Source organism: Pinus tabuliformis, chromosome 2_1 (genome assembly GCF_031772625.1).
Source record: "Pinus tabuliformis cultivar Carrire ecotype Pingquan chromosome 2_1, CPIR1, whole genome shotgun sequence".
Classification (NCBI taxonomy): domain Eukaryota; kingdom Viridiplantae; phylum Streptophyta; class Pinopsida; order Pinales; family Pinaceae; genus Pinus; species Pinus tabuliformis.
Window position 1 is genome coordinate 734,863,226 of NC_142299.1, and position 288,358 is coordinate 735,151,583.

General features: G+C 36.9%; 1 protein-coding gene across 1 annotated transcript; it reads right to left on the reverse strand.

Moving 5' to 3' along the window:
* Positions 1-84,205: 84,205 nt before the first annotated feature.
* Positions 84,206-212,641, reverse strand: LOC149202687 (potassium transporter 5-like). The gene is made up of 9 exons (XM_089401670.1): positions 212,540-212,641; positions 211,181-211,406; positions 205,394-205,642; positions 205,144-205,197; positions 204,717-204,977; positions 204,561-204,613; positions 150,090-150,204; positions 149,715-149,969; positions 84,206-85,047 (listed from the first exon to the last, which is right to left on the reverse strand). The coding sequence occupies exons 1-9, from the start codon at positions 212,639-212,641 to the stop codon at positions 84,206-84,208; spliced, it is 2,157 nt and encodes a 718-aa protein (XP_089257796.1).
* Positions 212,642-288,358: the final 75,717 nt, after the last annotated feature.

Genomic DNA, 288,358 nt, shown 5'->3' on the forward strand with positions numbered 1-288,358 from the left:
ATATCGCAAGTAATTTAATTATTCGCAAATCAAGATGTGGAATATGCGATATTGGAGTGTCAGGACTTGACAAACCATGATATCGGCTATCAACATTTGCTAATGGTACTTACCATGAAATCGTCGATGTTGATAAGCTGATTAGCGCTTCATGGGTGGTTTTAGTGGGACCAAATTTTTATAATATTTTCGTTTATTTGCTTGAAAACCCTTTAGGAACTTTTGCAATGCTATTCAAAGGTTTTATAATGGAAATAGAGTTATCGGGGTTTTATAATTTTCATATTATTTCCTAAGAAACTATGGAAATGCTTTTAAGCCTAAAGAAAAGACTATGCTTCGCTATATATGCTTTTGAAAGTTTTTTTGTTTTATTTATTAAAATTTAAAGGTAAAAATATGAAACTTGCCCTATTTTATTAAAAAAAAAGGATTCTTTCCTAAAAATTTAAAGGGTCCCCATTATTTATTATTTTAAGTCTAATGATAATGGAGGGTTGTTGAGTACTACAACACGGTCCTCACTTGGTGGATAAGTGTTGCTTGAATAAATAAGTGCATGTAGAATATTGGTTGGTGCAGTTGGCTATAGGGACCATGAGAAGAGTTCATCATTGGTGAGAGCTTGTGCATTTGAGCTTAATGGTATTCTTACATAAAGACATATAAATTTACTTCCATTTGGTTCATACAATATACTTTTGGGCATGGATTGGTTGTTCACTCACATGACTAAGGTAGATTTCTATGACAAATCTATTGAATGCTTAGATGATGATGGGGAAAGAAGAATTTTGTATGGAAAGAAGAAAACTATATTAGTGATAACGGTTATAACTATGCAGGAAAAGCTCAGTTATAGAAAGATATGTGTATTGTTTGCAATCCATATTTCTAATGACAAAGGGAAGGATGTTGAAGATGATGAAGTCTTGAGGAAGTATCTAGTTTTGCAGTATTTTTAAGATGTGTTTCCTATAGACATTCAGAGTTACCTCCACATAGGGTAGTGGACTATTCTATTGAGTTGATGCTAGGAGTAGCACCATCATCTAAGGCACTGTGCAATATGGGCACTCCAAAGTTGGTGGAATTTAAGTTGTAACTGATGGAAATGATTGATAAGGGATACATAAGGCCATGTTTGTTGCCTTGGGCTGCACCAGTATTGTTTGTAAAGAATAAAAATGGTACTCGCTGATTGTAAATTGATTACAGGAAGTTGAAGAAGGTGACTATCAATAATATCTATCAGTATTGCATATTGATGACATTTCTTATTAGTTAAAGGGAGAAGTAGCGTTTTCAAAGATGTATTTGAGATTAGGATATCATTGGGTGCTCATCAAAGAAGAAGATATTTATAAGACCGCATTATGTACTAGGTATGGGAATTATGAATTTTTGGTGGTTCATTTTCTTCTTACTAATTCTCTAGCCACTTTCATGTGTTTGATCAAATTTTTTGTGTACTTATTAGGACAAGTTTGTGATAGTGTTTATTGATGATATATTGATATATTCTAAGAATAAGGAAGAGCATGCAAAGTACCTAGCAGTAGTGTTTAGATTATTGAGAGAGAATTAGTTGTATTCCAAGCTTAGAAATTGTAGTTTCTTTTAGTGTCAGATTCACTACTTGGGACATGTTGTTTCCATGGAAGAAATATTAGTGGAACTAGAAAATATTAGGGCTATCATGGAGTAGTCATCTCCTATGAATGTGGATGAGGCCAAATCATTCATGGGAGTAGCAAGTTATTACAGATGGTTCATCGAGAATTTATCACAAAGTGGTTATCCTAATGCATATTTGCAGAGAAAAGGAAAGAAGTTTGAATGGACTGAGGAATGTCCAGCTAGCTTTGAGCAGTTGAAACACTTGCTTACAAATGATCCAGTCTTAAAGATTGTAGATCTTTATAAGGAGTTTTTGGTATATACATATGCGCGCAATGAGACTTGGTGGATTCCTTATGTAGGAAGGGAAGTTGGTATGCTATGAGTCAAGAAATTGAATGAGCATGAGAGGAACTATGTGACTCATGATATTGAGTTGGAAGTTTTCATTCATGAATTGAAGATGTGGAGACATTATCTTCATGGTAGGAGGTTCGTCTTGAGAAGTGATCATCATTGGCTGAAGTACTTGTTTGACCAACCCAATCTAAATGCTAGACAAGCTAAATAGTTGGGTACCCTCATTGAGTTTGACTTTGAGATTAGATATATCAAGGGTAGGGAGAATTAGATTGTAGATGCTCTTAGTAGGAGAGTACAGATAAATCACATTTCAACTGCGAGCTCTAATGGGAAATATTTGTAGGAGTGGACCTTGCAGGTAGGGAAACATGATGACAGGTACCAACAAATCAAGTAGAGATTGCAACAACATGGTGGAGGTGATAAGGTTGAAAAGCATCACCTCACGAAAGATGTGTTGGTCGAATTTAGGAAAATGATTTATGCATTGGATATAAGTAAACTCAAGTAGCTCATCTTGAGGGAATTTCATGGCAAGCCATATTTGAGGCATTTTAGATATCGAAAGTCTTTAACAATAGTTAATAAGTGTTATCATTGGTCGAATTTGAAGAAATAGGCAGTTAAGTTTGTTGTTAGATGCTAGTATTTTCAATAGGTAAAAGAAGAGTGTAAGCATCCACTTAGTCTATTGCATCCTATTCTGATTCTATAGTGGAAATGGGAGGTCATTTCCATGGACTTCGTTACAATATTTCCAAGGACATCCAGACAACTGATTCCAACATGGTTGTAGTTGACAGGTTGGGCAAGGTAGCTTACTTCATTATAGTCAAGTCTACTAATTCATCTAGTGAGGTAGCTCAGATATTTATTAGAGTGATAGTAAGGTTGTATTGTGTTCCCAAGAATATCATATCAGACAAAGATTCCTAGTTCACTTCAAAGTTTTGGAAGGAGTTGTTTCCAAGCTTGGGGATAGAATTGGATTTTAGTACATATTATCATCCATAGGTAGATGGAAAAACAAAGATGGTTAACAATATTCTTGAGGGCATGTTGAGGATGTATGTAATGCATCAGCAAAGGAGGTGGTAGGAGTATCTTCCACTCATAGAGTTTGCATATAATAATGGGTATAAGAAATCCTTGAAGATGAGTCCATTTGAGGCTCTTTATGGGTGGATTTCCAACACTCCTATCAACTTGAGTGATCAAGTGAATGGCGTGCTGATTGGACCAGATATGTTGGCAGAGATGGAACAAGAAATGAAAAGTTATTAAAAGGAGCTAGAAGGTAGCACAAGACATGTAGAAGAGTTATGAAAATCAACATAGAGCATTCATGGAGTTTCAGGTTGGGAAGCATGTGTACCTACACATCAAGCCCAAGAGGATCTCCTTGAAGATTGGATCATGTGCCAAGTTAGAACCTTGGTCACTTGTGGGAATTTTTAGATCCTTGAAAGGATTGGACTAGTGGTCAACCGACTTGCACTACTGTCAATAGTGAAAGTCTATGATTTTTCCCATGTTTCATTGCTTAAGAGATATGTCCATGATGTTGATCATGTGATTGATTACCCTGTATTAGAAATGGAACTAGAAGTAGAATTATAGCCAAAACCTGATTTCAATTTGCATCTTAAACAACTAATGCTCTAGAACTGATAAATAGAGCAAGTTAAAGTGTAGTGGAATAACTTTGTGCCTAATGAAGCTACATAAGAGATTGCTGATGAGATGCATGCCCTGAATCATTCTTTATTTGTTGGTTCAATAAATTTGTTTGATTTATTTGTTTTGGTTTATGTTTTTCCATACACGTATATTGTAAATACTGCAATGAGCTATGTTATAAGGTTGTAATAAGTAGCATGATCTAAATACTACATCGAGTTGTGTTATAAAGCTCCAGTAAGTATTATAGTGGTCATTTTTCCAGAAATTGGTATGTTGTAAATGTTCCATTGATGTAGGTTATAAAGCTCCATGGAAACATGTGTTTGTTGGTTATAATCATCTTTATACACTAAGGATGATGTTCTTGCAAGAGGGGGGGATTTGTAACAGCCCCTGGTTGATTTTCCATGTAAATAAAGTAAGACCAGGGTCATGGGACACATATTCCAAGTTGAATGTTGGGAAAAACATTTTATATTGCATCACATGTGGATTAAATGATGAGTATCGAAATTGGAAAAGTAATTTTCAAAGGAAAAGAGGCAATAATTGGCATTTAGTTATCAAAATAAAGGAAAATAAGAAAAAGCAAGTTGAAGAGAAAAAAATTGCATGCAAGGGAAATTAGAGGTAAAATGAAGGAAAATAAAGAAAAATGAGACATCAATTATAAAAAGGCATCAGAGAATCAATTCAAAACTTTTATCAGTTTAGTTTTGGCCCTCTTCTTTCATTCTCTCTCTCATGCAATCTTGCACACTAAGAGCATTCTTGGAGTACTCTAGCATTCACATGGATTGGATCAACAACTACAACATGGATACTTTGCAGGTAATAGGTTGTGTGTGTGATTTCCTTGATGATTTTTGGATGCATGTGATTCCTTCGTTATGTATTATCATTGGCATGGATATTTCTATGGATTGAAAGTGGTTTTAGCCTTTCGTTGCCATTTCTTGGACATCCATGGTGTTGTGGGTTTCCAACTTGTTTTTCTTATTGGTGATTAGGTGCCCTAAGGTTGTGGGTTGGAAAAAATTCTCTAGAAGCCTTGGAAAAACTTGGGTTGAGTTACTAGTTCATGCAGCTTGTAGGTTGGGACAAACATTATGGAGCCTTGTGGGTTGAGTTACTAGTCCTTGGTGTCGTGGGTTGGAACAAACAATCTAGAGCCTTGGAAGGGTTTACGTTGAGTTACTAGTTCCTGGAGCCCTGGATAGCTTGGGTAGAGACAGAGCTGGTTGATGTTAGTGATTTCTAGACCGTATAAGTGAGATCGCTACGGTTGAGGGTTGAGGTTGTTTAGCCTCTAGAATTCCTAGTTTGGTTTGGTTTTGGTTTAACCCATGAGATTGCACATTCATGCTTGAAATATGGCACGAGAGAGATTAGTTGAAAGAAAATTTTGGTTCAGCCCAATCTACTATTGGGTGGTACATGGAAGTCCCTGACACAATTGGCATTTTTAAATGTTAATATGAGATACTTTCCTATTGTGACCTATGAGAATTTGTAGTGATTATGCCTATGAATTTATGGTTTATTTTCCATGGTTTTAATTTTATTTATATGTTTCTTATATTCTAGGTATATGATGTATTCTACTTATGGATCTTGACATGTTTTCATAATTTATTGAATGGTAGATGAATGCATGGGCTAACAATTGTTATTTTAACTAGCTAGAGAGGGCATGGAGCGTTCTTTGTGATTCTCAGATAAATTTCAAAAGTTTATGATCAAATATGCATTCATGACCTATAACCGTATGTTTACCATATGTTTTTCGAAATGTCTATCATGGATTAGGCATGTCTAGGACAAGTTCTTGCTTGAGTTTTTAATGGTTACTGTTGTTCGCATCTTCTTTATGTTTATGGAATGTTACAGGAAGTTTTGGGTAGTGATATGGAGGCTACGGTAGAAAAGTGGCTTGGACCTCAGAACCATTAGCACAAAACTAGGGTTTTTTGGGTCATAACCGCATGGAAGTAGTCTTATGCGAGTGATTGGGACCTCATAACCACAATGATGTTGGTGTGTGGATGTGGTTGGGGAGTTTTCCTTTTGAAAAGAACTCTATATTAGGGTTTGATCACCTAGGGTGGTTTGGCTGCTCTTGAGTGGTCTGTAGTCCCTAAGGGATGTCTGTAAGTTGTCAGCATCTTGTCCCGACTTCCATAACTAGAACAAAGAAGTTATATCATGTCATAGTGAAACTCGTCTCATGTTTACCCTCGCGAGCTTGTAAATTTGGGTAAATGTGGGGTGAAGAGTTACACTCAAGTTCGCATTCGAACTTTTCATTTATTGGTGGGCCCACATTTGATTAAATTTTGTTTTAATTTGTAAAAAAAGGAGAGATGGTCAAAAACTATTTCTGCATAGCGAAGTGGGAGGCAAAAACACTTAGAGGTATTTTATAGTGGGTTTTTCCCAAGGAAATGAGTGACCATGCTTCCACTGCATCATAGTAGTATCAAATCTTCTAAGCTCTCCAAAGCATGTAACTAGTAAAAGAATTTTAGAAGTTGTTAAGAATTTTGCTGTTAGTATGCTACCCAGAAGAGGAAATTGAGAAGTCCATGGAATGGAAAAATACCTAATATTGGATTTCAAGCATATTTGGGAAAGAATGGAGGCGTTGGATACATCCCATAGACGAGAACCTGATGTGGGAGACATTAGTGAGAGTGAAGACATGAGTATCGATGAAGAGTTGGTGATAACTCCACGAAGAGAGAAACCACATTAACAACTAATTAATTTGGTTACCAAGGTCGAGTCCAGACCAAAGATGGAAGTGCCATTGTATTATGGAAACATGAATGTGGAGGAGCTACTAGATTGTCTCAATACTATAAAAAGGTATTTTAATTATGAGGATGTTGAGGAGGACTAGAAGATCAAGTACAGTGTGACCAAATTAAGGGGACATGCAACACTATGGCTAGATGAGTTGCAGGAAGGCTAGAGAAAGGAATGGAAAGACAAGATTAAAAGTTGGGATAAGATGTTGGCTAAATTCAAAAGTATGTTTATGCCCAAGGATTACCAGCTGCATTTATTGATGGAGCTACAAAATTTGAGGTAGAAGTCCATAGTGTGAAAGAATACACAAGCTAATTCTATATGTTGAATAAAATAGTATGTCACATTGAAGAAGATATGGAAAATATCACCAAATATATAAAAGGCCTCAGGTATGATGTTATGAAACCAGCTCAAGAAAAGATAGAAAAGATAGATCAATGCCTTAGAATTCAGCCTCTTCGAGGGGGCAACCTCCTTTACATTACATAAATGAACAATTGTTGGATGATACAAATGACAAAACCTCCTTTCTATATATAGGAGTCTAAGGAGTCACAATATAACACAGTCGACCTAACAATAATAATATAAAGCCACAAAAATAAAAATAGAGGGATTCTATGGGGCATAGTAATAACAATATGGGGGCAATAGGGGCACAACAATATTAATAAGGGGTATAACTACAATAGTAATGGGGTAATCACTAGTATTATAGGGACCCAACATGCCCCTCTCCTTCAGAAAAGTGTTGTCCTCAACGCTTGAGTAGTTCTAGATACTTCTGTATAAAATTCTCATCCTCCCATGTGGAATCTTCAGTAGATAAGTTCTTCCACTTGATAAGATACTCCAAAATTGATCGATTTTGTAGCTGTCGAGTTCTTGTTTCTGTGACTGCTTCCAATATAATTTTTCCTTCCTCATCAAGTTCTGGAAATATTGTTTGAACTGGGAGCTTGTCGCCTATAACCTTCTTTAAACATGAAACATGGAAAACTGGGTGCAATCGAGAAGCTGTAGGAAGCTCGAATTTGTATGCCATAGTACCAATCTTTTGCAACACCTTGTACAGACCATAATACTTTGGTGATAATTTATTATCCTTCTTAGCTTGCTTGAGGGACATTTGCTTATATGGTTGTAGCCATAGGAATACCCAATCACCTACATCAAAACTTCTTTCACTGCGATGTTGATCTGCCTGTTGTTTCATTCTATTCTGTGCCAACACAAGGTTATCCTTTAAGAGTTGGAGGGCTTGTTGTTGATGTTTGATGTGATGTTCCACTGCCTGAACCTTAGAATTTTCTCTTAAATATGATGTGATTGATGGTGGTTGATACCCATAAAGTGCCATAAATGGGGTCATTTTTGTTGCTGTATGGAAGGAAGTGTTATACCACCATTCAGCCAGGGGCAACCATTTGACCCATTGTGTCTGTTTATCAGATACAAAGCAATGAAGATATCCTTCAAAACATTTGTTTACTATCTTAGTTTGCCCATCAGATTGAGGATGATAAGATGAGCTGTGAGCTAATTGAGTAACAAGACAAGAAAATAATTCTGTCCAAAAATTTCCAGTGAAAATGGGATCTCTGTCACTTACAATAATCTTTGGGTTTCCATGTAGCTTTTGAATTGTTTCCATAAATGAAGTAGAAACTGTACTGGCCTTAAATGGATGTGATAATGCACAAAAGTGTGCATACTTGGTAAGTCTGTCAACTACCACCATGATGACACTCTTTCCCTCAGACTTGGGTAAACCTGTGATAAAATTCATTGAAACCTCGTCCCAACGTTGGATTGGAATGGATAAAGTTTGTAATAGACCCGCTGTCTTAATTGTTTCAACTTTATTTTGTTGGCAAACCAAACATTTCGCCACAAAATTTTGAATATCTCATTTAAGGCCATCCCAAAAAAATTTCTTCTTAACCCTGTGGTAAGTTTTTAAAAATCCTGAGTGCCCTCCTAAGGGAGAAGTGTGCAATTCCATAAGAATCTTTTGTTTTAGCTGGGAATTCTTACAGAGGTGTAAGAAATCTTTGTACCATAACGAATCATTTTGCCAACTAAATGTATCAGACGTACTGGAATCTTGTTGTAACTTTCGAATAAGTGCCCACACTTCTTCGTCATTCTTCCATTCCTCCCTTGCTTCGTTTATCCAATCTGGTTGGATAATAGAAATGGCGCACAACAATGCTTCCACATCCTCATCCTTTCTTGAGAGTGCATCTGCCACCACATTTTGCTTCCCTTTTTTATAGATGATTTCAAAGTCATAACCCAACATCTTTGTGACCCACTTTTGTTGCTATTCAGAGGATAATCTTTGTTCTAAAAAGTATTTAAGGCTATCATGATCTGTTTTTACCTTGAAGTGTCTTCCCATTAGGTAGGGTCACCATTTCTTAAGTGCATGGAGTATTTCCAACATTTCCTTCTCATAAATAGCTTTGCTTAAAAACTTTCCCTTGATTGGAAGACTTTCAAAAGCAATGAGTCTTTCATCTTGCATTAGAACAACACCAATTCCATTTCCTGAAGCATCACATTCCACAATAAAGGTTTTTGTGAAGTCTAGTGTAACTAAGACCGGTGCTTCGCACATTGCCTCTTTAAGATGTTCAAAGGCCTTTGTTGCTTTCGGAGTCCATGAAAATGCATCTTTCTTCAATAATGTTGTTAAAGGTGCTGCTATTCTCCCATAATTCTTAACAAACTTGCGATAATACCCTATCAACCCTAGAAATCCTCGCAAATGCTTTATGGATGTGGGGATTTTCCATTCCTTAATGGCTTCAATTTTGCTACGGTCTACCTTAACTCCTTCATGAGATACAATATGACCCAAATATTCCACCTCCTGGACTCCAAAGAAACATTTGGATCTTTTTGCATATAATTGTTTCTCCTCCAATAGTTGTAGCACCCTGTCAACATGTTCAACATGATCCTTCAAAGACCTGCTGTAGATTAGTATATCATCAAAAAATACTAGCACAAATTTTCTAAGGAATGGTTTGAAAATTGAATTCATCAAACCCTGAAATGTTGAAGGTGCATTGGTAAGGCCAAAAGGCATGACCAAAAATTCATAATGACCCTCATGAGTTCTAAATGTTGTTTTCGAAATGTCTTCAGTCTTCATTCTAATTTGATGATATCCTGAACGAAGATCCAACTTGGTGAAGTAAATTGATCCATGCAATTCATCCAGTACTTCATCAATGACAGGAATGGGAAACTTATCTTTAATAGTGAGCTTTTTGAGCTCCCTATAATTCTGACACATGCGCCATGATCCATCCTCTTGTGCACTAATACTACTGGAGCAGAGAAATAACTTTGAGTCGGTTTAATTATACCAGCCTCTAGCATTTCTGCAACCATACGTTCAATTTCACTCTTTTGGGCATAGGGATATCTGTAATCAAATGAATAGCATGATCATGATCACGAATAGGTGGGAGACCTTTGGGAGTCTCAAATACCTTGGAATGATTGTCCAAGACTTTTTGGAGATTTGGAGAAATAGATGATTGCAATGTGGAAACATCTAGCGAACATAATTGTGTAATTACACCCCTTTTTGCTTTTTTAGAAGCTTTGTCATACCATTAGAGCTAATTATCTTTCCCGGTTTCCCTGCAATACCCCTTAATTCAACTTCCTTTCCTTCCATGGAAAATTTCATGAAAAGTTCTTGAAAATTGAAAGCTATTGTACCCAAGAATTGTAGCCATTGTACTCCTAGTACAACATCAGCACCTCCCATTGGAATGGAAAGCATTGGGCTAGTCAATACATATTCTCCCATCGATAGCTTGATAATATGGCACTTTCCAGAGCAATTTATTGTTCCTCCATTTGCAACCATCACTTGACACTCTGGTGCTGGGTATAAGAAGCAATTCAATTCTTTTGCTACCTTACAATGAATAAAATTGTGGGTACTTCTTGAATCAATCAACACTAGTACCTCTTTCTTCTTGATTTGTCCTTCTATCTTGATGGTTTGAGGAGTGGTAATTCCCGCCAATGCATTAAAGGATATGGTCGAATTCATTTCTTCTTTATCTAGGCTTTGTTCCTGGAGTATATCCTCTTCTTTTGACCTTTCTTGCTCCTTTTCTTCTTCCTCTTCACAATCTATGTAGAATAATTTTTTCTCAGCACACTTATGACCTTTAGTGTATTTGCTATCACAACTATAACAAAGACATTTTGCTCTTTTTTATTCCAATTGTTGAGGTGTCAACCTTACAGGTTGTGGAATACTAGGGGCAACAACACTTCCGTCTTTATAGTTGTGAGTGGTATGCTTCCTGGTTGCCATAATTTTGCTTTCCATTTTTCTTGCTAACCTGAATGCCTTCTCTAATGAATCAGGTTCCCAAAGGCGAACATCATGTTGGATATTATCCTTTAAAGACCCTATGAACACATCAATCCTATGCTCCTCTAGAATATCTTTTACCCTTATGTTCAATTTTTGGAACTCATCAATGTGCTCCATTATTGAACCCTTTTGTTTGAGACTTATCAATTGGCTAAAAAACGTGTTGCTTTTTGTATCCTCATAATGTGCTATCAATTCTTCCGTAAAAATTGCCCAAGTGATAAATTGTTTACGAGAGCAAAGCCATTGATACCATACAAACTGATTTGGTTCCAAATATAAAGTTGCCATACGTACCTTTTGTGTGTTTTGCACATTATTGAGATCGAAGAATTGCTCCGTCTGTAATATCCATGTGGCGGGATCCTTGCCATCAAACTTCCTCATATCAATTTTTGGAATATGGTGAGTCTTCGATCCAACATTAGAGTCTATGGAATCATGATTAACATTTCTTTTGTTCTCATCATGAGTTTCCTTTAGTACCCTTTCACCATTAGTGACCATTTCTTGTAGCAACTTATTCATATTTATCTTCAATTCTTCCATCTTATCATCCATGCCATCAATTTTAGCGTCCATGCCATTCACCTTAGCTTCCATGCCATCCATCTTAGATTCTATGCCTTTCTTTAAACAATCCATCTTAGCTTCTACACCTTTCTTTAAACCATCTATCTTAGCTTCTACATCTTTCCTTAAACCATCCATCTTAGATTGTATTGCTTTTTGTGCAAGTGACACTTGTTGCACTTGTTCTTGTAATTTTGATATATCATATAGAATTTCTTCTTCTTCTTCATGAGTCATGCTAGAGCTTTCAGGTTCCTTACTAGGTGTTTGCATTTTCTTTCCTTGGGGCATTAGTTACCGATAATAATGCTCTACTAGCCCTTTGAATTCCTTCAAAATAAATTTTCAAACCACTCTTAAGCAAAAATTTAAAAGGATCTACACACCTTTTTTTTTTCTTTGTAGGAGCTCGATATTTCCTCTGATGTATCTCAGTACTTTCAGATCATCCAGTTCTGAAATTGCAACCTGTGGTAGCCCTCTGTGTCCTCTTTCCAATGCCACCAGTCTGATCCAATTTGGATTCTCCAAGGAAGAGTTATGCGAAATCTCCCACAGTGACCTGATTATAGACTAGTTCAGTAGAGCGAACTTGTACGATGTGCCATGAGTCACTGTTTCGTCCTTTGGCTCTGAAAAATATATAAAAGAAAATACACTCCGTCCTCTTTTCGAACCTTCTTATGAAATTTCAATCCAACGCTCAGGGAAAAAGTTATGATGATTTTCCCCAGGTCACCTGTTTGGAATGTAATTCAGGAGTCTGCAAGAAGACCAACTTCCATAGATCATATCTCCACAAATATAGTGCAAAAAGCTCTAAAATTCGGACCCGAGATTCAGCACGATGTCTTATCAAAAGGGTTTTTTTTTAGCTTCTGAAACGTCGCAGAAAAAAAGTTATAGCGAAAATTCCACGATGACTTGTTTGGAGCAGCAAAACCCTAGAATCCAAAGCTCTGATACCAAATGTTATGAAACCAGCTCAAGAAAAGATAGAAAAGTTAGATCAACGCCTTAGAATTCAGCCTCTTTGAGGGGGTAACCTCCTTTACATTACATAAATGAATAATTCTTGGATGATACAAATGACAAAACCTCCTTTCTATATATAGGAGTCTAAGGAGTCACAATATAACCCAGCCGACCTAACAATAATAATATAAAGCCACAGAAATAAAAATAGAGGGATTCTATGGGGCACAGTAATAACAATATGGGGGCATTAGGGGCACAACAATATTAATAAGGGGTATAACTACAATAGTAATGGGGTAATCACTAGTATTATAGGGACCCAACATATGAAGTTGAGGACGGAATTGGCCTCTTTCCCTTGAGGACCGTGGAAGATTACTATCAGGCATCACTAAGGGAAAAAGAAAGATTAGATAGGTAAAAGAGAAAGTAGAGAAGATGAAGGATTCCAGTTAAAGGAAAAGGATCTCCCAACAGGGGAAGCATTCAAACCCCAAGAGAGGGAGTGAGTTCAAGGAGTTAGTATGAAAGAGAAGGAGATTCAAGAGGTAGAATATTTTTCCAAAGAGGAAGAGGCAAAGAGAGACAAGTTAGATGCTACATATGTGGAAAGATAGGCCATATGTCTTGGAATTGTCGCGAAAATAAATCAACAAGTCAAACATGAGTGAATTTTTCTGAATACAAGGATGAGGCAGCCAAACTAGATGTCAAAGGGAGACTCCTGAGCTGGGTAAATCCCTAATGTTGAACTAGATTTTAATTAAAGGATAAAATTAAATGGAAGATCTACCAGAATGAAGGAACTTGTTCATAACAATCCAAAAATATAAGGGCAAATTTGCAAAGTGATCATCAATAGTGGAAACATAGATAATTTGGTCTTTGTGAAAATGTTGGAGAAATTAGGGCCACATGGGATGACACACACTAACCCTTATCAAGTGACATGGTCGCAAAAGGGACATTAGATCCTGGTAAATGAATAAGGTAAGGTAATTTCAAGATCAACAACTATAAGGATGATTTTTCATGTGAAATCATGCTTATGTATCTTTTCAATGTCTTATTAGGAAGGTATTGGTAGTATGACAAAGGATATATTCATGATAGGAGGAAGAAAAACTACTCTTTTGACAAAGACAATTGGAGGCACATGTTATTTTCCTTGGAGAACAAAGGAGTCAAAGAGAAACTATACCCAAGTGTATTAATGATGACCAGGAAGGATCTATTATAGGAAGTAAAGCGATAAGAAGAGGTACAACTCACTTTAATCAGTAAGCTTAAGAATTTCCTGATGCATACAAATTTGAATGAGTTTCCTATTGAAATTTGATCAGTACTATTTGAATTTGTTGATGTTATCATTGATGAGTTTCCAAATGCCTTACCACCTATGGGGAGCATCAGTTATCATATAGATTCAATTCCATGAGCTAGTTTACCCAATAAGGAAGCGAATGAGATGATACCTAAATAGAATGAAGAAATCAAGAAACAAGTCCAGTAATTGTTGGACAAAGGATTTGTTAGAGAATGTTTGAGACCTTTTTTCTTGAGAATATCCTTAAGCATGAAGAAGGATGGAGGTTGGAGAATATACACCAACACAATATCTATCAACAAAATAACCATCGGGTATAGATTTCCTTTACCCCACATGAAAGATATTATGGATTTCCTTAGTGGTGTGAGATATTTTTCCAAAATAGATTTGACGAGTGGATATCATCATATCATAATGGGATAAGGAAAATAGTGGCATATTTCATTCAAAACCATTTACGGTTTGTATGAATGTCTGTTTATGCCCTTTGGGTCAACCAGTGCACCGAGTGATTTTATGAGGCTCATGAATGAAGTCCTCAAGGAATTAATTGTAAAGTCCATGATTGTTTATTTCGATGATATCCTTGTGTACAATAGAACTATGGAAGAACACCTTAGATTTTTTAAACTAATGTTAAGAAGATTGTAGCAAGAAAAACTTTTGATAAATCTAAAAAGGTGATTCTCTTAAAAAGGAATTGGTCTATTTTGGATTCGTAATTTCTTCTGAATGGCTAAAAATGGACCCTAGGAAGGTGAAACCCAATAAATATTGGCCTTGTCCAACAAGTATCCATGAAGTGAGGAGCTTCCATGGGTTGGCTATATTTTACTGAAAGTTCATTCAAAATTTTAGTCACATTTGTGCACCAAGAGTGTGAACTATTAAGGAGAAAAAACCATTTAAACAAAACAAACAACGTAATAAGCATTCGAATTACTAAATAAGAAAATAATAAAGAAACCAATTTTGTTTTTTCCTAATTTCCAAAATCATTTTCAGGTGAAATGTGATCAAAGTAACCCACTATTAAAGTTGTTATTCACTAAGATGATAAACTAGTTGCATATTTCAATGAAATATTAAGTGAAAAAAAGAAGAAGTATTCAAATTATGACATGGAATTGTATGTAGTAATTTAGTTCCTCAAGAAGTGGAGGCATTACCTTATCCCCTATGAGTTCATCATGTACGTAGATAATCATGCATTGCAATTTATAACCAATCAAGATAAGTTGAACCAAAGACATGCCAAATGGGTTGAATACATGCACAATTTTTCTTTTGTTCTGAAACATATTAATGGAAGTGCTAACAAATTTGTTGATGGTTTGAGTAGGAGATGTACAGTTTTGTAAGAGCTACAAGTCAACAATTTGGTGTATGAAGATGTCCAAGAATTGTACAGGAAGATTGAGATTTAAAAGAAATTTGTGAAGTTTGTGAAAATTATGTGGCTAGAGATAAAAGTTTGTGGGTTGAGTACATGAGTTAGGAAGGAATGTTGTTTATAGGAAGCATGGTACGCAATCTAAGAGGGTCAATCAGAGACATATTAATGGAAGTTCTAACAAATTTGTTGATGGTTTGAGTAGGAGATGTATGGTTTTGTAGGAGCTACAAGTCAACAATTTGGTGTATGAACATGTCCAAGAATTGTACAAGGAAGATTCAAATTTAAAAGAAATTTGTGAAGTTTGTGAAAATCATGTGGCCAGAGATAAAAGTTTGTGGGTTGAATACATGATTTAGGAAGGAATGTTGTTTACAGGAAGCATGTTACATAATCTAAGAGGGTCAATCAGTGATAATGTGTTTAAGGATAAGCACAGTAGAGGACTTGCTCGTCATTTTGGCCATAACAAGACATACACACAATCAAATTCATTTTATTTTTGGTTAGGTAGAAGGATTGATGTCAAAACGTTTGTGGATAGATATAGGATTTGTCAGTATTTTGAAGGAACATGGTAGAATGTTGGGCTATATCAGCCACTTCCCATACCCAATAGGTCTTGGGAATCCATTAGTATGGAGTTTGTTTTCCATTTGTCGAAGACTCATAGGAAAAATGACTCAGTTTTTGTAGTAGTGGATATATTTTCTAAGATGGTGCACTTTATACCTTGTTCAAAAGGAAATTATGCTTCCCACATTGCTAATTTTCTTTTCAGGGAAGTAGTGAGACTGTGTGGACTTCCTATAAGTATAATCTCAGATTGAAACATGAAATTTGTTGGAGATTTATATAGCACTTTGTTGAGGAAATTGGGAACAAACTTATCCTAAACTTACCTTACCATCCCCAAACAAATGGGAAAACTAAGGTTGTGAATGGAACTTAAAGAAATTTGCTAAGATGTTTGATCCATGAACATAATAAATAATGGGATGAAGTACTCCCACGACTTGAATTTACATATAATGATTCTCCTAATAGGAGTACAGGAAAAATGTATTTTCGGATTTTAGAGTTATTTCTAAGCTTAGAAATTTGGGGAAGGAAGAAGTTCGAAGTGTTGATGCAAAAGACTTCGTTGCACCTATGCAAATGATGCATGAGCAACTCAAAGAATAGTTACAAGAAAGTATCTTTAGATACAAATAAAGAGATGATCTCACGTGAATGAAAGTAAATTTTGAAATTGGAGATATAGTTTTGTCACATCTTTAGAAGGAAAGGTTCCAAGAGTAAGAATATAATAAGTTGATGTCAAAGAAAATTGGTCCTTGCAATGTCTTGAGGAAGTTCTCACAATGCTTATGAGATTGAGTTACGCCCTCATATAGTAATTTCCCCTTTATTTAATGTTGCAGAATTATATCCTTGGAGTTTAGAGAATAAGAAAGAGATGGAGAAGAGAAGGTACATTCGGAAGCTTAGCTAGCTACAACCTAGAAGCAAATGGAGATTATCTTTAACTAAAAGCTCATGAAAAGGACTAAGAACAAAGATTATTACAAGTATTTGGTCAAATGGAAAGATATTCCTGCTAAAGAAGTAGTTTGGATGACGGAAAAGGAGATTCAGAAACATGGCAACACTGTTGCAAACCTCGCTGGCAAGAAACCATGAAATCTTATGTTCCAAGCGAATTTGATGCTTGAGCATTGCTCTAATTTTGTTTTTAAAAAGAATTTGCAGACCTCGCTGGCAAGAAACCATGAAATCTTATGTTCCAAGCGAATTTGATGCTTGAGCATTGCTCTAATTTTGTTTTTAAAAAGAATTTCCCCTTGTAAATATTCATTTCTGTTGAAATTTATTTGTCTATGTCTACCTTGACGGACAACTACACGTACATGTTTATTTTTATTTGTTTGCGTGTCTCTTTGTTTCGATAGTTGGTTAGGTTATTAGTAGAAAGGTTATAGGAATGCCCAACTGTTGATTTTAGTGAGGCTACTCTTAGTCATCGCCTCGTTATTATGTTTTAAATATATTACGTTATCTTATGTATATATATGTATGCCCGAAGACCCCGCGGACACGAAGGCTCGAGAAAGAAAGCATCAAATTTTGTTTTATGTCATCGATGGTTCACCACATGATATATTGTCATTCAAATCCCTAGTTTAGAGTAGCGTGTGGGTTTTGCTTCTTAAGTTACGAAACTCTGCGTCCAAAGTAAATACGGGCTTTGTAAAGCGAATCCAGGGTTGAAGACCAACTCTTAAACTAATCGTCCAATCGTGGTAAGCCTATGCCGACAATGAATTTAATCGTGTGAGAAATGTTGAGCAACGATATTTATGCTAAAATTCCTTATTGAAAATTTCCCATATAACTTTTAAATTTCTAGTTGAATAAGGGGAACGCTCTGCGGCGAAAATGAGTTGGATTAACGCACAATTCCCAACCTATAGGTGGGAATTTGAAGAGGTGGGCCATCTGAGCCCTTTTTATTCCACAACTTCTCAATATAACTTAATTTCTGACCTAGTTGAGAGTTTGACCGTTGGATTGAGCCGCGTCAGTGTAGTCAAGCATGACGTCGCGCTTGGTAAACGATAAAAAGCTTAGACCCCACCACCAACAAAAATCCTGTGTGCCCGATAGCTTTAGTTGGGCCTCCACTCAAGTTGGCAATTGGCCTTTTCCTTAATCGGCGGATCTACATTTGATTAAATTTCGTTTTAATTTATGAAAAAGGAAAGTTCAAAAATGGATTTTGTGCAGAGAAATCGGAGGCTAAAACACTTAGAATAACACGGGTGGGACCGTTCGCAAATGTATTCCAAACACCAAAACTCCAGTATTTTATAGTTGGGTTGTCGAAGAGCCTCACCTGAACTGTGTCAAAATACTACGTGAAGCAGCAGTGAACGCCATAAAAAAAATTTGAAGTCGAGCGTTAATGGAATAGTCAGCAACGTAGGTCAGCGGAATAGTATGATTCATACGTGAATCAAAGAGATCTACGTGTTGATGGAGAATATCCCTTGGAATGGGCAACTTGAAGTGACGAAAACAGAAAGAAACAATCAATTGGCTATAAGAGAATACATCAACAAGAAATGTGAAGCACTACATAACAAGTTAAGAAAACGTGGACGATCGAAGACAACATCCACAAATTAGCAGCAAGTGGAAAGACCAAGTTGAGGAGAAAGTTTAGCCTTGTAATAAAGCTAGCTAAAGATGTTCACACAAAGGAAACTGGACAAAAGCAAACCAAAGTGTGGAGTCTTGGAAGGTGTCAAGAAACAATACCAAGAAGAGTATACAGCGGCCAAGTAAGTGCACAACGAGAAAACCATGTTTCGGATCCTGGATGATTCTGGACTCAAAAGGCACATGACCTCCTCATGGAATTTTCAAATTTTGGGAGTTTGATCAAAGAACATCAATCCCGAATTCCATCATTATTTCAGATACTGGTGTAGTGGAAACCCCTCCTAAAGAGCTAAGCAATCGTGGAGATTGTTCCTATAGAGAAAGGTTGGGCGAAGGAGACCAGTCCAAGAGTTGGGGCTGACTAGGAGTTCCAAGGCATTTCATGTAGCTGTGACGTAGAGGACTTTCCTCCTTAGTGCAATATTCATTGCCAGTACAAATATTTGTACCAAAGCGAATTTCTACCCTACGCAAAGTTTCTCACCTCATCTCATAAGCGGAAACCATGATTGATGTCGCCGAAGGGTACCAAAAGTGTAAGCGTTAACAAGAGCGAGGGCCCCATGATAAATAGGAGCCATCAATATATACATAGCCATCCCCGTGTTATTCATCAACGATGTAGAACTCCCCACGAACAGTCGACAAAGTCAGGGAAGGAATAGCATCGTCCAAGGCGGAGATAACGACGGGTGAGTCGTTAATTGATGGGTGTTACAATGAAGAAATCCCAATCATTGGTCATGTCTATTGGGCATCCTCCAATTGGGGATATAATCAAGTACTAAAAATCGCTAGCATTGGCGAGAGTTGGGAAGTCGAGGGGCTCCCATGAGGTTTATGCGTGGTCGTGGTTGTAACTCTTGTAAGGAGTTAACGAAACCTCATTGGCGTTGCATGTACCGACTCATACTCGTGATTTAAACAAAATAATTTTGGGCCATGGTTGAATATGGGTATAGTTGTGAGACCAGCGGAGAGAGAGTAAGGGTAAGGGGGTCAGTCAACCCATCATATTGTAATATGTAGGAAATGTCTTGGGATTTGAATTCATCATCATGGTTTCCTAGCCTACATCCATGTAATATAAATTATACATGACAACAACAATAATCAAATTCAATAGCAAACCCTTTTCGGTTTGATCCAACTCCATAAAATCAATACTGTCTTCCATGCAATTAGACTGTTTCACATTCATCATTGTAGGACGAGTATACACAAGGTTTATTAGCCTCGAACTCAATTGTGGATTGTGTGTACTCTTTCGTACATTAGATTTACACGAACAGTTGGCTGGCGGCTATGGACGTCATTTTCAGGAGATTTAGCTGCAAATATTATTTGTTTGTTAGCAAGTACCCTCTGCTTCATAAAAATCGTATTTGCTGAGTTTTGAAAGCTTCGTAATAGATGGGAACCCTTCAACGAGCTTCCACAGCTTTCAAAGGAACTATCTACGAATTTAGCATAGCTTGTGAATCTCTTCCATACTCGTATTTCTCAACACAAAAAAATTGCAAGCATTAAAATATCGGAAATTGTATATGGGCTATTAGACAGTAGGAAAGCAAACAAATCAATACCAGTTCAAGGAGGGGACGTCATTCGCTAGTTGTTTTCCTTCCTCACATCTTGATGTAGGTAGTAGGGAGACTCGTTTGAACAAGATCATGAAAGGAGGAAAGGAAAGGAAAGTCTATAACGGTTCTATTTCTATTAGATAATAAAGAATTGAGTTGGATTTTAAGAGATTTATTTTAAATATTGATTTAACATTAGTTTAGAAGAATCTAATTAAAAAAAATAAAAATTATGAGTTAATATTATTTTAATGTTTTGTATAATTATTTAAATTTTTAATTTTCAGATTTTTTATAATTTTTATTTTGATAAACATGAATAAAATTTAATTTCAATTCAATTTTGATAAATAATCGACAAAGTAACCTTCGTCACACGTCGTAAGCCTCTAGGCTCAATGACTTTCTTGATCAAGAGACTACAGAAAAAAAACATCACATTATAGATTAATGGTTCGGAGAGGGAGTTGCTCGACGGATGTGTGTAGCCTCAATATTCTCCTTCCAAAACAGGTTGTTGAGGTATGGCCGAAAACATAACATAAATATTATCATGGGGGATCCCCTAGGTCCTTCCATGTATGAGTTTGTATACGGCCAAGATCATAGGAGGAAAGTGTTATCCATATGCTGCTTCAGATTTGGATAGAGTCATAATCAAGACATTTATTCAGAACCACTGATAAAAGTTTACACGTGTCTTAATTAACTCGTAATCTTTTCTAATAATTTGATTATTATTTTCTCAAAGAATAAATTGTGAAACAAATGGTATAATATGGACCTGTTTAACATGACACGGACCGCAATGCAAAATAAATAATAACTGGCTGTCCCATTTCCTCCCACGGCCTGCTGGATCAAGATTTGGTGAGTTCCATTCTGAAACCCTTGTCAGAATCATCTTCATCCTCTTGGCTCACCGAATATCGTTGCATGCTCATCTAACCTTATGGCTGTAAGCAATCATATATTTTTAATGGTAGTGCTCTTACAACTAGGGCATCTTCCTATCATCAGGTTCACGTAGAAAAACAGAAAACATCCATCAGAGAATAAGAAATATTCAAAAACATTACACACAACAAAATAATGAAAACAACCAATAAGTAGAAACACTACAGCGAGAGAGATATACAACAAACTAGTCATTTAATAGTTCTACTAGTACAAGCGTTATTCATTGATTTCCTTTCACACTGATTCTTATTGCAAGAGGATTTTTCTTTGCCCTATTTTGGTCAATTCATAGGTGTATAGAACTTGGATACTAGTGTTCCATAGATATAGGACATTAGAATCAAACTCTAAGTCGTGCGTGATCTATTAATATTCTTTGTGAACACATTTATCATGCAATCAGATTAAGGATAATAAATTAGAATTTTATTATTATTATTATTATTATAATATTATGCGGCGAGATTGTTTTGGTAAAGTTATATATAAAAATAATAAAATGATATCTTTATTAAAAAAATATGCAATAAGAAGAAAATCTTTCAATGTCTTTCACAAATGACATAATTCAATTTTTTTCTTTAAATTTATATCAACACCATATAAAACATAAAACGATCCAAAGGAAACCAAAAAATATATATATATATATATATATTAGTTAAGAATTTCTTTCTATTCTTTTAACATAAAGGAAATATGTAATCACTTTACTAGAGGGAAATATGTAACCCCTTTACTAAAAAAAATAAGAGTGTCGGAACTACCGATCACTTCGCATGCTCATGGAGGTCTTCTGTACTAGTTTAATGTGGTATAATAAAAGTGTTTTTTCTGCTAATTCAAGGATGTAGAATAAAAGTACTACATACACTACAACACAAAGCAGGGTTTTAAGACAATTTTTGGGAAAATTGTCTTAACTTGAGACAAAAGAAAACATGTGTATTATCTTAAATATTGTCTTTAAGCTAGTGTCTCAAATTAAATTGTCTTAAAATATTGTGTTTATAAAGACAATATATAACACAAGCAGTTTTGTCTCTCCGGAGACAATTTCATTTTTGTCTCTCTAGAGACAATAAAAAAATTATATTAAAAGATAATACAACATCATTTTTGTCTCTTTAGAGACAATATAAAATAATGATTCTAGAAAAATATCTCACCATTGAAATAAATCAATATTAAAAGTATTTAATCAAAAATAAATTGTAATATCATTGATTAATTCATATTAGGGCATAGTGGAATTGAACCACTGACCTCCTTCTTATAATGCATGCACTCTTCCATTGAGCTAGCACCCTTTAAAGAAGTATGTGAGAGTTATGGTAGTCCTTGAAATTGCATATATAGGCATTGATTTAAAAAAAAATGCTCGACACATAATCGCATAATCTTTGTAAAATCTAAAATCATGCAGCCCCTATTTTTAACTTGATAAAAATAACTCAATGGAGTTAGCTCAATGTCACACCCATGTAGCATGAATCACACAACAAGCTACTATTATAAATAATTTACAAACTATTTAATCTAGTCATACAGAAAAAGGTAACTAGAATTATCACAAGCCTTCAATATCTTGCCACAACTATTGAATGGTTTATGTTTAGCATGTTTCCACTCTTCATATATTCCAGCAATATGAATTTTTTCAAGGAATTTTTCACATCAACTAAAGATAAGGTATAGAGAAATTGGCATAGCCATCCTCCTATCTATCCCTAAACTTTTTGCAGCAAATTAGATAATCCAACACAATTATCATTACCTATTAGTAACGATAAAAAATGAGAGTCAACCATGTCCTCATATTTAACTTGCACCCTCGAAGAGAAGGTTAGTGCACAACGAGCATCTCACACAACAAGCTACTATTATAAATAATTTACAAATTATTTAATCTAGTCATATAGAAAAAAGTAACTAGAATTATCACAAGCCTTCAATATCTTGCCAGAACCATTGAATGGTTTATGTTTAGCATGTTTCCACTCTTCATATATTCCAGAAATATGAATTTTTTCAAGAATTTTTTCACATCAACTAAAGATAAGGTACAAAGAAATTGGCATAACCATCCTCCTATCTATCCCTAAACATTTTGCAACAAATTAGATAATCTAGCACATTTATTATTTCGTGTTAGCAATGATAAAAAAGAGAGTCAACCATGTCATCATATTTAACTTGCACCTTCGAAGAGGAGGTTAGTGCACAACCAGCATCTTCTTGGTCATTCAATGTAACCAAAGCTAACAGCCTACTCTGCAATTACACTTCCAAAGAAGTCATGCGTAGCTTTGAAAGCTTGATTTAATCCTACTGCATGGTAGTCAAAAGAGTATGATATATTTTGTTTTACCACATATCCAAATTACACCCTGAAACCACAAAAGTTGAAGTCCTAATTAAAAATCAATGTGATCAAGTTGCCTTGAATTCATCTTCAGGAGTTGCAGCAAGGTCGAGCTCACAACAATTTTGTGGTAGATTTGGGGATTCTTTGCCCAACAGTCTCTTTGTTAGAAATTGATGAGAAAATGTAAGAATCTCCCTCGTGGGAGCCAAGTTAACCACCTACTTCCTCTGATACATAGACTTGAAACCATCAATCCTGATAAGAGGAACCACACTCACTCCAACCTCTTCCATAAGTCATTTGAAATTTCTACCATTTCATACTTACATTTAACTTTTGGAGTGTCTTTGTTCCAAGCATAATTCCACTCTCTGTACAGGGCCCAAACATCACCCTTTTGGGGAAATATCCTAATAGTTCCTTTAGGACTTTTCTCCCATGCAACAATATGAGAAATAATATTTAACACGTTGTTGTTGGCAGATTTTCCATGCTTAAAATGCCCACAACCCTGGTAAAATCCATCATCCATCCAATTAGGATAGTCGTACCTTTAATGAAATTAAGATCCATTTTACAAGAATGACAATCTATGAAGACTAGCTGAAAATTACAAAGTTTTAACCAAAATTATAAGCACAAATAGAACAGTAGTTGGATTAGCAAGAACATATACAGAAAAAGAAATCCTAAATAATACATACAAAAATTTTGTTGAACAACCAAAGAAATAAATAATAACAGAAATACTCTTCCAAATCAGAAGGCATTGCAAACATATCAGAGAATCAACAAGGTGCACATGGAAGCAATTTATCAAGAGGTTCCTTACAGAGAACTTCAATGGAAACACACTCACCTGAAATCTTCCCTACATTAATCTCAATGGTTGGAGCATCATTGCTGGAATTTCCAAAAGCATCCTCTCATCTGCCCCAATCACTGTAGATTTAGATAGTATGATGGCATTGTTGGAAATCTCCTTAATATTACTAGATTTAACACATTATTGGCTTAGTGGGTCCTGACCCAGGTTTAGATTTAATTTGCGCCAAACAAAACCCTACACTACTAGCCCTTTCAACATCAACCTACGTAGGGCAGGCTGAAGTCTCACCCAAAGAAGTATGGGGGGATGCTAGAACCAAGTTTCTGCATCGAGAGATCAGTCTGATGTCTCTTATCATCCTAGATTTGCCTTTGCGCAAATCTATAAGCCCCTCAGGCTCGGTACTGCAACTTTACTTAAGCGGTCATTAAACCTTCATGAAGGTCTATGATAGGGTTTTGTAGACCCTTAACATATGAATCACCCACTTACGTGCACCATAAGGAAACTATAGATCTGAGGTCACATAGATCTACTTACCTATTCAATAAATGTAACAGAATGTATTATGATCTTTGTTGGACACCTAATCCTCAATGGGTTAGTGTGGAAGCCGAATGGACAAAAGGAGTCCAAGAGACCTTGGGATGTGGAACCCAACGGTCACATATTGTATTATAAATGTAAATCATTTGTTCATAAAAATTGTACTCTCATGATTTATCCTTTAGATTACTCTTGCTGCCCATGTGTGTTTAACATGGTATCAGAGCGGGCGTACTCCTACCCTGCATAATTTCTTTGAACCATTTGTTTTATGGTCTTTATGAGCAGGTCCTATTTTAGTATTCCTGCCCTTGCAACTCCCTTCTGCTATCTTCTCTGCAGTCTGTCTTTTGACAGGAATCTGTCCTGACATGCATAATCTCTTGCAATTTGAAAATTTATTGTTGGATTTTTTTCTGGGGTCGTCTTCACTGTTTTAGTGGAAAACTGCATTTTATTAGCTGCGTTGTACTGAGTGGTGATTTAATATATGACTTGTGTGTCAGACTGTGTAGACAGTGTGACTGAACCACCGTTGGCATTGTATAGTATAACAACGTTGCCATCCTCTCACTCGGATTCATCAACGGGAAGCTGGAGAGCCACCTTGCTGTTCCTGGTTATTTTTAAACTGAAATCATAACACCTTCTTGTCCATATCTGCTCCTATTTCATTGATGCACAGAGAAACGCTCCTTCACTCAGCGCTATTTGTGCCATTCTTTACTTGTGCCCTCTGTCTTTTACAGTCCTAACCCTTGAAATTAGACCTGCACTCTCTAGCTATCGTGACTATTTATAAACGTTTCGTAAAATAAGTGTTGTCCATAAACGTTTGCTGTTGCGACATCTCTCCTATCAAGAACCGAAATCCAAAATGATGGCATGTCTTTCGCCCTCACCGTCTTTCCGCAGACCTCAATTTTCAAGAATTTTTTTTCAAATCATCCACAGCCAAAGCAACCGCACTCTTGTATCCCCTTCCTCGGTCGAGAACTTCTATTTTTCGTGTTGATACGATGAGATGCGAAGCGAGTTGAACTTTAGACACGGTGGTGCTGCTTCTAATCAGATCTTTCATTGGATTGAATCGGAGAACGTGGAGGCGAGTTGAACTTTAGACGCGGTGGTGCTGCTTCTAATCTTTCATTGGATTGAATCGGAGAATATCCACATTCCAAACCCTTTTTCATGTCTTTAATCATTTTATGAAAATTTGCAGATAATTTATGCCTGGAGCTAGCTGTTAGTGGTTCTAATACACATCGACTTGTAGGACATTCTGTATCAATCCTTTGATATTGTATGCCATCGTTATCATCATAACTGTTATGTTTTTTCTGAAAGTGGCAATGGCATGGATGGCCTCACTGATACCTGCATTGATGATTTCTCTTGGACAGCAAGATCACATTGGATCTGATATTGTTTTATACCCAGTTCATCAGAGATAGCAACAGAAAGCTCCACGTCTTTTCCAATCGGTTTAGTTTGTAAGGAAAATGTTCTGGCGTCGACAGCAGGGTCCGAACCGGTGAGGGCGAAGCCTGAATTATCATTTCTAGACTATGTAATTTGCATTGTCTTGACATTGCATACGTTGTATATGGAGACCTAGATGTGGTTTTAGGTATGTTGACTTTTCTTGAAGGCCTAAATACATTGGAACAAGTTCTTATCGGGGACTGAAAACAATGAATTGTGTATGCATTGAATGCCTTGGTGCGGTGCGAATCCTGCATTCATTAATATATTCGTTAATCCTAATGCAGTCATATAAAAACCTATGTATCTGTTCTTTCTTGCCTTGTGTTCATGGTTGTGTTGAATTTTCTGCCGCTCTTGCGTGTTGAGACTTTGACTGGCCCTGGTATACATCGAACAAATTTTCAAGGACTGTGTTGAATGGTATGGTTGTGTACAACTCTTATGTGCATTGAACCGTCGTTTACATGTTGTTAGCTTTTCGTCGCTGAGCCATTGGAATGGTCAAATATTGCTACCTTAATTAACATACTGATTTTCTTCAAAAGCGAAAGTGTTGGGGTTGAAAGAAATTTAGTTATGCACGTTTAATCATCAAAACAACAAAGCCAATGTTGATCATGAAAATGTTGAAAAAAGTCCATGCATTCATCCCAAGAAGCACTGAATGATAGATCTCAGAAAATCACTTAAATTTTGGTAAAGGAAATTACACAGGGCAGAGACACGAGCTATCACTATAACTATAGTTGCTCCAAGTTTCTAGTCCTTCATAGGCTTGGAATCGCTGGTAATTTTGGGCAAATTTATCAAGATCTCAAGTTGAGGAAAAGAAGACATTGTCTGTCCGTAGTTCATTTGGAGTCAAAGGGATTATTGATAAAGGTACGTGGACTTGTCCTATAGCGAATCATGAACTAGTTGCAGAGTGGCACCTCTGGTAGTAGCGTACATCACTACAAATATCTTCATGCAATTATTACATAAAGTTGAAGTGGACTATTGTTTTGTTTGAATAAAGTGGCAAGATCAAAGAATTGTGTTATAATTGTGAAGTTTTGATAGTCATCATTTAGTGAAGGAGTATTTGAAGGATCCAGGAAAGTTTGCAGTTACTGCTACCCCAGTTGTGGAACTGTATGTAAACTCATTATAGTTTTTGTCTACATATATATGCATTGATTCCTTGATTCATTTGCTACACATTTACAAAGGATTTTTCTGTGTCTTTGTACTGTGAGTGGGTGTTACTTTTACTCATTGGGTCATAGTTGTAATCAGTTCTTTAAAGGGGTGTAATTTTGACAATGGAGAATATGCCTCGAATTACTAAAATATTAGAGTTCTTAAAAACTCTGATACATTCCTCTGATCATGGTACAGTAAGAATAAGCAAAGCTTCTTTGGTTGACATTAGAACCTGTTTGTATAATGTACAAGAGAATATTGAGTTTTTGCAGCTTGAGACAAAGCTACAGCAGGAAGAATTACAACAGTGGAGTCATCATTCTGAACCTGTTTCTGTTCAGAGGATTGAAACAGACTCTCATAAACAGCAAGACAATAATATTACAGTTCATTCAGATTTAGTACCCCATAAAGCAGCAGTTGTACATGCAGATGCAGAAACTCAATCTGCGATTCCCAAGCCCATTATCAGACCTTGGGAACAACTTGTCCACAACAAGCACAAAACTGGTCTTGTATATGACAAGGACTTGTCCTTTCATATTCCAGACTACTCAAAGCCCATTCAATTTCAGAGTGCTGGATTCATTCATGACAGTTCACCTGCTCCTCACGATAGTTCACCTCAAGCTGTTCCAGACTCTGCCTCTCTTCCACAACAACAACAACAACAACAACAACAGATTATGAAATGCCAACACTGTGACCGAGTTGGCCATTTGAAAGATCACTGTTTTGATCTTCATCCATGTAAGCATTATCATAAAACCAGTCATTCTTCAAACAGATGCTTGAAAAACAAACGTCCTGCAAGAACAAAGATTCATCTTGGATGGATCGCTTCTTGGAAATGGGCATCAACAGCCAAGAAGATATTCAAATCACATGTCAAAACTTGTTCCAGAATATTGAACAGTCTTGCAGTTGAGTTTTCTCTATCATCTCACCTTGTATCTGACAGGGGGAATGATGGTCATCTACAAGCTTCAAAGTCACATCAAGCGAGCCTGAGCCACAACCTGCTATACCAGATTCAGAGTTGTAACCAAAAGCAAAGATGCCCCTGAACATGCCTTCAGTTGGCAATCTGGGACACTTCCTCTAGCAGAAGACTTCAGCTTCTTGCCAGTGTCGGAAGAATTCCAGGAACAAAATTGAGAACACTTCCTCTAGCAGAAGACTCCAGCTTCTTGCTAGTTTTGGAAGAGTTCCAGGAATTGCATTAAGCATTCCAGAGTTGTTGGTCATCCTTAAACCATCATAGGTTGAGACTTCCCTTTTGAGGTTGAAGTTCTCCTTTTATTCGGGGTGAGACCACCCTTTCATGGTTGAAGGTTTCCCTCTTCAAAACAATAGGAGCACTTCCTCTAGCAGAAGACTTCAACTTCTTGCCAGTTTTGGAAGAGTTCTGGGAACTACACTAAGTGTTCCAGTGTTGGTGGTCATCCTTAAACCACCACCCTTTATACCAACATTTCAGAGAGCACATTCAGCCTAGTGCTGCCATGCATTTTTGCACATTTTGTATTATTAGCTCTCTTCTTGGACTCATACATAACCCTTCGGATTAAGGGGGGGAATGTTGGAAACCTAATCCTCAATGGGTTAGTGTGGAAGCTGAATGGACAAAAGGAGTCCAAGAGACCTTGGGATGTGGAACCCAACGGTCACATATTGTACTATAAATGTAAATCATTTGTTAATAAAAATTGTACTCTCATGATTTATCCTTTAGATTACTCTTGCTGCCCATGTGTGTTTAACAATCTTTACGTAAGTACTTAAACATGCATTGCGTATAGTTCACAAAACTTATCCAATAGAGTCGTGCATTAATACATAATTATTTTATAAAGACAATATTCCATTACAGCATATATCGAAAACATAGATAACAGAAGTAAACAGATAAACATATGAAATTATCTAACAGTCTTCTTTATCGATCTTCAATATGAAGTTACAGACTCAAAACTACCCTATGCACTCAGCTACAGGGGTCTGTGCACTCAGCTGTGGACTCTCCTCTAGGCCTCTGCGCACTCAGTTGCGAAGCCTTTCTTCTTCTCTAAGACTTATTCCTCTGCGTTATCTTCTATCAACCCATTACATTCATCATTCGTTACTATGCCTTAGACACTCTAAGACACCTCTATTTATACAATCCCATGGTTCGTGGACCATGGGTGGATCTCAAAACTTAATAAACTTTACATAAACAAGGGTTAAAACCCTTTTTGATTCCTAACCACCTATGCACTTCGCATCCACAATGCGCGCAGACTTTACATCTTTTTACCAAATTTTACATCAAAACTTGGGATTTTACCCATAAAACTGACCCAGGGGACCCCATCCCAATAGGTCCCCAACACAAAGGTCATGACTCTCCCTTGACTAGCATGGTGATCTTGCTGTGAAGTTTTCCTAGCTCCACTTGTACTACGACAACCTCAGCAGTTCTCTGCGTAGCTGCCTCCTTAACTTCTTCCACTAGCTTCTCTGTCGCGGGTCCTTCCGTGACCCGTCTGATCATCTGCTACATCTGCTGCAAGCCAGTGAGTCTTTCCTGAATGTTGTTCATGTCCTAGTAGGCTTCGTCTAACCAAGGCCCCAATATTGCCTTAACCAATACCTCCTTCTTCTAGGCTGCCTCAACCTGCACAAGGAGTTTCTTCCCTTTTGGAAACTTGGCTAGGCACTACGTTGGAGCAATAGAGCATGCCATTACGCTAACTTCCTCGTACTACCTCTGCAAATCCCTGGCTTCTGTATTCATTTTATGCGGGCTTGGGTCTTCCTGCAGAGTAGTTACCAGTTCCATCACCTGCTCAAATAATGTTGTTGACTCTGCAACCATGTCATCTAGAGTGGCTAGCCCTTCCTTAATCACGGCTTTACACTACTCTCGGACCTCCGGCATAGTCGATGGCTACACCTTCAATTACAATTATGTTATCCTAATGTTGAGGTCAAATTGAACTCAAGTAAGCTTGGATTTTGTCTAGCACACCCCAGCAACCAATTTTCGAACCTTTGCTTCTGGCTACGCAACTCCTAAAATATGGAGCTCAGGTATCATTTTGTAGGCCTTGGCGAGAACTGACTCCAATCATGAGATGGGCACCTCGAGCGCCTCCTTCTCTTCCAACATCTGTGTCTTCTCGGCAAACATTTGTCGATTATTCACCTTGATCTCGCTAACAACACTAAGTGCTCGTTGTTCTCGAAGGCAAAACTCTCCTGAAATTTCATGTAGTAACTCATGCAATGTCTCCAATGGCATCGCGACAGGGTTCAGGCCCATCTTTGGTATGCGATCAAGTTGGGCACAATGTTTCACATTCTCGGTGTGTACTGAACCTATAGGCAAGGGGAAGACTCACACCTTTGTTGTTGGCCACAGAACTAGCTCTGCACCTGTAGTTTGTGAGGGCGTCGAATTGATCGTTGTTCCACTTACTTTGCTAACATTTGCATGGAGATTGGTTTCTTGGAGCTGCAACTCTCGAAGATCCATCTGCACTCCCCCCAAGGTCTGAAGGTATTGTTGTTCCAATTGTTGCATTATTCAATGGAAACGTATCGTACTTTATCACCAAGCACATACAAATTGGTCTCTATGAGCAGCAAGGGTTCATCCTATGTTTTGTGTGCCTTCTTCTTCTTCCTCGATCCCACTTGTTGTCCTGAATCTAATCTTTTCACCACGAAGGGGTTGCGCTGCCCTTCCTAGCTTCCCCCATCTTGCCCTATTTCAGTCTTTGTTGTTGTCAAAGGTGACTTGTCACATGTAGGGGTCTCACTTTTTTCTTACTCTGCCTTCTCCTTGGCAACGTGTTCTTCCTCCACCCGTGCTTTTTCTGCAATGACTTTATCCTTTTGTGTAGCCAAGTTCTACGTGACATTCTTGGTTGCCTGCATTCTTCTCCTTGCGACTGCACTTTATGCACCTGTGCTTGGCCCAACAGCCAAATCAGAAGGGGCGTGCCACTCAGCTGATCAACAAGACATTACTTCTTCCACATTAGAATTTGATTCCAAATAGGGTAGGTCATATCATTTCTATGCGGGATCCTTCCGGGCCTAGATTTAAACTATATGAAAGTCAGATTTAAATGAGGCATAGTCAGACATCTGCATGTACAAGGTTGCGAGAAACCTTAGGTGCTGGTTGATGGCGATGCGAAGACTTTCTCCCATCAAGACCAAGAAAATATTCATCTCCATGCCACGTGTGGGGTTCTCCGTAGCCCATAGGGAGGCGAACTGTGCTGCCTCTGGAAACCCTTTTTCCAATGGATGAAAATGGCTATCCTTTGGTAGCTCCCACACAACCAAAACAATAGATTGCAGCAACCAAGTGTAATGGAATGTCTTGGTCTCATCTTGCACTTCACGGCAGTTCGTGAGGAACTGTTAGAAGAGGTATCTAGACCAGTTGAATAGGAAACCTTCCGCTCACTTGGCTGCTAGAGAAATGATAAGCGTTAGAACATGGTCCATGCGACACTTCATCATTACCTTGCCCACCAATATCTGCATAGAAAACCGAACTACAGGGTCAGTTATGGACAAGATGGAGTATCCTTGCACCTTCTTCACCAGTTTATAAGTGTTTTTCATGCGCTTAGCCAGGTCCCTTTCTCCTGTTTTTCTACCAAACGCCGTGGCTGGGTTCAACCCATCATGTAGCAAGTGCGTAAGCCTGTGAATAAACAATCAGTGATGGGGATAGGCCCTCCTAGCCATAAACACCCATCATGTACCGGTGTGATCAGCTGGTGTTTGCACATTGTGTTAGTTGGGGTGCGGTGGTAGTGTGGAACCCAAAGCAAGTTGAGAAGCCCAAATTGCTCAACACCTCAGGCCAATTCCTCTGTTTCCAGTGCTATCACACCTGTGTCTTCATAGACTATGCACTTCATGAAGTTATCCGTTCATAAGTGTGGGAACTTAGTGAGATCCGCTAAATCCCAATCCTCCATCCTCCATCCTTAGTAGTGGGATGAGGGCGAGTCACGAACATTCCAACGGCACTTGCTCGGGTAGCAGGGATGTGGAAATGATGAATTTGTGGAAGTCTTTTGGGATCTTTTCCTTACCCCTCCTTGGAGGGAAATACTGAGGGATGTTTGTGATGGGTTCTCTCCTTTAACATCTACATCTTCGGTTCCCTCGTTATATTCTTCTTCCAGGTCAACAACCTTTTCTTTCCTTTTGTTGGTTGCTTGTCCTTTTTCTGGGTTGGGGTTGATGTATGCCCCCTTGGGGAAGCGCGTGTCCGTACCAACTTCTTCATCTTTTCTTCAGCCATGGATTGTGTCATCCTTAGCGACCTCAACACCATGGGCATTGGAGACCTAGCTTCAGCACTGGATATTTCATGGTTTTGAGCGTCAAGTATTGTTGCGTCTCTACTCCTTTCTCAATAAACATTTCACGTGCCTCAATAGATACATCTGTGTGGATAAAGAACTCATCCCAAAAGGCTCAGCTCATCAACAGACAGTGAATTTCAGACAAAGCTCCAAGTGCCCAAAGTTTTCTTGTTTGGGTCAACACGCGTAATTTATAGGGGTTTTTAGATTTGAACCCGACCATTCCCTACAAAATTCGACAATCAATGTTGTATTGGTGGTAGATCTTCAAATATTTTCGCCTTAAATGCCACCAACCCGCTCTTTGTACCCATCCTTTGGCTATTAAATCATGACCAATGACTTCAATGGTCACTTTCCTAATGTGTTGCATGACACCTCCCCCCATATCGCAGTTACTTTCGCGCAACATCTTATACTACAACGTCACCAGTTTCCATGCAGCCAATCTGCCACATAGTCCTCCAACCCTGGAAGTGTAGTTTATAGTCCCATGCTCCCTTACAACTGCATGGAGAATTAAGACTATCCTGCCATCATATATTCATTGAGTCGGATCCCTTGCATATGGCTTCAATCGACTGCCATTCACCCTTCTCGAAAAAGGTTAGCCATTCAGCTTCGTGAGCTACACTACACCTCCATCTATAATCTCTTTGATAACATATTTCCCAAGTCAGTGCATCTGAAACTCCCCCAAAAACTTAGCGAATTTACTATCATATAATAAAACCAAATCATTTACCTTGAACGTGCGCAACTTGATGTGCCGATCATGCCATGCCTTTCCATGTTCCTTCTGTGCTTGCTGATGGAATCTAGCCAAGAATTTGTCTTCTTCAAGCTCCATCAGATGGGCGAGTCATTCTTCCAAGGCTTCACGATCTGCCATCCCTTTGAAAGCTGCTATGCATAGACTAGGCACGATATGTTCCATAGGTATTATAGCTTCTACACCATAGACGAGTCGAAAAGGTGTCTGTCCTATAAGCTTTTACAAGTAGTCCTATATGTCCATAGTACTAAAGGTACACGGACATCCCCATTAGTTTGTTGTGTGTTGCAAATCTTCGTCAGTGTGTTCTCCAAGATCTTATTAAATGACTCAACCATTCCATTAGCCTAAGGATGATATGGTGTGCTCTTCTATTCATACACCTTAAACTCCTCAGTCAATGCACTAATTGTCTGATTCAAAAAATTCGTACCTCGGTCGCTCATCAACACCTTAGGGTAGCCAAACCTGGTTAACACATATTCAAACAAGAACTTCATTGTTGTGGTCCCTATCCAATCCTTCATAGGCTATGCCTCTGCCCATCTGGTTAGATACTCTGTCAAGGTGATGATATAGCTCGCACCTGTCTTCTTTCTTGGAGGCTAAATTGGTCCGACGAAATCAATTGCCCATTTTTCAAAAGCCTGCAATGATACTTGAGAATTCAGTGGAAACTCATCCCTCCGTGATGGTCTACTTGTCCTTTTATAGGAATCACATGCCCTATAGTATGCTCTAGAATCTTTATTCAACGTAGGCCACGTGTTGGGAACGGGTACCCCTAAGAGCAGTTTTGGGGATAAAAGCCCATGTTTTGGGATAATTTTGTAATAAAGTTGTAAAGTCTCTACATTTTGTGGTCGCGGAGCGCGAAGGTGTAAATATTCATAAAGGGTTGTCTGCCCTTATTTTGTAAATTGTTAAGTTGGCTGTGAAGATCTACCCATGGTCCGCGGACCATGGGACTGTATAAAAAGGAGCTAAGTAAGTAAGCTCTAAGTAGTGAGTAGTGAAGAGGGAAGCATTGGAGTTTTGGTAGAGAAGTCTAAGTGTTTTAGGCCTTAGTGTAGGTAGAGACTCTACAGCTGAGTGTGCAAAGGCCTAGGGTGGAAGTCTAGAGTTTTGTGAGTGGACCCGTGCAGTTGTGTGTATAGGGCGGATAGATTCTGTATTAAACTAGAAGATATCAATAAAGAGAAGTATTATGCAATTACTGTGTATTTAGTTCTTATTAATACATCTAATTATATTGAATTTTTGGGTTAATTTACAATGTTTATTTGATGCGCGAATATATGTGATTGTATCGGTTAATTGAACGTAAGTAAGGATATCAGTTTACATGACACTAACTGTGATTAATTAATAAGATAAGTAAAACACTTGAGGTAACTTGGGAACCTATAAAATACATTTTCATAGCTACGCGAAAACACCTAGACCACAGGTTAGGGCTACACGAAGGTCAATCATACACCTTCGCAGAGGTACTGAGGAGCGGAATAAAGGGTATACTAACAGAGCCCTAAGGCTTAGGGACCTGTGTGAAAGTAGGGGAAGAGGTTATAAACCGACATCATAACCAGCTCAGGGTCTGGAAACTTGGTTCCAGCATCCGGCCATACTGATTCGGGTGAGACTTCGGTTTGCACTCCGCAGGCTGACGTTGAAAGGCCGAGTAGTGTAGGGATTTGTTTGGCTAACTAACGGTGAACCTTGGTGAGGCCCCACAAAGCCAACAAATGGTTCTGTTGCCGGGACCCGAATCTGCATGAGAGATGTGTGATGTTGTATGACTAGAATCTAACTAAGAAAGAGGTCAAAGACTGGTTGGACAAGAATATCGACGAATTCATGGCGGAGGAGAACAGAGACCCGCGACTGATGAAGGAATAGTGGCTGGACATGTACCTATATACAGAAATCCATGAGATATTTTTATGTTCCTTTCGAGTTGGGTTAGACGATTGGATTGCAAAGCTAGAAGATAGCCAAGGAAGGTGGAGGCTTGATGGTCCTATTGTCTGGACCTCAGAGTTAGTATAGAGACTGGAAGCCTCTGACGATAAGATCGCTTGCATTGTTGACCATTGGCTTGATCATATCATAGTGGGATTTGTGATTGAATTCACAGTCGATACCTCAGTCAGTTACAGTGAGGTGAAGCGACGATTTTTCGAAGGTCCGTGAGGTAAGTACTTGAAGTCTTTAAATACTTGTATTAAGATGTTATTGTGCAAGAAACAGGTTCTGCAACTACCTTGATTTTTAGAGCTACACGAAGTGGAAATAATTAAAAGAATGAAGAAGGAAAGGGTCCTGAATATAGCCCACTGATTTGACCTCGTTGAGTGATGAAGAGGGAGTAGTGTAGGCTTCTCTGTGAAGTGCAGTTCAGTTAATAAAATTAGGGTTCCCGCGACTACCACCTCCACCTTCACCACCATCGCTCCCCGCGACTTCGCCCACATCACCACCACCTCCACCACAGTTCAACATGGTGAATTCATTAAAGCTACCTTTGTTTAATGGGTTGGGAAATGAGGACCCGGACCAGTTCTGGTTCATCGTAAAAGCTGTATGGAAAGCTCAGGGCATCAGATATGATCACATGAAGAAGGCAACATTGGTTAGTTCTTTGCAGGATCACGCGCTAACTTGGTACATAAAGTACTCTAACGATAACCCAAATGATGGGCTAGAAGAGATCCAAACCGCGTTGAATAAAAGGTTCAGCAGGCCTAAATCCGAGGCACAGTTGATTGTGGGGTTCAAGGAAATCATGATGAAACCAGGTGAGACGCTTTGGGAATTAGATCAGAGATTTAAGTGTAAAATCTGGGAAGCCAATAGGAACTTAACAGATGAACAACACTGTGAGTGGTTTGTGGCTTCTCTCCTGCCTCACCTAAGGGTTTCACTATCACAACAGAAGATTACAACTCAAGCAGAGGGATTGGAGATTGCAATAAGACTACATGAAATACCGATGCAAGATATGAATATAGGGGTTCAATAGATCCATGCGCAGTTGCAAGATCTTTGCCTCAAAATGAAAAATTTGAAGTAGGAAAGAACAACTCGACCGGAGGTGCGCGAAGATATATTGTTTCTGAAATGTAAAGGTCAAGGGCATGACAAAGAACATTTCCCAGTCTCTGCAAACTATATTGCCAGAGGAGGACCAATGAGTTTGAGGCTGGAAGCCCAAGAAGGACCAAGCGTGGGGCCTACATTGTGGTGCACTATATGTTAGGTAGCAAGGATACATACGATTGATAACCATCATTTTCTATGGAAGTTTGTACAAACACTGCAAAAACTATTCTACAACTTCTGCAGATCGATAGGGAATGATGAGCACGACTGTCGAAGTTATGAATTGATGATGGAAAGAACACCTGCCTATAGAGTTTAGGAAAAATTATGTCCCCCTGACCAGAGCACTGGGATGGTGCGAATAGGCTTTCATGGGTGCAGACGAGACCAAGGCGGAGGAGGACCTGGTAGAGGTCAGGGACAGTTGATCTGTTATAATTGCTGAGGACCAGGACACTATGCCCGTGAATGCAATAACCCAACGCGTGTGTCATGAAAATATTGTACTCAGTTTGATCATGAGATAGAGGTCTGTCCTACACAAATAGCAAGGATATGTGACAAACGGGTGCTACCATCGCAGCCAACTTAGAACCTACAAATGATGAGGGTTGAGCCTCACGAAGAGGATTTGAATGTGAATATAGTGCTCTGAAGTGGAATTGCAATGGATGACGATAAGGGGAAACAACTGGAAGACAGCGCATGGATTCACAAAGCTCCGACAAAGGAGGATGAATTTGATTTGGAGCACACACGTGAAATTTTCATGGAAGCAAAGAAGAGCTTCCCTGAGGCCTCTACCTCAGGGAGCCGAGATAAGCCTATTCGGGAAATGGACCCTTCTATGCTTATGACCTTTCTAGAGACCTGCATGAAGCTGTTGTGCGATAGCAAGGCTGTGAAGGGGTTACAGGAGCTTATAAATAGATGCATCGAAGATGCTCCAAGTTAAGCATGCGTAGTATAGAATATTGGTAAGCATAAGGCAAGGACAGGGCATGACATGAGACTCACTGCGCAGATAGGAGAATATGAAATGGATCAGGTTATTCTAGATCTAGGGTCAGACGCAAACGTTTTGCCAAAGCAAACTTGGGAGTGGATGGGGAGACTCGCACTGCAGTGGTCTCTGATTCAATCAAGGATGGCCAATCAGTGGAAGATCATTGCAATGGGATGGATGCAAGGAGTAACTATAGATATTGAAGGCACAAGCACATTGGATGATTTTGAAGTAATAGAAATTGTGGATGATAACAACCACTACCCTACGGTCCTTGGCATTGATTGGGCTACTAACATGAATGGGGTAATCAACCTAAAGAAGCGAAAGATGATATTTGAAAAGAAATCACTTTGCTTAATAGTACCCCTAGATCATGCTGAAGGATCACACTATATGGAATGAGTCTGTGATTATGAAAGTGATGACGATTTGGACTGCATATATAAGATAACAGCATGAGACGAAGATTGGGTGAATCCGATAGCAAATGGACAAATTACATGGGATCATGAGAGTTACTGCAACTCAGACTCGAGCGAAGAATTAGAGCACTGAAAGAGTCAGCTACATGAAGTAACCATGTTGAACTGTAATATGATGACCCGGTCGCTACGTTGTGTGTTGTCAGAGGTAAGAAATCTTTCCACTTATGATGGCTTGAATGATGTGGATGTGTTTTTTGACGCATTTGAGAGGGAAGGTACTAGAGAAGCAGTACTTCCAGGCTTTGGACTGGGCACTGCGCTCTATGCCCGCGAGATGGTGGGGTCCACACAAGGGTAGTTTTGATGATTGGTGCGGGTGTAGGAGGATGATGAGAACGTGCTTTGGGAAGCCAAAGGTATGAGTGATAGACAAGTATGACGAGAAGGATGATCCATATGCACACTTCACCAAATGGGATAAGGCCTATGGAGCAAAGCCCCAACCTGAATGGGTGCACTTGTTCTATCACACCTTGGATGTCATCTCGATGAATTGGTACTTGGAGACAGAGCTCCGCCATGGCACAGGTGAATGTGATATTCTATGTGAAGGGTTAATAATGACATTTAGCTTCAAATATGGTTTGACTATATTGACAAAGCACTACAAGAAGTTAAAGCAACAATCTTTAGGATACCGCAGGATCCTTTGGACCTGATTCAAACTGATTAGACTAGTTAGCTAAGCCAAGCACTGGAATGCTATAACGTGACTAGTGAGGAAGAGCATGAGAACCCAAAAAAGATTAATATCCCTGAAACCAAGGGTCACTGTGAGGTCGAGGGACCATAGATCGAGAATCCTAATATAACCACGCCACTAAAAACGAAACAAGTAAATATTGGTACGAAGGAGGAGCCCAAACTCGTGAAGATTGGAGATTACTGGGCTGACGCGACGGTAGATAAGGTCACTGAATTGCTCTGCGAATACCAGGATTTCTTCCCTACCAAGTTTATGGAGTTAAAAGGGATAATAAGGGACCTGGGCATTATGAAGATCACGCTAAAACCCGATGTGAAGCCGGATAAGAAAAGACCTTACCATCTCAACCCGAAGTATAAGGAAAAGTTCTGCTTAGAGTTAGATAAGATGCTCACGGCATACGCCATTGATCCCGTAGAAGAATCTTATTGGGTAAGCCCAATGGTGGTGCAGGAAAAGAAGAAGAAGGATGAAATAAGGATATGCATAGATCTGAGGAAGTTGAATGATTCTTCCGTACATGATCCTTTCCCAACTCCATTCACTGATGAGGTATTGGATAATGTAGGTGGCCATGAGGCGTACTCCTTCACTGATGGGATTTCGGGGTACCATCAGATAAAAAGCGCCTGAAGATAGAAGTAAGATGACCTTCATGACTGAATGGGGATGTTTCAAAACACTATAATGCCTTTTGGGTTGAATAATGCACTTGCAATTTTTTCGCACGTAGTCATTGCTACATTCAAAGACTTCATTCATAAGTTTCTGGAGGTGTACTTTGATGATTGGACTGTGTTTGGGTTAGTAAAATTCCATGTGGCTAGTTTATGATTAATGCTAGATACTTGTCGAAGGTACCAAATTGCACTTAATCTAAAGAAATGTTTGTTCTATGTTCCTTTTGGGACTCTACTGGGTCATGTTGTTTGTAGACAAGGACTGATGGTAGATCCCATGAAGATCGCAGTGATATTTAACTTGGAGGCACTAACCAGTGTGAAACAGCTATGCACAACCTTGGGACATTCTTGGTACTATAAGAAGATTATCAAGGGCTATGCCCAGATCATTGCGCCTACGGAGAAGCTGTTGAAAAAGGATGTCACGTTCTATTGGAACGAGAACTACCAAAAAAGCTTGGATGTGCTAAATGGAGAAATGGTCACAGCGCCGATTTTAGTCTTCCTAGATTGGAGGAAGGAGTTTCACGTACATGTAGACGCATCATGTATAACCGTAGGAGCAGTACTGACATAGGGCGGTGGAGGAGAATGGGACCATCCTATAGCGTTTCCAAGAAGGAGGTTATCCAAGGCTAATAAGAACTATTCCACCACCGAGCGTGAAGCATTAGCCATGGTATATGCACTCTAGAAGTTTAGACACTATTTGTTGGGTTGATATTTTAAGATGTATACAAATTATTCTACATTGAAATACCTGGTCAATAAGCCCCTGTTGGGGGAAAGAATCTATAGGTGGTTGTTATTGTTCCAGGAGTATGATTTTGAGGTTATTGTGAAACCTAGATGACTCAACATGGAACTAGACCATCTATCGCACATTGAAATGGGGGAAGAGACCACTAATTTGGAGGAGGGATTGCCTGACGCACAACTCTTTGTAGTGCATGTCGTGGATGGTCACTTTGAAGACATCATACACTTCCTAACAACAGGAACTACCCTGAAAGGCTACACCATCCAGCAGAAAAAGGAGTTAGTAGTATGTGCGGCAGAATTTTTTTCATTGCTGGACATATGTACAAAATGGGGTCTGATGAAGTATTATGATGATATGTCCTAGAGTTTGAAAGGAGAAGTATCCTCACGAATGCTGATGGGGGCGCCGTGGGAGGGCATTATGCAGGAAGGGCGACCGCATAGAAGATTTTGTGCATAGGGTTATGGTGGCCAACCCTCCATCAGGATTCCAAAGCCTACTGTAGGGCATGTGATGTGTGTCAAAGGACTGGAAAGCCATCGTGGAGATATGAGCTACCTCTCAACCCACAGATGACGTTACAACCTTTCGAGAAATGGGTGATAGATTTTGTGGGACCCATTGAGCCCTAAGGAAAGAATACGGGAGTGCGATACATTATCACCGCAACTGAGTATTTGACTCGATGGGTGAAGGCACATCCTATGAAGGACTGCATAGGAGCGACCACCATGAAGTTTCTCTTTGAGTATGTACTGATGTGATTTGGGTGTCCAAAGATTTTGATGAGTTATCATGGTACGCACTTTCTCAATGAGATGATCAATGCGCTGACGGAAGAATTTTAGGTATATCATGAGAAAAGAACACCCTATCACCCACAAGCTAATGGGGTGGTGGCAACAATAAATAAGGTGCTGGAGAACATGCTGACCAAGGTTTTCAATGCTCAGTGAAGTGGTTGGGACCTGCGCATACCGCCGTACTATGGGCCTATTAAACGGCATGAAAAAATTTGACTGGACAGACACCCTTTAGACTTGTATATGGTGTTGAAGCAGTGATTCCCATGGAATACATTGTGCCTAGTCTGTGCATAGTGGCACTCACGGGTATGATGGATCGCAGAGCCCTAGAAGAGAGGCTCATGTAGCTTGTTGAGCTTGAGGAAGAAATATTTATGGCTGGATTTCACCAGCAGGTCCAAAAGCAACGCGAAAAAGAATGGCACGATCGACACATTAAGCTGCACACCTTTAAGGTAAATGACCTAGTTTTGTTATATGACATCAAGTTTGATAAATTTCTAGGCAAATTCAGAATGCAATGGCGAGGGCCCTATGTCATTAACGAGATTACCGACGGTGGATAATTTCAATTAGTTAAATTGAATGGAGATCCCTTCCCAGGAAAGGTGAATGGTAGTCGATTGAAGCCATACACCAATGATCTAGCCAGGTGACTATATGAGGGTAGCATAGTCTTAACTTTCTAAGCAGCTGAAAGGAGGTGTGGGGCTATAAACTACATTTCCCAGGGTGTGGAACTGCATGATTGAAGGATTGTGAGGAACAAGGAAATGTCACAGGGTTTGTGACAGTGTGACGAGACCTGCAATATCGAGGGAAAAATTGTGCAAGTCGGCTGGAAAGTGACTGTTAAAGTCACTGTTCATGATTTGATGATAAGAATGCAGCCAAATGGAGTAGGCAGTTGGCATTTAAGACAAGCTTTATGGGTAAGATCCTTGGAAATCTGCCGCCAATCCGGCATTAATGAACCAAATGTGGGGGGAACGGTCGGCTTTGAATTCAAAAGGGACTATAAATTACAGGTGGAGGCCCAATGAAAAACACTTGGCATTTTGAACATTGAGTTGGTGAGATCTTCGATGTGCATGATCGATGCATTCCTCGAAGCATTGCTTGAATTTCCAGTGTTTGATCAGTTTCCAGAGTCCAACTGCAATTTCATTTGTGATTTTATTGCAGGATCCAAAGATATGGATGACGAGGTAGTGATTGTTGAGGGAGTTGTTCTGGAGGTTGTTGGAGGCAAAGGGAGCTACTCCAGAGGTTGCAGAGGTGCTAGCTGAAGTGCCCAAGTCGCCACTAATGCCTAGACCGAAGACTACCCCGACCAAGGAGAGTGCAAAGGATAAGAAGGGCAAGCAGGCTGTGATACTAGAGCATGCGTCGCCTAGAAGAAACCCACAGAAGGACAAGCCCACCGCATAGAAAAAGGGAAAAACCTTTAACCTGAAGCCGGAGGAGGAAGAAATTGAGCACATCCTAATGGATGGTGAAGATTTGGGGGGTGGAAGTGGAGGAAGTTGAAGTCGAGGGTTCTGACCCTATCACTAAGTTTCCTGAGTATGCCCCTCCACACAAGGGCAAGACCAAGGTGCCAAAGGAGATTGACGAAATCAAGGTTGCCTTGCACATACCTCTGCTGCTAGACAAGATTGTCTTTAAGGGACTGCGCTTGGGGCAGCTTCTGATGTTGAAACTAGAAGATTGGGATTAGGTGACCATGAGAAGTTCCCGCACTTGGTGATAGAACAGATAATGTGCCGCATTGTTCACGTAACCACCAAGATGATTGCATTGGAAACGCGAAGTGGCTTAGGGGAGTAGCCAAGGTAGGTCTACTCAACCTGCTATGGGTGTTGCACTACAATCAGACAACCATTACAATATTGGTCATCAAGCAGTTGCTATGCTTGGTGCACGGTGGGTGTCTGTGGCTGGAGGAGTCGATACCCATCACTGATAGGTTGATCCATAGGATCACGCGACTGCCCTATATAGGGGACAATGTGACCATGATGTTTGATGGAAAAGGTGGTGACAAATCCCTTGCGAAGGCCATGAAGGAGGAATTCAAACTCGTGAAGAAGCCACAACACTATGTCATCTTGAGTATATATGACCCTGTAGTCAAGTTGGCCACGGAAATCCTGGCAAGAAAAGTTATGCCGAAGTGTTGCGTAGATTAAGTGTTGGCACTCGTCGTTGCTCTTGCAGCCTAATGCGCCGAAGGAGTCTAGTTTAATTGGGTGTGCTATCTCTGGAGTGAGTTCCTTGTGAAGTACTGCGATGCATAGGAGCTCAGCAAGACCTTCCACTATGCGTGGCTCTTGCTTTCTATTGTCCTGGTAGCCTGGGAGCTGTTGGAAGGCACTCAATTCCCCTCGGTCGCGTCGGACATGCCAGAAGCAGCAAAGTATGCTTTGCTGTAGGAGACCAAGGATTCTCAGCACATCAAGGACAACAAGATCTTCTGGATCTTAATGGAAATGAACATACGCATGGCTATCAATCGCAAATCGCGATTGTCGCCTACTATGTTTGCCAAGCTACAAGAGTATTCAGAGTTTAAGGAAGACTTTCAGCACGTATCGATCAGGGCATGGAAGGAACCTAAGTAGATGTGGCATGACTTGCGTTAAGTGGCAATGAATGACGCAATTGGTGCCGTTTTTTATTGTTGGCTAGTAGAGTGGGACACTGCCTCAAACTTGGCAGCGGGGTTGAGCAAGTTTGTCACGCAGTGCAAAAAGGAGGAGGCCAAGCTCAAGATGGCGTAGCTAGCCGAGAAGATGAAGAAGGAGGCTGTTGACAAGGCCAAGGTAGAGCGCGATGTCGCCTAGCAGGCAGAAAAGCATACAGGCAAAAAAAAGCATGGCTCTAACAAAGGTGTGAGGTCGCCTTCGCCCACAACAGAGGAAGAAACAGATGAGCAAACAGAGCAACATGGAGTGGACAGCGAGCGGTGTTGTACCGCATCAAATGTCCAACAGAATAAGAAAAAGTGGGACGATGGAAGAAATCTAAGGCCAATAACATGTCATTGGACCCAATCACCCTCATAGAGGGAGATTTCAATGACATTGGAGATATGGTGCGGGATGTCACCGTGAAGGTACTACAATAGTTCGAGCAGTAGCAACAAAAACTATTGGGGGATATCAAGACAGGTCTATAGGAGCTGCAGATCCGCGCATCATAGGTTGGCATGGTGTCCACCAGCCTCACTATCAGTACTTCAGAAGCTACCGAGATGCTACATGCGAAGGACTCCTGAGCGATACTGCTACCGAATGCAACACTGACCACAAAAAATGAAACTAACAGGACCAATGTTAGTGCCCTCAAGGGAGTGTGGTTGAATTTGGCAGTGATTCCTGGTGAGGTGCTCCACCTGCTATAGGATGGAGTGATCGTAGAGCTGAGGGCCCACAGAAAGCGTGTTGTGCAGGTGATCAATGAACAGCAAATCAATAATGTGTAGCTGGCCCTACAACAAGACTCTACCTTCACCGTCATGACCTAGGTAACCGACCGAAACAAGTGCATATTTCAGGTTGTGGAAGACACATGCTGAATGGTCCTGGAGTTGGTCATTCCAAAGGGACAACTAGTCATGGTGCGTGTTCGTAAGCTTGATACAGGGGTGCGTGACACTCACACAGAGTTGGCTAAGGTTCAGCTGGAGCTGAACCTACGCATTGCAGATTTATAGTTGAAAGCCCAGCCTTCAAATCCACTGGAAGTAAAGGAGCATCATGCATCCACTGTCATAGAGGTGATAGCAGTGGTAGACAGTGCAGTAGCAGACTACACATGACTTTTTGAATAGTCATTTGAGATCCTAACGACCCTGTAGGAGGATCCTAATGTACGACGACTAGAGACAGAGGCACAAGAACAACAGCAGCTCTATGACGAAGTAAAAGGTACAACGCACACCGTCACTCTCACACACAGGCTGGCGAAGCTACAGGAGGCCAAAACATTGAAGGAACAGGTAGATGCAGCGTAGCACAAAGAGGCAGTGTTGAAGATGCGCTTGAAGCCCTGGTTGGACGAATCTTATTCGGTCACAGCCTCTACTGAAGGCAGGCTTGCTAATTTCTAAGCGACTTAGCAGAAGGTTCACACTGACAGTTCAAGACCAGTGATAAAGCAGTTGGAGATGGGAGGTCTTCAGAACAAGATCTCCACGCCCGTAGAGTGACTCGAGGGCAAGTCACCATGCTTGTTTTGGGGGCCTGTTTGGAACGGGTTCCCCCAAGAGACATTTTGGGGCTAAAAGCCCATGTTTTGGGATAATTTTGTAATAAAGTTGTAAATTCTCTACATTTTGTGGTTGTGGAGCGTGAAGGTGTCAAGAGTCATAAAGGTTTTCTACCCTTATTTTGTAAAGTGTCAAGTCGATTGTAAAGATCTACCCATGGTTCACAGACCATGGGATTGTATAAGAAGGAGTTAAGTAAGTAAGCTCTAAGTATTGAGTAGTGAAGAGGGAAGAATTGGAGTTTTGGTAGAGAAGTCTAAGTGTTTCAGGTCTTTGCATAGGTAGAGGCTCTGCCGCTAAGTGTGCAAAGGCCTAGGGTGGAAGTTTGCAACTAAGTGCGCAGACCCCAATAGCTGTGTGCGTAGGAAGGATAGAGTCTGTATTAAACTCAAAGATATCAATAAAGAGAATTATTCTGCAATTACTGTGTATTTAGTTCTTGTTAATACATATGATTATATTGCGTTTTGGGGTTAATTTACAATGTTTATTTGAAGCGCGAATATATGTGATTTTATCGGTTAATTGAATATAAGTAAAGATATCACTTTATGCGGTGCTAATTGTGATTGATTAATAAAATAAGTAAAACACTTGAGGTAACTTGGGAACCTATACAATACATTGTCATAGCTATGCAAAAATACCTGGACCACAGGTTAGGGCTGCACAAAGGTCAATCGTACACATTCATGGAGGTACCAAGGGGCAGAATAAAGGGTAGACTAACAGATCCCAAAGGCTTAGGGACCTACGTGAAAGTAGGAGTAGAGGGTATAAATCGACATCACAACAATCTCAGGGTGTGAAAACTTGTTTCTAGCATCCCCCCATACTGCTTCAGGTGAGATTTTGGTCCCCCTCTGCGGGCTAATGCCGAAAGGGGAAATACAGTAGGGATTTGTTTGGCTAATTAATGCTGAACCTTGATCAGGCCCCACAAAGCCAACACCACCACAACCCTACATGTAAAATCTTCTACACTATTTCATTTCCTGCATAATGTCCTCCTGCATCCCATTCATGAGCTTCCACGAGGATGCTAGTTCTCTCAAAATTATGCACATACCTTCGCAAGATCTCGTGAGCACCCATCTCATATAAGTGTCTAGTAATCACCAAAAAATCCGCCTCGCGCACCACTAGTTCCTTCTTTTTCACACTGGTATAGCCCTCTTGAGCTGTCCCTGTAGTCAAAAAAATGGATAATATCTCCGAAATTATTATCTGGTATGAGCACAATGAAGAGTTGCCCGTTGGGAAACCCTTCCTCCAAATTAGTAGGCTCCTCCCCCGTTTCGATCCGCAACAGATGGTTAGGTCCTGCACTCAACCTACCTGGCTTCACAATGACCTCAAAGTCATATTCTTGAAAAGGTAACACCCATCTGCATATCTTCCCCACCAACACAAGATTATTGACTAAATACTTCAAGGCAGAATGGTCTATGTACATCTTGAAATGTCCGCCCAACAGATAGTGCCTGAAATTCTTGAGTGCGTACACCATAGGCAATACTTTGTGCTCTGTTGTTGAGTAATTCTTCTCAGACTTTGATAATTTCCTGCTCACGAAGGCTATAGGGTGGTCCATCTCTCCGTCACCAGCCTATGTCAACACTACTCCCAAAGCAATGCAGGAGGCATCAATGTGCACATGGAATTCCTTCTTCAAATCCAGGGAAACCAAGATCAACACGGTGACCATCTTTTCTTTAAATACATCCAGACTACATTGACATTATTTATGCCAACAGAATGTAGCATCCTTTTCCAACAGTTTCTTCATAGGAGCGATAATCTGAGCATAAGCCTTGATGAGCTTTTTGTAATATCCTATATGCCCGAGCACTGTGCGTAGTTGTTTGACAGTTTTTGGGGCCTCCAAATTTACTATCACCGCTATCTTTGCAGGGCCCACCATCATCCCTCGCTTCCACACCACGTGACCTAGAAAAATCCCAAAGGGTATACAGAATAAGCACTTCTTCAGGTTCAACATGATCTAATATCTTTGGAAAATATCAAAGATCAAGCGTAGACTTGTAACATGGCGCTTTACTAAACTGAACACCATCTAGTCATCGAAGTACACTTCTAAGAACTTGTGAATTACATTCTTGAGTCCGAATGGCACTAGAGTATACTGGAAACAACCCCATTCGGTCGCAAAGGTTTTTTTTCTCCTATCTTCTGGCACAATCTTAATCTGATGGTACCCCAAAATCCATCAGTGAATGAGTAGGCCTCCTGCCCTCCAATGTTGTCCAATACCTCATTAGTAAATGGTGTCGGAAAAGGATCATGGACGCAGGCATCATTAAATTTCCTTAGAGCTACACAAATCCTTATTTCTCCCTTTTGTTTCTTTTCTTGAACCACCATCAGGCTCACCTAATCATATTCCTCTACCAGTTCAGTAATGCATGCCTTAAGAATCTTATCCAACTCCAAGTAGAACTTTTCCTTGTACTTTGGATTAAAGTGATACGACCTTTAGTTAATACGCGTCGTGTCCAGTTTCAAAGTAATTTTCATCACACCCAACTCACCATGATGCCTTTCATGTCTGAAAATTTTGTAGGAAAAAGATCCTGGTACTCACGTAGTAACTCAACAACTTTATCCACTATGGAATCATCTGAGTAGTCTCCGATCTTCACAAATTTTGGCTCTGCTTCAGTACCAAAGTTAACTTGCTTGGTTTTCAATGCGTAGTGATGTCTAGGTTCTCTATCTGCAAACCATCAACTTTTTGATGGCATTCTGCCTCTAGAATATTAATATTTCTTGGATCTTGGCGTAGCTTGGTGCTCCAATCTAGTTGAACCAACTCCAAAGGATCCTAAGAAATTCTAAAGATCACTACCTTAACCACCAACACAGCTTCATCAATGCATTCGAACCCATCTTCAAAGCTGAAGGTCATGAAGAATCCTTCCCTTAATATATCCCACACCACAGTACCATGGCGGAGCTCTATCTCTAAATACTAGTTCATAGGAATGGTGTCCAAAGTATGACAGAATAGGTGCACCCACTCCACCTACGGCTCTGTTCCAAAATCTTAAGTCCACTTTGCCAGATGATCGAGCCAATCATTTCTCCCATCATATTTGTCAGTCAGTCAAAATTTAGGATGACCAAATTTCAACCTCATCATCCTTTGATACTCTCGCCATTCATCAACACTATCTTTGTGCTTGCCCCACCATGATGAGGGCGTAGCGCAAAATCCAGGGCTTGGAAGCGATGATCCTCAAGGACTTCTCTTTCAAAAGAATCCAAAAAATTATCTACTTAGTCATCATGGTGCAGCACAGCATAGATACTTCATGCATCCTATTCTACCAATTCTCCAATTCTTCATCTGAATCAGAGGTGCAGGAAGTTTCCATGTCCCATGAAATCCGTCCATTAGTTGTTGGATTAATCTAGTCTTGATCTCGCGCTATTATTTTGTATATTTGATCCAATTCATCATCACTTTCTTCATAGTTTTGGACTGGTTTAGTGTAGCGTTGTCCTTCTGCAGGGTCCAACAGTACTACCACCCGAAGTGATTTCCTTTCAAATGACATGGTCCACTTCTAAAATTTGATCACCACATTCATGTCAATGGCGCAGTAAATTTGAAGGAGCGTGGGGTACGGGTTACTGCCATAAATGATTTCTATCACTTCAAAATCAGCCAGCGTGCTCGCATTGTCGATATCCACTGTTACTCCATGTAGCCATCCCATAGGGATGATCTTCTATTGGTTTTCCATTCTAAGCTAGATCGAAGACCACTGCAGCACAGGTCTCCCTATTCTTTCCCATGCCTGTTTTGGTAGCACGTTCGCATCAGACCCCAGATCCAAAATAACCTGGTCCATCTCATATTCTCCTATCTACGTGGTGAGCCTCATTTTGTGACCTGTCCTTGCCTTATGTTTGCCAATTTTTCTAACCACGCGGTGTCCATCATGGGTGTGTTCCTTACCATCACATTTTTTTTTAGAAATTCCTACAGGCCTTTCACAACTTTGCTTTCGCGCAGTAGTTTCATGCAAGTTTCCAAGAACGTGGTAAGTATAGAGGGATCAACCTCTGCAGGCACACTGGTTTCTGATACTTTCTTATGAATTCCTAATGTATATGCCTCAGTGAAGCTTTTCTTTGCTTCCATAAAAATTTCCTTCACACGCTCCAGATCAAAACTAACCTCCTTTTCTGGGGCCTCGCGGACCCATCCATCCTCTTCAGGTTGTTTTCCCTTATCGTCGCCAGTCTTTATACCACTTCTTAGCATGATATTTGCATTCAAATCTTCTTATCGGTTCTCGTCCCACATCATCTATAAGTTATGCATAGGTTGTTGAGGTTGTGCCTTCTTTTCCTTCATCTTGGCTATCAACACAGGGCACTCTTCTATGGAGTGGTCAAACTGAATGCAGTATTGGCATGATGGACACATCGTATTCTGACATTCCCATGCGTAGTGTCCTCACGTCCCACAGTTATAGAAAATAACTTGACCCCGGCCTCTACCAGGCCCTCCTCCTCCAAGGCCTTGTCCTCGTCCCTAATATCCTCCATGCACTCCCCCTACGCCCTGTTCTAGGGGCCAAGTTTTTGCTTGCATCTGATATGTAGGATTTTTTTCCATCATCAACTCGTATTTTTGACAGTGATGCTCATCGTGAACCACATATTTGCAGATATTGCAGAACAATTGTTCTGGTGTCTGAACAAACTTTTTCAGAAAATGACAATTATCTGTGACATGTTTTCCAACCACCTGACAAATAGTGCACCAAAGTGTGGGCCCTGGACTTGGTCCTGTTGGAGCTTCCTCCCTCAGGGGAATCGGTCCCCCCTGCATTATAATTTGGAAACATAGGGCAGTGGTATTTATCATGCCCCTAGATCTTACACTTTAGTCACCATAATTCCTCATGCACCTCTAGCCTATCCTCCTCTTTTTTTAAGCTCTATAATTCCAGGCAGAGGTTCTGCAACTACAATTGAATTTGTTAAACTCCCAAATTCGCATCCTTAATAGGTGTCTAGTGCACTCTCATCTTGATTTCAAGGGCTTCTACTGTGACAAAGCAATTCTCAAGTGAGGCATAAGCGAGGCTATAAACCACTCGCGGTGCTGACCATCTGTGAACTGCATATTAGCTTCACGGATTACACATTTCAGCCTTTGATCTAACTCCCAAGGTGTCTCACTAGCCTTCTTTGTGATTTCCTTAAATCCAACGACTGAATTTGAGTCAGACTTAGGCTTACTAAATTCCTTTTTCAAAGCAACCTTAGTTTCTACTAACGATGCCAACAGATTATCAGTGGAATACTTAATGTACAATGTCAGTGCACAATCGTGCAGAGCGGTAACCACCTACACCTTCTTTATATTATCATCTATAATCTATTGTGTTGTCCACACAGAATTCATAACAAACCAAAACTGATCCGCATCCTCACTCCCTATGCCCTTGAAAACTGGAAACTTCATTGTATTCGACATCTTGAATGGAGGTGGTGGTGGCGGTGGTGTGGGAGAAGGTGTATGCTGTGGAGGAGAGGGTGGAGGTGGAGTGGATGGATGATGTATCAGCTGGACGCACTCTACGGTGAGGCTTATGCCATTCCCTCATCATCGCTCGAAGGAGGTCCAATCAACAGACTATATTCAAGACCTGTTTTCTCCTGATCTCTGGAGTGCTTTCCACTCCATGTAGCTCTGAACATCAACGAAATGACATAACCCATTTTTCACACAAGAGCATCTTAATCCAGGTATTCAGAGATCTTAGGTATGTACCTCACGGTCCCTTGAAAAACCATCACTCTACTTCGTCCTATCTAACTGAGGTACCAACTGCAAATTCTATCACAAATCCTCCTATAATCTGGTCAAGCCAGTGATCGACATCATGCGTGATCTTATCTTCAAAAGCTTCCAATCTCTGCACTAGCTTTTGAGTCCACACTATTGGACTGTCAAGCTTCCACCTTCCTTGGTCATCTACCAACTTAACTATCCACCGTATAATTCGATCAGGAAGGTGCAGAAGAAAATTTTATGTATTTCAGTGTACAAATATTTGTCCAACCACTGCTCTTTTGATAGGCGAAGATTTATTTTCTCCTGCGCTACAACTTCATGAATCTTCTTATCCAACCACTTCTTAATTTCCTTCTTGGCCAGCTTCCAGTGATACAACATCACACATCTCCTTATGTAGATTCCCATCCCAGAAACAGAACCATTTGTTGTCTTAGTGGGTCCTGGCCGAGGTTCTGAGTTAATTGCACCAAACAAAACCCTACACTATTGGCCCTTTCGACATCAACCTGCGTAGTTCAGGATGAAGTCTCACCCAGAGTAGTATGGGGGGATGCTGGAACCAACTTTCCGCATCCAAATATCACTGTGATGTCCCTTATAGACCTATATTTTCCTTCACACAGATCTATAAGCCCCTGACTCTAGGTATTGCAACTTTACTTAAGTGGTATTTAGACATTCACAAAGGTCTACGATAGGGTTTTGTGAACCCTTAATAGATGAATCACCCACTTATGCACACCATAAAGAAACCCTAGATTTGACGTTGTACAGATCTACTTATGTATTCAATAAATGTAACAGAATGTATTATGAGCTTTGTGTAAGTACTTAAACATGCATTGCGTACTATTGGAAAAACATATCCAATAGAGTCACGTATTAATACATCATTATTTTATAAAGACAATATTCCATTACAACATATATCGCAAACATAGATAATAGAAGTAAACATATAAATATACGAAATTCTCCAACAACCTTCTTTATTGATCTTCAATATAAGGTTGCAGACTCAAAACTTCCTTGCACACTTAGCTGCAGGGGTCTGCACACTCAACTACAGACTCCACTCTAGGCCTTCGTGCACTCAGCTGCAGAGTCTTTCCTCTTCTCTAAGAATTATTCATCTGTGATATCTTCTATCAACCCATTACATTCATCATTCATTCCTATCCCTTAGACTCTCTAAGACACCTCTATTGATACAATCCCATGGTCCACGGACCATGGGTGGATCTCAAAACTAACTCAGCTTTACGTAAAGGAGGGTTAAAACCCTTTTTGACTCCTAACCACCTACGCACTGTACATGCACAATTCATGGAGACTTTACATATTTTTACCAAAATTTACATCAAAACTTGGGATTTTACCCCCAAACCTGACCCAAGGGACCACATACCAACACTCCATCCAATGTTGATTCATCTAATGGTTCAGATATATCCTATGAAGATACAAAACCATGCTCTAAATCATCCTTTTTATCTTTAGTGATTTCAAAATCACTTCTAGTTCCTTCATCTTCATGTCCTTCTTCAAGCAAACTTTCCTCTGGCAATAACAAAGAAGCATTTGCAGGAAGAGAATTTCCCAGTGAACTTTCAGCCTCATTGCTAGAATCCCTGCTCCCTTCGATGTTATGTTGACCCATAGGTTGAAAATCATCATAATTTGCAGCTGCTCCTTTATGTGTTGTTCCATTGTAGTTCCTCTTAAGAAGTCTTCACATACGAAGAGATTTTTCCACAAAATATAGCTTCCAGTATACTTGTGTATATATTGTACACATTCAATTAAAAATTATACATATGTTTGAAATGAGTAGCCTGTGAAACATTGTATAGGCTAAGACAATTCTTATTTAAATAAAGGTCATATAAAGGCCTTGAAATATTATTATCTACTTTCAAAGACATGGAAAAATAGAGTAAAATGATTCAAAACTAACTCGTTCTCAATGACCAAGCTAGTATCATAGTGGCCCAAAGAGAGCTTCATGTTCAATCAAGCAGTAGATAAGTCTACACCATGTACGTGCTTCCACTTTTGCCAAAAATCCATCAACATTAGCAACTAATGCATGCCTATCAATCTGCATATAATAATAAGAGATAAGCAATCAAAATTATAAATTATAATTCAGACTATACCAGAAAAATTTATGTCTCAGTCATAAAGAAATATATATACCTCTTCTTGCCTCATTTTTCTTTCTTTATAAACCATCGTAGCCAATGCTTGAATATATTTCAACACAATCGTAGAAAAATCCTTTTCTAAAGCCATAACAGGATCAGCTAATTCAGAGCATTCCAACCATGCAGTTCCCATTGCCTCAAAATTACTCCATCTCTTCACTCTTTCTCGATCACCAAGACTCCTCCCCTGCAATGATGTTGCCATCGCAACAGTACTTAGCCCCCTTCTAGAACTAATTTTGGCACTTTTCTTAAGATCTCATGCAGCTGCCTCCTTTGCAGTTGCCTTGTCATTTGGTATAGGATGAGGATTTCCTAATAAAGCAGATGATATTTGAAATCTTTGTAAAGCTATGTGCTCTTCTTTCGAAAACTGACATCTCACATCTCAAGGGTGTGTTTTTGGAATATGCAACATCACCACCACCTGCCCGAGAAACTACCGTTTCTAATGTCATTGCACTTGGAGAAGAAAATGAAGAAGCCCAACCCAGAGATATCACTACAAGGGCAGCCTGCAAAGGACATACATTTTCATCACTACCATGAAATGAAGGAAAAGGTAGAGAGTGAAACATAAAATATTTTTCTGAAGCAGCTGGGAAGACAATGCCTCGTAAAGCTCAATTATAGGGAATGTAAGTATGGCAGAAAATATGATATCGTTAGACATTGTACAATTGATCCCATATCCTGGTACTATATAATTAACCATATTATAGGAGAAGGAGATATATTTAAAAAAAATACATATTTAAGCATAGTATCTCACTATAGAAATCAATATATGATCCGAAATTGATCAATGCATGATCAAGGATCTCAAAAAGGCCTAAAATTCAAAGTTACTAGATTTGAGTGGAAGCAGCACCATTGCGTAGAGCTCGCAGAAATGACTCCAACACAATTTGAATGGGTGCATTTGACCTTTGAATGAATGAGGAATTACTTGTGGAAGTTTGTGATGAAACAATGTTTTACTCCTCAACACATGGCAAAAGTACAGGGTTAGCTCAGTGGCAAGTCTCCAACTTCGTTACCGTGGTAATATCTCCAGTTTGTTGCATGGCGAGACTTGGGTATATATGGTGACATTAAAAGTGATTTTTATTTATGGTGCATTAAAATCTATATTTAAATTCATTATATATATAAACGATATATTAAAAATATGGTACACTATATATAAATTCAAAAAACCTATGTACAAACTATATAGCGGAAGGGAAAATGGATATCAATTTAAACTATGTCAAACAGAATTTAATTACAAACATGTGTTACATGGTGTTTGAACGTATACCATATATGGTGGGGATTAACATTATAGCACAAGAATATACATATGGTTGAACGCATGTATTAAACATAGTGTATGGTTAACATAATCCGAACTCGTTGTATTTGTGATTGCAAAATGTGCCACAGATTGTCCGCTTCAAACCATGTGAACAAATGATGTGACGTGCTCCAAATCCACTGTGACCGCAACAGTTCCACCAGCTCCACCATTCACATGCTATATTCGATATATGGTTCTAATGTTTTATGCCACGGGTTCCACTGGTCCACTGTGACCACAAAGTGTTAGGGCACAGTTTGACAACACCGTGCTCACATGACAACACTACCAGAAACAACATGATATGTTCAACGACATGCCACGGGTCCGTAGCTCTATTGACCGCCCATAACATCTGATATTTTTTATATAATGTTGTGCATTTTGTATAGTTTTGATTGCACCGTAAATGATATGTAATTTTTTATATGGGTTTTCAATTATAAACAAACCTTTTCCAATGTGTCGAATATAGAATGGGGTTATAACAATAGAACCATATTGTTATATGGTTATAACAATACAGTATGTAATTTAATACATTTCTATATGTGGGTTATTCACCAACACTACATATACATGTAATGTAATTGCATGAAAAGAGTAGTTGTGACATTTTGTGCAGCAAAGAAGAGTTTTAGTGCAGCTTTGGGGATTTGGAGGCATAACTTTGTAGGTTTATTACGAGAGTTGTAAGACGTCTTTTTCTGAGCCATCAGTTATGTCAGAATTTTGAGGTCGAACATAACACAACTGGACCATCCAGGGATCTTGTTGATGTAACTTTGATGTATTTTTTTGGATTTGAATTTATAATATAAAGGCCTGCCCAGAGATGTAGGCTTGAAGATAGCCGAACTCCATTAATAATCTCTTGCGTTACTTTTCTTCTCATGGTTTGCTATTGCTGCAAAATTTCTTAACAATTATTCATGCTTATGTATTTAATGGTGTTTTTAAATCATGCATTAACACTTTCTAAATAGTGAATGAATCACATTTCAATTAAAGATATTTTTTTTTGGATCATTTGGTATCAAAGCGAGTGTTGATAACTGTGATTTCAAGTGTGCATGATCACCAGAAGAAAATCAAAGCTTGGTGAAGGAGAACTTGTTGCAAGAGATACAGAAGTTGGCTCGAGAAGAAGGACAAATCGAGGAGAAGATATGGATAAAGGAGGAAGCAGTGAACATCCGTTTGGTTCTGATGCAGGATTCATAGATGTTTTTGTCACCTTGCGAGCCATGGTCGAAGAAATGTATCGAGAGATTAAGACAGAAAAATCTAAAGAGGAAGAAGGAAAACCATCACAATCTGGAAAAGAAGATGAAAACAATCAAAAATACCCTATCACTTCTCTCTTGAGTACATCTAGAAATTTGAAACCATTGTTGAAGCTTGATGTTAAGCACGAGTTACCAATGTACAATGGAGAAGTTGATTTTGAGAACTTGACAACTAGGTCAGGAAAATGGAGGCATATTTTAGCGTGCAATAGATTGCTAAGAATGAAGTCAAAATCAGACTAGCATTTCTTCGTTTAACGGGCACATCATTGATCAAGTGGCAGAGTAAGATACAGAAAGGTACTGAGCATGTGAGTAAGATTTTTCCATCATGGGTTGATTTTATTACTGCACTTAGAAATTAATTTTATCCATTAGGATACAAGGAAAAAACTTTAATAGAAATGCAAGGAAGTTAGGGAAGGTAAATTAGTGAAAGAATATACAGATGAGTTTTGTAAGAAGGCGTTGATGTTAGATTTTCCTTTGCATACTCAAGAAAATCTAATGAGGATTACTTGAGTATGTTCGCAATATTATATTTATGTTCAGTCCTACTAACTAGGATGAACTGGCAGTACAAGTGACTTACATTGACGCAGGTAAGTTGGGAGTTGGGGTATCATTAGAATCGACAGTCAGAATGGAGAGCAAGGGAAAAGTAAAAGTGAAGAATGTAAACTTCGACAAGAAGGAGGTTAAAAAATTCTCTTGTAAACATTGCAAGAAAGAGGGCCACGATGAGGATCACTGTTGGCAATTGCATCCCGAAATGAAACTAAAGTGGGATAGAAAAGGGAAACAAAAGGTTACATCAACAGCGAAACCGTTGGACCTAGGGTCAAAATTTAGGCAATGAGATGTAGATTGCATCATTTATTATGACTGGTAAATACGATGAAGGTAATGATTCTAACAGTACCAGAGGCAAGTTATTTCATATAAGGGTTGTTATGAAACATACAAATATCGAAACATTGTTAGATAGTGGATCTCAGGCTAACCTAATTTTAGAAAAAGTTGTTAAGCAATTGAGATTGAAAACCATAAAGCATCGTAAACCATATAGTTTACCTTGGATAAGAAGAAATCATAAATTAAGAGTAACTGAGGAATGAATGTTACCGTTTGCAATACCTTCTCAATTTAAGGATAAGGTGATGTGTGATGTGGTAAAACTATATACATGTGGGATGGTCTTAGGTAGCCCGTATTTATATGATAGAAAATCAATCTTTACAGGGAACAGAATCAATATCACTTGTTCATAAAAGGCATTGAATATATTATACATTCTCATCAAACAAAAGCAGTTAAATCTCTTTTTAAAATTGAACAATTAAAGAAAGCAGCTTATTTCAGTAAAGATGTTGTTGTATAGTCTAAATAACCTAAGAAAGAGATCATTAATGCTAATTACAAACAGATAACTCTGCTCAAGGAATCCAAAATTGTACATCAACAAGAGTTGCAGCATGATAAGTGGAGTTTTGTTTCAGACATGAAAGGAAAGCAGGGTATGGTTTCAGCTATGTTAATACTTTTGATGTTTTTAATGGGTTTATTACTGTTTACTGGTGCCTGTATATTAGCAGAAAATATGAATGTAGATGTGGGTGAAAAAGGACTTGATATTCTGCAGTTTGTGTGTTTTGTTGATGATTGCATGGATGAGTAAAGTGTACAGGTTTAGAACACAATGGACAGGTACCGGGCAAGTGGGAAAATGGAAACCACATTTATTTTATGGAACTTAAGCCTTTTGGTGGTCCAAAAGGTCTAATTGGGGAGAAAATGATCTGAAATTGATCAATGGATGATCGAGGATCTAGAAAAAGCCTAAAATTCAAAGTTACTGGATTCAAGTGGAATCAGCGCCATTGCGTAGAGCTCACAGAAATGACTCCAACATAATTTGAATGGGTGCATTTGACCTATGAATGAATGAGGAATTTCTTGTGGAAATTTGTGATGAAACAATGTTTTACTGCTCAACACATGGCAAAAGTATAGGTCCAGCTTAGTGGCAGATCTCCAACTTCGTTATAGTGGTAATATCTCCAGTTGGTTGCATGGTGAGATTTGGGTATATATGGTGACATTAAAAGTGATTTTTATTTATGGTGCATTAAAATCTATATTTAAATACATTATATAAAAACTAAAACCATATATATATATATATATATATATATATATATATATATATATATATATATATAAACCATATATTAAAAATATGAGGCATTATATATAAATTAAAAAAAACCTACATACAAACTATATAGCGGAATGGAAAATGGATATAAGTTTAAACTATGAAAAACAAAATTTAATTACAAACATATGTTACATGGGGGTTGACCGTATACCATATATGTTGGGGATTAATGTTATAGCGCAAGAATATACATATGGTTGAACGCATGTCTTAAACATAGTGTATGGTTAACATAATCTGAAATCGTCATATTTGTGATTACAAAATGTGCCACAAAATCTCTGCTTCAAATCATGTGAACAAACGATGTGACATGCTCTGAATCCACAGTGACCGCAACAATTCCACCAGATCCACCATTCACATGCTATGTTAGATATATGGTTGTAACATTTTATGCCACGGGTTCAACCATTCCACTGTGACCACAAAGGGATAGGGTACAGTTCGACATCACCATGCTCACATGACAACATTGTCGGAAATGACATGTTATGTTTAACGACATGTCACGGGTCCACAACTCTATTGACAGTCCATAACATATGAGATTTTTTATTTATTGTTGTGCATTGTGTATACTTTTTATTGCAACGCAAATGATATGTAATATTTTATATGGGTTTTGGGTTATAAACAAACCTTTTCCAATGTGTTGAATATAGAATGGGGTTATAACAGTAAGAGCATATTGTTATATGGTTATAACAATATGGCATGTAATTTAATAGATTTCTATATGTGGGTTATTCACCAACACTACGTATACATGTAATGTAATGCCATGAAAAGAGGAGTTGTGACATTTTTGTAGCAGAGAAGAGTTTTAGTGCAACTTTGGGGATTTGGAGGCAGAACTTTGTAGGTTTATTATGGGAGTTGTAAGAGGTCTTTTTCTGAGCCGTCAGTTGCATCAGAATTCTGAGGTCGAGAAGAAAACAACTAGACCAACAAAGAAAACAACTAGACCAACAAAGGATCTTGGTGATGTAACTTTGATGTATTTTTTTGGCTTTGAATTTATAATATAAAGGCCTCCCCGTTGAAGACGAGGGCCCGAAGATGTAGGCTTGAAGATAGCCGAACTCCATTAATAATCTCTCGGGTCACTTTCCTTCTCATGGTTTGTTGTTCTAATATGCTGTAAAATTTAATAACAGTTCTTCATGCTTATGTATTTAATGGTGTTTTTAAATCATGCATTAACACTTTCTAAACAGTGAATGAATCACATTTCAATTAAAGATTTTTTTTTTTTTTGGATCAATCTATTTATTGAATTTACACATATTTCTATAGTGAGAAGTAATTATGCATAAGCATCCCATAACAACAATTAACAAGTGAATTTCTCCACTTAATTCTAGTATTACAAAAAAGTTCCAATAGCTTGGCCCAAAAAAGGAGTGGTAGTGATAGAGATCACTCTCCTCTGTTGCCCCTCCATGTTCTAGGAAATGAACTAACAACAAAATTTGATGACTGAAGGAAATGATCAATTGAGAATTGATATTACCCTATGGGATTGGTTGCTTCAACCCTCAACAACTATGGAAAACCCCTTTGGCACTCTCCAAGACCTCAAGGGCAATGAGGCACAATGCAAAATTTACTGGTTTGGAATTGTTTACACCCAAACCTCATTACAGTGGCCAATAGAGTCTCAAAGAAACTTTAGACTCATCACCCACTATCACCTTAACGATCATGTCTACTTGAGGATGGTTCTTTTCCAACTTAAAGGAGTGGCTTTGACTGCTACTTCTCACCTAGAAATAATGCTCAAAAGGAGTAAATTAAATCAAGAAATAGAGAAAACTCAAAGAAGGATCAGATGCACTATGTTACTTGTTGAGAATTGTTTTCTTCCAAACCACACTATAGTAACCAATGGAGACATGATGCAACTTTATACAAAATTCCCAATATCACCTTAGAATTCATGTCTCTTGATTCAGGCTAGTGATTTTCCAACCTTAGGGGGTGGGGGGGGGGGGGGGGGGGGGGGGGGAGCCTTTCTTCCAATCTAAAAATCAAGATCAAAACAAGTAAATTAGATCAAGAAACAAATAAAAATGAATGAAGTATATATGAATGAGGGAAGGATGAATCCAGGAAGATGAATCCCTGCTCCCTAGGCTCTCAAGTCAAAATAAAAATAGATGTGAGTGGGGAAATCAAATCTGGCATCTAGTTCAAATGAATCCAAATGGATAGGGGCCAAACAACCTTCTTATCACTAATGGCCAAGAGTGACCCATAGGGGAAAGAACCATGGATGCAATTCTATCCTTGCCACTTCATGACCATGTCAAGCATAGGGGAAAAGTAAGTACTAAATTCAAAGCTACAAGTAGCAAAGTCTGATTAACAAAATAATTGAACCTTAGCCTAACACTATTACATCTAAGGATTGAATCAAAAGGATAATCACAAATGCTTATACAACTAAGGAAAGAACAAATCCACATAGCATACAAAAAAGAAAAACTTAATCAATCAATAAAATCATTCCAGTAACAAGATAAATCAACATGTTAGGAGAAACAAAAAATAGGGCCAAACTACTCATTTTATTGGCATCAATACCCAAGAACAAATTAAAAAACATGGGGGAGTGAAGCCCCATGATTCAACCACTTTCTCCTTCTCTAAAAACTAAATAAATAGATAGTTATTATTCTAAGTGGTTAAGACTTCATCAACCAATAATAATCATGCATGTGAACTCTAACTAAATCTTGAGTTGAATTGGAACCACAATTGAATAGATAAGGTTGAGTTTCACATAAAGTGTGTGTATCCACCTCAAGTAGTGCACCCTCCTTGTGGAAAAGGGTTTATTTCTTTGCTATAAATAATCTTCACTTACACTACCCCTTGCAAGGATAAGATGAAATCTTTTCCAAATATATCTTGGGCAAGAGATATTGTTAAAATTATTAATTATTTCTAGCTTTATCCACACCAAGACACAGGTCAATATCCTCATGCTCATCAAATTATAATTATGGAATGATGTTTTCTGCACACTTCAACACATGGCACCATCCTTTCACCCATCATCTCCATGTAAGCACCATGTCATTGCCTAAAAATAGGTGTACTAAAAATAGTAGTGACCCTTTCTAAAAAACAGAGTCTCAAAATGTTGAGTTGAGCCTCCTAAAATATAGGAACCTCAAAATGCCAAAATATCTCCCATGGAAACACTTACTATAAAATAAATATCTACAAATAAATGTTGCTAAAATAGCACCACCTCGCATGTCATCCATCATCAAACTATCTACCTCCAAGGAACCTCAATATGTGCTCTACTTTGCCATGCAAGCTCTGTAGAGTCTCGAATCTCTAGCATTTCCATGAAATCAAGTCCCCGGCTGCAAAACATTGAAGTACCGCAAAACACCTCACCTGTTAGGCATTCTTCTCTCGGGACTATCATGTCTTTGGCATCAATTCTTGGTTGGAAATTATATTAGATGGATGTAAATATAGTCCTCCTCAATGGTGTGAGAAGTATACATTAATCAATTGAGAGGATTTGAGGTGCATGGACAAGAGATCCATTGAAGTTCTATCATGGCCACTTCATGACCAAGTCAAGCATAGGGGAAAAGTAAGTACTAAATTCAAAGCTACAAGTAGAAAATTCTAATTAACAAAATAATTGAACCTTACCCTAACACTATTACGTCTACGTATTGAATCACAACGTTAATCACAAATTCCCATACAACTAAGGAAAGAATGAATCCACATAGCATATAAAAAAGAGAAAGTTAATCAAATAGGAAAATCATTCCTGCAACAAGATAAATCAATATGTCAGGAGAAACAAAACATAGGGCCAAACTACTCATTTTATTGACATCAAAGCCCCAAAAAAAATTACAAAACATGGGGGAGTAAAACCCCATGATTCAACCACTTTCTCCTTCTCTAAAAACTAAATAAATAGATAGTTATTATTCTAAGTGGTTGTGACTTCATCAACCAATGTTAAAATTGGAAACTAGGGTCAAATTCCACTTTGGACGGCTCTTTTGAAGAAGATAGTTGTGGAAATGATTTCCTCTTTCTGAGAGGACCAAAAATGACCTAAAGATCACTAAAATTGGATAAAGGAAAATATATTTTTGAAGCGAGCACACTCATGTGTAACTCATCAAGGTTGGCTTCCACTCCTATAAAAGGAAGTGTCCTCCTTCCTCATTGTACAAATTCACATCTCATATTCTTCTCTCTGAAATTGGTTGTTTCCCTAGGAGATCAAACAAGAGGACGAAAAGCATATTTTTGGGTTATCTATATTCATCATTGATGCAATCGAGTAGTAAAAGAGGTAAGATGTGGGTTTTAGATCTGTTTTGAGTTTATCTATTAGTCCCTTGTGGGACCGAGATGCTATAGGAAGGAAGCCGTAAGGATCAATTAAGTTAAGGAGATAAGTTGGGGTTCCTTTATATAGAATCCCTCCTCCTCTTCTGGTAGGCTGCAACCCTAGGAGGCTAATCTAGCTAGGCCACAGGCCTCATTCCTCATGTTTGATGGGTGATATCATTCACTAGGAAGCTTCTAGTCTAAAGAGCGTAATCAGAAAAAGACATAAGGTTGTTTATAGGCCTAGAAGGAGGATAAGCTGCAAAAAATTGAAGCATCTTGCAAAGGAAGAAGGGTTGCAGTTCTTGAGATCAAATATGGGCTAATATGGGCTCTATATCTACATCCCTAACTGCATACTTTTGACCATAAGATCCCTCATCTCATCAACCTAGTTTTGACTGGTCATTCTTGGACTGTTTTGGGCTTATTCTATTCAGCAAAGGAGGTTGAATTACTTGATCCAAAACCGAGCTCCTTTTCCTATCTTGGGGTTTTTCCCTGGCTTGAGCCAATTTTTGTGTCTTCTGTCTTGGCTTGTCTTCAGCATATGTTATTTATGATCTTTCCTCAATTACTATCAATGTGATAAAGATTTATATGATTGCTAATGAAAGAGATAGAAGTAAACTTGGGCTTATGTGGAACATTGAAGTAATTTTCTTAAGCAAAGATCATGTTAACCAAAAATTAACATGGTATCAAAGCCAGGTGAGAACAAGCCCTACAACAATGCATCACCCTACAGCTAGAAGGATGAAATATCTGTGATTTTGTTGGGTATTCTCTCTGTGATTTAAAGGATTTGTAGACTATGGTACTGAGGCACAATATCTGCAAAAGTGAATTTCTTTGTGGCACATCTTATAGCCTATTTAAGGCATATCATCCTTGTGCATGCAGGCTTTTCTGAAGGCATATTCGTAGGTTTCTAACTCAGATCTAAAGGCATCCTTCTATGGTCTTTGACATGCCCTAATCATTGTAACCCAATCTGAGATGATTGATGTTGCCTTATGAGATCAATTTATGAAAGTTTGTTTGACAGTTCCAAATATTCTGGAATTGGTTCATTGATTACTAAGTCTATTCAACCTCCCTTGAACTTAAGCAGGAGCAATTTTGTATCACATGTCAAGGATCTCTATCGGATGTAAATTACATCTCACTGAAGGTTACTCACCTTAGGTTATATTCCAACAACAACAGCTAGTGTACCTCAAGAACATCTAGTTTTCTACTCTTGAAATGGATATGTTGATGACGATTTAAGGGTCACTTGGTCTTCCTTACATAAAAGTTTTGATTTTTTTTTTGTCCCTCCATTTCAAAGATATATCTCTTGCATTTAAGGTCTAGTTGAGATATCATTTCATAAACATAGTGATGTTGATCCTATGGAGAAATTGATACGTATGATGTCCCTATCTATTGAAGAACTGTTCCCTAGATTGTGGGGTCCTGTGAAACTCTCTTAGCTAATTTCAATAATAGGAATGACAAGCCCCAAAAACAAAATTTGATGAAGCTACCAAGGACCATAGATCATCCTCTATGAAGTGTTTAATGAGGGTGATACCCTGAGACTATACAAATCTACTTCTGGATAAATAAACGTCCTAATCAATGAAACCTTTATGAGAAAATCAAAGTCCTATCTCGAGGAATGGTCTAAAGAAAATAGCAAAATTGTTCTCTTTTGACGGTTTTTGATATGTCAGTAAAAGAAAATATAACTCCTTTTTAATTTGGCATCTTGGATAAGGGTTACAACACTCATGAATTTCTCATTCATGAATAACATTTAGAAGAAGAAGCCACTAGTAGAAAATTCAAGCAGTTATGACCTGGTCTCATATATATATCCCATCCATGTCTTCTAAAGAAGACAACCTATCAAGGGTGGTTGAATAGGTTGATATTCTTGTTTCTCCTCGAAGAAATGGTCCTGAATGTGTTGGTTAGGTAATAAGGCTGAGAGCATGCATTGAAAAATTCTCAAATGATTCATCCTTGTATGAAATCATACAATGAGAACAACCCTATTACAACTTATTGCACATGGAGCTTAGTTGGTCTAAACCTATAAGTTTTGTTGATACAGTGCAAATCTGAGATATAAAGACTGAGATCCTCTTGACAATTCCATGTCTTATTTAGTAAGAAGGATCATGATCTAAGATATAGAGACCAACATCCTCTTTACAATTCCATACCTTATGCAATAAGAAGGATCATCTTACCAAGAGGGAGTTGGTGCCTTGCTTTGATCAACCCTCAGCAAAGAAAGGGATTTTGTGTCTCAGTAATGATGTCCTTGAAGAGATTATTAGAAATTTTCCAGAACCTCCTCTATTATCAGGTACATCTCTTTGCTGAATAATATTACTTATGACATTCATATCTAGATCTCTGTTAAGGAGTGGTGTGTCACCTATACAAGCTGAATTGAGATTCATATCCAAATAATATATCTATGGGATCTAAGGAGACATGTTGCGGCACCATTCTAAGGATTTCTAATCCATATTGCAATAAATAGGTTAGCTAACATAGGTCTACACTGGGTTTTAGATGATGAGGTCTAAAATATCCAAAGACTACATCAATTAGTTGATGATCTTGATCTAATACGTCCAAGAGATAATCTACATATTACTCAACTTACAGGTGATTGAATTATAGTAATATGTGTCATACTAAGTTACAACATGAGATCCGAGTTTATGTTATGAAAATGCTACAGGAGATCAGAATCTATTATGCTAAGAATGTTCATAATTTGACTAAATTGAAAGGAATACAACATGTTGAAGTTATGGTTATAAGTTAAATGATGTGATGGCTAAAGTATGAACAAAGAGTGATAACTAAAATAATGGTATGTATGAATCAACTCACTGAGACCCTTCACTAGATGAAGTATATAATATATACTACAATTATAATGATTATGAAATTCCTCATTAAAAATATGTCTTGCTAGGAGTCTTCATATTAAAACTTGTCTGACAATGACAAGTCCGAGGATGTTTTAATATATATAATTTATAGCATGCAGATCTTATACCAAATCCTTATATTCATTACAATACTCAGATGTTGGTACAACTATAGCATAGCCCGGATAATTTATTGAATCATTGTGTTAAAGATAGCATAGAGAATACAGAACAACAGGAGTAAGATTTGAAGATTCCTTGGTCCATGATAGGATCCTCTCATGCATTGTTGGTTACTGATTATGTCTATGACATTTTATGAGCATCTCACCTCTAACATCTCTTCAGTCTCAGAGGGAGTTGTCTGTTGAACCCTCCCCGCAAGTATAGAAAAAGACATTGTTGTTTATGGAAATGCATTGCCACAATCATGGAATTCTTAATTGCATTAATAAATTATCTTCAAACTTAATGGATCTCATGCTGAGAAGATTTCTAGATGGATACTTTAATGAAAGTTTAATCATATGAAATATTGAAGAACCATCTCTGGAAATTCAAGCTTAAGATTGTGGTCTCCCTGAGTAAAGAGGGAGTAAGCTCAGTTAAGTATTTTCTTTATAAAGGTTTGGAATCCTAAATATGCAGAAATCTAAGGATTGATGCTAAGATCTCTACTAAGTTGTTTGCCTTCATACATACATCTATATAATGTTGAGTCGAGCAATGAGGCTTCTATTGATGAAGCAGTCGTCAATACCATCACCAAGATCTAGTCTTGATTTGCATAAAGAAGCTTGACACTATTCCCTAGATGAAGGGATCTCTAGTTAAGACCATGTAATTTCCAAAAAATAGTTGTACTAAAAACAGTCGTACTAAAAATAGTAGTAAACCCTTCTAAAAAATAGAGTCTCAAAAATTCGAGTTGAGCCTCCTAAAATATAGGAACCTAAAAATGAAAAAATATCTCCTATGGAAACACTTACTATAAAATAAATGTTGATGAAATAGCACCACCTGGCATGTCATCCATCATCAAACTCTCTACCTCCAAGGAACCTCAATATGTGCTCTACTTTTCTGTGTAAGCTTTGTAGAGTCTAGATTCTCCATCTTTACCACGAAAGCAAGTCTGAGCTACAAAAAATTGGAGTACCACAGAACACATCACGTGTCAGGCATCCTTCTTTCACAACTATCATGTCTTTGGCATTAGTTTTTGGTTGGGAATTATATTATATGGATGTAAATACAATATTCCTTGGTGTGAGTAGTATACATGAATCAATTGAGAGGATTTGAGGCGCATGGACAAGATACCTATGTGTGCACGATAAATAAAACCCATTATGGGCTAAAGAAAGAAATTTGTGATTGCTATTACAAGATTGATGAGTGGATGTTACATTTGGGCTTAAAACCTTCTTCATATTCCATTATTTATAATTTAATTGATAGATCTGATCTACTTATTTTGGTCTCAAGAAGCTCATAGCAGGATGTAAGGAAAAGTTGGTAGACCCCAAGTAAGTGTGTAGTTGAGACTCTAAAGAGGTTTTAGATGATGCACTCTAAACCACTAGCTACTCCTATGATACCTAAGTAAGTGTGTAGTTGAGATTCTAAAGAGGTTTCATATGATTCACTATAAACCATTAGCTACTCCTATGATACCTAATATGACTATTGATTTGAGGCTTCTGCGATCTATATTTTGTGAGGTGTTACCTTCTGGAGTCATCGCATTCATCTTTGCTATAATGTGATGTTGAATCCTAATTTGGATTTAGATTTGGTAAATCCTTCGATGCATAAACAATGGAATGGACCTTTCATGTATATGGTTAATACCAAAGCTAATATACGTTTTTCAGTAAGCACTTTGATCCAATATATGGTTAATTCATGGCAGAGTCACTAGGTAGCCACAAAACATGTGCTATGCTACTTAAAGGGCACAATACATTATGGTAAGTTGATGCCATATGGGGTTGTTGATTCCAAATGGGAAATGGATTCTAGTGACATGAAAAGTTCTTCAAGTTGTTGCTTTGGTTTGGATTCATGAGTGATATCTTGGTTTAGATTCTAGAAAGAAGCAAGCATCGATCACATCGAGTTCATCTAAGGTAGAGTGCATGGCAACAAATACTGCTACTTATGAAGAAATATGGCTTCACAAGTTGATAATATAGCTGACAGATGAGATCTTGAAGCCTACTATGGTCTATGAGATAATCAGTGCCATATCATACTCTTAAAATCCAACATTCCATGACTACTCCAAGACTATTGATATTAAATACCATTTTCTTCACAACATAGTTGAAAATAGAGTAGTGGTTCTAGAGTATTATCAAAAATGTTCGTAGGTTGCAGACATCTTAGCTAAGTCCCTAGAAAAGGGGAATTTCAACATGTTCATCAAGACACTAGGCTTGGTGGAGAAAACTTTCCACACTAATGGGAGCGTTAAATTTTTTTACTTTGTTTAAGTCCAATCATTTTCTCCACAGTACTAGGGCACACTTAGTAAGCAGGTACAACTGCAGATTCATACAGCAACAATAAGGGTACATCTATTGCAGATCCGTATAACAACAATATGTTTTGGTACCCTAACCACAATAGGGTGTGGGGAGTCCTGATCCATGCACCTATCTTTGTATATATCCAGCTTTTCCACCTTTGGCGAATTATAGCTTTCACATTGTTTTAGAATTAGCCATTCCAATTTTTCTTTAGTTCAATTTTGAAATCATATTCAGTTCAGTTCAGTGCAGCGAAAGTAGATCCCTAGTTAATCAAAAGGCTTGTGCGTAATAAAGTTCATGATTAGGTATACGACACATTTCTTAGGGAATGGGATTCATTCCTTCATGCTCCAATTCATCTTCCAATTCAGATGCACTTACGGGGCACACTTTATCCATGTAGTTGGAGCACACTGGGTGATTAGACTAGGTTAGGGCTTTAGTTAAGATTAGCAAGTCTTTTCTTTCAAGTTATTGCCATGTAGTTTTGTCTTTCTATATTCAATAGAATATATATGTGATTCAAAGCTCAGATCTATGCACTGGCTATTATCATTTTTATGTAGTATGTGTCTACAGATTCGTAGATTCTGGTATTTGAAAATTGTTATTTTGATAGGTTTCAAGATTTAAATTTACCTACAATTTAGGGTGAATCTTTTAGTGCAAAATCTACTTATGATGGTCATAAAAAAAATAATCTTGGAGGAATCCACAATCATAATGTTGCTGATTTTTCACTGTATGGTAGCAAATTTCAACAAATTAAAAGAAGGACAACACACCTTAAAATGCATTTTGTTACATAGTTTTACATCTAGTTTTTCTATGCCCTTAATCCTTACATGTTTTCTTGATAGTGTAAAAAAGCATGTCTTGTTTGCATAGTTACCTTAGAGCCACCAAAGATAGCCTTATTACCTGATGATGTGCAGGAGAATTTTTATTGAAACAAAGAAGCATTGGAGGATGTAAACTAGCCACTAGATGATATTTGTTGCGGTATTTGCAAGATCTAGCAATAGCTAGTTACCTACTCTTTGGTTGTCCAATTTATGTTTGGACTACGTCCAAAAATGGATGGACTACGTTTATAGGGGCACAAATCAGTGATAGTAAGATGTTGACAACTTGAAACTTCATTCTATGATTAGAGGTTAAACTTATTTTTGTTAATCTTTATCCTATGTGTAGCTACGACTATGTTCCAATAATGGCACATTTCTCTTCTAGTGGTAGCAGTAGCAAACCCTCCTTCAATAACTTTGTACAGTGATAAATGAGAGTGGAGGGTTATTTATGGAAGCCATCAAAGCCCCAATCTCAATTCCAATGCTCAAGAAAATGGCATCGTGCTTTGTCAATACAACATATCCATCAAAATGTGGAAAATCTATCGTTAGTTCATTAATGAGGTTGATGCCTTGTTAAGTTGTACACTAGGGATTTAGTGTCACTATGGCATATCCCACCCAAATAGCATGATCTCTTGGGGAATGAGGCCTAGAGAAAGTCGTAGGCAATTTTGGTGAAATAGCTCACCATCAAACCTAGCATCTCAGTTGAAGGAATTTGTGATTGTATGTTTGTGTGACTATTAAACAATCCTTGAACAATTGAATGCCCTCTATTTCTTGGCATGAGAAAGAGAAAATTTCACTTATTCAAAACCACAACCAAGGATAGGACATGTTGCATATTCTCCTCTAAAATTTAAAAAAGTTATTATCCCCCTTTCTGTAATTATTGTAAACCTTAGCAATTGTCGTCAATCCCAAATGATAAATTCAAAACCACAACCAAGGATAGGACATGTTGCAGATTCTCCTCTAAAATTTAAAAAAGTTACTATCCCCCTTTCTGTAATTATTGTAAACCTTAGCAATTGTCGTCAATCCCAAATGATAAATTAAGGAAAGAAGGCACCCAATCTCAAATAATCAAGTCAAACTGAAACAATAAAAATGGTAGAGTGAATAAGGTTTTTGATGAATCCTCCATTAGCTAATGAAATAAATTAATGAAAGAAAGAAAAAGATGGAGTCGACTATGAATTTAAGGAATTATACCAAGTGGAAAGTTTAAGGAATTGTTCTCTTCTAACAAAATTGACTAACCAGCCTATGAAAACTTTGGAATAAAGGTTTTAGTGTTTTACATGGTTTGATTTTTTAATAGCTGTTGGATTGGTTAGCTATTCAACATCTCCAATCCTACGCATTGTGTATATAAAGACATCCTTGTTGGGTGTGGAGCCTGATTATCTTCTGTATTCAAAGGTCTCAGCTGGATGTATACCCGATCAAGATTGTACACCCCTCCACGCAAGGGGGTGCGATGGGGACTTGTCCACCCCCCACCCCCCCCCCCCCCCCCTTGCAGGGGTTCTGGGGGTAGCGCCCCCGAAGCTGAAAACATATGTAAAATTGCCTTGTAAAAGTCTAGTAATTTCTAGTCAATCTAGGCCGTTCATTAGGCGAATGATCTGATGGTAGAAGTTATGTTTAATTTAGGGTTTTTTGCCCTAGAAGGCAACCCCTCGCTATATATGAGGGAATTGTACTGTGTCTATGTAGATATGTATTCTAAGTGAGGAAAAGAGAGGAGATTGAGAGTGAAGAGGGAGTTACATTGGATCTGCTGTAGGTTGTATCTCTTCAGTTTGCTAGATAATATAAAAAAAAGGACTGCCTGTTTCTCCATAGACGTAGCCCAAACTAGGTGAACCACGTATATCTGTGTCTCTCTTGTTTTATGCGTTTTTCTGTGTTTATATTTCTGCAATATTTTATGTGTTCCATTGCTCTATAATATATAATTTTCTAACAATCCCCGAGCCCATTGTGTTACATATGCCTCTTAATTTTTAGGATTACATCTGATTAGTAATAGTTCATTTTAAGGGAATTACTTTCATTATTTTGTTTCATTCCTATTACCATTTGGATGTTTCATGTTCTATCTTGAATATAAGTGACTAGGCATTGCATTTCATTTCATTGATTGGTTTACATGAGATCCACCTCTGCTGACATTATTAATAGTTTAAGGTATTATTATCCAAGATAATCAATGAAGACATGTAACTTTTTTCTACATATTTTTCTCTTTCCAATGTAGCTTTTAGGGCATATTTCTTAAAGCATTTTCAGAAAGAATTTCTGAGACAAAAACTAGTAGGAGTGGACTGCCAATCTATCCAGTTGTTGATTACAAAAGCCTAACAATTGATAATGTCTATGAGGGACACATTTCTACACTCACTATATGAAAGAAAACATAGGAAAATATGCTTAGTTTTAATGGAAACCTCATTTATTCCCAAAATTCCAATCAAAACTTAGCTAACTCGCCAGCTCCTTTGGCCCCAATTCTCACTATGGTGTGCCCGACCAAAATGACATTTCAAAAAAAAAAATGAGGCCTCTTTGATTTCTCACAAAGATAGCACCATAGAATTCTAAGAGAAAGCGTACAACCTGAGGTCTCTAATTTGTGACTTTGACCATTACATGAAAAATAGAGGTAAATATTCACAAAAAATACAGAAATAAACGAGCTCTATATCCTTCTAATTTATATACAATGTATTTTAATCACGATATAATAAATCCAGTTCATGCTTCCCTAAACTAAATCAAAAATAGAGAGACAAATGCCCAGAAAGGTAAATTTTTGTCAATGTCATCTCCCGGGGTTTTAGCAAAGAACAAAAAATCAATAATATTCGAGAAGGAAGTGTAAAAAGACATAAAACCCTAATTTTAGTTTAGGTTCCATACCTCAACATGCAATAAATAGTCGTAGTTTCAGTTTTGGCCATGTTCTGAAAATATCAACTCTTGTCGTGGTTATTGAAAATCATGGAGACGTTGGATGGAGAAAGGGCTATGGGAACCCTCCATTTTGTAGTGCATGGAATGATAGTTACAATGTCAGATTGAGAGAGTGGTGTGGTTGGAAAATAATGGTTACCAAGCGTCTTAGTGGAAATATGCATGAAAACCCAACTGCCCATCTCCATTAGCCTTGATAGATGGATAAAGCTGGTGATACAATGCAGTCTCGGGGAGATAAATCCCCATCTAATTAGTGTCCTACAATGCCATACCCATATAGTTATGCATATAATATGCAAAATCCCTAGGAAAAAAATATCGTCCGACAACCCTCTCTCGAAATAGATGTTTCGTCACCTTCAACCCTGCTTTTACCTCCGGAAGACACAAGTAAATACATGGCCCTCCATAAGACTTGACAGGTTCACTGCAATAGTAATTTTATTTGTTATCCTGTAGCTCTAACCTAAGCCTAAAGGCCACATATAAGTCACTAATCCCATAGCCCTAAAAAAGGATTCTAGCTTCGCCACAGTCTTGGCATGGCTCCCCACCAAGACAACTAGTGTTTTCCTTAGCCCCTTTGTCCCCGCTCAACACTGACGCATCCATAGATTCACACCCTGTAACTCAGTCATCCCATAGCCTAAAATAAAGATTCCAGCTTCACCACAGTCTCGGCATGAACCTCCACCAAGATAGCCAGAGTGTTTTCCTTATCCCCTTTGTCCTCACCCAACATTGGTGCATCCATGGATTCATAGATCCCATAGCCCTAAATAGGGAGTCTAGGTTTGCCATAGTCTCATCATGCCCTTCCAAATGTATTTGGAATTTCCTTGCTAAAAAAATAACTTCTTGTTTGCCCCTTTTCCCATTTCTTTCTCTAAACTAACCCGACTTAACCAAAAAATAAATGTATAATTTCATTGCAAATATGATAATAACCCACCTTAATAAATGTTAGTGCTTGGTATGTTTCTCAAGAAAAGGAACTATTTGGATTAAATGGAAAAACAAAATGCATTGATTATAAAACAATTTCCATCCACACCATAGAATTAAGCTATTTCAATAATATTTATGTTTATGCCATTGATAAAAAATTTCCCTTATTAACTAATTGATATTGTGATTGTTAAGTTATTTGATCAATTGGAATATATCAACCACTAATAATACATGTTTTTTATTTCAATGTTTTTAATAATAAAGTGTCAAAGGTTTAGTTAAGAGCTAGTAGCAATAAAGATTAGTTCAATTGGTAAATGCTCTTGCAAAAGAGTTCATAGAGCTCTCGATACAAAATCTTATTAATTCCCTTAGGGTTACTAGTTGGTATTTTAGTTTCCAGTTACTATTGTGCTCCATTTGAAGACCAAGAAAGGGGGTAAATCTATGGGGATTGACAATGTACCACTAGCCTCCCTTAGCACTTTTAATACATTGGTTAGTGAGGGAAAACATTTTTTGAAAAATGAAATGAACAATAGTTCATTTACTAAGTAACAACCAAATATTAATAATATATAAGATATATATGATAAAATATAATGGAGCCATTTGTAACACTCAATCCCCAACTATTTTATGTTATGATTAGTTATTATCATACCTACTAAAATATTGATTTCTTGGTAATTTCTTGTTGGTGTTATTAGTATATATACAAGGTATGTGTATGTTATCTACATACCCATAACTCACATGGATACACTAGTATTCTATGGTCTATTATCCTAAATTATTGATTAATTATTACGCTTATGATTAGAGTTAAGATTTATTAAGCTTGATTATGCTTTTAAGTAAAACCTTATGAATAATTTAATATTAAATTAATTTTGGTCCTCTCATGACTCTTTGACTTTGATTAAATAACTAAAATTGTTTGATTATTTATCATGTATTAATTCTTATTATTTGGTGGTGGGGGGATGTGAGTTATGGGACTTAAATAATGGGTAGGTGAACCATTAATGGGGAATAAATATTTTGGGGAAGGAGAGGGAATAATTCTTGGAAGGAGAGGATGGCGAGAAGGAACTCTAGTCATTTTGTCATATTTGGGTTTGTTGAAGTTTTGGGGAGAGAGGAGAGGAATAAAGTTGAAAGAGTTTGGATACTAAGGGTTCTCTAAGGAGGTGATAGGAACTTGATGATTTGAGAACATGGTTTGAAAACACTATGGGCAAAAATTAGGGCTTGGGCACAGAGGGTAAGGGAATTTGTGTAGGTTCCCTATTGCTCAGATGTTAGAAAGGTTGTTCCTAGTTGGTTGGGTCACAAATTCAGACAGGTGGGCTTGAAGGTCATGTGAAGGAAAGTGATTTTATTGACCTCACAAACTCCATGTACTCTTCTTACAGTTGATTTTCTAAATTAGTTTATGAATATTATGTGTGTGTGTGTACATATATCTCCATATACATATTTACATGCTTGCAAAATGTTGTTAAGTCAAATGAATATACAAAATGTAACATGGGCACATGGTAGTTCAAAATTCTTGATTCCTTGTCTTAGGAATCACATGTGGTATCAAAACTGAGATTCAAAATATAGGGCCTAAAACCACTATAATAGCCTTAAACACCCTTCATCCATCAGTAAAATTTTTTACCTGCAATCTAGAAAACTAGGCACGTAGGCCTACATAAAAGAACCCTTAAAAAAGGGTGCATCTCTCAAATGCCCAAAGTTAGGCATCAAACCATTACAAAACAGGTCAAAACCCCAACATATAACCATGAAGAAAATGGCACAAGGCCACCAATAGAGCCGCCATGGAATAACCTAGAGCAGATCTGATAGGAACCAAAACGATTATGAAGCCCCAACCATTGCCACCTTGATGCAAGCCAACAACACACACTAGCAGATAAGAAGAGAAGCATAAATGGTGTTCCTATTTGCACAATCTCAAGAATAACCATCGAGGTTGATGAGTCTACTCCAAAGAAAAGAGGAACCTACTCTATATCTATGTGTGAATTTCATATCAATGAACCAAACATGAAGAAAGATAGATACTATTGTACACATAAGCCTTGTATAGTCAGCAAAAGATAAATTATTTTGTGGGAAGATGTAGGTCTTATTTTCTTTGATTCATCAAAAGGAAGCATCCATAAGTATAAATATAATGTAAAATTTGTACTATAAAAAGGGTATGTAAGGCTTGTTGGAGAAAAGATATGTGGCAGCTTAGGAAAATACAAACTTGAAAATATTTTTGGTGAAAAGCTTATTTAATTTTTTAAGACAATATTAAACAAATTTACAACCTACAAGCATGAAAACTTTGACATTTCCCTATTTTATATGATAATCTAACACAGTAAATGTATATTTCCTCCTTGAGAGCTTGAGGTGGCTACACTGGATCACAAATTTTGTGGTAAGGATGAGATTTTGGGGTTCTCAAGTGCTCCCAAGACAAACAATTGTATCCAGGTTGGAGCCAAATGTTACCCACAATATTGTGGGGTAACCTTGGGTGGTCCTAAAACTACTTCTTGAAGACAATGATTGTGTTGTTATTTGTGGAGCTAGATTTGGATTTCAATCATGCTGAAAGTGTGAGGATACTGAACCAAGTACATGACATACTAAAGTCATAAATGAGAGGTTACAAATGCCATATTAAATTCATAGATGGGAAGTTACAAAAGCTAAAGGGATCTCGTCTCTCCCATTATTTGGATGGAAAATAAATAAGAAGGTTTCCTGCCAATGGCCAAAGTACTGGGTGATTAGGGTATGCTAGATGAAAAATAACCATAAGTTTTCAAGAATTTCTTTTAAAAAAAGGGATGGTGTGAGAGAATTTACTCCAACTTAATCACATGTCATTGGGTGAAGTTGTGCATCCAATGCTACTTGAACCAATTATTTCAATGACAATGGTATAAGGCAATATTAAACCATGCCATGATCAGGTCTTACAATGTTTTATAATGTTTTAGAAGATGATGAGATAATGTTTTATAATGAGTGGAATTCTATTATTTGTAGGTTTAAAACTTTATCTATGAAAAGAGGCATTCGTAATTTTCTTCATGTCATTAAAAACTGCAAAATAAACTATGCTTTTAACAATGCTCTAGCATATGTCTACTAGAAATTATGCTTTTTTGTCAAGGTAAGGTACAAAGAAGGTCATAATAATGTCAAATGCAAAGAAAAAGTCTTCAATCACGTCTACAACAAATAAGCCTCCTTTCAGCTCCTCAATAAACCCAAACTCAAATGGTGAAACCCTCCTTTCTTCTCCTCGATAAACCCAAACTCAAATGGAAAAACCCACACTAAGTAAATCACTAGCAGGATCAAGAACTTTTCCCAGGCCCTGCAAGTATAGAAATTTCAATATAAATCACTCTCTGTAACAATTCATCCTCTCATAAATTATAAGGATATGTTCTAATAAAAATCAAAGATTGTTACTAACCACAGAAGACAAAGATTTGTTCACTTATTTTGATAAGGGATCATGGAAGGTACAGATCGATCAAAGTCATCCCTTATTTTTTTTGAGAAGGAATAAGGTCGAGTGGGAGAAAGTAAGATCAATCTTGACCTAGGGCAACCTAGTCAGAGGACTGTCCTGGTTTCTCTGGTGGTTTATTTGCTTGCATTACATGAAAATGATGGGAAAGCTTACAGAGGAACAAATCTCTGAGTTCAGGGAATCTTTTAGCTTGTTTGACAAGGATGGAGGTGGATGTATCACAACAAAGGAGCTTGGGATAGTAATGCATTATTTAGGTCAAAACCCCAATGTATATAGGAAGTGGTCCAAATGTTTTATATTCAATAATCTAGTCCCAAATACAATCAGCCACAAAAGAGCATTTCTAATCTGTTTGTAAATGTAGCATCTTCAATACACCCTTCCAAATTGATTTTGAAAATAAGCATCAAAGAAATAGATTAGTTGGGTCATCCATTTCCTCCATACAGAGCAAACAATAACTAGGCCCACTATGTCCTTTACGACACAGATTGTCCCATGTCAATATGAAGTCAGAAAGGTCATTTTAATGATATTCTTATGCAGAGTGAAAAGATGAAGCTAGTATACAAAGATGTTGAAGGACTGCTCAAACTAGAGTCAACTTGCCACCTAGGGAGAGCCCCCCATGTGTCCATGATAACAGTTTACGGTAGATTTTCTCTATAAGTCAGCTCCAATCCTTAATTCCATAACTATTAAGCTAGAGCATAGATCAAAGATATTTAAAACTCAAATCCAATGCAGTGAAGATAACAACAAAAATATGAGAAATCTCTAGTACTAGTGCATCATCTGGGTAAGTATAAATCATATGAGATTTAGTATTATTCATAAGGAGTCCATAGACCAATCCAAAGAGGTCAATAATACCATAAATGTGTCTCCATTCTGGAATAGGTAATCTACCAAATAGTAACACATCATCTCCACCATAGGTAGGGAACTCGAATTTTCTACATGCACTAGCTATTTTGGGTTGATTGTGCAATTAATTGGATGATCATTGCATTTGATTGATTTCCTATTATACAACTGACTTCCACTAGTTCCTCAAGGAGTCAAAACTAGTTTAACTGAAAACAACTTGAGATAATTGACTTTGATTGCTACAAATTAGCAATCACACATGCTTAACTGAACTCTAACTCCTCCAAATCGAATTTACTAAGTAAACCGGGTGACACAAGCCATGTCACACAAGTTAACTACATCCAAGTTGTTTGTTGATGTGGAAATTCAAATCTTCTCAATTTAATCAAGGAAAAATCAAATTGAGAATTTCTTGTTGCATTTTTCAAGACTCCCTCTCAGCAAGAAAGGGATTATCAACCACCCCTATCCTGCACCTGTGGAACTCAAACTTCCCTCTTTACAAAGATTTTTTCAAAATGTCAGCATCTTGTTCCTCTGTCAGAATGTAGTGTAGCAACATCATCCACCTTTGCACACAGTCTCGTAAATGGTGATACTAGATATCTATATGCTTGGATCGATCGTGAAATACAAGATTCTTAGAGAGATTGATGCAACTCTAATTATCACAGTTGGATCCATCATCTGACCAAACAGTCCAACAAGTATATTTCTCATCCATATCGCCTCACATGTTGCTTGACTTGCAACCATGTATTCTACTTTTGTCGAGCTGAGCACCACATATATTTTCTTCCTGTTGTACCAAGAAACAACTGTAGACCCAACACTAAAAATTCCACCTGATGTACTCTTTCGATCTAATGGACTTCATGCCCAATCTGCATCTATGAAGGCACACAACTTCACTCCCTTTTCTTGTCTGTACCATAGTCCAAACTGGGTAGTGCCTCTGAGGTACTGTAAAACATGCTTAGATGCCTTCCAAAATAATTTGGTTGGCCTAACCATAGCTTGGCTTTGTTGGTTGACTTCATAACACATATCTAGTCATGTGTTCACAAGATACATGAGTGAACCCACTAGCTTCCTATAAATGGTAGCATCCACTTCTTCACTTGAAGTGGCATCCTCCTTCCTCTAGTTGTTTTCTAGATCTGTCTCCATGGGTTTACAACTCTCCATACAGAATCTCTGCAGTATCTCATTTGCATAATTTCCTTGAGAGACAAATAGTTCCCCATCGCCTTGTCATACTACCAACTCGAGGAAGTAGTGCATGAGACCCATGTTCTTCATTTCAAATTCCCTTGCAAGGTCCTCCTTATAAGATCTAATCAGCTACTCATCACTAGTTAAAATCAAATCATCAACATATAAGACAATAATAAGCAATTTACCTTCTACCAAGATGTGATAGAGGTTTGCATCCACTTCACTTATGGTGAAGCCAAAACTAGTGAGATAGTTATCGATCTTGGTGTACCAAGCTTGACATGCTTGTTTGAGACCGTACACCACTTGCTCAAGTCTACACACATGAGACTCCCGATCAATGTCTCAAATCCTTTCAGTTTCCTGATGTACACCTCCTCCTCAATAACCCCATTGAGAAATGTTGTTTTTACATCCATTTGGTGGATCTTCCACCCCATCTACATAGCCAGACCAAGAATTAATCTAACGTATGAGTACCTTGCTACAAGAGAGAAGGCCTCCTCATAGTCAATTCCCTCAACTTGAGAGGACCCCTTGGCTACAAATCTGGCCTTACACTTCTCTATTCTCCCATCAATTTATTGCTTCACCTTGAAGATCCATCTCGAACCCACTATTGATTTATATGTTGGTCTTGGGACCACTTCCCAAACACTGTTATTTGCAATGGATTCATATTCCTCCACCATTGCATCAACCCATACATGTTGCTCTATTTCTTCCTCAAAATAGGATGGCTCAATCTATATAAGCTCAGTCATAAGATCCATGTAGCTAGTGTACCTCTTAGGTGACCTCCTTTCCCTGCAAAAATTTGAAGGAGCTCCCACATTCTCCCTCGCATCCTACACAAGTTTGTCAGCTTCCTTGTTTCTTTTTCTACCTTCTCTAGATGGTTCTACTTGAGTGAATGTCTCCACTCTCTACTCCTGAATTTGTGGTTTCTCCACAACTTCCTAAGGCTCCTCCTTTGGAGCTAAAATCTCCCCTTCTGGTTTGATCTAAACTTCCCTCTCAAGAGAGAAACACATCGCTTTCTCGTCATCAAACTTTACATCCCTTCACAAAACTATCACTATGAGGGATGGCAAGTACACAAGGTAGTTGTGGGGAGTTTCTGTGTAACCCAAAAATACCCCCAATTCTACGGTCCATTCAAGCTTATTCCTCCATTCTTTGGATACATGGCAGTAAATAGAGGCTCCAAAAATATTGGAGTGCAACACATTCGACTTTCTCCCCGAGAAAGCCTCCTCCGATGTAATCATGCCAAGAATCCAATGACGACTTCAGTTCCACAAACATACTGTTGTATTACATGCCTCAACCCAAAGATGTATAGGTAAGCCTTGGTCATGTGACATTACCATCGTTGCTCCCATAATGCTACGATTCTTTCCCTCAACCACCTCATTGTACTGTGGGCTATGGGGTGTTGTCAACTCTCATTGAATGCCTTCTTTCACACAATTTTTTTTAAAGTCATTCAACACATTGTCACCTCCATTATAACTCTTTAGAGCCTTCACCTTCTTGTTGGTTTCTTTCTCAACCAGTTCCTTGAATTCTACAAACTTGGAGAATGTCTCATCTTTGTTCTGCATGAAGAAGATCTAACACTTCTATGAGAAGCCATCAATAAAAATGACAAAATATTTGTGCCTGGAAGTGGAGGTTGTCAAGAAAGGTCCACAGAAATCAGAATGTATCCTTTCTAGGACTGCATGTGCTTTGTTATCCCAATCATGGAATGTGGATTTTGTGTACTTCCCCAACGTATATCCTTACCATACATCCTACTACTCAAGTGCTCCTGTAGGGAGGCCAGTGGTTATTTGTTGTATAATATTTAAGGTTCCATGATGCAAATGGCCAATTCTTTTGTTCCAAAGTTCACCAAAATTGTGTCCCTACACTTTATCTGCCTTAGTGTTTAATGAAACACAACCTTCCACATCTAGCCTATATAATTTCTTCACACAAACCCTGACCTTCTTCACCTATCCCATGGCTATTTGCCTCAAGAATTCTTTTCCTTTGTTGAAGATCACATCATAACCACGGTCTTTCAAAACTGCAACAGTGATGATATTTTTCTTTAGGCCCAAAACAAACATGACATCCTTGAGCTTGAGAGGGGAGCCCAACTCCCTCTAAAAGGTGATTGTACCAATATCGGTCATGTTGTACCTTCCATCCTCCCCTAGCTTGATGTGCATCTGGAGATCTTTCTCCTCTAGGTCACTGAAAAAATCCCTACACCCTGTCATGTGGAATGATGCACCCGAGTCCAAGTACCACACGATCATCGTCACTATGTTGGATATGCATGTGAAAAGGGTAAAGCCAAGATTGAACTATGAAGCCAAGGATTCACCTACTGCTCCTCCTAAGGTCTTTTTTATTTCCTTTTTCTGTGGACACTTCCTGGCATAGTGCCCATATTCATGACAATGGAAGCATTTAATTTTTGACAAATCTTTCTTCTTTCCCCCTTGGCTAGATTCTGGTTTGGTTTGATATTTATTCCCTTTTCCCTTCTTTCCCATTCCAACCAATGAAAAGTTTTATTCATCCTTTCCCTTGGATGAGGTTCCATCTTTGGTATTCCCCCTTATTTCCTCCTGTACCAAATCAAACCATAAGCATTCCCAATTCAGTAGTTTCTCCCTCCCATTCACTGAATCTTGATAGCTATGCCAACTCTTGGGAAGGCCTAGAAGGGCTATGCTTACCAAGTCATCCTCTGAAATAGTAACACCAACTCCTACAAGCTCATCATGAACTTGTGTGAACCTCCTCAGATATTACAAGACAAAGTCATTTTTCTACATCTTGATATTTCAAATTTTATCCTTGAGCACGACTTTCCTATGGTCACTCGTATTTTGGAACATATCTATCAGTGCATAACACATCGCATAAGGAATTCCTTTCCCATGGATATTGTTGATGATGTGGTCCCGTACTCCCTCCAATATTATTTTCCACACCTTGGCTACATCTTTCTTCCAATGAGAAAGGTTTTAGGAATCAAATTCTGCTGGTTTAACAACATCTCTCTTGATGTATTCTAGCAATCCATTGTCATCAAATACCTCCTCCATCTGATCCTTCCATGCAATGAAATTAGAGTTTCCTTCCAAGGCATAATCTAGCCACGGCCCATTGAAGGTCATCTTCTTAGCTCTTAATAGATTCGGCTACACTGAACTACAAATTCAAACCTCCTGAGAAGCAACTTCGAAATTCCTTCTCTAATGTGAATCCTGCTATGATACCATGTTGAAATTATGGCATATATTTGCAACTTCTCATGAATTGTTTTCAAAATCACAAGGCACAAACCTTCTCTACTACTCTTCATAAGTTAATTCACAATTTAGAACAAAAATTTTAGACCTACAATAAGAAATAAAAAAACATGCACACAATATTTTTCCACAAGAAAGCAATCTGCTAAAAACCCCAATGCCTTCCTGCATTAATATGATGAGTATAGATGTATTACAATTGCATTTCTCAACTGAGCACAACTTGCAATTGAATAACCTATCTCTCTGCTCACTAAGAAGCTCTAACCCAAACTTAGTCAATTTCTGCCTCTTCTTGAGCCCCTATTTCCTTACGCAATTCCTTGATAAATTAGGCACCTATTATTTACGAATTTTTCCAAAATGGATTGCGCAATTCCTAAGGTTGACCATCTGATTGCATGCAACACCTGTACACCCAAGACTAGTCTACAACTGATGTTCCACTAACTTGGAATCTCCACCACAACTCGGGAACTCGTATTCTTTACATGCACTAGTTATTTTTGGCTAATTGATCAGTTAACTAGATGATCACCGAGTTTGACAAAAATCCCACTACACAACTAACCTTCCACTATTTCCTACAACTGTTAGAACTAGTTTAACTGAAAACAACTTGAGATAATTGACTTTTATTGCTAAAAATTAGCAATCACACATGCTTAACTGAACTCTATCTCCTCCAACTCAAATTTACTGAGTAAATTGGGTGACACAAGCCATGTCATACAATTTAATTGCATCCAAGTTGTCTGTTGATGTGGAAATTCAAATTTTCTCAATTTAATCAAGGCAAAATCAAATTGAGAATTTCTTGTTGCATTTTTCAACAATCCTTTATGTGAATCTAATCCATGTGGCTAATGACAGTCAAGGGTTCCAGCACAACAATGTGTTGATAACAACAACCAACAGATAGAAGTAGCATTCAAAATAAATAAAACAGTAAAAAAACACATTAAAATACAATCGATGGAGACCCTGAAAAGTATTCCAACTATGTTACTACCTATCCACGTTCATCAAAAGTGCCTCTGTTGTTCCTCTCATGAAGCACACCTTTGTTGTTGGCCTCCATTGCCCTAAATCCCATCAATTGTTGTCAACCTCCATCACTATGCTTCTTGGAGAAGCCATCAATAACGTAAAGATGGACGCCTAGTCATTTACCTTTACCTTTTTTACTAGCACCTCGTATTGAAAAATTTAAGACAAAATATTTCTTTCATATTAAAATATTTCCGTAAAAGCCCCCTCCTTGTAGTAGTTCTGAATGCAATGAAGGTCGAGTTGTCTCTAATCGCATCAGCAGAGATCGAAGGGACAAAAGAGGAATTGATATCCAAGAAATCTTACAAGGAAAGGTTGTCTCTTTCTTTAGAGTCATCCAACCCCACAAAACGAAGAGCCCAACAAATCATTGTATTTATATAAGATAACGTGAATGGAAAGTGAAATAACAACCTTGGTATATGCACGAGACAGTAGTAGCCTACAAGTTGGCGGACATAGGGCCCACTGCGAGAGTCAATTTTGTAGTTGTTAGATAGTATTTTCTTAAATTGATATGTTTTTGTCTTAATTGTTAATTGTCTTAAATGGGTTTCATCTTAAGTGGCCATTGTCTTAAAATATTTTTGTCTGAAACCATTTTTGTCTTAAATATAAAGTTTTGCCTTAAACTGTTTTTGTCTTCATATAAAGTTGTCTTAAAATATATGTCTCTATAAATGTTTTTGTCTTTTTTGTCTTAAATATAAACTTTTGTCTTAAAATATTGTTTTGTCATAAAATATTTTTGTTTCCAACTATTTTTGTCTTAAATTTTATATTTAACACAATTTAATTGATATTAAATTTTACTCTAAAATAACTAAAATGAAAAGCAACTTTTTAAATCAAAAGATTTATTATCTTAAAAATGCACTTTGTGTTGTAGTAATACCAACATTATAGATATAACTTGAACGAAATTGAAGATTGGAAATCAGTTCCGTGAGTCCACCACGCTTCTTAGACATTCATGCTGATCTTCACTCAAAATATTAAAGGGGTTGGATAACATTATAGATATAACTTACTTAAACGAAATTGGAGATTGGAAATCAGTTCCGTGATTCCCCCACACTTCTTAGACATTCATGCTGATCTTCACTCAAATATTAAAGGGGTTCCAATCCTAAATTTGGTATAAATTAATATTACACAGTCATGTTGAGCTTCACTAAAATATTAAAGGGGTTCCAGTCCCAAATTTTGTAAAAATCAATACTAGACAGTCATGCTGAGCTTCACTAAAATATTAAAGGGGTTCAAACACTCCATTTGGTTGAAATCAAATGTCGTAGTTCATGGTAACTTGCAATATACTTCTATTGGGAATATCGAGAGAAGTCGTTCCTTGCCTGCAGTTCCTCTTCAGAATGAGATATGCATAGTTAACCACAAATTTCTTAAACAATGAGGAACCCCTCCTCGCAGTCACCTGGCTCTCTCCCATCAAATATACCACACCTGATTCTCTCGCTCTTTCTAAGAAATCAACCTCCTGCTGCGGCTCCAACTCGGTGGGGTCGAGTATAAATTGTCTCAAGGAATCTAATAACTCGTTTTCGAATTCCACATTCCCAATCCTTATGTCTCCGTAACCGTACAATGCAACACATCGATACATTTTGTATTCCCGTAAACTTACTTGACGAAATCGAAAACGTTCATCAACTGGGACGGTGCTGACGGGCAAATACTTTACAGAAACAAATACAACGATGGAATGGATGGTGGGTAGAATTGTGACAAAATGAGAGAATATGGGTGGAACTCCCTGTGACAGTTCCGAGAATAGAAGCCCAACTCCGGGAACTCTGTTCACATTCAAGTCTCTGAATAAACTCTGAATGCTTTCGTCGGACACCTTGTGCTCCACGTCATAAGCATATTTCCTTATGTGCGCATAATGCCACACATACATAACAAATAACAAAACTGCTGCTAAAGCTAAGGGTAGGTATCCTCCTTGGGGAAACTTATAAAGAGCTGCTGAGTAGTATATCAGCTCCACTGATCCAATCACAACTAGAAACATTGCAACCAAAATCAGATTCGTTTGCCATATCATAAGCATTACGAGCGTGAGAAAGATTGTGCTGATGAGCATAACACCAAGCACAGCAGTACCTGCATGTAATATACAATTCAACAAATGAATCAGTATTATTTTCTATAAAGAATTTTGGAATCAAGTTACATAGTATAAATGAAATGGGTCCTAGATACCAGTAGCCACCCATTCATAATATGCATTAAAATATTTATTTATGTATTTCAATGTTTTTTTTTTTTTTTTTGAATTTATGAATTTACAAAATAAGTATTTTAATATTTATTATAGATTAATAAGTACTGGTATATATCTATATTATTTATAATTTGTTTTAAATATGAATCTAACATGAGCGGAAAAGAGTGAAATTTTTTCTAGTACAAACTTTTTTAAATGTGCAACAAATAGTGTATTTTCTCATTGTTTAAATTGTCTTTCTGAATGCTATAGAAATTACATAACTAAATCTTATAAGTCAAGCAAATGTATGTCCAATACACTCTTGTTGGATTTTGACCAAAAAAAAAGCATATACTATAAAAACCTTAAAATTTAAAATACCAAAACCACTTCAAATTTTTAACCATAAAACTTATTTCTTTCAATAGCCTTATATGATATATACATCATTTTTTAAAATAATTTATAAAATATTTTACATTACATGTGCATTACATTAAAACATTTTTTTGTTATTAATATATATTTTTTTAGCATACTTCAATATTAGCTAATATTAAGTATTTTATTTATAACCCATATTGGATATTTTATTATAGAGAATATTAATATATTTTCTTTTAACAATTTTTTTTCCTCTGTATAGATATATATGAAGTTTCAAATACCAGAGGCAACTTCCAATCTAGAACCCAAAAAGTGTTAATGGTAAAATTTCCAATATATTTATATATAGAAAAAAAGGTTAATGTTGTATATAATAAATATACAATGTGAGATATCAATAAAATATTTTAGTATGAATCAATATTAACATATATTTAAAAACATATCGATAACCAAAAACCTATTTTAATGTGAGTTGATCAAGGTTGGTTGTAGCTTATATTGTCTTTTTATTTAGAGAATATTTTGTTTTTATTTCAAAAGAGATACCTGTGAACTCCAAATTGACCGTTGACATATTTACACATCCCCTTCACACTAGGTTGTAGAATGAGCCACGTGGTTCAACAAATTCTTACTAAGATTTTAAAAATATATAAAACTATTTAAATTGCTATCTTGGGTTAAAATTATTATTACTTTTATTAATTATTTAAAAAAATTATAGATAAGTTAGATATATAAATATTGAAAAGGAAATTGAACAAGATTCTTAATGACGGAGATTTACTCTCATTGTGGCAAGGGGATTTTTAATTTATAAATAGATTTTATTACAATATAATCACCAAGGCTTATCAATAGCCCATGTCTAAAAAGCCATAACTCAACTCAAATGATTTTTTGTAGGGCATTTTTTTAGTTAAACAAATTAATTAAAAGGGAAATACAAAAGCATAATTACTCCATAAATAAATGTGAATCTTCGCCTTGTGTATTAATATATGAATATTCTAAATTATTCTTTGAAGATTAATTTATTATCCCCTACTAATATTTTATATTTAAATTAAAATTCTAAAAACCCTATTTTTAAATAAATAAACCTAATTAATATTTTAAATTAAAAAAAATATATCTAATATTTATAATATGAAAATGAATATTATAAAATATCTAGAAATTATATTAAACCAATTTACTGAGAAATGAATAAATGGGAAGGAATATAGCAAAATTGTTAAAATATTTTTAATAATGTATAAGGAAATATATCTCTATATTTTATGTTCAATATAAACCGGTTTGTACAGGGTTGATCATCCCGAAAGTGCAGCGAGACTGTCCATTTCTGAGGGTTTCTGAGGCGCGCATATATAAACTCTCGCGTGATATATAAAATTTTTTGGAGAACTCGGTTTCGCTTAGAGTGCTCGCATATAAATAAGACATTGACTTAATTGTTTCTGAGGCGCGCATATATAAACCGGTTTGTACAGGGTTGATCATCCCGAAAGTGCAGCGAGACTGTCCATTTCTGAGGGTTTCTGAGGCGCGCATATATAAACTCTCGCGTGATATATAAATTTTTTGGTGAACTCGGTTCCGCTTAGAGTGCTCGCATATAGATAAGACATTGACTTAATTGTTTCTGAGGCGCGCATATATAAACCGGTTTGTACAGGGTTGATCATCCCGAAAGTGCAGCGAGACTGTCCATTTCTGAGGCGCGCATATATAAATTTTTTGGTGAACTCGGTTCCGCTTAGAGTGCTCGCATATAAATTCTCTTCACACGAGTTTCTGAGACGGGCATATATAAACTCTCGCGTGATATATAAAATACAGTCTCGCTCTCCGGATTTTAAAGTTGGCTGCTTCGGTGATATATGAACAATCATATATATAAACAGTTTCGGTGATATATGAACAGTCTCGGCTCGGAAGATATATAATCATCTCGTCTCCGGATATATAAAGCAGTCTCTTGGTTTTTAAAGCTCGCAATCCAAAGCTTGGAGATCTTGGCTCTTACATCAGGTTCGGATATCAGGTGCACACATTCCTTATCTTTTTCTTTTTAATACATATTTGCTCATATAATGTCAAGTATGAATACTTCACCACAGTTACCAAAGATTACCAAGGGCAGACCTAGCACAGTTACTCTACAAGGCCTCTATGAGTATATAGAGTCTTTAGAGAAACGCAGAGAAGAAAGAGAAGCCAAGTTACAAAAAGAGTTGGAAACCGTGCTGGAAAACAAATTTGCATCTCTTGAAAACACTATCCAGAAACAAATAGAAAATAAAATAGAACTACTGGAGAATAAAATGGAGGCAATAGAGACTAGATTGCAGGTTATAGAAAACCAAAACCAAGATACTAACCAACCATCCCAGAAAGGAGACGCTGATACCTTAGAGGGTCTTAAAATGAAAGACATGATTAAAGAATTACAAGAAAAAGTTAATAGCCGCCTCACCGTAAATAGTATAGTAGATAAGTTAGATATTAAACCAATTAAAGACGAAATGAAAAAATTAATAGAATTAGACCACGAACGGAACAAAAGGACCTTAAACCTTATAATCTTCGGTTTAAAAGAGGAAGAAGATGAGGATACTTTAGCCTTAGTCCAGACAGAATTACATAATAGATTACAAATTGAAACAACATGTCTCACAGAAGCAACAAGGTTGGGGAAATTAACCGAGAATAAAGGAAGATTAATCCGCGTAAGGGTGAGCTCTACTGATCATAAGCGCAACATACTTAGTAAAACCTCAAGTCTAAAAGGAACGGGAATATTCATAAATGAAGATCTCATTCCAGAAGATCAAGCAGAATTAAGAAAGGAGGTTCAAAAGGTAAAAGAAGCTAGAAAGGAAGGAAAATGGGCAATAATCAGAAATAGAAAAGCCTTTATTCGAGACAAAAACCAAAAAGATAGTAATCAATAGCAATTCAACATGCTCCGGATCCTTTCTTGGAACTGTCGGGGCTTCCCATGGAACAAAGGCCCCAAGCTAAGTTGGATCTCAAATGATGTTGATATTATTTTGCTTGTTGAAACTTGGGAGCACGAAGAATCTAAGGTCCCTAACATAGATGGCTTTACGCTATGGTCTACATGGGACAAGCGATCCTCCCGTAGAGGCATTGGGGGAATAGCTTGCTACATTAAGAAGAACATCTCCCCTTATGTTAGGCTTTATAAAAACGACCCTTACAACCAATTTAGTTGGATAGAGATCAGAGACATTAATAATAAAAAGTCCTACATAGCAATATGTTATTTCCCCCCATTAATTCTAACTTCTATAAGAAGAAGAATCTAGATAAAACTAACCCTTACAATAGTTTAGAGAACGATATTTCTAGCCTAAGGAATGATGGTAATATCCTTTTAATAGGTGACTTCAATGCCCGAACTTCAAGTAACCAAGCTATTGTTTTAAGCAATCGTTCCAACCCTAATCCTCTTTGGTTAGACGAAGACCCTACCCTGGCTAGTAGGTACAAAAGGAGCTCTGAAGACCTCGGAGAAAATTTGTTTGGGTCAGAGCTCGTCAAGCTCTGTAGTGCTCAGGATCTCATAATTTGCAACGGTCTAAAAAGTGGCCCAATTCCAGCAAGATGACCTGCATCCATGGACTTGGTAGCAGCGTAGTAGACTACGTTATTTCCGATCTCCTTTATACAACGAAATGATAAACTTTGACATCTTAAAGGACCACGAGCCTGACTCCGATCATAGGCCTTTACTTATAACCCTCAATTTTGTCATGCATAGAGTTCCCATAGAAAATAATACTTACAACCCAAAGAACTTAATATTTGATAAAAATAAAAAGGACCTCTTTCTAAATGAATTAAAAACTAACTTGCCTCCTTTATCTAGTATAGATAACATAGAAGACCTATATCATAATTTTACTACAACCCTCTCATATTCTATTAAAAAGTTCTCAATTGAAGTCTCAAATAATAAAAGAAATAGCAAAACCAATCCTTGGTATGACAAAGATTGTAAGAATGCGAGGAGAGCAATCAAGGAAGCTGTTGATGATTCTCTTAAAATGGACAAGATAAGAATATACAAAGCCCTAATTAAAAGGAAAAAGAGACAGTACATTCGTCAAAGACAGGAGAATCTCTTACACCTCTCTAAGGTAGCTCCTAAAAAATTTTGGAGGCAGATTCTGACTAGGAAGACTAAGGATAATAATAAAATTGCTCTTCACGATTGGAATTCTTATCTTAAAAAGCTTTATGAATCTCCTAATGTCACGGATAATTTGGAAACCCTGCTCACAACAAAAGAAGTCTTCTCTTTAGAAGACATTAAGTTTGGGGTTAATCGCCTCGCGAATGGGAAAGCTAAGGACATTGAAGGTTACCAGGCAGAAATCTTAAAAATTGGAGGCCCTGTCCTCATCCCCCACATCCACAAGCTCTTCAATCAAGCTGTTAAGCAAGGGTTCCCTACACCTTGGACTGAGAGCCTCATTATCCCTATTTTTAAAAGTGGAGATACAAATAACCCCTCTAATTATCGAACAATTATGATCAGCCCTCTCTTAGCCAAATTATACGGTAGTATTCTGGAAAAAAAGTTAAGCATATGGCTTGAAAGTGAAGATAAGCGGGCTAAAGGCCAAGCAGGTTTCAGAAGGCTTCACTCAACGACAGACCACCTTGTTACGCTAAGGATCATTGCGGAGGAATGTCGTAATGATAAATCCAATTTATTCTGCTGCTTTGTAGACTTTAGAAAGGCTTTCGATACGGTTCCTAGACACAACCTTTGGAATAGGTTAGAAGAGCTAAAGGTTCCTCTTGAGTTAAGAGCTGCTGCTATAAGGCTATACGAGAATGTAATTGCCAAGCTAAAGAACAATGAGGGGTGGTCAAAAGATATTAAGTGTAACATCGGAGTTAAACAAGGTTGCCCCCTCTCCCCTACTCTATTTGGCATTTACATCGATAAGCTCGAAGGTTATTTAGAAGAAGCAGGATGTGGTGGCACAATCTTAGCTGGGATAGTCATTATCCTTCTTCTCTATGCTGACGATATTGTTCTTCTGGCAAGGTGCCCTTCTGATCTTGATAAGCAACTCAAGCTTCTTAAGGATTTCTGCTCTACCATGGGTATGACTGTTAACACAGACAAAACAAAAGTTATGATTATCAAATCTAAAAAGGACACTTGCGCTAATTTTACGTATGACAATAATAACTTGGAGGAAGTGTATTCTTACAAGTACCTAGGAATTGATATCCATCACAAGCTCAACTGGAACCATAGCATTGAGAAAAGGATCAATGGGGGATGGAAAGCTTATTTTGGTCTTGAAAATAATTGTAAAACAACAAACCTCGTAATGTGGGATAAAAGAAGTTCCTCTTTGAAACCTTAGTCACTCCGGTTATCTTATATGGCTGTGAAGTTTGGGGCTGCAGCATCTCCAGAGAATCATGGAGGAAGATTGAGCAAATCCAGAAGCGTTTTATAACTTATAACCTGAAAATTAAAAGTAATACACCCTACCCTATTCTCCTTATAGAAGCAGGTCTTTCCTCTATTGAGAGCCTAGCTATGCTCAGGTTTCTGATATACAAGCACAAGCTCAATAACATAGACAATCATAGACTTCCTAAGCTAGCTTTAATTTCCAGCCAAAATCACCTGAGGCTTAACCGAGGATGGCATAAGGACACAAGGGCCTGGTTAAACTATTGGAAGATCAATGAGAATGATGCTTTGCAAAACATAAATAACATTAAAGATATTGTTACTTCTAAGTTCAAAGAAAAATTGTGGTGTGAGAAAGATTTAGCGTCTAAAAGAAAATTAAGTTATTATAAGAAGGTCATCAACCCCACCCTTGAGGATCAAAAGTATCTCTCTATTCTAACTAGCTCAAAAAAGAAAATTAATATAGCAAAGATTAGAACGAATTCTCATGAGCTCCATAGTGAGACTGGCCGCTGGGTAGTTCCTAAAACGCCTTGGATGGAAAGGATCTGCCATATCTGTGAGAATAAGAGCATCGAGGATGAAAACCACTTCCTCTTAGAGTGCCCTGCATACAACCACATTAGATCTCAATTTCACAACCTTTGTTATAATACTGACCTTTCTAGCCTTTTACAATGCCAAAATTATAGTGAACTCGGGAGGCTTCTCTCCAAGCTTTTTGAGCATCGGAATAAAATCATAAATCAAAATAAATAATTCGTCTTTTTAGGTCCGATAGATCATTATTTGGTCTCAGTGGACGTTAACAATCATCATCATCATCATCATCATCATCAATAAATTCTAATTATAAATAATATTTACCAACCTAATTAATTTCATTAGTTTTTTAATAAAATTTAAAATTGGGTAATAAATTTGATATTTAATATTTTGTTGTAAAAAAAATGTTATATTTATTTGTTGAGAAGAATTCTACAATATTTTAGTTATAAAAAACAAATTACTTATAATAAAAAATAAAAATAAATAAATTTAATATAATTTATCATTAGAATTTTGATCTTAATTTTAAGTTAACATTATTTAGAGATATAAAATACTAAAAGAATTTCTAATTTCATTTATAATTGTTTTCCATTTTTTAATGTGAGAAAGATATGTAATTTATTCACTACTCACTCTAAAGTTAACATATAATAGTTAAAAATTAAAATTAATTAATTTTATATATATCTATATATATTATATATATATATATATATATATATATATATATATATATATATTATATATATATATATATATATATATAAGTAAAATGTATATCTATTTAAAATTTCACTTTGACCCATAAGATGTGTGTCTATATATATACACACAACTAAAATGCATATCCATTTAAAATCTCACTTTGAGCCATACGTTTGCACTTGAATTAAAAAACAAAATGGATAATTGTCACAAAAATCTTTTGTTATGTCATTATGTCATTTGTTATGTCATTATAGTCAATTTACATCTATTACAATCTTATAATTTGTAGTAGTAAATACTTCATTAAAAAAAAAAAAAAAACCAAAATTTTACTGCATTTTGAGTAGAACTAACCAATAGAAGCTGAGAATGAGTCCCATCAAAAGATTTTTTTATATTGAAAACATGATTTGATGCATTATGGTATGGTATAGATATTTGAGAAAGATTGATAGAATTATTGTAGGAGGTAGTATTAGATTGCCTCTAACTAAATGTTGTTTTCATCAATTCTAATATTTGGCACATGTTTTCTAGTTCATCCCCTATCACGTGGATAAGGATATTCAGGTCTAAAAGAATATTTATAGTTGAAGTGACATTACTGATATACCTAAAGTCTCAAAAATATTCATTTACAGTTGATATAATTTCTCCAAGATTTTCTCTCGACTTCCCTCCATATAGCCATTTTGAAGGTAATTGGATACCCACACCCTTGAATATGACATTTTCTTGAAATTTTTTAGTATAAAACTAGAGATATGGTGTTTCCAAACACAAAAGTTTACCACACATATCGTGTCCAATCCAAATGGGGAAAGAATATGGAGACTATTATATTAAGTATAGTATTAATAAAGTTATTTCCTAATCACAAACATAACCTAAGTTGTAGGAAATAACACTTATTGTTGGAACTTGTTTGCATCTATTCAAAAACACTTAGGTCCTCTAGTGACCCCACTCCAACTTTGAAAACAAATTGGAATTGTACATTACCATTCCCTACTTTGTTCCTTTACATTCCATGCTAATGGATGTTATTAATATGGATTAGAGCCACAAGTATTTTCATTTCATATCCTATCATCGAAATTTCCTATGTTTGGACCATGTATATGGAACACTACGACATGAAATTATCAAGATGATGCATAATAAAAAAATACCATGAGATGTTGAATTTATCTATTGCAAGGATGCAGTTTGTTAGCCTCCCACAAAGTATCGATAAAAAATAGTTGCATATTATCCACATACAATAAATTCCCCGATTTTATTCCAATATTCCATCTAATGAGTACTTCCTTAAATATGAAGGGTGAAGATAATTTACCCTCATGATGGGACCAGCCCAACACTTTTATAAACTATCGTATGGGAATGATTTTGTAATGTTTATTTGGTTGATTCAATCATATGGTAGTGACTACACGTGGATGAAATGCAATTTGTATATTTTTGGTTTTGGTTTATGTGGCATTCAATTAAGCAATAATGAAAGGTACTTGCCTTGGAGTTTGCATTTCCCGCTCAACTCTATGCTTGTTCCCTTTGTTCGTTGGTCTTTTCGGTCATTTTTTGTTGCCTGTCGAGGGTTTACTCCACAGTGCTCTACAAGGTCTTGGTGGGCAGCTCTGCAAGTCCCGGGCATGCCTCTGGTTGCTCTTTACCATGAATGTGTTAATATTTAATCCTTGTTTCGTTGACAGTTGTCGCTCGTCCTGTGGTTGCCTGGGTAAGACCTCTGTTGTGTTTCGATTTCTTTTTGCCGTGGGTTCTACAGGCCGTCGTATGTTAACTCACGGAATGATATTGCTCATTCTGGTTGGAAACTCAATGTTTGCTTGTTTCCAAGTTCGGTTCGATGGATTTCTTCCATCTCAGGCTTAACACACAGGTAATTTCTCTTTCTCTATTTCAACTTATGAGTCTCCTTCCACGGTTCCTGACCTAGATTGCTCCTTGATCTCTACAGTCAGTCTGCGCTGTTGGTGGGATGCCTATCTCTGGTCTCACTGCAAACTCTTAGGTAACTGTTCGCAATTTCAATGGTTTGGTTTTTCCTTTCCAGCTCTATACTTCTACTTCTGTTGCACTGTATCTGCTAACACTTTGCGTATCATGGATGTGCAGGTGTTAAGGATTTTCTGTTGGAGGGTTTAGCCATACACGTCTTGGTTTTGTCTGGTAGGCTCTACCTCTTTGGACTTCTTTTAGTCTTCGTTTTGGGTCTTTAACTCCGTTTTTGACTTGGATGGGTTTGTCACCCCATTGCTTGTTGAATGGCTCACTGTGAGTGATGCTTGACGGCTCTGGAATTCTGGGCTTCCACTATGTCTTGACTGCAACCTTTTGTTTGTAACTGGAAATTCGTTCTAAATCCTCACCTAGGGTTTTGTCATTCTAGGGTCTATGTATCTATGATGTGTATGAATATTGTGGTTCAAACCCTCGCCTAGGGTTTATAGCTCATGGTTTGAGTGTTCACGGCTTTGTTTTTACAATTCTATCATGTAATTATAATACACTGGACTTTGAAATTTTTGGAAGGAATTTCTTCAGGGAGATGTAATAATATTAAGTTTGTTTTACCTAAATTTCGTTCGCTATTTGTTTACTCTGAATTCGTAGCCAGAACTGTTGTTATGCGCCTTTATCTTGCTTGAGATATAATGTATAGCTCTACACGAACCCTGTAACTATGCTAGCAATTTTATATGGCTGTCAATTGAAATGTATTTGTGGAAACTCTCACTCGGCCTGTAGGTGTTTGGCCTGTACTAAACCCTGGTTGTACCACTCTTGTTCTATTTTCGTTGTTTGCTTCAAACGAATTACAAACCCTCATACTGTGTTTGCTCTTTGGCCTCGCTATGTGAACTGGTTCTTTCTCTCCAGAAACATAAAGAAGAATTTATTTTCAAGAATCTATATATGGTTAGTTGTATGCTCAAATAATCATTAAACAGAAAACATAAATTACAGTAGACATACAGATGGACAAAACTTTGATTTCTCTGTTGTTATTTTTATTTGAGTGCGAGAGATATTGAACTGAACCCTTTACATGATTTGTCCTATTACATTTATGTGTTTCCAACTCCAGTTAATGAAACTATACTGTTGCTTTTCAGCTACAAACTTTTACAGTTACTTGGTTACTAGTCATTCACTCTATCTTATGACAAGATTTCCCTTAAGATACATTTGTCTTTTCACTTTTAAAATAATAGGGCAATCATTAATCCCTAACTTTTTAACAACAGACAAAAAAATAACCTTAACTGATCAACTACCCTTAACTAAGTTGGAAATTAAAATAGAATAAAAAAATCTTATCTACTATTATGTCAACCAACATAAAGACAAATAAAATTAAACTCAACTTTTTTGACCTAGAAGAGACCGACACCCAGTCATGGTGCCTGAGTTTGATGCTCTTGCATAACCTCGACTCATACCATGCCAAAAATTGCATTGATAATCTTCCATTTTTTTCTAATAATTATAATGATGCATAGGGAAGGCACCAAACTAGATCATTCCTCCCAATTTGTACAAATTTCCAAATTCAAAGTAATGAAATATAGGAAATGGGTCATGAGCCTTCCCCAAACCATATTAGTTGATTTCACACTGTGAGCGTGCCCATTATATGCTCAGCTTATGTGTGATGAACTATCATATTTTTCATCTTCCAATCAATGTCAAGTTGCGATCATAATACATCCATACCTCATGTCGTTGATTATTACTACAAGGGAGAAATATGCAGGCTGTCAATTTCTCTATTCATCACTACTTTGATTTTTAAACATCTACGTGCTTCAAAACACTCACTAGCACCACCTAGAGCTAGCCTTCATTAGGCCTTTTAACTTTTGGATATAATAACAATGTCATTAAGATATGGAACAAAGTTTCCATTGAAACAAATAATTTTTAATTACTGTGAAGTAAGCCATTTCTCAAGCTTCTTTTATACAAAAAATAATCACCATCGATTTTTATAGCTAGAGCATGTACTATTATTTGGAGGGACTTATAGTTTGAGGAAGAAATTGATATATTTATCTCTCTTCCATAGAGTCCAACATTTGAGAGATTGAATGGAGTTGAGCTTTCAAATGCAATGTTTTGAAAACAATGACAGGTCCCTCACAATTGTGGTTTGGGGCTAACTTCTAATATCTCGAGATATTTCTCTACATATGTCTAATGATATCTGAAATAGCTAAGCATACTTGCTTGAATGATGATTTTCCTCTAAGATTTTTTGAATAATATTTTCCCCCCGATAATGAAACAATATTTCCATGTTGCTCAAACAAAATAACCTCAATTTTAAAGAGTTCAAGGAAATTTCTCAAACAAATCATTTTTTATTGCATTCAATAAAATGGTTATGCATAGTCTCTCTACTGTTTTGCCATGAAGGAAAATGAGAAGGGCCACTAATACCTCCTTCCCTCATGTTATTTGCAGTGAGTATTTTATTGCGAGTAAGAGATCAAAAAATTATATTGATATTAGGTAGTGTATCTACTTTAAAGTTATTGGGCTACAACTTATATAGGATTTATGTTGGGCTATCCACATGCGAAGGTCAACCACTCACCCTATTCTCATATAGCATACTCCATAAGGGAAGATGAACCACTCACTCTATGTTCATATACAATGAGCCCCACAGAGGAAGCTGAACCACTCACCCCATTCTCATATATAAAACCCCACAGGGGAAGGTGAACCACTCACCCTATTCACATATAGTGAACCCCATAGGGGAAGGTGAACCACTCACCCTATTCTCATATAACAAAACCCACAAGGGAATCTGAACCACTCACCTTCCGAGATCTTAGTGATCAGTCCAATCAAGATCGCTCCATATAGGGAATGTTTCCTCTGAAGGCTAAGAATTTTTCATTCCCAATGCTTTGTGAGGTAATCGCAAACAAGACCATTTGTCCATAAGAGCATCATTGCTCCTCACAATACCATATAGATGATGGTACATAAAACACTAGATAGCTTCTTCAAAACACATTGCCTTACATCTGGCCATTGTAGGAGCAATTATTTTAGGAATCCACTGTTTGTCATACATCCAGCACACCAAATCAAAAATAATGTTAAAGAAAATATTTAACTAACTTTACTCCATCTCACTTAGGGATACCACAAGCCTAAGCTTGTCTTAATTCATGAAGGTGCCCCAATGCCTGTTCTGGACAATTTTCTTTCATATAACCATACTCTCTTTAGTTTAAGGTGCATGGTGTAATAGAAAGTATGCACCTAGAAGTATTCTGATCATGGGATCCAATAACCTAAAGAATTGCCAACCAGTGTGCCATTTTTCTGATAGTTCACTTCCATAGGCAAGACCTTTGATATAATTATTGGTAGGGTCTAATACACAACTCCCTCTGAAGTTGACTAGATAAAACATTCATTCAAAAGATAAACTGCTCATAGAACCAAATTTCATAGATATATCTTTACTCCGCCTAAGAATACTTCAAACAATAATGTAGTGATTATGCAAGCTCTCATTCTAATGATTCTAGAAGTCATTGATCTTTAAACTCATTTCTCACATTGTAGTATCTTATGCATGGAAACCTTTATTAAGCTAGTAACCAAGCAATATGTCAAGGCGAAAGCCCTTCAATATTGTCACGTCTTTATTGGTAATGCCACTTATGGTTTATGAAATAGGGTCTTACCCAATCTTATTTGTGCTAAATGAACTCAAAATACATATGCTTGAATCATAGACTTTTAATTATTCCTTATTCCATATTGACATATATAGTCTTCTAGAGTATTCAAACAAAAATTACTATTAGTAGATACATACTTGATATTTCAGTAATTAGACATATTTAATAGTAGTTAGTGCCCATCATAATTTTTGGAATTATTTGCATTCTTTAGGTAGTAGTAAAAAATTAAATATGTTAATTTTTATGGTATGCTCTATGCTTACAACAATTACTTCAATATCATATCATCACTCACATTAATTGTATATAGAGAATCTAAAATACCTACAAAAACATATGAGATGATTTTATTACCACTAAGGGTTCCAATTATATACCTAGGTAGGTACCCATTCGCAAATGGTAATGTCCTTGGGTACATGACTCTTCAAGACTAATTATTGGTTAATTATTCGTTACTTATGATTGTTATATATATCTATATATATATATATATATATATATATATATATATATATATATATATATATATATATATATATATATATATATATATATATATATATATATATATATATATATATATATTATTCATAACACGCTTCTATGAAGGGGAATTAGCCCCTAGTTGCACTCTTTAACAAATTTTCCTTTCCTTACCTAAACATAAACAAAGGGGAAGGACATATTTGTTTTCCACAAACTACTATTGAACCATTATCCCATAGTTCCATATATTTATTTGTCACCCATTTCCCAGTATCCAACTGACATGTTCCATGAATAACAAAGTAGATTCCATCATATGTTTTGACATTTTTGAATGTCCTCTTACACAAGTAGGGTAATTCAACCATATTTTCCTATCTTGTAAAAAACACTTGTGCATAATAACACTTTTCCATGACTCCCATTGCTATGTTATCATGTCCCACAAAATATTTTCATCAATGGGGAGGTTCAACATAGATGTCTCTTATACCTAATACTCCAGTAGCTTAGGAGTTTGAAAATAACCCATTTAAGTAAATGAAATTTATTTTTATTGGATATTCCTCCTTTCCAAAGGATTTTCCTTATTTATTGGGCCATTTGTATATGGATTCTTCAAAGAGTAAGTAATGCATAGAATTGATATAATGGAAGGTGCAACAAATTTTTTTTTTATTAGCATCACGATTCCAGTTCAATTTAACCAATGAGCTCACCATTTTTCAAATTTCCTTTTAAATTTGAATATGATAGGAAAAGTGATGGATGGGGATGAGGTTTTAATCCAATTAACATGCCCGAGTTTTTAAAATCCTTCCATGCTTCTGAAAATGGCAATCCAAATAATTGTAACAAGAACCTCATAATAATTCATTGGAATTCAAGTATAGATCTAACTTTTTATTTATTAATCGGTCCTCTTGAATCAAAGAAAAATATTTCTAACACTATTTTAAAACTTGCAATGATAATAACTAAAGCTCCTACCAAGAGTGAGGTTTCAACCATGAATTGTCAATGATTAATGTTTTTTGTTCCTCTAACGAATATAATTCCTAAAAATAATTATGTTCTCCATTCATAATCCATTCTCATACTGACATAATATGCCATTAAAATATAGAGAATGGGAGATAATGCACAACCTTTTTTCAATGCCCTGGAGGATTTAGAGATATAAGATGACTACCCATCCACCAATTGGGAGATTCGTGAGTGTGATATGAAAGTAAATATCCATTTTATCACCTCCTTAAAGCCAAACCTTCTCATGACCTCAAATAAGAATTGATGGTTCACTCAATTAAACAAATTTTCCATGTCTAATTTGATGATAATTTTCCCCATTTCTTTACTAGAATGAATCACTTATGTGTCTAATTTTTGTTATCATTCCTCCCAATAATATAATCCTCCTTGATTTTCAGATACATATTATGGAGTAAACGGCTTTCATGTCTAGGCTTTTTATCATTCCCCAATAATATACCCCTCCTTGATTTTCAAAAGGAGTCAAGGGATTTATTCTAGAAGCAATCATTTTTGTTATTGATTTTCAAGATTTGTGCAATCTCTCAACATGCACACACTATCTCATGGTAGCCCCGTAGCTTTAGGTTAAGTCCTCATAGGAATTGAACCATTCTGAGATGAAAAAATCCTACCTTTCCTCTATTAGTTACAACCCCTTTTGGGAAAATATTTTGTTTAGCACAACAATGTATATGTTTTATAAAGAACATGAAAATAAAAAATTATTCTCATGAAAACATTTTATTACTTTGTTGATCAAGATGAAGGAAATAGGTGATTCTTTCCATGCTTATTATGCACCCCACATGTTGTGTGTGTATGTCTATTGACACATGGTGTGCATGTAGTAGAGTGTGACCATAGAGCCATGCTAACCCCAACTTGATAAATCGAATGTTAGTGTGAATAGTATATTTAAATAATTTGAATTCAAAGTTTTAAATAATCGTTTAAATTTAATTTAAACATTCAAATATTAAATATAATTATATTTATTTTAATCACTAATTTATTGAGTAGAGGTAATAGTTAGGATATAATTTTAAAAGTAGATTATCATTATTATTTTATTTTAACCAAAAAATGATAATTAAGTTTTCTAATAATCCAAATTAAAATAATTTTATATTAATTTACTTTCTTATTATTAATAGTTTAAATTATAATAATTTTCATAAAATTCACAAATAGAAAGTATCGTACTTATTTTTTTGGGTAGGTAAGCATGCACGGGGATTTGAACCAGTGACTTATCACAAGTAGTGCCTCACGGTCAATCCAAAGCCCCGTGGGCTAGAAAGTATCATACTTATCCTAAGAGGTGGTTTACAATTCAATATGAGGGAGATCTTGTCGTGTAATTATATTTAAAAATAATAAAATAATACTTACATTAACAAATTAAAGACTAGTGATATCAACTTAATATAGAGCAGGAAAGTAATTGAAAGTAATTAATATAGAGAATTAAAGTAATTGAAAGTAATAAAAAGTAATTTTCATTTTAGTATGAGGCAGATGCATAACTTTTTCAATATTTAAATATAGATTTCACATATTACATGTGAAAATAATATTATTGATATTCAATGATGTGTAAAGGTAATTAAGGTTAGATATTTCTTATATTTTTAGTTTTGATTGTGGGGAAGATGTGTAATTTTTTTCATTATTCATATGTAGTTGATATGTAATATTTAAAACATATTAATAACCAAAAGAATGTTAAATATGGGTTATAAATTAAATATTTTGATATGCATGTTGAGTAAAATATTTTAACATCAAATAGAGATACACGCAAAGAAAGATATGAATATGTCTTATTCTATTAATAGGTTCTTTTTAATTTAATGTTTGTAATTCGTTCAATGCTAAATATGGTCTTGGCACACACATAAACAAATGGACTTGACATGTAACAGAGATATGTTTTCTATAGTTTCTACTTCTAAATATAAGGGGCATATAATAATATTTTAATGTGAAGAAGTTTAACCATAAATAAAATATATATATGTTAGCCATGTATATATTATATAATATAAATAAAAATAAAAAACTAGAACATGAAGCGCACAAAACCACCATAGATTTATCTTCACTCTATATTTACCAAGAGCAGAAAGAGATCAAATCTTTAGATGTGTAGAATTTTCCTCGTGTTTCGTAATAAAAAAACATAAATTTTGAGAAATTTGATCCCTTTCTACGTTTGGTATATCTAGAATTACGATGAGCCTATGGTGGTATAATAGTATAACCCCTTATAAATTTAAATGAATTTATTTTAATTAAATAATGATAAAACAATATAAAAATCTAAGTTGATCATTTCTAATTCACTGATAGGCGTATATATTTCAAGTCGTGGTGGAAGTCCATCGTTGGAAATTAATTTTTCTTATTTATCAATGACCAAAATTGATTGTTGGCGGAATATTATTCGTCTAAGAGCTCCATGGACAATTGCGATTACAGGGAGCGTGAAGAGGCGTGGAGATGTGGAGGAGGAAATCGAAGGGTAGTTTGAAAGCGAATGGTGGACAGGGTGGCGAGCATGACGTGTCAACCGAAAATGAAATGTTATGAAATGGAACATTTCAGTACCAAGTAAAAGGTTGGTGTTTTAAATATGGAAGAAAGAACAATTGATGTTTCTTAGGTGAGTTTTGTTTTGTATTGTTGGACTGCATTAGTATTCTTCGACTGCAATTATTCAAACTTGTAATTGAAGCAGGGGGATTGTGTGTGGACATGGAAAGTGTAGGGGACTAGGTGAAAACATAGAAAGAGATGAGTGACTGCATAATTGTGTGTAACATATGGCTCTGGTGTTATAAAAAAGATATTTTGGTTTTCTGATTTCTCATCTCATTATTTTGAATTTGCATGAATCTTCTCATTGAAAATTGGTTTCCTTTGTCGGGTAATAAGTAAGAGATGGAATTGTCTATTTTCTTTACCTAATATAATTTGTTCTAAGTTGTTTAGAATATTCACCTTTGTTTCTTATCTAATGTATTGTAAAAAGAAAAGAAAAAATTGTATGCTTGAAATAATGACTAGCGGCACAAAAAGGAAGTATTTTCTTTGTAAATAGATACAAGTTTTGGATAACCAATTTAAGGAGGGTGTAAACAACAGATTACGAAATAGAAATCGGAAAGGAGAAAAAAAGGAGAAATTTCTTTTCGAGCCTAATGATCAACGACAACATATGCGCATTGTAAGGCCTTCGTATCCGCGGTGCGATTGGGCGTGCGATATGCGATGGGCATGCAATGTGCGATGGGCGTGCGATGTGCGACGGGCGTGTGAAGTGTGACGGGCGGGCGCGACATAACCAAAGTGTGGAGGAAAAGCGACGAACTCAAGAGCTAAGTGCGACGATACACAAGGAGCGCGTGACACTTAGTGAAAAATGCGTGGAGGCAAGGAGTTTATACCTTGGCTTGGAGAAGCCTTGCATGATGGCAAGGCCAACTTATGTAATGGAGACATGTGTGGGCGTATGTGCATAGTTGTGGGGTCGACTATGGGGCTGCACACCCCCTTAACACATACGTATGATGCATATAAGTATATGAGCATGAAGCTCATTCAAAAAAAGCATTCGCTCACAAGGCCTTCGCATAAGGAAGATGAAGTGCGCAGTTTGGTAAAGGTAATGCACACATCTCATGCGCATTAGACTTGGGGGTTGCATAGGTTGTCTTAGTTGAAGGTTGGCAAGAAGTACCATGTGTTGGGTGAATCCTGAAGGACGGTTTTGTGCAGAACTTAAGGTGGAGTTCTAGGTGTCTCGGGTGAGCACCCTCCTACCGTGTGAAGTTGGCACAAGTATTGTAAAGGTTGTTCTATGCCTTGATTGTAAAATATTCTAAGTATAGACTTGGAGTTTTGCCAAGTATACTTGATGATTGTATTATTGAAGAAATACTGATTATAATATATTGTTGGGCAGACTTGTTCGGGAGTTGCCCCTCCCCTTTATACTTTTTTGCAATTGTTGATGTTCTTGGTTAATTGCATGATGATAATGAATGAGTATGGGCTTCAATAAGTATAAAAGATAATTGCATTTTACTTGGTTGTGAAAAACAAACTAAGTAAGGACAAGTGAATTAGGCGTAGTCCACAAAGGCGAGTATTGGTGAAAAGAAAGCGTTCGGTGGTGCCACACCTCGCTATAAGTGGTTGAAAGACTACCGCAAGTGTAGGGGCGTGACAAGTGGTATCAGAGCAAGGTTTGCTCGTGAAGGTTTGAAGCTGTTGAGCAGGGTTGTTCGTGACAGGTGCTTGCAGGTGAAGGAAACCATTTCACACAAGTGGAACAAGGGTTGGTTCAAGTTGCAGGTGACTTGGTGAACATGGAGAAGGCTGAAAAGGCACTAATGGTGGATGAAGGTGAATCTAGCCATAATGTGGTTGAAGCTCTCCGGTACGAAGTGTTGGAACATATGAGTCGATGGAGTTCTAACTGGGTTGCGATGAGGGCTGAGAACATGAAGATTCGAGAAAGCTGTTCAGAGCTAAAGAGGGAACTTGAAGAACTCAAGAGCCAATGCGGAAGTACGACAGATGTTAAACTCAATGAACTTGATGAGGAGATCCAATGAAGTGGTCTTGATCTTCAAGAGCTCTTTGATGAAAGAGCCCAGTTGAGGAAGGAAAGTGCCATGGTGGAAGCTGAAATCAAGCAAATTGAGGAAGAGATAAAGAAGAAACTTCTTGGTAAGAAGGTTGTTGTGATTGAGCAGGAAGAGCTCGACTACATTGACAAGTTGGGAACTCACTACCGAGAACATCCAGAGGACATTCGGAAGTTTAGTTCTATGAACTTGGTCAGTGGGCACTTGGTTGGTGCACTTGAGCAAGATGCGATGAAGGACAAGCTTGAAGGCAGTGAAGCTGGACCAGGATCGAGTTGCTTAGAGAAGCCAAGCGAGGAGGTGAAGTACCTTAGGAGGAATCTCAAAGTGGAGCATGAGCCAATTGACACTTCCGAGGCTGAATTCTTGAAGAAGGTTGCTGATGTGAGGCGCAAGACAAAGCCAACAGAAGGAGGTGATTCCTTGAAGCTAAGTTTTGTGCAGGTGACTGTGAAAGGCAAGAGATTTGCAGCTTTGGTGGATACAGGGGCTACTCATAGCTTCGTGAGCAGGAAGGCAGCAAAGTCTTTTGGAAAGAAAGCAAAGATGGAGAGGGAATGGAGTGCTTTCAAAGCAGTCAACTCTACCATTAAAGCTGTTGATGGTGTGTTGAAGGACACTCAGGTGAAAGTGGGATCGTGGTTTGGAAAGTTGGACTTGAGAGTTGTGGACATGGATGATCATTTTATGGTGTTGGGGCTGGACTTTATGGAGCTTGCACAAGCCATACCAATGGTGGACCGAGACATTCTCTTGATCACGGCTGGAGGAAAGACCATGATGGTACCGATGAATAGAAGAAGTTGCTTAGGGTATAGACCAAGAATGGCTTCTATGACTTTGTATCCCAAAGACCCGAATGTGAAGCATGAGGATGTGGAACAAAGAGGACTTGGGAGTGTGACTCAAACAACGAAGGAAAAGAAGTTGGTGGACTTCGTTGCAAGGGTTGGAAAGAAGAATGAAGGAAGTGAGAAGAGAACCTCACAAACATGGAGACACTTGTTGGAAGCATCTTCTACTAATGATCTTCACAATGGAGTTGCAAGTGAAGGAAGCCCGAGTGCTACTTCATAGGCAGTGGTTGATGAGGATTATGGAGGTAGAGATCCTGCTGGGATAGTGGACTTTTGTAGATACGCTATGGGCATATATGACTTTCAGTTGACAAAGAACAAGCTAGGTGAGCTTGGATGTACATGTGAGGAGATTGAAGCTGTGCATAGCTACTTGAGGACACAACATCAATCTGACACATGGGTGGATGAGTGTCAGGGAGGAAACTTCCTGGCTTTCCTTTCTCTATAGATAACCTTGGAGGGAGGTTGGTGTGGAGGCCTTGGTAGGAAGGAACCACATCAACTTTACAAGGGGCCTTGGAGGAGGCTTCTTTATTACAGATACAGACTTGGATGTATAACCAGAGGTTGAGATGGGGTCTACATGGGTTGGACATCATGGACAACTAGAGTCATGGACATCAGGTTGACTATAGGGAGCATGTTGCAGATGAGATGAGGACTACTTCATGGACTTGAGCATGGTTTACTTATACGGATGGATTCTTGATCGAGTTCAAGATGTGGCAGGATGTTTTGAGAACCGACTGATGGTGACATGAGGATGTGCATTCTCATGGTTTGAGCGTGACAGTTGGACTGATCACCCGACTAGTTCAAACATGGGGACTAGTAGTGTACAAAGATATGTTAGCATTGTGTTGGAGTTTCATGGCAGCAGTTCACATGAGGACGACACATGATGAGGTCGACACGAGGTGTTGCAGTAATCACATAGCTTGAGATGGAGGGACCAGCCTTCCACGATGGAGCAGCATGTGGAGATTGTGGCATGGTGGTTGATGAACATGGATTGAGATGACTTCCGATATATGACATATTGTTGAGATAAGATGTTGGCACACGGTTGAGGTGTGTTAGCACTTGTTGACATATCATGGGCAGCTTTGCACATGGAGGTGATGACATGATGGAGTTTGACACATTGTTGCGGTGGACATGTAGCTTGAGTTGGAGGGATCAACCTTCCGTGGTGGAGAGCAGCATGAGGAGTTGTGACAGGGTGGTCAATGATCATGAACATCGGATATACGACATACATTGGTATGGATATCTTGGTGGCAGTTAGTCACTAAGGTGAGACATGATGGAGATGGAGTTCTATATATGTTGCAGGGATGTTTGCCTTATATGGGGGAGTCGACATCATGGATGATGATGATCTTGGTGGATGGCTACCGAGATGGTATGTTGTCGAGGACGACAACGATTTCAGGTGGAGGAGGATGTAAGGCCTTCGTATCCGCGGTGCGGTTGGGCGTGCGATATGCGACGGGCGTGCGATGTGCGACGGGCGTGCGATGTGCGACGGGCGTGCGATGTGCAACGGGCGGGTGCGACATAACCAAAGTGCGGAGGAAAAGCGACGAACTCAAGAGCTAAGTGCGACGATACACAAGGAGCGCGCGACACTTAGTGAAAAATGCGTGGAGGCAAGGAGTTTATACCTTGGCTTGGAGAAGCCTTGCACGATGGCAAGGCCGACTTATGTAATGGAGACATGTGTGGGCGTATGTGCATAGTTGTGGGGTCGGCCATGGGGCTGCACACCCCCTTAACACATACGTATGATGCATATAAGTATATGAGCATGAAGCTCATTCAAAACAAGCATTCGCTCACAAGGCCTTCGCATAAGGAAGAGGAAGTGCGCAGTTTGGTAAAGGTAATGCGCACATCTCATGCGCATTAGACTTGGAGGTTGCGCAGGTTGTCTTAGTTGAAGGTTGGCAAGAAGTGCCATGTGTTGGGTGAATCCTGAAGGACGGTTTTGTGCAGAACTTAAGGTGGAGTTCTAGGTGTCTCGGGTGAGCACCCTCCTACCGTGTGAAGTTGGCACAAGTATTGTAAAGGCTGTTCTATGCCTTGATTGTAAAATATTCTAAGTATAGACTTGGAGTTTTGCCAAGTATACTTGATGATTGTATTATTGAAGAAATACTGATTATAATATATTGTTGGGCAGACTTGTTCGGGAGTTGCCCCTCCCCTTTATACTTGTTTGCAATTGTTGATGTTCTTGGTTAATTGCATGATGATAATGAATGAGTATGGGCTTCATTAAGTATAAAAGATAATTGCATTTTACTTGGTTGCGAAAAACAAACTAAGTAAGGACAAGTGAATTAGGTGTAGTCCATGAAGGTGAGTATTGGTGAAAAGAAAGCGTTTGGTGGTGCCGCACCTCGCTATAAGCGGTTGAAAGACTACCGCAGGTGTAGGGGCGTGACACGCATGGAGGTGAGGACAAACAAAGGGACATTAGGGAAGATTTAATTGAAATAAAAGTGATTGGAAAAAAGTAGAGGAAAGTGATAGTTGCCACTCAAAAAAATAGAAAAAGAATATTTTAAACATAGTTACAGCTGGACTTAATCCAGTAGTCGGGAGGCAGGATGGAAATGCAAATGATTTGGTTAACTTTGTGAGCCCAACCACAACATAGAAGGTGTTGCGGTGTATTGGTCATCGGATATGAAGTGAGTCGAGTAGTTGCTAGGGGGATGGTGTTGGATAGAAGTTAGTTGGAGGGATGGCAACCCCAACATGCAATGTATTCAACTTTGCAATGATTTTTTTTCATATTTTTGAAATGATTTTGCCACAGAAATGTTATTTTGGAAGAATTGTTGTTTGAAAAAATGTTTTAAAAGAGAAATGAAACGTATTTTTAGAAAGTGATTTTTTTCAAATTGTCTTGATATAATTTTATTTTTAAAAAATAGATAAGAAAAACTAGTTTTTTCTTCTTAGAAATGTTTTGTAAAGGATTTTTTTTTTGCATGTTTAACATGGTTTGAACATTTTAATACTTGAAAATAACAGAAGGTGATTGGTGGCACATAAATCAATTAAAACAATTTTCTCTTGGTGGTTAGCGCTCAAGACATTTGGGTAGATGGAGTTCGGGATGGTTTTGTGTAGAAGTTATTTGGTGGGGAGGCTAACCCCAAGATGCAATATTTTCACCGTACTCGTATTTTTGGTGTGTAGGGAAATGTTATTTTTAATTTTTTTTATTTTCGGTGATGTTATTTTCCAAGAATTGTTACTTGAATAGATGTTAAAAAAGAAGAAAGAGATTTTTTTTTAAAGATTGTATATTTTTTTTGTAAGTGTATTAAAATAGTGTTATTTTTAAGAAATTATGTTTTCATAGCAAATTTTTGAGAAGAATATTTTTTATCACGTTTAATATGATAGTTTGGATGTTTAAGAAGATGAAAGTAAGAGAAGCTGATGGAGCCATGAAAAAAAAATAAAAAATTATTGCATTGGTGGTAGGAGCTTCAAAGAGGGGTAGTTAGAAGTGGGGAAGGTGTTCCATAGAAGTTACTTGGAGGGAGGCTAACCGTCGCACACTAGGTTTTCGGTGTACTCACAAAACCTTATTTTTAAATTGTTTTTTCTTTGGTTTTTTTGGTGATGTTATTTTGCAAGAATTGTTAGTTGAAAATATGCTTAAAAAAAGAAAATGATTTTTTTTTCAAGAATGCATATATATTTTTAATCTATTAATATGATCTTATTTTAAATAATTTGTGTAAAGAAATGTTTAGGTAGGATATATTTTGGCTTGTTTAATAAGATAATTTGGATGTTTGACAAGATGAAAGTAAGGGAAACTTATTGTTGGCATGAAAATTGAGAAAAATAATATTGTACTGGTGCTCAAGATGAAGATAGTCATGTAGTCAGAGATTGGGATGGTTTTATGTAGAAGTTAGTTAGAGGGACCTCAATCCCAATGTGCAACATTTCTATGTATGGGAAAAATCCTATTATTCTTGCATTTTTTTTTTTTTTTTTCAGCTATGTTATTTTTGAAGGATTATTGGTTGAAATGATGTTTCAAGAGAGGGAATATACTTCTTTTCAAGAATGGGAATGTTCTTGAATTTATTTTGAAAATTTTGCGAGGGATATTTTATACAAATTTAAATCTCATTATTTACATGTTTGATAGGATGAATTTTTTTGAGTTTATCCTTAGCAATGTAACATGCAATATTTGATTTGGTTTTAGGAAATTTGTTGATTTTCAATGGATCCAATTATTTGGAAGTATTTTCCATTAGATATTCTTGAGCTTGTATCTCATTGCCTTCCTCTATCGACGCTCATAAAATTTCGGTTGGTTTATAAAGAAAGGAGTCTTTTGTTGGAAACCCCAATTTTTCTTGCTTCTTCGCATAGATGTAGTTATACAAAATTTGGATTTATTTCTTTGTCATCTCATATGGATGATAGTTTCTTTGTTGGATATTACCTTAATGATAACGGACAAATCTGTTAGTTGGTATTTCCTTTTTTTCATTATTTGTACAAAATTAACTGTACAATTGGATTGATGGTTCTATTCACTACACGTGGAGGTTGTTTGCATTTAGCTAATTATTTCATAGTAAATCCTTTTACAAAGACTATTATGCAACCGACACACAAAATAGAAGAAAAGATAGATCAAAGACTTCGAAGTTAGCCTCTTCAAGGGGATAACCTCCTTTACATCATATAAATGGATAATTATTGAATTATCCAAATGACAACAACTCCCTTATATATATAGGATTCTAAGAGGTCACAATATAATTAGATCCCATAAAACAATAATATTTTAAGGGCACAAAAATAACAATATTGGAGCTACACCAATAATAACAATAAGGGGGCTACTCTAGTTCTATAGGGACATCACATGCCCTTCTCCTTCAGAAAAGTGTTGTTCTCAACGCTTGACTATTTTGGATGCTTCTGTATAAAATTATCATCCTCTCATGTGGAATATTCAGCGAGTAAGTTCTTCCACTTAGTAAGGTACTATGAAATTAATCGATTCTATAGTTGTCGGGTTCTTGTTTTCATGATTCCTTTAGGCTCCAATATGATTTTTACTTCTTCTTCAAGTTCTGACAATAATGTTTGAGCTGGGATCTTATGACATATAACCTTGTTTAAGCATGATACATGGAAAATTGGGTGTACTGAGGAAGATGTAGATAGCTCTAATTTGTATGCCATAGTACCAATCATTCATAATACTTAATAAGGACAATAACACTTGCATGATAATTTGCTATTCTTCTTATTTTTCTTGAGGGACAATTATTTGTATGGTTGTAGCCTTAAACATACCCAGTCACTACATCAAAACGTCTTTCACTGTGATGTTGATTTTCCTGATGTTTCTTATGATTTTCTGCCAGAGTGAGGTTATCCTTTAATAGTTGGAGAACTTTTTTTTGATGCTCGATGTCATCTTCTACTGCTTCAACGTGCTTGAACCTTGTAATTTTCTCTTAAAGATGATTTGATGGACGATGTATGATATCCATAAAGTTCCATAAATAGGGTCATTTTTTCTTAAGTATGGAAGGAAGTGTTATACCACCATCCATCCAGAGGTAACCACTTGACCCATTGTGTATTTTTATCTAATACAAAGCAACAAGGATATTCGTCCAAACATTTGTTCACTATCTCAGTTTTCCCATCAGATTGAGGATGATAAGATGATTTATGAGCTAATTGAGTACAAAGAAAAGAAAATAATTTTTGTCCAAAAATTCCAGTGAAAATTGGATCTTTGTCACTTACAAAATATTTGACTTTCCATGTAGTTTTCAAATTGTTTCCATAAATGTGGTAGCAACTATACTAGCTTTAAAAGGATGAGATAATACACAGAAAGTGTACATACTTGGTAAGTTTATCAACTACCAGCATGTTAACACTCTTTTCTTCAGACTTGGGTAAACCTGTGATAAAATAGATTAAGGTCTCCTCCCAACACTGAATTGGAATGACTAAAGGTTGCAACAGACCCAAGGTCTTAATTGTCTCAACTTTATTTTGTTGGCAAACCAAATATTTTGGTACAAAATTCTGAATATCAAGTTTAAGGTCATCCCAAAAAGATCATTCTTGACCCTATGGTAAGTTTTTAAAAATCCCCACTACCCTCCTAAGGGGGAGGTGTGTAATTTCAAAAGAATCTCGTGTTTGAGTTGGAAATTATTATAGAGATATAAGTTATCTTTGTACCATAATGAATCATTTTTCCAGATAAATGTATTATATATATACTAGGATCTTACTGCAACTTTTGAATGAGTTTCCACACCTCTTCGCCATTCTTCCATCCATCACTTCCTTCAATTATCCAGTCAAGTCGGATAATAGAAATGGCATAGAGAACTGCTTCCACATCATCCTTTCTTGAGAGTTCATCTGCAACAAATCTTTTCGTCCCTTTTTTGTATATTATTTCAAAGTCATAATCGAACATTTTTGTGACCCATTTTTGTTTCTTTTCTGAAGACAATATTTGTTCCAAAAAATGTTTAAGACTATCATGATTTTTTTTTACCTTGAAGTGTCTTCCCATTAGGTAAGGTCACAATTGATTTATTTCATGTAGTATTTCCCACATTTCCTTCTCATAAATAGGGTTTTGTAAATACCTTCCCCCTTCCCTTTATTGGGTGACTATCAAACGCAATGGCTCATCCTTCTTGCACTAAAATAGTACCAATTCCATTTCCTGAGACATCACATTCCACAATAAAGGTTTTTATGATGTCTGGTGTAGCTGAGAATGATGCTTTGAAAATTTCACCTTTAAGATAGTCAAAGGCCTTAATTTCTTCTAGAGTCTAATCTAATGCATCCTTCTTTAGTAAAGTTGTTATAGGCATTGTTATTCTCCCATAAAAAAACTTGCAATAATACCCTGTCAACCCGACAAATCCTTGAGGATAATTTAAGGTTTTGTGGATTTTCCATTCCTTAATGGCTTTAATTTTGTTAGGGTCTACCTTATCACCCTCATAAGATACAATATAACCCAAATATTCCACCTCCTGTACTCCAAAGAAACATTTGGAGGATTTTACAGATAGTTGTTCCTTCTCCAATATTTTGAGCACCTTGTCAACATGAATATGATCATTCAAGGACTTGTTGTAGATTAGTATATCATCAAAAAATAATAACACAAATTTTCTAAGGAAGGGTTTGAAAATGGAACTAATCATACCTTTAAATGTGGAAGGTGCATTAGTAAGGCCAAAAGGCATGACCAAAAATTTGTAATGACCTTTATGAGTTTTGAATATTGTTTTATGAATGTATTTAGTCTTCATTCTAATTTGATGATATCCTAAATGAAGGTCCATCTTGGTGAAGTAAATTTCTCCATGTAATTCATCCATGAATTCCTTAATGATAGGAATGGGAAATTTATCTTTAATAGTTAGCATTTTGATCTCCCTATAATTCAGGAACATATGCCATGATCGATCCTTCTTGGTCACCAATACTTCTAGAGCAAAGAAATAACTTTGACTATGTTGAATTATACTAGCCTCTAGCACTTCTACAATCATATGTTCAATTTCACTCTTTTGGGCATAGGACTATCTGTAAGGCATGTGGTTTGGAGGAACACTTCCTGGAATCAAGAGAATAGCATGATCATAGTCACGATTAGGTGGGATATCTTTTGGAGTTTCAAATACCTTGGAATCATTATCCAAGACGTTTTGGAGATATAGAGAACTAGATGATTTCGATGTTTGATTCTATAGTGAGCATAATTATGCATTACCCCTCATTGTTATAATATTTTGAATATGAGTCGGGGTTTCAGTTGGTGATTGATTTCTTGTTAAGAAGAAAAATAATTAGGTACGTTGTCATTTCAATATCACGGTTCACAGTAAAAAAAAATATGTAGTCGGACAACACATATTTATTTTGTTTAATTACAATATTCTAAACAAAATATTGTTGCATGCATCACAAGAAAATACATTTCCATGAAACAATTTTTTTTGAAAAGCAGGAAAATTAGGTGGATTTTCATTTATATGTTAGGGTTCATAGTAAAAAATATATGCCATCAGATAATAGACAACAATGTCCCTTGACAAAGAACATAAATTGCAAGGTATGGTAACAAGTGTTGAACAAAATATTACTATTTACAACCAAAGTTAGACATGAATAAGTTGAACAAATGTGTAGGAAATACATGCACCAACAAAATAAATTCAACACAGGAAATTTGTGGGAGCTAAATAGGCATTCAACTCAAGGTTTTGTTTTTCAAAAAGCTTCTACTACAAGAATTTCTTGGGAAATAAAAATGAAAATACTATTCCAAAGATATATTTCCATTCGATGACAGAAAAAAGCTGCTTGAAAAGATAGACCCTATTAAAACATAAACAATTAAGTGCAGTGTAGTTTAAATAACGGGGTTGAGTATCAAATACAAATGCAATCACAAAATAGAAAACAAATTGGTTTGGAAGAAAGAAACACACAAAAGGGTAAGCTAACAAGTTGAGAATAGAATATTGTTATATATAGGTAGAGTTAGACATGAATAAGGTGAAAAATTGAGTAGGAAATACATGCACAAACAAAATAAATTTAAGACAGGAAATGTGTGCGATAGCTAAATAGGCATTTATCTCACATTTTGTTTTTCAAAAATATTCCACTACAACAATTCTTTGGGAAATGAAAACGAAAATGTTCTTCCAAAGATATATTTGCATGTGATGACACAAAAAAAAAAAAAAAAGGTTGAAAGGAAGTGATGATTAAAACATAAAAAATAAATTGCATTGTAGTTTGAATAAGAGGGTTGACTATGAAATACCTATGCAATCACAAAATAAAAAACAAATTTATTTGAAAGAAATAAACTTCGAGTAAGTTAAGTCGCTAAGTGTATACCAAAATATTTTTTTTACCAAGGCACATATATACATTAATAAAGTTAAAAATTGAGTAGAAAAGATGTTCATAAAGAGATAAAAGTCATGAGAGAAAATTAATGTGATGGGTTAGTCCTCATTGAAGTAAGGGTTTTATTCTACATAAATATTTAACTTAACAAATTTCATGTTGAAATACTAACTTTATTCCCAAAATATATTTGCATGTAATGCTAGAAAAAAAATTACATGAAAATAATTTATGTTGTATACGAGAGTGATTATGTGCATTGTAGTTTGAATAAGAGGCATTTATACAAAAAAGATCTGGAATCAAAGAACAAATAAATTCTTCCTTTAACAGGGGGAAAAAGGAAGTGTAACATATGTTGACAAGTGTTTAGGGAAATATCCTAATTTTGAGCCAGACACAGACATGGATAAAGTTAAGAGTTGGGTACCAGATAGATGCATTATTTGTCAATGCATACAGCTGGGTAGAAGACACTGCAAGGAAAAAGTTTACATGAAAATAATTTATGTTCCAACTGAGAGTGATTATCTGCACTAGAGTTTGAATAAGAGGCATCACTATGAAAAAGGATATGGAATTACAGAACATATAACAGTTTCCTTTGACATGGGAAAAAAGGAAGCGTAACATATGCTGACAAATGTTAAGGAGAATATCCTAATATTGAGCTAGAGAGACACATGGACAATGTAAGAATTGGGTAGAAGATACATGCATTATTTGCTAATGCATACAACTGGGTAGGATATATTTCTACTTAAAAAATTTGCATTATAATACTTAATGTTGTAAATGAGAGTGATTATTTGCATTGTATTTTGAATAAGAGGCATCAATATGAAAAAAAAATGGAATTAGAGAACTGATGACAATTTCCATTGAGGGGAAAAAAATAAGTGTAACATATGCTAACAAGTGTTTAGGAGAATATCATAATATTGAGGTAAACCTAAACATAGATAAATTAAGAGTTGGGTAGCAGATACATATTGTTAGCACTCCATAAAATTCCCTAGGATAAGGAGAGAAACTTCAAAGGTAACCACAAAACCAATTTTAGGCTAGAAGCTAGCCATTCTAGCCTTGGAGAGGGTTCTCTCTATCAAGATTTACATCTACTCAGAAGTTAGGCTAGGTATAGTGCTCAATAAAGTATGCCTTTCAAAATTTTGCTAGTAAGAAAGGAGACAGGTCCATTGGGCATGGAGTCATGTCAAATATATTATTTGTCCATTGATAGGATGAAGAGATAAAGGGTTTTTCCACAGGGGAAAGGTAGGGAGTATTGGTGATGGAATTAATTCGTTTTAGGAGGGTGAGTGTGAGAAAGGATGGAAAAATCACAAAGTGTATCACACTGGAGATACATTTTGAATGTTTCTTTGATAAGAAAACATAGATCACTTGGTAAAACTAAATCAGAGCACCTTTTAGATGAACTATTAGCTAAACATTTAGTTCTTCGAAGCATGAAGACATACATTCAAGAAATGTAAAAACATAAGACAAAATTACAACATGAAATAATAAAAAACCATCGAGATCTAACACAAGAATCCCCATAAATCACCTTTTGTCTTTCATTCACTAGCAAAAGTATTTAGAAATAAAATGCACACAAAGTCTCTTTCTCTCTAATCTCACCAACAACCCTTTTCACATTCATATTCATTAATTATATACAATATTATCTTCCTAAGTCAAAGGGGGTCTAAATCCATCATTTTCCCAAAGATAGGAAGAGATTACAATGCTTTAGGAACAAAATATTTGGAAAATGTGTGCATACCCTACTATCTAGGTTTAGTTTTTGACTAACCAAAAATATGCTAATTGAAGAGAAAATCATGGCATTGGGCAGAAAAATATTGAAACTTCATAATCTAAATCATCTTGGAATCAATTATTCCAATTTTGATGTCCACCAAGTAAAATTTCAAAAATTCTAGAACTCTGTCAATAAATTTGTCTTCGCAAAATTGTGAAAATGGGTCTCAAGTTACACATGCAATTCCAAAACCATAATACATGTATGGAAAAGGAGAGAGGCTTTTGTAAGTTATCTATTTAAAAAAAAAAAAACCCTCTTTTACCTTTTGAAAATTCATGTTCGTTCCATCAGGAACCGATTTTGAAGTCAAACTATAAAAAACGTAGTGTCTCCTGCGAATCTTCCACTTTCGCAGCAACTTTGACAACATTTTAAGTTCTGCATATTTCCGGCCTATCTATGACAAAATGAAACTGATGGGTCATATTTGAATGTCCATGTGAAGTTTATGAACCTATGAAAGAGCCCCAAAACTGAAAACCTTGCTTCAAACCACAATCCCCTTTTGCTATCGGATTCATAACAACTTTCATAGCACTGCACTTGTGAGTGATATTTTTCTAATATCTCCTAAATCGTGAATCAGATTGAGATTATTTTCTTTTAGTAGGTCATTGTCATCATTATAATTCTCCATAAAGCAAAAAATTACCCAAATATGACTCATGAATTTCGAGAAATCCAAAAATTGTTTTTGATGACGGTGGCTCATTTCTCAAAAACCATGAAGCATTTTCACTTGATATTAAGTGGGTATATTATATTACTTCTATACATTTCTATTAAAAATTTCATGGCAAATGGGTATGGGGTTTAAGTGATATAATGAAACATTGTTTGTGCAATGCACTTGCGCAACACTCAAATATTGAACTATCTTTGGTAATCCTTTGAACTATTGAAGGCTATGTGCTAGTGTGGAATGATCAAAGCCACGTTGTAAATCCATCAGACAAGTTGTAAACCAAGTGCAAATGTCCAAGCTTCAAAAAATCTCGTTGTAGAAAAAAACACAGCAAAATCGAAATTTCTAAATTTTACTTCCTTCCCTTTGAGATTTATTGCAAATTGTTTAGTGAGATGCAAGTGGTTACCCTAGCCTTGAATCTTCTCATAGAATGTAATACAACAGGTTTTTTCAAATGATAACCTAATGGCAAGGTCACAATTCACTAGGCTAAGGTATTGGGGTTAAAATCATACAATACCTCCTCGTTTTACTTTATTCTTTCCTTATGGGGTCTCCATCATCAAATATACAAGTTATACAATCTCCTAAAAATAGGATATGATGTTGTTGAAAATTGGAATATGCGGTAGGTTGGAGGCAGGGTACTTTTGCAGCAAACGGGGGAGTTTCGCAGCAACAACCTGATTTTTGCATCAAGTCTTTGATTTGTGCAACAACTCATTTTTCCAAGCCTCCAAAACTCTACTTCAACCTCCAAAACCACTCTAAAGCCAAGATGAATTTTGAATGAAGGGAAATGAGGAGCCACTAGAAGATTTAAACTCCTCATGCCAGTAAATCCTTCTTTGAAATCATGATGGCCCACTTGTTGATGTGAGATATGAGTAAGGGGTATCTTTGCAATGATGACCATGACATGACATAATTGATCATAACTAACTCTTATAACTGACATGACATCAACATAACTAACTCATGATGACCATATTTTTCATGACATGACCTTTATGACTCTTCCATGATGACATTACACTTTGGAGTTTAGGAATAGACCATTTTGACTTAATACTAATGAAACTAGGATTTTTATTAAATTGAATTCAAATGAATAGTAAGACAGAAATAAGTGTGATCCCTATAATATAGGACTCTAGCATTGGCTCCAATGGGGATGGCACCCTCCCTGTGAGGTGCCAATAACACCATTGACCATTTCCTTGACGATTGGGCTATTCCATTTATTGAAACCTACAAATTAGTTGTTGTTTTGATTTGAAACAAATTTATTCTATAACTAAATCCATTGAAACCATAATCACTGTACAAACTGAAAATGAATGCTAAAAAGTACCAATCTTCCAAAAAAAATTGCTAGAAATTGTCACACTATTGAAAAAAGTGCTCAAAGTGTTGAGCTTATTCACACTCCTACATACTCGAATGGATCCACAGGCCCCTTGATAAAGGGAAGCCAAAAAACCAGTGTAACCATGAAATAAAATGGCTTGATCACTTGCTTTGATTTTTCTCAAATATATATATATATATATATATATATATATATATATATATATATATATATATATATATATATATATATATATATATATATATAATATAATATATATATCAATAATATATATAATATATATGATTGCAATTATATATAAAAATATAATATATATAATATATATATATATATATATATATATATATATATATATATATATATATATATATATATATATATATATATATATATATATATAATTGCCATCATAATCCAAAAATACAAGAAAATACATCTTCCTTGATGACTACAACAAATTGGCAAAATGGTCTTCAATAATATGAAACATTACCATATCTTGATGGTAAGCAAAAACACAAGCACTCCCTTCCTTTTTGATCACTGGTTATTCTATGTTTTCCAATGTAATATCTTGGTTAGAATGAAAGAAAACAATTTGTTCATCTGGATTATCATTTGCATCAGGGAAATGAAGAGTGTGTTCTTCAAAATTACAATTGGGGGAGCCACCTCTTGAATAAAATAAATGTGTCGATCCATGGGGTCTAGAACAAACTGCTCTTCTTCATTAGCTTCTTGCAACTGTGGAGTATAGTTGTCTTTATTTATCTCACTTCTTTCGGTAATAACACATTCATCCTCACTTAAAGTGAGCTCATTGTTTTGAGTTTCTATACATGGAATTTCAGAACTAAGAATTTGATAAGATTGTTCTTAGAAGAAAGACCTGGGAAATAAAAGGGTTGATGAAAATTTTAATTGTCTATCTTGTTCTTTCTCTTGGTGACTTAACATTTGACAAGACTACTGTAAATTTTTTTCAAATTCAGAAGATGAATCATAATTTTCTAAATCAAAATGTTGATCTACTTCACTTTCAGGCAAGGAGAAAGGTACTATTTGCTGGAAATTTTCTTGTGTAGGCTGCTAAAATATACTAGTTCTTCCTCTTGATCACTTAAAAACTGACAAGGTTTTTGAACATGTTCATTCAACAAATGAGAAGAAACATGAACATCTACATCAAGATCCTGATCAACTTCGTTAGCAGTTAAGAAAGAAACTAATACCTGCTAATAATTTTCTTGAGTGTCATGGAAACTAGCTTCTACATTTTCACTGTGATGATGAAAAGGTTTCTCATGGAAAGCCTCTAGTATCTCTTCATCCATGAACTCGTCATCTTCATAAAAACCCTCCAAGTGCTCAGTAAAATTTTTAAAATGTGTGTAACAGTCTTTGATCAGCAATAAGGAAGGATGAAATTCTTTATATCTCTCATAAAAAACTATATGAAAACCTTTAAGAGAAGATAAACAAGAATTTAGCAAGCTTCCTAATACGAATTGGATCATTATATTTTTTATCATCCATATTGATGCATTTGTAGTGGAAAAAGTGGAGGAATCAGCTCATTTGACCGTTTTTACCAGCGTGACCGAGTTTGGCAAACGGGGTCTGAAACCTTCTAGGAGCATTTTGAGGCATCAAACGATGTTTTCTCTAGGGGGGATGATTTTCCAACTAAGCATAGAAAATTTTCATGCTATTCTACCCATAGAAAGCTTTCCAACGATGTAAGAATCGTGTCAGTCAGAGTCTATATGTAAAATTTATGCCACTCAGAAGTTGACCTTCCTATTTCCACACCTATAGTTCAGAAGGATGTCACGTCAACCTCCATTATTAATGGAAAATGAGATAGCCACTTTTTCTTGATGTTGAAGACTCTAGAATATTCTATTTTATAACTCTAGTTAAGAGTTAATGTAGTCAATCTTAACCACTAGTAGGCTAACAAGTTGTGTTATAACTTGGCCACTAAGAGGAAGAGGCATTCCATTCTTTCAAGAGCATTTTGTTCCATAGTTGAGAAACGATAGCCATGAGAGACATAAGGTATAGCACACATAGAGAATTTGTGTACTGTAGTAGCCCATGGGCCACAAACACTATTTCTTTGTATTTGCAACCATATTTCCAGATAGAGAAAGAGAGCGAAGCAGCATCACCTTCCAGCTAGGTTTTCTCCCAAAAGGGTTTCCCAAAGAGCATATCTTGTCTTTATTTGTGTGTGACCTTATTTTTTCATTCTCTTATCTTCTGCATAATTTACTTTTACATGTATGCACTAATTATAGTAAGATCTACAAATCTAGAAATTAAATAAAACTGTAATAGTGTAGAATCTCATATTTTTAATATAACATTATCATATTTGTTGTGACAAAATTTCCAGTGGAATATCCACCGTAGTTTATGGATAATTTGGAATCAAAGTAGGTTTCTTTGGGTATTTTATGGAAATTATGTGGATCTAGATTGGTGGGGCCAAAAATCGTAAAACCCTAATCATGGGTGACAAATATGTAATGAACCTCGTGATGCTGCGGAGGTGAGGTTTTCATTGCTCAAAGAACAAGTCATGGATATAAACCATAACGTAAACCTCCTCATGGTGACCCTAAGAAATAATTTGTGGATATTTGGAGAAGAAGGGGGTTCGAATGTAGAGGAAAAATCAGAAGGAAGATCAGGAGATCAGGAAGACATCGATAACCATCCAAAGAAAGAACCCTGAAAAGATCAGCCCAGTTCTAGTGTCATGTACCAATACCTATTTAAAGTGGAAGTAAAGGTTGATAATAAGACATACCACTGTGACATCGACGCTATGAAGCTAAACCGCTTGTTGCAGCAACTCGAAGTTTTTTCAGTGTCCACCAGATCGAGAAAGGGAAGAAGATATCATTCGCCCAACTGAAACTAGAGGGCCATGCACTGACTTAGTGGGAGAGCCACACGGAAACCCTGAGGTTGGAGGGAGAACTTCCAATGCCTAAGTGGGAGGATTTTAAAACCCTCATTAATTCATTGTTTTATCCCGTTGGGTACATGGAACACTAGTTGATCCGATGGCATAACTTTAGGCAAAAGTTGGACCAAAGCGTGAAAGAGTACACCACAAAATTTAGAAAGATGTTTGTAATGTTGGGTATCTCTCCAAAGAACCTAGCTGTTCCCCTCAAGTATTTAGTGGATGAGCCTTATGTACAGGTACAGTACTTGGAGATCATCCAAACCCATATCCACTGGGATGGGTACATAAGGATTAAGAGTTGAAGGTACCAAAATAGTGTAAAATTAGATTTGTTGTCAGTGTTGATTTTATTGGTGAAGTAGATCTCGATGTGTTTCCCCTTGATGTAATTGATGAAGTAGATATGGATGTGGTTCCCCTTGATGTATGTGGAGTTGTGATTGGGAGTCCATATAGGGACATGTATGATGCAATATTCATCAGGAAAGTTAACCAGTACCAGCTTATCAAGGATGCAAAATCATTCATCATCAATGTGCACAAAGGCAAGTTGAAAATTTCACTGGTAAGTTCCAACCAATCTAAGAAATTGATCAGTTCTAGAAAGAAGTATGTTTTATTTTTTTTGAGATAAAATAAGTCTGTAGAGGAGTCAATAAAAGGAAAGGAATCCCTAGAGGGGTGTACTAAGGAAAAAAAAAACAATTGGAGAAGTTGTTACTGACATACAAAGATGTGTTCCGAGAGCCTAAATGGCTACCCCCTAAGACAGAAGTAAAGCACAAGATCTAGCTATTCCAGACTCCGCATTGCCAAATATTGGGTTGTACAGACAGTTTGTTATAAAAGCAAGTGAGGTGAAGAAATAGTTGCAGAAACTGCTGGAACAGGTTGTAATTCGACCGATTACATCATCATGTGGGTCACCCATCATCAACGTACCAAAGAAGGATGGAACTTGGTAGATGTGCATATATTACATGATGTTGAATAAAATCACACTCAAGAATAGATACCCCCAACCCAAAATAGATGATCTACTAGATCAACTGTAGCAAGAAAAGTATTTCACCAAGCTGGAGTTGAAGTCTAGATATCACCATGTTCGAGTCAAAGAAGGAGATACATGAAAGACCTCCTTCAGAACTAGGCAAGGTTTGTATGATTCGTTAGTTATGCCATCTGGCCTATGTAATGCACCAGCCACATTTATGGTATTAATGAATGATGTACTATGCCCTTTTATATATTCATTTTTTATCGTCTATTTGGATGATATACTAGTACATAATGCTACCTGGGAGGAGCATATTTCACATTTGACACTGCTGCTGGAAACATTGAAGAAGCACAAGGTGTTAGAAAATCTCAAGAAATGTGAGTTTTCATATTAATCCTTGGTGTATTTTTGATATGTGATTGGTGGAGGAGAATTGAGGATAGAACCTTCCAAGATTGAGGTCATCATGAAATGGCCAGTCCCTACTAATGCTACTGAGGTTAGGAGTTTCATTGGAGCAACACTGTACCTGAGAAAATTCATAGCCTCGTTCTGAGCTCTAGCAACACTGCTCCACACCATAACTGCAAGTGGTAAGAGTTTCCATTGGGGAAAGGCTCAGCAAAAGGATTTCGATGAGTTAAAGAAGAAGATTAGTGAAACATCAGTTCTGGTAGTACGAAATTTGCAGCTACCCTTTGAAGTGTAGACAGATGTGAGTGGGTATGCTATGGGAGTTGTCTTGATGTAGGGAGGAAGGCATGTATGTTACCATTATAAAGTTTTGTTATGCAACTAGCTCACAAAATAGAAGAAAATAGAGAGAAACGACTTTAAAATTAGCCTCTTTGAGGCAGAAACCTCCTTTACATTACACAAATGAAAAATTCTTGGATGATAGAAATGACAAAACCTCCTTTCTATATATAGGAGTTTAAGGGGTCATAATATAATCAAAGCCATCATAACAATAATAATATAAGGGCAAAACAATAACAATAGTGAGCTTCTATGGGGCACAATAATAACAATATGGGGACAATAGGGGCACAACAATAATAATAAGGGCTCCAATGACAATAGTAATGGGGGAATCACTAGTATTATAGTGACTTCACATGCCCCTCTCCTTCAAAAAGGTGTTGTCCTCAATGCTTGAGTAGTTATGGATGCTTCTATATAAAAGTATCATCCTCCCATGTGGAATCTTCAACGAGTAAGTTCTTCCACTTGATGAGATACTCTGAAATTGATCAATTTAGTAGTTGTCGAGTTCTTGTTTCTAAGACTACTTCAGGTTCCAATATGATTTTTCCTTCCTCATCAAGTTTTGGAAATATTGTTTGAACTGGGAGCTTGTCACCTACAACCTTCTTTAAGCATGAAACATGGAAAATTGGGTGCACTCAAGAAGCTGTAGGAAGCTCCAATTTGTATGCCATAGTACCAATCCTTTGCAACACCTTGTACAAACCATAATAATTTGGTGATAATTTATTATCCTTCTTAGGTTGCTTGAGCGACATTTTTTTATATGGTTGTAGTCATAGGAATACCCAATTACCTACATCAAAACTTCTTTTGCGATGATGTTGATTAGCGTATTGTTTCATTTTATTCTACGCCAAAGTGAGGTTATCCATTAAGAGTTGGAGAACTTGTTATTGATGCTCGATGTGATCTTCCACTACTTGAACCTTAGAATTTTCTCTTAAATATGATGTGATGGATGGTGGATGATATCCATAAAGTCCCATAAATGGGGTCATTTTTGCCGTAGTATGGAAGGAATTTTTATACCACCATTAGCCAGAGGAAACCATTTGACCCATTGTATTTGTTTATCAAATACAAATCAATGAATATCTCCTTCCAATCATTTGTTTACTATCTCAGTTTTCCCATCAGATTGAGGATGATAAGATGAGCTATGAGCTAACTAAGTACCAAGAAAAGAAAATAATTATGTCCAAAAATTTCCAATGAAAATGGGATCTTTGTCACTTATAGTAATCTTTGGGTTTCAATGTAGCTTTTGAATTGTTTCCATAAATGCAATAGAAATTGTATTGGCTTTAAATGGATGAGATAATGCACAAAAGTGTGCATACTTGGTAATTCTATCAACTACCACCATGATGACACTCTTTCCTTTAGACGTGGGTAAACATGTGATAAAATCCATTGAAACCTCCTCCCAACGTTGGCTTGGATTGGATAAAGGTTGTAATAGACCTGGGGTCTTAATTGTTTCAACTTTATTTTGTTGGAAAACCAAACATTCTGCCACGAACTTTTGAATATCTGATTTAAGGCCAGCCCAAAAAAAATCCTTCTTAACCTTGTGGTAAGTTTTTAAAAATCATGAGTGCCCTCCTCAGGAAGAGGTGTGCAATTACATAAGAATCTTTTGTTTGAGTTGTGAATTCTTACATAGATATAAGCAACCTTTGTACCTTAATGAATAATTTTCCAGCTAAATCTATCAGATGTATTGGGATCTTGTTGTAACTTTTGAATGAATGCCCACACTTCTTCGTCATTCTTCCATTAATCCCTTGCTTCATTTATCCAATCTGGTTGGATAATGGAAATGGTGCAAAGCAATGCTTCCACATCCTCATCCTTTCTTGAGAGTGCATCTGTGACAACATTTTTCTTCCCTTTTTTGTAGATGATTTCATATTCATAACCCAACATATTTGTGACCCATTTTTGTTTCTCTTTTAAAGATAATATTTGTTCTAATAATTATTTAAGAATACCATGATCCTTTTTTACCTTGAAGTCTCATCCCATTAGGTAGGGTCATCATTTCTTAAGTGCATGTAGTATTTCCAACATTTCCTTCTCATAAATAGATTTGTGTAAATACTTTCCTTTGATTGGACAACTTTCAAAAGTAATGGGTCTTTATTCTTGCATTAAAAGAACACCAATTTCATTTCCTGAGGCATCAAATTCCACAATAAAGGTTTCTGTGAAGTCTGGTGTAGCTAAGGCTAGTGCTTAGCACATTGCCTATTTAAGACTTTCAAAGGCCTTTGTCGCTTCTAGAGTCCATGAAAATGTATCTTTCTTCAATAATGTTGTTAGAGGTGTTGTTATTCTCCCATAATTATTAACAAACTTGCGATAATACCCTGTCAACCTAAGAAATCTTCGCATATGCTTTATGGATGTGGAGATTTTCCATTCCTTATTGGCTTTAATTTTTCTAGGGTCTGCCTTAACACATTCATGTGATACAATATGACCAAGATATTCCACCTCTTGTACTCCAAAGAAACATTTGGAGATTTTTGCATATAATTGTTTCTCCTCCAATAGTTTGAGCACCCTCTCAACATGTTGAACATGATCCTTCCAAAACTTGTTGTAGATTAGTATATCATCAAAAAATACTAAGGAAGGGTTTGAAAATGGAATTCATCAAACCTTGAAATGTAGAAGGTGCATTGGTAAAGCCAAAATGCATGACCAAAAATTCATAATGACCCTCATGAGTTCTAAAAGTTGTTTTCAGAACTTCTTTAGTTTTCATTCTGATTTGATGATATCCTGAATGAAGATCCAACTTGGTGAAGTAAATTTATCCATGCAATTCATCCAATAATTCATCAATGACAGGAATGGGAAATTTATCTTTAATAGTGAGCTTGTTGAGCTCCCTATAATCCGGACACATGTGCCATGATCCATCATTCTTGTGAACCAATATAACCAAAGCAGAAAAAGAACTTTTACTAGGTTGAATTATACTGCCCTCTAGCATTTTTGGAACCATACATTCAATTTTACTCTTTTGGGCATTGGGATATCTGTAAGGCCTAATGCCTGGAGGAACACTTCATGGAATCAAATGAATAGCATGACCATGATCACGAATAGGTGGGAGGCCTTTGGGAGTCTAAAATACCTTGGAATGATTGTCCAAGACCTTTTGGGGATCTAGAGAAATATATGATTTCGATGTGGGAACCTCTAGTGAACATAATTTTGCAATTACGTCTCATTGTTATTTCTTTAGAAGCTTTGTCATTCTGTTAGAGATGATTATCTTTCTCGGTTTCCCTGAGATACCCCTTAATTCAAATTCCTTTCCTTTCGAAACAAATTTCATGAAAAGTTCTTGAAAATTAAAAGATATTGTACCCAAGGATTGTAGCCATTGGACTCCTAGTACAACATCAACACCACCCATTTGAATGGAAAGCATTGGGTTATTCAATACATATTCTCCCATGGCTAGCTTGATATTATGGCACTTTCCAGACAAAATTATGGTTCCTCCACTTGCAGCCATCACTTGACACTATGGTGCTAGATATAGGAAGCAATTCAATTCCTTGGCTATCTTATGATGAATAAATTATGGGTACATCCTGATCAATAAATACTATTACATTTTTCTTGTTGATATGTCCTTCTATCTTGATAGTTTGAGGATTGGTAATTCCAGCCAATAGATTACAAGATATGGTCGGATTCATTTCATCTTTCTCTATGCTTTGTTCTTGGTGTATATCCTCTTCTTTTGATGTTTCCTATTCCTTTTCTTCCTCCTCTTCACAATATATGTAAAATAATTTCTTCTCAGCACACTTATTACCTTTAGTGTATTTGCTATCACAACTATAACAAAGCCTTTTTGGTCTTTTTTCTTCCAATTGTTGTGTCAACCCTGTAGTTTGTGGAAGGCTAGGAGCAACAACACTTCCATCTTTATAATTGTGATTTGTAGGCTTCCTTCTTGCCATAATTTTGCTTTCCATTTTTCTTTCCAACCTGAATTCTTTCTCCAATGAATCAAGTTCCCAAAGGAAAACCTCATGTTGGATGTTATCCTTTAAATTCCCTATGAACACATCAATCTTATGCTCCTATGGAATATATTTAACCTTATATTCAACTTTTGGAATTCATCAATGTGCTCCATCATTAAACCCTTTTATTTGAGATTTACCAATTGGCTAAAAAAGGTGTTTCTTTTTTTATCCTCATAATGTACTATCATTTCTTCCTTAAAAATTTCCCAAGTGACAATTTGTTTACAAGAGAAAATCCATCGATACTATACAAACCAGTTTGGTTCCAAATATAAAGTTGCAATGCATACCTTTTGTGTGTTTTGCTCATTATGGAGATCGGAATATTGCTTCACCTATAGTATCCATGTTACGTGATCCTTTCCATCAAACTTCCTCATATCGATTGTTGGAACATGGTGGGTCTTCAATCCAACGTTAGAGTCTATGAAATCATGATTAACATTTTTTTTGCTCTCGTCATGAGTTTCATTTACTACCCTTTCACCATTAGTAAGCATTTATTGTAGCAACTTTGTCAAATTGTCTTCAAATACTCCATGTTGCCTTTAAGTTTTTTCGATACAGTCCATCTTAGCTTCCTTGTCATTCATCTTAACTTCCATTCCTTTCTTTAAAGCATCCATCTTAGCTTCCATGCCTTTCTTTAAACCATCCATATTAGCTTCCACGCCATCCATCTTAGCTTCTACATCATCCATATTAGCTTCCATGCATTTCTTTAAATCACATATCTTAGCTTATGTTACTTTTTGTGAGAGTGAATTTTGTTGCAATTGGTCTTCTAATTTTTATATATCATGTTGCATTTATTCCACTTCTTCATGAGTCATGCTAGATATTTCAGGTTTCTTACTAGGTGTTTCCATTTTCTTTCTTCGGGGCATCAATTATTGATAATAATTCTTCACTATGCCCTTGGAATTCCTTCAAATTAATTTTTCAACCAAACTCATGCAAAATTTAAAAAAAAAAACTACACACCTTTTATCACTTTCTAGGAGCTTCATATTGAATCTCTTGTATCTCTGTAATTGAATATCTCCAAGGTCTGAAATTTAGTCTTGGGTAGCCCTCTAAGTACTATTTCCAACTTCACAAGTCTGAGCAATATTTGATTCTCCAAGGAAGAGTTATGCCAAATCTCCCACGATGGCCTGATTATAGACTAGTTCAATAAAGAAAACTTGTACGAAGACCCACGTGTCACTATTTCGACCTTAAAACATGAAATTGATACACAAAAAACTAAAATTCGTCTTATTTCTGTAACATTTTAAGCAATTTCAATATGATGCTCAAAGGGAAATTTATGACGATTTTCCTTAGGTCACATGTTTGAGATATAATTCAGGATCCTACAAAAATCCTAACTTCCTTGGATCCTATATCTGAAATATAGCGAAAAAGGATTTGAAATCTAGATCCGATGTTCATCAAGATCTCGTCTCCAATGGGTTTTAATTTCATCTTATAAAACATCATATAAAAAACGTTATAGCAAAAATTCCACAATGACCTATTTGGAGCAGTGAAACCCTAGAATCCAAAGTTGTGATACTAATTGTTATGCAACCATCTCACAAAATAAAAGAAAAGATGGAGCAATGACTTTGAAATTAGCCCCTTCGAGGGGGAAACCTCCTTTTCATTACACAAATGAAGAATTCTTGGATGACACAAATGAAAAAACCTCATTTCTATATATAGGAGTCTAAGGGGTCACAATATAACCAAATTCAACATAACAATAATAATATAAGGGCACAACAATAACAATAGTGGGCTTTTATGGAGCACAATAATAACAATATGGGAACAATGGGGGCACAACAATACAAATAAGGGCTACAATTACCATAGCAATGGGTGAATCACTAGTATTATAAGGACCGAACAAGTTTTTCAAAGGGAAGTGTTGAACTACCCTACCTATGATAACGAGCTCTATGCCATGGTGCAAGATGTGAGGTGGTGGAAGCACTAATTGTGGGAAAGGAGACAATAATTGACATGGATCACCAACCATTACAATACCTACATGGAATAATATACATCAGACCAAACATTACAAATGGATGCGGTTTTTACAATAGTTTCATTTGGTGATCAAGTATAAGAAGGGTAGCACAAACAAATTGGTCGATATGCTTTCAAGGCCACCCACATCAAATATTACAACTTTGGGGACTCTTATGCACATGGAGCCATATTTCGCCCATGATGCATATATAAAGGCATATTTAGAAGATAATGACTTCAAGGAGGTGTATCAACAGTTGCAAAGTCATAGTCATGTGCACAATGGCAACAACGTCATTGACTACCATCTCTAGGATGGGTTGCTCTATAGGTTGGATAAGTTATGAATTGCTAAACCTGAGTGTTTGCAGTTGATTAGAGAGGCTCACATCTCCAAGGTTGTAGGGCACTTTGGTGTAGTGAAAATCGTGGCTAACTTGCCGAGGTATGTGTATTTTCCCAAGATGAAAGAATAAGTAGCTAGGTTCATAAGAGGATGCATGCTTTGTTGTACCAGCAAGCCTAGCAACATGAAACATGGTTTGTATCATCCCTTACATGTACTTACTCATCATTGGGAAAACATTTCCATGGACTTTGTGGGAGGTTTACCGACAACCAGGAAGGGACATGACTACATGTTCGTGGTAGTTGACATGTTCAGCAAGATGTGTGTTCTGATGCCTTGTAAAAAGACCATCAGCGAACAAGAAGTAGCGAACTTGCTCTTTGGACAAGTCTGGGTATACTTTTGGATACCAAGGAGCATCATTTTAGATAGGGATACAAGATTTCTCAGTGCATTCTGGACTACATTATGGGAGAAGATGGAAATGAGGTTGAAGAGATCTGCAACATTCCATCCATAGACAGATGGGCAAACATATGTAGTTAAGAAGAATTTGGTGAAACTTCTAAGCGGTTACAACCAGAAGCATCTAAATACCTAGGGTGAAAATATGGTATATATACAACATTCTTATAATAGAGTAGTCCACACTTCTATAGGAAATCCCCATTTGAGAGTTGTTTTGGATATTTTCCACCTTCACTGGTGGATATTGCATATGGACAACAAGGAGGAGTGAGTGAAGATGTTACAAGAGATGCTTTAAGGGCTGAACCTTTTATAGAGAAGCACAGCCAGATCCATCTACAGGTACATGAAACACTGCAGAAGTCACGGGAGAAGTATAAGGCCAGAGATGGTCAACATAGAACAAATAAATCATTCAAGGTGGGAGACAGAGTATGGCTACATTTGAACATGGAGACATTAGAGGGACCTCATAAGAAAATCAAGGCTCTAAGGTATGGACCCTTTGAGATATTCGAAAATGTGGGTGATAATTCCTATCAAATTAGTTTACCACCATATATGTGCATTTACTTAGTTGTAAAAGTAGAGAATTTGAAACTCTGTGAGCCTTCCATGCTCGATAAGGAAGAGGAACAGGTCCTACCTTCTATGGAGAATTTGGCACTAGATGTTTAGGAAAATTTGACAGAAGATATAGTTTTGTAGAAGAGGTCTAGAACTACGAGAAAAGGGTAGCATGACCTCTAGTAGATTGGGTGAAAGGACAACTTCTAGGCAAACCTAAATGGTACACCAAAGAGAAGGTGGAGGAAACATTTCCTCACCTTATTCAGTAAAATATTTTGTGGACAAAAAGCCTCCAAAAATGTGGAGGCATGATCTAAATTGGATCATTCTATTTTTTTATCATCCATCTTGATGCATTTGGAGTGGAAAAAGTGAAGGAATCAACTCACGGGACAATTTTTACTAGCGGGGCCTAGTTTGGAAAAACATGGTCTGAAACCTTCTATGAGCATTTTGAGGAATCAAACGAATTTTTTTCAAGGTAAACATTCGACTCTTAAACATAACACATTTTCATACTATTCTACACACAAAAATATTTCCAATGACACAAGAATCACGTCACTCAGAGTCTGTATGCAAAAGTTATGCTACTCGGAAGTTGACCTTCATGTTTCCACACCTATAGTTCAGGAGGATGTCGTGTCAACCCCCATTATTCATGGAAAATGGGCTAGCCATATGTTTTAGATGTAGAAGACTCTAGAAGATATTATTTTGTAACTCTAGTTAAGAGTTTATTTAGTCAAACTTAACCACTAGTAGGCTATTAGGTTGTGTTTAATCTGGCCACTAGGAGGAAGAGACATTCCATTCTTTCGAGAGAATTTTGTTCCATAGTTGAGAAAAGATAGGCAGGAGATATAGGAGGTAGAGCATACATAGAGGATATGTTCCCTATAGCATCCCATGGACCACAGACACTACTTCTTTGTATCTATAGCCATATTTCGAGACAGAGAAAGAGAGCGAAGCGACCTCACCTTCCAACAGGGTTTTCTCTCAAAAGGGTTTCCGAAGGAACATATCTTGTGTCTTATGTGTGTGTGAGATTATTTTGTCATTCTCTTCTTTTTTGCATAATTTACTTTTACATGCATGCACTGATTACAATAATATCTACAGATATAGAAATTAAATAAAAATGTGATAGTGTAGAAACTTAGAGTTTTAATATAATATTATCATATATGTTAGGATGAATTGTCGAGTGGAATATCCACAGCAGTTAACGAATCACTTTCATACCATGATTGTGCATTTCCCTCCAAGGATACAATGAGCATCTTCATGAGACAATATTCATGAAATTCAACCTTAAGTTTACGTACATGTATGTGAAACTTAACCAAGTGAAGTGCAACATCATCTCCTACCTGATCTCTAAATTTGGGCAAAGAAGTTTTCCAATCTACATGATGTATGTGATTCAAAAAACCTAGAATGTGATCTCATTTTAAAGAAGCATGCGTTACAAATATAGATCTCATCTTGAGCCAGTACAGTCACAAGTAAAAACCTGATTTTTGGATCCTACTACCAGTGGAGTCCTTGGATTAGGTTGAAACTTAATTGGGGTTGTCAGGTGAATGGTACAACCTTCATGTGTCTGACTGTTTTCCACAATCAACAACCAGATCTGAAACTTTGATAATCTTTCCCGGGGAAGATAGAACCTTTCACTCTCGGACAACAACACCGGAATATTAGCACTTCGAAAATTTCTCTAGGCAGAGGAGAGAAACTTCAGAGGTAACCAAAAAACTAGTTTTAGGCTGGAATCTATCCCTTCTAACCTTCGAAAGGGCTCTCTCTATCAATTTCATCTACTCAGATGTTAGGCTCCATGTGATATGCTATCAACGCCACCCACATCAAATATTATAGCTTTGGGGACTTTTATACATATGGAACCATATTTAACCCATGATGCATATAGAGAAGCATATTTAGAAGATGAGTACTTCAAGGAGGTGTATCAACAGTTGCAAAGTCATAGTGATGTGCACGATGGAGACATCATCGTTGCCTACCATCTCCACGATGGGTTTCTCTACAAGTTGGATAAGTTACGGATTGCTAAACCTGAGTGTTTGCAGCTGATTAGAGAGGCTCACATCTCCAAGGCTGCAGGGCACTTTGGTGTAGCAAAGATCATGGCTAACTTCCAAAGGTATGCGTATTTTGCCCAAGATGAAAGAACAAGTAGCTAGGATCATAAGAGGATGCATGCTTTTCTATACCAAGAGGCTTAGCAACATGAAACATGGTTTGTATCATCCCTTACATGTACCTACTCGTCATTGGGAAAAAATTTCCATGGAATTTGTTGGAGGTTTACCGACAACCATGAAAGGACATGACTAAATGTTCATGGTAGTTGACAAGTTCAGCAAGATGTGTGTTTTGATGCCCTGTAAAAATACCATCAACAAACAAGAAGTAGCAAACTTGTTCTTTGGACAAGTTTTGGTACACTTTTGGATACCAAGGAGCATCATTTTAGATAGGGATACAAGATTTCTTAGTGTAGTCTGGACTACATTGTGGGAGAAGATGGACATGAGGTTGAAGAGATCTACAACATTTCATCCACAGACAAATGCGCAAACATATGTAGTTAAGAAGAATATGGTGCAACTTCTCAGTGCTCACAACTAGAAGAATATAAATACCTTGGATGAAAACATGGTATATATACAACATTCTTATAATAGAGCAATCCACACTTCTATAGGAAATCCCCATTTGAGACTTGTTTTGGATATTTTCCACCTTCACTATTGGATATTGCATACGGACAACAAGGATGAGTGAGTGAAGACTTACACGAGATGCTTTAAAGGTTGAAAATTTTATAGAGAGGCTTAGGGAGATCCATATACAAGTGTAAGAAACACTGCAGAAGTCACGGGAGAAGTATAAGGCTAGACATGGTCAACATAGAACAAATAAATCAATCAAGGTGAGAGACAGAGTATGGCTACAATTGAACAAGGAGATGTTGGAGGGACCTCATAACAAAATCAAGGATCTAAGGTATGGTCCCATTGAGATACTAGAAAATGTGGGTGGTAATCCCTATCAAATTAGTTTACCACCATATATGCACATTTACTCACTTGTAAATGTAGAGAATTTGAAACTCTATGAGCCTTCCATGCTAGATCGGGAAGCGGAACAGGTCCTACCTTTTGTGGAGGATTTGGCATCTAAATTGGATCATTATATTCTTTTATCATCCATCCCGATGCATTTGGAGTGGGAAGGTGAAGGAATCTACTCACGGGTCCATTTTTACTAGTGGGGCCTAGTTTGGAAAAATAGGGTCCGAAACCTTCCTTGATCGTTTTGAGGAATCAAATGAAGTTTTTTCGAGGTAAACAATTGATGCTTAAACATCACACATTTTCATACTATTCTACGAACAAAAATACTTCCAACAATGTAAGAATCGCGTCAATCAGATTCTGTATGCAAAAGTTATGCCACTAAGATGTTGACCTTCCTGTTTCCACACCTATAGTTAGGGAGGATGCCATGTCAACCCCATTGTTCATGGAAAATGGGTGATGAGACTCATAAATGGGTAATTATATAGGCTAATTTTACCTCCTAACCTAGTCAAATCAACCAGTCTCTTAGCTTATTGTATGATTTTCTGATTATATTTATGCTTATAGGGTGAGTTGAGATACTTATTATGCCATGTGGTCTAACATGTATTTAATGTAGATTATTGATGAATTTCAAGGTTGAAATCAAGTATATAGTGGTCAAACTATAGCAATAACTCGAAGTAGATAGAGGAGAGGACTTATAGGAGGGAATCCCCCTCATTTATTGCTCCTCTCTTCAAATTCCCCTTCATTCAGCTAGGAGTACACGCAACCAAATCATGCACTAGAAGGCAGTCGAGCAAGTGGAAGATGATTGATAGTTATCTTGAGTTTTGGGAGCCAAGCCTCCCTAATTTTAGGGAAGCTATTGGTAGCTTCAGATGTATAAGTAGAGAGGCCTAGGGCCTCACTATGGTCGACTTTTTGCTTGTGTAAACTCTGCTCAAGTTTTGAGCTTACTATTTTATGACAGCTTTATCTAATCTTGCTATTTTTTGATAATGAAGATGGAATCCTTTTTGAGCTAGAACTGAGTTACCTCAGAGGGCTGAAGCACTTAGGTTATGGCCCAATCTAAGTAGCCAAGCTTCTCTTTACTTGTATTTGTATGCTTTACTTCAGTTTGTAGATTAATTTGTTGTTAGATGTATTTCTTTTATGGTTAAGAATAGGTTGCTTTTGATGATTTAGTAGCTTGATTCCATTTGTGCTTTCTGTACCAGGTTAAGAAATGATCAAAGAAGATTTAGAAGGCTAGAAATAGTTCCTTGGCCTCTCTTCCTCCCTCTGGGACCATGATTTGAGGCGAAGACTCTCTTGCTACCCCAAAAACACAAATTTTCTTCATTCCTAGGACTTCTAGTGTTTGCAGCGCTCTAGTAGGTTAATAGTCCAGTTTTTCTTTGCTTTAGATATTTGTTATCATATCACTTCCTAGTTTACAATATTCCTTTTTCATGCTTTCCTTTCTTACATTATTTCCCCGCAGTTCCTTCTATACATCATAGTTTAGGCCATTTTAATGCAAAACTCAGTTTTTTCCTAGGATGCACTCATTTCATTAGTTGGTTGATTTTATTGGTTTACTATCAGTTTCTATGCAGTCGATCTCCTCTAGAAGTAGACCAGATTACCAAAAATCACACCCTCCATTTGATCCATGCCCTATAGGTCTCCAAAACCTCACCTCAATTCTGCCCTAGTTTCCTTCATTTTTCATAAAACTTCTTCCTCTCTCCTTGAGAAAACCCAGTCATTGTTCCCTCTCCTGGTGATTCATGGTAGACTTTAGGCACCCTAACACCTCATTCCAACCTTAATCCACCTTTTCCACCCACTTTCACACCCTCAAAATAGCGAAAATTGCTCTCGGACTCCTCTTATAGGCCTTCTGTAGTTTCCCTATTTTCCTCCTGTAGTTTTTACTGTAGGCTTTCTTTTGAAGGTCGAATGTGGGAAAAGCTTCCAAAAGGCCACCTAATACCTCCTAGGACCCATCCATGCCATCCTACATCCTTCCAAGCTCCAAAACCACCCTATAATGCCACCTGTTCACTGCCACACTCACACACAATAAATTAGATGCATGTTAAATTCACATAAAAACACATAAAAATCCAAAAATATGTTTTTTTCTTATTTACTTCCAGAAATAGCATGGTTAGATTTTGTTTACTTCCTTGAGTATGTAATGGCATTTCTTTCATGGTTTACATAGTGTTTTTGGCAAAAGAAGAATTAGCTTGTTAATTAGGGTTTACTAGGTTTTGCTTTACATTCTAGTCTTTCTCCTTTCTGCAGTTAGAATAGCATCTGTAGAGTAATCTTTCTCTCCTTTCAGAACACATAGAGCTTCTTATGAAGTCTATAGAAGTTGTCTTGAGATCCTATTGATCTCACACTGGCTGACCAAGTGACAACCTGCAATGAGAACTAGTAGTTGTGCACATAGCACCAATGCTTCCAAGTTTGTTACGAACTACCTTTTTGATAAAAGTAAGGTTGTTAGCTTAGGAGTTGCAAAATTCTTGCTATAATACTAGCTCTCACCACATTTTGGCACCGTTTCTGGGGAAGCATCAGAGTATTCTGTGATTACCGCTTTCTTCTATTTCCTATTGCAACATTCTTCTTATAGTTTATTTCTGCAAAAGTAGACTAGTCATTTATTTTCTTTCAGTTCCACATATCCTTGCTTTCCTTTTCAATTCTGCAAATTTCCATTCAGCAAGTTCATTTTAGCTAGTTGCAATTTGTCTTGTTCAATCACAATTTTAGTTTCTGTAGGTACTTTTAGTGTGGGGAAAATGAAACAAAAACCAACCAAAAACATTTCCTTTCATGCCTCATAGGAATAGAGATAACTCAGGAAAATTTTTACCCAACACCCCCACTACTTCACATAGCCAACCTTCTCTCTTCTTCGGTGGATGCAATTAAGAAGAACCCTTAGGTGAAAAACCAGACATATTTTAGGAACCTATAGAGGAAGAAGAAGAAGAAAACCTTCCTCTGGAGCCAATGGCTGAAAACATAAATGCTAGGGGAAATGCAAAGAGAATAGAGGGTACCTTCCCCATTCAAGAGACCAATGGGGACACCAAAATGAAGAATATAAGTCCTTCAGCCCTACCTCACTTCCATGGCCTAACTATAGAAGATCTTGACACCTTCTTGTTCGAGTTTTTTGTCATATGTTGAACTTATGACTATGTAGAAGACGAGAAAGTTGAAATTGTTCCCTTCTACTCTAAGGGTCACAACACTGTGCTGGTTCATGGGATTACCTGGCAATAGCATCACAACTTGGGCTCAGATGCAGCAGGCCTTTAACGATAAGTATTGAGACTATTGTAGGTCAAAATATACTAAAGAAGAAATCTTCCGAATGACCATAGGAAGTGATGAACCCCTGAAAGACTATGAAGAGAGGTTCCAGCTTAGTTACAAAAGGGCTAGGTGTCTACTTGACCTTGAGTCTCTAAAGTTGGTCCTGCTCAGGGGAATTCAGGAAGACCTTTTAGACACCCTCCATCTACTGGCCGGGGGAGACATCTACCAATTATCCTATGAGGACATAAAGACTGTTTTTAGAAATCATTTTAGAGCAACCAGAAGGAAAGCTAGGGGGAGTCAACCCATAACCAATACCTCTTCTTCCAATTCACCCATTCAAGGTGAAATTGGAAACATGCTGGAAGACATCAAGAGTGAGATGTTGCAGACTCTTGCCATGCAAATGGATACCTTACATATCAATAGAAAACAAGAGGAAGCAGAGAGGGCTTTGGCCATTTTTTTCCCTAGATGCACTAGGAGGCATCCTAGGAATGAATGCTCATTGAACTCTATAGAGAGTTGTTAATTCTGTGAAGAAGATCATTCTACAGATAAGTGCCCTTCCTTGCCCAGACTTAAAGCTGTATACCAAGGGGCTGAAAGAGTCACTGAACAGATCTATTACATAAACCAAAGGAGGTTGCATGGACCTAGACCATACCAATAGGGGATGCAAGGGACATCTCAGGCATACTACAAACCCAACCAAATCACCTCCATACATTATTGGGGCCCCCTACTCATCCTTCCTAGTCCACACCTCCTCCTTGGTCTTTCACATCTCAATATCATGCCCAACCAGCAACCCATTCATTTCAATCCTATGCTCAGCCACAACCTCAGTGGAATGCATCTCATCATGGGTGGAGGCCCCAATACAACTCTCTTCCCACTCTTCTACCTCCACCACTTGCCCAACCACAATCATTACCTTCTGCTCCACTAAGGAAATCCCAAATGCCTACCCAAAAAAATCTGAACCTAAACAACAGACATGCTCAACAAGTGTATAGTGGGGAACCATCATGCCTAACTTATGCTGTGTAGACTCAAGAAATTAACTTGCAATCCGAGAAAGTTCTCCCAGATAAGCAACCTCCACCCAGGGAGGCTGAGGAAGATAAAGAGGAATGCAAACCTAAAGCAAATCCACCCTTTCTTGAGAGAATATCCATGACAATCTAGCCTACCCTAGAAGAGACTGAACTCCTGGGAGAATTGAAACATTTATGTGTGAAGATACCACTTCTCCAAGCCATAAAATATGTGCCTATCTAAAATAGGTTGATTAAAAGGAAGTGCTTTAGGCATCTAGGAAGGCACAAGAGAGCTGCCCCAACCATCAATGTCATAGGACAAATATCAAACCTGATGTTGGTGCAGATAATCTATCCAAAATATCTAGACCCTAGAAGCCCAGTAGTTGATGTCCACATCATTGGCACAATGGTCCCACATACCTTGATTGATCTGGGAGTTGCCACTAATGTGATGACAAGGGACACAATGCTCAAACTTAACCTCCAAGGCTCCTTGAGGAAGACCACGACAGTGCTATAGTTAGTAGACTGTTCCACAGTGACCCCTGAGGGGATTGTGGGAGATGTGATGGTCTCAATTGATCTTGGGAGTACCCTATTGATTTCTTAGTTCTCCAGCCAAAGACAAAGCTCACTATGTATCCTCTCATTCTAGGAAGACCCTGGTTGGCTACAGCCGATGCCTACATCAGTTGTTGAGATGGGAACATGATCATAAAGAACGTGCAAATGTCCAAGCAGTTAATCCTATATCCTCCTGCCCAACCCTTGCTAGAACATGATCTACCTCTCTGGTTGGATGACGAGGATGAGGATGAAGTTTATTCTACACCACTTTGTACATTAGAAATCGCCATGGGGGGAAACCGCAAGATGAGGATGATATGATTGAAAATTTGATTCAGAATCCACCTCCTAATATATCTCCATTAGAAGACATGGTAAGAGAAACGCAAAACAACCCCTCAACTAATCTTTGTGTGGCTGACCCCACTTCTCTCCATGTTAAAAATACAGAGTTCAACCCAGAAAGAACATTGAAAATCAATCCATCCCTATCTACTTCCTAGGAGAAGGAGCTATGCACCATACTAAGAAAACATCTAGATGCCTTCACCTGGAGTTATAAGGAGATGAAGGGAGTGCACCCTTCAGTATGTACTCATCATATATACATCAAGGAAGGTTTCAAGCTAGTCAGCCAGTGTCAACGGAGGATGAACCCAGCACTTAAATATATTGTTAAGGAAGAACTGTAGAAATTGTTTGATGCAAGATTCATCTATCCCATGCCTCATAGTAAATGGGTCTCTCCTTTGGTGCTAGTGCCAAAGAAAAATGGTAAGTGGAGAATCTATGTCAATTATCGGGAATTTAACAAAGCCACTAAAAAGGACCATTTTCCTTTACCTTTCATACATCAAGTGTTAGACTGTCTAGCAGGGAAAAAGTTCTTCTCCTTCCTAGATGGGTTTAGCGGATACAATCAGATTCAAATCAACCCAGAAGACCAAGATAAGACCACTTTCACTTGTCCTTGTGGAACCTTTGCATACCGAGTCCTTCCTTTTGGTTTATGCAATGCTCCAGCCACTTTCCAAAGAGCAGTATTGAGTATATTTTCTAAACGGGTTCATGATGCAGTAGAAATATACATGGATTATTTTACTCCTTATGGCTATAACTTTCAGGAAGCTTTATCTAACCTAGGAAAAGTTATAGATAAGTGTACTGGGATGAACCTATCACTCAGTCTCGAAAAATGTGAATTTTTTATGACTGAAGGGACCATGCTAGGTCATGCAATATCTCAACAAGGACTACAGGTGGACCCCAACAAAATTGCCATCATCCAAAAGGTCCCACCCCCTCAAAAGGTGAGAGATGTCAGAAACTTCCTAGGCTTAGTTGGATATTACAGGAGATTCATTAAAGTCTTTAGCAAGTTAGCCTCTCCTTTGTTTGGCCTTGTAGGAAAAAATTTTGAGTTCACATGGTCGAAAAACTATCAAGAAGCCCTAGATACCTTGAAGAGAAAGCTGGTCTCTACCCCCATTCTCAGAGGCCCAAACTGGGCCCTACCCTTTCACATTCACACGGATGCCTCAAACAAAGCAATAGGAGCAGCCTTAGGACAATTTGATGGAAAGCTATCTTATGCCATATACTTTATAAGAAAAAACTTGTTAAAGGTAGAGTTAAAATATACAGTGACTGAGAAGGAGCTCCTAGTTGTTGTGCATTCCTTAAACAAATTCAGACATTATATCACAGGCTATCAAACCTTTGTGCACACTGGTCATGCTACAATTAGATATTTAATGAACACACCAGATGTAAATGCTCGCATTATTAGATGGTTTCTTTTACTGCAACTGTTTGATCTGACCATAATTGATAAGCCTGATAAACAGAATGTTGCTGCTAACTTTTTGTGGAGAGTAAATTTGCCTGCAAGTGAAGAAGGAATGGGGGATGATGAAATGCCTGATGAACACCTATTTTCTATATTAGTACTCTCTCCATGGTTTTCTAATATAGCAAACTAATTGGTTTCAACATAGTTCCCACCACACCTATCCTCAAAAGAGAAGAGCAAGATAGTAAGGAAAATCGCCCCTTTCACCTGGATTGGAGGCAATCTCTTCAAACTTGGCCCATATCAGATCTTGAGAAGATGTGTTAGGGACGAGGAAGTCTTTGACATCCTCCTGACCTATCATGACAGGCCTTGTGGAGGTCATTTTGCAGCACAAAGAACTGCCTTCAAGATATTGCAAGCAGGCTACTACTGGCCCACTCTTCATTAAGATGTGAGGAGATACACGAGCGAGTGTGATTGGTGTCAGAGGATGGGGAAACTAACTCCAAAGGATGAAATGCCCATGCAACTTCAAGTGACCTTTGAGCCATTTGAGAAGTGGGGCACGGAATTTGTGGGGCCTATCAAGCCCCCTTCAAAGAAGTAGTAGTACATCATTGTGTGCACCGACTACCTAACAAAGAAGCTAGAGACAAAAGAAATCAAAGCAATGACAGAGGAAAAAGTAGCTGAGTTTTTGAGGGAAACATATTCTACAAGTTCAGGTATCTGAGAGTGTTGGTCACAGACCAAGGCAGTCATTTCACTTCCAACTTGATTGAATACCTACTCACACATCATAAGATCAAGCATAGGACTTCCACCCCTTACCATCCACAAGCCAATGGGCAAGTGGAGGTCACTAATAGAGAATTGGAAGGGATCCTAACAAAGGTAGTGAGTAGTAGCAGAAAAGACTGGGTGAACAGATTAGTTGAGGCCACTTGGGCCTACAACACAACATGGAAGACCACCATCGGGTTCACACCCTATAAACTATTCTATGGGAAAAAGGCTTTATTTTCAATGGAGTTTGAATTCAATACCCTAAGGATGGAAGCTCAGCTGGACCTCGACCTCAGCCATGCGCAGAAAGAGAGATTACTTCAGCTCAATGGATTAGATGAATACAGATTGCAAGCCCTTCTCCATAAAGAGGTAGTTCAGCTTCAGAGAAAGATATGGCATGACAGAAATATCAGGGAGAAGCAATTCCAAGAGGGAGATTGGGCATTACTATATGACTCAAGATACAAGGATTTCAAAGGCAAGTTGAGGACAAGATGGCTGGGGCACTAGATTGTGGAGAAATTCAATGACAATGGTTTAGTTCTGATCAGAACCATTGATTATGAAGCCATCCCCATGCTTGTCAATGGACATCAGTTGAAAGTCTACAAGAAAACCCTCTCCAAGAAAGAGTTTATTAAAGATTTGAATAAAACAGTACTGGTAGTGGAGCATATCTTAGCTTCCATATCACCCACTCACTGAAGAAAAAAGAGAAAAAATAAGGATTCAAGTGAAAACCTCCATGAAGCACCTGAATCCCATCATTGGGTTGAAAGCCTCTTCTGAGGTGGCCGAGTGATGTCAAAAAAAATGGGAAAAGAATAAGATCCCTGGGTGAAAACCACCCTTGGAGGCGCCCAGGGCAAGCAATTAAGGTGAAAACCTCTCTGAGGCACCCTATTTGTTTTCAAAAAAGAATGGAAAGGAAAAATGAATTTTTATTGCATTGCAGGTATGCAAGAGGACTACAGTGAGCAGAAGAGGGTGCCAAGGGGACCCTGACATTCATACTAGCATCCATCTCATCTTCTCCACACCTTCCTCCATCATTTTTGGTATCTCTTTCACCCCACTGTACCTCTTCTTCCAAAACTGTGTTTTCTATAGGAGGCTTTGTAATTTCTACAAGAGGCTCCTGTGGGAATTACAGAGAGCCAAAAGTGTCTATAGGAGGCAATTTGAGGGACAAGAGAAGCTTCATGAGTAATCTATAATCCCTCTTACCATATTTAAACCTCCTTGCCATCATTTCCGAGCCTACATCACACTCCAAGCAACATTATTATTTGTTTCCCTTTCAAAGAGAAAACACAAAAAAATAGTTTTTTAGATTTCAAAGAAAAACAAAAATAAAAGGAGGAAAAGGCACCATTAACTTTACCTAAATATTACCTACTATCCCTCCATCATTGATCTCCACCTCTGGCATCATTCTCAAGCTCCAAGCATAGGGAAATAGTTGAAGTTTCAAGGGGAGAAGCAGCTATAGGAGTTCTTGTAGGAATTCCTGTAGCAGTTGATCCCATAGAAGTCTAGCACCAATAGCAAGGGACAACACATCTGAAGGTTGAAAAGGCACATGCAGCTCAACTGCAGCAAAAGAAGAACCTACGAAAACACACAACTACACATCAGCAAGCAGAGACAACATGCATGAAGGAAAATGAAGGCATTCAGCAAAGGAAGCCACAACACGTCACAGTCGATGGCAACAAGTAAACTTGGATTACAGGTAAGTAGCTAAGTCACTCCTTTATCTGCATTTTTGTAATTAGGAATCATACAAAGGCAACAAGATAGTTGAAATTGAAAGAGGAAAGGGTGGCAAGTTAACTTGGCCACCTTCATTTAGTTGACTCCACTTAACCAAGATATCACCCACACGTGTGCACAGTCAACTAAAGCAAAAGATGCGAAGGATAGGTAGTGGGAGAAAGATTTAACTCTGATGTAGTAATGAGAAAATGATTACGAGGGGGGGTCATGAAGACCAAGTAGGTGGGGACCAACAGTCTTAATCGAGGCAACGTACACCTTCCCAGCTCAGCACTCATAACCGAAAATATCCATGAAAGGTAATGAGCACTCCTCCCCGTGCATTCTCAGCACCTTTTCTTTAGTTTCTCCTCATAACTCAGCCACACAGCAGTCTTCTTACACCCCCATAACCTCATATCCACCATATTCCATCAATTTCCTCCATATTTTTTCTCTCAGCATTTTCTACATGAGAACCTATAGGAATCTACAGGAGGGACAACGGGCTTCTATACGAGGGGCAGTGAGTCATTTTGAAGGTAGGAAACATGATTTTTGGCAAGAATTTCAATCTGAAGAGGTAGGGTTCATGAATGCCCTCTATTGAATATTTGGTCTCAAATTGAAGCTAAATGAGTCTTTTAGAGGGCAGAAATGCACAGGAAAATTTTCTGTTTTTTTTTAAAACACAGTCCCCTCTGTTTTTCTATTTCACTCAAAATTCTTTGTCTCCACCTCCATATCTGGTTTTTCAAAAGGAAGTACATGAAGTATGATAGGGGGGCTTATGAGAAAAGAGCCCACTAACTCTAATGGACTCCATGCACATCCTCAAGTGGTGGAAATATTTACAGGGGAAAACTGGATGAATTTTCTTTAAGAAGTTTAGAGGGTTTGATGATGAAATTCCCCATGAATTTTCTCTCTCTGGTCTCTCACACAAGAAGCCATGCTACTGTAACCATTAGAGGCCTCTCCATTGAAATAACCCCTGAATTCATCAGTAGGGTCACTATCCTTCCTCTTGGGCTGCCTTGGAATAAGGATGAGTAACCAATTGGCCAGGCTGCCAAGAGGAAATTTTTCCAAGATAATGAAACCCTTGTTGAAGGCAAAAATGGAATTATGAGGGCTAGCGTACTATATCCCTGGGATGAGGTTAGCTACCAAGTGATCAAATACATTTCTTGTGAGGGGAAGCACAACATTGTTTATGGATATCATTTCAAAATCCTCCAAGAATTGAGATATGGCATGGATACCCCAGCACATCAAAAGCTCAGTATCCCTTACTTTCTCCTTCAGTCCCTCATTGACTCTAGCACCAAGGTACAAGAAGGAAATTCACAACAGCTAGCTCACCATGGCCTAATCAAGATCCTAGTAGAAGAAGCCCTCCATACCCTTACACTCCCTATAGCATGCGAAGTTTTTAGAAATATGACAGCTGAGGATGACATCAAGACATTAACCTATGATGTCAGTCCTACTGTCAGTGAAGAGGGAGAACATAAAGGAGGAAAAGATGAAGCCAGTGGTGACATAGAAGAGCAAGAGAGGAAGGAGGTAGAGAAAGATACAGAGCAAGAGGAGGAAAAAGAGACAGAAGAGGGAGAAAAGGAGGCAGAGGGGGTAGAGAAAAGAGAAGAGTCCCCTGAAACTTTGGAAAGAGAAGTAGAAGCTGCCCTCACTGCCCTCAGTACACCAGTTAAGTAGAAGCAGAAGAGGAAAAGAAAAACCTCCATGTATTTCAAGGCAAGGAAGAGTACTAGAACTATAATAGGCAAACCTCATCCCTAATCAAAGACTCCCATTCACATTAAATATTCACCATCTGCCAATGTGAAAGAATCTCCTTCCAAGACACCCACAACCTATGAAAGGAGGCCTACAAGATCTTCTACATGGAAGGGAAAGGCAATTCTACATGACCCCAAAGTAGACCTACAGGAGGCTAAAATAGTCCTACAGTAGAAACTGTCCAAACTATAGGAGACAGAAAAAATTGAGGAAAGGATAGGAGGATAGCGAGAGGTGAAACAGGAAACACAAGAGCTACAAGAACCTGACCCTGAGCCTAATCTTGACTCCTATTACAGAATACTTGAGGGAGGCAAGATAATCCCATAGAGATTTGCAATTCCACTATTTTTTGAATTGGACAAAGAGAGAGTGAGAACGCGTAGGTGGATGCAAATAGCCAAGTCCAAAGGAGTTAAGGATATTGGCCACATGGAAAGCAAACTTAGGGAAATGGGCAGGGAATTGAGTGCTCTCAAAGACAGAGAAGCCATTACAAGAGGCCACCTTGAGAATGAGAATGAATTACTAAGGAGGTAGTTGCGGGAAAAAGAGACTCATTTGGCATACATGGCCAGCTTATCCATAGAAGCATTACAATGTAGAACGCTAGCCAAATCTTATGGCCTCTACCTAAAGGATCAATGGCTTCAGTTCCAGATAAAAACTTTGGCACAAAGAGGCACAATGCCTTTCCAAGACTACAGGTAGTTCATGGATTTGTGTGACCAAAGCACCTCCGAGGACAAAGAAAAGATGGTGGAGTTCTATCTACACAACATGGCCCTCACAGACCTGAATGTGTGGGACCCCAATGCTAAGCTATGGGATCTGTAACTAATGGCCATGGCGTCATGGATGAACCATGAAGAATTGAGGGCAGCAGAAATGAAAATATTGTTAATAAAAGAGAAGAATGAACCACTGATGATAAGAGTTGAGCCATCAGATCCTATGGCAGTCATCAGCACACACAACTTTCTTGCCAATGACCCTCATATTGCCCCTAAATATCTAGCTAATCAGGAACAAGCCATTGTACACTTTGAAGATATGCTTAGGATACTTGGGGATGACTGTGTGCATGCATGCATGAGAAGATGGAACACCCTACCCCTCAACCTGTAAATCAGAGAATACCATTCCCCCATGAGGTTGAAGGGGCATTGAAAAGAGTGCCAATGTACAAGAACTCCATGCAAAGGTTGAAGGTCAACTGGATTGGCCTCAAACTAAGTCCTCCACTCCTATTAGGCATGCAGGAGGGCAGAAGAGAAGAAGAAGAGGAGGAGCAGTGGAAGGACATAGACAGAAAGGTAGGATTTTATGGAGAACATGAGCAGACCACATCAGTAGCTTGGAATTCTAGGGAGGCCACTAGGGCCATAAAAGACAAAGAGATTGACTAGGTTGCTCAGAGGATGAGCAACACTTTAAGTAGGAGGGGTGATGATGAGCCTCCTAAATGGGTAATTATATGGGTTCATTTTACCTCCTAACCTAGTCAAATCAACCATTCTCTTAGCTTATTGTATGATTTTCTGATTATATTTATGCTTATAGGGTGAGTTGAGTTAGTTATTATGCCATGTGTCTAACATGTATTTAATGCAGATTATTGATGGATTTCGAGGCCAAAATCAAGGATCTAGAGGTCAAACTGTAGTAATAACTCAAAATAGATAGAGGAGAGGACTTACAGGAGGGAATCCCCCTCATTCATTGCTCCTCACTTTGAACTCCCCTTCATTGAGCTGAGAGTACAAGCAACTGAATCATGCACTAGAAGGCAGTTGAGCAAGTGGAAGGTGATTGATAGTTATTTCAAGTTTTGGGAGCCAAGACTCCCTGATTTTAAGAAAGTTGTTGGTAGCTTCAGATGTATAAGTAAAGGGGCCTAGGGCCTCACTAGGGTCAACTCTTTGCTTGTGTAAACTCTACTCAAATTTCGAGCTTACTATTTTATGACAGTTTTATGTAATTTTGCTATTTTTTGATAATGAAGATGGAATCCTTTTTGTGCTAGCACTGAGTTACCTCAGAGGGCTGAAGGTCTTAGGTTAGGGCCCAATCCAAGTAGCCAAGCTTCTTTTTACTTGTATTTATATGCTTTACTTCAGTTTGTAGATTAATTTGTTGTTAGATGTATTTCTCTTATGGTTAAGAATAGGTTGCTTTTGATGATTTAGTAGCTTGCTTTCGTTCCTGCTTTCTGTAGCAGGCTAAGCAGTGATAAGAGAAGATTCAAAAGGCTAGAAATAGTGCCTTGGCCTCTGTTGCTCCCTCTAGGACCATGATTTGAAGCGAAGACTCTCTTGCTACCCCAAAAACACAGATTTTCCTCATTCCTAGGACTTCTAGTGTTTGCAGCGCTATAGTAGGTTGATAGTCCAGTTTTTCTTTGCTTTCGATCTTCTTTATCATGTTCACTTGCTGATTTGCAATAGTCCTTTTGCATGCTTTCCTTTCTTACAGCATTTCCCAGCATTTCTTTCTATACATCATAGTTTAGGCCATTTTAATGCAAAACTCTGTTTTTCCTAGGATGCACTCATTTCATTAGTTTCTTGAGTTTCTTGGTTGACTGTCAGTTTCTATGCAGCAAATCTCTTCTAGCAGTAGGCCAGCTTACCAACAATCACACCCTCCATTTAATCCATGCCCTATAGGTCTCCCAAACCTCACCTCAATTCTACCATAGTTTCCTTCATTTTTCATAGAACTTCTTCCTTTCTCCTTGAGCAAGCCCAATCATCTTTCCCTCTCCTGGTGATTTATGGTAGACCTTAGGTGCCCTAACACCTCATTGCAACCTTCATCCACCTTTTCCACCCACTCTCACACCCTCAAAACAATGAAAATTGCTCTCAGCCTCCTCCTGTAGGCCTCCTGTAGTTTCCCTATTTTCCTCCTGTAGTTTTTCTTGTAGGCTTTCTTTTGAAGGCCGAGTGTGGGAAAAGCCCCCAGAAGGCCACCTAAGACACCCTAGGACCCATCCAGACCATCCTACATCCTCCCAAGCTCCAAAACCACCTTCTAACACCACCTGTTCACTGCCACACTCACACACAATAAATTAGATGCATGTTAAATTAACATAAAAACACATAAAAATAAAAAAATATGATTTTTTCTTATTTACTTCCAAAAATAGCATGGTTAGATGTTGTTTACTTCCTTGAGTAGGTAATGGCATTTCTTTCATGGTTTTCATAGTGTTTTTCGCAAAAGATGAATTAGCTTGTTAATTACGGTTTACTAGGTTTTGCTTTACATTCCACTCTTTCTCCTTTCTCTAGTTAGAATAGCATCTATAGAGCAACCTTTCTCTCCTCTTAGCACACATAGAGCTTCTTCTAAAATCTATAGAATTTGGCTTGAGCTCCTAGTGATCTCGCACTGGCTAACCAAGTGACAACCTAAAGTGAGAACTAGTACTTGTGCATATAGCACCTATGCTTCCTAGTTTGTTATGAGTTACCGGGTTGATAAAAGTAAAGTTGGTAGCCCAGGACTTGCAACATTCTTGCTGCAATACTAGCTCTCACCAATGGGCTAGCTATATTTTTTTATGTGGAAGAGTCTAGAAGAGCCTATTTTGTAACTCTAGTTAATAGTTGATTTAGTCAAACTTAAACACTAGTAGGCTATCGAGTTGTGTTATAACCAGGCCACTAGGAGGAAGAGACATTCCATTCTTTCAAGAGAATTTTGTTCCATAGTTGAGCAAAGATAGCTAGGAGAGATAGGATGTAGAGCAAACATAGAGGATCTACGCACTATAGCATCCCATGGACCATAAACACTACTTCTTTGTATCTACAACCATATTCCAAGACAGAGAAAGAGAGTGAAGCAACCTCACCTTCAAGCTCTGTTTTCTCCCAAAAGGCTTTCCGAAAGAACATATCTTGTGTCTTATGTGCATGTGAGCTTATTTTTTCATTCTCTTCTTTTTTACATAATTTACTTTTACATGCATGCACTAATTACAATAATATCTATAGATCTAGAAATTAAATAAAAATGTAATAGTGTAGAATCTTAGAGTTTTAATATAATATTATCATATATGTTGGGATGAATTGTCGAGTGGAATATCCATGGTAGTTTACGGATCACTTTCATACCATGATTGTGCATTTCCCTCCAAGGATACCATGAACATCTTCATAAGACAATCTGCATGAAATTCAACCTTAAATCTACATACATGTATGTGAAACTTTACCAAGTGAAGTGCAACATCACCTCCAATGTGATCTCTGAATTTTGGCAAAGAAGTTTTCCAATCTACGTGATGCTTGCAATTCAGAAAACCTAGAATGTGATCTCATTTTAAAGGAGCATGCCTTACAGATATAGAACTCACCTTGAGCGAGTAGAGTAGCAAGTAAAAACCTGATTTCTGGATCTTGCTATTAGTGGAGTCTTCAGATGTGGTTGAAACTTAATTGGAGTCGTCAGGTGAATGGTGCAACCTTCATGTGTCTAACTCTTGTCCACGATCAACAATCAAATCTGAAACTTTGATAATCTTTCATGGGGAAGATAGAACCTTTCGCTCCGAGACAACAACAACATAATATTAGCACTTCGTAAATTTCGGTAGGTAGAGGAGAGAAACTTGAGAGGTAACCACAAAACTACTTTTAGGCTAGAATCTAACCTTGGAGAGGGCTCTCTCTATCAAGTTCAGCTACTCAGATGTTAGGCTAGGTATAGTTCTCAATAAAGTATAGTGTTGCAACATTGTTATTTCATTCTATTGTGATATGTGGCCTGACCCTCGTTAGGACAGGGGTGAGAAGGTCGATTATGTCTGTTGTGTTTTATGAAATAGAATAATCTAACTTCCCACCTCCGACCTCCCACCTACTTTTTTTTTGTTTATATTTTTAATAATATTTAAAAAAAATAACATAATATTAATAATAACAAATTCATATATCTAATATATAAATTAAATATTACTTATTATATAAATAATGATAAATATAATTTTAAATATCAATTAAATTTTCAATTTCAACTTCAATTAAATCTTAATTTAATAATAATAATAATAATTATTATTATTTATTATTATTATTATAATACTAAAATTAATTAATTATTTAAACAGAAAAATAAATAAATGATTAATATATTAATTAGATATTATCTATTATTTATTATATGAATAATAATAAAAAATTAATGAATAATAAGAAAACTTTCGCTGAAAATCACATTCTATGAAAAAATTTGTCAATAGTTTGGAAACAACGACGACGACTATTATCATCCTAAGCCACAGAAGCAGATAAAATAGTTAAGTTTATGAACCTTTGCGAACTCAGAGAATATACCGTATGCATTTGTAATTAAGGTGGTTGTTTGGAAGCCCGCTGTTACAGCCACACATGCGACCATGAGAATGTAGTTGACTTCTGGAATGTATACCTGCCCTTCATATTTTTTTGAGGTGTGGATAATTTTTACACGTGGAAAGCACCCAAGAGCCATTGATTGCTTCAAAATGGAGAAAGTAGCAGAGATCATGGCTTGGCTCGCAATAACAGTGGCGATAACCGCGATAACAAACTGAGGCCAGTATAGAGGACCTGGATATTACAAGAGATTCAGTTTGTTTTCTCCAAACGAAAATACAAAACAGAACGAAACTTGACAATGGTGTCATAAAAATTTAATAAAAACATTAGGACGCAAAGAAATCAAGAAACCTGGAATTGACGTGTAAAACACGGTTAAGACGTCTCCTGGGTTCTTTACAAGGTAAGCAGCTTGTCCAGCATATGCGCAAAGGAGACTAGGGTAAACAATTCCTGTAAACCCAATCTGAAAGAGAAACAATAGTGTTAACACTAATCAAATTTACACCTATCGACCTTTGGAAATCCACTATCCACTATATGTCTCTCACTATTCAACAATTGAGATTAGGGTACTAGACATTCGGGTACTAAAGACAAGCTTTTTTTGTTCATGGCCTTCTAAATTAAATTAGACTGCTTTGAAATAGCTGGGTAGTAATTGAAAAAGGCAAAAAAAAAAACCATCCAAGAATATGTTCAGAAACAAGGCTGAATCAATTATCATAATCTTCTAAATAAATAACTAAATAAATCTCAAAATATCTCGCCAGTAGAATCAAAATAAAAAAGTATGTTCGGATGCATTTCAGAGTTTACTGTGAAAGAAATAATGTCGTGTAAAAGGAACACTCTATTTTTTGTTTTAACCTAACAAAACAATATCATTATTTTACTAGTATAAATTTATCATTAATCATCAAGTATATTATCTATTAATATATATGTTTTCTGTAACTAGTTTTAGTTTTTTACAGCGGTCAAGTAAATATGTATATTTTGGTTATTTATTTTTTATTTAAGTTATTTATTTTTAAGGTTATTATGATGACATTTTCTTCCATAAAAAGATTATGTTTACTATTTTAAAGATTATTTAAGTATTTTTTTATTTCAAAAATAAATTTGACATTCTTAGTAAATGTGCAATTAATTTAAAGTTGAGATGTGGCATTTCACTATTTACTATGTATGGAAAGAGTTGAGCATTTCAGCTATATAAATTAAATGATTATAGTATCAAAACACTTATCTCATGATATATCTTACATTGCAAAGATTTAGAAAACCAATTAAGTTATAATTTTATTTTAAATTCTTATTACTTTTATTGATTACAAAAGAAAATAACAGAGTTAATCATACATTTATGAAAACTTATACCAAGATTCTTAACTAGTGAAATTCTTATGTAGCTAGGCTTTGTTACAATATCATGCTTGAACATGTTGAGAAAACCGTAACTCATGTTCATATCATAATTTTTTAATTAATAATTGGAGCAAGAATGGGTTGGAGCTCTGCTAGGGTTCTGAAGGCACTAGTGTTTCAAATCGTTGCAGCCTACGTGGATAGTATATCTCCATGCTTTCACCTTCGCTGATGTGCTCAGACATCTCCTCAAAGTTGAGCGGCCTCACAATGGGGCGTCCCGAAGGAGGGGGATCCACCCCCTCCAAATCTGTCTCTAGTGCACACCTTCCTCGGGCAGATCCTTCACCCAATTCTGACTAACACCATGGCAAACAATCTAATTCATCAACCTTAGGTGCTCAATGGAAGTCACATATGCGAGGGTGCTACTATCCAAAAGCAACCAAGAATCCTCGAGTAGTGATTCCCAACAATCGCCTTGAGTAATCTCATAGGTTTATGCAGGATCATGCAATAATCTGTAAATTCATGGGGATTTGGCCCAAAGAAGTGGATATCCAGTGTTGGATCCAGATTAAATGGTAGCCAAAATCCCCTTTCAATCTTTTCCTACAAGCGAAGGGTTTTTTCACAGTAATATTTGAAGATCCAGATGATTGCAATTGAATCTTGGAAAAATGGACCCTATTTCACGAATAGTGTTGGTTTATTAATGAGACAATTGGAACCTTGTTATAACACATAAAAGTAACAATTCTTTGCTGCCCACATCTTGGTTCGACTATACTCCCTTTCAGAGGACTTTTGGGAGATGGATATCCTGGAATCCATCGACAATTCCATAAGAGACATTGTCCTGGTCTCAGAGATCAAAGGATCCAAGCATTTTTCTTCGTATGCATGAATCTACATGTATATGAACATATGTTAGCCTCTCCCGGATTTAGTGGAAACATAATACCAAGATGAGATCTGGTCACAACTGCTGGACTATGAGCATGTTCCATTTAAGTGCAACCTTTTCAATGAATATGGTCACCTATTTTGTGATTGCCCTCAGCAAGCCTCAGCTCTCATGGCAGAACCCTCCTCAGACAACTTTAAGGAAGTTAAGAGGTGGTGCCCTCCTCTAGGTAAAACCGCACCATCCCAAGCCCTCGCAAGCACTTCTCAAGTTGATCTTAGTCAACCTCCAGGGCCCTCTCAAGCGACTCGTAGTCACCCCTCTACAAACTCTCAAGCAACCCTAAGTCTTGTGTTCATGGCTCAGTCCCAAGCAAATAAATCCATCAAGTCCTCGCCTTTGTACACCATGCTTTACAACATGATGTGGAGATGGATTAACTCAACTCTAATGAAAGGGTGATGGTCGCTTATTTACAAAATTGGGCTAAAGATGGATCAACGGATATCCCTCAAGATCAGCTGGAGAAATTCCATTAAGTTTACAAGGACTAGGCGAAATGCCAAGCTGCAACGGAACCCCCCCCTCAAATGGCTCTTCTTATTTGGGAAGATGACTCATCTAATTGTCTAAGGAATCTAAGCTCGGGCTCAAGAAAGAAAGGTAGACTATTCACTAACAAAGTGATTTGGGAATGAGGGGTGATCTTAATCAACTGAGGACAGACTAACGTTCTAAAAGAATATTATTAGTGATCCTTTCCTTCCCCCCCCCCCCCCCAAATCAATTTTTTATCATGGAACATAAGAGGCATCAACTCCAAGGGTAATTTAAGGTATCTTAAGGAACGAGCTCAATCTGAAAAGCTAGACATTTTAGTCCTACAAGAAACCAATGTAACGCAGGAAAGACTTACAAATATTTCAAGTAGAAGTTGCCCTCTGGTGGAGTCCATGGCTTTGGATGCAAGTGGTATTCTTTGTGGCCTTGGTATCCTCTGGGATCCTCGATCCATCTCCTTTAGGAGTTGGATAAATCACCCCAATACCCTCTCGAGCCAATTTGAATGTATTGGTTCCCCCGACAAAGTTTGGATAACCGGGGTGGATGACCTTACTCTTTGAGGGTCAAAAGCAGGCTTTCTTCACAGCCTGCAACACCTAAAGGAAATCTTCGGGGACATAAACTCGATCCTAGATGTGGATTTCAACCTCATAAAATATATTAGTGAGAAAAAAGGAGGACTTCAGTGATTGGATCGGATCTCCTCTGCATTAGAGGAAGCCATCCAAGATCTGGTCACCGAGGACATTGATTTCAAAAATGGCTCCTTCACCTGGAGCAACCTACGGGGAGGTATGTATTAGGTAACCTCAAAATTGGATCATTTTCTTATTTCTGACAACATCCTCCATCAGGATTTGTTTTTTCAAGTGTTGATTCTCCTGTGCTTGGGATCCGATCACCAGTCTCTCTACCTAGATATCAATATGTGAATGGCTCCTTGCAACCTCTTGTTTCGCTTTGAATCATTTTTCCTTGAAAAACTGGACTTGCTAGCCAAGCCTGAATAATGGTGGAAAATAAGTAGGGTGATGAGTCATAACCCAATGGAAACATTCCAACTAAAGTTGGAGTTAAAAGGAAAGATCAAAGATTGGAATCAATTAGATTTTGACAATATTCATTAGGAAAGGTGGTGGCTTGAGGAAGAAATTAATGCAATACAACAAAAATAAACTTGGAAGGAAGAAATAATGACCTCATAGCCTGGGAGGGTGAGGTTATAACTAATTTGGAAAAAGGGCGAAAAAATAAGGAAATCCTATGAAGACAGAGTCGCACGTCCAATGCATCAAAGAGGGTGAGCACAACACAATTTTTTTCCACAGGATTATGTTGAAGCATAGGCAGCTTAATCGGATCTTCCCCCTCAATGGTTTAGATGGTCGATGACTGGTGCAACACAAGGTAAGCTTTGAAGAGTTGATCGCCTACTTCCAGACTCTTTTGATAGAGCATGTTGAGGATAAATGTAAGGCTATATCTAGAATCCATCATTGTATTCCAAATTTAATATCAGTGGACCAAAACGAGGACCTCATGAGAGAAATGTCATATGTAGAAGTGGAAGAGGTGGTCTAGGTTGTCCCATCAAATAAAGACCCGAGATTGGATGGCTTTACCTCCGAATTCTTCAAAGCGGGTTGGAATTTTCTAGGTTGTGATATACTAGAGCTAGCAAAATACTCCTTCCACTCTCAATGAATTTGATCAAGGTTGAATACCACATTCATAAAATTCATCCCCAAGAAATTTGTGGCACTTGACTCAGGCATATTCTAGCCAATTTCTTTATGACACATCATTTACAAGATTCTTTCAGGAATTCTAGTTCGATGGATGAAAATCTTCCTTTGCAATATCATCATCCCAAAACAATTTCGTTTCGTGGAAGGAAGGAAAATAATGGATGGAATACTGGTGGCTCATGAGATGGTGCATTCTCTATCTTCATCTCAATCCATAGGTATGCTTATCCAACTAGATCTTTCAAAATCTTATGATCGTTTAAATTGGGATTATTTGTTCTCTATCCTTGCTTCTTTTGGCTTTTCCTCTCCTTTGATTAGTTGGGTTAAATACATGATTTCTACCCCCTTCTACTCCATCCTCGTGAATGTAGCACTATCCTGAACCTTTTGCCAGTCTAGGGGGCTTCGTCAAGGGGATCCACTATCCCCCTTTCTCTTTATTATAGCAACATAATGACAGGGAAGACTGATTAAAGTGGTAGTGGAATCCTAGAGTCTCTAAGGCATCAATCTCTCCTAGGAGGTCCCCCCAATCACCCATCATCAATTTTTTGAAGGACACATGCTATATGGGAAACCTATCTTACGAGAAGCCAAACAATTTAGATCTATTCTGAAACTCTTCCACCAAGTTTCAGGTGCCTAGATCAATGACGAGATATTTGATATCTTCTTTTTCAACACTCACCCTAGAGTGTAAATTCATCTGGCTAGGACCCTCGGATTCTGAATTAGATCACTTAACGACACTTACCTTGGAGTCCCTTTACTCTCTAACTCTCTCGAGACTACCCATTGGAAGGAGCTGCTCTCTCACAATGATAAGAAATTACCAAGGTGGAGCTTCAGAGCTTTAAATTCAGCAGGTTGACTTCTTCTTATGAAGGTGATTCTGTAGGCTATCCCCATTTATTAACTCTCATCGCTCTTGGCTCCTCAAAGCATCTACAAGGATCTGATGGTAAAATTCCATAAACTTCTCTGGTCCAGATTGCAGATTGGCCGAAAATGGGACCTGGTGGCTTGGGACAAACTATGTAAACCAAACTTCATGGCAGCCTTGGCTTAAACGACCCAGGACTTTTATCGCACATCCTTAGTGAAAAAGTATGGTGGAAATGGCTGTAGGGAGGAAAGAATATTTGGAAACATCTATGGGCATCCAAATATTGAGTTATAGGTTGGCAAGATCTGCTAAAGCATTTCCATAATTTACCATCTCACTCCTCAAACTGGAATTGGGAAAATGATCACCAGGACTTCATACGAGATCACAGTTTTTGGGAAATAAAGAATGGTTGTAAGACCAAATTATGGAAGAAAGCATGGATGCAACACCCCATACTAGATCAGGATATTTCCCTTGAAGATCTTCAATGGTTTACCAATTAGTTGGGAGTGGATCATGTTAAGGAATTCTAGTTGGACACAATCCCGAGGTCGAAATGGAGTGAGTGGAAATATTTTGATCATTGGCGAGTCCATGGTCCTCGTATAGATTGGGAATCTCTCACTTCAAATCTCTGTCAGCATCCAATTTTTAATAATGGGGACCCTAACAAGTTGCGATGGGGTTACCTTTCGAAAGATATGTTCTCTCTCAAAGAATATTATTCGATCTTATCATCTACAGGGAATCTGGATTTGGAACCCTTATATAAACGAATATGGTACTCCCTCTTATGGCCAAAAGTCCCATTTTTCCTATGTTTAATGATCCAAGGAAAACACCTCACATGGGACAAAATTTCAAAAAAAGGCTTCTATGGCCCATCCAAGTGCCCTCTCTATTGCAAAGAGGAAGAAACAACTAACCATTTCCTAATTTTTTTCCCAAAGTTGATGGAGGTCTTAGATTTCCTTACTACTTTGCTCGGCGCTATTGATCAGTGAGCTAACAAACTTAGAGAATCTCTAGAGTCCTGGAGATGGACACTTTTGAAAAATCCCAGTGTTAACAGAGATTGGTGCCTTTCTTAAGGTTTGTCCTCTAGAATATATGGAAGGCTAGAAATAGGGTAGTATTTCACTCAGAAGCCTTTCAAGTTAATCACGTATGGAATAAAGTTATTAGAGATATGAAAGAAACTCTCTCCATTTCTTGATGGTGAGTGGAGGACTAAAAATCCTAAGTCAATGAATGCATTATTTTGTCTACCCTCGATCTCAAGCAGGACTCTTTTGACCTCGGGTTAGCTTGATACCCTCCAATGCGAGGGGCCTCTTCAGCCTCCTTCCTCTATCCTCGAAAGGGATTATTCAAGCTCAACCTCAATGGTGCCTCTAAGGGAAACCCTGGGTCGACTATTCTAGGAGTAATAATTCACAATGACAAGGGGAAAACAGTGAAATGCAGCCTCCTGTGGCAACACCACGAAAAATGTATTAGAATATCTAACATTGGAGAGAGGTCTGCACGTGGTAGAAGATATGGGGATGGAAAAACTTCAGGTCACAATGTACTCTCATATTGCTATATCTATGCTTCAAAAGCTCATCAAAAGATCCCCCAGATAGAATTATTAGTAGGGAAACATATTCTCTCCAAGTTTTCCTCCTTTGAATATATAATAACACAACCTGTAGATCATGAAGGGAATAAGGCCATTGACAACCTTGCAAATTAGGGAAGTGATAATGAATGGAAGGATCTCCTCCAAGATTAGCCCACGTGATGGATATTTGTCCAATAGTGGCACCGGAAGAAGATTCCCTAATGGGGTTTATGGATATAGCCCACGGGGCACCTCATCACCCATGATGACTGACAGCTAAAACTCGAGTCGAGGGATGCCCCCCCTGCCCTCTAACTTCACATGGCGTATTGGGAGGAGTAATGGTATGCATGTGGAATTTAGTAGTGCCTCGATCATTGTGGGAGACATTGTTGTAATATCGAGTGTGGCTGATAGGGAATTCAGTCATGTTTCATTTCTTCTTCATGCTATTGCCTGGTTCTTTGCTCGCCAGAGAAGGAAACAACATTGCTTCCATTAGGGAGGATGGCACCCCAAAAAACATGGTTCGACTCCAAGTTGTTGGCTCTATAAATTGGTAAATTTCCTATTACAAGGATTTTTTTGGAGTGGTTGTCGACTATGGTTCCATTTGGAATTGGCCTTTGGGAGCTTCTGGCCAATTTGTGTATTAGTGCTCTATGGTTATGGGTCTTTCGGTGGTTGGATTGGATAGCGTAGGTGACATTGCTCCTAGGAGGGTTGGTAGTTTTGTAGACGGATTTCATCTTTCGACTTTTGGGCCCATAATTAGGTTGTTTGGATTCTCAGTGTGAGGTTTTATGTGTCTTTTGGGGGGAAGGGAGCAACAATCTTGGAGGTAGAAGTGATCTTTTACTGCTAGTGTGGCTGGGGGGGAGGTCCTCAGAGTGTGGTGGTAAATTATGGGCTTCCTCTAACCCTCCTGCATTTGAATTATTAGAATTTCAATACCTCTCTTTGTTCGTGCTTGGGGTGGCATGACTAGTGGGGTCGTGGATCTCCTGAGTTTGTGAGGTGTTGTATGGTTTTTGTTGGTGTGAGTCTGCATCCCTATCTAAGAGGCAGTTGGTTTCTATACTCGATGTGGCGAGCCTGGTGGGTGTGGATCAGGCGTGCCTAGAACATCTTATGAATTGCAAGTGAAGCTTTTAGTCCAGGGTCGAAGCATCTAGCCATGAGAAGAGTATGGTTCTCCCTCCCTCCAAAGCCATGATTGGCCGGATGTGGTGATTAGGCTTCTCAATTGTAGAACACGGAGTAGGCGCTAGAGTTGTTTGTGGATCTTTGGGGTGGCAAGTTGTTGTGAAGCTCCTGGAGGACGGTGGATGTTGTGCATGATAGTCGAGGGTCTGGCATCTCGTCGAAGGGACACAGAGGTCAATCATTGTGAAAACCAGCAACGTGTAGGGCTCAGTGGTTTAATAGCTTGAGACAATGAGGGGATGCAGATTCTTTAGTTCCTTGTTCGTGTTAGCCCCCTAATTTTCCCCCTTTTGACCATTCTTCCCTTCCTAAGTCTTAACCATTTACCCCTGTCTTATCCCTCTTACACACCCTCATCTTGCACTAGTACAAGAACGATGATACATTTTGCATTAACTTTATATTTTACATTTTTTAACTTAGCATTTATTAATTATTTACTATGTGATTTCTTGCTTATAATTACTTTCGTAGCTTATCGATACCTCCAATGTTATATGGTAGTTAAATGCTTACATGACCGCTGATCTTAGTGCAGGAGCGGATTTCACACCAGTGTCAGCACCGCAAATCCTTGCAGCAGATCCAAATCTCCTTGATCGCCGCCCAATTTTGTGCCACTTTAGCGATGACAGCAAGTTAGATCTGAAGGCAGCCAAGCTCCAGTTATGAAAGCAAGGTAATCTAGAGGTAGCTGAGATCGGATTTATGAGAAACGAACAGCTGGAGATTGCTACAGCCTGTTCTATTAAAATGCCTAATTTTGAAGGCTGAAAGCTTAATTCTGCAATTAGTTATGTAATGAGTTAAAACAATCCTTTTGGCCTTCGGCCAAGGATCTATATAATGCGAAATGTAAATAGGACGAGATGGTGAATGGTTGATAGAGTTGTATAGAATAGAGATAGAACCAGGAAGGCGATAATAGGTCTGTATTTTGTTATCCCAAAATCTGGGCTGGATATGTAATCATGCATGTATTTGCCTTTATGATTTAATCAGAAAGGGAGCTCTGACTTACATTTCATGAATCTTATTTTTATGTTTAACAGTTGATGAATTGATACAGTACTTTGTAGCGTTTCCATTTGAAAGGGAAACGCGCTGGTTGGCTAGGGCCCATCCAACCCAACACGTTCTCCCTATTTTCTGTTCTTGTAATTTATATTTTATACTGCCAAGTGTGATTTAACTTACAGCATCTGAATTCCTGTTTGAGTGAAAGCAGATCTGAAGTGTCAAGTAGTTAAATCTCCTTTCCCTGCATTTGATTTTGGATTGGTTTTCCCCACCTAGTCCAAGCAGGAGAAATTACTTAGACCAGTGCATGTTGGTGTGCTATTCACTTTCTACACGTTTTGTTTTGATTGGTTTTCCCCGTCTCGTCCAAGCAGGAGAAATTTCCTACACCAGTGCATGTTGGTGTGCTATTCATTTTCTGCAAGTCTATTTGATTTGGTTTCCCGCTTGGTTTAAGCAGAAGAACTGAACCTACAACAGTGCAAGTTGGTGTGATGCAGCAAGCCTTTTTAGTTTACTTCTAACAACTTTCTTGCTTTCATTAATACTTCATGACAGGATAAATTATAAAGATTGTTTCTCTATTTTTGTACTTTGATAAACTCAAAAACATTCATCTTTTTGGTATGCAATTTAGTTTCATAACACTTGCATTATTTAAGCATTGATTTCAAGAATTAAATGTTCAAGTGTAAGAAGCTCTGATTTGGTACAAGAACCAGTTTCTTGTTACTGGATTCGAGTGCTTTGGATTTGAGAAAGTTCAAGCCCTTGCACGAAGAAAAAATATTTTAGTACATACATCATTTTACACCCTCTACATAAATCGTTGTTCCTGCACTAGCGCAAGATAGATTCTTGTGAGAAGGAGTTCTTTACATAATCAGGTTTGAAGGGCCCATCTGTTGAAGACTGCTAAAGTGTCTTTTCTAAAGAAAACACGCACTCAGTAGTTAATCCATAGTTAGCTAGAGTTATTGCCCCTTTATTTCTAAATCTTTTTTGCAAGTGAACTTTCTCTTGTTCTAGTCTCAGATTATTTTGATGGTTCAAGTTGCATTTTTCTCTTTATAGTTTGATTCTGTAATCTTTCGTTTAAAGAAAGTAGGAATTGATATTAGAAATATTCATACCATCTCTGGCATTTCCTTTGCTTCGTCTCTAAGTTTACGAATCCCCCAGGTTGACAATTTAAGCATTGACGAGTTTTCTTAAGTGTAATTCCTGCACCCAACAGTTCGAGGGTCATTCAACATTGTTGCCCAAAAAATTGTAAAGACTTTATTTAATCCCCGCTGGAGTGATTGGAAACTGTTGAGAGGATCTGATAAGAGGAACATTCAAAATTAGGAGCTACCTTGGATAAATTGCAATACTTTGAGTGGCACGTCAGGTAGCGTATTGTGGTGGTCTTGCGAAGACAAAAATTGCTATCAGAGAAGGTGGAGAAGTTGGAATCCTAGATGGTTCATTTAGAGGAGCACATCCAATGCTCTTTTTGACCTCCAGCTCCTCATGGGACAACCCTGGATGACCAAACCTCCATCAGGTCAATGATTAGCATCACTACACATTTTTTCTATGTTTTAGTTGTATTCAAGTGCCTTTGGCCTTCTCGGTTTTGGATGATTTCCTTAGTTCGCTTTTGTACTTTTGTCGTATTTTGTATGCGATGATCCACAAACTTGGTTTGGATGAGACCATCTATTTTTGCTACTACTCTAAATGTACATCTTTTTTAATAATGAATAGAATTTCGGCTTACAAAAATAAATAAATTAATCAATCAATTTAAATAAATTTTAGTCATGTTTAGATAAATCTCATCACTTGGTTTGTGAATACTACTAATAAAGTTCTAAAATATTCCATGGATGTTTTTAATATGTGAGTCAATATTCTAGAATATTTTGTGGAGGTTAAATTCCTACCATCCACCTAATAATTAATAATAATTAAATTGAAATTCTCAAATCAAATTTACAAAATAAATATGCAGAGAGAAACAACTCACATATATGAAACTTGAGGATATTGATTGCAACTAAGCTAAAACTTTTAAATTGAATGGAATATCCTCATACCTCACATACAGAAGCTCTTCAAATTGGTAGCAAAAGAAAGATTTTGTAAAAAATACATGCTAAGCCTTATTCTACATGTTGAAGTGAGAATAGAAACATTCCCTCTAATTATATGAGCATTGTGATTAGCCTATTTTAGCCACATTGTACATCATTATTTTGGAAAGGAAGATTCACATATGGCTAAAAACCCATGCGAAATGAATTAAAGGCCATGTTGCATTTAGATTATATTCATATCATTCAACTAAGAACCACCTTGTTACTCTTAGGATCATTTCAAATAAGTGTCTTAAAAATAAATTTGATGTACTATCTTGTTTCATTGAATTTAGAAAAGTTTATGGCACTATTACGAGGATAAAATTTTGGAAGACATTAGAAGAGATAAAGGTTTCTTACAAATTGAATGCTACTATGGTAGGTGTTTATAAGGATAGTATTGATAGGTTTAGGATCAATGAGGGTTGGTGGAAGAAATTAGAAAGGGTGTTCATTATCCATACCATTTTTTTTTATATGATTGTTTGGATGACGGAGGTTATGTGGTGCCATGTCTCACTAGTATAGTTATCAATTTACTTCATTATGTTGTTGATATTGTTATTTTCTCTAGGATTCCCTACATTCATAGGAAGTAATTAAGAAACTTGCAACATTACAGTCCCAAGATGGGTATGAGTGTCAATATGAAGAAAATGAAATTCATGATAATTAAATCTAAAAGGATAACATGATACTTTCGTTTGAAAATAACAACTTCAAGGAAGATCCTTCATACAAATATCTGGAAAAATATATCCATCACATGATTAATAGGAATTATAGCATTGAGGAAAGGATAATTAGAGGATGGAAATATTATTATGAAGTTGAAAATAATTGAAAATACACACATCTATAAACACCTCATTGAGGCTTTCATACCCATGCTATTTCCAATAGATGTGAGGTTTGGAAATGAAATAGAGATGAAAAATATAGAATATGTCCAAAAGTAGTTTATAAGCTATCATCTCGAAATTAAAGGAAACATACTTTATCCTGTCATCCGCATTGAATAAGTTCATTTCCCCTTTGAGATCATGACTATGACTAGATATCTAATGTATAATATGTTAGAAAACATGGAAGTTAGAAAGATTCCTAAAATTGTTCCAAACTCAAGGAAAAAATAGCTTCTTCTTAAGTATGGAAGAATAATGATGCCAATATTTTGTCAAAATATTGGGAGATAAATGAAGAGATCATTTTCTCCATTAACAATAATGTCAAAAACGATGATTAATATTATCCAAGGTGGTTGTCAATGATGATTGTTGTCCCCCTAAACCAAATTTAATTCTAGCAAGTGACATGTTGAACTCATATATTTGAAGCTTTATTAGATTATTTACATTTTATTAAAAATTAACATATTTAAACACTTAAAATAGCATACCTCAATCCTTGAGGTATATTGCTAAGAACTTATAACACTTCTTACGTATAATAGTTTTACTATTTTTCCTTACATACCACAGAGAGACACACTTATCCATAGAAAATTGTTTCATGACTTAGAACTATGTGTAATACAAATATTTAGGTAACTATAATATACATTTGTTAATTATATCTAATAATTGCCCCTTTATCATCTTTTACTAACATTTCATCCACATAGATAAAATAATCCACATTTATGTTAAACATAAAAAAAAGTCATACTACAAAGTCTAAATCAAGAAACCAAAGGAAATTATAAGTCAAAGTGAAACTAAAAGGAAAAAAGAGAAGAATAATCATGTTTATATATATATATATGAAATTTAGAGATATGTCACCTTATTAAAAAGGCCACAAGGGTGTTTTACTAAGAATATATATCTAATGAAAAGTAGTAAAAAACTAATAAAGGAAAAATGGTAACATGGTAATAAAATGATGTCAAGGTGGTAACTTTAAACCAAAATCATTGTTAAAAGGGTTACAAACACAAAACGAATAAAGTTTTATAACTCCAAAGAGATATTTGGATGAACGAAGCTACATATGCATCATTAAAAATATATTTGATGGCCAAAACAAAATGTTTCCATTTTATCTCCCTCCCTCAATAAATAATCAAATTTAATTATATCAAACCAAATTACCTAGGAAATATTTTTTTTCCTATTAAGTTGATACTTATAATGTGGGAGAAACTTTTCTACCATAGTGAACTTAAGAAATTTATAAAATTAACCCACGTCATGTTGTTGTTAGAGGGTATTACTTAATGATTATTGTATAATGACTTGCTTGAAGTTTGATGCATCATTATAGGTGGGCACCCCCACATTGGCATCCATACGGTTTCTCAAAAATCCATGTCATTTCCTCAAATTCCATGTAATTGCATTACAATCCATATAAAATTATTTAATTATATACGTATAGTGGCATCTGTTAGGTCCCTGTACTACTAGTGTAACCCGTTATTGTTATTAGTGCAATACCCTTATTATATTATTGTGCCTATATAGTCCCCATGTTGTCATTATTATGCCCCCTAGAAGCCCATTATTGTTATTGTTGTGCCCCTACAATATTAGTGTTATGTAGGCTCTGATTGTATTGGGACCCCTTAGACTCTTATTTATAGAAAGGATGTCTTGCCATTTGTAATATCCAAGAATTGTTCATTTGTGTAATGTCTTAGGTTTCCCCCTCGAAGAGTCTGATTTTGAAGTCGTTGATATATATTTTCTATATTTTGGTGAGTTGCTTTCATAACATTTGGTATCAAAGGTTTAGATTCTAGGGTTTCACTGCTCAAAACAGGCCATGTTGGAATTTTCAAAATAACTTTTTGTCTACAATGTTTCAGATGTTGAAATTAAAACCCATTTGATTCGAATTCGTTATTAACCTCAGGTCCAAACTTTAGATCGTGTCTCGCTATATTTTTCAAGATATGATACAAGGAAGTTAGGGTTTTTGCAGGATTCGAAATTACATCCCAAACAAATGACCCTTGGAAAATCACCATAATTGTCTCTCTGAGAATAAAATTGATATTTTGTAAGAATGTACAGAAATCAGACAAACCATAGCTTTATGTGTATCATTTTCATGTCCTAAGTTTGAAACAGTGACACATAGCACTTTGTATAAGTTTTCTCTACTGAAAAAGTATATAATCATGTCATCTTGTGAGATTGAGAATAACTCTCTCTTTGGGAATCCAATTTTGATCAAACTGGTGGTGCTGGAAAAAGGACATAGAGGGCTACCACAAGTCATAGTTTCAGACCTTGGAGATCTGAAATTTCATTGATACAACATTTTTAAGATCAAGCTCCTAAAAGCAAGAAAAAGATTGACTTGAATCAAGAAAATAGAAACACCTAGTAAGCAAAATTGGAGGGATGATTTGAATAATTTGATCAAATATATGATCAATAAGATAAATGGTATAGAAGAAAAATGAATGGGAACATGGAAGATTTGAAGAAATACATGGAAGGTTTGAAGGAAGGTGGGATAAATTCACTACAAGAAAGGCTTCCTAATGTCGAAAAGGTAGTAGAGGAAACTCATGATGAGAAAAAATGAAATGCTAATCATGATTTCATATACTCTAAAGTTGTATTGAAGACCCACCATATTATAAATATAGATATGAGTAAATTTGATGGAAAGGATCCGATAACTTGGATGCTACAGATGAAGCAATATTTTGATCAACATAAGGTGCAAACGCCAAAAAGGGTATGTATTGCATCTTTATATTTAGAACCGGATAAATTTTTATGGTATAGAGGGATTTGTTCTCGTAAACCACTTTTCACCTAGTTAATTTTCACGGAGGAAATGATAGCAAATTATGAGGATACAGAGAGAAACACCTTCTTTAGCCAATTCATAAATCTCAATCGAAAGGGTTAATTGGCAGAGCACATTGAGGACTTCCAAAAATTGAATATAAGGGTAAATGATATTCCAGAGAACAATAGGATTGAATTATTCATAGGGACTTTAAATGATAACATCCAACATGAGGTTCACCTTTGGGAACCTGATTCATTGGAGAAGGCATACAGGTTGGCAAGAAAAATTGAAAGAAAAATTATGGCAATAAGGAAGCCTACCACTTATAACTATAAATATGGAAGTGTTGTTTCTCCTATCCTTTCACCACCTACAAGGTTGACACCACAACAATTGGAAGAGAAAGAGAAAAATGGATTTGTTACAATTGTGATAGAAAATACACTAAAGTTCATAAGTGTGCTAAGAATAAATTAATTTACATAGATGGGGAAGAAGAACAAGAAAAGGAACAAGAAAGGTCAAAAGGAGAGGATATACACCAGGAACCAATCCCATAGAAAGAATAAATGAATCTGACCATATCTTGTAATGCATTGACAAGAATTACCACTCCTCAAACTCTCAGGATAGAAGGGAATATCAAGAAGAAAAAGGTAATAGTGTTGATTGATTCAGGAAGTACCCATAATTCTATACATTGCATGATAGCCAAGCAATTGAATTGCTTCCTATATCTAGCACCAAAGTGTCAAGTAATGGTTGAAAATGGAGGAACCATATATTTCTCTGGAAAGTGCCACAATATCAAGCTATCCATAGGAGAATATGTCTTGAATAGTTCAATTCGTTCCATTCCAATGGGTGGTGTGGATGTTGTACTAGGATTCCAAAGGCTACAATATTTGGGTACGATAGCCTTTAATTTCCAAGAAATTTTCTTGAAATTTTTTTGGGAAGGAAAGGAAGTTGAATAAAGGGGTATCGTAGGGAAACCAGAAAAGATAATCAACTCTAACAGCATGACAAAGCTTCTAAAGAAGGAACAATAGGGCGTAATTGCACAATCATGTTCACTAGAGGTTGCCACATCGAAGCATCTATTTCTCAAGATATCTAAAAATAATTGACAATATTTCCAAGGTATTTGAGACTCCCAAAGGCATCCCACCTATCCATGATCATGATCATGTATTCATTTCATTCCAAGAAGTGTTCCCCCAAACATCGAGCCTTACAAATATTCATATGCCCAAAAAAGTGAAATTGAACATATGGTTGCAGAAATGCTAGAGGTTGGTATAATTCAACCTAGTGAAAGTTATATCTCTGCTCTAGTGATATTGGTACACAAGAAGGATGGATCATGGCAAATGTGTCTGGATTATAGGGAGCTCAAAAAGCTTACTATTAGAGATAAATTTCCCATTCCTATCATTGAGGAATTATTAGATGAATTACATGGATAAATTTACTTCACCAAGTTGGATCCTCATTCACGATATCATTAAATCAGAATAAATAGTAAAGACATTCCAAAAACAACATTTAAAACTCATGAGGGTAATTATGAGTTTTTGGTCATGCATTTTGGCCTTACCAATTTACCTTCAGCATTTCAAGGTTTGATGAATTCCATTTTCAAACCCTTCCTTAGAAAATTTGTGTAGTATTTTTTTATGATATACTAATCTACAACAAGTCTTGGAAGGATCATTTTCAACATGTTGACAAGATGCTCAAACTATTGGAGGAGAAACAATTATATGCAAAAAGCTCCAAATGTTTCTTTGGAGTATAAGAGGTGGAATATTTGGGTACTCAGTTAGCTCATAGCTCATATTATCATCCTCAATCTCAGGGGAAAATTGAGATAGTGAAAAAATGTTTGGAAGGATGTCTTCCTTGCTCTATATCTGATAAACATACACAATGGGTCAATTAGTTGCCTCTGTCTGAATGGTGGTATAACACTTCCTTCCACACTGCAGCAAAAATGACCCCATTTATGGCACTTTATGGATATCATCCACCGTCCATCAAATCATGTTTGAAATAAAGTTCTCATGTTCAAGTAGTGGAAGATCACATAGAGCATCGACAAAAAGTTCTCAAACTCTTAAAGGATAACCTCACTTTGGCATAGAATAGAATGAAAAAATAAGCAGATCAGCATTGCAATGAAAAACGTTTTGATGTAGGTGATTGGGTATTTCTATGACTACAACCATACATACAAATGTCCCTCAAGCAACCTAAGAAGGATAATAAATTATCACCAAAGTATTATGGTCCGTACAAGGTGTTACAAAATAACTGTACTATGGCATACAAATTGGAGCTTCCTACACTTCCCAAGTCCACCTAGTTTTCCATGTTTCATGCTTAAATAAGGGTATAGGTGAGAATATCTCAGTTCAAACAATCTTTCCATAACTTGACAAGGAAGGAAAATCATATTGGAACCTGAAACAGTCACAAAAAAAAAGAAATCAATAGCTACGAAATAAATCGATTTAAGAGTATCTCATCAAGTGGAAGAACTTACCTGCTGAAGATTCCATATGGGAGGACAAAATTTTTATACAGAATCATCTAGAACTACTCAAGTGTTTAGGAAAACACTTTTCGAAGGAGAAGGGCATGTTAGGTCCCTATACTACTAGTGTAACCCCTTATTGTTATTAGTGCAATCCCCTTATTGTATTATTGTGCCCATATAGTCCCCATGTTGTTATTATTATGCTCCATAGAAACCCACTATTGTTATTGTTGTGTCCCTACAATATTACTGTTATGTAGGCTCTAATTTTATAGGGAACCCTTAGACTCTTATATATATAAAGGACGTCTTGTCATTTGTATCATCCAAGAATTTTTCATTTGTGTAATGTAAAGGAGGTTTCCCCCTTGAAGAGGCTGATTTTGAAGTCGTTGATATATATTTTCTATATTTTTGTGAGCTGGTTTCATAACAACATCTGTACAATTTTTTTTGGTATCTATGTCACTAAATTTAGATACATGTTAACACAGTGCATAATAATGATTGCATTACATCATAACTAAGGTTTTGACATCATCACATCATACACATGTCAACATAGGAAGGATTAATGGGCCATATAGACGATTATTCTCATAGAATTCGATGGCTAAAGGTAGATAGAACATATTTTTCTAGGATGGCCAACATTAGGGGCAATTATCTTTTGTAATAATTCTCATAATCCTTCTAGATCAATGCCACTTGATGAAAAATAGTCATAATTTTTTTGAAATAGTGACCTAATATAATATCAGGAGAAGGTTTCCCTAATTTTGATGTTATAGAAATTGAAATATGTAAATTATCATTCATTTCTACTAGTCGGTGGCCATACATATGGAGTTAAGTGGAGTTTTTCTCATTTTATGAGTGATTTTCTATATTTAAGGATTTTTTTGTAACTTTTAGTGCCTCCGTTATGAAACCAGCTCAAGAAAAAGATAGAAAAGATAGATCCACGCCTTAGAATTCAGCCTCTTCGGGGGGGGGAAACCTCCTTTACATTACATAAATGAACAATTCTTCGATGATTCAAATGACAAAACCTCCTTTCTATATATAGGAGTCTAAGGAGTCACAATATAACCCAGCCGACCTAACAATAATAATATAAAGCCACAAAAATAACAATAGAGGGATTCTATGGGGCACAGTAATAACAATATGGGGACAATAGGGGCACAACAATATTAATAAGGGATACAACTACAATAGTAATGGGGGAATCACTAGTATTATAGTGACCCAACATGCCCCTCTCCTTCAAAAAAGTGTTGTCCTCAATGCTTGAGTAGTTCTGGATGCTTCTGTATTAAAATCTCATCCTCCCATGTGGAATCTTCAGTGGATAAGTTCTTCCACTTGATAAGATACTCCTAAATTGATCGATTTCATAGCTATCGAGTTCTTGTTTCTATGACTACTTCTGGTTCCAATATAATTTTTCCTTTCTCTTCAAGTTTTGGAAATATTGTTTGAACTGGGAGCTTATCGCCTATAACCTTCTTTAAACATGAAACATGGAAAGCTGGGTGTAATTGAGAAGCTGGAGGAAGCTCCAATTTGTATGCCATAGTACCAATATTTTGCAACACCTTGTATGGACCATAATACTTTGGTGATAATTTATTATCCTTCTTATCTTACTTGAGGGAAATTTGCTTATATGGTTGTAGCCGTAGGAATACCCAATCACCTACATCAAAACTTCTTTCACTGCAATGTTGATCTGCCTATTATTTCATTCTATTTTGTTCCAACAAGAGGTTATCCTTTAAGAGTTGGAGGACTTGTTGTTGATGTTCAATGTGATGTTCCACTGTGATGGAAGGTGACTGATATCCATAAAGTGCCATAAATGGGGTCATTTTTGTTTTTGTATGGAAGGAAGTGTTATACCACCATTCAACCAGAGGCAACCATTTGACCCATTGTGTCTATTTATCAGATACAAAGCAGTGAAGATATCCTTCCAAACATTTGTTTACTATCTCAGTTTGCCAATCAGATTGAGGATGATAAGATGAGCTATGAGCTAACTGAGTACCAAGACAAGAAAATAATTCTGTCCAAAAATTTCCAGTGAAAATGGGATCTCTGTCACTTACAATAATATTTGGGTTTCCATGTAGCTTTTGAATTGTTTCCATAAATGCAGTATAAACTGTACTTGCTTTAAATGGATGTGATAATGCACAAAAGTGTGCATACTTGGTAAGTCTATCAACTACCACCATGATGACACTCTTTCCCTCAGACTTGGGTAAACCTGTGATAAAATCCATTGAAACCTCCTCCCAATGTTGGCTTGGAATGGATAAAGGTTGTAATAGACCTGTTGTCTTAGTTGTTTCAACTTTATTTTGTTGGCAAACCAAACATTCTGCCACAAACTTTTGAATATCTGATTTAAGGCCATCCCAAAAAAATTCCTTCTTAACCCTGTGGTAAGTTTTTAAAAATCCTGAGTGCCCTCCTAAGGGAGAAGTGTGCAATTCCATAAGAATCTTTTGTTTTAGTTGGTAATTCTTATAGAGGTATAAGTGATATTTATACCATAACGAATCATTTTTCCAGCTAAATGTATCAGACATACTGGAAACTTGTTGTAACTTTCGAATAAGTGTCCACACTTCTTCGTCATTCTTCCATTCCTCCCTTTCTTTGTTTATCCAATCTGGTTGGATAATAGAAATGGCGCACAACAATGCTTCCACATCATCTTCCTTCCTTGAGAGTGCATCTGCCGCCACATTTTTCTTCCCTTTTTTGTAGATGATTTCAAAGTCATAACCCAACATCTTTGTGACCCACCTTTGTTGCTCTTCAGAGTATAATCTTTGCTCTAAATAGTATTTAAGGCTATCATGATCCATTTTTACCTTGAAGTGTCTTCCCATTAGGTAAGGTCGCCATTTCTTAAGTGCATGGAGTATTGCCAACATTTCCTTCTCATAAATAGATTTGTGTAAAAACTTTCCCTTGATTGGATGACTTTCAAAAGCAATGGGTCTTTCATCTTGCATTAAGACAGCACCAATTCCATTTCCTGAATCATCACATTCCACAATAAAGGTTTTTGTGAAGTCCGGTGTAGCTAAGAGTAGTGCTTGGCACATTGCCTCTTTAAGATGTTCGAAGGCCTTTGTTGCTTTTGGATTCCATGAAAATGCATCTTTCTTCAATAATGTTGTTAGAGATGCTCCTATTCTCCCATAATTCTTAACAAACTTGTGATAATACCCTATCAACCCGAGAAATCCTCACATATACTTTATGGATGTGGGGATTTTCCATTCCTTAATGGCTTTAATTTTGCTAGGGTCTACCTTAACTCCTTCGTGAGATACAATATGACCCAGATATTCCACCTCTTGTACTCCAAAGAAACATTTGGATCTGTTTGCATATAATTGTTTCTCCTCCAATAGTTGTAGCACCCTGTCAACATGTTCAACATGATCCTTCTAAGACTTTTTGTAGGTTAGTATATCATAAAAAAATACTAACACAAATTTTCTAAGGAATGGTTTGAAAATGGAATTCATCAAACCTTGAAATGTTGAAGGTGCATTGGTAAGGCCAAAAGGCATGACCAAAAATTCATAATGACCCTCATGAGTTCTAAATGCTATTTTCGGAATGTCTTCAGTATTCATTCTGATTTGATGATATCATGAACGAAGATCCAACTTGGTGAAGTAAATTGATCCATGCAATTCATCCAGTAATTCATCAATGACAGGAATGGGAAACTTATCTTTAATAGTGAGCTTGTTGATCTCCCTATAATCCAGACACAAGCGCCATGATCCATCCTTCTTGTGCACCAATACTACTGGAATAGAGAAATAACTTTGACTTGGTTGAATTATACCAGCCTCTAGCATTTCTACAACCATACGTTCAATTTCAATCTTTTGGGCATAGGGATATCTTTACGACCTGATGTTTAAAGGAGCACTTCTTGGAATTAGATGAATAGCATGATCATGATCACGAATAGGTGGGAGACCTTTGGGAGTCTCAAATACCTTGGAATGATTGTCCAAGACGTTTTGGAGATCTGGAGAAATATATGATTCCAATGTGGAAACATCTAGCGAACATAATTGTGCAATTACACCTCTTTGTTCCTTTTTTAGAAGCTTTGACATACCGTTAGAGCTGATTATCTTTCCCAGTTTCCCTACAATACCCCTTAATTCAACTTCCTTTCCTTCCACAGAAAATTGCATGAAAAGTTCTTGAAAATTAAAAGCTATTGTACCCAAATATTGTATCCATTAGACTCCTAGTACAACATCATCACCTCCCATTGGAATGGAAAGCATTGGGCTAGTCAATACATATTCTCCCATGGATAGCTTGATATTATGGCACTTTCCAGAGAAATTTCTTATTCCTCCATTTGCAACCATCACTTGACACTCTGGTGTTGGATATAAGAAGAAATTCAATTCTTTTGCTACCTTACAATGAATAAAATTGTGGGTGATTCCTGAATCAATAAGCACTATTACCTTTTTCTTCTTGATTTTTCCTTCTATCCTGATGGTTTGAGGAGTGGTAATTCCTGCCAATGCATTACAAGATATGGTCAGATTCATTTCCTCTTTATCTAGGCTTTGTTCCTAGAGTATATCCTCTTCTTTTGACCTATCTTGCTCCTTTTCTTCTTCCTCTTCACAATCTATGTAGAATAATTTCTTCTCAGCACACTTATGACCTTTAGTGTATTTGCTATCACAACTGTAACAAAGCCCTTTTGCTCTTTTTTCTTCCAATTTTTGTGGTGTCAACCTTATAGGTTGTGGAAGACTAGGGGCAACAACACTTCCATCTTTATAGTTGTGAGTGGTATGCTTCTTGGTTGCCATAATTTTGCTTTCCATTTTTCTTGCTAACCTGAATGCTTTCTCTAATGAATCAAGTTCCCAAAGGCGAACAACATGCCAGATATTATCCTTTAAATTCCCTATGAACACATCAATCCTATGCTCCTCCGGAATATTTTTTACCCTTATGTTCAATTTTTGGAACTCCTCAATGTGCTCCATTATTGAACCCTTTTGTTTGAGACTTATCAATTGGCTAAAAAAAGTGTTACTTTTCGTATCCTCATAATTTGTTGTCAATTCTTCCATAAAAATTGCCCAAGTGATAATTTGTTTACGAGAGTAAAGCCATTGATACCATACAAACTGATTTGGTTCCAAATTTAAAGTTTCAATACGTACCTTTGTGTGTTTTGCACATTATTGAGATCGAAAATTGCTCCATCTGTAATATCCATGTTGCGGGATCCTTGCCATCAAACTTCCTCATATCGATTTTTGGAATATGGTGGGTCTTCGATCCCACATTAGAGTCTATGGAATCATGATTAACATTTCTTTTGTTTGCATCATGAGTTTCCTTTACTACCTTTTCACCATTAGTAAGTATTTCTTGTAGAAAATTTGTCAAATCTGTCTTCAAATCTGCCATGTCTCTCTTCAAATCTGTCTTCAAATCTATCTTCAAATCATCCATCTTAGCTTCCACACCCTTTATCTTAGCTTCTATTAGCTTTTGTGAGAGTGATATTTGTTACACTTGATATTGTAATTTTTATAAATCATGTAGCATTTCTTCCTCTTCTTCATGAGTCATGCTAGAGCTTTCAGGTTGCTTACTAGGTGTTTGCATTTTCTTTCCTCGGGGCATCAGTTACTGATAATAATGCTCTACTATGCCCTTTGAATTCCTTCAAAATAAATTTTCAAACCAAGCTTAAGCAAACATTTTAAGAAAATCTACACACCTTTTTTCACTTTGTAGGAGCTCGATATTGCCTCTGATGTATCTCTATACTTTCCTATCATCCAGTTCTGAAATTGTGACCTGCAATATCCCTCTATGTCCTCTTTCCAATGCCACTAGTGTGATCCAAATATGATTCTCCAAGGAGGAGTTATGCAAAATCTCCCACAGTGACCTGATTATAGACTAGTTCAGTAGAGTGAACATGTACGACGTGCCACGAGTCACTGTTTCAACATTTGTCTCTGAAAAATATATACAAGAAACTATAGTCTATCCTCTTTCTATACCTTCTTATGAAATTTCAATCCGATGCTCAGAGAGAAAGTTATGACGATTTTCTCCAGGTCACCTGTTTGGAATGTAATTAAGGAAAATTTCTAAATTTAATTCTTGGTGATAGAAATTCATCCAACTAGTTGAATTCTTAGTAAACATGAAACCTGATGAACTTAGAAAAATACTTCTGCAAATCATGAATTTGACACTAAACTGGTTGAAAGACTAGAATTTCTATGAATGCCAACCCACAAAAAGAGTTTCAAATGGCACTAGAATCACCAAGAACTTATATATACTGGAGATATTGTCCTAAGAAAATAGAATAATTTCATATACTTAAATTAACTTCACATTTGTTCCTACTCCCAATTTCAACAAGTGAAAATGATCCTCAAAAACATGCACAATAATACCCACCCCACAAATACCTTGAATCTTGTAACATTCTCCTCAAAGAACCATCCTCGAACTTCATAACTAAAATCAGAATCCCCATAAGGATTAACAATAGAATCTAACTTATTTCAATATGGTTTCATTATATTTGATCTTAATTGTGTGAGAAATTAGCTCTCATAAGAATTTAATATCTTTAAATATCATATTAGTCCTATAAAACCATATCCCACAAGGAATATATGAAGGAAGCTCTAAAAAACATGTCACCAAAATATTGTACATCCAAATCCTATACACCATTCAATCACCCCTCTATTTGACACTCTAGGCATTGCAATATCCAGAATACCTTTTTACATAGATGTGTAAAAAATGAGCAAGAAATAAAATGATGGTTTATTCGTTCCTCTTCAAATTCAAAAAAGGAAATTTATTTAGGCCATGAAAAAAGATTTTTTTCCCATTATCCCACATTAATACTAATTTTTTTATTTCCATTCATAGAATATTCAAGCCTTTAATGGAAAATTCTACTTCTATAAGGTCAAGCACCCAAATTCGTCATCCTCTAATTCATCTACACTAGAAAGAGACTATTATCCTATATTCATGATTAGGATACCTATATACTAGTTCTAATACCATAATAATTGAACTTCTTCATAGTTGAAAAGAATACAATTCCTAGATAGATATTGAATTAAATTAGTTAATTTTTGTGCGAGGGCCCCCCATTTGTCCTATCTCATTTTTTGAAGGCCGACATTGAAGCACTACACCTATACTAAATTCATTTTATAAATCAAAACTTGTGGTAGGTAAACTAGGTCTCTATTGATCTATCAAATTAGGAAAAATAATATAATTTATACCTCTCAAACCCATGGAAATTACCCAAGTTGAAAATGATCACTCTTACCTATTTTATAAACCATTGATCATCCAAGTATGACGAAAGAAAAAAATCAAATCATTCCAAATATTTAGTGAAAATATCATTGAATCTGTCTCAACTCTAATCCATTACTCGACTAAATAATATCCAAAGTGTTTTTTATGCATAATTTTCCCTTATAGGTTTTAAAAAATCAATCTTCTTTATATGATTTTTATCTCGAATAGTTTCTAAGAAATTATAAGAAATTATAAATCCCCATCCACTGTTGCATTTATTTTAAAGGGATTTCCACCTCACTAGAGGAATTCCTCCTTTCTACTTTTGGCCATACAATAAGAATGTAAACTATCTCCTTCTATAAACATTTAATATTCTTTATCAAACATTGATAAGAAAAATATAGTAAAATAAGTTGCTTTCTAGCATTGGTTTCACTAAAACTAATATACTCTGAATGAAAGTTGTCTGTAGCATTACAGATTCACCCTTTCCTTTGATTTTTCTAAGACACCGTGACTGGTCAACCATGATATAATCATTGGGGTTCAAATGATAATCTAAATATGTCATCCCATGAACTACTAAATCCATATAAATGTAAACAAGTGGACAATCTATGCTTTGACCTTTCGATAAAGAGAATTTGATAGAGAAAAAAACTTTTAATATTGATATGCATCCTAGTAGTGAAAGGGAACAACAATGAAAATGTTTTATGAACTTCCATTCTCTAACAAAAACTTCTCCAAATAAAATTAAATTGAATTAATGAAAATAAGAGAGTCATTTTTATCTTTTGTGTCATGGAAACACTTTTAAGCCCTAAATAAGCCCCATGTTAACATTATTCCCTCAATATTTAGAAATTTTATTTGTATTGTTATATTATTATGTAGACTAAAACCCCTCATGGTCGCATTTTCTTATAATTGTATCGCTTATCTCATATATATATATATATATATATATATATATATATATATATATATATATATATATATATATATATATATATACTACGGATTACCTAGTACTACAATCATCAAATATTGTGATATACATTGTATTTATCATAAAAGGAGGTTTTTCCCTTGAAAAGGACTATAATTATTGGTTTCTTCTCATTTTTAAGGCTCAACGATCATAGAATTTGTTATCACAACTCATGATTCTAAGACTTTTCTACTTTCAATAGGCCATTGTGGTATTTCTACTGTAGATATTTTTTGGGAGGTTTCACATGGTGAAACTTGAAGAATATTAAGAATACATTTGAGGAAATGTCTTCTTCAAATTTCAGATATTTCTTTGCTATATCTTTGGAGATATGTTCCAAGGAAGCCAGGTTTTATGAATTTTCTTGAAATCTATCTCAAATAGGTTAGCTCGACATTTTCATTATTACCCTTCTACTCTATGAGGTTTTGGTTTGAATCTTAAGGGGACTTATAACTTATCTTTAGATGTATAGCTTATAAAGTCATATTTTTATGGAAAAGGAAACTTAATTCATGTGTAACTAATCATTTTAAACCTAACCAAAGTTGAATCCATCAGCAAGACACCCTATAAGAATCTAATACATAGAAGCTAACACAACCTTATTTCAATCATTTCTCGTCTTGTTTATGGTGCTATGGGTGGCATAGAAGCATAATAATGGATTGAATGGAGGGAAACAATATGCAACAAACTTCATGCATGTGACATGAACTCTATATATCACTTCAGATGGTACATGATAAATCATTTAAAAGGATTTTCTATTAGCTCATTTTTTTTGTTAATGGAATTTTACTTAGCTTCCTATTTTCGTATATATCATTGATTAAACTCACACGAGTTTGTAGAGCTATGCAACCATGCATACCTTGAGTTTTAGGAATGATATTTTCAATTCACAGATAATCATAGTGTAAGTATCTTATATCGTAGGAAACATATATTCAATACCTCAAATGAATTTTCAACGAAATTTTATTTCACCAAGTGTATCAAAATTTCTCAGCAAAGCTATAACAAGAGTTTAATTGCCATAATAATTCAAAAAACAAAAAGTTATGGTTTTGGGTCATCGACAAACCCACAATTATGTGTAAACCATAGAAAGCCATTCTCTAGAATTACTATTACAAACCCAGTTATGGGTCATCCACAAAACCATGTTTATGGGTTAACCACATAAAACCCATGTCTTCATTGACACTTATCACATTGTAATCATGATGGTTATCAGTCATATAGAAACCCACAATTATGGGTGAATCACACAAATCCATTTTTTTCATTAGATCTAATATATTGTAATCATCTTGGTACATTGAACATAATAGGGTCCCTTTTTTTATTAGTATTTGAATGATGGGGGTCATCATTATCTAAAGGGGAAGGATTGACCTAAATCTCATAGGGCCTAAAAGCTATGATTAGATGTATAACTCATAAAGCAATATGTTTATATAGAAGAGAACTTAATTGATATGTAACTTAAGGGTTCAAAGCTAACTGAAGTTGACTCCATCAACAAAACACATTATAGGAAGGAAACACTAAGAGATTAAAGGTCTAGAATAAAAGGTCCTAAAAATTGGCGTCATTGCATTTGATGGTTCTTTTCAATGGAATTATTCTTATTATCCAATCCTATCTCTCTCTCTTCATGTTTTTGTGATGTATTCAGTTCTTGAATTTGTATAATTTTTCTTATGATTAGTTTCATGGTAGATCTATTTATCTTCTCTCCTCTTCTCTCAACATTCATGACTCCTGGATCTTATCCCCAAAGATATAGATCATGTTTCAAATCACAAAACTTGGATTGCAATGAGTAAAAATAAAGGTGAACATCTGCATCAAATTTCAGATCCTAGTTCATTATAGTTATGGATGTACGCTCTAAGGAATTACCCATTCAAAAATACTTCTAAAATCAGTTTCCCACAAGTCAATTTAGATTTTCTTCAATAAATTTTCCTCTGATTTTTTAGATAGTCAAATTTATACCATGTGGAGGATAAATCATGAATAATATCTAGCTCAATTTCTAGAATTTGGTTCACTACACTTTTAGAGCTATATCCTACGGAAGAAAGGGTTTTGAACAATCCTCAAAATAAAATATTAAATAGGTAAGTTCAATGCTTTTGATATATCTTCCTATTTGGGACTTTTTCGACTGTGAAATATTACAGCATTTCAAGATACTTATGGAAATACCTCAAGTACAAACTTTAGAATCATATTTGAATAATCAGACACATGGCACACTATATGAATTTCCTTGTGGGAAGAGGCCAAAAATAAGAAAATTCTGGGAATGTTACCATAACTTTCACTTGACACATCAAACTCAATGAACACTTGTGTAATTGTAGAAAAGACATATCTGATTATTACAAAACAATTTTTTATACCCAAAAGGGCTCGAATTTCAAACATATGAGAATAAAAATTTAAACATTATGAAATTCTCAAAATTAAGGTGTGTAACTTACTAGTGACCTAGTTGTTGATGATTTTTATTTTTATTTTTTTAACCAAAATTTGTGATTACGATGAGTGATATTATTATTTTTCAACATGCCTACAAAGAAATCTACCATGAAACCTAAATATAATGAAGACTCATTCTTGGCATATGAAGAAATTGAAGACCTAGAATTTAGATCATTTTAATTAGAGAAGAAATATACTGAAATGGATGGTATTATGTTGAAAACAATGGATTAATCAATTTCTTAAGATAAACTTAATAGAGAAAAGGAAAAGAATATGAATGAAAATGGGGAAGGAATAGAAACTAGGGAAAGAATATAAAAGAAAAGGAATAAAAATAGGGAAGAAATAGAAAAATAGATTAATGAAACTAAGGAAGAAATACAAAAATCGATGATTTCTATAGAAATTGTTCTCTTGGATAGGATTCCTAAAATGGACCTATAGATCCAAGGAAATCACGAACATAAGGAGAAGCATGTTCTTAAGCATCAATCTCATATTGGGAGTATGTTATCAAAATTATAGATCATAAATATTGAATCACATAATCATAAGCATGAATTCTCATTCCAATATCAACCTCATCAGGGATTCAGGTTAGCACCACATAACTATTACATTTTGAATATTGACATGAGGAATTTTGATAGTAATTATCGTTTGACATGGATATTTTAGATGGAGAAGTACTTTGATATGATCCAAGTGGTATCCTTACAAAAGATATGTATTCCATCCTTATTTTTAGAACAAGGGCAATATGTATGATATAAAAGGATTTGTGAAATGAAAAAAGGATTATGTTATATATTAGTCCATTTTTTGTAGTGAAATTGATAGCACATTATGTATATATTAAGAGAAATGCATTATTTGGCCATTTGGTAAATCTTTAACAAAAATATCTAGTGATAGAGAAAATTCAAAAATTCCAAATGTTGAGTCTCAAAGTAAATAATATTTCTAAGGATAATATTTTGGGCCTATTCATGGGAACTTAGGAAATCATCCAACATGAGGTGCATCTCTTTGAACCTAAATCTTTAGAGCATGTCTTCATTATGGAAATGAAATTTTAATGTAAGAGTATGGCCATAATAAAATCAGTCACAGTAAGTATAACAAAGATCATGCTCTCTCACATAGACCAACAAGGTTGACTCAAGAAATGGATGAGAGAAGAGAAAAGGAATGATGTTTCAATTATGACAAAACGTATAGGAAGGGTTGTCAATGCAATGAGAAAAATTTATTGTACATAGACTGTGAAGATAAAGAAGATCAAGAGGTAGAAATGTCACTATATCTAGAGCTAGAAGTAATTAAATCAAAAAATCCCTTTTCATGCATTAGATGACATCAATAATCCAAAAGCCCTCAAGATATAAGGATATGTGAAAAGGAAAAATGGAACAATATTGATGGATTAAGGTAGTTCCCATAACTCTATCAAATAAAAATTGACAAAACTTCTTAATTTATTTGTTTATCCATGAAGGTTTTAACAATGTATAAATAAAATTGGAATTCTTAAAAAATAGAAATTATGAAACAGAAATAACATAAAATACACATAGATATTTTTCAACTAGAATTCAAAATGACGAAAACCAGATTAAATTTTCATTATTAATACATGTTGAAGCATTCATAAACCCCCAATCCATTAGACTAATATTAGAACATAATCGTATTTCCTTTGACCAAATATACAAAATAATGGTCCAAACCATAATGCATAAAACGTCCCCAACTAATGAAAAGTCCCCAACATGTCCCACAATGCTTTCACCAAGGAAAATTTTAAGGATGGAAAATGATCTTGAAGTTTAAAAACATTGGCAAATCTCACCAGTCCCTAATATGCAAACTATAAAATTTGTATTTATATATTTGTACACATATTCAAATTTATAATGGTTTTATATATAGTCTTCATATAATGTTGGCGATTTTTAAAGTAAAATAATATTATTTTGTAAAATTTGGGCGAATCATTTTTATAAAAAATGGAAATTGGTGAATCTTTTTTGTGGAAAAAACATGGAAAATTAACCCACCTACGAATATTAGCGCCTAAGACTTTACATGGCTTTCACTATAGCTTGTCCTAAAACATTTGGCAATACTAAATCTGAGACACAAAACTTCATTGTGCTCTTTTCCTTCCCTTAAAACTTGGCCCAACCTTTTATGGACATTATTGTTGGTTTAATACGTGGATCCACAATGATAAACTATTATTTATCCACTGATAAATCATCTTATTAAGCTCTATGTATTGTGTGATTAAATATATATTATTGTATTTTTATGTAGGTTAGAACCTGAAATGGACCCATTCTCTTATAATTGTATTTGTTTTATCCTATATATAGACTAAGGAGACTTAGTCTTAGAATCATCAAATATTGTCTTTGTAGAATTTATTCATTGTAAAAGGATGCTTTCCCCTTTAAGAGGACTATAATTATTGGTTTCTCATCATTATTAATGCACACATATTATAACTAATTCTTTTAATATTACTTAATTCCTTAATAGCAGAGAGAACCCTAATCAATCCTTCCAAGCCCAATAAAAACAAGAGAGGGGAAAATGGACATATCTACAAAAAATCTCTTGAATCTTTGAATGTTGGGTGTGTGTTATATTCTTTCAAGGACTAGCCCCGGTTGTGAAGTCTAGGGCGTTGTTGAAGGAAATGTAACTACGTTCGATCTTCATAAATGTACTTTTGATATTTGTACTTATTCAAGAAAAGAAATATTATTTTTATAATATATTTCAATGAGTTTCTTGCTCATTGAAATAGGTTTAGAACTAGTTAAAGTGCCATAGGTGAGTCAAATAGTCAAAATTAAATGTTGAAGGCCTTAAGGGCATGTTACAACTTGTATGTATATGTATTATGGTAATGAGAATACCTCCAATAAAAGTCACAAGCATCCTCCAAGCAACGACATCCTAAAAAGAACAAATCGAAGCATAAAAGTTAAGTCAGCCTAAAAGAAGGACCATACACCTATATATTAGGGTAATTACACCACACAAATAGAATGCTTTCATAGCTCTGAAATTAGCATAGAAAATGAGGAAGAAAAAGGGTGATCACGTGACAATAAAGGGAGCCTCTAGTGCAGCGTACAAGGAGGAGTCTAGGCCAAAGTTGAGAGGATTGTTTTCTAGGGTAGAAAACAATCACACGTGTGAAAAATAGAGCCTCTTCTTGTGATAATTGTAGCACTATCATCATAGTCACATAACATTATTAGTTAGGAAATCTAAGTAGGTCTATAAGGCCCCTCACTGAAGTGTAGAAGGAGCCCTCTAAAGTGAAGAAGGAAGAGGTCTAAATCACAAATAAAATAGTCACACATGCGAAGGTAAAGAGGTTGTCCCTACTATCATAAAAACCCTTCCATCACAGTCTTACAAGTTCATTGATTGGTGAAGACAAGAAAGGAATCATCATAGGAAAAGGGTCTCATTAGAGGTATCTCCTCTAGAGAAAGTGCAACAAGGTTTACTAACAAGTTGAAAGAAGAATGAAGTGATGTAAGGAGGACGAAGAAGTGTTGGGGAACAAAGTGTCAGAAGAATGAAGCCAATGTGGTGGGCAACAAAGTACAAAAAGGAGAAAGGGCTTGAATTGTGCTTCTAGGATATTCTAGTCAAGGGTGTAGATTTTGGCATTGATCAATATAATATTGAATAAGAGAAATTCACTAAAGGTTTTCCTCTCAAGAGAAGAGAGATTTTGGCCCTGGAAGAGAACCAACATCTTGTGTTCTCGTTCTTCTGTTTTTGTAGCCATTTGATGAAGTACACACACATGCATTAATAATAAGAAGAAGAAGATTAAGCTAACAATAAAATAAAAACGACTTCACAACTTGTTATCAAGCAACGAAGTCTCACACTACACCTAATTTGTCCTAGATTATTCAACATGGTATCGGAGGTAAGGTGACACATCAAGGAAAGGGAAACTCAAGAACACTCATCAAGGAGAAGCATCTACAAGGTTGAAGCACAAAGCCTAGAAATCTCAATCACTTCAAGGACAATAATGGTCTACAATCCATCATTCATCAAGGAGGTCTACATAGCAAGAAGAAGAGGCTTACAAAAAGGCACCTACAAAGAAGAGAATATTGAAGTATGACCTACATCAACCTACAAGTCATCAAGAAAGTCCACTTGGAGTAGGCAACTTCAAGATCATAAAAATCCAATGAAGGCAAGCCATTATATCTTCAAGGAGGAACAAAATCCATTACATCTCAAAATCTATCAAGTAGGTACATGTCCCCTTCTGAATATACATCAATGTCCTTTTGCAAGGAAAACAATAAATTGGTAGGTACCAATAACTTTATTGCATGGAAGAAGAGGACTGATCTACTTCTCAAGAAGAATGAACTCCTAGAACATGTCAAATGGAATATCACTATCCCTACTAAGGAAAAAAATCAAGCCTTAGCCAAGTACAATAAGGATGAGAAATGAGCTCAAAGGATTCTGATAGAATCAATAAAATACTCTCTCATTCCCTATGTCTCCAAATTTTAGACATCGAAAGAAATTTATGATAATCTAGTAGAGCTATTCTCTGTCTCCACTATTAGAGAAGTAATATATTTTAGGCATGAATTATATAATATGAAGATAACAAAGGAAGGAATAGTTTCCTACTTCATGAAAATCTCTCAACTGAGATATCAACTTCAAGAGCTTGGGGAATTCATTCCTGACAGAGAGATGAAAACTATAGTACTCAATGCTCTACCTGACAATTGGGGCAACTTCGCATCAAGAATATATGCCAAGAAGGAATCAAACTCTCTTAGTGAAATGTTGTCTCTATGCGGGAAAGAAGACACCAAACTTAAAGAAAAGGAAGATGTGGTATAAAAGGAGAAATCATTTGCCACCATGGTCAAGAGGAAGAGAAAATTTGGAAAATTTGGTCCACGAAGAACAAACAACAAAGACATGCCCAAAATCCAATGTTTTGGATGTGAAGAATATGGACACTACAAAAGGAATTGTTCTAATATTAATAAGGGCAACTACAACAAAAGAAATAGGGAAGAAGCTCACATAAATCAAGAGGTGAAAGAAGAAGGGAAGAAGAAAAGTAAGGAAGATCCTCCAAATCTCTACTATGACTAGGTCAAACACTTTACTTCAAGTCTCATTTCAAATTTTGAGTAGTATAGGAGCATGTAGGAATAGAATAAAAGTGCATGGTTAGAAACATCCTCTAGAATCTAGAAGCATGATGTACATAGAGTTATAGATACTCATGAAGATGTAGCATTTATAATAAGAATAAAAATCCATGGGTAGAAGTATCTTCTAGAATATAGGAGCATGATAAGATATAGCTCAATATTTTCATGTAGAAGAAGCATACATAGTAGAGGACCTCATCCACAATGAAAGAAAAATTGATCATGATTAAGAATCTTAGAATACCTCAATCATCAAAAGAAAAGGAAACATTTGCAAGATAAGGTACTTTAAGTTCCTATGATGGAATCTTAAAAAGAAGGTTCATGAACCAAAGCAGATGTCTGATTGATGGGATTCAAGAAAAGGATGATATGCACGCAGGCTAAGATGAAGCAAGAAGGGCCACAGCAAGATGCTTAGATGATCAAAGGAGAATCAAGATGAGGTATGTATGCATCAAAGTTAAGTCATGTTATCATTTGTATATTAGTGAGTCATGGGTATAGTTATATAACATGATCAAGTATGAAATAATCTCTTTCACCAATGAAATGCTCGAAGGCATGTACTACATTGAAATGAAGGTCAACAAAAGAATATCTTCACATTAGGAGTATAAGATTGCTGACTATGAAGCAAGAAGAATGTTGACTTGTTGAGGAAACAAGCAAGGAATAAATGATCTAACAAGAAGGATAAGATGGTTGACTTATCTATCTAAGGATAAAATTAAGAAAGAGATCAACCATGTGAAGAACACCATGATCACTAAGAATCACTATCTGTCAAGACATCGTAAAGATACCTCGCAAAGGAAGGCAAGACAACTCTAACAAAGGAAGGAGGGAACTTTGACACCTATAAAGGCCTCGGAGATATAAAAGATGCAGATAATAGATTCCACTCTATGAAGGTGTTCTGATGAAGAATCCATCCAGCAAAAGAAAAATCTATGTTGAAGCAATATCAAGATGAAATCATGATGGGCTATTAGGTCTAAGCATGTAAACAAGCAAGTACAATGAAGCATCCATGAGAAGAATATTATGAAGAATGGACAAGATGACAAAAAAATAGCCAAAATAACAAGAAAACCTGATGAATGACAAGAAGTCAACTTTCCACAAAGGAAACAATGACATGACAAACCAAGAAGGAAATTTATCAATGGATGGTTCCCTACCTATAAGAAGCGCAAACAAAGACTTCATGACATCAAATAAAGGAAGGAGGTCAAGCAGCTAAAGGACCCACGAAGAAGAAGTTGTTGATGAACGAAAGAGTCCCTAATTAAGAGGGAGTTGTGACATGTCCCCGATCAAGAGGAAGTTTTGAATCAACCCTAATTATAGAGGAGTAACAATTTTTCTTTTCCATCTCATGGGTCATGCACTAGACTAGGACCAACAACTGCAAGTCTAGATGAAGGCCATGAATGAAAATGTAGACACAAGATAGACACAACATTCTTGTCTTCACATGGGAAGAAAGAATCAGAGGATTTGGTAATCATCTACCATTTGATACTCTTTGCGAATGTGTAGGGAATCCAAGAAAAAATACGAAAGACGACCGATATTCTTTGAGGGCTGGGAACCAAAGAAAAGAATAGTCCTAGAAGGTCATACTCAGATAACACTCGGATGGGTATGTACCCTCACTGACAATGATGAAGGTGTCTATAAATCATTGGTCTTTCTAGCATTGCAGTTCATGGCCTAATAAAGAGATGGAGTTGTGCTATGACAATACAGATGGATATGATGCTATAATAGATGGATTGCTAATCCAATTTTTCTTATGTGAATTTTTCAAAGATTGATAATAGCCAAACACCTTGTAATTTTCTATGAATACCTCCCTAGTTAAGAGGGAGTGTTGAAGGACATGTAACTAGGTTCGGTCTTCATAGATGGAGTTTTGATATTCTTACTTATTCAAGAAAAGAAATATTAATTTTATAATATATGTCAATGAGTTTATTACTCATTGAAATAGGTCTATCACTAGTTAAAGTGTTATAGGTGAGCCAAATAGTCAAAAGGAAATGTTGAAGGCCTTAAGGGAATGTTACACCTTATATGTGTATGTATTATGGTCAAGAGAATACCTCCAATAAAATTTACAAGCATCCTCTAAGAAACGACATCCTAAAAAGAAGAAATCTGAAGCATAAAAGTAAAGTTGGCCTCAAGTTATCTAGTTGGCCTCAATTTGGTCTAAAAGAAGGAGAAGACACCTATATATTAGGGTTATTACAACACTCAAGTATAACACATTCATAGCTTTGAAATTATCACAGAAAATGAGGAAGAAAAATGGTGATCAAGTGACAAGAAAGGGAGCCTCTGGTGCAACATAGAAGGAGGAGTCTAGGCCAAAGTTGAGAGGACTATTTTCTATGGTAGAAAAAAGTTACACATGCGATAAATAGAGCCTCTTCCTGTAGTTATTTTAACACTATCATCACAGTCACATAACATCATTGTTTGGGCAATCTAAGTAGGGCTTTAATTCCCCTCACTCAAGCATAGAAGGAGCCCTCTCAAGTGATGAAGGAAGAGGTCTAAATAAAAAAGAAAACAGTCACACATGCAAACTTAAAAAGGTTTTCCTTGTTGTCATAACAACCCTTCCAATACAGTTTTACAAGTTGATTGATTGGTGAAGAAAAGAAAGGAATCATCATAGGAAAATGGTGTCATCAAAGGTATATCCTCTAGAGAAAGTGCAACAACATTTACTAACAGGTTCAAAGAAGAATGAAGTGCCAAAAGGAGGAGAACGAAGTGTCAGGGAACAAAGTGCTAGAAGAAGGAAGCCTATGTGTCAGGGAGCAAAGTGCAGAAAGGAGAAAGGGCTTGACTTTTTCTTGGAGGATATTCTACTCAAGGTTCTAGGGTTTGGCATTAATCATTAGAAGCTTCAATAAGAGGAATTGACTAAAGGGTTTTCCTCTCAAGAGAAGAGAGGTTTTGGCGCTGGAAGAGAGCCAACATCTTTTGTTCTCATTCTTATGTTTTGGTAGTCATTTTATGAAGTACATAGAAATTCATTAATAATAAGAAGAAGAATATTAAGCTAACAAGAAAAGTAAAAATACTTCACAAATTTTTATCAAGCAACGAAGAATCACACTACACCTAATTTTTTGTAGATTCTTCAACATGGTATCAGAGGTAAGGTGACACACCAAGGAACAGGCAACTCAGGAACACTCATCAAGGAGAAGCATCTACAAGGTTGAATGATGCAGGAGCATGTGACTTGGAGGGAAAATCTTCAAACTTATTCCAGAAATTCCAAAAAAATCTACAGGCAAAGGAGTGGGGTCCTTTAGCTAGAAAATTTCCATGCTTTCCTAGTTTAGGATAAGAATAGAATTAAGAATAAATCATGCTAATATCATTGGCTATGGATAAGCTGTAAAAAAGCTTTATGCTTTTGTAAAGGATAATGGCAGAGAAGGCTTTATCTATTGATTATAAATAAAATGACGGGAGTGTCAGAGTGGGAGTCGTGCCCGGAAGAATTATTATCTAAAGAAACACCTCTCTCTACATCTGATATATGGTTCTTTGTTGAATGCTAATTAGACATGTGTATCAGCTTTAATTCCCTTTTCTTGAGATTGAATATCAATGAATTAATCTTATTCCCAGTTAATATCTTGGTTAAAGCCTTAGATTGTGTTTTTCCTTCATACTATCGAGTGCAGGCTTCTTTAATTACCTTATAGAATTCCGCGGACAAAATCCTATTTACACAGAGAAATCGTGGAATACTTAGTCCGGAATGAGTTTCCAAACCTGAAATAGTATTAAGTCTGGTTTACATCCTCATCGGCTCCGAACCTCGTATCGCATCGCAGAGTCACAAGTGGAGCGGAAAGGGCTATAGAACTGCCGAAGTCTGAAACCCCGATAAGCCAAACCTAAAATACTATATAGCAGGTTGGATAAGTTTTCGGGTCCATAAGAGTGGTCACATGGCACAGTTGAAGCAGGAGAAGTCTATTGTGTGGTCTTTCAGAATCACTGATAGCGATTGTCAATAGCCACGTATTATCGCATCGGAGGAATGAGAGTTGGAAGGCCCAATTTGAAAGCACTGGTAGTGTTATTGGATTAATACGAAATCCTTTGAATTCTAAAGTACCGATAGTGTTAATTCTTTGGAATTAACACGAAGACTAACTATAAGCTGTGATAGTGATATAAAGCACTGATAGTGTATTTTTTCCCTTTGGAACAGAATCCCAGTGATTGTGTATTTTGCATGGAAAACGCAGTTTCCTCATTTTTAAAGGGTCGATAGTGTTTTTATGCAATTCCTTTGGAATTAAATTTCCGATAGGAACATAAGGTTATATTTATAAATTGTGTCTGATAACAAGAATTTCTATTCTAGAGAAAAGCCATGAGGTTGTCAGTTTAACTGTAAATGACTGATATGCCAATAAGTGGAGTAGGAGGAATTTGGCCAGACATTGAAAAAATTGTAGCTAGATTTGAGAGGTTGTCTATATCGCCTGCACCTAGGCCACCATTAGTGGTATCAGAGCCCCCTTTTGATATTGAATTGAATCTCAGAAGTAGGAGAAGGAAAGTTAATATGGCTTTCAGAGTTGGAAGAGGACGAGGAGGTTGACATGGTGGAAGAGGATGGCCTACTGCAAATGCTAAAGTAATGGAAGCTGTGCAACAGATGCAAGCTAGATTGGATGCATTAACAATAGGTAGAAATATAGATGATGGAGATGTTAGTGAACCTGAGGTTGAAGTTGCAGAGGGGGAAGTTGTAGCAATTACTCCTGAGATGAGTTTCTTTCAGTCAGTATTTAGATCCACAGCTAGGCCAAAGATTGAGGTTCCAATATATGAAGGAGGACTGAATCCAGAAGAATTGATAGACTGGATTAATGACATGGAGATATTCTTCGATTATGAAGAAACAGAAGATGAGAAGAAAGTCAAGTTTGTTGTCACCGAGTTAAAAGGGCATGTAATTCTTTGGTGGGATCGTGTGCAGGAAGAAAGGAAGTGACTTGGCAAGCAACCAATCAAGAATTGGAGTAGGATGGTAGCAAAGCTAAGAGGTAAGTTTCTGCCAAGTAATTATTAGCAAACCTTATTCAGACAGATGCAGAATCTTAGACAGAGTTCTTTGACAGTGAAGGAATACAAAGAGGAATTCTACAAGGTAAGCATAAGAGTTGGAGAAGCCCAGGATACAAATTAGAAGGTGGATAGATATATGAATGGTCTTAGGATGGACATTTAAGATGAGATAAGTCTACTTTCTCCTAAAACAGTAGAGGAAGGTTATTAGATAGCACTGAAAGCTAAAGAAAAACTCATGAGGAAGCAGTATGCCAGAGGGAGAGGTACTTTCCGAGGAAGGAGAAGTCAAGGTGGTAAAGGAAGATCTACAACACCTAAAGATGGAGATAGCAGTAGCTCAACCCAGCATGCACCCACAAGAGGTGATGCTAGTGGCAGAGGGAATTTTTCTAGAGGAAGAGGAGGCAGAGGAAGAGGAAGAGAAATAAAATGTTACAGATGTAACAAACTAGGACACAGAGCTTTTGAGTGCCTAGAGAATGCATAAACAAATCATAGGAATGCAATTGTTGCTCTAGTTGAGGGAGAAGCACCAACAGCAATAGTGACAGAAGAAGAAAATATAACAGAGAGCGGAGAATCTTTGGTAATTAATAAAGCTTTGCTCAAGCCAAAAAAGGAGGTAATTGAACCATCACAAAAAAATACTTTATTCATGATAGTGTGTAAAGTCCAGGGGAAATGTTGCCAGATGATCATTGATAGTGGCAGCACTGATAATTTGGTCTCTACAAAAGTAGTGGAGAAATTGAAGCTGAAGAAAATGAAACATCCAACACCTTACAAGATGTCATGGTTGCAAAAGGGACATCAACTGTTAGTAAATGAACAGTGTGAATTCGAATTTCAAGTGGGCAAGTATAAAGATAAAATTGTATGTGATGTGATGCCAATGGATGTGTGTCACATATTGCTTGGAAGACCTTGACAATATGACAATGGAGCCATGCATGATGGAAAAAGAAACACCTACAAGTTTGGAAAGGATGATGTTAATCATATGTTGCTGCCTCTGCAAAAAGAAGATGTACCAGGAAAGAAGACTGATCCAAAAACTCTGTTATTAGGGGGAAAGGAATACTTGAAGTAGATTGAAGAGAATGAGGTAAATTTTGCTGTGATTTAAAAGCCCAAGGTAATAATGACTTCTACTAAAAAAATTTATTTACCCATCGAAATTCAAGAAATAATGGAGAAATATTGTGATATTATTGTTGATGATTTGCCAAATGAGTTGCCACCGATTAGAAGAATTAGCCATCATATAGAATTGATACATGGAGCAAGCCTACCTAAAAAAGTAGCTTACAGAATGACTCCTACAGAGAATGAAGAAGTTAGAAAGCAGGTGCAAGAATTGCTTGACCAAGGGCTAACCAAGGAGAGCTTGAGTCCTTGTGCAGTACCAACAGTGCTGAGTCCAAAGAAAGATGGAGGCTAGATAATGTGTATAGATTCAAGAGCCATCAATAAAATCACAATCAGGTACAAATTTCCTTTACCTAAAATTGAAGATTTAATGGATTGCTTGAGTGGAGAAAAGTATTTTTCAAAGCTAGATCTTAAAAGTGGGTATCATCAAATGAGAATAAGAGAAGGAAATGAGTGGAAAACCACTTTTAAGACAAATGAGGGATTGAATGAGTGCAGAGTAATGCCTTTTGGGTTGTCAAATGCACCAAGTACATTTTGAGACTCATGAATGAAGATTTTAAAGATTTCATTGGTAAATTTGTAATAGTATATCTGGACGACATATTACTTTACAGCAGGTCTAAAGAAGAGCATACGAGGCATTTGAATTATGTCTTACAAAGGTTGCAGCAAGAGAAATTATTATTGAATTTGAAGAAGTGTTCATTCATGAAATAGGAGTTAGGGTACTTGGGTTTTGTTATTTTTGCTGAAGGGCTGAAGATGGATACGGAGAAGATCAAGGCAATCATAGAATGGCGTTCACCCAAGAGTGTTTTTGAGGTAAGAATTTTTCATGGTCTTGCTAGCTTTTATAGAAAATTCATTAATAATTTTAGTAAGATTAATGCACCTATTATTGAGACCATAAGGAAGGATAAACAACCATTTAGATGGACTGTTGTAGTAGAGAAGAATTTTCAGCTGTTAAAGAAGAAAATAACTGAAAAGCCTATTTTGGTTTTACCTGATTTTAACAAACCTTTTCAAGTGGAGTGTGATGCCAGAGGAGAAGCAATTGGAGGTGTTTTAAGTCAGGAAGATAGACCAATAGCCTATTTTAGTGAAAAGCTGAATGATTCAAAAAGGAAGTATTTTTCTTATGACAAAGATTTCTACGCAGTTGTGCACTCATTAAAAAAAAGGAGGCATTATTTAATTTCAAAAGAATTTATCCTTTATTCAGATAACCATGCACTACATTTTATAATGCAGTAGCCAAAGCTCAGCCAGAAACATGCTAAATGTGTAGAGTATCTTCAAGGTTTCCATTTTGTTTTGAAACATATAAATGGCTAATCAAATAAAGTTGCAGATGCCTTAAGTAGGAGAAATGTATTGCTTCAAGAGAGTCAAATCCAAGTGTTGGGTTTTGATTTTCTTAAGGAATTATATGAGGCCGATTCAGATTTTAAAGAGGCATTTGAGGCTTGTAAAAATCATGTTTTGATGTATAGGAGTAAATGGTTGGATTACTTCTTACAAGATGGACTGTTTTTTAAGAAAAATTAGTTGTGCATACCAAACTATTTAATGAGGGAGAACTTAATCAAAGAAAAACATGGTGGAGGACTTGTAGGACATTTTCGCATAGAGAATACTTATGAGCAGCTAAACAGATTTTATTTCTATTCGAAAATGAAATCTGAAGTGGAGAAGTATGTGAAAACTTACAAAGTCTGTTAACATGCAAAAGGAAGGAGCCAAAACACAAGTTTATATATTCCATTACCAATTCCAGATAGACCTTGGGATATGGTAAGTATGGATTTTGTTTTGGGATTACCAAAGACTCAAAGAGGCAATGATTCAGTTTTTGTTGTAGTGGACAGATTTTCAAAAATGGCACACTTTATGCCATGTTATAAAACTAGTGATGCTTCTCAGATTGATAATTTGTTTTTTAAGGAGATTGTAAGATTGCATGGGTTGCCCAAAAGTATTGTCTCAGACAAGGATACGAAATCTGTTGGACATTTCTAGAGGACACTATGGTGGAAGCTAGAAACTAAATTAAGTTTCAGTTCTTCCTATCATAAACACACTAATGGACAGACTGAAGTGGTGAACAAGAGTTTAGGCAATCTTTTAAGGAGCCTTACTATAGAACATCCAAAGCAATGGGATCAAGTGTTAGCACAAGCTGAGTATGCATATAATGACTCACCTAATAGGAGTAAAGGATAGAGTCCATTCCATATTGTTTATGGAATGCATCCAAGAGGTGTAGATGAGTTAAGAAACTTGGGAAAAGAAGAGATGAGAAGTGCAGAGGGTGAAGACTTTGCTTTAGAAATGTAGGCAATACATGAACAAGTGAAGCAGTAGCTACAGGATAGCAACATCAAATACAAAACTAGAGCAGACATGAGAAGAAGAGAGGTGAACTTTGAAGTTGGAGATCTAGTTTTAGCATATCTCAGAGAGGAGAGGTTTCCAAAGAGGGAGTACAACAAACTGAAGTTCAAAAAAATTGGACCGTGCAGAGTATTGAGGAAATTTTCTGCAAATTCCTATGATATTGAGTTACCCCCTGATGTTGGAATATCACCAATTTTTAATGTTGCAGACCTGTACAAGTATGAAGGTGAAAATGCAGATTATACAACACAAGATCAAGAGACCCAAGAGATTGACTAGGTAAAACACTTACCCATAACAACGAATTTGCAGTCAGAAAGAATTATGGACAAGAAGGAGTTTAAGAAAGCAAGGGGACAAGATTACTTCTAGTATTTGGTAAAGTGGAAGGATCAGCTGACCGCTGAAGCTACTTGGATTACAGAAGACATGCTACAGAAACTAGGTAGTTCTATAGATGAACTCATGGACAGGAGCCCATGAAGAATTTTGTCCTTAGGAGTCTGATGCAGGAGCATGTGACTTGGAGGCAAAATCTTCAAACTTATTCCAAAAAAATATATAGGCAAAGGAGTGGGGTCCTTTAGCCATCAAATTTCCATGTTCCTAGTTTAGGATAAGAATAGAATTAAGAATAAATCATGCTAAAATCATTGCTTATGGATAATATGTACCAAAGATTTACACATTAAATCATTCCATGTAAAAGCATGCTTTTGTAAAGGATAATGGCCGAGAAGGCTTTATCTATTGATTATAGATAAAATGAAGGGAGGCTCAGAGTGGGAGTCGTGCCCAGAAGCATTATCATTTGAAGAAACACCTCTCTCTGCATCTGATATATGGTTTCTGTTGAATGTTAATTACACGTGTGTATCAGTTTTAATTTCCTTTTCCTGAGCTGGAATATCAATGAATTAATCTTATTCCAAATTAATACCTTGGTTAAAGCCTTAGATTGTACTTTTCCTTCGTACTGTCGAGTGCAGGCTTCTTTAATCGCCTTATAGAATTGTGCGACCAAAATCCTATTTACATAGAGAAATCGTGGAATACTTAATCTGGAATGATTTTCTGGACCTGAAATATTATTAATTCTGGTTTACATCCTCACGGGTTTGAACCCTGTATCACATCGCAGAGTCACAAGTGGAGCGGAAAGGGTTGTAGAACTACCAAAGTCCAAAACCCCAATAAGCTGGACTCGAAATGCTATATAGTGGGTTGGATAAGTTTTTGGGTTTGCAAGGGTGGTCGCATCACACAGTTGAAGCGGGAGGAGTCTATTGTGTGGTCTTTTGGAATCACCAATAGCGATTATCGATAGCCATGTATTATCGCATCAGAGGAATGAGAATTGGAAGGCCTGATTTGAAAGCGGCGATAGTGTTATTGTCTTAATACAAAAATCCTTTGAATTCTAAAGTGCTGATAGTGTTAATTCTTTGGAATTAACTCGAAGACTATTTATAAGCCGCGACAGTGATATAAAGCATCGATAGTGTATTTTTTCCCTTTGGAACAAAATCCCTGTGATTGTGTATTTTGCATGGAAAATGCAATTTCCTCATTTTTAAAAGGCCGATAATGTTTTGTGTCATTCCTTTGGAATTACAGTTCCAATAGGAACAGAAGGTTTTGTTTATAAATTGTGGCTAATAACAAGAATTTCTATTCTGGAGAAAAACAATGAGGCTATCAGTTTAACCGTAAATGACTAATACGGCAATAAGTGGAGTTGGAGGAATTTGGCCAGATATTGAAGAAATTGTAGCTAGATTTGAGAGGTTGTCTATATCACCTGCACCGAAAGCCACCATTGAAGCATAAAGCCTAGAAGTCTTAATCACTTCATGGACAATAAGGGTCTACAATCCATCATTCATCAAGGAGGTCTACATAGAAAGAAGAAGAGCCTTACATAAAGGCACCTACAAAGAAGAGAAGATTGAAGAAGGACCTACATCAAGCTACAAGTCATCAAGAAAATCTCGTCATCAAGCAAGTCCGCTTGGAGAAGGCAAATTGAAGAACATCAAAATCCAAGGAAGGCAAGCCATCAAGCCTTCAAGGAGGAAGCAAATCCATTACATCTCAAAATCTATCAAGTAAGTACATGTCCCCTTATGAATACACATCAATGTCCTTTTTCAACGAAAGCAATAAATTGGTAGGTACCAATAACTTTCTTGCATGGAAGAAGAGGATTGGTCTACTTCTCAAGTAGAATGAACTCCTAGAACATGTCAAAGGGAATATCACTATGCCTACTAAGGAACAAACTCAAGCCTTAGACAAGTACAATAAGGATGAGATAAGAGCTCAAAGTATTTTGATAGAATTAATCAAATATTTTCTCATTCCCTATGTCTCCAAATTTGAGACATCAAAAGAAATTTATGATAATATAGTAGAGTTATTCTCGGTCTCCACTATCAGAGAAATAATATATATGAGGAATGAATTATATAAGATGAAGATAAAAAGGGAAGGAATAGGTCCCTACTTCATGAAAATCTCTCAAATGAGAGATCACCTTCAAGATCTTAGGGAAGTCATGTTTGACATAGAAATGACAACTTTAGTACTCAATGCTCTACCTGAGGACTGGAGAAACTTCAAATCAAGCATATATTCCAAGAAGGAAGCGACCACCCTCTGTGAAATGCGGTCTCTATGCAGGACAGATGCTACCATTCTTAAAGCAAAGGAAGATGTGGGATTAAAGGAGTAAGCATTTGCTGCCATGGCCAAGAGAAAGGGAAAAATTTCAAATTTGGTCCACCAAGAACAAACAACAAAGACATGTCCAAAATCCAATGTTTTGGATTCCAAGAATATGGACACTACAAAAGGAATTTTCCTAAGCTTAAGAAGGACAACAACATCAAAAGAAAGAGGGAAGAAGCTCACATAACTAAAAAGGTGAAAGAAAAAGGGAAGAAGCAAAATAAGGAAGACCCTCCAAACCTCTACTATGACTAGGTGAAACTCTTTACTTCAAGTCTTCTTTCAAAGTTTGAGTAGTATAGGAGCATGTAGGAATAGAATAAAATTGCATGGCTAGAAACATCCTCTAGAATGTAGAAGAATGATGTGCATAGAGTTCAAGATACGCATGAATATGTAGCATTTGTAATAATAATAAAAATATATGGGTAGAAGTATCTTCTAGAATATATGAGCATGACAAGATATAGCTCAAGATATTCATGTAAAAGAAACATACCTAGTAGAGGACCTCATGCATGAGGAAAGAAAATTTGATCATGATTAAGAATCTTAGAAGACCTACATCATCAAAATAAAAGTAAACACTTGCAAGATAAGGGTATTTAAGATCCTATGATGGAATCTTCAAAAGAAGGTTCATGAAACAAAGTAGACATATCATTGATGGGATTGAAGAAAAGGATGATATGCAGGTAGGCTAAGATGAAGTAAGAAGGAACAAACCAAGAATCTTAGATGATCAAAGGAGAATCAAGATGAGGTATGTATCCATCAAAGTTAAGTCATGTTATCATTTGTATATTATTAAGTCATGGGAATAGTTCTATGACATGATCAAGTATGAAAGAATTGCTTTCAACAATGACATGATCGAGCACATATACTACTTTGCAATGAAGGTCAACAAAATAATATGCTCACATAAGAAGTACAATATTTCTGACTATGAAGCAATAAGAAATGTTGACTAGTCCAAGAAACAAGAAAGGAAGAAATTCTCTCACAAGAAGAATAAGATGGTTGATGTATCTATCTAAGGAGAAGAAAATGAAGAAAGAGATTAAGCATGTGAAGGACACCATGATCACAAAGAATCGCTATCTGAAAAGACACCTTAAAGATATATCCCAAAAGAAGGAAGGAAAACTCTAACAAAGAATGGAAGGAACCTTGACACATATGAAAGCCTTGGAGATATAAAAGATGCAGATAATAGATTCCACTCTATGAAGATGTCGGGAGAAAGAATCCATCCATCAAAAGAAAAATCTATGTTGAAGCAATATTAGGATGAAGATGTGATGGGCTACTACGATGAAGCATGTAAACAAGCAAGTACAATGAAGCATCCATGAGAAGAATTTTCCAAAGCATGAACAAGATGACAAAGAAGTAGAGAAGATGACAAGAAAACCTGATGAACGACTAGAAAGCCACTTTCCACTAAGGAAAAAATGACATGACAAACCAAGAAGGAAAGTTATCAATGGATGGGGCTCTACCTACACGAAGTTGTAACAAATACTTCATGTCATCAAAGAATGGAAGGAGATCTAGAAGGTGAAGGACCCATGAAGAAGAAGTTGTTGATGAATGAAAGAGTCCCTAGTTAAAAGGGAGCTTAGACAAGTCCCTGATCAAGAGGGAGTTTTGGATCATCCATGATTACAAAGGAGTGACAATTGTTTTTTTCCATCTCATGGGTCATGCACTAGACCAGGACTAACAACCGTCAATCTAGATGAAGGCCATGAATGAAAATGAAGACACAAGATAGACACATAATTATGTTCTTCACTTGGAAAGAAATAATGGGAGGATTTGGTAATCATCTACCATCTGATACTCTTTGAGGATGTGTAGGGCATCCAAGATAAGAGCAGGCAAGAGGAATGGTATTTTTTTAGGGTTGGGAACCCAAGATAAGAATAGTCCTAGAAGGTCATACTCAGAGAACGCCTAGGTGGGTATATACCTTTAAAGACAATGATGAAGATGTCTATAAATCATTGGTCTCACCAGCATTATAGTTCATGGTCCCATGAAGAGATGGAGTTGTTAGTCAAGGCCTTGCACTATGACAATGTCAATGGGTATGATTCTATAATAGTTGGATTGCTAATATGATTTCTCTTATGTGAATTCCTCAAAGATTGATAATAGCCAAACACCTTGTAACGTTGTATGAATACCTAACTAGTTAAGAGGGAGTGTTGAAGGAAATGTAACTAGGTTCGATCTTCATAAATGTACCTTTGATATTTGTACTTATTCAAGAAAAGAAATATTATTTTTTTAATATATTTCAATTAGTTTCTTTCTCATTGAAATAGATCTAGTACTAGTTAAAGTTCTATAGGTGAGTCAAATAGTCAAAAGGAAATGTTGAAGGCCTTAAGGGCATGTTACACCTTGTATGTGTATGTATTATGGTAAAGATAATACCTCCAAGTGAATTCACAAGCATCCTCTAAGAAACGACATCCTAAAAAGAAGTAATCTAAAGCATAAAAGTCAAGTCAGCCTCAAGTTCTCTTGTCAACCTCAAGTCGGCCTAAAATAACTAGAAGACACCTATATATTAGGGTCATCACACCACTCACATAGAAGACATTCATAGCTTTGAAATTAGTGTAGAAAACGAGGAATAAATAGGGTGATCAGGTGACAAGAAAGGGAGCCTCTAGTGCATTGTACAAGGAGGAGCCTAGACCGATGTTGAGAGGACTATTTTCTAGGGTACAAAATGGTTAACGTGTGAGAAATAGAGCCTCTTCTTGCGGTCGTTGCATCAATATCATCATAGTCACATAACATCATTGGTTGGGAAATCTAAGCAGGCCTATAAGGCCCCTCACTCAAGAATAGAAGGATCCCTCTCAAGCGAAGAAGGAAGAGGTCTAGAACAAGAGGAAAGTATTCAAACATTCGAACGTAAAGAGGTTGCCTCTGCTATCATAACAACCCTTACATTATAGTCTTACAAGTTCATTGATTAGTGAATAAAAGAAAAGAATCATCATAGGAAAAGGGTCTCACCAAAGGTATATCCTCTAGAGCAAGTGCAACAAGGTTAAAGAATAGGTTGAAAGAAGAGAGAAGTGTCTAAAGGAGGAGGACAAAGTGTTGGCGAACAAAATGCAGGAAGAAGGAAGCTTATGTACCGGGGAACAAAGTGCAGAAAGGAGAAAGGGCTTGACTTGTGCTTGGAGGATATTCTAGTCAAGGGTCTAGGGTTTTACATTGATCAAGAGAAGTTTCAATAAGGGAACTTCACTAAAGGTATTTCCTCTCAAGAGAAGAGAGGTTTTGGCCCTAGCAGAGAGCCAACATCTTGTGTCTTGTTCGTATGTTTTGGTAGTCATTTGATGAAGTACAAACACATGCATTAATAATAACAAGAAGAAGATTAAGCTAACAAGAAAAGTAAAAGTAATTCACAAATTATTATCAAGCAATGAACAATTATGCTACACCTAATTTTCCCTAGATTCGTCAACATGGGTTAGAGGGTGGTTGGCTAGGTTCCCCTTCGTTGCAGCCAGTGGAGCAAGGGGTCACACTAGGTGCACAAGCCCCCTTGTCAAGGAGTTCGGAGGGCAACGGTAGCCTCTATGCACAGGGTCCAAGGCAGTGCCACGACAAATTTGTTTTGGACCCTATATAAGGTGGGTAGACCTACCTATGGTTTTGTCCATGGATTTTGCACATGGTTTTGGGCATGTTCATTTTCTGCCCATGGTATTTTGTAGATTCAGTCAAGGGAAGTAAAATTATGTTCTAATACAGGGTTAATGGATTGTGGTTATGGATGCTTCATCATTTATATATATGTATTATAACATTGAAAGGAATAAAATGAATAATCAATCTAGTAGTCATGGATTTTGGATCGATGGGAAAATCTCTATGTATATCTATTTTATATTTTATGATCTCTCCATTGTTTATTTTATGTTTTCAGAATTCATATGCAGGTAATTTTTGTGCATGATTAAAACCTACATTTAAGAACCCACATGGATAACCATTAATAAAAACCACTAAGTTAGTAGACGATGCACACCCCATAAGCTAATTCATTATTTCCATATTTAATATGGTTTTAAGTAGCACCAAGTGAAGATAAGTCCAATTGACCTTGATGTATGTGTTTACTAAGTCAAACTTGAAAACCTTTGCAAGGGTATTTTTCGAATTTAGTTAACAAAGACCCTCTTAGGCACAACTATCAATATTCAAGATCTATCTATTGTTTATGAAACCAAATTATTTCTTTGATATATTGTTAGATACAAAAACAATTTAAATTGTTAGTAAGAATTTCTTTAATCATTTTATGTGGTATTAAATAATGACATCAACCAATTTTTACCAAAAAAAATAATGTTTATATTTGCTAGGATAAGATCCAAGAAAGTACCACTAAGAGTCCCTGAGACTCTACTAGATAAACTATATTCCCTACCCACATTTAAGATATAACCAATGAATAGATTAAAAAATGAAAAATAAAAATTTGATTATTCACCTAAAGTCTCAATAATTCCTCCTTTTAAAAACCTATAATACTTTCTCCAATTCCTCTTCTGTGTATAGAGCTCCAACCCCATCTTTTGAGACCTAATCAAAGAAGAAAGGGAAATACTTGATTGCCCTCAACTCTTCCACAATATTACTTTTAGAGGTTTCCTAAATAAGCCTTCAAAATATGAATGTTATACATCCAATATATCCTTCAATGATTTAATCATGGATACATCTAGTAAATGAAACTCTTGAATGGTGTTAACATCTCATTTAGTGATTTAAACATATATAAATCTAGCGTCACAAATTTATGGAAGTATTTCATATTATTATCTCCCACTTCAATCCAAATCACTTGATCCTTCAATAACCAATTTAACTCGTTTTTAGGTTTTAACGTTGTAAAGTTAATTTTTACAAATAGATTCTTAATGAAGATAGAAAAGATGAAATTGTGCACATAAACACACTATAAAATAGTCATTTTATTTTTGTTGGTTAGGGAATGTGAGTCCTAAAATGATTTCCATGCTTAACAAGGGCTTGACTACCATAACCCAGGGGCATATAAGTCGTCAGAATCACCTAGGGATAACAGTCGGCCTAGGTGGTACCAACCCTTAGCATGGATGATTTTTTCCCATGCAGCTTCGTATCATTAAAATTTTCACCACAAAGTTCCTTAAAAAAACTCCCTATCACCCTCTATTCTACACCCCATGGGATTACCATGTATTTGACAATAAAGAACCAAATAAGGAAAACCAGAAAGAATTTCAATATATTCTATCTACAGATGTCACAATACAACATATATATCTTGAGGCATCCATGAATCACCAATCCATTTTCCATAGAATGTAATACAACCATAGTTCCTTAATTGGAATCACAAAAGCATAGGCTAGACCACCATGTGCAAAAATGTTGCGAAAAGAGAAATTTGTGTGTTGAAAACCACCACAAATAAGCTCAAAAATCCACCCATTTTTTGGTGTATTGATTCTTAGCCTGAACCCTCATGCATGGGGCCTTATACACCCCTATAAATCCTTAAGTGGGGCTTCACACAACCCTCATGTCTCTATTGTGGTGCACAGAAAATGTACATCATTTGGGGATAGTTGTGCAAATAATATAACAAATATCCATCATTCTACCAATTATCATTACCCCTGAATACAGGAGGTCAAAAGAATACATAGTCAAAAATCCATGGAAATAATGAATTTTATTTCTATACAACAACAACAAAAAATTAGTGCTCACATATTTTTTTAACTAATCTATAACATTCTTCAAAGTTTCTACCTTTAACATTACACCTTCTTGTCTTTAATTCAAAATATCAAAAATCGATGTTGGAAATGAATATGCTTTGCCTTAAAATGATAAGTTGGGTTCATTGCTATGAAGGTTGCACTTTGATTATCATAATATATCCTTATATCTTGATGTAACAACCCAATAGCAAAACACAATCTGTATAACCATATTGCTTCCTAGCTCACATGATTGGCCACCATGTATTCGATTTATATGGTTGACAATCCCACAACATACTATCTCTTTTCCATCCCATTAGTTTCTCCTCCAAATATGTTAAACAAATATCCACTTTTCTATTGTCTTTGATACATATCTATAGCCTTGTCTACATTAATAAATCTATATATGTCGAACTCTCTATCCAATCATTGTCTATATTGGGATCATAATCCATAATTGGTAGCACCATGCAGATACCTAAAAACACTATTTACTATTGTCTAATGACGCTTCCCTCATTTTGACATATACCTACTTAGTAGTCATACTACATGTGTAATGTCTAGTCTAGTACAAACCATTGCATACATTAAGCTTCAATTGGCACATTTGTGTATGGAACATAACATATGTTGCCTTTCTCTGATTGTGTCTAATTATATTGTTGTGTAGATAACTTTATACCTAAATTTCTAAGAACGTTTAGGGATTTACATTTTTTCATATTAAACCTTTGTAATATTTCCTTGACTTACTTTGTCTCATTCAACCATAATTTCATGTTCTCCCAATATCTTTTAATTTTCATGTTGAAAATGGAAATTATAGCACCAATATCCTTCATGACAAATTTATAGGGAAATTGAGTATTTTCTTCCTAGGTCATTTCCTTATCATTTCAAATAACCAACATATCATCCATATATAAGACTAAATAAAAAAATACAACACCAACTAATTTCAAATACACATAATGAACTACTTTGTCATAAATCACATATAGACTTTCTTAGCTCCACATCAATTATTTATTTTCCTTCACCACAAATCGTTATGGTTGATTGATCTAGATTTCTTCTTTTATATCGCCATCTTGTAAGGATTCCTTAACATCCTTTTTTTCTACTTAAATATTAAAAGCATCAACAATAGATAATAGATAAAAGTAATAGAATAATATAAATTAACTTGGAAAAACAAGGAAAAAATCACTAAAGTCAATTCCTCTATGTAGGAATAACCTTTTTCTAGTAACTGAGTTTTGTATTTCTCCACTAATCCTTTTGCATTCAACTTCTTCTTAAACACCCCTCTGTTTCCAATTAGATTTCCACCATCTAATATCACCACTTAACACTAGAACTTAAGCCTCACTTTTTTCCAAGACTACCATTTCTTCAATAATGGACCTTTTCCATAACTTTCAATCTTCTGAATTCACTTCCTCTTTAACAATCCTAGGATCACCATCAAGGGAAATGTTAGGGGGGGATTTTTGCTAACTGTCTATTTTTTGGACATTTTATAAAAAACTATTCAGTGATTTTGTTGAAATTTAGCAATTCTTTACATACATATGATTAAATGGATGATATTCACAAAAAAAAATCCAATTTTAGTATTAAATTACATGTTCTTTATCGAATATTCACCTACATTATATACTTATTACCTTACAAAACAAAATAGTTGCCTTTGAAAGTAAACATATCCATCGTATTTGAATCCTTAAAAAATATCTCAATCATCATCACTAATAGTATCTCAAAAAAATATCTTTATTCCACGAAATCGGTGAAACACCAATCCACGAAATCCGTGAAACACAAATCCATTTTCCCTAGAGTATAATATAACTGTAGTTCCTTAATGGAAATAAAAAAGCCATGGCATAAATTAGAATGCACTAAAAGATCGTTAAAAGTGAAAAAAATGCATTGGAAGCCATAAAAAATCAATGCAAAAAATGACCCAATTTTATTTTGGGGTTAAGGGGGAGCGGGGGCATAGATGGTCTTCTTCCTTGCCTGTGACACCTCCTAATCCTTGTATTCACACGACCCCACCCCGCTAATGTCTGTCCCCACCCACTAATCCCGAGGCAACATATGGTGACTCGAGAGTGCAAAGAATATAACACATATCCAACATCCTCCATAGGAAAAATCTAAGCCTTACACTATATCAAAATACTAATAATGGCTTGTTATTCATTAAAAAAGAAAAACATGTTACACTCATTTGTTCGAAACGTGTCTGCCAAACATTTCTCTTATGTGATTTCTATTGAAAGACTTTTTTTAAAACATGTTACATTATTCTGAAATATCCTACCAATCTTGTCTTTACTGCTTACTAGCTCTACATGGTTCTCAACTTTGTGTCAATGATCCCACTCAATAATTAACTTGTTCATCAATTTTAAATTGGCTAGCAACTAAGATGATATTGAATAATCTTCTTGAGGAGTTAATGGTATCTAATAATCTAACACCAACCTTCTATACTCTTCCATAAACCAACTAAGTTTGAATTTGAATGAACCCATAGGTTTCTCACTCTCCTTTTGCAAATGCATTAAAGAAGGATTATGATGAAATTCATCAACCTCTAGTATCAAAGGCTGGAATTTACCACATCCTTGCAAAAGATTCTTAGCCACTAAATTTTTTTCCAAGTATTTAGACACACCTACTTCTCCTCTATCATTGTTTTTCATGTTGGAGTCAGTATGCTAGGTTCAATATCTACCAAACTCAAAAATTTGAATAAATGCACAAAAAAGTGTCATGTTATCGTATGTAACATAAAGCTTAAGTTTAAATAAGCTCAATGTAAAACACCAAGAATGACCCAATTTCATTTTACATATGATTTTTAAGCTAGTGAACCCAAAAATATTTTGGGGCCTACATAGCAGAATACATATGTTCTAATTAATGTTCCTATTTGTAATTGTATTTGTTTCGAGGTTGGATTGCCTACATTATTTAAGGTCAAAACAAACCTAGTTCTGTAAATATGTAATGATATGCAACCCATCCGGATATATATGCATAAGGATTCCCCATATGAATTGCTCTAACAAACCTAGTTCTGTAAATATGTAATGATATGCATCGCATCCCGATATATAAGCATAAGGATTTCCCATATGAATTAAACCGAGTTCTGTAAATATGTAATGATATGCATCGCATCCCAATATATAAGCATAAGGATTTCCCATATGAATTGGGTTAGACCATTTAACGAGTTCCCGATTAACAGTTTATTTACATGTCAAAATATCATCTTAGTCATGAAAAGACCCTCTTGTTGTAGGAAGATATGTTGATCAGATGTGATCCTTAAGCATAGTAAACTCTAGGCCATTTAGTCCCTTCTTCTTTCGCACTCCGTGGCCATGTCTTTTCCCAGGTTCTATCATCATGAATGCTTGTGTTTTTTTATGTCAAAAGTCAATAACATTGTCTTTTCAATTTCAATCATTTCTAATATAAATTTATATTGTTGGAACAATAATTTTATCAATGGAATGTTGAAAATCAAGTTGAAATAATTTAGGTTTTCTATGTAGTTTTAAAATCCATCTCATCGACTTGATTCTTTTAATTATCGTTTCTTCTAAACTTCATGAAAAGTAATTTAAATTTTGAAGAAAATGACCGAAAGTTTTAGTCTTCGAAGAATTTCATTGGAATCAGAAGAATTTAGAATTAAAGGAGCGTGTAGTGAATCGACATGCCTGAATGGAACGAACAGAAAAGTGGCCCAAGTCGGCAAACATTGCTTCATTTCCTGCATCATACAGTTACAAGCAATAAAGTTTGCATCTCTATGTGGCAAATCAATAACAGGATTTCAAAATATGATGAATTGGGAGACAGGAAGTAATGTGTACCTGTTATGCACATAAGGGTTCCTCCCAGGGAAATCCAAGCCGTTTTAGGATTTCGTCTGAAATAGTCAATAATATACTTTGGATAGAAAGCGCGTAACACGGTTGGATCGTAATTGAAAAGGTTGAAGAGGCCAATCCCCGCGATAAACAAAAACCAAAGCAGAATAAAAGGCGAAAATGCGTAACTGACGTGATCGGTTCCGAACCTCTGGACTAAGAAGAGTACAATCAAGATCGCGATAGATATCCCAACGATGACACCTGCAACGTCAAACTCAAATCAATTCATATTCGAGCAGAAATATTTCTTTCCGATTGCAATTTCACAAGTATCTATACGCTCCACGTCGTGATATTTTATATATGAACCAGTAGGATCTATTCAGTTAGCCCTAAACTATCATATATGACGAGGAATACTTATTACCTTGGCCTAAATTTATGTGCGGATTTTCGTTTAGCCCCCCCACTGCTGACAGAACTGTTTCGTACACATACAAATAAAGGTTAACTACAAGGCATGCCGAATAACCATAAATTTGTCCATGGATTGCACCTAATTATTTGGCTGTAAAAGTAGGTTTGGTGCCACTAGGACCGGCCATTGTTAAGTGGTTCTTTAAATAATTGTCGCTATTGATATTTTAAAAAAATCGATTCCTCTATGAGGATGATACCTGATATGCAAGGAGTCAAGATACCATCTCCAATTACCATGGAGGTTCCTATAAGGGCTAGTAATAATAACGTTGTCTTGGCTACACTGCTTCTCTCTAAAGCTTCCTTAATGGCCAAAGCTCTTTTCAACTGTCTGTTGGGTGTTGCAAGCTTATAGGTTGAAAGCTCCGTGTCCTCTGCTTGATAATTGGGTATCAGGCTTACCCTGGCATGGCGGCATATCAACGAATACAGTGCAAACGTACCACCTACACAATGTTAAAAGAATATTATTTTAAAGAATATGTTTATTTATTCATAGACACTTTCACTTTGACCATTTTAAAATAAAATAAGTATTCCTGGGGATTCTCGAAGGCATGTGTAATAAGTTCTGTCATTTCATATGTGCATGCATTAGTTTAGTGTTATATATATGAAATGGTTTTTTCATTGGTAATTTTGATTAAAATATCACATAGTTTTAAAAAAAATTGAGTTTAAGTTGTCTAATTTCTGAAATTTGATTGCTGCAACGGGATTTTCATGGGCTTAATCTATTTATGCATTCGAAAATGTATTTTAAACAACAGAAACCAGTCTTGTTTGAAATTGTTTTGAGAGATTTCACTAAAAAAATATATATTTCCTCTATAAATTAGACTACCCCATCTATATATATAGATAGATAGATATATAATTATATATATAATTTGATTTAAAATTTGTGAGATTAAGAAAATGAATATTATTTTTATTCATCTAATCTTTTAAATTTATATTTCAAATATTTTATAAAAAAATATTATTTTTTAAAATATAAATTTATTAAAATTATATATTTTAAAACAATATTAATTTATTTCGTTATAATTATTACAATTATTTTAGATATTTACTTTACGTTTATCAATTTTAAATTTTATTTGTTAAAATTCTAAATAATATAGAATTATCCACAATCTAAATGTCTTTTAGATTGAGACAGTTACCTACCATATAAATATATCTTACTTAAAATGTTAATATATTTTATGCTTTTAATACAATAAATTAAAATAAGATATTATTATACTTGCATACATGTTATAACACATTAAGTTTTTCCCTTAACTAGGTATTAGTTTTTCTTTGACAAAAAATTTATGATGCTTATCCATAGTTTAATATTAGGAATTTATATTTTGTTATTTTTTATTACTATTTAAATTTATTTATTTGTAAAGTGAATGGTTTGAGGTCTTATTATGGGTTGTTTAGCAACATCTATTTCTATTAGTTACTAATTATTATTTTTTTTGTTTAACTTCTTTTATTTTTTCTTTTTTCTTCTATTATTTCTATTTTCATGAATTATATTTTTCAACAATATTTTCAATTTAAGTTGACTTATTATTATAAAAACATATTTTAATAAATTTAATTATAAATAATTATATATATTAATAAAATTAAAACACACATAGATATATGTATAAATGAAGATCTCATTCCAGTTGATCAAGCAGAATTGAGAAAGGAGGTTCAAAAGGTAAAGGAAGCTAGGAAGGAAGGAAAATGGGCAATAATGAGAAATAGAAAAGCCGTTATTCGAGATAAAAACCAAAAAGATAATAATAAATAGCAATTCAACATGCTCTGGATTCTTTCTTGGAACTCTCAGGGCTTTCCATGGAGCAAAGGCCCCAAGCTAAGTTGGATCTCAAATGATGTTGATATTATTTTGTTTGTTTAAACTTGGGAGCACGAAGAATCTAAGGTCCCTAACATAGATGGCTTTACATTATAAGAAGAATATCTCTCCCCATGCTAGGATTTATAGAAATGACCCTTACAACCAATATAGTTGGATAGAAATTACTGACATTATGATAGAAAGACCTACACGGAAATTTGTTATTCGCCCCCAACAATTCTAACTTTTATAAGAAAAACAATCTAGATAAAAATAGTCCTTACAATGGTTTAGAGAATGATGTTTCTAGCCTAAGGAATGAAGGCAATATCCTTTTAATGGGTGACTTTAATGCTCGAAATTCAAGCAACCAAGTTATTCTTCTAAGTAATCATTCAAACCCTAATCCTCTTTGGTTAGATGAAGACCTTCCTCTGGCTAGCCGGTACAAAAGGAGCTTTGAAAACCTCGGGGAAAATTTATTTGGGTCGGAGCTAGTCAAGCTCTGTAGTGCTCAAGATCTCATAATTTGCAATGGTTTGAAGAGGTCGCCCAATTATAGCTAGATGATTTGCATCCATGGGCTTGGTAGAAGCGTGGTAGACTATGTTATCTCCGATCTCCCTCTATACAACGAAATAACAAATTTTGACATCTTAAACGACCATATGCCTGACTCTAATCATAGGCCTTTACTTATAACTCTCAATTTTGTCACGCAGAGAGATCCCATAGAAGATAATCCTTATATCCAAAATAAGTTAATCTTTGATAGAAATAAAAAAGATCTCTTTCTAAATGAATTAAAAACTAATTTTCTTCCTTTATCTAGTATAGACAACATAGAAGATCTCTATCATAATTTTACTACAACCCTCTCATATTCTATTAACAAGTTTTCAATTGAAGATTCAAGTAATAAAAGAAATAGCAAAACCAACCCATGGTATGACAAAGATTGTAAAAGTACGAGGAGAGAAATTAAGGAAGTTGTTGATGAATCTCTTAAAATTTGCAAGATAAAAATATACAAAGCCCTAACTAAATGGAAAAAAAGGCAGTATATTCATAAAAGACAAGAGAATCTCTTACACCTCTCTAAGGTAGCTCGTAAGAAATTCTAGAGGCAGATTTTAACTAGGAAAACTAAAGATAATAATAAAATTTCTTTACACGACTGGAATTCCTATCTTAAAAATTTTTATGAATCTCCAAATGTCATAGATGACTTTGAAACCCTGCTCACAACGAAAAAAGTTTTCTCGTTAGAAGACATTGATTTTGGGGTTAATCGCTTTGCTAATGGGAAAGCTAAGGAAACTGAAGGTTACCACGTGGAAATCTTAAAAATTGGAGGTCCTGTCCTCATCCCCCACATTCACAAGCTTTTCAATCAAGCGCTCAAGCAAGGGTTCCCTAAACCATGGACTCAAAGCCTCATTATCCCTATTTTTAAAAGTTGGGATATAAATAACCCCACTAATTATCGGACGATTATGATCAGCCCCCTCCTAGCTAGGTTATATGGTATTATTTTGGAAAGGAAGTTGAGCATATGGCTTGAAAGTGAAGGTAAGCGGGCTAAAGGCTAAGTGGGTTTTAGAAAGAAACACTCAACAATAGACCACCTCGTTACGCTTAGGATCATTGTGGAGGAATTCCACAATGATAAATCCAATCTCTTTTGTTTCTTTGTGGACTTTAGAAAGGCTTTCGATATTGTTCCTAGAAATAACTTTTGAAATAGATTAGAAGAGCTAAAGGTTACTTTTGAGTTGAGAGCTGTCATTACAAGGTTATACGAGAATGTAATTTCCAAGCTAAAGAGAAACGAGGGGTGGTCAAAAGATATTAAGTGTAATATCGGAGTTAAACAAGGTTTCCCCCTCTCCCCGACCCTATTTGGCATTTACATATACAAGCTAGAAGGTTTTTTAGAGGAAGCAAGATGTGCTGGCACGATCTTAGCTGGGATAGTCATCATCCTTCTTCTCTATGCTAACAATATTATTCTTCTCGCAAGGTGCCCATCTAATCTTGATAAGCAACTTATACTTCTTAAGGATTTCTACTCTACCATGGATATGATTGTTAACACTTACAAAAAAAAAGGTATGATTATCAAATCCAAGAAGGACACTTATGATAATTTTACGTATGACAATATTAACTTGGAGGAAGTGTCTTCCTACAACTACCTAGGAATTGATATTCATCAAAAGCTCAATTGGAACTATAGCATTGAGAAAAGGATTAATGGGGGATGGAAAGCTTATTTTGGTCTTGAAAATAATTGTAAAACGGCAAACCTCATAATGTGGGATAGAAAGAAGTTCCTCTTTGAAACTTTAGTCACTCTTGTTATCTTATATGGATGTGAGGTTTGGGGTTGTATCATCTCTAGAGAATCCTGGAGAAAGATTGAGAAAATCCATAAGCATTTTATAACGTACAACCTCAAAATTAAAAGAAGCGCACCCTATCCTATTCTCCTTATAGAAGTGGGTCTTTCGCCTAAGCCTAGCTATGACTAGGCTTCTGTTGTACAAGCACGAACTCAATAACATAGGAAACCAAAGACTTCCTAAGCTAGCTTTAAATTCGAGACAAAACCACCTAGGGCTCAAACGAGGATGGTATAAAGACACTAGGGCCTCATTAAACCATTGGGAGATCGACAAAAGTGTTGCATTGCAAAACATTAATAACGTTAAAAATATTGTTACTTCTAAGTTCAAAGAAAAAATGTGGTGTGAGAAAGATTTAGCAGCTAAAAGAAAATTAAGATATTATAAAGAGGTCATCAACCCCGCCCTAGAAAATCGAAAGTATCTCTCTATTTTATCTAGCTCAAAGAAGAAAATTAATATAGCCAAGAACGAACTCTCATGAGCTCCATAGTGAAACGGGTCATTGGGCAGTTCCTAAAACACCATGGATGGAAAGGTTTTACCATCTCTGTGAGAATACGAACATCGAGAATGAAAATCACTTCCTCTTAGAGTGCCCCATGTACAACCACATTAGATCTCAGTTTCAAAATCTTTGTTGCAATACTGACCTTCCTAGCCTTTTACATTGTCAAAATTACAGTGAGCTCGGGAGGCTTCTCTCCAAGCTTTTTGAGCATAGGAATAAAATCTTAAATCAAACTAAATAATTCATTTCTTTAGGTCCGATAGACCAAAGTTTGGTATCAGTGGAGGTTAACCATCATCATCAAATTTTTCTTTGTTATATTTTTGTTTAATTAAAATATATTTAAGGTAAGTGGTAATGGCTACTATATAGCCTTTGTTTAACTAAAAAAAATCGAATTTAAATTAAAAAATCAAATATTAATTTAAAAAAAATATAAATATTAATACAAACTTTTATTAAAAGATTATTTATTTTTAATTTAATTATAAATTAATTAATCTTCATTTTTTTAAATATATAGTAATAATTTATCATTTCAAAACTAAAAAATATTTGGAAAATGTGAAAGTCTAACTTTACTAATAATAAATAAAATATTTGGAAAATGTGAAAGTCTAAATTTACTAATAATAAATAAATTATTCAAAATAGTGTAATCGTTTTTAATTGATGAATCCACTTTTCAAAATTTTCTAATATTATTTCTATGTTTATTTGAGACTGTTCAACAAACAATTAATTGTGTCTCATCTAATTTTATATATTACACCGTTAGAAATAAATAACAAATGATTTTTTTTAACAAATAACATATTAATTATTTTTATATATTTATATCAACTTTCAAATAAATAAACAATTATCTAATTTAACAATATTAATCTCATATATGTTATTACCAAATTAACAATCAAATTATAATAAATTTTTCCAGTAAGGTAACTATATCCCTGATTTCATAAATATGTCAAAACTCAAATCAAGAAGCAAATTATAATAATTTATTCCAGTATTATAACTATACTATGCCCCTAATTTCATAAATACATCAAAACTCAAGTTAAAATTGACTTCCTCATAGGTTGTATACCCCTGATTTCATAAATACATCAAAACTCAAATTAAAATTGACTTCCCCATAGGTTATTTTGGGAATGAGGTCTATCTCACAGTTTATATATAAAACAAATCATCAAAAGAAATCCCATACCTTCTCCATTATCATTGGCCCAAAGTACAATGAAACAATATTTGAGAAGTGGCAGCAGAGTGAGCGAATATATTATGATAGAGAAAGCTCCAATAACGTCCTCTGCATTATCGATCCCGTTTGGGAAAATGGTGGCATATACATAGAGTGGAGAAGTCCCTATGTCTCCGTAAACGACACCCAGGGTCTGAAATGCCAAACTGAGAGTGGCGGTGGTGGTTAGCACCTGCAAAATAACAACAATACAAATGGTGTTACAGCCTGCAAAGCCCAAGAACTATATTGTCCAAATGCTGGCACGGGGTCAACCATGGTTGATTAAATAAAAAGCAGTTTTATTATGAAAAGTAAAGTTGTTTCACGGATATCATAAGCTTATCACATTAAATTAATCAAATAGCTAACAAGACAAACAGAGTAACATGAAACACGTAAACTAATATAAAATAACATTAAACACGTAAACTAATATGTTTTACAATCGTAGAAAATTTGATTTATTTTTTATAATTTATGTATTTCTCCCTAAACGATAACAAAGTGTTGGAAGAATCACTCTACTTTTATATCATTTATAATTTTTATACTGGGGATTTTAGTTATTTGTTTGAAAAGTTTACTAACAATGGCGAAGTTTGGTGCAACTGCGAATTTCTTTATAATATCAGAGTTTGGATTTAGGTTCAGTTCCCCTGGTTATGCAAACTTCTTTATGGTAGTTTGGATTTAGGTTCAATTCTCCTAGTTATGCAAACTTCTTTATAGTATCAATACCTTTAGCTATGCTAATTTCTTTATAGTATCAGAACTTAGATCTAGGTACAATTTCCCTAAATATATTTGAGGTGAGGTATTGGAAGAATCAGTTTCTCTATGAAATTTATAATTGCCATTCTATTAATTTGAAAAGTTTGTTGGAAGAATCAATGCATTTTTATGAAATCCATAATTACTATCTAAATATCTTAATTAGCAGTTTGAAAAGTTTATTAACACTTATAAATTTTGGTGTAGCAGGAAACCTTTTCGAAAAATAGATACATGAGGTTCAATTTCCCTAACTATATTTGAGGTGAGGTATATTTGAGGTGAGGTATTAAAAGGATCAATTTATCTCTATAAAATTTATAATTACCACTCTACTAATTTAAAAAATTTACTAACACTCAAAAATCAATCAATGCACCTTTATGAAATCCATAATTACTGCCTAAATATCTTAATTACCAATTTAGACAATTTACTAACACCTATAAATTAAATTTTAGTGTAACAGAAAACCTATTCGCAAAATAGATACATCGTTCAAAAACAAAATATAAACATAGTGCACAGGAAAAAAGTGATACCGACCTTCACACCTTGATGGGTCTTCAAAACTCTACTGGACTCCACATCCAACGAATCGACCCGTCCTCCATTTAAAATGCTACCTCCTCTCTGCACTCCAACCCTTGCCATCTCTTCTTCCACAGAGATTACCTTCACTCCGAAATATTAAAGCTAGAAAGGTCGGAACGATGGGCTGAAAATACCATATTTATAGCTGCAGGAGCGGCATTCGAAACCTCATTGAATTATTGTTGCAAAGTCAACGAACCACCGGCGGTGTTTACTGCATTCAATTATTGCTGTAATGACAACTCATCCCGAGGACAGGCGTTTACTGTGAAAATACTGCATGCCTGGTCTGCTGATATCTTATTGAACACGATTGAAAATGAAAGAGGTCGGATGGCACTGGTTGGATCTCCATGTAATTTCAAAAGCTCAAAACCGATTATCTTCAATTTTTATTTGGGCTAGTTCTAGTTGACACGGCTCTCCAGTATATAAAATTATCTGGAAATGTTTCAATTTGCTTCGGTAACTGCAGCACAAGCGAACTTTCCTATGGTGGGGACCTCTGCTAGGGCAACCAATAGTGTAGTAATTGTGTTTGACTTTGTAGGAAGAGAAACCATCCTAAGAAGGTACCGCCCCCATTGGCGTTCAGTATTTGAGGGCGTGTGAAAGACTTTTAAATAAGGTAGATGATACACCCTAAATATATACGGCGTTTGGGGTACCCCAGGATTTGGCTTTCCACCACTTGCGTAACTCTCTTCCCATTCCGTTAGATATTTCTATGGTTGGTTTTTTTGTTTTAATATAAAATAAGGTATGAAGTTATAAGTATACTTATTTTACTTTTCTTAAATGTCTAAAAAAACATATATTTTTAATCATTAAATTAATATAATTTCAATCAAATTTCTTTCCTATTAGTTTATAATTTTTAATATATTAAATTTGTTAATATTTTATTTAATATCATAAAAGTCAAAATAAATGTAACATTCACTACTGTATTATTGAGTTCTGACGTAGAATTTTAGTGCATTATTGGATTCGGATGTAGTATATACTTTTTAGAAATTACTTTTAGTGTAGTATTGACTAATACAATTTACACGGTTTAAATAAAAAAAATAATATTTAATTTTAATTATTATTAAAAATATTATTATTTAAACATTTCTTTGGAACATAAATGAAAGTGTAATTATAGTTTTTGCACAACATAATACCGTATGATAAATACTTCATATATTTTTTATAATAATTTATGGAAATAATTGTAATATTCAAGCATGTTATTTAAATATTTGTCCAATGATTTTATTGAAGTATTGAGGGGCTTTCGTGGCGCATTATATTAGATTTCATTTTTGTGATTCAATATTCAAGCATGTTTTTTAAATATGTGTCCAGTGATTTTATTTATGTATTGAGGGGCTTTCGCGGTGCATTATATTAGATTTCATTTTTGGGATTCATGTGCGTTACGTAAGTCATTCATCTATGACCATTTCCATGAGGGGTAGTCGTAAACAAACTAATTTCTCATGATCACCTCCCAGAACTTCGCGAGAGGTCACCCATCCCAAATTTCCTCTGGAACAAGCATTTTTAAATGTGGAGTTTTCCCCACAATCAATGATTTTATATTACAATTTTTTTGAAAAACCCATCTGAAAATAAAATCCTTGAAAATAGCTCATAGTCAAGTACATAACATATTGTCAAGTCCCGCTAGCACAACCGGTTGAGGATGGGCCTCGTCGGCAAGGCGACCTGGGATCAAACCTCATGTTGGGTGGTTGTGCCTTGTGCTATAGGGAGGAGAAATGCTAAAAATCCAATGAGCTAAGGGTTGGTGTGGCCCAGGCTGGTTGCGATCCTCGGGTGACTTTGACAGCTTAGATGCCCCTGGGTCTTGGCCCATGCTTCGCATGACCCCTGCGTGGCTTTGACAACTTAGATGCTCCTAGGTCCTCGCCCATGTCGGATGCGATCCCATGGTGACATTGACGGCTTAGATGCCAGCCCAGTCTAGTTGCGATCCCAAGGTGACTTTGACGACTTAGATACCCCTGGGTCCTGGCCCATGCCAGGTATGGCCCCCACGTGTCTTTGACAACTTAGATGCCCTTGGGTCCTCCCCTGTAAGGCCCCCGAGATGCAAATGACTGGGGCAAGGCCACACGACAATGGAGCGTGGACGAGCTAGGTAGCCGCAGGAGAAAATGCAAAGCCGTTTGATGGAAAAATGGCTAAGTGTTTGGACGGAGGTTTATATGGCAAGGTGGTCCTGTAGGGGATGCCCCAACCATGGGATGACATGTGGAAAATTGATGAAACACCGAATTGGTGGGTCGGCTAGCATGGGCCGACGTGACTACAAGGGCAGACAAAGTGTATAAGTATGTGGATGGCTTGATGGAGTTTGGAAATCAAGCAAGGGCGAACAAGTCTTCATCTCAAGAAGAAGTGCGAGCTAGCTTGGGCATTCTGAATTAAGGGAAAAAGGTGCAGACGGACATAGGGGCCGAAGCACCCCAGCCAGAGGTTGGGTGAGCTGTGTGGTGGCTGCAGGGCATGCAAGCCGTAGGCACAGACACAACAGCGGGAAAGTTGGTGAATAGGTCGGCAGTCAGATCGTTAGTGCGAGTCGGGTAGTAGATGAGCGGGCACACACGGCACCGGGTAGATAGCCGAGTTAGTGTAACCAGCAGATCGTTTGGCAGTGCGGGCGCACAGTGGAACGGGCAAGCCAGGTAAGGCAAGTTTGGGTGGGCACTCGTATACAGGTTAACGAACGACCGTCGAGTGGATGAACCAAGCGAGCGCACAAGTAAACGATTGGTTGTGTGGAGTGTTTTGCCGATGGGTGAGTCAGGTAGACGCGTCTCGGGCACAGCGACACAATGAACGAGTGAAATGATAGGTGAGTTTTGAGTGGTCGTGGTGGGCGCAGTCGAACGAAATGAAAGAGTGTGCGATAGGCAAAGGCATCAGTGAACAGGTGAACCGGGTAGGGTGAACGACGATAGGCGGCACGACGAAACGACGAAACAAGTAGGTGCGGTGAAGTGTGCCAGGGGTGAACGACTGGTAGGTGTGCACATTCGACATGACGATTGAATGGGTGCCCGATTGTGTGACAAGTGTGACAGGTGCATGAGTTGGGCAGCAACTCGTGTGACGTTGCCCAGTCATTTGGTGAGGCTACACGACAGTGCAAGAAAGATAGATTTTGTAAGTAAGAGGAGAAACTTGGGATTTCCCTTCATTGTAAAGTTTATGTATAAATTTGAATATTATCATTGTTAATACAGGCAGACTCATACTTACAAGGAGTTGCCCCTCCCGTGTTATTCTGTTGTGCATTTGAATGTTAATGGTGATAATATGCTTATGATGTGAAAGTTTTCGTTGTGTGTTTAATGAAGATCGTACTTAGCTGTTGGAAAATATTCTAATTATAGAAGTAAGACGTATTCCACGATCATTAGTATTGTTAAAAAGAAAAGGGTCGGTGGTGTTGCACCTCCTATAGTGCAATTGGAAGATTACCGCCAGTGTGGGGGCATGATAGTTGGGATCATAGCCTTGATTTAGAGGCCGATACGTGACGAAGAAGTCTGACAAGTGATTCAGATTTGCAATTTATGGTCTACACAAGATTGCAAAGAAAGAAGATGGCAGAGATGGAAGAAGAACCTTAGGTGATGAGAGGTGAATCTAGCGAAGATGATAGAGAAGCTTTCCTTGACACGGTATTGGATTGTATGGAAGAATTGGGTTCCGATATGGATTCAATGAAGGTCGAGAACATGCATATCCATGAAGGCTATGTGAAGGTGAAAGAGGAACTTGAAGACCTCAAGGTTTGATACGAGTAGACGGAATGGGAGTATACGCTAACGAAGGAAGAAGTCAAGAAGATTGGTGAAGCAAGAGATCAAGGTTTGGCTAAAATCTTGAATTGTGGCAAGCTATTGACGATGCTCTGGATGAGATCACAGTTTTAAGAAGGCTGTGAGACACTACTCAGGTGGAAGTGTGGCTCATGTCAAAGTCAAAGAGCCGGATTTTTATGATGGAACAAGGAGTGCGAAAACTCTTGGAAACTTTCTATGGGATATGGAACAGTACTTGGAGATCTTGGGATTATCCGATGAGGAAACCAAAGTGAAGGTAGCTACTCAATTCTTGACGAAGGATGTTAAGATGTGGTGGAAAAGGAGGATGGATCAGATTGTCAATGGCAATGCTGAAGACATAACTTTGTGGGATGACATGAAGAAGGCTTTGCAAACCCACTTCAATCCACAAGACGAAACATGGGATGCAAGGATGAAGATAAAGAATATAAAGCAAACAAGAAGTCCACAGGCATATCAGCGAGAGTACTCAAGTGTGGTTTTGGAACTTCCTGACATGGCAGAAAGGGACAAGGTGTTTAACTTTATCATAGGTCTAAAACCTTGGGCGCGGAATGAAGTGAAGAAACAAAAGATTAAGACACTTGTGGAGGCTTTTGTTGCTGTGGATCGTTTGGTGGAACACTGTGATGAGGGTTCTAATGAGAAGAAGAAGAAGTATGAAAAACCAAAGGAAAATACTACGAAAGAGGAGACTTCGAGATCGAATGACAAGTCTATGGTTGGTTTTTTTGTTTTAATATAAAATAAGGTATGAAGTTATAAGTATACTTATTTTACTTTTCTTAAACATCTAAAAAAGCATATATTTTTAATCATTAAATTAATATAATTTCAGTCAAATTTATTTTCTATTAGTTTATAATTTTTAATATATTAAATTTGTTAATATTTTATTTAATATCATAAAAGTCAAAATAAATGTAACATTCACTAGTGTATTATTGAATTCTGACATAGAATTTTAGTGCATTATTGGATTCTGATGTAGTATATATTTTTCTAGAAATTACTTTTAGTATAGTATTGACCAATACAATTTACAATGTTTAAATATAAAAAATAATATTTAATTTTAACTATTATTTAAAATTTTATTTAAACATTTCTTTGGAACATAAGTGAAAGTGTTAGTATAGTTTTTGCACAATATAATACCATGTGGTAAATACCTCATATATTTTTTATAATAATTTATGGAAATAATTACAATATTCAAGCATGTTTTATAAATATTTGTCCAATGATTTTATTTAAGTATTGATGGTCTTTCGCGGTGCATTATATTAGATTTCATTTTTGTGATTCAATATTCAAGCATGTCTTTTAAATATGTGTCCAATGATTTTATTTAAGTATTGAGGGGCTTTCGCAGTGCATTATATTAGATTTCATTTTTGGGATTCAAGTGCGATAAGTCATTCATCTGTGACCATTTCCATGAGAGGTAGTCGTAACAAACTAATTTCTCATGATCACCCCCTAGAACTTCCTGAGAGGTCACCCATTCCAAATTTCCTCTAGAACAAGCATTCTTAAGTGTGTAGTTTTCCCCACAATCAATGATTTTATATTACAAATATTTTTAAAAAACCATCTAAAAATAAAATCCTTGAAAATAGCTCATAGTCAAGTACATAACATATTGTCAAGTCCCGCTAGGACAACCGGTTGAGGATGGGCCGCATCAGTAAGGTGACCTGGCATCAAACCTCATGTTGGGTGGTTGTGCCTTGTGCTATAGGGAGGAGAAATGCTAAAAATCTAGTCAGCTAAGGGCTGGTGTGGCCCAGGCTGGTTGCGATCCCCGGGTGACATTGTCGGCTTAGATGCCCGTGGGTCTTGGCCCATGCTTGGCATGACCCCTGCGTGGCTTTAACAACTTAGATGCCCCTAGGTCCTTGCCCATGCCGGATGCGATCCCATGGTGACATTGACGGCTTAGATGCCGACCCAGGCTAATTGCGATCCCAGGTGACTTTGACAGCTTAGATGCCCCTGGGTCCCGGTCCATGCCAAGTACGACCCCCATGTGGCTTTGACAACTTAGATGCCCTTGGGTCCTCCCGTGTAAGGCCCCCGAGCTGCGGATGACTGGGGTAAGGCCGCACGACGATGGAGCGCGGACGAGCTGGGTAGCCGCAAGAGAAAATGCAAAGCCGTATGATGGAAAAATGGCTAAGTGTTTGGATGGAGGTTTATATGGCGAGGTGGTCCCCGGTAGGGGTGCCCCAGCCATGGGGCGATGTGTGGAAAATAGATGAAATGCCGAATTGGTGCATCCGCTAGCATGAGCCGACGTGACCACAAGGGTAGACGAACTGCATAAGTATGTGGATGGCTTGATGGAGTTTCGCAATCAAGCAAGGGCGAACAAGTCTTCATCTCAAGAAGAGGTGTCGCACGTCCCATAGTGCAGTTGGAAGAGTACCATCAGTGTAGGTGCATGATAGTTGGGATCAGAGCCTTGATTTAGAGGCCGATACGTGACAAAGAAGTCTGACAAGTGATTCAGATTTGCAATTTATGGTCTACACAAGATCGCAAAGAAAGCAGATGGCAGAGATGGCAGAAGAACCTCAGGTGATGTGAGGTGAATCTAGCCAAGATGATAGAGAAGATTTCCTTGACAGGGTATTGGATCATATGGAAGAATTGGGTTCCAATATCGCTTCGATGAAGGCCAAGAACATGCACGTTCATGAAGGCTATGTGAAGGTGAAAGAGGAACTTGAAGACCTCAAGGTTTGATACGGGTAGACAGAATGGGAGTATACACTAACGAAGGAAGAAGTCAAGAAGATAGGTGAAGCAAGAGATCAAGGTTTGGCTGAAATCTTGAAATTGTGGCAAGCTCTTGACGATGCTCTGGATGACATCGTAGTTTTTAATAAGGCTGCGAGACACTAGTCAGGTGGAGGTGTGACTCATGTCAAAGTCAAAGAGATGGATTGTTATGATGGAACAAGAAGTGCGAAAACTCTTGGAAACTTTCTATGGGATATGGATCAGTACTTGGCGCTCTTGGGATTATCCGATGAGGAAACCAAAGTGAAGGTAGCTACTCAATTCTTAACGAAGGATGCTAAGATGTGGTGCCGAAGGAGGATGGATCAGATTGCCAATGGCAATGCTGAAGGCATAACTTCATGGGATGACATGAAGAAGGCTTTGCAAACCCACTTCAGTCCACAAGACAAAACATGGTATGCAACGATGAAGATAAAGAATATAAAGCAAACAGGAAGTCTATAGGAATATCAATGAGAGTTCTCAAGAGTGGTTTTGGAGCTTCTTGACATGGCAAAAAGGGACAAGGTGTTCAACTTTATCATAGGTCTGAAACCTTGGGCATGGAATGAAGTGAAGAAACAAAAGATTAAGACACTTGAGGAGGATTTTGCTACTGTGGATCTTTTGGTGGAACACTACGATGAGGGCTCTAATGAGAAGAAGAAGAAGTATGACAAACCGAAGGAAAATACTATGAAAGGGGAGACTTCAAGATCGAATGACAAGTCTATGGTTGGTTTTTTTTGTTTTAATATAAAATAAGGTACAAAGTTATAAGTATACTTATTTTACTTTTCTTAAGTGTCTAAAAAAACATATATTTTTAATCATTAAATAAATATAATTTCAACCAAATTTCGTTTCTATTAGTTTATAATTTTTAATATATTAAATTTGTTAATATTTTATTTAATATCATAAAAGTCAAAATAAATGTAACATTCACTAGTGTATTATTGAGTTCTGACATAGAATTTTAGTGCATTATTGGATTCTGATGTAGTATATATTTTTCTAGAAATCACTTTTAGTCTAGTATTGACCAATACAATTTACAATGTTTAAATATAAAAAATAATACTTAATTTTAACTATTATTAAAAAATTATTATTTAAACATTTCTTTGGAACATAAATGAAAGTGTTAGTATAATTTTTGCACAATATAATACCATGTGGTAAATACCTCATATATTTTTTATAATAATTTATGGAAATAATTGCAATATTCAGGCATGTTTCTTAAATATTTTTCGAATGATTTTATATAAGTATTGAGGGGCTTTCGCAGTTCATTATATTAGAATTCATTTTTGTGATTCAATATTCAAGCATGTTTTTTAAATATGTGTCCAATGATTTTATTTAAGTATTGAGGGGCTTTCGTGGTGCATTATATTAGATTTCGTTTTTGGGATTCAAGTGTGTTAAGTAAGTCATTCATCTATGACCATTTCCATGAGAGGTAGTCATAACAAACTAATTTCTCATGATCGCCTCCCACAACCTCCCGGGAGGTCACCCATCCCACATTTCCTCTGGAACAAGCATTCTTAAGTGTGCAGTTTTCCCCATTATTAGTATTGACTAATACAATTTACAATGTTTAAATATAAAAAATAATATTTAATTTTAATTATTATTAAAAAATTATTATTTAAACATTTCTTTGGAACATAAATAAAGTGTTATTATAGTTTTTGCACAACATAATACTATATGATAAATACTCAATATATTTTTTATAATAATTTATGGAAATAATTGCAATATTCAAGCATGTTATTTAAATATTTGTCCAATGATTTTATTGAAGTATTGAGGGGCTTTCGTGGTGCATTATATTAGATTTCATTTTTGTGATTCAATATTCAAGCATGTTTTTTAAATATGTGTCCAATGATTTTATTTAAGTATTGAGGGGCTTTCATGGTGCACTATATTAGATTTAATTTTTGGGATTCAAGTGCGTTACGTAAGTCATTCATCTATGACCATTTCCATGAGGGGTAGTCGTAAACAAACTAATTTCTCGTGATCACCTCCCAAAACTTCGCGAGAGGTCACCCATCCCAAATTTCCTCTAGAACAAGCATTCTTAAGTGTGGAGTTTTCCCCACAATCAATGCTTTTATATTACAAATTTTTTGAAAACGCCATCTGAAAATAAAATCCTTGAAAATAGCTCATAGTCAAGTACATAACATATTGTCAAGTCCCGCTAGCACAACCGGTTGAGGATGGGCCTCGTCAGCAAGGCGACCTAGGATCAAACCTCATGTTGGGTGGTTGTGCCTTGTGCTATAGGGAGGAGAAATGCTAAAAATCCAATCAGCTAAGGGCTGGCGTGGCCGAGGCTGGTTGCGATCCTCGAGTGACTTTGACAACTTAGATGCCCCTAGGTCTTGGCCCATGTTTGGCACGATCCCTTCATGGCTTTGACAACTTAGATGCCCCTGGGTCCTCGCCCATGCCGAATGCGATCCCATGGTGACATTGACGGCTTAGATGCCAGCCCAGGCTAATTGCGATCCCCAAGTGACTTTGACGGCTTAGATGCCCTTGGGTCCTGGCCCATGCCAGTATGATCCCCACGTGGCTTTGACAACTTATATGCCCTTGGGTCCTCCCCTATAAGGCCCCCGAGCTGTGGATGACTTGGGCAAGGCCGCACAACGATGGAGTGCGGACGAGCTGGGTAGCCGCATGAGAAAATGCGAAGCCATTTGATGGAAAAATGGCTAAGTGTTTGGACAAAGGTTTATATGGTGAGGTGGTCCCGGGTGGGGCCGCCCCAGCCATGGGCCGACATGTGGAAAATAGATGAAACACCGAATTGGTGGGTTGGCTAGCATGGGCCGACGTGACCATAAGAGTAGATGAAGTGTATAAGTATGTGGATGGTTTGATGGAGTTTGGCAATCAAGCAAGGGCAAACAAGTCTTCATCTCAAGAAGAAGTGTGAGCTAGCTTGGGCGTTTTGAATTAAGGGCGAAAGATGCAGGTAGACATAGGGGCCGAAGCACCCTAGCCGCAGGTTGGGTGAGCTGTGTGATGGCCACAGGGCATGGAGGCCACAGACGTAGACACAACAATGGGCAAGTTGGTGAATAGGTCGGCAGTCATTTTGTTAGTGCGGGTTGGGTAGAAGGCAGGTAGGTGCACACGGGTGTCGGGCATACAGCCGAGTTAGTGTAACCAGCGGGTCGTTTGGCAGTGCGAGCACATGGTGGAACAGGCGAGACGGGTAAGGAAAGTTCAGGCAGGCGCTCATATACGGGTTGAACAGAGGACCATCGAGTGGATGAATCGGACGAGGGTTCTGGTGAATGGTTGGTCGTGCAGAGTGTTTTGTCGATGGGTCAGTCAGGCAGATGCGCCCTGGGCACAATGACAAGATGAACGGGTGAAATGATAGGTCGTTTTTGAGCAGTTGTGGTGGGAGAGCTCGAACGAAATGAAAGAGTGTGCGACAGGCGAAGGTGTCGATGAACAGGTGAACTGGGCATGGGTGAACGATGACGAATGACATGACGAAACAACGAAACAAGTAGGTGCGGTGAAGTGCACCAGGGGTGAACAATTGGTGGGTGTGCACATTCAAAACGATGGTTGAACGGGTGCCCAATTGTATGAGCATGAGTTGGGCAGTAACTCGTGTGACTTTGCCCAGTTGTTGGGCGAGGCTGCACGACAGTGTAGGAAATATAGATTTTGCAAGTAAGAGGAGAAACTTGGGGTTTCCCTCCATTGTAAAGTTTATATATAAATCTGAATATTATCATTATTAATATGGGCAGACTCATACTTACAGGGAGTTTCCCCTCTCATGTTATTCCGTTGTGCATTTGAATGTTAATGGTGATAATATGTTTATGATGTGAATGTTTTCTATGTTTAATGAAAGATTGTACTTCACCGTTGGAACATATTTTAAGTATAGAAGTAAGATGTATTCCATGATCGTTAGTATTTTTAAAAAGGAAAGGGTCAGTGGTACCACACCTCCTATAGTGCAGCTGGAAGATTACCGCCAGTGTACGGGCGTGACAATTGGGATCAGAGCCTTGATTTAGAGGCCGATACATGACGAAGAAGTCTGACAGGTGATTCATATTTACAATTTATGGTCTACACAAGATTGCAAAGAAAGCAGATGACAGAGATGGTAGAAGAACCTCAGGTGATGACAGGTGAATCTAGCCAAGATGATAGAGAAGCTTTCCTTGACAGGGTATTGGATCATATGGAATAATTGGGTTTCGATATGGCTTCGATGAAGGCTGAGAACATGCAGGTTCATGAAGGCTATGCGAAGGTGAAAGAGGAACTTGAGACCTCAAGGTTCGATACAAGTAGACATAATGGGAGTATATGCTAACGAAGGAAGAAGTCAAGAAGATTGGTAAAGCAAGAGATCAAGGTTTGACTGAAATCTTGAAATTGTGGCAAGCTCTTGACGATGCTTTGGATGAGATCGTGGTTTTTAAGAAGGCTGTGAGACACTACTCAAGTGGAGGTGTGACTTATGTCAAACTCAAACTTTCGGATTGTTATGATGGAACGAGTGTGAAAACTCTTGGAAACTTTCTATGGGATATGGAACAGTACTTGGAGCTCTTGGGATTATCTGATGAGGAAACCAAAGTGAATGTAGCTACTCAATTCTTGACGAACGATGATAAGGTGTGGTGGTGAAGGAGGATGGATCAGATTGCCAATGGCAATGCTGAAGACATAACTTCGTGGGTGATGAGCCCCAATTTTGGTACAATTCGGGCTCATTTTGGCCTATTCTATTTGCTCAAACCATTCACTTTTTACAGCTTATGCATGCATTTCTTAGTTTATTCGTGTTGTTTGTAGGAATAAGGGTAGACACTTTATCTACATGACTAATACATTATGATTTCAGGTTTTTTGCATTAAAAGGGAGAAAAGACCACGTGAAAAGGAGACAAGGAGGCAATGAGGTGGCACTGCTGGTTTTGAGGAGAGGATGTCCACAGTCTTGGGGACATTCCTCGTGATTCCCACCAAGAACTCCGAGCTCCAATCCATCTTCCCTCTGAGCTTAGAAGCAGCCAGCTGTTCTACAGGAACAGCAGTTATAAACTGCTCTACAGGAACAACAGTTATGACCGTCCTACAGGATCTGCAGTTGAACTCTAGTTGGACAGCCGAGCTCCTAAAATCAAGGACACCTGTTGGATAGTCGTTTTTGCATAAATACTGAGGCCGTAGCCTTGTAGAGGGGATTTTGAACCTTGGCATTACTCTTGTAATTGGAAAGTACGAGCTAGAGCTCAGTTTTTGTTCCTTTTTGTAAGCCAATTTGGCATAACATCAGATTATGAATAAAGAAGGCAGATTTTGATCTAGCTCTGAGTTTTCTTAAGGAGACTATAGCTCTCAGGTTAGGGCCCAACCTGAGAGCCATAGATCCCCTCTGCTGTAGTGTTGTTTCCATTTCGTTTCAGCACTTTGAGTTTTCCTTTTCACATGCAATTCGAATTACAGGTTGCTAATTTAGTTGTTTTCATGAGTTTAGATAGGATTTGCTTATGGTGAATTGGTTTACAGTTGCTTAGGTTAGAAGAGGATAGATACAATCTATTGGAGCTCCAACAAAAAGGTTGTTAAGGCTCACTACCATCTCATCTGGGATTGGAGTGCAGTCCATGACTAACCACCAAAAATACGCATTTCTTTATTCCATGATTGCTGCAAACACAGTCACGTTATGTTAGATGCTTCCACATGATTCACACCTGCACCACACTCCCTTACCACAGCTTCATGCACATTCTCCTTCGCGTTTAGATTGCTGTTCATTGAATTTATAAGCACAGGTAGTCTAAGTTAATGCATTTTCGGTTTGGTGATAGTCACAAGCATTTGTTCCATTTACACTGCTTTCTCTCGTTCCATTTCTTCGTCCTCCATCTTGATCACGCATGCAAACACATCTTTGACCTCTGCTCCGCTCTGTTATCTCCCAAAGTCTTTCACTCCTCACGTACTTCCACTCTCTAGCCCTTTCGTTGACCTAGCCCTCTATCTTCCAACCTACTCCCTACATTCACTCCCTATCCTATTCCTCCACTTCTACAGCCATCACCAGCCTCATTCCTACCTTACACATCTCCCCCTACCATTCCATCACTCCTCCATCACTTCAAACACTCACGGTAGGTCATCCTGTAGCAGTTTCTAGACATCCTGTAGAAACCAGAGTATCCTGTAGGATCCCCTGCAGACATCCTGTAGGAGGCCACTCATTCGGTTGCGGAGCTTCTGAACGTGAGGAGCCTCTGTGGATGGATGCTAAGGATCCCTAGGGACCTCTCCTATCCTCCCCAACCTTTCCCACGCTTTCCTTCCTTCTCCATCCCATCTGCACAACCAAACCCTAGTTAGCACAAGATCACAATCATTCCACACACTTAAAGGAAAAATACAAAAAACATCCTTCATGATGCAAGTAGTTTAGATCCATGCATTTGCACTTATTAGAGGTAACAGCAGCATTGGTAGAAGTTTCATTCACATTTTTTGCATTGTAGAGGTTAGACTAGTTAAATTAAGGTTTCCTAGGTTTACATGCTTTGATTTGCTTTCAGTCCATTTTGTCAAGTAGAGTAGTTTTCCTTTGAGAATAGCTTTCGTCCATCAATTAGCAATCTTCTTCTGAGAGCCTATAGAAGTTGGCTTGAGCCCTAGCGGACTTGTGCCAGCTGACCAAGTGACAGCTGCGACAAGAGCTAGTACTTGTGCATATAGCACCGTCGCTTCCAAGTTTGTACGAACTACCGGGTTGATAAAATGAGAGACAGGAAGCCCCAGGAGTTGTAGCATTATTGCTACAATACTGGAGCTCACCATCTTTTTGGCGCCGTTGCCGGGGAAGCGTCAGAGTATTAGTAATTGTTGCTTTTTTTCTACTTTCGTACTCTTACTTCTGCTCAGTAGTTTATTTCATTTCCATTATGAAAAAGTAGCTTAGCATTTCCTGCTTTCCTAGATTAGCATTTCCTTCTTTCATAGATTAGCATTTCCTGCTTTCCTAGATTAATATTTCTTGCTTTCCTAGACTAATATTTCTTGCTTTCCTAGAGTAATTTTTCTTGCTTTCCTAGATTAGCTTTCCAATTCTGCAATTTCATTTGAGCAATATAGTTAGTTGTAGATCACTTTGTTTCAGTTTTGCAGGTACCAAAGAAAAAGCAAAAGCACTCAAAAAAGAAAAGTCCTTTCCATTTCATGCCTCGTAGGAACCGAGATAGATCAGGCAAATTCCTACCAAACACCCCCACCACATCACTGAGTCACCCTTCTCTCTTCTTTGGTGATAGTGACCCAGAGGAACCTATAGGTGAACATCCTGAGATATACCAAGACCCTATAGAAGAAGAAGAGTTAGAGACCACTCCATCTGAAGCCATGGCTGATAATAGGAGAGAAGATGAGAGAATAGAAGGAGCTTTCCGCATCCGAGAGACTAATGGAGATATGAAAATGAAAAACATTAGCCCCTCCGCCTTGTCTCACTTACATGGACTGACCACTGAGGATCCTGATACCTTCTTGGTTGAGTTTGTTGTCCTTTGGAGAACCTATGACTATACTGAAGATGAGCAAAAGCTGAAGCTTTTCCCTTCCACTCTTAAGGATGCAGCACTATGCTGGTTCATGGGATTACCTAGGAATAGCATCGCTACTTGGGCTCAGATGCAGCAAGCCTTCAATACCAAGTATAGGGATTATTGTAGGTCCAAGGAAACCAAGGGAGAGATCTTTCGAATGACCATGGGGAATGATGAGTCTTTAGAGGATTATGAGGAGAGGTTCCAACTTAGCTATAAACGGGCCAGGTGCACACTTGACCCTGAATCCCTCAAGTTGGTTCTAGTCCGAGGAGTCCCTGAAGATCTCTTAGACACCCTTCACATGTTAGCTGGGGGGGACATTTACCAACTGCCTTATGAGGACATCAAGACTGTGTTTCGAAATCATTCCAGGGCAGCTAGAAAACGAGGTAGAGGAAATCTCCTCTCCACTGGTGTCCCTTTCTCCAAACATGAGTTTACAAACCAATTAGAAGATCTTAAGAGTGAGGTGAGACAGACCATTGCCATGCAGCTGGACACATTCAGGATCCAGCAGAAGAAAGAAGAAGCTGAGAGAGCCTTGGCTGTCTTCTGTCCTAGGTGCACCAGAAGACACCCTAAGAACGAATGTCCATTGCATTCGGTTGAAGTGTGTTTCGTTTGTGAGGAGGACCACCCAACAAATCAGTGTCCAACCTTACCTGGGTTTAAAGCCATGTACCAAGGAACCGAAGCCCCCACTGAACCTCTCTACTTCATCAACCAAAGGAGGCCTCAAGGATCTAGACCTTATCAGCAGGGGATGCAAGGGGCATCTCAAGCTTATTACAACCCCAACCACTCGACTCCCATGCCTTCCTGGGGTCCCCCTGCTCATCCTTCTTGGTCCATGCCTCCTCCATGGTCTTATCCACCTCAGTACCCTACTCAACCTACTTCTCATCCATATCACTCACATACCCAGTCGCAGCCTCAATGGAGTGCTCCTCAGTCGGGGTGGAGGCCCCAATACAACACTCCTCCTGCCATTTTGCCTCCACCACCAGTTCAACCTCAGCCTTTACCTCCTGCTCCTCCAAGGCAACCTCAGATGCCTGCTTAACCGAACCCGAACCCCAACAATAGACAGGCTCAGCAGGTATATACTGGGGAGACCTCGTGCCCTACCTATGCTGTGGAGATCCAGGAGATCAATCTTAGATCTGGAAAGACTCTTCCAGATCGCCAACCTCCTCCCCCAGAGGATGAGGAAAACCATCAGGAGAGTGAACCAAAGCCTATTCCACCCTTTCCTGAGAGACTAACAGCCACCACACAACCTAACCCAGAAGAAGATGAGCTTTTGGGTGAGCTCAAGCAGTTGTGTGTAAAAATCCCACTTCTCCAAGCCATCAAGGATGTGCCAATATATAACAAGCTGGTTAAGGAGAAGTGTTTCAAACACCCAGGCAGACGGAAGAAAGATGCCTCAACTATCAATGTCATAGGACAGCTGTCTGACCTTACGCTAGGACAAGTCATCTGCCCAAAGTACCTAGATCCTGGAAGTCCTGTAGTAGATGTTCACATCAATGGCACCATTATCCCCCACACCTTGATTGATCTGGGGGCGGCCATCAATGTGATGACCAGGGATACCATGCTTAAACTCAATCTTCAGGGTTCCTTGAGGAAGACATCGACAGTACTACAATTAGCAGATCGCTCCACTGTGACTCCCGAAGGGATTGTGGAGGATGTCTTGGTCTCTATCGATTCTTGGGAATACCCTGCAGACTTCCTAGTTCTGCAACCAAAGGCCAAGCTTACTGGATATCCTCTCATCTTGGGAAGGCCGTGGTTAGCTACTGCAGATGCTTACATAAGTTGTCGGGCAGGAAACATGACCATCAAAAATGGTCCCATGTCCAAGCAGCTAGTCCTATACCCTCCTGCCCAACCTTCTTTAGAGCATGATTTACCACTCTGGTTGGAGGAAGGAGAGGAAGACGAGGTGTACTCTGCACCTCTGTGCACCCTAGATACCACTAGAAGAGACCCTCCTACCGAGGATGATTTGATTGAGACCCTGATCCAGAATCCACCTTCCAGTGCACTATCTTTAGAGAAGTTGGTGGAGGATGCCCAAGCTAGCACCTTAGTGGACCTTTGTACAACCAGCCCTGTCACTCCCAGAGTCAAAAGTGTGGAGTTCGGCCCTGAGAGAGCATTAAAGATCAGCTCCTCCCTATCTCCTTCCCAGGAGAAGGAGTTGTGTAGCCTATTGGCCAGCCACTTAGATGCTTTTGCTTGGAGCTATAAGGAGATGAAAGGAGTCCATCCCTCGGTCTGTACCCATCATATATACATCAAAGAGGATTGTAAACCAGTTAGGCAACCCCAGAGGAGAATGAATCCAACCCTTAAAGACATTGTCAAGGAAGAATTGCAGAAACTGTTGGATGTTGGATTCATCTACCCAATCTCAGATAGTGAATGGGTGTCCCCTCTGGTCTTGGTTCCCAAGAAAAATGGGAAATGGAGAATCTGTGTAGACTACTGAGAGCTGAACAAAGCTACCAAGAAAGACCATTTCCCTCTGCCTTTCATAGATCAAGTGTTGGATGGACTGGCAGGAAAGAAGTTCTTCTCTTTCCTGGATGGGTTTAGCGGGTACAACCAGATTCAAATCAGCCCGGAAGACCAAGATAAGACCACCTTCACTTGTCCTTGGGGTACCTTTGCCTACCGTGTCCTTCCCTTTGGGCTATGCAATGCTCCTGCTACCTTCCAGAGAGCTGTCTTGAGCATCTTCTCGGAGTTGGTCCATGATGCAGTAGAAATCTATATGGATGACTTTACTCCTTATGGGGCTAACTTCCAGGAAGCATTGTCCAACTTGGGAAAGGTTCTAACCAAGTGCATCGAGATGAACTTGTCCCTTAGCCCTGAAAAATGTGAATTCCTAATGACTGAAGGGACTGTGCTAGGCCATACCATCTCTCGCCAAGGGTTACAGGTGGATCCTAACAAAATCGCTCTAATCAAAAAGGTTCCACCTCCACAAAAGGTAAGGGATGTTAGGAGTTTCTTGGGATTAGCAGGATATTACCAAAGATTCATTAAAGATTTCAGCAAGCTAGCCTCGCCATTGTTCGGTCTGTTGGCAAAAGATGTGGAGTTTAATTGGACTGACGATTGTCAGAAGAGTTTGAATGAATTAAAAGACAAGTTAGTGTCAGCTCCAATCCTGAGACGTCCAAACTGGGCCCTACCTTTCCACATCCACACTGATGCCTCGAACAAAGCCATAGGTGCAGCCTTAGGACAAGTTGAGCAAAAACTTCCATATGCCATTTACTTCGTTAGCAAAAACTTGTCCAAAGCAGAGCTGAATTACACTGTAACCGAGAAGGAATTCTTAGCTGTGGTCCATGCACTGAACAAGTTCCGACATTATATTACTGGTTACCAGACTTTTGTACATACTGACCATGCTGCTATTAGATATTTGATGAATAAACCAGATGTGAATGCTCGTATTATTAGATGGTTACTTTTATTGCAACAGTTTGATCTAACCATTGTTGATAAACCAGGGAGAGAAAATGTTGTTGCTGACTTCTTGTCTAGATTGGATTTGTCTGCAGATGAAGATGGGACGGTGGATGACCAGATGCCTGATGAGCATCTGTTTGCTATCTCAGTACTCTCTTCATGGTTTGCTGATATAGCAAACTACCTTGTTTCAGCTCAGTTCCCTCCGCACCTCTCTTCAAAATAGAAGAGCAAAATCATCAGAAAGAGTGCCTCATTTACATGGATTGGGGGCAATCTGTTCAAGCTTGGCCCCGATCAGATCTTAAGGCGTTGTGTAAGGGAGGAGGAAGTCTTTGACATCCTCCTCACCTGTCATGATGGGCCTTGTGGAGGACATTTTGCAGCAAAGAGAACTGCCTTCAAGATCCTGCAGGCAGGCTACTATTGGCCCACACTTCATCAAGATGTCAGAAGATATGTCAGCCAGTGTGACCAATGCCAAAGAATGGGGAAACCGACCCAAAGGGATGAGATGCCTCTCCAACCTCAAGTGACTCTTGAGCCATTTGAGAAGTGGGGCATGGACTTTGTGGGTCCAATCAATCCCTCTTCAAGGCAAAGATCCTACATCATTATGTGCACTGACTACCTGACGAAGTGGGCAGAGACCAAAGCAATCAAAGCAGCAACAGAAGAAAAAGTGGCCGAGTTCCTAAGAGAGAACATCTTCTATAAGTTTGGCTATCCAAGAGAGCTGGTCACCGATCAAGGGAGCCAGTTCACCTCCCACCTGGTTGAAGATCTCCTAGCTCATCACAAGATCAAGCATAGAACTTCCACTCCCTATCATCCTCAAGCAAATGGGCAGGTGGAAGTCACCAATAGAGCATTAGAAGGGATCTTGACTAAAGTGGTGAGCAGCAGCAGAAAGGACTGGGCAGATCGCCTGGTTGAAGCCACATGGGCTTACAACACCACTTGGAAGACCACCACCGGCTTCACACCTTATGAGCTGGTCTATGGGAAGAAAGCTTTGCTGTCCATTGAGTTTGAGTATAACACTTTGAGGATGGCAGCTCAGCTGGATCTAGATCTCAGCCATGCACAACAAGAAAGGCTATTGCAGCTTAATGGACTGGATGAGCACCGCATGCAGGCCCTCCTTCACTCAGAAGTGGTTCAACTTCAGAGGAAGGTGTGGCATGACCAGCATCTCCATGACAAGCAATTTCAGCCGGGAGATTGGGCTTTGTTGTATGATTCCAGATACAAAGATTTCAAGGGGAAGCTGAGAACCAGATGGCTAGGGCCATATTCAGTGGAAAAATGTCATGACAATGGATCTGTTCTTATCCGGACCATTGATGAGGAAGCCATCCCCATGCTTGTCAACGGGCATCGATTGAAGATCTACAGGAGGCCTCCCTCCAGACAAGAGTTCATCAAAACTATGGAGAAAGCAGTATTGGTCATAGAGAAGGGTCTTGCCCCTGCTTTGGGCACACCCTGAAGAATCTAAAAAAAAAAAAGAGAAAAAATAATAAAGATCCTTGGGTGAAAACCTTCCTGAGGCGCCCAAGGCAGGTGGTAGGGGTGAAAACCTCATCTGAGGCGCCCCTGCTATCTTTCAAAAAAAAAGAGAAAAAAGAAATAAAGATCCTTGAGTGAAAACCTCTCTGAGGCGCTTAAGGCAGGTGGTAAGGGTGAAAACCTCATTGAGGCGCCCCTGCTATCTTTCAAAAAAAAAAGAAAAAAAACAAAAAAAAAAAAAGAAAAAAAAGAGAAAAAAAACAAGATCAATAAGCTATTATGTGAAATTTGCATGCAGATTGCAGGTGTTCTATGGAGGAGAGGAAGCCTCCCAAGTCAAAGTCAAAGGTCCTTCTCATGCATCCAGGACACCTCACAAGCTCCTCCTCCAAGAATGCTTATGTTTTTCAAGGTATGTGCAATTTTATCATGGTTTGAATCTTCTACAGGAAACTGCTGTCTTTCTACAGGAAGGCACAGTTTTTCTACAGAAAGGCGCGGATTCTCTACAGGAAAGTGCAGACTCTCTACAGGAAGGCCGAACTTTCTACAGGAAGCTCTGTGTCTACAGGAAACTTCCTGTAGGAGTTTTGGGCAGCCAGAATTCGTCGTAAAAGGAGATTTCACGACCATGGCTTGGTTTGGATGCATGCAAGCCTCTGTTAAGCATCCTTGCACGTTGTTGTCACCATGCTCCACCACCTGTGTCGACATGCGGCCAAGTCCCTGCACAAACAAAGGAAATCGATGAGTTCTCGTGAGAAAGCCATTTCCAAATAGAAAAATGATGGGATCTCGTACCACAGGCATCAAGAGCTCCGGGATCGTGATCAGAACCGCCATCGTGCAGCATGCACCCAAGGAGAAAGGACTGTTACGAGACCCCTCGCGGGGATCCTGTAACAGTTCAACCTGCTCAAGTGGATGCCATTCACAGCACCGTCATCTGAGATGAAGCGCAGGCGCATGCAAGCAAATCCGTCCACTCTAGCGTTGGCATCCGGTTACCACGAGCTTCCGGGTCTGTGTACGCCGCATGCAGCAGGTAGATCCGCTCCCCGTCGTCCAAAAACCGAAAAATCGTGTGCAGCCGCACACAGGTAAGTGTCTTCCCCTTCATTCCATCAAATCGCATGAATCTAACTTTGAATTTGTTTGCAAAGCGTAAAATTGAATGGTTGAGCGGCCGTATGGCCAGTCGACTAGCCACGTCGGCTAGTTAAAGTGTAATTGGGTGATTGGGTGGCGGACATGACAAAGAGAATGAACGGCATGCACGTGGGAGCACTCTCGTCAGAAGCATGAGTTTAACAAGAAAGGCGGCGGCAAATCTGAGGAAATGAATGCAGCACTGAGTGAGAACGCAGGCGGAGGATGGATGACGTCGCCCAACGGTCCATGGGGACAGCTCATCCCCCGCGCCATGGATTGCGCCGGTTCAAAATCCAATCGGCTAAATCAACCGCACGCATTTATCATCCAACACTTCAACTCGGCTAAACCATTCTGATTTCTTCTGCATTTTGATACGCCGAGTTGTTGGCTACCAGAACGCTGGTCAAGCACACAGTGAGCGCGGCCAACTACAGTCCTCCCCGAGAATTGCGCGTGGCTTCTACAGGAACGCAGTCCTACAGGAAGCAGTCTCTACAGGAATGCGGTTCTACAGGAAGAGGAATTCCTCATGTAAGAAAAGGTGGCAGAAAAAAGGTAACCCTGAAACTCCTTCCGCAATTGGCTTTCAAAGGTGGCAAGATCATTATTCACAGTCTGGTCATAAAAATATCGGATTGTTGTGCCTATACTATCGCTTCTACAGGATAGCAGTATCATTAGACTGTGTTTTGTGAATTGTATGCATGCTCTGCCTGGAATAGACGAATCTCCTTTGCATTTGTCACCTTTAGTCGAAACCCCCGTGTCCATCATGCCGGGTGGGTTTATAAGATGAGAGCCCACTGATTCAAATACATTAAGGAGAAACCCGGCAGTGGTTGAGCTCTTCACCAGAGCACAATGGATTCCTTTTTGTGATAAGCTACAGGGCTACGATGATGAAGTAGCTGAGGAATTATTGCAGGCTCTGCAGCCTAAGTCCCAGACACTGGCCACAGTAACCTTCAAAGGTCTAAGCCTCAAACTCACCCCAGAACACATCAGTCGGATCACAGAACTTCCTATGGGCCTGCCGTGGGACAAAGACGAGAGAAAGCTGAGTCAGCAAGCCAAGAAGGAGTTCTTCCCACCTGAGGAAGAATTCTCTGAGGATAAAAATGGGGTGAGGAGGACCAGCCTGTCACCACCATGGAACGAAGTCAGTTTGCACATTATGAAATATATCACTTGTGAGGGGCGTTACAGCATCATATATGCATATCACTTCCGGCTGCTCAGTGAGCTAAGACATCGGCTTGATCTTCCCGCAGAGCAGAGACTGAGCATTCCTTACTTTTTACTGCAGTCCCTAATGGAGTGTGCTACAAAGCTAAGACAGGGCATCCCTGATCAGATAGCCCATCATGGGTTAATAAAACTGCTTGTGGAGGATGCATTGCACTCATATAAGGTACCCCTCTCATGGGAATCCTTTCGCAATCTGACCAAAGACAGGGATATTAAAATGCTGGTCGAAGAAACGGGTTCCTCTAGCAGTGAGGAACACGAAGCAATGGCCGAAGAACAAAGGAAGGAGCATGAGGAAAAGAAAGGCCAAGAAAAAGGTGGCACACCTACCCCGTCAGCAAGGGAAAAGAGGATGAAGAGCAGAATGGACAAAGCAGAGGTGGCCCACGTCAGCCCAAGCACCTCAACAGCACCTACACCCAAAGCAAAAAGCAAAGTTCAAGCAGCCAAGCAAGTGGAAGTGAAGACCCCTGTGTCTACAGGGAAGCAAAAACAGGCTTCTACAGGAAGCCCGACAACACAAACTCAGGCTTCTACAAGAAGCCCAAAAAATCATTGAAAAACAGGCTTCTACAGGAAGCCCGAAAGCAAAAACAAAGGCTTCTACGGGAAGCCCGAAGATCAGCGAGAAGCAGGCTTCTACAAGAAGCCCAAAAGCAAAAACCAAGGCTTCTACAGGAAGCCCGAAAATCGTTGGAGAAAAGGCTTCTACAGGAAGCCCGAAAGTGCAACCACAGGCTTCCACAGGAAGCCCGAAATCTGAAAAGGAGGGACCCTCTACAAGGAGCTCTGAGAGAGCAAAACGCAAAAAAGAGAGGGTTGGCATTCTCGAAAAGAAGGCTGCAGCGGCGCTGGCTGCCCTCAGTACACCTCTGAAACCGAAGGAGAAAAGAGAGAGGGAGACCCCTCTACAATCTGAAGCCAGGAGAAGCAAGAGGATGACCATGGGCAAGCCACAGCCTCCACCCAGCAGCCAAACCACTTCAGGGGACGTCCCTACTTCACCCAGTGCAAGAACCCCTTCTAAAACATCAGCCACCCCCGAAAAGGGGAGCCCAAAAATAACTTCCTGGACACGAAGGATAGGCCAGTCGCCTTCCGAAGCCAGGCTCAAGGAAATAGGGAAGGGGAAGGAAGCATCACCTTCGTCACCACCAGGGGCAGCAAAGGCAGGGCCGCCAAAAACGAGAAAAGAAGAAGCGCCACCCTCGGCAGAGAAGGCAACACCACCAAAATTAGGGAAGGAAAAGCATGCTCTGGGCTCTAGTTCACGGCCAAAGACGAGGAGCCAGGGCAAGGTTGCTCAAGGATGAGCAAATGGTTCAGCCGGGGGGTGATGATGAGCCCCAATTTTGGTAGAATTCGGGCTCATTTTGGCCTATTCTATTTGCTCAAACCATTCACTTTTTACTGCTTATGCATGCATTTCTTAGTTTATTTGTGTTGTTTGTAGGAATAAGGGTAGACACTTTATCTACGTGACTAATGCATTATGATTTCAGGTTTTTTCCATTAAAAGGGAGAAAAGACCACGTGAAAAGGAGACAAGGAGGCAATGAGGTGGCACTGCTGGTTTTGAGGAGAGGATGTCCACGGTCTTGGGGACATTCCTCGTGATTCCCACCAAGAACTCCGAGCTCCAATCCATCTTCCCTCCGAGCTTAGAAGCAGCCAGATGTTCTACAGGAACAGCAGTTATAAACTGCTCTACAGGAACAGCAGTTATGACCGTCCTACAGGATCTGCAGTTGAACTCTAGTTGGACAGCCGAGCTCCTAAAATCAAGGACACCTGTTGGATAGTCGTTTTTGCATAAATACTGAGGCTGTAGCCTTGTAGAGGGGCTTTTTGAACCTTGGCATTACTCTTGTAATTGGAAAGTACGAGCTAGAGCTCAGTTTTTGTTCCTTTTTGTAAGCCAATTTGGCATAACATCAGATTATGAATAAAGAAGGCAGATTTTGATCTAGCTCTGAGTTTTCTTAAGGAGACTATAGCTCTCAGGTTAGGGCCCAACCTGAGAGCCATAGATCCCCTCTGCTGTAGTGTTGTTTCCATTTCGTTTCAGCACTTTGAGTTTTCCTTTTCACATGCAATTCGAATTACAGGTTGCTAATTTAGTTGTTTTCATGAGTTTAGATAGGATTTGCTTATGGTGAATTGGTTTACAGTTGCTTAGGTTAGAAGAGGATAGATACAATCTATTGGAGCTCCAACAAAAAGGTTGTTAAGGCTCACTGCCATCTCATCTGGGATTGGAGTGCAGTCCATGACTAACCACCAAAAATACGCATTTCTTTATTCCATGATTGCTGCAAACACAGTCACGTTATGTTAGATGCTTCCACATGATTCACACCTGCACCACACTCCCTTACCACAGCTTCATGCACATTCTCCTTCGCGTTTAGATTGCTGTTCATTGAATTTATAAGCACAGGTAGTCTAAGTTAATGCATTTTCGGTTTGGTGATAGTCACAAGCATTTGTTCCATTTACACTGCTTTCTCTCATTCCATTTCTTCGTCCTCCATCTTGATCACACATGTAAACACATCTTTGACCTCTGCTCCGCTCTGTTATCTCCCAAAGTCTTTCACTCCTCACGTACTTCCACTCTCTAGCCCTTTTGTTGACCTAGCCCTCTATCTTCCAACCTACTCCCTACATTCACTCCCTATCCTATTCCTCCACTTCTACAGCCATCACCAGCCTCATTCCTACCTTACACATCTCCCCCTACCATTCCATCACTCCTCCATCACTTCAAACACTCACGATAGGTCATCCTGTAGCAGTTTGTAGACATCCTGTAGAAACCAGAGTATCTTGTAGGATCCCCTGCAGACATCCTGTAGGAGGCCACTCACTCGGTTGCGGAGCTTCTGAACGTGAGGAGCCTCTGTGGATGGATGCTAAGGATCCCTAGGGACCTCTCCTAGCCTCCCCAACCTTTCCCACGCTTTCCTTCCTTCTCCATCCCATCTGCACAACCAAACCCTAGTTAGCACAAGATCACAATCATTCCACACACTTAAAGGAAAATTACAAAAACATATCCTTCATGATGCAAGTAGTTTAGATCCAATCATTTGCACTTATTAGAGGTAACAGCAGCATTGGTAGAAGTTTCATTCACATTTTTTGCATTGTAGAGGTTAGACTAGTTAAATTAGAGTTTCCTAGGTTTACATGCTTTGATTTGCTTTCAGTCCATTTTGTCAAGTAGAGTAGTTTTCCTTTGAGAATAGCTTTCGTCCATCAATTAGCAAGCTTCTTCTAAGAGCCTATAGAAGTTGGCTTGAGCCCTAGTGGACTTGTGCCAGCTGACCAAGTGACAGCTGCGACAAGAGCTAGTACTTGTGCATATAGCACCGTCGCTTCCAAGTTTGTACGAACTACCGGGTTGATAAAATGAGAGACAGGAAGCCCCAGGAGTTGTAGCATTATTGCTACAATACTAGAGCTCACCAGTGGGATGACATGAAGAAGGCTTTGCAAACCCACTTCAATCCACAAGACAAAACATGGGATGCAAGGATGAAGATAAAGAATATAAAGCAAACAAGAAGTCTACAGGCATATCAGCGAGAGTTCTCAAGTGTGGTTTTGGAACTTCCTGACATGGTGGAAAGGGACAAGGTGTTTAACTTTATCATAGGTCTGAAACCTTGGGCGCGGAATGAAGTGAAGAAACAGAAGATTAAGACACTTGAGAAGGCTTTCGCTGCTGTGGATCATATGGTGAAACACTACGATGAGGGTTCTAATGAGAAGAAGAAGAAGAAGTATGACAAACTGAAGGAAAAGACTATGAAAGAGGAGACTTCAAGAAAAAATGACAAGTCCAAGATGAAGAAAAAGTTTAATTGTTGGGTATGCGAGGAACCACACATGGTGAAGAATTTTCGTTCAAGACCAAAGGTGGTTGCCTTGACACAATCCAATGTGAAGAAGAAATAAGAAACTTACGTAGGGGTTATGCAAATTCCAGGAGTTGTGGTGGCCATGGAAGCTGTCTCAAGGAGAGACCTGAAAAGAAACAAATTGGAGTATGTCAAAATGAAGGTCGGGAATGTTGTTGTTCTTCCTATGGTGGATACTGTGCAACTCACAGCTTTATGAGCGAAGATACTACAAGAAGTATTGAGCTAAAGTTTGTACCAGTGCAGGCACAAATGAAGACAATGAATTCTCCTCCAGATTCTGTGATCGGTGTACCTGAAAAAGTGGATGTGACACTTGGTGAATGGACAAGGAAAGTCGATTTCACTGTGGTGCGGATAGATGACTATGAGGCTGTACTGGGTATAGAATTCATGAAGGAATTCGATACGATAATTGTTCCCCATATGAAGAAACTGTAAATTTACGATGGAAGAGAGGATGTAAACATTGGTGTACCAACCTTGGGAGTAACTAAGCCTGAATGTAAGTTGATAGCAATGAATATGGAGAATGAGAAGCGAGATGAAGAGATTTGTAAGCGGTTGTATGTTGCAGAGATAAAGCTTATGGAGCATTCACAGGTTATCAGGACATTGTCAAATAGCATCTTGGATCTATCTAAGAGGTTGGAAGCAGTGGAAGATGATGATTACGAAGAGTATGTGAGGCCAAATGTTCAGATGGAGGATCGGGAGGCATACTTGCAAAGAATGGAAGTGGAGGATCCGGATAGGTGGATTTAGTTGATTAGTGAGGGAAAGCCTTTAGGCTCTGCTCCCTCCTCGTCATCTTAGAATATCATGGAGGATGAGGCTCGTTGTTAGCTTCTCATGGCAGTGAGTCTCCAAACACTTTGAGCAGGCATCTAGGGTGTAGGTTTTAACCCTGTACAGAAATTACCTGCATACGAATTCTTAAACAAAGAAAATAAACAATGCGAGAGCATAACCCATAAAACACATATGCACAGAGATTTTTCCCTGGATCCCAAAACCGGGACTACCAGCTTGATTTTTCATTATGTTCCTTTCAATGTTACAATACATATTTATACATGCCGAAGCATCCAATACCATGGACCGAAAACCATCGCGTCTAATACCATGGACCGAAAACCATCGAGTCCAAAAAACATGTGCGAAAATCATGCACAAAACCATAGGTGGGTCCGCCCAACCTAACATATGGTCCAAAACCAAAATTTCTGGGGCGCTGCCCTGGACCCCATAAAGTGGGGTTACGGGTGCCCTTCAAACCCCCTATTAACTACGTGGAAAGAATATAACACAACCCAACATAGGGGTGAAATGACACAAGTTGACAGGTAGCATGCAATGGACAGTCATGACGATGTAGGGGCATGAGTTCTTCTGGAGGTGATGCATGGTTGGATTAGTGACCCAATTAATCACTGACATGAGGGTTACCAGCACATGAGTCCTTGCAGAGCAGTGGCATATCTATGGCATAAAGCACATTGAGTAGTGGACATCTAGATTACCCATATACACAATTGTGTGGATGATGATATTAGTGACGGATGGTTGTTGGGATGAAGAATTGTTGAGGTCAACAATGACTTTGAGTGGGGGAGGATGTCAGACCCTTGAGCTGCGGATGACTGGGGTGAGGCACACGACGATGGAGAATAGACGAGCTGGGTAGCCATAGGAGAAAACGCGAAGCTGTTTGATGGAAAAATGGCTAAGTGTTTGGACGGAGGTTTATATGGCGAGGTGGTCCTGGGTGGGGGTGCCCTAGCCATGGGCCGACGTGCGGAAAATAGATCAAATGTCGAGTTGATGGGTCAGCTTGCATGGGATGATGTGACCATAAGGGCAGACGAAGTGTATAAGTATGTGGATGGCTTGGTGGAGTTTGGTAATCAAGCAAGGACGAACAAGTCTTTGTCTCAAGAAGAAGTGCAAGCTAGCTTGGGTGTTCTGAATTAAGGGCGAAAGGTGTAGGCAAACATAGGGCCGAAGCACCCTAGCCGCAAGTTGGGCAAGCTGTGTGGTGGCCGCAAGACATGCAAGCCATACACGTAGACACTATAGCGAGCAGGTTGGTGAATAGTTCGGCGGTCAAGGTGTTAGTGTGGGTTGAGTAGCATGTGGGTGAGTGCACATGGGTGCTAGGTAGACAGCCGAGTTGGTGTAATCAACGAGTCGTTTGGCATTGCAGGCGCACGATGGAACGGCTGAGGCAGGTAAGGTGAGTTCAAGCAGTTGACCATATATGGGTTGAATGGAGGACCGTCAAGTGGATGAACTGGGTGAGGGTGCCAGTGAACGATTGGTCATGCAGAGTGTTGTGCCGATGGGTGAGTTGGGTGAACTCACCCTGGGCACGACGACACAACGAATGGTTGAAACAATAGGTAAGTTTTTACTGGTCACGATGGGCGCGCCCGAACGAAATGAAAGAGTGTATGACGGGCGAAGGCGCCAGTGAACGGGTGAACCGGGCAGGGGTGAACAACGACGAGTGGCATGATGAAATGAGCGGGTGCAGTGAAGTGTGCCCTGGGTGAATGATGGGTAGGTGTGCATGTTCGACACGACGATTGAATGGGCGCTTGGATTGTGTGATAAGTGCAACAGATGCGCAAGTTGGGTAGCGACTCATGTGCCTTTGCTCGGTGGTTGGGTGAGGCTACACGACAATGCAGGAAACATAGATTTTGCAAGTAAGAGGAGAAACTTGGAGTTTCCCTCCATTGTAAAGTTTATGTATAAATTTTAATATTATCATTGTTAATACAGGCAGACTCATACTTACAGGGAGTTGCCCCTCCCGTGTTATTCCGTTATGCATTTGAATGTTAATGGTGATAATATGTTTATGATGTGAAAGTTTCCGCTGTGTGTTTAATGAAATGTTCTACTTAGTTGTTGGAAAATATTATAAGTATAGAATTAAAGTGGATTGTTAATATTGTTAAAAGGAAAAGGGTTAGTGGTGCCACACCTCCTATAGTGCGGTTGGAAAATTACCGCCAGTGTAGGGGCATGACATCCCTTATGTCAGATGCGATCCCATGGTGACTTTGATGACTTAGATGCCCCTAGTTCTGGACACCTCTAGCCACAGGTCAAGCCTAGAGGAGCACAGACAACTTGAAAAAAAAAAGGTACATAACATATTTATCATCAACTAATTCCCACCATAATTTAAGCAAGTTTTTGCATAAAAATGATAGGAATAAGATGTAAATAAATATACTTACCAATAGTAATTATCACCAATATTTGTGTTTTCTCTAACGTTTATATAGCAGTAAAAGTGTAACTTTATATACTTATTAATGATTACCACCCACCAAAATTTATGCAAGTTCATGTACTTCAGAAAGCAATTCATTTAGCCACTTCACATCTCTATTATTAATTTCTACGAAAACAAAGTTATAATATTCTAATTTCCTATTAACCATTATTAATGTATCATTGACCAATATAAATTATAATTTTTTATGATTTTTTTATCCAACACATTTTTTAATGTGAATAACCATAACTAAATTATCATGTAACACTGTTTTTATAGCACTTTATTGTTAAAATTAAAATGACTTATAATATTTTAAAGTGCATTTTTTGAATTTAAAAACACATTTTATAAGTTAAAATTATGAATACATAGTTATTTAATATTAACCATATTTTATTATACATTAAAATCCATAATTAGTTTGTATAAAACATATTTAATATTATTTATAAATAATAAGTAGTAAAAGTGATATATCTATATATATAGGGTAGTTATATTTAATAAGTAATAAAAGTGTTATGCGTGTGGATGGGATAGTTTAGTTTAGTCTTTGTGAGTAAAGTTGGAAAATATATAAAGGGAAGTTAAAATTATTATGGTTAAATAATTAATATATATCTATATCTATATAATGTTATTTGATATAAGAGAATTAAAATAGGAAAAATAATATTTATTTATAAAATTTATAAATGAAGATTGAATTATCTCTTATAAAACAGGATATTTAAAAGTTTTGAAAAACAAGTTTATATGAATTATTAACCTATCAATTGTAAATTATGTATGGGCACCATTATGACAACAGAGTATATTCTTACCATCTTATATATATTAGCTAAATGTAAAATAAAAATATATTATACAATAGGTTAGCCATCAATATATATAATATTATTATAATTATATTATATACCTTAATGTGTAAAAAACTTAAATGTAAAATGAAAATATATTATATAATATTATAATAATAAATATGTATAATTATATTATATACATTAATGTGCAGAGAGCTTTAAAAAACTATTCACAAGATTAGGAGTTTCAAATGGGTAAAAATAATTAAAAGAATTTTAAGCATTTCTTATTAATAAGTTTTTTTATTCGTTTCTATTTCAATTAATTAATTGGTAATTTTTTAATTTTCCTTTAATTTTTTCTATTTTTTCACCAATAAAATGATACAAAATAAAATTTTATTATCTTTAAAAATAAAAATAAAATATACATTTAATTGTTTATATGAGTAATCGGATAAGTAATTAATAAAAATATAATTGATACAAATTCAACAATAAATAAATAATTTTCATCTTTCTCTTTCTCTAAAATTAATTTAGTAAATAATAATATTTTACTATGTAATTTTAATACTTATTTTTTTTTTTTTGTAAACTGAGGCAAGATTCTATTACTAAAAAAGAAATATTACATACACAGGTAGGTCTCCACCCGCCCAAGGGAAACCGGGTGCCCATCGCAAGTTTTTAACAGCCATCCAAAAAAGTATATGTCCAGTCTATCTAACCATGCTAAAAAGCCTTCTATTCGTACTACAAACAGACTTTTCTTAACTGGAAGCAGTACCATCTAATATTTCAAAAAGACAAAAAGAAGTATAGAAAAACCTCCTATCAGCATCTGCATAATCTACTGTTTCATTGCATCTGGTTTGGCCTCACTTTCTACCTTGACCTCTATTCCACTTGCTTTAAACAGCTGCACCAGCTTGTCCAGTTTTCTATCCTGCATGAGAAGAGTTACTTGGATATTCTTCAGCTCCCTTTTGAGGGTGGGAATTCCTTGAGCCAGCTCCACCATTTCCATGGCCACTTGTTCCATGTCCTTGGCTAGTAATCTCTTCATGCCCCAATAGACATGTAATGACTGCTTGTATAAGGACATTCTCCCTCTTGTGTGCCCCGGGTCAGGGAGAAAACTCTCCCAATCTTCCATTTCAGGCTCAGAGAGTTCCTGCATAGCATCTTCCTCTAAGTGGTCTATAATTTTTCGTATATTGGGGTTGGTTTCATGAATATAAGCTTCCTCTGCCTCCTGCAACTTTTTCCTCATATCTTTTTTCCCTGTCTTCCTACCTCTGACCCCGCTGGCTAATCCTTCCTCATATGCAGATCTTCGAGCTCGGTTCCCACGACCTCCACTTGCTGCAGGCCTCCCTCTGCCCCTCAGGTTACCTCGTCCCCTCAGACCTCGAATACTTATTTTAATTATGTAGTTTTTTTTAACATTTTATCTCTTTTATATCTTATTTATCTATTAATATTAATATAATCAATATTAAATCAAAATTTATAGTATTTTTTATTAATAAAATATTACCTTCAAAATACATTAATATAAGACAATAATTTTTAAAGATCTTGTACTATATAATATTATTTTATTTTATATATTATTTATTTTTATATATTTTATATAATGTTATTTTAATTTATATAATATTTATTTTTTCATATATTTTATTTTATAAATTTATGTAAATAAACATTAGTTTAAACTTTATATTATATTTTACTAGCAAACGTATATGATGATGATGATGATGCAAAATGTCCATTAAAACTGATATGGTCTACCTAACCTTAGGAAGAGATTAATGAGAATTATTTAATATTATATTTTGGTAACCTAATTAATGAGAGAGCCATCTCAAGATCACCCTAGGTTTACTTACTTAAAGGTAAAGAAGGTGTAACACCCTCCTAACACATCTACCCAAGTAAATGGCTTGCCGAGGTAAACATGTGATGAAAAGCCACTATTATGATTCGACCTCCTAATTCACGTTAAGGAACTGGAACCGGTAGAAACGCACCATATCAACCTGAAGCAACAACATAATGACTCCTAAGAATTGTCCCAACATTTCTGCTACCCAACCCCTCAATCCCACTAAGTTTTTAGACCACTTTAACCTTTGGATGCTCTCATGCTATGGGCATATGAGCGTCCAGGGACCTTTGGACGCTCTCACAGGCATGCAAGCCAACGTCCAAGAACTAATTTTCTCAATTATGTGCTAACGTCCCTGGGATTTAACCCACATTTTCAGGCCCAAAGCCCAAGTCACTGTCCAAAATTGAGTGACACCTTTCGAACCATAAGATAAACTGGAAATAACAGTACTAATGCAATTACTTGAATAAGACCTTGTGTGGACCCCTACTAGCCATGACAGGAATTTTTTCAAACATATCATGAATATGTAATATACATGTGTAAATAACATATTTGAGCATATGGGTCTCATACTTATTTGAGATTCTCTATGAGGCTGTTTCCTTGTCACATTAGTTGTAGTTTCATCCATTAGGCTATAGATACATTATTCATTCATATACAAGTAAAAACATGATCAGAGCCATACATAGCCACTGCCATAATACATATTCATGACTAGCATAATAACAACAAAAATACCAGGGATAGAATAGCCATAGAATCCACATATAAACCAGTATAATACTCATAAAAATACAAGGAGAAATAACCTCATATTAATGATGAAAAAGCCAAAACTGGGATTGGACTTCCATGTTCCACCTGACCGTAGAATGGATGGGCCAAATCTCTTTTTAGCCATTCACCTTCATGCCATATTCCAAGCATGAATGTGGGATCTCATAGAACACATCAATCCAAAACCATCCAGGGCTTCTAGAGGATGAACACCTCAAACGATGAAATAGTGATTCCACCACATGGTCGGACATCACAAAAGCATCATTAGATTGGTCTCTAGCCAAGCATTCCAGGTCTCTAGGGCATTTGTTCCAGCCAAGGTTTCAAGGACTAGTAACTCAACCCACAAATACCACCGGGCTTCTAGAGTGTTTGTCCAACCAAGGCTTCCAAGACTACTAAATCAACCCGCCAAAGGCTTCAAGGAAATTTGTCCAACCAAGGCTTTCAAGACCACTAACTCAACCCATGCTGTTACAGGGCTTCTAGAGTTTTTTTCCAACCAAGGCTTCTTGGAACTAATAGTTCAACCCAAGCTAAGGAAACATGAGAACCAACCAAAACAAAACAAGGAAGTAAACCCACAATCTCCATGACTATCCAGGAAATGGCAAGGCTAGCAAATCCACTGTCGATCTAGGCAAACCTCAATGGCAATGATACATCATAACCAAGGAACCACATGCATGTTCCATGCATGCCAAAGCTAGTGAGAAAACATATATGCAACTCTATACCTACAAAAAAAACTCGTTGTAGTTGTTGATCCTGATGTCCTCTTGTGCTTTCCTTCTCATCCCTTTCCTTCTTAATCCAAAACTCTAAGTATGCCACACTCTCCAAGAATTCTCCAAGAAAACTCTAAGTATCCAAGAGTATGAAAGAGAGAGAATAATGAGAGAGCTCTAAAAATTAACTGACCAAGCCTTACCAACTGATCCTCAGAAGCCCTTTTACTAATGAGGCCTCTATCTTCTCCATTTTCCATTATTTTCCTTCATTTTCCTCCTCACATGTAACATGTGACCTTTCACCTTCCTTTTCTCCTAATTTCCATTATTTTCATAAATAATATGACAATTAATGCCTCATACCTTTCCAAAGCCTATGTCATTTCCTTTTCCAATTTCCTTTAGCCAAAATAAACCGAATGAACACCCACTAGGATGTTTTTCCCACCATTCAGCTTGGAATACATGTCCCATCACTGTGGCCTTATATATTTTTACATGGATTTTTAACTAGGGTTGTTACATAAGCTGAGTCCCCCATGGAGCTTTATAACATAGCTCATTACAGTATTTACAATGATCATCTACTCATGAAAAACATACCGTTTAATTGGAGCTTTATAGCACAAATCATTACAATATTTACAATAATAACCCCATATACTCTCATACACATTTTCTTCACCCAACAAATAATCATATCGCCTATGGAGCTTTATAAATCCAACTCTGACCTTCCCTTCTTTGCTACAAAGTCCTTTTTGAAATCTAGTCACCCCCTTCCTTGTAGTCACACACCTTCCAAGTTCTGCTGGCACCCCCATCTATGGAAGTCCATCCCTTGGAAAGGATTCCTCGCATCGAAACATACAAAAACCAAGGCATATCCCTACCTCAAACCATCATATCATTCATGAAATTCTCATGGAAATCAATGGACATTATTGGGTACTAGTGTCCCACAATGGCCCTGCTCCTGAGCACTTACCAGCGTACTACTATCTATTCCAATTCCTTTCACTGATGTTGCTAATTCTTATCATCATTTTCAACCACCCAACCAAGCATTTCATGCTTTCCTGTACCAAGCACATAATTTCCATTAGATTCAAAATAAATTGAAATAAACTCACCTCATACCTCATTAGTGGCCCATCAATAAGCTACACTTGAAATCTTGTTCGCTTCCTGTCACAACAAGTCAAACTAGCACCTTTGACCAAATAATCATGTATAAACATATCATATTAGGTTAGCTCAAAACACAACCATCATAGATCAAAATCATAAATCGTATGTAACCATCATAAACAAGAATCAAAGATCACATCTAATCAGCATAGACCATAATCATATATCACATGCATGATAAAACTGAAATAAAATACAGATACTTATCCTTTAACCAATCCTTAGCTTCTACCTTTGTCTTTATTCCATACACCCTCTGGACCAGTTTCCATGCCCAAAAAACATCGAGTGCCTTCTCCTCAACCATGTGCAGATACACATAGTGTGCATCACACACATGAAACTACACATGACATACAACACCATGCAATACATGCACGTACACCTGACATACTACACATACATCTACACTTAAGCTACAACACAATACATCTATGCCCGATGTACAACACCACACAATACATGTACCTACACATGGTGTACAACACAGCACAATACATGTACTACACATAGTACAACACAATGAGTACACGTGTCATGATAACATGACTACATAATACACATACATAGTACCACATGTACACAACCCATCATGTATGACATGCACATAATACCACATGTACACTAGTAACACATGTACAACATCTACACAATACACATTTACAAAGCACCACCTGCACAATGTGTACACAACATCACATGTACACGACACTACCTTCACAATGTGTACACAGCACCACATGTACATCACATCATATGTACAATGTGTAAACAATGTCAAACATACACAACATTATGTGCATGACATGTACACAATACCATATGCATGACATGTACACAACACCACCTGCACACAACACCATATGTACAACAGGTACACAACACCATATGCTCACAACACCACTTGTACAATCATGCACACAACACCATATGTACATAGCACTGCATATACAACATGTACATAGCACCCTATGTACACAACACTTCATATCCAATATGCACATAGTACATTGTGTACAGAGCACGACATATCTAACATGTACATAGAACCATCTATACCCAGCACTACATATGAAATATTCACACAACACTATAAATACCACCCTATACATAAAATTCCATAAACAACATGTACACACACTATATATACACAACATTGCATGTGCACAAAATCACAGATCCTTCATGTACAACATATACAACATATGCACAACAATAGTACCACACATCCAAAACCACACTATCTCTACTAAGAAACCTTGCTTCCAGTGTCTTTCCACCATCCACGCTTTTCCTAGCATGTCATATACCACATTGCTTTTATTTCGCTGATGTATCCCTCAGTGTAGCCTCTCCATAATATAGAGATAATATAATCACATAATATCAAATCATAACCACATGATACTAACCTCATAGGTTTGTCAGGGCTACTCCTCCCAATTGGTTCCTCATAAGACCAACATTAGGGGATTTTTGACGTCTAAAATGGGCCTCCTAAGAAAAATGTACAACCAAAATAAACTTTATAAGAACCAATAGGATTCAAGATGATGATGTCAACTGTGGGGGATGATTCACCATTTTTGGAGTAAAAAAGTACAAAGATTACAAAATAATAAAATAAGAAAGCTGCTTTTTCAACTCGTATTTTCAACTTATCTCCCTAAGTTTTTACTCAAATTTTGAGCAGGAGTACTTGTTGGATGCAAAATTTAATTCCTCATCCAAGGAGCACCCATTTTTCATACTTTCGATGGACCCTACTACATGCAAAATGAGAAATACATGAAAAAACATGATTGCAATCATGTTTTTCATGTATTTCTCATTTTTCATGTAGCAGGGTCCATTGAAAGTATGCAACATGGGTATTCCTTGGATGAGGAGTCAAATTCTTCATCCAACGAGTGTTTCCACTATAAATTTGAGTAAGTCCATACGAAGATAAGTACAAAATACGAGTTGAAAATATAGTTTTGTCTTTTTCCCTCTAAAATTTGATGATATAATCTAATATTATTTTATTATTTCCACTATTATTTTATAATTTCCTTAGTAGGCCCATTTTAGACCTCAAAAATCCCCTAGTGGAAACTCTTCATGCAATTCACCTACATAAGCAATCATTCTTCCACAAGAATGATCCTTGATGACCCTGTGAGACAGTGACATAGATACATGGCTACATAAATACATATACATAAACATTAGCATAAGAAATCATGATCATGTCATACAATGATATGCATATAGACACATACATACATATGAACATCAACATAAAATAATAATGATCTAGTCATTCAATGGCATACATACATACATACGTACATATAAACATTAGCATAAAATAATCATGATCCATGATGACCCTGTATGACATGACATACATGCATACATGTATACACATACAGACATCAACATAATCATGATCAAAGCATAATTACTAGATATCATAAGTTCAAGGTTAAGGGAACTCCCTTTATGCGTGCAACACATGCGCAACATTGAGAACAACAATTCCCAACATAGCTAAGGCATATGATGTCTCAAATCCATTCACCTTACCTTTCTTGATTACCTTTCCCATGATTTTCCTGTCATCATCTATTTACACCAATGGACCCAGCCATTCCAACTGGTTATCATACTCTTACCTTCAACTACCCTTATACATAAACAAGCTTCATCTGAGTCTTACATTGCCTGTTGGATTTCATTCAACTCTCATTGAACTCCACTAACTTTCCTCTTTCCCAACCAATTCCCAAGACTCTAAAATTATAAAAGGGAATACAATAAAAAAGAAGAAGAAGAAAACCATGAAAATAAATAACAACACGACACCATGAACAAAGTGGAAAGGTCTTGCAATAGTCATAACAAGAACGCAATCAAGCACAACCAAATCACAAATACTGAAAGAACAAAACTAGCAACAGGCACCATGAATCCATCCCCATGGTTCCCAGTGCCTCCAAGTGAAATCTCAACCCAAGCCTCCCTTAAGATGTCATGGCATCTCTTTTGCCATGCAATCCCCTGCGTCACACTGCCATAAACACATTACTATCAGTGCATAAGTAAACATAACAATACTTTGGTTACCATATCTTATTACACCAAGCATGTTTCCTTGTAGCAAAACACATTATGTGCCATCTCTCAAGGGACTCCAATTCCCTTGACAGATCCACCTGTAACTAGAGATTAGCTAATATACAAGTCAAGTACATGTTCATGAATGTAGCACATATCCATATAATGTCAAACAATATTAAGGTTAAGAAGATTTCAACTATACAAAACACTTGTTCATTTGGAATTAGGGTTTCCAAACATAGCCAAAGGAATTCTTTCCCAATTCCTTTCTTTTACCTCTTTACCTTGTTGCAATTGAGGCTTACTATGTACTATCACTTCACCCAACTATTAGTTATATAAACATAAAAATTGTTACCTTGTCACGCTAATACCAAGCATGTTACCCTGCAACTGGTTAGACATGTCAACTGCATGTTCCAAATATCAAGACAACCATATCTACCAATTTGAAATCAACCTTTACCAAGACTAACAATCATGTCATAATCCATAGTCAACACATACTCATTAGACATAATGCTACAACTGTCATGTATTACACTCAAGTATATGTCAGCTATCTCAACGCATATGTATTAGTACAACCATATTAAAACAACATCATTCCTTCATGTCATCTTATGGACGCAAGCTCATATCATGTAATTAATCAAGCATTCAAACAAACTATAAATCTACCACATTATATAAATCAACTAGACGACATAATAGACACCAATTCTCAAACAACAAATAGATTATATAATCAAACATTCAAGTACAAAATAGACGACATAAGAAATATCATACCTTAAGGTATCTTAGTGGAGGATATATTGTCTGCACAATTAATCTAATTAGCATGATCTAACTTCACAACACATCAACTTATACACAATTAAGATCATGATATGGATAACATCAACTGACCAACATGTTCACATCATAAGATCATAAACATTTCTCTTTCATGCATAACAATCACATATGTACGATAAATCTAGATTAGTAAAACATAATGTCATAAATCAGTCGACTCATACCTAAATGTCATAACTATGACCATCTTCATAGGCCAATCCAATTTAGCATGATAAATATAACATCAAGATCTTAATATAATAACCCTAATAATCAAGTTACTAGAATATAACAACAACAAGTTATCTATCATGCTTATCAACAACATATAACCTAATCATCAAGTTATATATCATGTTTGTCAATAACATATACCCTAATCATCAAGCTAAATATCATATAACAACAACAATTTAACCTATAACATAGTCATCAACAACGTATAACATAATCATCAAGTTATCTAACATATAACAAAAATAGCAATGCATACAACCACAACTTACTATCATTCATGACTATCCGACACATGTGCATATGACTACAGTAAGTATCATGAATGTAACAATAACATTAGCAGAATGAAAGTCATACACATAACCATAATGCATATAACAAACCTTAACCTACATACTTGCATGCCCACCATACAAACTTGTATGATGATCTACTCTTACCTCGAAGTCCATTATTGCAACTTCACTTTAATGATCTTCATCTCCTGCTCTATCTCAGTCAACACATTAGCATCATAACATACTAATATCATCATGATGGCCTAATTACATACAATGACCTCAAAATGCATTTATGACAACATATAGACACTAACATGCATAAAAAATGCATATACAACCATACACTCATGACGACGCATTCCCATAACAACACCATCAACCATCCCATGGCGACATCACTAAAACCATGATCAACACCATGCAAATGAAACAATAATATGGATAACAAGCATAGGGAACACTTATGAAACTGACATGAATGCATGACCAACACATAGCCCATCTAGTCTGAGGGGTGAACCATGATTTGATAGCACTCTATAACACCTTCCTCACACATCTACCCAAGCAACCAATCAACCGGGGTAAACATGCGACGAGAGGCCACTATGATATGATTTGACCTCCTAAGTCATCTTAAGGAAGTGGAACTGATAACAACACACCATATAGACCTTCAACATGAACATAAGGAACCCTAAGAACCATCCTATCCTTTCTGCTAACCATCCCCTAGGTCCTACTGAGTTTTTAGAACACTTAACCTCTAGACAATCTAATGTTATGGGTATGCAAGTTTCCATGGACCTTTGGACACTCTCACAGCCCTGCAAGCGAGGGTCTAGGGAATATTTTGCTAGCTTATGTGCCAGTGTCCCCAGGATTTAAGCCATAGTTTCAGGCCCAGAGCCCAGGTCACTACCCATAATTGAATGACACCTTAAGAACAATAAGATCATTTGGAAATTACATTACTAATGTAATTACTGAATAAGACCTTGTCTAGGCACCAACTAGCCATGATACACATTTCATCAAACATATCATGAATATGTAATCTACATGTGTAAATAATAGATCTTAGCATAGGGGTCTCATACTTATCTAAGATTCACTATGAGGCATTGTTTCCTTGTCACTTTAGCTGCAGTTTCATCAATTAGGCTATAGATACATTGTTCATTCATATAGAAGTAAAGATATGATGGGAGCCATACATAGCCACTGTCATAATACATATTCATGACCAACATAATAACAACAAAAATACCAAGGATACAATAGCCATAGAATCCACATATAAACCAATATAATACTCATATAAATACAAGGATAAATAACCTCATATTGATGATGCAAAATCCAAACCTAAGGTGGTACTTCCATGTTCCACCTGACCATAGAATTGGTGAGCCAAATTTTTCTTCAACCATTCACCCCCGCACCATATTCAAAGCATGAATGTGGGATATCATAGAACACATTAATCCAAAACTAGCCAGGGCTTCTAGAGGACAACCACCTCAACCAATAAAACAATGATTCCACCTCACAATCAAACATCACAAAACCATCATCAAATTGGTATCTACCCAAGCCTTCCACATCTCTAGAGAATTTGTTCCAATAAAGGCTTCCAGGACTAGTAATTCAACCCATAACTACCATCAGGTTTCTTGAGTGATTTTCCAACCAAGGCTTCCAGGACTAGTAACTCAACACACCAAGGGCTTCCAAAGCATTTGTCCAACCCAAGCTTCCAAGAATAGTAACCCAACCCAAGCTGTTAAAGGGCCTCCAAATCATGTGTCCAACCAAGGCTTCCAAGAACTAATAACTCAACCCAAGTTGAGGAAACATGAGAACGAACCCAAACAAAACAACGAAATAAACCCACAATCTCCGTGGCTCTCCAAGAAATGGAAAGGCTAGGCATATCCATTGTCAATCCAAGAGCCCCTCCATGCCAATGATAGATCATAACCAATAAACCACATGCATGTGTCATGCATGCCAAAACTAGTGAGGAGAACATAGATACAACTCGGCACCTACAAGCAAAACATGTTGTAGCTACGGATCCTGATGTTCTCTTGTACCTTCCTTCTCTTCCCTTGCCTTCTTGCTCCAAAATTCCAAGTATGCCACACTCTCCAAGAGTGCTCCAAGAAAACTCTAAGTATCCAAGAGTGTGAGAGAGAGAATAATGAGAGAGCTCCAAAACGTAACTGACCAAGTCTTACTCACTGATCCCCATAAGCCTTTTTATTAATGAGGCCTCTATTTTCTTCAATTTCCATTATTTTCCTTCATATTCCTCCTCTCATGTAACATGTGACCTTTCACCTTCCTTTTATCCTAATTTGCGTTATTTTCATAAATAATATGCGAGTTAATGACTCATGCCTTCCTAAAGCCTTTTCCATTTCCTTTGCCAACTTCTTCTAGCCATAATAAATAGAATGAACACCCACTAGGATGTTTTTCCTACCATTCATCTTGGAATACGTGTCCCATCATTGTGGCCTTATATATTTTTACGTGGTTTTTTAACCAGGGTTGTTAGAGAATGTTGGTAGTGTGACAAATATTTTGAAAATTACATCAAATGTGAGTAAGATGGATTGTATAAGAGAAACTAATTTTCATCTTCTACTCTCTCTGTATTGTAAATGTGATATACTCCTTTGTCTCATGGTATTTTGGGAATTGAATAATTTCCAATTTCACTTTGAAGTCATGAGAATTAGTTCATTGAAATGTCCATTTTTTTCTTAACACCAGTGAGAGAAATAGATCATTTTTATTTTTCAGATTCAGGTTGATCACCTCTGTATAATATTTTAATTTCACTTTTCCCTCTAAATGTTTATAACCCACATTTTCTCCTTAAATTTTGAAGTAATAATATTTTTAATATTATTCTGATTCTATGAAATCATCTCCTCCTTTAACATCCAATGTTCTAGCCAAGACTCGCCATCATTATGATATCCTCATTTGAGATGAATGTGGAAGATTTTTCAAGAGTTAGAAGCAATTTTATGAGATATCTTCACTTCCATGTTGTATAATTTCTTCCCATACATAAGATAACAAGTCATAAGCATGCTTTCAATGAAGGAAATGCTTTCTTCAATTAGGAGGATACGTTAGGGATTATTTCCTTTATCTTGATATTATAGTTCATAAACTACTTTTAGATCTTCTAAATAAAAAAATATGAGTGAAAAGAGTATCAAAGAGGATATTTTTATTCCATATCGAAATATATACTCACATACAATTATTTTAAAGCCCATGGTAATATTTCCATCTTCCATTTATCATTTTCCCAATTCTATAATTCTAATTTAGCCTATGAGGATGTTGATTCTAAGATATTTGTATGAAGAAAATTCCTAGAAGTAGTTATTTTCACGTCTTAGTTAGAAGGATATCATATGATACCTTAACATATGAAAGGATATCATATGATAGAGGCCTTTTAAGTTATCCTCGTATGTTAAGAGGCGTAAATCCCTATTTAAATCCTTTAGAAGAGATCCATTTTAGTTTTCCCAAAAAGTAGAGGTCATTGACCTCAAAATTCTCTTACATGTGACTATTATGCATGGAAAACTTTAGAGTTAAGGATAAAGGTATAGTAATGCTCATGCTAATTCAAGAGAACAAAATTTACTATTTGATTGGAATCAAGGATATTGGATAACAAATAATCCACAACATTACTGCCAAACCCAAGAATACAAGTGTTATGGTTGGATTTGGCCACTTTATTACGGCATTGTAATTTATAAGGTCTCAAGAAGTATAAATATTGAGTAACTCAATACCAAATATATTCTCAATTAGGTCTTCGATGTTTCTTTTTTATGTACTATCTAAATCTAAGCGGTCTTCTACCAAAATAGATTTAGTGTTAGAATTATTTCTAAGAAGAATAGATTTGTTAGTTAGAGTTTTAACATTAAAGTCTTCTAACTGGAGGATATTATCTCCACTCCTTAGCCTATGAATATATTTTTCTTGTGTATAAAGGAAATTCGTATCTATTTTTTTCCTTATAATAGGTATAGTTGATAGGCCTGAATAAACAAATTACAAAATAAACCATGTCAGTGTTGATGTTAGATATTGTGATCTAGATGTATCTATTAAAATGGTCTATCTTATGAAGTTCACTGCTAGGAGAAACATTATTTTTTATATAGTAGACTATTCCTTCAATTTCTCTACAAGAGCATTTCTTGTTCCACGGTGACCACAAAATTAATCCATTTATGTGAGAGACCTGAGACTCAACATTCTTATTCCAATTTCAACTTAAAAAATTATATCAATGGTACTTGGGATCCAACCTAGTAAAGGATATTTATTCCATGGAAATTCATGGAAGTTCCAAAATAGGACATAGTACTTTCTTAATTCCTATTTTTTACTCTTATTTTAGTCTCTATCCCTAATAATAAGTTTCATATTTCTAGTGATATTCCATTTTCCTTCCTTTCTAGGTTCACTTACCTTTTAAACCTTGTTCCTTGATACAACTTGGTCTGTTGAAGTGAGGTCATCCTTTATAAAGATTTATATCCCTATTAGGCTTTGATATCTACTTATTATGCCAAATTTAGGGTCACTAAAACTTACTCTGATAATGATCAGTTTCTCTTTATGCTCAAATATATTTCCCAACTTCAATTGGTGAATTATTTGTTAGTTCTTCTTTTACTATCGTTAATGTGTGATCATATTCTTTTTATCTTTTATAAAAATAATTATAAGATTCAAGGTTATTTTATTATGCTTATGATCTAACTCAATTAGCCTCATCATTTCATCTTTGATGCCTAATTTATTTTTTTCATTATATAAGACCAAATTTTCATTTACTTTTCTTTTAACTCTTTATTCTTGTGTCATTTCATGAGAAATTGATTCCCTTTTCTTTTAACTAATTCTATTTTATTATCTATTTTTATTCTTTCTTTCATTATTATAAATTTCAATAAATAAAAAATAACTTTCACTAATATATTATTATATTATAATATTTTTAAATTATAAAAATAATAAAATATTAATCTAATATTAATTACTATATAACATTATTCTATTTTAGAAAATAATAAGATAATGATTTAGTCTTCGATTAATCTATTGTTACTTCTAAAGTAATAATGTAATTATGCACTTGCACTCATCTTATTATGCTCTAATATATTTAGATAACTTAAATCATCATTTTTAAGATAAAGTAATTTAAATAGTTTACCATATGCAATATCCCAATAAGATTCAACCATCTCATGGCAAGATCACTTTCACCATATTATTGGTCCATGCCACTTTACGGAAGTAGGACTATTCTAATATCTTTTGTATATTTGTATTAGTATATATAGAAACCAGGCTAGCTCATTAAGTAACTAACTTACGTTTATATTTAACAAACAACGTTTTTTATTCAATAAGAAATTTCCTATCAATATTTTTAACACTAAGAAATTTAGAGATTAGAGATTTTATTTGGTCTCATATTTCTAACACTAAAAAATTTAAGGATCTTATTTGGCTTCATATCACGGCAAAATTCAATAAAATTTAAGATAACTTGTGGATTCAATGCATTTAATTCATTCGCATTCCCGGAATGGAAACTAATGCGAGCATTAATTAATAAGAATTAAATGAATAGGCATGGAATGATTCGCATATAGATATTTGGTAATATATCAAGCAACACACTAGATGGTTGTTTGCATGTACTGGTGTAGTGTCCAACACCAACGAACGGGACACTTATTTTTTTTCTCCTTATAAAAACCAATAGAGCCTTTGTTAGAGAAATGAAATCCTGTGATCCATTTTCCATATATGGAAGTGAGTGTCTGATAGGGTTTTTGGTAATATATCACGCAACACAAAAGAACTAGATGGTTGTGTGCATGTACTTGTGTGGTGTCTACTGAATGGGACACTTATTTTTATTCTCCTTAGAAAAATCAATGAAACATCTGTCAGAGAACTAAAATCTTGTGATGCATTTTCCTACATGGAAGTGAGTGTCTGATAGGGTCTCTTGCACACTTATTTTTCTTCTCCTTAGAAAAATCAACGAAACCTCTATCAGAGAACTAAAATCTTGTGATCCAGTTTCCATACATGGAAGTGAGTGTCTGATAGGGTCTCTTGCAGATTCTCTTAATGTGTATTTTATAGTAAACCCCTCACGGTGATTCGGAGGGTGTTTTCTATAGTAAACACCTTAGGGAAATTTGGGGAATACTAGTGGTAAGTCGTCCCATGAAGCTTTCAGAGAAGTGTAGCCTAGTGTTTGTAATATTTATATTTGTGTTTACCAATCTTGAGTTTATAATATTAGTCCCTTAGGTTTAATATTATTCCCTTGGGTTCATAGTCCCTTGGGGTTTTAGTATTAATCCCTTGGACCTATGTTTCCCTTTGTAGGAATTTACAGGGTAAGTTCCTCAGACAGAACACCAAAGCACACCGCTCACAAACAGATCACAGATCAATACACCAGTACTTTTGACATGGTTAAAACCCTCAAAGAGGGAAACAATCCACGGCCTGAGCCAATGCGGCCACTTCAGGAAATTTATTAATAAAAGAATGAAAATTTACATAATCTTCTCTCATGAACAGTTAACCTACAAATGACCCTCCATGCTCTTTAAATAGAGACCATGGACCAATCGGGTGTTAAGACACAGATCAAGTGTCGGTAATACCGAGGAGAGAATGAACCGTTGGATCACTACATATCGTGACCGTCGGATTGTAAGTTACAAAATGTACATAGTAAAGAAACACACTTTACCTAACTCTATACTAGACCAAATTATACTTAACTATTTCCTATGTGTCGGAATATCCTAACATCCCCCCTTAAGAACAACTTGGGATAGGATTGAAGGATTTACAAATATGACACAATAGGAGAAGGAAGGAGGCACTAGAGCTATCCCCCCTTAGTGACAACTTCCTAAACTCCAACCATAAATTGAAGTTTAGTGAGCTTCGCCTCTGTGAGAGCCATTGTAAAGATGTCTGCAACTTGATCATCTGTTGAACAATATTACACTTCAAGAACATGGTCGTGAATGAGCTTTCTGATGAAGTGCATGTGCAGTTCAATGTGTTTGTTGCGCTGATGTTGGACTGGATCTTTGCATAGTTGAATGGCACTTTGATTATCACACCAAAGTGTAGTCGGATGTTGCTGCTGAAAGCCAAACTCTGACAGGATCTGATGAAGCCACAAGGCTTCCTTACTAGCTTCTACGGCACCACGATACTCTACTTCTACTGAAGAAAGAGAAATGGCACCTGGTTTCTTGCAAGCCCATGTAATAGGTCCTGAAACAAGAGTGAACACATAACCTGGAGTAGACTTCCAATCATCAGGGTCACCAGCCCAATCGGAATCAGTGAAACCAACCAATAGAGGAGATGATTCAGCACTATAATGAATCCCAAACTGAACTGTACCTCGAACATAACAAAGTATTCTTTTAGCTGCTTTCCAATGACTTTCACGTGGGTTTCGCATAAACCGAGCAACAAGGCCAACAACAAAGGAAAGGTGAGGACGAGTATGGGTTAGATACAAAAGTTTTCCTATAAGTTGACAGTATAAGGTAGCATCAACTTCAGGAGAAGTACAAGTGACTGAAAGTTTGACTCCAGACTGAAAGGGAGAAGGGGCTGGCTTACAGTCTTCCATGTGAAAATGGCGTAGAATATCACAAGCATACTCGGACTGGGAAAGGGAAATACCTTCCTTAGATTGCAAGACTTGAAGACCAAGAAAATAATGTAAGTGTCCTAAGTCTGTCATTTCAAACTTCCTTTTAAGGCTAGTCTTCACATGGTTTATAAGGTTGGGATCACTACTAGTCAGGATAAGATCATCAACATAAAGAACAAGAATGACAAGAGACTTGCCCACTTTTTTGGTGTAGAGAGTATTGTCAGAATGACACCTAGAAAAGCCATTTTCTAAAAGAAAGTTATCCATTTTGGCATACCAAGCTCGAGGAGCTTGCTTGACACCATAAAGGGATTTCTTAAGCCGACATACAAGGATGGAGTCTGTTTGTATAAAGCGAATAGGTTGTTCCATATAGATTTCTTCATGGAAGTCCCCATGCAAGAAGGCGGATTTAACATCCATCTGATGGACTTCCCATTTGAAAGAGGCAGCAAGGGAAAGAACAAGGTGGATAGAGTTCATTTTGGTAACAGGGGAGAAGGTTTCAGTATAGTCAATGCCTTCAACTTGTGAAAATCCCTTAGCAACAAGACGAGCTTTATCTTTATCAACTTTCCCATCTAGTCCATACTTGTTTTTGTAAACCCATTTGCATCTAACAAGTTTTCGTCCCTTTGGTAGAGGAATAAGATCCCATGTATCATTTGCCAATAATGAATGATATTCTTCATTCATAGCTGCTTCCCAATCTGGATGGCTTGAAGCTTCCACAAAGGTGTCAGGATCATAATTCACTGAATCTTGAGCTAGTAAAGAAGAGGCTCTATCAAACTGAGAACGTGTACGTTGCTGATCTGTAGGATCACCGACAAGATCACCTGCTGCATCCCGAGTAGCGCGGACCCATTTTGGAAGATGAAGAGCTGAAGTAGGATCCTGAGAAGGTGGGGGATGATTTTCATCCTCGCTTTCATCATCTGAAGAAGAAATATTTTCAAAATTAGAAGAGATAGGGAGAGGTGGCACATCCGCCGAATTAGGCTCGTAAGCCGATATATTTTCAGCAAACTTTACATCTCTTCTAATGATAACATTTTTGGACTTAAGTGGAATAAGTCTATATCCTTTGACATCTTCAGAATATTCAACAAAAATACATTTTTCACTCTTAGGTTCTAAAGCTTTATGTTTCTCATTTGGAATATGGGGCCATGCTTCACTTCCAAAAACACGAAAGTGACTTACATCTGGTTTAATTGAGCTCCATGCTTCTTCTGGAGTGATATTCTTTAAAACCTTAGTAGGAGTGCGATTTATTATGTAATTTGCACAGTTAATTGCTTCTGCCCAATAATTAAGACTAAGTCCTTTAGATTGAAGCATGCAATTAGCCATTTCCTTTAAGGTGTGATTCTTCCTTTCAGCTACACCATTTTGTTGTGGAGTATATGGAATAGTATGTTCCATTTGAATTCCATTCTCAGTGCAAAAGTTGATGAATTTGTTGTTAACATATTCTCCGCCATTATCAGATCTTAGCTTAAGAATTTGATGTCCAGATTGTTTTTCAACAAAGGCCTTAAAGGCCAAGAACATGTTAAATACTTCACTCTTGAGTTTTAAGAAGTATACCCAAGTGCGTCTAGAGAAATCATCAATGAAAGTTAGAAATACTTGTAGCCAGAGAATGAAACAACTAGAAGTGGACCACATAGATCACTATGCACGAGCTGTAAAGGGGCTGAGGCATGCCAAGAGGCACGTTTTTCAAAACTGTCCCGATGATGTTTTCCGAGTACACATCCGGAACAAACACTATCTTTGCAAGATACCATTGGAAGACCTGTCACCATATTTTCTTTACATAGATTCTGAAGAAAGCGATAGTTTAAGTGACCAAATTGCTCATGCCAAAGTTTGCTCACTTCATCATTATGAGCAACAAATACTAAGGGAAGATTTGATGACCCAAAGTTGTGAAACTTATACAACCTTGTAGAATCATCAGCAATGCCAGTAGCTAAAATCTGTCTAGGATCTCTTAGGTCCTTAATTACAACATCGTGAGGTGAAAATTCAACGATTTTACCTTCACCTGAATGAGTTATCTGATATACAGATAGAAGGTTGCAGGATAAGGTTGGACACATAATACATCATTAAACTGACCATTGTCTAGATGAACAGTTCCATTCCCTACAACACTAAGAGATCTATCATCACCAACATATATATTTTTGGTGTTACAATCATTTAAAGAAGAAAACATGGCTTTGTTTTTGGCCATGTGATAAGGAGCTCCAGAATCAATGAGCCACTCATGAGAATGAGAAGAAGAAGATACATTTAGTGCATAGCCAGACCGAGATGCTTGACAACCACATGCAAAAAGTGTCATTCCTGAAGATGAAGTTGAAGTTGAAGAGTGCTCCAAATGGATGTTATGCTTCTCAATTGTTGCTTCCAAGGATTCCATCTTCTTAAAGCATTCAGATTCTAAGTGTCCATCTCGATTACAAAAGTTGCAATGTCTATCAGTCTTCTTCCCTTTGTTTTTATTTGTCTTATCACTTTGTTGAAATGATTCTTCATTTTGAGGCTGAAATTGCTTAGGACCCTTGTTTGGTTTAGGACCATTCCTTTTAGGATACAACTTCTTAGGATTCTTTGGATTTGGTTGCTCTTGGGCAGCTAACACTTTCTTAGAAGAGTTTCCAAGATTAAGAAGACCAAGGTATAAGAGTTTTTCTTGTTCTCTTATTAAAGAATCACAAAAAGAATCAAAGGAATGGGGACTTGTAGTCTCGTCCTTGAGAAATGAAGGCTTCTCTTGTAGAATGGAAGGTGGAAACAAACACAGAGTAGGCTGGTCCCAAATTAGTAAGAATGGAATGGATAAGGTTACTATCTTCTTTCTTAACCTTAACACCTTCCAAGAGAAGTCAAGGGTCTTGAACTTGGACAAAAAATCTTCAATGCAAAAAAAATTATTGGGGTCTAATGTAAGCAACTCGTTTTCAAGTTGATGGGCTCTAAGTTCATTTTTTATTCCAAAAACTTTAGTAATCTGTTTCAATGCTTCATCAAGAGTATCAAGTTCTGCAATATGGAATCTAAGATCTGGAGAAATAGACATCCCTATCAACCCACGTGCTCGATCTTACCTATTTTCCCATTTAGCTACCTTATCTTCATCTTTCGATTTGGTTTCTTGGCCTGAGGCTATTCTGTAGAGACCTTTACTTCTATGTAAATCCACAATGTAGGACCACCATTGGAAGTAGTTGGTGCTGTCAAGAATAACTTGGCATGGACTTTCCATTTTAACAGAAATTGAAGCTATATATGCTAAAAATAAGTGTTGCAATGGAAAGATCTCGAAAAATTAGGCTGTTTCAAAAAAAACGGTTCTGAAAATGGCTTCCGGATGAAGAAGTTATGGCTTTTTGAAGAAAATTTGATGAAGATGCCGACGAAGTGCGGGAATGAAAAATCCGCCCCCACAAAAATGAGACTTGAACTCAAGACCTCTACTCTCATAAATTAGCTTTGGACGAAGTGAGCTATACAAAAATTTTGAGAGAGAGAGAGAGAGAGGGTGGGGGTTGAAGCTTTGGGTTGCGTGCTTACTTTGAGAAAGCTCTTTTTCCCTACAAAACAAAAAAAACAAAACCCAACACAGACATTCAAAAAAAATGAACCTTACAGCTCAAAGTTAGCTTTAGCCGGAAACTAAATATTTTCCTCAATGTTTCTGATTTTCCGAGATCACACTAAGGCGCAGCGGAAAAGAGCATATGCATGAGAAAAATCCTTCCTTTCTGTTTCTGATTTGCCCAAATTGCATAGAGTCGTGGGGCAAAGAGCATATGCAGAAATGAAAGGTATAGATCTGGTAATAAAAAAAGCTAAATAAACCGAAACTGAAATAAACGAAGAGAAAATAACTGTAAACTGCAAATAAAAACTGTATACCTCCAAATCATAAAAATGACGCAGCTAAGGCTACCGGAAACCTTTTCGCGTGAAACAAAAGGGGTTTCTCACTGGAACAGATGCTCCCAACACAACAGAGCAGTCCTCTCAGCCTGAAAGCAGTAAAAAATAGTAGATCTAGGAAACGGTAGTCGGATGCAGTTCTACCGGCTTCAGATTTGGATCACCAACGGACACGGCCCTCAAATAGCTCTGATACCATGTAGGAATTTACACCGTAAGTTTCTTAGACAGAACATCAAAGGAAACCACTCACAAACAGATCACAGATCAATACACCAATACTTTTGACGTGGTTGAAACCCTCAAAGAGGGAAACAGTCCACGGCCTGAGCCAACGCAGCCACTTCAGGAAATTTATTAATAAAAGAATGAAAATTTACATAAGCTTCTCTCATGAACAGTTAACCTACAAATGACCCTCCATGCTCTTTAAATAGAGATCATGGACCAATCGGGTGTTAAGCCACGGATCAAGTGTCGGTAATACCGAGGAGAGAATGAACCGTCAAATCACTACATATCGTGACCGTCGGATTGTAAGTTACAAAATGTACATAGTAAAGAAACACACTTTACCTAACTCTATACTAGACCAAGTTATACTTAACTATTTCCTATGTGTCAGAATATCCCAACACCCTTGGGGTAATATCAATCCCTTAGTTTTTTAGTATAAATTCCCCGATTTTAATGTTATTTTGTGTTTATAATATCAATCACTTGGGTTTATTATTCCTCGGTCAACCATGGTTTATTATGATGTCAACCATGGTAAACCATGGTCCAACATGGAATTGCGATAAGGATTGTCTCAATATGACAATCAATGATGGTCAATCATGTTTATTTTAGTGTTTATAATATTTATCTTAGGGTTTATATACGTTGGGTTTATAATATTAGTCCCATTGGGTTGAATATTACTCCCTTGGGTTCATAATCCCTTAGGGTTTTAGTATTATTGCCTTGGGTTTATTATTCCCTCAGGTTTATAATATCAACCATTGTCAATCATATCCTACCATGGTCAACCATGGTTTAATGTTGCGTTGTCACAAGGATTGTCTCACCATGAAAATAAAGCATGTTTATTTTAGTATTTATATTAGGGTTTACCAATATTGGGTTTATAATATTAGTCCCTTGGGTTTAATATTATTCCCTTAAGTTCATAATCCCTTGGGGTTTTAGTACTAATCCATTGGGCTTATGTTTCCCTTTGGTTCATAATATGAATCCCTTGGGTTTATTAGCTTGGGTTTTAATATCAACCATGGTCAACTGTAGTCAATCATTGTCCAATCTCGTATTATGATAAAATTTGTCTCTATATAAAAATCATTGACAATCATCAACAATCATGGTCAGCCATGGTTGATGATGCCAACCATGTTTTATAGAAGAAAACATGGTCAACCATTGTCAATTGTGGTCAAACATGCTTGAACATCACGTTGTGACAAAAATTGTCTCAATATGAAAATCAACCATGATTAACCATGGTCCACAGTCACATTGTTAAAAAAATTGTCTCAATATGAAAATTAACCATGGTATAACATGGAATTGTGATAAGGATTGTCTCAATAGGAAAATCAACCATGGTCAGTCATGTTTACATTAGTGTTTATAAAATCTATCTTAGGGTTTATATATGTTGGGTTTATAATATTAGTCCCTTGGGTTTAATTTTATTCCCTTGGGTTCATAATGCATTGGGGTTTTAGTATTAATCCCTTGGGTTTTTTATTCCCTTGGGTTTATAATATCAATCCATTGGATTTGTAGTATTAATCATGGTAACCCATGGTTAATCATAGCCAACCATGTTCAACCATGGTCAAACCATATGCATATGGAAATCAACCATGGTCAACCATGGTCCACATTGTGTTCTGACAAAAATTGTGTCAATATGAAAATCAATCATGGTCAACCATGGTTAACCATGGTCCAACATTACATTGTGACAATGATTGTATCTATATGGAAATCAACAATGGTCTACCATGGTCAACAATATTTATTTTAGGGTTTACAGTATTCATGTTAGGGTTTATATACCTTCGGTTTACTATTCCCTTGGGTTTACAATAACAATCCCTTGGGTTTATCGATGCAAGTGTTCATATTCCTAGGGTTTAATATTATTTGACAATGGTCAACCATGTTCAACAATGGTCAAACAAGATTGGACATGGTCAACCATGATCTAACATTGCGTCCCACAAAGATTGTCTCGATATGAAAATCAATCATGGTCAACCATGGTTGACCATGGTCCAATGTTGCATTATGACAAGGATTGTCTCTGTATGGAAATCAACCATATTCAACCATGGTCAACCATGTTTATTTTAGGGCTTATAATATTAATGTTAGGGTTTATATACCTTGGGTTTATAATATAAATCCCTTGGGTTTATTGGTCTAATGGTTCATATTCCTAGGGTTTAATGCTATTCAATAATGGTTAACCATAATCAACCATAGTCAACCATGGTCCAATGTTGCATTGTGACAAGGATTGTCTTAATATGAAAATCAATTGTGCTCAACCATATTTATTTTAATATTTTTAATATTTATCTTAGGGTTTTTATTCATTGGGTTTATAATGTTAGTCCCTTGAGTTTAATATGTTCCCTTGGGTTCATAATCCCTTGGGTTTTTAGTATTAATCACTTGGGTCTATTTTTACTTTGGGTTTATAATATCAATCCGTTAGTTCTATTAATCCCTTAGGTTTATAATATCAATCATGGTCAACGATTGTCAATCATAGCCAATAATGGTTGAATGTCGCATTGTGACAAGGATTGTCTCACCATGAAAATAAACCATGTTTATTTTAATGTTTGTAATATTTATATTTGCGTTTACCAATGTTGGGTTTATAATATTAGTCCCTTAGGTTTCATATTATTCCCTTGGGTTCATAGTCCCTTGGGGTTTTAGTATTAATCCCTTAGGTTTATGTTTCCTTGGGTTCATAATATCAATCCCTTGGGTTTATAATATCAATCATGGTCAACCATCGTCAACCATAAGAAACCATGGTCAATTGTAGTCAATAATGGTCTCATCTAGCATTATGACAAAAATTGTCTCCACTTAGGCTTTATATACCTTGGGTTTATAATATTAGTCCCTTGGGTTTAATATTTTTTGCTTCGGTTCATAATCCCTTGGGTTTTTAGTATTAATCCCTTGATTTTAATATTATTCCCTTAGGTTCATAATCCCTTGGGTTTTTAGTATTAATCCCTTGGGTTTATTGTTCCTTTGGGTTTATAATATCAACCACTTGGTTTTATTATTCCCTAGTCAACCACGGTTTATTATGATGTCAACCATGGTCAACCATGGTCCAACATGGAATTGTGATAAGGGGTGTCTCAATATGACAATCAATGATGATCAAATCATGTTTATTTTAATTTTTATAATATCTATCTTAGAGTTTATATATGTTGGGTTTATAATATTAGCCCCTTGGGTTGAATATTATTCCCTTGGGTTCATAATCCCTTGCGGTTTTAGTATTAATCCCTTGGTTTTATTATTCATTTGGGTTTCTAATATCAATCCCTTGGGGTTTATTATTCCCTTAGGTTTATAATATCAATCATGGTCAACCATTGTCGATCATAGCCAACCATGGTCAACCATGGTTGAATGTCACATTGTGACAAGGATTGTCTCATCATGAAAATAAACCATGTTTATTTTAGTGTTTATAATATTTATATCAGGATTTACCAATATTGGGTTTATAATATTAGTCCCCTCGATTTAATATTATTCCCTTGGGTTCATAATCTCTTGGGTTTTTTGTATTAATCCCTTGGGTTTATGTTTCCCTTCTGTTCATAATATCAACCCCTTGGGTTTATTATTGACATGGGTTTATAATATCAATCATGGTCAACCATGGTAAACCGTAACCAACCATAGTCAACTATAGTCAATCATGGTATGATCTTGCATTATGACAAAAATTGTCTTCATATAAAAATCATGGAAAACCATGGTCAACCATGGTAAGCCATGGTTGGTGATGCTCAACCATATTTTATAGAAACAAACATGGTCAACCATTTCCAATCGTGGTCAAACATGCTTGAACGTCACGTTGTGATAAAAATTGTCTCGATATGAAAAGCAACCATGATCAACCATGGTCTAATGTTGCATTGTGATAAAAATTGTCTCGATATGAAAATTAACCATGGTCAACCATGGTCCAACATGGCATTGTGATAACGATTGTCTCAACATGAAAATCAACCATGGTCAATCATGTTTACTTTAGTGTTTATAAAATTTATCTTAGGGTTTATACACGCTCAATTTATAATATTAGTCCCTTGGGTTTAATCTTATTCCCTTGAGTTCATAATCCCTTGGGGTTTTAGTATTAATCCCTTGGGTTTTTTATTCCCTTGGCTTTATAATATCAATCCATTAGGTTTGTAATATTAATCATGGTAAACCATGGTCAATCATATCCCACCATGTTCAACCATGGTCAAACCATATGGATATGAAAATTGAAGATGGTCAATCATGGTTCACCATTGTCTTCTGACAAAGATTGTATCGATATGAAAATAAGTCATGGTCAACCATGGTTAACCATGGTCCAACGTTGCATTGTGAAACTAATTGTCTCTATATGGAAATCAACAATGATCAACCATTGTCAACCATGTTTATTTTAGGGTTTATAATATTCATGTTAGGGTTTATATACCTTGGATTTATAATTTTTATACCTTCAGTTTATTATTCCCTTGGGTTTATAATATTAATCCATTGGATTTATTGATGCAAGTGTTCGTATTCCTAGGGTTTAATATTATTAAACAATGGTCAACCATGTTCAACCATGGTCAACCATGGTCCAATGTCACATTGTGACAAGGATTATCTCAATATGAAAATCAATCATGCTCAACCATATTTAATTTAGTACTTTTAATATTTATCTTAGGGTTTTTATACCTTGGGTTTACAATATTAGTCCCTTGGGTTTAATATTAAGCCCTTAGGTTCATAATCCCATGGGGTTTTAGTATTAATGCCTTAGGTTTATTGTTCATTTTGGTTTATAATATCAATCACTTGTCTTTATTAATCCACGGTCAACCATGGCTTATTATGATGTCAACCGTGGTCAACCATGGTCCAACATGGAATTGTGGTAAGGATTCTCTCATTATGAAAATAAAGGATGATAAATCATGTTTATTTTAGTGTCTATAATATTTTTCTTAGTTTTTATATATTTTGGGTTTATAATATTAGTCCCTTGGGTTTAATATTATTCCCTTGGGTTCATAATATCTTGGGATTTTTTTATTAATCCATTGGATTTATAATATCAATCCAATAGGTTTATAATATTAATCATTGTCAACCATGTTCAATCATAACCAACCATGTTCAACCATGGTCAAACAAAGTTGGATATGGAAATCAAGGATGGTCAACCATGGTCTAACGTTGCATCCCACAAAGATTGTCTCGATATGAAAATCAATCATGTTCAACCATGGTTGATCATGGTCCAACATTCCATTGTGACAAGGATTGTCTCTATATGGAAACCAACCATAGTCAACCATGGTCAACCATGTTTATTTTAGGGTTTATAATATTGATGTTAGGGTTTATATACCTTTTGTTTATAATTATATCCCTTATTTTTATTATTCTCTTGGGTTTATAATATAAATCCCTTGGTTTTATTGATCGAAAGGTTCATATTCCTAGGGTTTAATATTATTCAACACTAGTTAACCATAATCAACCATGGTCCAATGTCGCATTGTGACAAGGATTGTCTCAATATAAAAGTCAATTGTGCACAACCATGTTTATTTTAGTATTTTTAATATCTATCTTAAGGTTTTTATACATTGGGTTTATAATATTATTCCCTTGGGTTCATAATCCCTTGGGGTTTTGTATTGATCCCTTTGGTTTATTATTCCTTAGGGTTTATAATATCAATCCTTTGGGTTTATTATTCCCTTAGGTTTATAATATCAATCATGCTCACCCATTATAAACCATGGTCAATCATGGGGTTTTAGTAGAATCCCTTGGGTTTATTTTTCCCTTGGGTTCATAATATCAATCCCTTGGGATTATCATTAACTTGGGTTTATAATATCAATCATGGTCAACCATAACCAAGCATGGTAGGATCTCGCAATGTGAAAAAAATTGTCTCCATATAAAAATCATGGACAATCGTTGTCAACCATGGTCACCCATGGCTGATCATGGTCAGCATGTCTTATAGAATCAAACATGGTTAACCATGGTCAATCTTGGTTTTTTAGTATCAATCCCAATGGTTTGTTATTTCTTTGGGTCAACCATGGTCCAATGTCACATTGTGACAAGGATTGTCTCAATATGAAAATCAATCATGCTCAACCATATTTATTTTAGTATTTTTAATATTTACATCCCACAAAGATTGTCTCGATATGAAAATGAATCATGGTCAACCATGGTTGACCATGGTCCAACGTTGCATTGTGACAAGGATTGTCTCTATATGAAAATCAACCATAATCAACCATTGTCAACCATGTTTATGTTAGGGTTTATATACCTTGGGTTTATAATTGTTATCCCTTAAGTTTATTATTCCCTTGGGTTTATAATATAAATACCTTGGGTATTGATCTAATTTTTCATATTCCTAGGGTTTAATATTATTCAACAATGGTTCACCATAATCAACCATGGTCAACCATGGTCCAATGTCACATTGTGATGAGGATTGTCTCAATATGAAAATCAACTGTGCTCAACCATGTTTATTTTAGTATTTTTAATATTTATCTTAGGGCTTTTATTCATTGGGTTTATAATATTAGTACCCTGGGTTTAATATTATTCCCTTGGGTTCATAATCCCTTGGGGTTCTAGTATTAATCACTTGGGTCTATTTTTACTTTGGGTTTATAATATCAATCATGGTCAGCCATTGTCAACTATGGTCAATGATGGGGTTTTAGTAGAATCCCTTGGGTTTATTTTTCCCTTGGGTTCATAAGATCAATCCCTTGGGATTATTATTAACTTGGGCTTATAATATGAATCACAGTCAACCATAACCAACCATGGTGGGATGTCACATTGTGAAAAAACTGTCTCCATATAAAAATCATGGACAATCATTGTCAACCATGGTCACCCATGGTTGATCATGGTCAAGCATGTTTTATAGAATCAAACATGGTTAACCATGGTCAATCTTGGTTTTTTAGTATTAATCCCAATGGTTTGTTATTCCTTTGGGTCAACCATAGTGAATCATAGTCAACCATGGTCCACCATGCCCAAATGTCGCTTTGTGACAAAGATTGTCTCAATATGAAAATCAACCATGGCCAACCACGGTGAACCATGATCCAATGTCACATCGTGACAAAGAATTATTTATTATTATTAATTATTATCATTATTAGTTATTATTATTTAAAGATGAATTAATCATTATTATTATTATTTAATTAATATTCATATTATTACTATTTAATAATATTTATTTTTTTAAAATGGGAGGGGTTAGTTCCCTTTAGAAGCATCATGGGCCCTCTTTTTTTTACATATACGTGTCAGAAACCCTGACAACTGTCACATTGAAGATCATATTACAACCACATGGGGCAGAATACGCTGCAGCATTATTGCGCAGCTCAGCAGGAATTGAACTCGGCCGGGGGGCGTGCAAACCGACCGCCCCGACCGTTACATCATGCACTCGCAAGCTACTATTTAATAATATTTAATTAAAGAAATATTATTATTGTTTAACCATAATTAACTATTTAACTATTATTTATTAATTTTTATTAGTAATTTTTATTTTTATTATTATTTTTATTATAACTTATAAAATAAAATAGAATAGGAATATTTATATTTTTTTCTAAATACAATATTAATTTTTTTTTTACAAAATAAGTAATTATCTATTCACATTTTATAAAAAATGAATAATAAATTATTATTATTATATATTTATCAATAATTTATGTCATAGATAAAAATGAAAGCTTATAAGTATATCAACCACATTTAATAAAATAATTATTGTTATAAATATTATTATTCTTAATTAATATTACCAATACTATTATGAGTTAATATTATAATAATAATAATAATAATAATAACATTATTATTATTACTATTACTATTATTAACTCATAATAATAATAATAATAATAATAATAATATATTATTATGAGTTATTATTATTATTAATCAATATTATTAATATTTATTATTATAGTATTAATATAATAATCATAAATATATAAAATATGGTTGTTATTATTTATATAGTTGGTTTTTAAAAAAATATACATAATAATTATTAATGTGGTTGATATAGCTTGTTGATCTACATCAACTGTATTGGAAAATTTGTTTGTATATATTCATCATATAAATCTATCAGCCTATATCAATCACATTGGTAAATGTGGTTGTGATAGTTAATAAACATTAAATAAATAGACATTGAATGATGGGCGTATAAATACTTGGTAATATATCATGCAACAAACTAGAATTGTTTGTATGTACTGGTGTGGTGTCCAATAGGACACTTATTTTTCATTCTCCTTAGAAAAATCAACCGAACCTCTATCAGAACTGAAATCCTGTGATCCATTTTCCATATAGGGAAGTGAGTGTTTGATAAAGTTTTTGGTAATATATCAAGCAACACACAAGACACTAGATGATTTTGTGCATGTACTGGTGTGATGTCTATACTGTTGTGGTGTCTACCAAAAGGGACAGTTACTTTTCTTGCGGTGTCGACACTGGTGTGGTGTCTACCGAAAGGGACACTTACTTACCTTACTTCTAAAAATAAAAATAGAAACATAGATTTTGTAATGTTTTTCTACCCCCAACAAAGGATAGCTGGTCTATTCAAAAAAAAAAATCCTTGGACGACCTGCAGAAAATAGACATTATTTTCAGCAGAAGCCAGAGTCGCCATTTTAAGCTGGTTGGTTTGTTGGCTTTTGATTTACCTTTTAGAATTTTCACTCCCATCCAGGTTTACCTCTTGTCGCCCGAATGATTTCTGGCATTTCTTATCAATTGACCACCACAAAAACAGAGCCATTTGATTCGTTACCAGCATTCAAGCAACCGGCACCAACCACAGTACTCAAAGGGCATGGATAATAACCAAAGGCATGGGTAGAAACATGGACGGGAGTATTCGTGAATTATTTTCAGAAACATGGACGGGAGTATCCGTGAATTATTTTCAGAAAGCTACATTCATTTGTCAACTTACAAAGAACGGACATTAAAATCACCACTTTGTAGTTTTGAAAGGCTCACTTCATCAGTTGGCTAAGCTTCGAACCGTTCTTTCCCATCGTGTTGTTCGTCACCAATTCGCTTGGATCTTAGGCCATTAGACTTGTCTTTGACACAAATGAAAACATAATTGGTAGTTCATCTTTCAGACCGAAGGCTCTGGGCCAGAAACAAAGATAGGTGCAGATTATTCAGGCTGAGCTCATTTCGTTTCGACATCCATTGACCCACGCATCTCTTCCCTATGAAGCCAGAATGCCATTTTTCCTTGTCTCGACGTCTGTTGAATCAACAACATTAGGTTATTAGGCATCAGAACTAATTGATAAACCTCGACCACCAGACGTCTGTTGAATCAACAACATTAGGTTATTAGGCATCAGAACTAATTGATAAACCTCGACCACCAGCTCTGGAATGGCCTATATTGTGACTAAACCGAATAAAGGAGGAACAAAGTTATTGCGACTGATTCGAACAAAGGAGGAACAAGCGACTAGTCAAAACCAGGAGGAAAAATGAGACAAGAGACACCTAAGCGACACCTGTAGTCCATGCAATTGTTTTGTCCTATTGCAATGTTAGTAATAATTAAAAATTAATTATGTACTCTTGAATATCGTTAATGAAGTATTCTACCCAGGTGGAGGAATTGGCAGGAAATGTCCGACTGACACAAAAATTTCATGCACCGGCCAGCGACACTTGTTTACTCCAAATTCGAGGGCCCTCCCTCCGGGAAAGCGATAGGCCCAACCATACATATGCGCATCGGAGTCGTGACAGCTCTCCGGTAGCGATGTGATAAGAATTTACGGTGACCTTCACCGCTGCTGCCACCACCAGACCGTAGGAATGACGTCTACGTTGCTACTTCCACTACCAGACTATAGGAATGCTTTGTTATATGATACAATGTAGGCATGATTAATGGCATGCTGATTTGAATTTTACAACCCCGCTGCAAATTTGAAATTGGAATTTGAATTTATATACCCTTTTAGCCAATGTTCTTCGCAACTGCTGCGTTCAATTATCAGAGACCATTTTGGTGGTGAACAATTTCCCATTGATGTCATCAGACGTCGGAGAAGTGAGATGAATGACACTGACGTTTCTGCGACTGGTAAACATGTTGACTGAGCAGGTTTTTAAGCGCAATGAATGGGAAGCCATGGTGAGAAAGAAAGCAAGTTGTGCAGGACAAGAGAAGGATTGTCGGATGAATATCAAGATCAGGTTGTGAATCCATGGTGACACATAAAGTGGCTATTCTATAATATCTTACAGTGTATGGATAGATTAAATGTATCGGAAATTTATTTATGTACTTTTGTACTGTTGTCGTTTATTATTGTACATACTTTACTATTGTTGCAACCTTGTAGGTGAGCGCGCAGTGGAGACCTTCAGGAGTGGTTGCTGACTGATATATTTGTATGCCAGCATCCATGATACTGCCACTCAGATTTAGCCGGGATTCTTAAAACACAATATGGTATCATCCGAGGTTAAACCACAAAAAGCGTCTAAGAAATCAAACATGATACTCGTTTACGGTTTTGTATCCATTAAGGAATTATTTTTATTTACATAAAAATGCAAATAATGTATATATGTTTTAGACTTTGAATTTCTGGTTTTTACATAATGGTTTTAGGTACCAATCAAAGATCAAAGTCGTAATTGCTTTTGTTTAGGGTTTTGTATATGGTTTCATAAAATTTACTGAGTTTTAAAAGCATTTTTATCTATTGTATTATGTATATTTGAATTAAAAAAAATGTGAATGTATAATTTGTAAATTCTTCTTAAAGGATTTTAATTAGGTAAATAATATGATTTTCCAGTAGAGTGATTGAAATTTTTATAGATAATGTTGTAAGTGGCATTCATAGTTATATAATAATAGAACATTCATAATTTTATTTAATTTATTATTATAAATGACTTTTAGAAATTACTATTTTTTTTTAATAATTTTCATATTAATTATTGTTATTATTATTTTAATATAAATTATATATTTAACATATTTTTATTAAATATTATCTCTTATTATGATGTAATAATGATTTTAATTTTTTTTTTTATAAAGCATTTAATTTATAGAGCTTCTTTTAATTTTTTTGGTTAAGAATTTATTTCTCACACACATAAATAAAACCATAAAATTTATTATTTAGGTGTAGTCATGTTAAAGTTAATATATAAATTTAATTGATTATATAATTTAACATATTTTTATTAGAAATTATCTATATTGTATTTAAATGATGATGATGGTGGTTAAAGTCGGTTGTGTTAGGATATTCCGACACATAGGAAATAGTTAAGTTCAACTTGGTCTAGTATAGAGTTAGGTATAGAGTTAGGTAAAGTATCTTTCTTTACCGTTGTACATTTTGTAACTTACAATCCGACGGTCACGATATGTAGTGATCCGAGGGTTCACTCTCACCTCGGTATTACCGACACTTGATCCGTGGCTTGACACCCAATTGGTCCATGAGTTCTATTTAAAGTGCATGGAGGGTCATTGTTCGGGTAATCCGTGCATGAGAGAAGCTTATGTAAATTTTCATTCTTTGATTAATAAATTGCCTGTAGTACCCACGTTGGGACAAGCCGTGGACTGTTTCCCTCTTTGAGGGTTTTAACCACGTCAAAAATAGGGGTGTATTGATCTGTGATCTGGTTGTGAGCGATGTCCTTTTGGTATTCTTTCTGAGGAACTTACCATGTAAATTCCTACATGGTATCAGAGCTATTTGAGGGTCGCGTCCGTTGGTGATCCAAATCTGAAGCCGGTAGAACTGCATGCGGCTATCGTTTCCTAGATCTGTTGTTTCTGACTGCTTTCAGGCCGAGAGGACTGCTCTGTTGCGTTCGGAGCATCTGTTCCAGTGAGGAACCCCTTTCGTTTCACGCGAAAAGGTTTCCGGTAGCCCTAGCTGCGTCATTTTTCAGATCGGGAGGTATACAGTGTTTTTTTGCAGTTTACTGTTATTTTCTCTCTGCTTATTTCGGTTTCGGTTTATTTAGCCTTTTTTTTTTTACCGGATCTATACCTTTCATTTCTGCGTATGCTCTTTGCCCTGCGACTCTGTGCGATCTGGGCAAATCAGAAACAGAAAGGGAGGATTTTTCTCATGCGTATGCTCTTTTCCCTACACCTTAGTGTGATCTCGGAAAATCAGAAACATTGAGAAAAATATTTAGTTTTTCGGCTAAAGCTAACTTTGAGATTTTTTTTAAAAAAAATTTCTAGTTTTTTGGCTAAAGCTAACTTCGAGCCACAAGGTTCGTTTTTCTTTGCATATTCGTGTCGGGTTTTGTGTTTTGTAGGAAAAAAGAGCTTTCTCAAGGCAAGCACGCAAACCAAGCCCCCCCCCCCCCCCCCCCCCTCTCTCTCTCTCTCTCTCTCTCAAATTTTTTGTATAGATCAATTGGTTCAAAGCTATTTTAAGAGAGTAGAGGTCTTGGGTTCAAGTCTCCATTTTGTGGCGGCGGATTTTTTTTTCATTCGCGCACTTTGCCGGCAACGTCAACAATTTTTTTTCAAAAAAAGCCATAACTTCTTCATCCAGAAGCCTTTTTCAAAGCCGTTTTTTTAAAAACCGCCTATTTTTTCGAGATCTATCCATTGAAACACTTACTTTCAGCATCTTCAGCTTCAGTTTTTTTTAAAGAATGGAAAGTCCATGCCAAGTCATTCTTGACAGCACTAACTACTTCCAATGGGTAGCCTACATGGAAGATTTACTTAGAAGTAAAGGTCTCTTCAGAATAGCCACAGACCAAGAGAAGAAACCAAAAGATGAAGACAAGGCTGCAAAATGGGAAAATAGACAAGATCAAGCATGTGGTTTGATAGGGATGTCTATTTCTCCTGATCTTAGATTCCACATTGCAGAACTTGAGACTCCTCATGAAGCATTAGAAAAACTCGCTAAAGTTTTTGGAATTAAAAATGAAATTAGAGCCCATCAACTTGAAAATGAGTTGCTTACTTTGGATCCTAGTAATTTTTCTTGCATTGAAGATTTCTTGTCCAAATTTAAGACCCTTAGATATCTCTTGGAAGGTGTTAAAGTTAAGAAAGAAGATGGTAACCTTATTTATTCCATCCTTACTAAGTTGGGACCAGCCTACTCTGTATTTGTTTCCACTTTCCATTCTACAAGGGAAGCTTTCATTTGTCAAGGAAAAGACTACAAGGCCCCTTCCTTTGACTCCTTTTGTGATTCCTTAATAAGAGAACAAGAAAAACTCTTACACATTGGTCTTCTTAATCTTGGAAACTCTTCCACGAAAGCGTTAGCCGCCCAGCAGCAACCAAATTCAAAGAATCCTAAGAAATCATATCCTCAAAAGAATGGTCCTAAAGCAACTCAGCCTCAAAATGAAAGATCATTTTAGCAACATGATAAGACCAATAAAAACAAATGGAAGAAGACTGATAGACATTGTAACTTTTGTAATCGAGATGGCCACTTAGAATCTAAATGCTTTAAGAAGATGGAAGCCTTGGAAGCCGCAATGAAGAAACATAACATCCATGTGGAGCCTACTTCAACTTCAACTTCCGGAATGGCACTTTCTGCATGTCGTTGTCAATCATCTCAGTCTGGTTATGCATTAAATGTATCTTCTTCTTCTTCTCATTCTCATGAGTGGCTCATTGATTCTGGAGCCTCTTATCACATGGCCAAAAACCAAGCCATGTTTTCTTCTTTAAATGATTGTAACACCAAAAATATATATGTTGATGATGATAGATCTCTTAATGTTGTAGGGACTGGAACTGTTCATCTAGACAATGGTCAGTTTAATGATGTATTATGTGTTCCAACCTTATCCTGCAACCTTCTATCTGTCTATCAGATAACTCATTCAGGTGAAGGCAAAATTGTTGAATTTTCACCTCATGATGTTGTAATCAAGGATCTAAAAGATCCTAAACAGATTCTAGCTACTGGTCTTGCTGATGATTCCACAAGGTTGTATAAGTTTCACAACTTTGGGTCATCCAATCTTCCCTCAGTATTTGTTGCTCATAATGATGAAGTGAGCAAACTTTGGCATGAGCGATTTGGTCACTTAAACTATCGCTCCCTTCAGCATCTATGTAAAGAAAATATGGTGGCAGGTCTTCCTATGGTATCTTGCAGAGATGGTGTTTGTTCCGGATGTGTACTCAGAAAACATCTTCGGGACAGTTTTGACAAACGTGCCTCTTGGCACGCCTCAGCCCCTTTACAGCTTGTGCACAGTGATTTATGTGGTCCTCTTCCTGTTGCTTCATTCTCTGGCTACAAGTACTTCTTAACTTTCATTGATGATTTCTCTAAACGCACTTGGGTATACTTCTTAAAACTCAAGAGCGAAGTATTTAACACATTTTTGGCCTTCAAAGCCTTTGTTGAAAAAAAATCTGGACATCAAATTCTTAAGCTAAGAACTGATAATGGTGGAGAATATGTTAAAAACACATTCATCAACTTTTGCACCAAAAATGGAATTCAAATGCAACATACTGTTCCATACACTCCACAACAAAATGGTGTAGCTGAAAGGAAAAATCGCACCTTAAAGGAAATGGCTAATTGTATGCTACAATCTAAAGTACTCAGTCTTAGTTTTTGGGCCGAAGCAATTAATTGTGCAAATTATATAATCAATCGCACTCCTACTAAGGTTCTAGAGAATATCACTCCAGAAGAAGCTTGGAGTTCCATTAAACCAGATGTAAGTCACTTTCGTGTGTTTGGAAGTGAAGCATGGGCCCATATTCCAGATGAAAAGCATAAAGCTTTAGAACCTAAGAGTGAGAAATGTACTTTTGTTGGATATTCTGAAGATGTAAAAGGTTATAGACTTATTGCATTTAAGTCCAAAAATGTTATCATTAGAAGAGATGTAAAATTTGATGAAAATAAATCGCCTGCGAGCCTAGTCCGGCGGATGTGCCACCTCTTCCTATCTCTTCTACTTTTGACAACATTTCTTCTTCAGATGATGAAAGTGAGGATGATAATCCTCCCCCACCTTCTCAGGATCCTCAACTTCCAAGATGGGTCCGTGCTACTCGGGATGCAGCAGGTGATCTTGCCGGTGATCCTACAGATCAGCGACGTACACGTTCTCAGTTTGAAAGAGCCTCTTCTTTACTGGCTCAAGCTCCAGTAAATCATGATCCTGACACTTTTGCAGAAGCTTCAGGCCATCCACATTGGGAAGCAGCTATGAATGAAGAATATCATTCATTGTTGACAAATGATACATGGGATCTTGTTCCTCTACCAAAGGGACGCAAACTTGTAAGATGTAAATGGGTTTACAGAACCAAGTATGGACCAGATGGGAAAATTGATAAACATAAAGCTCATCTTGTTGCTAAGGGCTTTTCACAGGTTGAAGGCATTGACTACACTGAAACCTTCTCCCCTGTTGCCAAAATGAACTCTATCCGCCTTGTTCTTTCCCTTGCTGCCTCTTTAAAATGGGAAGTCCATCAGATGGATGTTAAATCTACCTTCTTGCATGGGGACTTGAAGGAAGAAATCTATATGGAACAACCCATTGGCTTCATACAAACAGACTCCAGCCTTGTTTGTCGACTTAAGAAATCTCTTTATGGTCTCAAGCAAGCTCCTCGGGCTTGGTATGCCAAAATGGATAGCTTTCTTTTAGAATCTGGCTTTTCTAGGTGTCATTCTGACAATACTGTCTACACCAAGAAAGTGGGCAACTCTCTTATCATCCTTGTTCTTTATGTTGATGATCTTATCCTTACTGGTAGTGATCCCAACCTTATAAACCATGTGAAGTCAAGCCTCAAAAAGAAATTTGAAATGACAGACTTAGGACACTTACACTATTTTCTCGGTCTTCAAGTCTTGCAATCCAAGGAGGGTATTTCCCTTTCCCAGTCCAAGTATGCTTGTGATATTCTTCATCATTTTCACATGGAAGACTGTAAGCCAGCCCCTTCTCCCTTTCAGTCTGGAGTCAAACTTTCAGTCTCTTGTACTTCTCCTGAAGTTGATGCTACCTTATACCGTCAACTTGTAGGAAAACTCTTGTACTTAACCCATACTCGTCCTGATCTTTCCTTTGCTGTTGGCCTTGTTGCTCGTTTTATGCAAAATCCCCGTGAAAGTCATTGGAAAGCAACTAAAAGAATACTTCGTTATGTTCGAGGTACAGTACAGTTTGGGATTCATTACAGTGCCAAAGCAGCTCCTCTATTAGTTGGTTTCACTGATTCTGATTGGGCTAGTGACCTTGATGATCGGAAGTCCACTGCCGGTTATGTCTTCACTCTTGGTTCAGGACCTATTACATGGGCTTGTAAGAAACAGGCTGCCATTTCTCTTTCGTCAGCAGAAGCAGAGTATCGTGGTGCCGTGGAAGCTAGTAAGGAAGCCTTGTGACTTCGTCAGATCCTATCAGAGTTTGGCTTTGAGCAGCAGCATCCAACCACACTTTGGTGTGATAATCAAAGTGCCATTCAGCTATGCAAAGATCCAGTCCAACATCAGCGCAGTAAACACATTGAACTACACATGCACTTCATCAGAAAGCTCATTCATGACCATGTTCTTGAAGTGCAATATTGTTCAACAGATGATCAGGTTGCAGACATCTTCACAAAGGCTCTCACAGAGGCGAAGTTCAATAAACTTCGATATATGCTTGGAGTTCAGGAAGTTGTCACTAAGGGGGGATAGGCTCTAGTGCCTCCTTCCTTCTCCTATTGTGTCATATTTGTAAATCCTTCAATCCTATCCCAAGTTGTTCTTAAGGGGGGATGTTAGGATATTCCGACACATAGGAAATAGTTAAGTCAACTTGGTCTAGTATAGAGTTAGGTAAAGTGTGTTTCTTTACCGTTGTATATTTTGTAACTTACAATCCGACGGTCACGATATGTAGTGATCCAAAGGTTCACTCTCACCTCGGTATTACCGACACTTGATCCGCGGCTTGACACCCAATTGGTCCATGAGTTCTATTTAAAGCGCATGGAGGGTCATTGTTCGGGTAATCCGTGCATGAGAGAAGCTTATGTAAATTTTCATTCTTTGATTAATAAATTGCCTGTAGTACCCACGTTGGGACAGGCCGTGGACTGTTTCCCTCTTTGAGGGTTTTAACCACGTCAAAAATACTGGTGTATTGATCTGTGATCTGGTTGTGAGTGGTGTCCTTTTGGTATTCTTTCTGAGGAACTTACCCTGTAAATTCCTACAGGCTGAGACCAAATATTGGTCTATCGGACCTAAAGAAACAAATTATTTATTTTGATTTAAGATTTTATTCCTATTCTCAAAAAGTTTGGAGAGAAGCCTCCCAAGCTCACTATAATTTTGACATTGTAAAAGGCTAGGAAGGTCAGTATTGTAACAAAGATTGTGAAACTGAGATCTAATGTGGTTGTACGCAGGGCACTCTAAGAGGAAGTGGTTTTCATCCTCGATGTTCTTATTCTCACATATATGGCAGATTCTTTCCATCCATGGCGTTTTAGGAATTTCCCAACAACATGTTTCACTATGGAGCTCATGAGAATATGTTCTAATATTTGCTATATTAATTTTCTTCTTTGAGCTAGTTAAAATAAAGAGATACTTTTGATCTTCTAGGTTGGGGTTGATGACCTTCTTATAATAACTTAATTTTCTTTTAGCTGCTAAATCTTTCTCACACCACATTTTTTCTTTGAACTTAGAAGTAATGATATCTTTAATGTTACTTATGTTTTGCAATGCATCATTCTCGTTGATCTCCCAATAGTTTAACCAGGCCCTTGTGTCTTTATGCCACCCCCGATTGAGCCTTAGGTGGTTTTGGCTAGAATTTAAAGCTAGCTTAGGAAGTCTATGATCGTCTATATTATTGAGTTTGTGCTTGTACAACAGAAACCTAATCATAGTTGGCTCTCAATAGGGGAAAGACATGCTTCTATAAGGAGAATAGGATAGGGTGTATTACTTTTAATTTTCAGGTTATAAGTTATAAAACGCTTCTGTATTTGCTTAATCTTTCTCCATGACTCTCTGGAGATGCTGCAACCCCAAACCTCACAGCCATATAAGATAACAGGAATGACTAAAGTTTCAAAGAGGAACTTCTTTTTATCCCACATTACGAGGTTTGTTGTTTTACAATTATTTTCAAGACCAAAATAAGCTTTCCACCCCTCATTAATCCTTTTCTCAATGCTATGGTTCCAGTTGAGCTTGTGATGAATATCAATTCCTAGGTACTTGTAAGAATGCACTTCCTCCAAGTTATTATTGTCATACATAAAATTAGTGTAAGTGTCCTTCTTGGATTTGATAATCATAACTTTTGTTTTGTGAGTGTTAACAGTCATACCCATGGTAGAGAAGAAATCCCTAAGAAGCCTGAGTTGCTTATCAAGATCAGATGGGCACCTTGCAAAAAGAACAATATCGTCAGCAAAGAGAAGAAGGATGATGACTATCCCAGCTAAGATCGTGCCATCACATCCTGCTTCCTCTAAATAACCTTCGAGCTTATTGATGTAAATGCCAAACAGGGTAGGGGAGAGGGGGCAACCTTGTTTAACTTTGATGTTACACTTAATATCTTTCAACCACCCCTTATTGCTCTTTAGCTTGGCAATTACATTCTCATATAACCTTATAGCAGCAGCTCTCAACTCGAGAGGAACCTTTAGCTTTTCTAATCTATTCCAAAGGTTGTATCTAAGAACCATATCAAAAGCCTTTCTAAAGTCCACAAAGCAACAAAATAAATTACATTTATCATTGTGGCATTCCTCTGCAATGATCCTAAGCATAACGAGGTGTTCTATTCTTGAGTGATGCCTTCTGAAACCTGCTTGGCCTTTAGCCTGCTTACCTTCACTTTCAAGCCATATGCTTAACTTCTTTTCCAAAATACTACCATATAACTTGGCTAAGAGAGGGCTGATCATAATTGTCCGATAATTAGAGGGGTTATTTGTATCCCCACTTTTAAAAATAGGGATAATGAGCCTCTCAGTCCAAGGTTTAGGAAACCCTTGCTTGACTTCTTGATTGAAAAGCTTGTGGATGTGGGGGATGAGGATAGGACCTCCAATTTTTAAGGTTTCCGCGTGGTAACCTTTAATGTCCTTAGCTTTTCCATTAGCGAGGCAATTAACCCCAAACTTAATGTCTTCTAAAGAGAAAACTTCTTTCGTTGTGAGCAGGGTTTCCAAATTATCCATGACATTTGGAGATTCATAAAGCTTTTTAAGATAGGAATTCCAATTTTGAAGAGCAATTTTATTATTATCTTTAGTCTTCCTAGTCAGAATCTACCTCCAAAATTTCTTAGGAGCTACCTTAGAGAGGTGTAAGAGATTCTCCTGTCTTTGACGAATGTACTGCCTCTTTTTCCTTTTATTTAGGGCTTTGTATATTTTTATCTTGTCCATTTTAAGAGATTCATCAACAGCTTCCTTAGTTGCTCTCCTCGCACTTTTACAATCTTTGTCATACCATGGATTGGTTTTGCTATTTCTTTTATTATTTGAAACTTCAATTGAGAACTTGTTAATAGAATATGAGAGGGTTGTAGTAAAATTATGATAGAGGTCTATTATGTTGTCTATACTAGATAAAGGAAGTAAATTAGTTTTTAATTCATTTAGAAAGAGATCATTTTAATTTCTATCAAATATTAAGTTCTTTTGGCTGTAAGTATTATTTTCTGTGGGAACTCTATGCATGACAAAACTGAGAGTTATAAGTAAAGGTCTATGATCAGAGTCAGGTTCGTGTTCGTTTAAGATGTCAAAATTTATTATTTCGTTGTATAATGGGAGATCGGAAATAACGTAGTCGACCACGCTGCTACCAAGTCCACAGATGCAAGTCATCTTGCTGGAATTGGGCCACTTCTTTAGACCGTTGCAAATTATGAGATCCTGAGCACTACAGAGCTTGATTAGCTCCGACCCAAACAAATTTTCCCTGAGGTCTTCAGAGCTCCTTTTGTACCTACTAGCCAGAGTAGGGTCTTCGTCTAACCAAAGAGGATTAGGGTTGGAATGATTGCTTAGAATAATAGCTTGGTTGTTTGAAGTTCGAGCATTAAAGTCACCTATTAAAATGATATTACCATCATTCCTTAGGCTAGAAATATCATTCTCTAAACCATTGTAAGGGTTATTTTTATCTAGATTCTTCTTCTTATAGAAGTTAGAATTGATGGGGGGAAATAACATATTGCTATGTAGGACTTTTTATTATTAATGTCATTGATCTCTATCCAACTATATTGGTTGTGAGGGTCGTTTTTATAAATCCTAGCATGGGGGGAGATGTTCTTCTTAATGTAACAAGCTATTCCCCCAATGCCTTTATGGGAGGATCGCTTGTTCTAGGTAGACCATAGTGTAAAGCCATCTATGTTAGGGACCTTAGATTCTTCATGCTCCCAAGTTTCAACAAGAAAAATAATATCAACATCATTTGAAATCCAACTTAGCTTGGGGCCTTTGTTCCATGGGAAGCTCCGACAGTTCCAATAAAGGATCTGGAGCATGTTTAATTGCTATTGATTACGATCTTTTTGGTTTCTATCTCGAATAAAGGTTTTTCTATTTCTGATTATTGCCCATTTTCCTTCCTTTCTAGCTTCTTTTACCTTTTGAACCTCCTTTCTTAATTCTGTTTGATCTTCTGGAATGAGATCTTCATTTATGAATATTCTCGTTCCTTTTAGACTTGAGGTTTTACTAAGTATGTTGTACTTATGGTTAGTGGAGCTCACCTTTATGCGGATTAGTCTTCCTTTATTCTCGGTTAATTTCCCCAACCTTGTTGCTTTTGTGAGACACATTGTTTCAATTTGTAATCTATTATGTAATTCTGTCTGGACTAAGGCTAAAATATCCTCATCTACTTCCTCTTTTAAACCAAAGATTATAAGGTTCAAGGCCCTTTTGTTACATTTTTGGTCTAATTCTATTAATTTTTTCATTTCATCTTGAATTGGTTTGATATCTAACTTATCTACCAAATTATTTAGGGTGAGGCAGAGATTAACTTTTTCTTCTAGTTCTTTAATCATGTCTTTCATTTTAAGACTCTCTAAAGTATCAGCATCTCCTTTCTGGGATGGTTGGTTAGTATCTTGGTTTTGTTTTTCTATAACTTGTAATCTAGTCTCCATTGCCAACATTTTATTCTCCAGTACTTCTATTTTATTTTCTATTTATTTTTGGATCGCGTCTTCAAGAGATGCAAATTTATTTTATAGCATGGCTTCTAACTCTTTTTTTAGCTTGGCTTCTCTTTCGTCTCTACATTTCTCTATAGACTCCATATACTCACAAAGGCCTAGTAGAGTAACTGTACTAGGTCTGCCCTTGGTAATCTTTGGTAACTGTGGTGAAATATTCATACTTGAAATTACACAAAAGATTTTTCGGTGAAGATCACATGAAACACCATTTGTCGACGCGTTTCGAAACAACCAGTGTGGTTCATCGTCAGGACAAGTTGAAGAAACAGATCCAACTTAGCAAGTTAAATAGACTGAGCAGACCCTCCAATGGCTAAAAAGACCAACAGCTACTTTTGACTATTTTACCGGGATCAAAACCTTTTTAATAATTTAAGGGAAAAAAGTTACCCTAGGGGTACCAATCCCTTAAAATAAATAAAAATAATTTTATGATAATAGTTAGTTGAAAATTATTAATAAATAATTTTATGTTAAATTAGTATTTAAAAATAATTCATGATAATAGTTAGTTAAAAATAAATAATTAAAAGTTATAAGTTAAATTAGTATTTGAAGGAATTTAGTTAAAAACATGACCATTCTTATATGAATAAATTATATGAATATAAAAGAAAGAGATGGTTAAAAATATGAATAAATAAATGAGAAAAATAATATAAGTCAACTTAAAAATAACAAGAAACGAGAAAAAAAAAAAGTCAAAAAAATAATAAATAAATAAGTAAGTAAAATAAAATAAAAATGAAACTAAATAAAAATAGTTAAAAATAAATAAATAAATAAAAATAAAAAATTAAGAATAATAATAATAATAAATAAATAAATAAATTAGTTAAGAAAGAAGATGGTAAAAAAAAAGAAGAAGACTAGGACGAGAGTGCTGGGACCCAACACTGACTGATTTTCCAACTATCATCTCTATTGAGATTACTCGGCCTCTTTTCAATCTCAAGCGCCTCCCTAAATTTCTGATGATGGAAGTGCGAAACCTTAGCAATAACACTAGCTTCCTCAATACAAACATGATGATTGGTTTTCTCAGCATGCTCAGCTAAAGCGGAAGACTTAATTCACCTATGCTTAAGGTCTGTTGCATGCTCACTAATCCTTTGATTAATGGAGCGACCAGTTTCCCCAATGTAGGGGGTCCCACAGGAACAAGGGATCATGTACACACCTTTCATATCTATAGGGTCGATAGGATCCTTCACTGATCTGAGGGACATGTGAATGGTGTTCAGGGGCCTATAGGTCACAGGGACACTATCCGTCCTGAGAATCCTACCAATCTTATCAGTAGTCCCCTGAACATACGGAAGATGGACACGTGGAACTCGCTCCTTCGGTTCTCTTTGAGACAACGAATTCTTGGAAGCTTTAAGAAAATCCTTCTGACCCATGTATCTACTATAACCATTCTCAACAAAGACATCAAGGAGATGGGATTTTTCTTTCTCAAAACTCTTCTTATCCGAGATCCTTAGCGCCCGAGTAGCAAGGGTATTGAGAACACAGATCTTTTGAGCCGGGAAATGGTGGGAACTGGCATGAAGATACTGCTCAGTATGCTTTTTCTTCCGAAAAACTTGGTAGCCAAGGGAACCATCACTATTCTTAGAAATAAGAATATCGAGGAACAGAAGGCAACCATCGACCTCTTGCTCCATAGTGAACTTAATGGCAGAGGATTGATTATTGAGATGATTGAAGAATATATCTAATTCTTCTTGGCCTTGAGACCAGATAACATTGTTGTCATCCACATATCTTCTCCAAAGCTTTGGCAAGAGCCGGGAAGAGTTTAGAGCCTTTGACTCAAAATCTTCCATGAAAAGATTAGCAACGACATGGGAAAGGGGTGAGCCCATGGCAACCCCACAGGTTTGCTCGAAGAACTCTCCCTCGAAACAGAAAAATGTAGAAGTGAGACAGATCTCAACTAACTTAGCAGTGTCAGGATCTGTTAGGCGGTTGATCACCTCCATGGCCTCATTAATAGGGATGCAAGTGAAAAGGGAAACAACATCAAAACTAACAAGAATGTCCCCAAGGTCAAGCTTGATGTCCTTGAGCTCCTTAATGAAGGAAGCAGAGTCCTTTACGAAGGACTCCGTACAACCAACCAAGGGCTTAAGCTTTAACGCAAGGAACTTAGCAAGAAGGTAGGTAGGACCACCAATGGTGTTGACAATGGGCCTCAAGGGAGCTCCATCCTTGTGAATCTTGGGGAGACCATAGATTCTAGGAGTGATAGGGTTGCTTTCAATGAGTTTATGGTGCAGGGAACTCATTGAGCTAATGGATTTAATGGCAAGTGCCACATTCCTAGCAACCTTCTTTAACGGATTCTTGGGAAGCCTTTTGTAGCTACCACTATTATGAAGATGATCCAACATCTTGCTATGGTAATCAGCCTTATTTCCCGGCTCAAAAGATGGGTGTTCTCAATACCCTTGCTACTCGGGCCCTAAGGATCTCAGATAAGAAGAGTTTTGAGAAAGAAAAATCCCATCTCCTTGATGTCTTTGTTGAGAATGGTTATAGTAGATGCATGGGTCAAAAGGCTTTCCTTAAAAGCTTCCAAGAATTTTCTGTCGAAGAGAACCGAAGGAGAGTACCAGACCATCTTCCGTATCAGTTCAGGTGTACATGATAGATTGGTAGATTCTCAGGACGCTAGTGTCCCTGTGACCTTTAGGCCCCGACGCATATGTCCTTAGATCAGTCAGGGATCCTATCGACCCAAAGATATGAAAGTGTGTACATGATCCCCTGTTCCTATGGCCCCCCTATAAAATGCCTGCTCCATTAATCAAAGGATTGATAATTAAGCATAGGAGAAAGCGCTCCGCTTTAGCATGCTTAGTGAGCATGCAGCAACCTAAGCATAGCAACTAAGTCTTGCTTTAGCTGAGCATGCTAAGAAAACCAATCATCATGTTTGTATTGAGGAAGCTAGTGTTATTGCTAAGGTTTCGCACTTCCATCATCGGAAATTTAGGGAGGCACTTGAGATTGAAAAGAGGCCGAGTAATGTCAATAGAGATGATGGCTGGAAAATCAGTTGGTATTGGGTCCCAGCACTCTCGTCCTAATCTTCTTCTTTTTTTTTTCTTTTTTTTACCATCTTCTTTCTTAACTAATTTATTTATTTATTTATTATTATTATTATTCTTAATTTTTTATTTTTATTTTTATTTATTTATTTATTATTTTTTTTTAACTATTTTTATTTTAGTTTACTTATTTATTTATTTATTTTATTTTTTTTGACTTATTTTTTTTTTCTGGTTTCTTGTTATTTTTAAGTTGACCTATATTATTTTTCTCATTTATTTATTCATATTTTTAACCATCTCTTTCTTTTATATTCATATAATTTATTCATATAAGAATGGTCCTGTTTTTAACTAAATTCCTTCAAATACTAATTTAACTTATAATTTTTAATTATTTATTTTTAACTAACTATTATCATGAATTATTTTTAAATACTAATTTAGCATAAAATTATTTATTAATAATTTTTAACTAACTATTATCATAAAATTATTTTTTAAAATATTT

Excerpts from the sequence above, each read along its gene's own strand:
- LOC149202687 (XM_089401670.1), bottom strand. The coding sequence starts at position 212,641 with ATGGCAAGGGTTGGAGTGCAGAGAGGAGGTAGCATTTTAAATGGAGGA. Across the intron at positions 211,407-212,539 it reads TTTTGAAGACCCATCAAGGT|GTGCTAACCACCACCGCCAC; the intron begins GTGAAGGTCGGT and ends GTTATTTTGCAG. Across the intron at positions 150,205-204,560 it reads TTTCTGTTCGTTCCATTCAG|ATTGGGTTTACAGGAATTGT; the intron begins GCATGTCGATTC and ends TTTCTCTTTCAG.